Below are 288,358 nucleotides of genomic sequence, written 5' to 3'. Positions count from 1 at the left end.
TTCAAGGCTTGTAATCTGTGTAATATAAAAAACAAAAAAAAGTGAAAATAATTGTGCCAGCTGATGGTTAATTAAAACAATAAAGAGGTTTTTCTACCCCAAAGGTAGTAAATGTTGAAAATAAAATATTATGATATGTGTTTTTGAGAGCTGAGATATATGTAGAAATTTAAGTACTTAAGAGTTTACATAGAATATCATACTGCAAACTTCATGAAAGATAAAATTATGAGGAGAAAATTAATGATCTATAGGAGTAACATAAGATGCTATATGTCTAATTTCTCAAGAAAATAAAAAAAACTGAAAGAAATTTAAGCTTAAAAACACAATGAGGGAGCAGAAAAAAAACCAGTCTTTAACGCTGGAAAACATAATGGTAGTTTTCTTAGATCTGTAAAAGTTCACATCTTTCAGGCACAAACAATTGCCAAAGGAAAAAAATTCAGAATAAACAATTTGGGTGTGGAGATTGCACAATAGAAAACTGGGATGTTAGGATTTCCTAGAAAATTTCAACATGCTTAAAAAAAAAATATGTATAAACTCTTGTGGTATTCAGAAGTATCCTTTTGCTTTTTTTTAGGAATTCATCGATATCACAGACAAGCAAGTCTTTTTCTCAATGTGGATTCTAGTCTGCAAATGTCCTTCCCATGGGTTCTGTGAGGGAAATATGGCACAAACTGAAACACCAAAATGTTAGTGTGGAAGAAACAACGGGCAGTTTATTACAAAATGCAGACCAGTCCTTGTAATGTTTGCTCTATAGAAGAAATGGATGCAGCATTTTATTTTTCCATAGTGATGCTTTTCACGCTGCACACAAATGATCTAAGTTAATGAATATTAACAGAGGATTTTCTTGCCAAAGTTTCTCTGTTCCATAAGTGTGTTTGCTTGTATCCTGCCCCTTATAATGTCAGGTGTTTCAAATGATGGTTACAAGGGGAAGTTTGCGGTTTATGCTGAATCTGAAGTATTTAAGCAAATGCTGTTTTCTCCTTTTTTGATTTTCAGATATTTGGGAATCTGGGTCTTGTACAGAGAACACCCAAAGTGGATGCCGAACCCTGAAAGTACTACTAGGGAAGTAAGACACTCTGGCTCATGGAGGTACCTTAGGTGATCTATTTCTTTACAAAATAGATTACTGCTTTCTGCAGCAGGAAATGTTCTTGACACACGATTAGAAATAGCTCTGCTAAGACAGAAAACAGTGGTAATAAAACCTGATAGCTGGCACACACAAGCCAGTAGTCAGCTCTTTGTCAGGGTCACCCTGCTTGTCTTGATGTTGGGGGCTTGCTGGTGATAGGGGAAAGAAAAACTGATGCCGAAGAACATTTTAATGATGGATTTTCAGCTGTCAGCATTTTGCAGTTTCCTAGCTAGCTACTAGGGCAAGCCAGGGAGCAGCAGGGTGCTTAGCTCCTTCCTCTCTCTTTGGCAGTCACACATGGAGTTTAGAAATGTTCCTGGGGCCCACCTAGGGAAGAGAACCATTTAAATCTGCTTGTAAGAAAAGGGTGGAGAAGCCCTCAGTAGGCATACCAGAATGGAAGCCTGGGGGCGCAGCTCAGGGGAACAGAGTCCTGCTTCTTCACAAGGGCCACAGTAGAGATCCTTCCAGCTTCTCTCTATCCTTGCTGTGACTCTGCCATAAGAGTAGCATTTGTACCTTACTTATGACCAAAGAAGAGAGGATCTCTCCCTGTAACCCCCAGAGACTGGTGGCAATGGAGAGGAAGCCCTGCCATCTTCCCTTCCCACTACCCAATCCTGGGTGTCCCTTTTGTCCCTCCTTGGCCAGGTGTCTACAGGTGGAAGGGACACTCACCTTTATCTCTGCCCAGATGGCAGCAGAGCTGACTGCAGTCTGATGGGGCATTAGATTGAGAACTTTAGGTGTAAAGAGGAACAGGCGTAACCTACTGATTTAAGAAAAGCAGTATAATTTTTAATGTCTTCACATTGTCAGTGTAGAAATTGAGCACTTCCCACAAATTAGGAAATTTCTTTCAAATTACCCTTAAACTGTGGATGATAACAAATAAGGATGGTATTACTATGAGTTATATCATGCTTATGTTTAGTCTTATACTTAAGTAAGCCAGAAGTCACATTTTAAAGTAAAGTATATTCATTGATATTTTACTCATTTTTTTTAATGTAGACACCTATGACAGGTTATTACACATTATGCAGCAATCAGTGCCTAGCAGTCCTTTGACTGAATATGCAAACAGATGTAAGTTGGCTTTTCAGTAGAAAAAATGAGTGATTATTTCTCACTGCAGGATGACAATGTATTAATGCTGAACTAAGTTTTTGTCAGATGAAGAAAATATTAATTTTATAAGATTTACTGCTGAACTTGCATGTAGCAAATAGTGTTACTCTGCAGACCTACAATATGGTGCTGTCATTGCTAGCAAGTGACCATAAGTGTTCTACTGTGTTTGCAAGGCCTCAGGTCTGAGGATTGTCATACCTGCTCTGTTTGAACTTTTCTTGACCTGACAGAAGCTTTGCTTTAATGTGGTTTAGCTGTAACAACATAATTCGTAATTGCAGGTTGTCTAGAGCTAATTTGTCTTCCTTTGTTCTGTATTTGCATCACACCATCATGATCCGATGACTCTAAACACAATGATGCCACATGTCGAACCACAGGTTGGTGAGACAGCAGCCTTGAAAAGTGGAAGCACTAAACGCAGCTGAATGATGAGATGGGGAAGAAGCTAGTGCTAGAGATTGCAAGGCTACAAACTGCTCAGCCATGGCCAGTCAAAGAAATGCAGACCCAGGTGTGCAAAAGAGAACACACAATAGTATCCAGCATAGAAAAAAGATACCAAATGCAATAAGTTTGGACATAACATGGAGCAGCAGACCAATGGGGAAAGAGTGAGGTATGAAAGCAAACATAGAAGAAGGATGCCAAGTGAGGTGAGAACATCAACGCAAACACGGTGTTCCTCTGGGTGAAGGACTCCAGATGCTCAGAGCTTGCCATAACACTTCACATTGCCAGAGTAGAGAACAGGGGAACATAACCCCAGGAAAAGGGGTAGAAACTGAGATGTACACATACCACTGCTAATTCTATTCTTCTTTGTTTTCCCACAACAATTAGATGTGGATGAAAAACTATTAGACTTTGTCAGTTTTGATTATATGAGCAATAAATTCTTGTCTTTATATATGTAAGATGTGCTTCCTCTGAGCCCACAAATAAGGTGTGAATATAACAATAGGCATTGATTTTAGAGAATTTTCTTTCCTCATTTCTTTCTCCTTCATGTGTATTAAACTTGGTAATAAATAAGGTGTGTGGTACTATATTCCATTCTCCCTTACTTTTCAGCATGCCTATTTAGTCTGTAATATTTCACTGTGATTGAAACATATTACATTTACCACCAGCTCCTCCAAAGCCCAGCAGTAGCCACTAAATAATAAAAAGTATTTTATATATATATATATATATATATATATATAATAAAAAGAGTTATTTAACATTTACCCAGCATTAACACTGACACCTCTAGGCACTATCAGTCCCATTTGTGAGGTGCTACACAAATAAGAGTGAACACTGTCCCAGCTCTGAGTTTACAGTTTCTACAAGAAAAGGCACTTCCCGTGAAATAATCCTATTTCACCAAACAAGTTAAGCTTGTTTCTGACTCCAGTTAATTGTGGCAGTAGTGTAGCTTCTGGACCTTAAAGACAGTGTTAGTCTGTCCTTCGCCATGTTTCTTATTTCATTTGCAGCAATGACTGCCACCAGCTGATCCAGGCATGCAGCTATGACGTGGGCCACATCTTTGTTACTTAGATACAAATATCTCTTTTTTCTTTTTCTAAATATAGCTGCAGCTACAAATGACCAGCCATTAGCAGGATGAATATTCAGCAATTTCAATTAAATTGATTGTAGCAAAGAGATGAGCTATACTTTAGTTTTCAGTCAGCATGTCTGTGGTATCAGAGATGGAATGTGGATTGCATACCACTTCTAAAGATCATGCTATATTTCCAATCTCCAAAAGCCTATGTGTTTGCCTTTAAAGAGGCAAGTAAACCTAACAAAGTCATCATATGCAGGATTAGAACCTTGATTCTACAAAAGAGTAATTCTTTAAACTGTCTGCTGTGATCCCTAGAATTATAGGAGATTTGAAAGGGTCTATTGATTCTAGGGCAGAACAATAGATGTCCTGTACTTTACTCCTTAATTGATTTTAATGATCCTGATGGATACCAGCCAAGGAGTTGGAACAAGCTGTAAGGTCAAACCAAAGTATTCCTTTTGTACATTTCCGCAATCAAATCTTCTTATGTTATAAATTAATTTGAAAAGGAAAATGATCAATTATAGCACTTCATAATTAGACACCCACATGCAGAAAAGCTAATGAGATGTATCTGAGATTTTCCATGCTCCGTGGAGGTTTGTAGTAGAAGAAACTGAATGATCTGTTTTGTGTCATATTGCACACAGAATTTCCCTCAGTACTGAAAGAAAATACATTCAGATCCGTTACAAGGGAGATTTTTTTTGATCAGTGCAAAATTTTCTTTAATCAGTGTTTCTTCTATGTCAGTTTTAGGAAAAAATGAAACTTTACACTTCAAGCCAATTTTAGCATTTAAGAGTATGGAATAGTAAAGGTTAACATTTTACCTGATAATCAACTCATCTGTAATATCTCTCTATGTCTACATACAATTAAACCAAGAAAATTGTGACAAAATTAAAATTATCCTACCTCTGTTCCACTGTGGGATAAATATCTCACTTTTTACGGCAGGTTGCTTTTCTTTCCTTTGCCCTTTTACTTCTCTATGCCAAACTCTGCTCTTTTCCTGTTTTCCCTCCTCTGTTCTCAACCCTGGTGTGAACCTCAGGGGAGACTGTATTTGAAAGAGTCAATGCACCCCTGGACACATGTTGGGGATGAATGGCCACCCTGCATCAGTAGGGCTGCTGGGTAATCTGTGGAGCACTATAGAGGTCTCAGCAACCTTCTGCATGTGAGGGAGATCTCTACTCATACCTCAAGACACTCTTGGCTTGAGTACAATATCATATTAACAACCTGTGCTTCAGGTGAAGTTCAGAGACATTTCTGCTTTGCTTTTTTCCCTTCCTCCCCTCTCCCTTGTCCCTTCCCATTAACTGTACCTCCCCATTCCCTCCTTATAATTATTTTATCAATAATTAAAATACTTATAGTGAAATGCAAACACTGAATTTGACGGGAATCTTTATGCCAATAGTATACATTTCTCTCCCTCACGATTCACCTTGGTTCAGGCACATTTTGCCATATGCAGAGAGACTTTACAAGCAATCTGGGCACAGCACAGAGAGCACAGTAGTTATTTATTGGGGCATAATGCATGCAACAGAGAGCCAAGACCAACACAGTGCCAGGCTAAGCACTAATATGTTCCTCACGCTGAATGAAACACTTTTGCAGTTCTCAGTCAGGAGCAGGTTGATGAGCCTTTGCTTCAGACTAGAGAAGGTTGAGCCTTGGTCTTGCTGAGTTAGCCACCACGGATTCCCCCTAATCACTTTTTCCCTTTGTTGTTTATTTCTTCACTTCCTCATATCAGGGGTTGTGAATTCTGGAGATGCCAGCTGTTATAGCCTCAGCATCTGTGGCCATGAAACATCTTACCTGCCGTTTGGTGGCTCCAGCCCAGGACCTTCTCAAACCTTACCTGTCTCTGCAGTCAGACTGAGCCCAGGTCACACACTGGGGCTGCAGAAACACCAGGCTTTGAGTCAGAATGCCTGCACCCTTGGATTCAACAGATACACAATGACTTGTTCACTTTCTTGTTTGACATACTTCCAAAAATTTGGAAGCCGAATTCAGTTTCAGGTTTCATCCTTTCCTACAGGTAATTCAGATTGGTTTTGCATTTTGCACCTCCTAGAGGGAGAAAGTAGATCGGGAGGAGACACAGGTGGTCAGGGAGGTGTGTATCTATCTTATCAGTCCATACTGGATCTTTGTGGCAGGCAGGATCCCTTAAAGAGCCACATGTAGATCATCTTCTATTGTCATTGCAGCCTTTTGGGGATGGGAAGAGCATAGCAGCATATCCTGTTACACAAGAACCTGCAAATTATTTCAGTGAGTTCCTATTGCTGGTGACTCTATCCATGACCTGTAAAATCCTGTGAGAAGAAATCTTGTCATAACCACTTTTATTTATGTGGCAAGACACACACACACACACAAATAAAATTAAGCACCAGATCCAAAGCTGACGTAAGTCCAGAGGTTTGCTGGTGCCACAACAATCTATATCAGCTCAAAACCCTAAATCTAATAAACTGAGTGTTTTAAAAACAGTTTCTTAAAGTTAGATGAAATGAATTGGCAACATGACCTTGCTAAAAAGAACAAAATTGGCTTGTTTTCTAGAAGGAAGTGCTTGTACTTCAGCAACAAATCTTGACCTTTTTCTGCAGTTCATTGTTGTGGTTTAACAATTTCAGAGCTATTCTCATTTTCACTTGCAATTGCTCATAGAAAGGTTTGAGCCTGTAGAAAAGTTAGAAGACTTTCATATTCTAATAACCCATCAATCTTCTGCTTAAAACAAATCACCATAGTCTTGTGAGTTGACAGTCACTTGCAAATAAGGTACTGGGTTCAGTAGGTTAAAAAACTCTTTTGTAGCAAACAAACATGGACCAGAAAGAATGCAACATATTTTATTTGTGAAGTGGGAAACACATGTAATGATTATGGAAAAGTGTTTGCAATAAAAAAAAAACCCTCATGAGACACTGACATTTCTTTTATATTAAATATGATAGATATATGTATATTTTAGGTTAGATAAACATTTTAAGATTCTAAAATATATATAAGAAAGGACTAAGTGAAAAGTCCAGGTGACCAAGCTGTGGACTGACCTACACTCCACTGCGGCACAAAGGTCTCATGACAGATAAAAACCTGATCTGGTACAAGATGGTGGGAACTTTTGGTTATTTTACTTTCTCTAATCATGTGAAAGCAAGGCTTAATCTTTAAGTTGTTAAATTCATACATATTTATGCGGACTATGGCACAGGATACAAGTCTCTCTTCCAGAGTGTACTGTTTGTACAGTTTTTGCACAGGAAAAAGTTAAGGAGAATCTGTCATTGCAGAACAAAGAACAATTTTCCATCTATTATCATGCTGGAAAATAGACAAAGAATGTTATCTGAGGTTCTTCAAACAACATTACACTGGAGACATTACTACAACACGTAAAAATCAACGGAAATATTTGAAGTCACAATGAAATTAAGATGTTCTTGAGCACTGAGTGTCATAGTGGGAAATGCCTGAGAACCACAAGGGCTGCATGCCCTACATGATTAAGTACTACCTACTGTTTTCTGGAAGTTCTGTAACCATAGCTGGGTATGATAATGATCATTAGCTCTTTGATCTTCATACCACTGGAGTCTTGTAGTAAGGTAACTTTCTTAACAGCACGGAGAGCACATCAGATTGATCTGAGAATGATAAAAAATTTATATAGAGGCAAAACATTCAGATGTGGTGAGCTTTCAAAATTTCTTTTATGCAGGTTTTTTTCCTAATTTTTATCTCGATTCTTGTAAATATTTTTATTTTACTTTATAATGGATACTTGAAATGCCATATCTTTAAAACATTTCAATGATTCTTATGGGGGTAAAGGAACAGTTTTAAGCAATCAAGCAAATAACTTTGACAGGTCAAGAAAGATGTTTTTCCCAACAGTGCTGTAGTACAAATGTCAGAGTTGCAGAATAAATAAAAGAGAAAGTTAAAAAACAGATAAAAAGTATGAAATGGCAACATGATTTGATAAATATAGTCCTTGTTTCTAATCATATCTCAGACACAGGATCTACTGCTAAATTATTAAAAAAAAAGAGTAATTGAGGTTGGAAGGGACCTATGAAGCTCATCTGACCCAAACTCCTGCCCAAAGTAGGGTCAAAGTAAAAATTACGTGTAGGTAGTCATTTCCTTTTCCAGTTGATTTTACAATCTCTTCAAAGTGGGAGGTTCCAAAAAAATCTCTGGGTAAATGATTTGACCAACACTGAGAAAATTTTTTGTTACATATAATTGAAATGCTCTTTGCTGAAATAGGGCCTGCTACCTCTCAGACTTTCAGGTTGTACTTTCAGTTAACTTCTTTGCCCCTTCGCTATAACTACTCATCTAGTAGTAGAAGAAGGAATAAACACCCCATCCTCTGCAATCCCTTTTCACATTTACCAAACCACAATCTCTCAGCCTCTTCTCAAAAGTTGTTTGGTTCAAAATCTTCAGAGAGGATTGGGAAATATCACAGGTAGCATATGCAGGCTGTGTAACAGACTCTTAATTGGGTGAGGAAAACCAGACAAATTTCACACATTTTTTCCCCCAAGCTTTCAACACCTTTTTTGTGCTTCTTTGCTATCCACATGACTTCTTCAGCACAATTTAATTAAAAAAAAAATATTTCAGGAAAGAGGATAAATGAAGGAAGTAAACTCCAACAAAGAAGGGAGGGAGTCAAGACACAACAGCAGAGCTTCTACAGAGATTTGCTGGAGGCTAACACCAATTCTAATCCAAACACTGACTGTCCCAGGGTAGAGTTCACATATCATTAACTTTTGAATTGTTATTTAACACATTTCTTATCTTTAACCAAGTCTCTCCAGACAGAAAGAAGCAAAGGCTATTTTCAGAAAAGTTTTCCAAGCACCAATTTAATTCTTACCACACTGTTTTTAAAAAATATTTCTCCAAAGGGCCAGAAGGAAGGCAAAGGGAAAAAATGAGCAGCCTAATTAGCAAGTTGAATGTAGCACTTGTGTGGCATCTGAAATGTGTGTACGGTACTCAGTGGTTGAGAGATTTGCTTCAAGGTCTCTTTTGCTGCTTAATGTGAAATGCACGAACTCATCTGTGAAAAGATGATGGATCCAGAATCCCCTCCCACTCAGAAATCATGTTGTTACAGACCAGTAGTTTTCACTGTTTGAAGCAGAGGGTCCTCAAAGAGTGCTGTTTAAAGGATAGCTGCCTAGGACTATGAAAGGAATGGGAAAACCATGAAATGATTGAACTGGAAATGCAAAGCTTGAAAATCTGTCCCTAACAGCACTATTGTACAAACTCCTATGGAGGGCATGTAGGTACACATAGGAGTGTAATCAAGTATCAAGTTATGGGGTGGAAATTAAATTATGGGATGGGAATTAAATTATGGGTTGGAAGATGCAGGATTATTTAGAGATTCACTGTTCTGCTGCTTGACTAAATCTTGTCAGGAATGTAAAAATGTTCTTTACAGTAGAAACAATCTCAGTATAGATCTACATGGTTCAAGGGAGTTTTGAAGCCTGAAAACTGCACACTGCTTTATTTTGATAATGTAACAAGATAGCAGTATGGCTAAAATTTCATCCATTTTCCCCAAGTTCAGAGTGAAAGATTAGGTACCCCCTGACATGGGCATCACATGGAGACATCCCTCAGTGCAAGTCCCAAGTTTGAACTTCCATTCCCTGCACAGCACTGAAAAGTCTTTTTTTCTGCCACTATACTTATCATTTAATACTAGAACAGGCTGAAAATTCACATCCTAAAAGGTCCAAGAAAAGCCTCAGGTCTACAATTTAGAGACGTTTAATGGCCTCAATCTCTAAAGGCATAATTGTGCTGCAGCTTGGTACATACATGACCACATGCACATGTATATCCAGTGAAAACAGAAGACAAACATCAGTGACATCTGAAATCTAAAAGGGGACAAAATCTACCTGCTGTGAATAGCCGTGGATTTAAAGTAAAAATGGTCATCTTTAAAGAAACTGAAATAGCCTGAAATTAATCAGGCAGAGGAGTGATAGACAAAAGGACTGGAGCCACTGCAGTTCCCTATGTACACACCCTGGGGAAGTTATATGGCATTTAGCAACATTAATTGGCTTACGCTGTAAATTATTCCCAGCGTTAAAGCCTTTAGGCTTTACTACTACTCATTAACTGGGTTTATTTTTGTTATTCAGGTGAGGACCACAGTGTGGTTATCATCTTAACTGCAATATATGGGAAACTTTCAATGCCAGACGTGAGTACAACAGCAGCTTCTACTCTGTTTCATGACCAGCAAAATGTTAAGGACATACTACAGATCAGTTCATGGTAGAGCAATAGAAATGAAGATTTAAGTGATACTATCAGGCTGTAGTTGCCTCTTCTTCAGTTCCATCTGGTGTGAAACACCCAGTAGTAGTAGAGAATGTTGCAACATTTGTCTCTTTCCTTATCAATATACTGTAAGTAGTGTTTCCTCATTTTCTTTCCCGTGTTGTAGCCCTGCCTTGAAGCTCAGGTTCAGTTGATGCAGGCATTCTGTTTCTAGTGACTACCCGTGCTTTACCTGCCTAAAAAAAGTATGGAGAAGAAAGCTATGAAACAACGTAGGTACACAGGAATTTTATTCCAAAGATTGGCGTTTTCAATCAATTCCAATACCAAAATTGTAGAGGGATAAAAAAAAAAAAAAAAAGGTGTTTTTTCCTTTTAAAAAAGCAGCAGTCATTTTTTTTTCCGCAGTCGCTGTTCATTTGAATCAACTCAACATTAATCTTTCTTATACTCAATAGTTTTGTAATATTTAATGAATCTGAATGCAGAACATGCAATACATATGTTCATGTGCAGAACCAGACAAGGTTATAGTTTCCAGCTACATTTTGAATCTTTCCTATGGCCAAGCCATTATTTATTCTTCCTTTTCAAATGTTAATGTCTGCTGAAACCTAAAGTCCACCTTCTGCTTGGAGCAAAGCTGTGTATCTAATGAGTGCTAGACTCATAACTGTTTCTTTTTTGTGCTACCTGCATGTCCATGCAGACATTGCTTTTGTTCCGAGCATCATTCAAAGCTTCAAGGAGAGTTCCTGGGAGCTGCAACCTTCTCCCTTGTTTGTTCCTCTGAACACCATTTTCCTGGTGCTGCCTAGATGCTTTGTTTCAGCTGTAGCAGTGCACACAGCTCCCAAACTAATGACTGAAACAAAAATTCCAACAATTATAAAGTCATACTTTGGCGTAATCTAATATTATTAATACATAATATGTGCAGTCCACTAGGACTTAATGAAAGGGTAGAAAAAAGTAAGAAAGATTTCTCATGAATATATAAGAGAAAAATGTTGCAAAATATAACATAACTTGCCTATCAGATGAGGGTACCTAAATTAAATTAATGAGGTATCAAAGTAAGGTGATAGAAACAGCTCTCTAAGAGGAAAAAAGGTACTTAAAATAGAACATGTGCAGGTTACTTAATCCTTCTAGGCCATTACTGTACCACTAAGCAGCATTTTCAGAAGTTGTGAAGAAAATTGATAATAATCAGTGGGATTTTAGAAAAGTAACTGCAGCATCAAAATTCAAAACCAGAAGTTGATAACTCAATGCAATTTTTGTGTCACAAAAATGAAGGAGTCAATGTTCATAGATATACTGCACATCCAGGCTTGCTTTGTATTAAAAAGGTCATAAACAGCAAATTGTTAATATTTTTCAGAAAATATTTTACAGTAAAGTACATTTTATTGTTATATGAAATATGAACCAGTTAAACATGGACAATTTGCAGCTATAAAGTACTTGCAATAGTCAACTTTTGTGACAATAAAATGTGTTTGTTCTCATTATCAATTCATATTACCTTAAACAAGAAAGGATACATCTTCTTAAAGAGTACATACTGAAAATATAATAAATGACCTTTTGAGATGTGGAGCAATATTAAAGTGGTAAATACTTCTTGCAATTTTAGCACATCCAAATATTGTTCCAAAAAAGGGGGTAATAAATCTTCAATAACATTTATAAATTAAGTTAAATTGAGAGTTTGTATCGTGTTTGCTTGGTAAGATTTTTGTAGTGGAGGAGGCTACAGAGTTAGCTTCTCTGAGAAGCTGTGAGAAGCTTCCCCTGTGTCTGATGGAGCCAAGGTCAGCTGGCTCAAACTGGACCTCCTGCTAACCAGGGCCAAGGCCATCAGCAGTGGTAATAGTGCCTCTGGGATAACAGATTTAAGAAGGGGAAAAAATTACTGCACAACAGCAGCTGGAGAAGAGAAGAATGAGAATATGTGAGAAAAACAGTCCTGCAGACACCAAAGTCGGAAGGAGGGGAAGAAAGTGCTCTAGCTACTGAAGCAGAGTACAGTGCAGACCACAGCCATGGCGATCCACAGTGGAACAGATATCCACCTGCAACCCATGGAGTACCCCAGGCCAGAGCAAGTGGATGCCTGAAGGAGGTTGTGACCCTGTGGAAAGCCCATGCTGGACCAGGCTCCTGGCAGGACCTCTGGATCCTTGGAGAGAGAAGCCCATGCTGGAGCAGACTTGCTGACAGGGCTTGTGACCCTGCAGGGGACCCATGCTGGAGCAGCCTGTTCTGAAGGACTGCACCTCATGGGAGTGACTTACATTGGCATAGTTTTTGAAGAACTGCAGCCTATAGAAAGGACCCACCTTGGAGAGGTTGGTAGAGGACTGTGCCCTGTCAGAGGGACACCATGCTGAAGCAGGGGAAGAGTGTGAGCAGTCCTCTCCCTGAGGAGGAAGCAGCGGTAGAGACAAGGTGAGATGAACTGACTGCAGCCTCAATTCTCCATCCCCCTGTATTTCTGGAGGGATGAAGTAGAGATTCGGGAGTAAAATTAAGGCCTGGAGAAAGGCTGGGGTGAGAGGAAGGTGTTCTTAAGATTTGGTTTCATTTCTCATTATCCTACTCAGATTTGATTGCTAATAAATTAAACTAGTTTTGTTAAGTTTTTTCCGTGACAGCAATTGATGAGTGATCTCTCACGGTCCTTATCTTGAGCCAGGAACCTTTTGATATGTTTTCTCTGCCCTGTCCACTTGAGGAGGGGAGTAACAGATAGACTTTGGTGGGCACCTGGCATCCAACCAGGGTCGACACACCACAGACTTAGCAATATGAAAAGACAAGCATGGAACAAAAACCGTTGTTTTGAAAACCGTAGTTTTCAAAACTGTAGTTTTGAAATGCAGCCAAATATTTCTTGAAGAATATTATTGTACTATGATGCAAAACTTCACAAAATTTTCATTGAAAGGTAAAGTGAAAATTTAAGAAAAGATATGAAAGGAGTTCTATGACAATACAAGTGAGAATGAAGTGTAGATTGCCATTCAGGATACGTTTTTGTTGCAAACTACATAATTTGAGTTTCATATGGGGAATCACTGTATGAGATCAGTTGGGTAAACATGTAGATTACTGTTTTCTGTTCTGAAAACAGCAGATAAAAACCCCCTTAAGCAGCCACTCTTGGTCTTTGAGAGATAGATCAGAGAATAAAACATCTGGAGACATTTTTTGAAGTTAAAAACTGAGAGCTGCATTTTGTGTAAATTCCCTGTGAACTAAATGTGTGACAATAACAGAAGAGAGAGATGTTCAACCTGCAGGAATCAGCAGTGGACATTTTGACAAATGTAAGGTGGCAAAGTGCACCTTTAGACTCGAGGAATATCTCCTGACATTTGGGCATTAGTTTATCACACAGCCTTCTTAAAAAGGCTTAGAAACAGAGCAGATTAAAATATTGAACACTTCACACTAAAACATGAACTGTTGTGACTAATCTCAGCCAAATCTAGATGGAAGCAGTGTGAAACACAGGCAATTTTTGTCTCATCTTGTCTTTGATAGCATGAAACTTTGAGCATTGAGCTAGACCTACTGTTTTGTCAGTTCAATTTTTATATGAGTATTTTCTAAGCAGTGTTTAGTTGTGTTTTCTGATAGCTCTTTAGCATTTGGTTGTATTCAGCTTGTGCTGCTCTGCTTCCATTGAAAACTCCAATAAAAATCCTGTATTCTATTTCTTTGTTTGTCTTTTTAGATGAGATTTTGTAATGGGCTTTTTAGGGCTGTTTCATAAAAGTAATTGTCCAGATCTTTTTCTGTCATTTAAAGGGAATGTCAGTGAAATGTTTTCAAGATTTTTTTACTGCCTTCCTGTTTCTGAGCAAAATTTTACAATTTCCAGTAGAAACAGATTTAACATCTTTGCTGAATTGGATCACTGATGTTTCTCTGACAGGCAACAGTGCGTATTTGACAAAATAAACGTAAAACTTAGCAAATAAAATTAAAAGAAGAAATACACTAATGAATTGTCAAATCCTATAGACAATATGTGTGTAATGACACCTCATCAAACTCTTGGAGCAACTTTTTAAAAAAGATTTGGATGCATAACTGGCAGTATCATATTTCTTAGAATAACTTACCCTACAGCTCACATAACAGATGCAATCATTACGTCTCTGCAGTAAGACACACTGTACAAACCAAGCCAAAAGCAGGACACAGTCAGTACACATAAAGGATTCTGATGCTTTATTGCAAAATTAAAAGGCACTGCAAAACCTGTGAGATGAAGCTGGATATCCACTCAGGACCAGAATGATCATGCCCCAAACAACTGGGTTTGAAGCACTAGACAGGAGGTACTGACCTGTAGGCAAGAAGGATAAAACAAATGTTGACTTTCTTAAAATATCAATAGTAGATTCTCTCCAATTTCAAGAAAGACTGAATTTTACCTCTAGCTTCTTCCCTGCTCTAGCAAGAACATCTTGTTAAAAAATTAAGTAATGACATCTCTGAGTCCTTAGTTCTAATCATAAACAAATAAAATAACAATTTCCCACCTTTGTAAATTTGCTTTTGATTTACAAATGGCAAGTTCCAAATGTTTAATTTAATCTGAAAAGTTTTGGTATGGTCAAAAAATATACTGATTGCAACTCTGACATTTCCAGTACTGTTATCTTTATTAAAAAAAACCTACTATTTACATGCATATTTTTTAAAATGTAAACTTCTATATTCTATACAAAATTTAGACTATAGGAATAAAATAGCATATATATATATCATCCTAAGAGCTCAATATTTATAGAATATAGTATGTTTGCATATAATGATTTCTCTAAAGGTGAGATTTATATGTAGTGTCCAGAAACCTCAACTTATTATAAAGTTTCAAAGTGTGACTTAAATCATATTTTAACTGGGTTTTTTTACTTGAATGATGACTCATAAAAATGCAAATCCTTGTTCTTACCATCTTTCTAGAGAAAACAAACACTTTCATAATAGAAATAATGCATGCAGCTTCCATTTTGCATAAACATTTTTGTCTCTTGAGTTTTATATTTTTGAAAATAAAAGAGGGTTAAAAAATTAATCCTGTCTGTGAGCTCATTTCAAAATGATAAATGAGTTCCAACACACAGAAAAGCTAGTTATAACGTGTTTTGTGATCAAGATGGATTAAAGCTATGGTACCTGCAACTGTGATTTTATTGGTTTCCAAAAGCAGATTCTGAGTTTTCTGTATCAGACTGCAATCCTCACAGCTAAATCAGTTTACCCATTTCATGTAGTTTGACAGCAGTTCTGAAGCAGAAGATAAATGCAAGATTTTATACTTTAGAATCAAAGCATCACAAAATGGTTTGAGTTAGAAGAAACCTTAAAGATCATCTGGTTCAAATCCCCCACCATATGCAGAAACACCTTTCATTAGACCCGGTTGCTCAGAGCCCCATCCAGCCTGGAACTGAGCACCTCCAGGGATGGAAAATCCACAACTTCTCTGGACAACCTCTTCCAGTGCCTCACCACCCTCACAATAAAGAATTTCTTCCTAATATCTAATCTCTTTCAGTTTGAAGCCCTTCCCCCTTGTTCTGTTACTACATGCCATTGTAAAAAGTCCCTCTCCATCTTTCTTGTAGGCTTCCTTCAGGTACTGGAAGGCCATAATTAGGTGATCCCAAAGCCTTCTCTTCTCCAGGCTTAACAATCCAAATTTTCTTAGCCTTTCCTCAGGGAAGAGGTACTCTAGCCTCTCCTATGGTGAGGAGTCTCCAGCATCCTTAGGTGGGAATTCAGACATATAAAGGTATAACTAAAGTTATACCTTCTAAGTGAAAGACTACAAAACACGAACTGTAGTGCTACCACTCAGGCCCAGCATAAGTGGTAGTGTTTTCACAGTTCCAGAGTGCTCTGTATTGTGAGAGATACATTACCATTGTGCAGGTTTTGGCTGGGGAAGAATTAATTTTCTTCCCAGTGGCTAGTATGGAACTATGTTTTGGGTTTGTGCTGGGTTGATAATAGAGAGATGTTTTTGTCATTGCTGAGCAGGGCTTAGACAGAGCCACGGCCTTTTCTGCTTCTTGTACTGCCATAGTGGTAGGGAAGCTGGGGGTGTATGAGAAGCCGGGAAGAGACATAGCCAGGACAGTGACTCCAACTGATCAAAGGGATATTCCAGCCCATATGACATTATGCACAGTATATAAAGTGGGAGGAAAAAAGAGGAAGGGGGGAAGTTTGGAGTGATGGTGTTTGTCTTCCTGAGTAACCATTTTATGTGAGGGACCCTGCTCTCCTGGACATGCCTGAACATCTACCTGCCCATAGGAAGGAGTAAATTAATTCCTTGTTTGTGTACGTGGCTTTTGCTTTCCCTATTAAACTGTCTTTATCTCAACCCATGAGTTTTCCAGCTTTTACCCTTCCAGTTCCCTCCCCAGTCCTGCTGGTGAGGGAGTGAGTGAGTGGCTGCATGGGGCTTCGTTGCTGTCTGGGTAAAACGATGACAATCATGAATGTACACCTAGTGGTTTTTCCCTTTTTCAGATGTCTCAAGTGCACTTCCTAAATCTTAAAATCTAACTGTCTATAATTTTACATACCTTTGAGACTGTCAAGACTAATGTTATTTTATAATATAATATTATAGAGTCATCAGTTGATCCTAGGGTGATTATTATGATAAAACAGTGAAACAGTTTCATAATTAAAAGCAAAACCTTAATAAAGATAATGGCATTCATCTCTAGTGTAATATTTCCTCAGTTCCACCATGTTTATCAATGCCACATACACCGTTAAAGAGTCTGATATGCAAAAACACCATGTATGAATTTTGATAGTCATCCAAACATTTCACTTAGGGCTTAATTTTAGGCATGGATAACTCTATGAATCAGCTATGGATTCAGCGCTTACAGGATTGCTCTTCAAATGACTTTATCTCATGTTACTATGAAAAAGGTTTATGTATTTTACCTAGCCCCCTCAAGACTGTTAAAGTAAGGGTTACTGAAAAGAGCCCACATATCTGATTCTTTGCTAAGAAAACATCACTCAGTGGAAGATATTACATGCGCAAGAGCATCCCAGGATAGTTTTTCATTCTGTACTTTCAGCGTCCCCTGACAGCAAAGACAAATGAAAGCAGGCAAACAAGGATCCAGCCCTTGCTTCCTTGAGTCTGTGTAGCCATGACTGAAAACAGTGAGTGCTCAGGCTTGCCAATGCACTGGAGATGTTATGGATCTGCAGCTGGCAGTTTTGAGAGTCAACAGGAAGAACTCACCCAAGACAAGTAAAGTCTCTTCATGGGAAACTCCCTGGGCCAGCAAGCCTGTGGCACAGACAACCTCAGTAGCTACCTGCATTCTATCAGCTCCTCTGTGTTTGCCCTGTGACCCACTTTGTCAGCCCTGAGACATGTTGCCGCTCCATATGTCATCTGAGAGAAACATCCCATGGTCAGAGGTCCCCAATATGGCTTGCAAATAACCTCAGAAGCCCATATCTCACTGTTTTCCTCAGCTAGTGGAATAGAAGCACTTCTATTTTGTAAATATTGAGCTTTTAGGGTCCTTTATGTGACTCTATCCTCTTTTCCCAGTGTTTACATTATCCACATCAGAAGATTTTTCCTCCCTGTTGCAATCTCTGGACGATGAGAAGAAAGTTATGTGTGAAGCGTCATTGATTAAGCAGAACTTTAAAAGAGTAGCTCGAGCCCACTGAGACTATCTCATTAGTCACTCTTAATTATCCTTAATTGCTCATCATTGCCCATGGAAGAAATCACAGAGGGAGACAAGGCTGTGGCAATTTTTGTGACTGTCAGAGAGCAGTGACAATGCCAGGGTAGGACAGTGACTTCTAGGAAGACTTGAGGGTTACAGTGGGCAGCAGAAAAACTATCCAGGCAAAACAAGAATCTGTGACAGGTCTCTTATTTTCATTTCATATGCTTGTAAAGGTATTTGCCTTTTCTACAAATCCAGACAGTAATTCAGAGCAATAAGATGCTTTCACCTTCTGAATACATCAAGCATTAAAAATGTCAGTTTACATAAATACACACATATTTCTGAGATTTCAATGTAACAAACACTTAAAATGCAGACAGCTTTATGTGGTATTCAAATGAGACCTCTTTAATATGCTTTGAATACTCTGAAAATTTGTCAAAAGTTAAAGCAATGATGGCTAAATATTACTTATGATCACTACTGATGCATGATAGTCTTTCCTTTTATGTAAGTGTGCCCTACAGTCATTATTCTGACTAAATTATTCTTTGGAAACAATGAATCTCTTACATAGAGAAGGGGAAAGTGTACTTCCTATAGGGGTAGTTGCTTTACATAACTTGTTGCTAATTAAATATTTACTTTGTTCTCTGAAAGCCTACTTCATTGTAACTTTGAAAAACCAGTTATTCTGGTTGAAGTATTTTGTTTCCTGGTAAATAAAATTAAATTGTGCCAATCAAGTCGACACTGCAATTTGCTAGTGAGAACTATGTAGTAAACTATAACAGAACAGAAAAATATTGCTCTGGAAGAGGACGATTTTTATCAGAGACTAATTGTAGAGGGAGAAACAGTAAATCAGCTGACAAAATATGTGGATAATCATAACATATAACCAGGGGCCTGTCCCAGGCTTTTTTAGCCTACTGAATTTATTTATTTATCCATTTATATTTATTATGTGTGAGTTTGCGATGCTGCAGAGTGGAAGTGCTCCTAAAAGTCTGCCAGAGTTACCTGAGAGAGAAATGAAACTCAAAGATATCATCACCTTCTTTTCTGGTTTTTAGGAGGGTTACAGTGCAACTGTATTAAAAATTAATGTGTCCAGGACACGAGTTGTAGACAAGACAGCCCATATCTCTCCCACAAAATGCTCTTTTCCTCCAGAACAGGGCAGCCCCCTTCAGCCTCTGTCCTTGACCCAGACTGACAGCTAGATTGCTCCGGGGACTCACAAGGTGCACTTCTAGTTAACTTGGGTCCACACCAGGGTATGGACGGTTTGGCAACAGAGACTATTGATTTCCACTGCCCAAGTAATGTTTGCTGGCAATGCTAGTGTAGGTGTATCCAGAATTACTTGATTCCTAAAACACTCATTTTCAAAGCATTTAAAACTTATAGAGAAAATAGAGACAGATCACTAAATGCTTCAATATTTAAAGGTATCTCAAGTTTTATAACCTGAGATTTGTCAAAGTCACCTTTTGCTGCTTCCTCACAAATCTGAGATTTTCTTTGCCCTTTAGTAACAAGAATCCCCTGCATCAAATGCATTTTCCAGTAGAATATAAATGTTCTCCTTTTATTTTAATTTTCCCATTTCTAGTGGCCCCTCAAGAGTCTAGTAGAAAAGAGCTAGTGCATGCCAAGTATGGAAAAGAGTATGGAGACAGTATTCATGCAAATGAAAGACTTTCATACATCAGGTATCCAAAACTAGGCCTGTTTTAAGATTTTATTCCCATCCTTTTTCCATTGGTATCTTTAGATATCTTCAAAACTGGAAAACATTTTGGGTCAAATACAATTAAGACTTGTTCATATGGTTATAGTTCCATATATAGGAGGTATATTCCCTCCTTTCCTCCTGACTCAAGAGACAAGAAATAAAAGTCATGGTATTTATCCATTTAGGCCTGAGACTGTTTCTCATCTATTGCTAGACTGTTTTTTTTCTTTTTCTGTGTGTTTTTTTGACAAAATCAAATCATTAATGGGATCTGGGAATTCTTATTTGTGTTGGATTTCATGTGGAAGCTTTGTTGGTCGAGTGGTAGTTATTGCTATGTAAATGATAACATAATAATTGCCATTAGCAACCCACAGTGCATAAATGAGTGTAAATGTCTGTAAAAGTAAGAACCTGCTTAACAACTTCAGCTTTTTCTTGCAGTACCTTTTTGTTGCTGTTCATACAAGAAAAAACTATTTTGGACAGTCTTCTGTCTAAGCATACAGGAACAAAGTGAAGCCGAGGTTTTTGCAATAGCTTGGAGGAAATGTTAAGGAGAAAAAAAGTACGAGGGAAAACTTCAGGTGGCAGTTTAAGTGAGCTGAAAGATTACCTTTTTTTTTTTTTTAAAAAGCATGTTGTGTCAATTTTTGTTTAGATCAGCTTGACATACAAAATCACAAACACTTATGCTAATAGACTAATTCAGGACCAGATGACTTTTCTAGCCTTCATGCTGACTTGTGGGGCTGAGCACACCATGATCTAATTGAAAAGCAATACTTGAGTTAGTAGTATATGAGTGTAATCAACAGCTCTTGTAAAAATACTTTTACTTCTTTCATCAGCAGGATTTTCTTGAGGATTTACAACAGGGTAAACCACTAGAATTATCTGAAACTTGTCTTTGGTGAACAGCATACATTTTCTCCTAAGATTCAGGAAGCCTGGTTTGATCAGGGGGATCTCAGAGTAAAGTTGGGAACATGTTCTCAGGGAAGTAGATCCTAACTGTTGAAGTGAGCACAGTTTGCACCCTGTTTCATTAACTAAAGTTAATCCTTCATGTATTTTATGTCAAGCCCACTGGTTCTGGCAAAAACTCAGTACTTAGTTGTTGTATGTTTGGGTTTCTTTACTCATAGATACTTGGATTGTGTATATATGGGAAATAGTCTTCAATACTCACAAAATTCATCTTAAGAGGAAGTAGCTGTTTATGCTGCAGAACTGTGATATAGTTTACACACCTTTTTTTGTACTCATCATAAGAAATTTTATAGCAGTCACAAAGCATCACAGCTTCATTCTTCTTACTGTATTTTTTTTTAGAGTTGAGTTCATTTATTATCTTCTATAGTTACAGGAAAACTGCTGCTCAGTAAAGCTCCTTCTAGAATGAAGAAAAATCCCACAAACACAAAACAGAAGCTACATATATTTTTAAAGTGATATACGATAATGGCTATTGTCTCATAGTGCTGGCAAACAGCCTTAGAACACAAGCTGACTGTTGACTGTCATGGTTGTATTAGTCTGCTAGTTTCTGGACAAATTCATACAAGATTCACCAGCCGTCCAGGTAAATTGTTATAATCTCTCTTTGTATTTATGGTGTGTCTTAAAGGATGCAAAAGAAATGAGCCATCTAGTTCACCTTCCATTCATTTAGGGGAAGATGACCTATGGGCATGTATGCAAAATCCTGGCTTCCAATAATACAAGGACTTTAAAACTAAGAAAATTATCTATAATGACAGTACATTACTTTCAAGCTGACTGAATTTTTCAGAGAATAAAGGTAGCATATATTGCTTCATTTATTCATGAGTTTCCAGAAACCCAGAGGTTGGAAAGCAAATCAACTGAGTTTCTCTGATGAACTGCATTAGTTAGAGTAAGGGGACAATGGCAGATGTGGGATTTTGAGAGCTCCCAGGAAACTTCAAATTCTAATAACTTGTGAAGAAGAGATTGCTACATCTGAGCTGGCCTTTCACTGAAGCTAGTCACGTAGGTAGTACACTACCCAGTAGTCAGAGTTATAACAAGAGAGACTATCATTTCAACAGCAAAGCTACCTAGTTTAATAACCAGTCTGAAATCCCCTAAGGCAGCAGGATAGTGATTTTTTCAAATAGCTTTCATGCAGATTTGGAAAGTTTTGAGAAAGAGAGAATCGTTGCTCCTTCAATCATTTTTAGCTCCTGAAGCTGAGGAGAGGCTGTTTAAGCAGTTACTTAATAAGGTAGAAATAAGCTTTACTTTCAAAAGTCAATATATCAGCTTCCTGTGATTTGCAATGGCTTTGTGTTTTAAGGGAAAGAGGAGACTCAGCTTACTAAGCTACACTATACAAGTAGATCATGGGGTACTCTGAGAAAGTCTTCCTGAGTGAGGACTCGCACCCTTTCGAGCATTCTGCAAAACAGCATATTTAACTGTGACAGCAACCTGAGGTGAAGGAGGTGGAGTTTGGGACCAGTGGGTGCTGGCTCCCTAGATATCATGGAAAAAAGTTTTGTACCCTTAGAACGTGCTCAGAGAACCTCAAAGAAGAAGAAATAGATAATGTCTGTTTAAGTAACACAATCTAGATCTGACAATAAAATAAAAATCAAGAATTCAATGTCTGAAGATCTTGGAAGAAAACCAAGTGCCCTGGTTATGATGCTGGTGTGGCAGGGTACAACAGTATTGATATAACATAGCACTGACCCAGCAATTCTCCTGGGGAAAACAAACAAACATTCCCCCCCCCCCCCCCAAAAAAAAAATATAATGAAAAAAATCCACGGTCTGCATTTCCCCAGGATCACTGGAGTCAGTTTGCTCCCTTAAATTACTCCTTCCTTTTAGGAGCATTTGATGAATTAAGCTAAACTTGTGTGCTCCTGCAGCTCCTGTCAGAATCATGCTGTGCCCTGTGCAAACAGAGTAAGAGACAGACTCAGCCTTCAGGGGTTTGCCTGCTCTTTGAAGGTGAAGTGTGATGATTTGGGTTAGCAAACAAAAGGAACAGAGGAAATAGTGAAGGATGATGGCAGCACTGAGAGCTGCTCATGTGTCAGGAAGATAAAACTGGTAATAACTACTGAAGCTTTCTCTTTCATAGGTCTGTAAAATAAGAAGGAACCATGATGGACACCTGGTTTGGCTTCTTTCTTCCCAAATGCCATTTGTCTCTGCTCCTGCACTGAAAGGAATTACTGTTTCTTGCTATATTAATCACTGTTGCAGTTGTTAACCCCGAGACTTAGATTAATTACTTTACTCAGCCTTTCCTTGGAGGCTTTCTGTGCAAATCTCTTTTTAGACTAAGTATTTGAATTTAGGCACTTGAATCCCATACAGAGAAGGTTTAAAACCTCATCCCAGGTGACACCTAGCACTGAAAGTACTTATTTCCCTGAGCTCTTAGCACCACTTGTGCCCAGCCGTCACCAGTTCAGCTGTGTTGAACACCTGTATTGGCATGAAGATCTGCACAATGCAAAATTATTTTCCCTGTGTAAAGTACCTCCCACAAAAATATTTTTCAAGCAGTGTCCATTGGAAAGTGAAGCCTATGACTCAGTTTTTAATAAAGTAAGACTCTATTGTAAGATTATGCAAGAAACGATGTAAGAGATTAAAACCCTTCTCAAGGAAGCCCTGTTCAAATGCTTCAGACTTCCCTAGCTGGACACATGCTGAGATGGAGAATAGGGAACTTTCATCCCTTTTTGTTCAAAAGTTTCAAATTGTCTACAGTATTTAAGGAGTCATTGAGTCAGAAGGAGAAAACTAGGGAGAGAGCAACACTGCAGTCTAATGATCATACCCCACAGGGAGTGTATAGGATGCTCTCAAATTTTTTTTTACCTTTAACTGCCAGAAGATAGAGATACATAGAAACCACTCAAAGAGGGGTGAAAATCCCATTCTTCCCCACTTCACGGAGCTGCTAAGGATCCGTGCAATCTCTCTCACTTCTCCAGGTAATAAATCTGAAAGTGTCCCCTTCAAAGGTGAAAACAGCAACGCTGAGGTTGGAGAAATGGTCTAATTCTTTAAGTGGCCAACAGTTTGGCACTATGTTAGCAACTCCTGACAAATGTCTAGGCCTGAATATAATTTTCTAGACTTGTCTTCCATATCTTGTTGGAGACCTTCAGTTAATTATCGAATTCAGTTAAAGAAGTGGAATGGATACATGTTCTTCTACTTTTAAAAGAAAGATGTAACTCCTTGCTTGTTACTATTTGTAGCATTGAGAAAAGGGTCTTTCTTACTGAAATGTTTTACATTCAGTAAATATGTTTTACATAAATGTGAGCTATTTAGACACCATGTCAATAAGCCTACATGAATGTTTCCCATAAAATTATGTTATTGAGCCCTGATGAAGAACAGCATCTCTTCGTAGTATATCTGTCAACGTGAGAGTTAAGTGGAGATGAACTTATTTTCCTAGCTAAGATTAGATTAGACCATATTTACTACATAGATATTGTACAACAATTATAGGATAAAACTTCCTTTAAAATAGTACAGAATATGGATATATGTGCTGCTGTTGTGCTTTATTGTCTTTGTGAAGAAATCAGAAGACCACGAGAGAATTGCTACCCCTTTGTGTTATTTTCCTCAGCTCGGATGTGAGTGAGTGGGTGCAGAGTTTGTACAACACAGGGGGAAAACAGTAGTATATTGTCTGGGAGAGAGCTGAGGTCGTGGAATTAATTCTCGTCCTTGGTCTGGACCAGCCTAAATCTGTTGATAACAGCATGAAAATTTTCCTTAAGCATTTAAAAATACAACTGGAGAAAAATTTTGGGCAGTAGCAACTGTAGGAGAGGAAAGACGATCTTAGCAGTAATTTTATGGCTGTTACTTTTGCATAAATACTAGAGGAGTATTCATGGAATTTAAGGCATCAAAAAGAAGTCATCAAAATAGTCTTCTGGGCCTTTTGTTCTGTGTGCACTATTGGATTTTTCCGAGCAATTCTTGCTTCAAACCTGCAACTACTTAGAAGATACAGCCTGACTGTCACCTGTGGTAAGTGCACTGGTTAGCTGTTTTCAAAGAGTCTTTATGCTTGATGTCTTACTCCAGGAAAACGAAGCTCCAAATACCTTCTGATTTTGCTCTATACTAACATATTTTATATCATAATGATGTTCCGATGTAGCCATTGGTGACATCTCATGTAAGAGTGAACGTAACTCCTTTATCCTTTTAAAGGCACCTGTTTTCAGACTAAGGGGGGGCGGGGAAGCAGGGGCTGGTTTTCCCTCACCTGCATTGCAGATGAGCAGGCAGCCTTTACAAAATGCAGGCTCACACCACAAAGGCAGGTTTCTCACAGTAAGATGCAAACCAACATCTCAAAGGCAGCATCTGTAGGCTATCCTCACAGGTGCAGTAATGTTTGCTCCAGCAATATGATCCCTTGCTGTGCTGAAGCCTGCTTTAGCCTCTTTCAAATGGTTTTAAGCTGTTGCCACATGTCAAGCACATAACAGCTAATGCACTGTTATAAGCACCACATGTTAAATTCATTCAGCTCTGACAGCTCAAGCTATAAATGCTGTATTTTGGAAGGGAGACTGGTGCTGCTTAGTGGTCTTTGCAGCCCTCATTATCCAAAATACTCCTATGGTAGAAATGTCCTATGTGCAATTACCAGAAAAGCATGTCTACAAACACTTTTTTTAAAGCTCTGCTTAATTTTTTTAATTTATTTATTTTTCTTAATTATTATTACAGGTTTGTAAAGATAAGGTGATGTTTAGACTCTACAGAGAGGAATTTGTTATAGAAATTTGAAGGGCCTCTTAAAGCTTCAGAAATAAATTTCTTCATTATTTTTATGGTTAGGACGGTGTCCTGAAGAAATTAATGGTCATGTTTTCCAGTGAGTGTCAATTCCCAGAGAATATAAAATGACTGGGATAACTCCTTCAAAACAAAAGGAAAATCTACCTAATCCTCATACATCACTGAGTTCTCAATGGAAAATAGATGAAGACTTCATGAATCTTCATGTGATAGCAAGGACTCTTTGAAAGGCAGACAGGAAATGCATCGTCAGGTGTTTTTGTAGGTATAAGGAAAACCTTGACATATAAATTTTTTATGTTGCAAAACATAAAATGCTATAATATTTCATGTGGTGTGACTATTTCTTTCCAAAATATAAAGATTATGATTGGTTAACAATGTTATTTTAAACTCAAAATATGTCCAATCACAGGGCAGGACCTTATTCTATTGAGAGATCATAGAAGTCTCTGTTATTTTGGTAAAGAACCTTCTTTTCCCTTAACAGAGACAACTTGTATTTAAATCAGAGCAAGAAGCTTTGACTTTTCTGTAGGAGGAATGAGGTTTTTCATGTATGTTTGTTGCAGCTTATTCACATGGAAATTTCAAATCAGTATCACTTTGATTTAATTTTGATTTTAATTATATCCTAGGTGTAACACAAGGTTACCAACAGTGGAATGTTTAGACATAAAAGTACTTGAAATGAGATATGAAATCTTCTATCCTGTTTTCAGTTTTCATACCTGGTGCTACAGCCTTCACAAGTAACAGATTTTATTTTTTTTTTCCTGTTTCCCTTTACATTATGCCTGATAATCAGTACAAACGGTGATGTAGGCCAGATTTAGCTACGCAAGTTTCATTTTAACTTTGAAATCTATGCTCACTCAAATATCCCACATTTGATTTTACAAGGTTAAAAAATATGTAGCTTTTTTTTGTAGCTGAATGAAGTTTGGCAGTTTCAAGATCTTAGGCCTTAAGGAAAAAAAGAATATGACAGAATAAATATGAGTGGAGATTTGAATTCCAGGCTAAAGATACAAGCTCTTTTCTAATACTTATACTAGGACTCAGATAGTCAGTATATTAGGGATTGAAAGAGGTGACTTCAGCAACAAGAAAGATGAAATATGTTGTATTTTTTAGCCTTTGCTTAATTGGACCTGACTGGAAAATGAATCAAATTGAATAAAAGATATTATTGGAGAAAAAAATTGAGCATTCTGGCTTCCTCAGCATCTCTATACTTCTACTACTAACACATTCTTACAAATAAGCAGGACTGGACATGAGTTTTCATCCTCAATAAAGAAGAATAAATACCTATTATTTCTGTAGCTCACTTGAAGGAACTTGCAAAAATTGCTACTTCAGTTATGTCTTTAGATGTTACATGAAATTTTCTGTCAGTTTACCAGATTCTTCTGGTAATGACTAAAATTTGATTTAAAATTTAAATTGCAGCCTAAATAAGATCAAAATATGCAGGAATAACTACTACAAATGGCCATCTTTGTGCAGAGCTAACTCTTGTAAGCAAGACAATTCCTGGAGAAGAGAAATTTGAATAACAGTGTGTTTGCACAAAAATGCAGTGATATGGGAAATTTAATTTTAGACACTTGCACTAAATGTCTAGGAAGGTCAGCTGCTCCAGCTAGCTAATGGAGCAGCAGATTATTCTAGAGTAGAGTAGCACAGGGACTTTGTCTCTTCCTGCTCTTGAGTCTAAGTCAATGATTTGCATCTAGTTGGAAGGTCTAACTCTTGGCACTGTAGGTGTGGGCAAAAGTGGCAATTTCGTAGCCAGACTGAGCGCTTGGGAGCAGATGTCCCCAAAAGAGACTGCAAGTAATCTATCTTGTTCACTTAACCCTGCAGCACAAAGCTGTACGAAACCCTCGTTCCAAGCAAAGAGTCTCAGAAGCAGCTCCTACAACAGGAGATTGAGATGAAGAGAAAAGAGGAAAAAAAGAGGACACCTTACAAGCAAGAGCTACCTGATTGTACCTTTTTCATTGAGGCAGAATATTTCATATTTGCTTCCACCTCTGAGAAGCGTTCCACCAATCCCTCTTCCATGCACCCAGTTGACACACTGAAGTCATAAAATGTTTTTCAGAGTTAGTATTAACCTGTCCAATGAAATGCATCCTCTTGATAGTCTCACTTTCTTAATTAATGTTATTAATAATTACTTTAATGTATTAATTAATCAAATCCACTCACAAAAGAATCTTTATGCATATTTTGGTAGAATAAATCTCAAAACATAATTTCCCTTTTCCTATTCCCAGAATTAGGAAACACTTCTCCTTTTGCATTTTGAAGTAATTCCCAAGTAGCATATTAGCAACCTGTAAGAAATTCCATTAAAATGAAGATGAATAGTCCTCTCACATTTTTAAGGGCATATATTTCCACTTAGAAATCAGATGATAAAAACAGGAGTCTTGTCTTGATTTTATTCACAGTAACCCTAATAAGAATGAAGATAAGTCGATGCAGCTGCTCTGGATTCATGCTTATGTAACAAAACCAAATTCAGATGCATGAATATCAGGTTGATAATGCTTAAAAACTATCCTTTCCAAACATGGTCACTTCATGATTTAGGATACCATAACCTAGAGATAGTACTTAATCCAGGCTGAGGGGTATATTTCATTGCTTAGATTTGTTTATGAAAAGGGCTTATGCAAGGAAAGGGGAAACTTGGATCCAAATCATTCTGTTTCTGATTAGCTCCGCAAAGTCATCAGTCTCAATAGAAAGATGTCAAGATACTTTATCACAGTTGTGACCTTTTCATATTGTTTTTGACTGCTGTCTCAATGAAGCTGACATTCCATTTCTAGCACTGGCTGATCATTCACAGCTTTACACAATACCTGGGTTTGTGGACTGGAAGGGGGCAAGGATGGAAAGAGAAGAGACACACAAAACACAACTCATGGCAAAATAATCAATATATACTCTTTTTCTCAACAAATAAGACTTAAAAGAAAGTTTGCTGGAGTGATTTCTGGGGAAAAAAAAGTGTGTCCCAAAAGAGTTGAACTGTGTATGCTCAGGAAAGGGTGGGAAGAGCATAGAAGGATGGTAGAGGAAGGGGCAGAAGGAACAGGACAGTGCAGTCTCACCACAGGTTCTTTACCTTACAAGGGCTACAGACATAATGAAGCACCTTTGTGCCTGAGCATGTGCTCTTCTATCTCTGTGAGGGTAGAAGTATGTTGTCTTTGGTCCCTGTTTCATGATAGCAACCTTGAATCTGGCACCTCAGTTGCTCAGTCACCTCAAAGCCAGCTGTTTCTGCGACTAACTTGGGATTCACAGTCAGGAGCTATGAGGTGAGCTCACTATGATATTATAATGACTCCTGTGATATCTGATGCTTTCCTCTTAGCCACAAGTCTATGCCAGTCTTAACGTTCAGCTAAGAGGAAAATTTCCCTGTTGTAGCAGAGAAAAGCTTAAAAATGTAACCTTAGTGAACTTCACAGGTTTCACATGAAGAAAATAAAGAGAAAAAAGAAAAATATTTTTAAGCAAATAATTTCTGATTTTTTGATTATTTAGATTGGTTTTATTGTCAGTTCATTTCCTTTTTGTTTGGAAATCAAAGAGAATTTGCTTTGGAGAGTGTAATGTTGTAACAGTACAGCACAATACACACCACGTTTGTTTTTTTGTAAGATTATCTGATGCATTTAAAAATAAAATTGTCCCTCGTTATGATTTTCTAAAGGGAAGACTGCAACTGTGTTACTGGATAAGTAGCTCTGTTGTCATAATTGCCCAGAAAAGCAGAGAACAAAGTCCTGTTGTGCAGCAATCTCCAGTGACCTCATGAGTGACATGCAGTAATTACCTTGTCAAAAAAATACTCTCACACAGTCTGTGCTCGCAAGGTGCTACAAAGTACGTTTGCATGAAGAACCTCATGGTTTATACGAAGTGGTAGAGGTTGCTGGTTTTAGAGACTATGTCATTAAGACTAATAGATAATTCGTCTCAGAAGGAGAAAAGACGCTTATATTTACTCTAGGAGTGGGAAAATTTTTTTCTGGAATTCTAGATTGCTGCTAGTGAGCTGATTTGAGCTTTTGTGTGTTCAAAAAATGCTCCCTTGAGGAGCTACATGGGATGATTCACATACACACATTCAGAACAACCTGACACTCCTGCCCTCTACCACCTGGATCAGTTAAATAACTGGCCTTTTGTTTTCTGCCTTCTGGAAAACATCCGTAACCTTGTCTCCTGGTACACATTTCTAACCTGAACTATGTGTTCACTAGTTATTGCAGCAATTGTCAACTTCCTCAAACACTGAAATCGTTGTGGGGAATTCACCTGTTCTTGTATGACAGCCAACTGTCATGGACAATATCCAAAGGAATATTTATATGCCAACTGCACGACCTTCATTTTTATTGTGTTTTCTCCCTAAAAATTTCAGATGTGATACCTGGAAATGCCTAAGCAGGCACTAAGGGATCATTCTTTTGCCATACCTGCTTTAAATACTGTGCTGACACTTCCCTAAGTAAATGAGTAAAACTGTACTTGTCAAAGTTAGTTTTCATTTCAATTGATACTAGTGTGAAATATGAGAGGAAAATAATTTAGTTCCAAAGATTATTTTGGATAGAGACCACATAAAGAACAAGGCTCTGTATTTTTAAGATAAGCCCCTGATTCAGGCATCATTCATTCTTTCTGTGGGAAAGAATTTCACTGATTATTAAATAAATGACATCATCTACAATCCAGTCAAGATCACTGACTTTGGCCTTAATAAAAGTTTTTTTGTTGTTTGTAAATAGGGGGGTTTATTATCTAATGGTTAGAGCTAGAAATCTGTTCCTCACTAAAAAAACCTCAATCCTAAAACCTGACATTTTCTGTGGAAAAAAGCTGGCTGGGTGCTGAACCTTAAACTTTGGATATATGGACCTCAACAGCCTGTAGGGATACAGGTGGCACCCTGGGCAGGGTCAACTCCACAGGGACTTACCATTTCCTTGGCATTTGTTGCAATTCAGCTGTACAGGTGTTGGTACGCGTGAGATTGGACCATGTATCTGTGAGAGAGTTAAACTCAGGTGCAATTTCAAAATCCTGCCATGGTGACTTGTGGCTGGAGGAAACAATACCTTGTGACGCCTGCAGGCACCAGTTCACAGGCACGCAGGGATGGAAGTGGTGTCTGATTCTGAGATAACCTGAATATAACATTTCATACAGGAATGTGCTGCCGTTTTTATCTTCTTCCTTGCTGGGTCTCCTATCTTCAGTCTAGCTTCAGTCTTTAGTGAAATACTGCAGCCTACCAGCACTCAGCCTATGTTTAAAAGAGAAGCCAGTCCTTCATTTTTTGAATAGGTGATTGTGCTTTTCTGTAATCAAAGATAATAGAAGTAACACCCTGTCAGGAAAAAGAAAAATGGCTTTGTAAAAGAGAAAGACAATTATTGGCAGATTTTTGAGACTTGAGGTTTTCCTAAATTTATGCATCTTCAACAATAATCCACCATCCTCTTCTTTTGGCTACCTTGGTATCTTTGAAGTCCCTCCCAAATGAGAGGATCTGGGGGAGGATATGCAACAGTTTGTAGCTGGATGATAAAAAGTCTGCAGACTGCAAATTGTGAACCTTATCTCATCTTTATGCAATTGAGCAGAGAAGCCGCTTTTTGCATTTTAGACAATTCAACACCGCATTCTTTGGTCAATTTTTCTGACAAATTATTATCAGAGCTTCTTGCTAAATTACTACATGTACATGTGTGTGTGTTTGTACCTCAAAGATGCTTACTGACATTTAGCATGTTGCTCTCTTTCATTCAGTACCTCCAGTAGCTCTCTGTAGTTCGCAAACATCAGGAAAAAGTTCTGTCCTTTTAACATTCCGTTTCTAATGCTGGTGCCTGCTCCTAATCCTTTTCACTATTACTAACAATTTCTTCTAGTTGTGAGTTATCTGTGATTGTACTCCTCTGTGGGTTTCGGTGCAATATGAACCACTCTGAGGAACCATCAGGAGAGACAAGACCCTTTCAAGCATTTGGAAATGAGTTTGAAGTCTAACAGAAAGAGCTTCTGATACAAGAGAAATCAGAAGTCAGTCCTAGGCCTGTTCTCCAGGTCTTCACAGTTTTTTCCCAATCTATTGCACCTATGTGTTGGCAGCTGGACAACAGTCAAAAGCGCAGAGGACCACAAGAGCAGGGACATCATATTGAGAGGTGATCTACTAATTTATGTTCTGCCAGTGACTTACTAGTTTCAAAAGAGAGTCTCTTCCTAAGGTAAAGATTAGGACAGATATGATTGAGGAAAAACCATGGAAGGTATAATCTTCTAGCTAAAAGCTTTTTATTTCATTTGCAATCTAGATTAGACATGTCTATTTTGGAAAGTATGTTGAGGAAAAATGGAGAATGGTGATGGCCAAGGAGATTCCTGGTGTCTATTGACTTGCCTTCAAATGACTGAAGCTCAGTGTTATGAGTGTGTTTTCTTCTTTATAGAGATGATCTAATATGGTATAAATATGGTCTAATAAAATTATTTGTGCTTTTAAAGGGAAATAAAAAGGACTTATCTTAAGTTCTGCCTCTCCTTTTATTTTCCTCTGCATGATTTTCCTTGTATCTGTGGTATAGGACTCAGAAGTACAACAGATGCTGGCTGCATCAACAGCTTACTGTCATAACCAGTAAAAGCCTTACTATACTAGCATGAAGAATGCTCTGACAGGAGAGGCTCTCTGAAGTAACACAGATGGTACAAGGACCTTTGTCTGTACTGCAGTCACTTTCCTCCAGACAAATTTAGTATGATCCCATGAGCTGATTGACTACTAGCAACTAAAATTTATTAAGCGTGATCCCAGAGTGCATCCTCCACTACAGGTTTACCCAAAGGGAATAGAGTTCATGCCTCCCGAGACCCCTCTGTTATGCAAACCAAGGTGCAGTGAGGGAACAATTGCAAAATTCACATGGAAGGTATCTCCCTGAGCCAAAGTAAAACAGTCATGTGGATGCACTCTTAAACACTTATATTGAATTTCCAGTCTTTGCCCTCCAGAAAGATGTACACAACTCTGCTTCGGGTGTTTAGGGGCTCTCAAGAGATCATCTGATCAGCTCTCTTCCTCTAATATAAGATTAACTGTATTTTTCCTGGTATTTTCCATCTTGCTTGTAAAGATGTCCAAAAATGACGACTCTTATCACTTCCCACATAATCTATTCTTGTTTGTTCCCTCTTGGATATTAATTCACATTGCAAACACTTCTAATAAAGATTAATTTGAATATTCCTTCACACTGTTAAATTCCCTTCTGCTCATCAAATCCACCATGGACACAAACAGATTGTCCTGTTCCCTTTAGCAATAACTGTCAGTATCCTTAAATACTATACATTGCTTGGAGGGAATTTTTTTTGTACTTTTGTATATATATATATATGTACATATATGTATTTATTCATATATTATAGCTCTAACAATGAACATTTAGTTTATGAACACTCCCATTCAACCAAGAAAAGATGTGGAAAATGGGAATTATTTTATCCCTTGACAAAATAATTATGTCTTATAAATTTTTGTTGTGTATCAATCATCAACAAGGTTCTATGATTTCTTTCTGTATTCATAAGTTTTCTATTGTGGAGCATATTTTTATTTAGAAAGAAAGAGCATATTTGATTTTTTTTTAATAAAATGAGGTTCTGTTTGTTGTTTTTTTAAAATCTGATTTAGTACCCATCAGACATGATGAAAATAATATTCTGACTTCTCAGGGAGGGAGTACAGCAGCATAACTAACCTTGTTTTCAACTTCAGACCAGTGTAGGCGCTGAGTTTCTGAACATTCTGCTCTTTCTAGTGTATTGATCAGAAAACTGCACCCCCAGCAATGTAGATTGGAGTAGATTGATATGTTTAGGACACTATGCTAGCATAGGAATATAATTTTTGGCAATGTTTGTGTGCATCAATGGTTGATACAAAGTCTGAAGTTGCTGGTGGGATCCCTGGGCATAAATGAGCAGAGTTTAGGTTCTAGCCCTTTGGTTCCTTTAATTCTTACATGTAAAACAAAAAGAGTTTGAATTTGGTTTCAATACTTTGGACTGTAGGCTGTTAAAATAATTTCAACTTACTACAAGATGATTCAATGAGTTGGTGTATTATTGATCAGATTTAGTATGCTGTATTGGACCTCTAATGTCTCTTAATGGAATTAATTTATTTGTTCTCCTTTCTACCAGAAAATGAAGACAAAAGATGAAAAACATTCTATTTGAAATTTGAATAATTAAAGGAAGACAATTTAGTGAGAGGTTCAAATTTTTTGTAGTTTATCGCAAGGAAAGGAGGGGAAGGAGATCCAAAAAGTGTCTAGCGTAAGGAGGCTTTCTTGAAGGATTTAGTTTCATCTATAATATCCATATTTTCCTAGGCTATTATATGCAATTAGTCCAACTGTAGATATTTCCCAACTGACTTTCTTTTTATTTAACTAAATTGCAGATGACTCCATGTACTCATATTCCTCAAAATGAATAAGATTTTTTTTTTAATACCAAGCCTTACAGAGTTAAGCCGCTTCACAGACAGCTAAATAACTGGCTAAACCTGCATTATAAATGTGTGCCAAGTGATAACATTAATAAGAGGAAACCTGGTAAGTTGCAGCTGATAATAATTATGGCAGCTAGGAGACCAAGTATTTCCTTATAGCATTGCTGCTACAAATCTAATACTCCTCTAGCCTCTCAAATGGAAATAAACATATTGGCATGAGAGACTGGTGTTTTGTGTTGCTGTGTTATACTGTAGCATCTAAATTTCTGGTTGCAAGAGATCAGTTAACGTAGGAAGGCAAATCCAAGTTATTAAAAAAAAGACTTTTTTGTTTTCTTTTCAGGATATGCAATACTGGTATTTACTTCTTCGCCTCCTTCATCCAATTCTTGTTGTCAGAAATGAAGTAGTCTGAATGTTATACAGAGTCATTATTGGAATAAGGATAATTATAAGCATGAGAGAAACTAGTAACTTTAGTTCTGTTTCATACATTGTGATTCATGATAAGTTCAGTTGATGCGTGTTGCCAGTTTTGTTAGGGAGCTGGGTTGAATTCCACTGTGAAGAGATTATGATATTTTTAGAAACCTTTCATAATTTAAATCACATTGCCTTCACGCACCCATTCAACAGTCAGTGTATACCTGTGGATGTAGAAATCTTTATTTGACAATGAAATTTTCGGGTTTTTTTTGGTCAGGTATAAACAATAAGAGAATTTGACCGACTTCTGAAGCATAAATTCTTCTCTATATCAAAATCAGAAACAATATGCCACTTTATTTCTCCATTGAATATAAAAAATTAGCTGAGTAGCCCTAGCATAGAACCATAATTGTCAAATTAAGCTCATATACTATACCCCTACTAGTTTTCACCTCCACATGGAATCACATGTTGCTACTTCTGATAACAAGCAAGTTTTGAGATGTGAAGGTGATCAAAAAATCCAAACTCATTTTGGGGGGACAGATATTGCTTCTGAGAACACAGTCAAAGAAACTGATCATGATCCAGTGTTTCAACTCTCTTTTATACCAGACATTAAAATAAATTTGATAAAATCAGCAAAAAGCCTGAAATGTTCATAGCGGCTCCTGATATCTTGCGCCTTCCTTTGAAAATCCGCTGTTTCTTGGCACCCCTTCTTTAGTGGAGACAGATACAAAATGTGATTCTTCATCCACTGAAAGGTCTTACCCATATCACCAAAAAGGTAATTCAAGGAAAGCTAGTAACGTAAACTGCCTTTTGTTGGCAAAAGGCCAACATGTTTCCAAGTTCCTTGTTCTAACATGGATTACTATCACTTTTTTAAACCTTTGACCAGCAGAGATCTCCAGAGGAGGTCATGATGGAAGCAAGATGACATGTGAGATTTATGAGCAGAGAGTCTTTAATTCAGAGAGGAAAAAAAATAACCTACTGTTATATTCTTCCACCATGTGAAGGATGGACCATGAACACTGAACAGGCAATCTTGATGTAACTTTCTGTTTTCTCTCTCATACTCTAGCTTGGAATTTAGTAGCTCAGCCATACATCCTCTTCAGTGATCACAAAGCTCTCAGGTAAACACAGCTAACATTTTTTTCCATCTTGCAAATGTTCTGGCTGAATTACCTCATTTACTAGCTGATCACAACTTTATTTTTCCAGACAAATAGCTCTGGGTTCCGTCCTTTTACTGAAAGCAAGTTCATGAGCTCAGACCAAAAAGTGAAGAGCAGAAAGATTTTTCCTGCCCCAATTACCGTTTCTTGTTTTAGTCAACAGAATTTTATGATACTAAAGTCTCATCCATCTGTTTTTTTGTGACTTTGGGAGAGGGAGTAATTTATATGCGTGGGAAAAGTTTTGATTGCACACTAATTTTGGCCTGTCTTCTGACTGGCAGACTTTGCTTATTTCTGCTGAGCAGTCCAAGATCTCTTAAAAGTCAAAAAATGTATATATTTTTCAGTATTAAATGATGAATTTAAAATGTGACAGAAAATATGATGAGATAAGGTATGCAGAAAAAAGTGAGATTGGAGTGGAAAGCTGGTGAAGATAAGATCAAGGAGTCATCAAAGTCAGAGATGGGGAAAAATTAATTAAGTCATTCTTCTCAGCAGTCCACAACATGTGATCCTGGCACAAAGGGCAGGGAGAGACTGTTCACTGATTCACAGCAGATTCTTGTTTGGACTAGTCTACTTTTTAAAAGAGCAAGAACAGCAATCTCTGTGGCAATAGATACTTAGCATGCTCCCCGAGTCTATTAGTGTCAGTCCATGAATACTCAATGAATGATTCAGTTTGTGTACCATATCTGTTTGCCACACTGCTGAGCAGCACCTCCTGGTGCAATGTTGGAGCAAAAAGAGAGAGTGCTTTCCTTCTGAAAGTAGAAGAAAAGAAAAATCGCTTGGGTTCAGGAGGTGATACTATTGCTTTTGGTGGGCCTGACCTGAGTCATTATCTAGTTTTGAGACACTATTTAAGAAATACTGTCCTGGCTTACAAAGAATATTCTGCTTTTCAAATGTGACTTAGCATGCTGGCTGTATGACGACTGAATGCTTTACTAGTGATCATATGGAGTTTTAGGGTTTATAAGGAGTATTAGCTACTAAATGATAACAGTTTTGAGCAAATTCAAGGCAATTTGAAGGAGTTTATCAACCTTTCCAAACATGTTCCTGTCAATGGAGGTGGGATTTTCTATTACACATTTACCAGAGGTAAGTGTAAGCCTTCATGAACTTGTTCTAGAGCAGGTAAACATTCCAAATATTGTACCTTAGTTTCCTTCACAGTTACAGATCAGGTACATTGCAGCCTAAGGTTGAATGACAGTCCAGTCACATTACTTTCATGATCACTGTTGAAAATTTGGTTAGTTTCCATGTCACAAGGGCACATTAGGAAATTCTGTCTCACCCCATTTTCTGGAACTGAAAGTAATTAACAGCTGAAAGATAATGAGATATGGGGGCTACCAGTCACCTGACCCTACCCAGTTTAGTCCAGAAATACAAACACCTCATTTATCATGGAATTATTTTCATGGAATCCGGTAGTCATGCAATAAACTCAACATATTTGAACGATATAGTCCTCTGGTATTCATTCATCTAATTTTTTGTTGGTAACATTTGTACCTAGAGGGATGTAACTGGGTGTTTGTGCAAGGCAGCTATATCTGAGTAAGAAATAAATCAAAAAAGAGCAAAATGCAATGAATCTGCAGCATGTTTTTTCATTACACATATTTTGCAAGAAAATAAATCTATCCTTTGAAGCTTTCTCCTGGATTGTAATACTGCCCCCTAAGGGGCAAAGCAACATGCTTTTCCCTTTTGTAATGACTGGAAAGTCTTCTACCGCAACAGAGGTAGTGCTGCCACTCAGATAATACATATGCTGAGCCACATATGGGCAGCTGTCACCAGCCTGAAAACTACCACAGACCTAATTAAAACAGTAATGGGTTTTCCACTCTTATACTCTCTGAGTGACAGTTTAATAAGGAACTCCATAGTGATCCTGTAAATCAGAACCAAACTTCATCTTAACAAGATACAGCTAAAGTTTTCCAAAAATTAATCCTGAGGAATTCAGTATGTGGCATTTCCCATCTATAAACATTATTGTTTATTTACACTAACTTATTTTTATATCTGTGTTTGAAAATCATTCCATGACTATGTCCTTGTAGCTTAAGAAAGATGCACATGTTTGTGAACCAAATGCTAGGTGAGAAGAATTGAATCTGTATAAAATTTTCTAACAGGAAATTCTTCCACAAACATAGCTTTGCATTGCAGAAAGCTATGGAATCAAAAGCCTTTAGACTGTCAGTAATCCTCAATTTTGCCTCAATTTAGTACTTAATATGTAAATATAATATCTGTAAACCAGCTCCATTGGAATTAATTGGATCTCTGTGATTTCAATTAAATAACTTGAAAATAAGACACAGAGCACAAGCTTGTTGACCTTCATAAGGTCCATTTATGTTTTTGAGCAAATTAAGACCTGATCCAATAAAGCAATTGGGAGCATATTTTGAAGTAGAACAGGTGTGTTTAAAGGCCTCACTTGAATCATGATATTAAGGACGCAAATGGTTAAAAACTATAGTTTGTTCTTAATGTAGAGTGAAATTATAATTCCTAGGTACTCTAATTCCAGGATAGAAAAACATTACAATTTTCTCAGTCCTCTGCATCCTTGATATGTTTCCTTTTTTATTTGTCTTTCATGGAAAAGATGCTTAAATGAGCCAAAGTAAATTAAACTGTCTAGTTCCAATTCCAAAACCTCTAAGGAAATGGAAAGGCATGACCAAAGAGGTATATGGAAAGGAAAAAGAAAAATTAAATGCTTTTAAAATTAAATGTATAACAGGTTTTAAGATTATTAATCTATGAAGATTTGTGAAACTGTCTCTGCCTATGCATTGCTAAGATAACTTTTTCATTACTTCCATAGCAGGAAATATTTTAAGCATTTTTTAGGTTGCTGCAGTCACTAAACTTTTCTCATGAGTATTCCTGTTGTGCCAGAGGTTTTTAAATATAGGCAGATCAGTTGACACTTGTACTTCTAGAAATCAAACACTCCTTTGTCTGTTATTATTTAGTCTCCTTAGGATGCAAAATCACCCTCTAAGTTCAATATTCAGGTAAGTGCAGGCATGGACACATGCATGCACACACACGTAGATTCACTGTGCTGAACAAGTAGTCAGAGGTAAGATGGCAACACAGGCAAAACAAAGAAATTGGGTAAAAATGAGTTTATTTTGAAAGGATATGAGAGTTACAGGGGAGATTATCTCAAAATATTGAATCATCAGCCACATCTGAGATTCACATCTGGCATTAAAATAGAAATAAAGAGAAATTGAAATAGAAGAGGTTTAAGTGTCAGTCTCACAAAACACGGAATTAGCCAGTGAACAATTGCAAGCAGAAATATTTGCTGCAGCTGTAAGTCAGAGTAGATGATGTCATTCTGATCCTTTAAAATCCTTAAATGAGTAATAGTCAGTAAAAAAGTCTAATAACAGAAACAACTTATGAAATAGGGATGCAGGTAGACATTTGCTGCCCTGTAAGTTCTTCCAAGTAGTTGCAAAACTGTAGGGCATTCATAAGGGAGAAATTCCACATATTATCTCAATCCAGAGAGAAGAACTCTGAGGCCATCAGACTAAAAGATAACTTGGGTGTGAGTGAACATGACATTGTAACTTCATGACCCAAAGAGAGTGCGCAAATCAGGGTAGAATGAAAACAATAGCTTTCAGAAAGTCAGACTTCAATGAAACAGAGAATTGGAAGGAAAGATAATTTCAAATGGCTTGTATGAGAAGGTGTAAAAGAAATTAATAATTTACAAGAATATCAAGGGCACAAAACTGAGAGACTGTAATCTTGTTGTCATTTTAAGCACCAAGTGAACAGCATAGAAAAGAGACACCAGGTCAAACTACTGAGGATGGGTGCAAAAATACAGCACTGCAATTAAAGTTTGAGTTAGAAAAACAAGGTCAGAAAAGGAAACTTGTGGAGGAAATTGATTGCAACAGGAAAGTTACAAGTAAGTACTCCAGAGGTAGGATAAAAATGAGAGACTGTTAGTTTATTTCTGCAGAGATTGAAAGTGATTGACATATGATGCTGAAAATTTCTAAACACTTAATGACTTCTTCCACTCTTGCTAAAAAGCTCATTTGCTGTCATAGCTAATATCAGGCGTGAAGGATCAAGACTTCAGCAAGGAACAAATTGATACTTGACTTAATCAGGTGTTTTCAAACTGCCTTCATCTGACGGCTTTTTTTTCTTTCCAGAGCACTGAAAGAATTCATAAATAAAAGCTGAGTTTTAGGTTGCCTCTGATAAGTTATGATAGATGGATATGAACAAAAAATGAAAAGCAAAATGGTGCATTGCTTCATAAAGGAGATGCCTAACTTCCAAACTCCCACTGCCGAAAAAAATATGGAGCCAATAAACAAGAAAACTGTGAACACATTGAGTAAAGCAGAGGAATGAATAACCACCAACATTTGTGTCTCAGGAATGAATCATGTCTAACAAGCTTCATTTCCTCCTACAGATGGAGAAGGAACTTATACTGCAATTCCAGTAAAGTTCACCACAAGTTTGTGCACCTTTCCTGGAAAGAATAAGGAAAAGCATGGTTTAGATGAAAATGACACAGGTAAATGGAAAGCTGAGCAGCTCCCACTCTCCAAAGGGTCGGGGTATAAAACTATTAAATATTTGTAAGAATGACCCAGAGAAGCAAACAGAAGCTGTGCTCATTAAGTATGAAGAGTCACCAAGGCAAGAAGATGGTAATTATTATCACGAAATTCAATGAAATCCTGTAGTATTTTAGATAGGGCCAGGAAAAACCATGCTATTTTTTCTAGCGCAAGATATTACATAGAGACAGGAATAAACAAGCTAGGCCACTGTCTAAAAAAATGCCTACAAAATAACCTGAATCACAAAAAGATTAAGGTTGAATAACCTTTTGTTGTTGAGGGGGGTGGGGAAAGGCAGAGAGACAGAAAAAAAAAAATTAGCAATTTCCATGCAGAAAATTTGTGCCTATGACATTTGAAGTAGATTTTTCTCTGATCTCTGTGTTAATGTGATAAGGTCTTAGCTGGAACATTATAGCCATCCTTGGAGCAAAAAAATCTTTGATCAAATGAATGTTGTTTGGGATGAGCAGCCCAAGTTTTGAAATCACTTATTGTGTAGTCATTGCACATACATTACTGAGTCCATGATAAATCAAAATTCTACACATAAAAGGAGATTAGAAATGCAGTGAAAATGTAAAATCTAATCTGTCTATCTGGTTGTCTGACTTGGTTTCTTTCTTTTTGGTTCACCTAGGGCTGAATAGGGATTCCTTTTGTATTGAAGAAGATTCAGATCAAACCCTCATATTTTTTGTCTTTTACAGTTTTCTACAAATAAATAAAATCTAGTAACTTCCTTTTTTATGTACTTCAGTAAGCCTGAAATGTGTTCATGTCTTTTTATTTCCTTAATCTGAACTATGTAACACTAATTTGTAACCATGGGACATCTATTCTCCACTATTAAACTTCTTTTTCCTCAGTAGGCACTTATAAGAGGTTATCAAATCACACCTTAATCTTTGCTAAGCTTTCACAATCAGCGAATGACTTCTCAGATTCTCAAGTATCTTTCCAGTCTGCCAGCTGTTCTTACGGCTTCTCCATGAAATTTTTTCAGTTTGCCAGTGACCTCTTAGTAACTTCTTGGATATACAGAGAATTCCTATGTGAGATGGCAACAGAACCGAATACAGATACTCTGACTGCCTTTACATCCACAAATTGTGCACACATTCATACTATTAGAAACTCTTCTCAGTGTTCCCTATTCCCTTGAAAATTTGACCATTCCAAGAAACCTACTGAGGATAATCCCAACCTCCTTCCTTACCTGGGAAGGCTGAGGGAAATAGAGGCAAAACAGATATAGCATTTTAAGAGTTGCTCCTTTGGTCTGACTACTCCAGGGGGATTTCCTTTTCAGGTAGGCATCCTGCAAACATTGGGGTAACAGCTTCCCACAACCAATACAAGGCCTCTGCCTTGGTCCTGTATCCACAGTATGCTACTTGTTCTTTTTTTCCATAGATAATTGATTTTATTTTCAGCAATAGGAAGGTATAAAGCTGGTTTGACAAGATCTGTTTTTCATAAACTTACGCCTATTGGCATGAAGTACATTACTTTCCTTTAAATCTTTATTAATAACATATTATTATAAGTTTGTCCCACTTTTCTTCAATGTTTATGATAAGCTGACAGACAGCTTATCATAAACATTGTTTTATTAAATGTTTTAAAATATTAAATAGTTTAATCATCCCAATTGTCTTTTTTCAATATTGACTGTTCCATGAGTTATTGAAAATCAACATTAACTAATGTTAATAAGGAATTTTTCCTGACCTATGTAAATGCAAGTTTTCAAATTATCTGAAAATCCTCACTTAAATATGTCTAACTCCTGTAACTGTTAAAACCTTCCAAAGTTACTGATACGATAGAAAATAGTTCATCATACTGTATGAATGAAGTACTCATCTGACATCCTCTGTCATAATATCTATTTCTGAATGCTTTCTCTTGTCATGTAATTGAAATAAAAGGATAGAGCTTGCCAACTTTCATTGATCAGCTAGAGTTCATTTGTCAGTCAAAAGATGAACCCCCTAATCAAGCAAAAGTGTGATCAATACAACTCACTTCAGTTTATTTTTTTTCATGCTCTTTGAAAAATACTTTATCTTTCAATTTTCTATAAATATCCTTATGTTTTTCCAGAAATTTTGTCAATTTTCTGAGTTACTACCTTTAGTTTATTGCTGTAAACATCCTCTTCCTTTTGTTTGTATTTCTTCCAATTTAGTCTTGGTTTACTGTGACATTTTTGGATGGCTACTAAAATATTCTGAAAAAACCTCAAAAATTTTAATCTTTAGTTACTTCCCTCAAATAATTTGGCTGGGGATTTATCATTTATTGAAAATGGCCTTATTGAAAATGGCCAATACTTATGATAGTCAATAGCTGCCATCATGTCACTTAAAAGCTTCTGCCACTGCGTGTCTTACAGGACTTTTGTAAAAGGAGCAGATAGCACTTTGTCCCATCCTGGTGAAGCAGCAGGAAGATGTGCTTGGATGCCCATGATGAGAAAGCTTGCAAGGGGAAGGAGTAACATTTACCTTCAGGTTACGCCCAGAAGTAGAGTGGAAGGTGAATTCAGACATCAGCTGAAGCTGCAATCTACTGTCGTTCTGCTTGTGGAGCTCCACTGATGCTCACCAGAAGTTAAGAGTGGGACTCTGCCTTGGTTTGATGGTGGTAAATGCAGACAGATGGCTTCATTGTTCAGTCAACTCTGTGCTAAAGCAAATTGCTTTTAAGGGCAACAGTGCTTTTCCTCTGAGAAAGAACAACTTCTATCAACATGTACAGATCCCACAATTTCAAGTATTATTATCTGCATCAGAGAAAGTGTGGACTGGAGATCCGTGCTTTGGATACACCCTTTATATTTTGTGTCTAAACCTTGCCAGTTATATATGAATAATTCGGTGACATGCCCTCACTATTTTTGTTGCTGTAATGTCACTAATGTAACTGAGGAAATTGGTTATGTTTTTTTTTCAAATTGTTTAAACAACTCACGTATGAAAAAAAATTAATTGCACAGGGAAGAGTCCGAGAGTTAAAAATGGTTTGGGTTTGCAAAGAGGGGACTAGAGGGGGCTGGAAGTGGTTGGTCCTAGGAAAGTTTCTGCTGAGGGACCAATCAGAGCTGGTTTTTTTTTTGCCCCTGTGAAATTAGGTATTACAACTACTGGAAGTTTTTGGCAGTGTGTGTGAGTGTGAGACCATGAGGTGAGAGGAGAGAGGCCTGCTGGCTCCCTTGTGGGGGGGGGGGGTAGGCCCTCTTCCCCCCCGGCCAGGCTGCGGGGAGCTCGGGACAGTATATTAACTTGACTGGGTGCCTGTGGCCAAGGCCAGGGGGCTCTTTCCCCTCACTGCCCAGGAAAGGCGGTGGCGTGGACTTAAAGCTCAGCATTGGAGCTGAGCCAGGAGACAGGCCAGGGGTGATCCGGAGCCCTGAGAAGCAGCTGCCATGTGCAGAGCTGGAAGAACTCCAGGCAGAGGAGAGAGACCGAAGCAACCTCACTGCTCCCTCTTCCCCCCCATAATGGTGGGGGAGAGGGTAGCAGCCTTGAGTGAGGCTGAAGAAATGGAAGATGGGCCAAGAGGCTCGGAGGAGGCTCTTGGTTTGGGCAGGAGCAGCTGAAAACCGAAGGAGGAATGCCTCCAGTGACAAGTGGAAGCTGAAGCTGCAGCAGCTAAAACAGAGAGAAGCCAAACCAGCAGGCTTTTTCTGGGTAAGGACTTCTGGTGAAAACTATTTGGGGTAGAAAGACTGAGCAAGACCCAGAAACCTGCAACCTGGAGAGGGAGAGTGAACAGCTTACTCTCTGGGAAGGAACAATCAGGAACCAGGGAGAAGGAACTCACAAACTGACTCCCTGGACTTTTGTGATGAAGACCTGATGATGCAAGTGTTTTCCTCGCAGCTCAAGAGGAGACCTCAGCAGGAGCTGAGGGCTGGTGGGGGTGTAAGAAGACCCCTTCCCTGATACCCCAATGAGAGAGAGACTTTTAACTATCGGCCTGAAAACTTCTCCTGAACAGATGTGGGAGGGTCCAGGGGTGGTAGAGATTATATTAATACTGTGTATTTATTTGCTCTTTAGTTTCTATATTATTTAGTGTAGTAGTAATAAACTTTGATATAATTTCCCCATGCTGAGGTATGCCTCTCTGAAAATTTCTCTTTGGTGTTGAGGTAAATTGTGGGGGAGCTTGGAGGTTGGATTTTTGGGGTCAAACACCCACAGGGGTCCTCTTTACCCATCTCCAGTAATGATCGCTGCTGTCTGACCATGATTGGTGGACTTTGAGGTATGCACCAACCATGCATATTTGCAGGATCAGAGCAGCTCCTAAAATACTGCCCCCCTCAAAACTTATTCAGAGCTTGTTCAAAGTGCTCAATTTAATTTGTCTACTGTACAGTAGACAAGACACAAGCCATGTATTGCCTACAACAAGAACATGTCAATAGCCTTTATCCCTCTATCTCTGGTTCTGTTGGATTAGAAAAAGGGATGCATAATTTGGATCCTTCTTTTGAAACAACTGAGACAAATAAAGTAAATGTATATCTTTAAAAACATTTATATAGAGATTTTATAGTATTTTTTGTAGATGCCTATAAACAGAATTACATAATGAAAATGAGTGTTCTATATTCCTACAAATTCCCCACTAATAACTGTGAAAAAGTCTTCAGTAATCATATAGATTTGGTTATGTTCAAAGAAAGACATCAGTAAGGAAAAATTGTTTTCAGTTTTTCTTGCAGCTATCTTATGAGTAACAAAAAAGATTATTTAGTTATCTTTTATTTTCTGTAAAGTGATAAATGAGATATTTTGGATGTGAAATGTGTTGGAATGGATTAGAAGATATGATAAACATATTCCAAAGGTTTTCAAAGGTTTTTCCAGTCATTTCCATTGTAACTGCAGATACTTGAATAACAATAAAACCTTAACAATTCCCAGGGCCGTTCTTTTTACTTGTTTTCATAGCATGTGAAATTAAAAGGGTACAAATAAAAGCAGGATCATAAGAATTTTTGTAGTTGGATTCTGATATTTGCTGTTAAGGACCCAGTTGAGGTATATCTGGAAATCCAAGTATGATATGCAGTGATGAAGTTGTAGTAATTTCTAATTTCTAATTCATTTATGAGTGAACAGAGTAAACATATTGATATGAAATTGAAACCTATTAACTTTAGAGGTAGGTTTGAGAACTATAATCATTACACAAAGCTTAAAAGAAGTCAAGTGTATCTAAGTGGCATTTAAAATATTCTCTAATATCTGAGTATGAAAATAATTATTAGATCGGAAATTCACTGAAGACCGTGATATTATCTTTTAATTCCTATTACTGATTATCCTCATGCATGCTTTTCAACCTCTTTCCTTTAAATGTCCTTCAGGAAGATAGTATTTGAACAATAATGACATACATGAATTACACACAGAGATATTTATTGCCAGGTATAAATTATGATCTTTGACTACAATATTGCACTTGAATAAGGAGTATGTACGTAGCCATCAACAGTACAACTTCTATTTCAGTCAGAGATGTTACTGGGCTTGTTGCATGCAGTGGGATAAAGGGTAATGACCATGTTAGCTGTTAAATGCAGATAAAGAGTGATGTAAAAATTCAAGATTCTGAATATTGCTGAATGCTGGAATACTTTGATGTTGTGATTTACCAGGTAAAACTGTCTAAAAAATCCGATTTTTATAATGCAATTAGAATTTCACAAATAGGGTTTTTTTAATACTTTCTTGAAGGTATTGCTCAGGTACAGAGGTAAACACCTAAGTCTTACCTTAAGTCTAAACTTCATGACAACAGACTACCTCGATGAACTATTCATATTCTTATGCAGACTTGTCAGGGTCAGTTTCTTTCACCTTAAATACTCGTGGACATACCATGTCTGTCTTGCCTCTTTTCCTTGGACTCTGTTTCCAAGTCCTTTCTCTACCTCCTATTCTCATGCACTTTAGACTCTCAGTCTCTTACATATTCTCATATGTACATAGGGCATAGCTGTATTGAGTATAACATAGGAAATTCAAATTAACTTCTGTAGCTGACAAATGGACACTATTTTCTAAAGTCCTTGATTTTGTTTATATGGTGAATGTGAAAAATTGAAAATTAATTTATCTTACAGTGAGAAATGCATATTGCAATAGCAGTTACTTAACATTTGTGCAAATGGTCTTTTTAATAAAGCTTTCAAGTAGCAAAGGAATTAAATTTGATGAACTGGCTTTTCATACTTTACAACAACTAAATTTTATGTCATATTTTCTAAAATAATTACTTTTTGAGAGAATATTTGTCACGATTTCTCATAGCCCATACTTTTCTCACTCTCCCTGGCACAAAGGCCTATAGTTCAGTTACAAGTTAAGGAACAAGTAACTGAAAATAGGAAAACATGACACAGCTTTTTTGTTATAATAAATGTCAAATGTTACAAAACTTGCAGAGTTAAGTTCAATAGCAAAAGCAGTTCTTGATACATGTCAAGGGCTTGAGTCCTTCCCTCGCTAACAAATTGGGATTCTATACGGGAGGTCAAACACAACAATTGAAATGCTCCAGCTCTCTCAGATCAGAAATAATTTTGATATAAAAATTTGTGCACTTACTGAAGTTAAAAATAAGTCAAATAACACTGAAAAATATGATGATTGTATTAAATATTTAATGCTGTTCTGCTTCACCTAAGTACAAATCTCCAGTAATTCAAGCACTAAATTTAAAATTCCAATTGGACCAACCAATGAAACAGCAAAATTTAATCTATTATTTCATAAGGATTTGTGGTTAGAATATAATCTATATATTTTGATTTATAACCAAACATTACACTGTAGTATCATCTAAAGCACTAAAGATTTGTATTTCAAAATCAAAGCCAATGAATTTGAAAATCTGGAGGAAAATGCTTTAATTCTATTTATTCTGAACTTTATCTTATGACACTACAAGAGAGAATTTCAAATGAAAATTTTCTGAGTCCAAAGTCTAATTTGAGGACATAAATTTAATATTTTGTACCTTACTTCCAAATCTATAGAAGTGTCCTTTTAATGATAACAATACAGCAGTCCAAATCTGTTTATGAAGTATTTCCAATTGCATTAAAAAATGCTTAAGAAAAGGTGTAATCTGCTCATGCTGGTTTGGACAAGGACAGTGAAAGAACAAGGTCATTTAAGATTGCTCTTTTCACAGAGATGGCTGAAATGTAACTGGAAAAACAACCCCAAAATTAAGTGAATCAACTTGGTGACACATTCCTAAATGTGTGAGATTTCCAAATTGATCAACTGCAGCTGACTATGATTAACCAGCCTTTAATAATAATAAAATTCATTGCACTGCAAACTGTCTTTTCAGCCTCATGTATCCTAAACTGACACTAACAATTTTTGAGGTTTAATTGTCATCATAATTATAGTGAGCAGTATAATGAACACAGAACACATCATTCAATGACAATTTTTTTGTAACAATGCATAACAATCTTACTTCAGGAAAAGCCGAAGTCTTTGTTTCTCATTGTTCTGTTGCACCTTTAGACCTCTGATATTTTAAAAGTATTCCTTAACAAATTACCTTATTAAAATCCGTATGTCAGTTGCCAGAACTAATTACTTCGAATTTTATTGCATTAATGTAATAAGCAGAGAGCATGCTTTTATCATTGGAAATGAACTGGAGATATGTAAAAACATGTAATTACCAATTTTTCTAATGAATCCAGACTACCAATTGACATTTCATTCATGTACAACCTATAGTCCTATACTGCATGTGCCTGCTTGGCTTTTAACTTCTACAAACAACATGACAGTGACTGAACTGTTAAGACATCATTGCAATTCCTGCAGATCTGCAGAAGAGTGAAGGGGTTTGTGCATGTGCTTTATCTTTGTGTTTATCTACATGCATCCAGAAGCAAATAATAACTGTAATCTTTATAAAAGTCCTTCTTTGTCTATTTAGTGTCACTTGTGGGGTCACATACTGGAAAGAAACACAAAGAGAATAGGAAAATTTCTTGAACGATGCCCCTTCTCAACCAAGGAACCTTAAAAGAATTTAGATTTGTGCTTTAAATTGTTTGCAATGCCATAACTTCCCTTTCTCTGAAATGTAAACACATGAATAAAAGTAAAAGCAGCATAATTCGAGTATTTATCACGGACTGATCACACAGCTATAATAAAGGTTTTTGACTAGCTTTCTGTTAAGTGGCAAAGAAAGCTAATGGTATCCTGGGCTGCCACCTGGTCAAGGGAGGTGCTTCTTCCCATCTGCTCAGCAGTGACAAGGCCACAGTTGGAGTGTTGTGTCCAGTTCTGCATTCCTCAGCACAAGACAGATATGGAGGTACTGGAGACATCCGGAAAAGGGTCATGAAGGTGATTAAGGGACTGGAGAATCTCTCCTGTGAGGAAAGAGTGAGACAGTTGGGACATTTCAGCCTCGAGAAGGCTCAAGGAGTATCTCATCAATGTATAAAAATACCTGAAGGGAAGTGGTAAAGAGGACGGAGCCAGACACTTTCCAGTGGTGCCCAGTGGCAGGACAGGAGGCACTGGGCAAAAACTGAAAGACAGAATGCTCTGTCTGGCCATCAGGAAACACAGTTAGTGGAAGGAGGGTGACTGTATGCTGGTACCAGTTGCCCAGAGAGATTGCGAAGTCTCCATCCTTGCAAACATTCAAAAATTGTGTGGACATGTGTGCTGGTTTAAAGGTAAACCGGCAGGGGAAAATGAACCCAACTCAAAAGAGAGATTATAAATCAGAATAACAATTTAATAAAATAATACAATAAGTACGATTATACAGACAAGCAATTGATTTTAAACCACAAAACCCAAATGTATAACCCAGCACCCTGGGGCATGAAGAGAGTGGTGTTCGTTGGGCCCCCTGAGTCCAAAGTAAAAGGAGAGGGAAAAAACTTTTGGTGAAGAGTGCTGTTGCAGTCTGGTCAAGAATGGTGATTGCAGTCCGGTCGAGAGTGGTGGTTACAGTCTCGTTGAGAGTGGTGGTCACAGTCTTTCGCTGGATCCCTCAAATGGTTAAAAAAGTCCCAAGACTTCAAGATTATATATATCTTCTGGTTCGGGCAGGAATGCCCAGTACCTTGCTCAGGGCGGGAAGTTCCACAATGGGTGTGAGGACAGGAGCATCCTCCTATCTCGCAGGCCTCTTAACACCCAGTTTAGAGCCTGAGGAGTCAGGCTCTATGTGCAGATGGTGTAAACGGTCTATTGATAACAGTTTCTGGGAAATGGTATGAAAGGCTATAGAATACACAGTTTTGGGTTACACCCATACAGTGATGAACTGGTCCCAGCTGTTCTAACTAGGACAACGTGATCATGGGCAAACAGGCCTAGGTGACCCTGCTTGAATGGGGGGGGTTGGAAAATGGGAACTTCAGGGTTCCCATCTAACCTTAAACATTCTGTGATTCTGCGATGATGGAGTCTTCCTCTCTAAAGAAAAACAGATCGTGGATGTACCAAAAGGGTGGATAAGGACTATGACAAATCACACTCGGTGATTATGCTGAAATACAATTCATGGACCATCAAAAGCAAAATGTTTCTGTCTTTATCAGAATTTAGTGGAACATCTCATTTACACTAATTTCTAGAGGTGAAACTGAAACTTGTTGTATATTAAGGGTGAAAATATCCTTCCAATTCACCAAAAATTATAAACACAATAGTTTCTTTTCAAATAAGGAAATGAAGCGCAGCCTTCCTGCAGTTCAGAAGTAAGGTAGAGGCCAACACTTAGCCTGTATAGCAATTTCTGCCCAAGCTTGCAGCATCATGTAGACTTCTTCTCACATGAAGATATCAAGAGGATTTGTGGAATCCATAAGAAAGGCATTAAAGGGTATTATCCTCTCTATTCTCTTAGTCTCTCATTTGTTGCTACTTCTCTGGCAGGTGGTTGCATCTAATACAATGAAATATGTATTATATTATTAAGACATCTTTTTTTCTGAATTAAACACACTGCATATGCACATAATTTAGTAAAATAAAAGTAATTTCCTTACACAGGATGAGATTAGACAGCTTATTTTTTCTTTTTAATATCAATGGAACAATGGCTCTTCTGAAAACAACTGAAATCTGAACAAAATCACTATAACCACTATTAATTTTGCAGAAAAAAAGAAGGTAATGAGAAGAAACCCATCTACCTTAGCATTTTCTATAACACCTATGCAGTGTCCAGGAAAAGGGACCAATTTCCAATATTATTTAAGAATCCCATACAAAAATTATACAAAATATTCTTTTTTCTTTCTTATTTTTAGAGGTTAATTTTGGTTATGCTTTTTAATGTAGACTCTATACTGTTTTGCAAGATTTCTAAGATTTAAATACAGGAAAAATAATCTCTATCTCTTCTTAAGGTGCTTGCAGTCCATCCACTGTGGTAACAGTGATTTCAATCAACATCAGCAACCTCAAAACAAATCTAAGCTCTTACATTTCACATTTCATATTACTGTAACCAAGAAAGCAACCATCTCTTGTTTGTTACTAAGGTTTTTTCTTCTGACTTTGGAGTGGTGTTAGAGGAATGTCATTGTCTGTGTGCCTTAAAACAGTTATTACACAAGCATCTGGCCACAGGCTAGTGATACAGAGGCTAGTGACAGGAGCTGTACCATGTCTTTGCTGTGGGACCTGTGTCTGGCCCTCTTCACCTCACTTAAATGAGAGCACCCCACCAGCTCAGGCACCTCTGTTTTATTAATCTTCACTGGAGGCAACTGCACAGTGAGAAACAAGGTCAGTAATTACTGCAGCATGGGGAAACTCATTGAGCCACGCTGATCTCAGGGCAGGATCTCTACTGTTTTCTTTTCCTTTCCCTCAGTCAGTTCTCACCTCTCTTTTTGTTTTTCCTTAGACTCAGCTTCTGATCGATTGGTCACCTGCTGTGCATCACTTTCCTGGAAGGAAAATATATCCCAGAACCCATCCCACCATTACAACACAAAAGGAAACACTTTAAAATATTTTTTCAATTACATACTATCAACTGGCATAGTATCTTTTTTTAAGCTCCAAAGAAACGATTATTAGATTTCTCGTTTTTCCCCTGTGTTATAAGGAAAAGCTAGCAGGTACATTTTAGTGCATAAACAACCTCAGAGCTTTAGTATCGTAGGAATTTATGTTTTGGCAGATGTTTTCTAGATCTGGTAAATTCAAGGTAGTTTTCCCCTTTCTATGAGTCAGTCTACATGCATATTCACAGGGCCAGCATGTGAAATCGTCTGGCTGATTCTTTTGAACTAACAGGTGTTTTTTAAATTAACACTGAGGCATTCTTCGCTGTAAGTTTCCTCATCCATGCCCTCTGTTCTGCCTTTTTCTGACTTCTTCAGTCTTGGTTTCTTGCCTTTTTGGCTCTCCTATCTGGAAGTTTTCAGTGACGCAAGTGAGGCTTTTGTGTCTGAAGGTGCCTTAGAGTCCTATACATGTATTTTTATAGTAGTTTTCTTTTAAGTAAGTTAGTAACTAGTGTTTGAGACATAGTATAATTATTGAGCCTTTAATGAATAAATGGATGAATTTGTTGGTTGATAACCTTGGAAGATAAAGAAAAAAAAGCCAACCCTCCTCCCCCTTCAGCCTAAAATTTACTATGTAAATATGCATAGAGATTAGGAAAGATTTGATTCTATGACTACTCTGATTTTAAGGAGTACTATTTTTTCTTAAATTTAAAGGTATGAAATGTTTAACATTAAGGGGTGTATATTTTTTCTGAATTAATTTCTTCTGAATTTAGACATCTAAAAATAGGCATTTAGTTTAAAGTTGTTGTCTACAAACCCTGCATCATTAGAGGAAAGAGGAAGACATTTTCAGACTGGCAACCTCATCCCTATCTGAGAAGATCTTTGTGCCAGATCAGTCCTATCAAGAATTATACTCCCTGGGTTGTTCATGTAGGAAGCACAGATGAGATGACTCATTTGAGCTATCTTGTCTGACTCATAGAACCCTAATGAATTCTGCCCAAAGCATATAAAAGTTTTGGGTGAAAATTCTCTGAAATTAATGGGATTTTTTTGTAAATTTACTGCATTCAACATTAAACATTAACATTTAACATTTAATATTAACCTCTTACTCAATCTGGATCCAAATATTTAAAATTATTTCATAAATATAGCAAAAATGAATAGAAAATTTTAAAGAATAGAGTCTGCTATGGGATCTTAGAACATTTCCACTATAAGTAATTGATCTTTATAATCCCTAAATCCATAAATCAATGGATAAAAGCAGTATGTTTATCAAATGACTATATGAAACAAAAGAGTAATCATATTTGACAATATAGTACAGCTGAGAAGACCTTGATTTACAGCATTTGGAGTCAGTTTCCTTCAGACAGAAGACTTTTCTTCTCTAAAGACAAAAGGCTAAGATATGAAAGACAACTTTGAAGAAATCATCTGTGGAAAAACAGCAAAATAGATCATAATTTGCATTTGCTTATGAAATAGTCTCATGTACATTAATCACTTGGAGTCATTGGCAAGGGTTCCTCATTTCTATGTTTCACAGGAGAACACTTCCTGACAGCTCTCTCTAACTAGGTTCACAGAAACAGCTGACTTGAAAAGTAAAACACTGGAATATAAATATAGCAGAGAAAAGAATCTGTACCTGCCTGTGCTATCCTCCCCCCCACCCCGTCGATTTTTCTTAGACTTCACTGTGAGAACTTTGAAATTTAATTTTCAATGAGAAGAGTTAGAAATTGATGCAAAACATGCCCTGAAAATGTTTGGTTTTGATTTTCATTTATTTTGCTTTGGATTATTACTGCTTTCAGTCCTGCATATGGTTAGTGGCTAGTGGCATTGCCACTCCAGTTTCAGTCTGTCAGGCAATGGAAATGAGCCAGATCATTTATGGCATCAACTGTGGTACAGAAAGAGGCAGAGCAATGTTCCTGAAAAGAAGTCCATACTCTGTTTTGAGGTTTTTATCACTTCAAGCAATGATCTGCAATGAGTGGAATACATACACAGGAAGGCATAATGTAGATAAATTCCTAAGAGAAACAGTAGCACATTACATGATGCTATTGCAAAAGAGCAGACCTTCTCAGAGGTTTACACTCAGGTAAATTTGTCAGATAGGTTTGAAAGAAAGCATATGGTGAATTGTGGTGTGTGTGTTCAACAACACTATCAAGAAGGCTACATGTGGCAAATGAAAGAGACTCCTTTATACACACAACCCAGCCAACTAGTGACATCTCCACCCCCATTATCACCTCATTTCCTATAAGGATTGTAGTTTAACTCTTAACAAGCTTCCTGGTAGACAGGTTACTTCACCAAGAAAAGCCGGTCAGATCATACGTGTAGCAAACCACTCATCTAGGAGTGTCTACTAATGCAAGATTAGAGTATAAGAACAAATAATGGAGATCTTTTGTTCATTTTATCTTCCCAGTAGTCAGTGGGAAGATTTCTAGAAATTTCTAGAAATTTCCTGACTTAGAATTTGAATTCGAGTTATTACTCATAGTAGCTACAGCTGAAGTTAGCTTACACTTGTTTCGAAAAAATTCCTGTAAAAATTGTCTCTCTTCTGGGAAAAGAAAGGCTTCCTTTTATTTACAGTCTGGTACCAAATAATAACACTCAGTTTAAGAAAAAAATAAATACTCAATTTTTATCTATGTTTACCATGCCATTCACAGCTGTATAATTTCCTAGATCTCCCATCAGTTGACTTTTTTTTCCAAGTATAAGTTTCACGAGAATTATCCTTAATATAGAAACATTCTCACACCATAATATTGTAGTAATCCTATTGCATATATCTGTACTTTTTCCTCGTTTACTACATTGATTCTGAGAAATTTGTGTGGAAAAATGAAAACATGAAGTCCACAAATTTTTATTGATTAAAATAGCAGCCCTCAAACAAACAACCTCCATTGAGGTAGTTTTCTAGTGCCAGATATTGATGATACTTGAGTTAACTAGGACATTTGTTCAAATAGCAAGTATAACTAAAGTAAGATCTGTAAGAGACACATGGAGTATTGGTTAAACATTTGATGTGACATTTAAGTTAATTCAACATCTTGAATTACCTAATCTACCTATCTAAGGTAGTTGGAGTGACCCCTGCCCTCAAAGAAATCTGTTTAAAGACAGAGTGTTTCAAATGAAAATTTTCTGACAGATCCAGAGGCCAATTTTCCAAAAAACAACATTAGCAAAAGCACTAACTAATCTTGAATAGGAGTTCTCTGAAAGTAACAGTTACTTTTTTCTGTTCTCTCAATGTGCAGTTATCCAGATGCAAAACAAGCTAGAAATTAGTCTATGCTTCATGAGATATAAGGCAATCTCATGTGAAAACTGCTGACATGCACATTTTAAAGTAATAAAGGAAAGCCATTATAGAACTACTTTAATTGTGAAATAACCACCTAGGTATTCATTACGAGAAAACACAGACTCATAAAAAAGTAAAATAACTATCCTTTGGGATTCATTTTGCGTACATCTTCTTGATTTCTGAGGAGGAAAACCATAAAAAGTCAAATAGAAATGCAAAAAGAGGGTTTTGTAAAAAAACAAATGAAAAACATTTCTTGAGTCCCTATGAAAGCAAAGTGAAATTTGAGAAATTTGAGAATCTGGCAAACACATACTCTTTTGTTGCTTCCGACAATAAATATATATATTGTAGTAGGTTACCAGCAAAGAATAGAATTTCTATTAGGTTCCTTTTTATTATTATTATTTTTTATTTAAGTTCTCTCTTTATAATTAAAAAGTAATGAATTCGCATCCATATTTTCCAGTATTTATAACCTTATGGATGGCAGTTTTTCAGGTGTTGAGAAATCAGATGTGAGAAAACCACTGTTTTTCAAGTGAGTCAGCCCTGACAATGGGCTAAAGTTTATAATTGATATGTATGAAGCAAAGTAATGAAATAGGATCCAAGAGCATTTTGACTATTTTTCTAATTTCCTGGAGTCAGTCCTCTGGAACAAGAGCTTCACAGTTGATAGTACCTCAATGGGATATTTTTTTTGTCATTTCCATATTATCAATATGGTATTTTATTTTGCTGTCACTAAAGAGCAAAGCATTTTTTCTGTTCTGTTCTCTCTCGCTTTACCCACTGAGTTTATTTCATTTCATTTGCATAGGACAATCAGTCAAGGATACGGAATTTTTTTTTGTCTAGCTATTCGTAATGAAACACCAAATTCTTAAATACCACTGAAGGATTGGTTACTTTATTACCAGATCAGCTTCATATTTTCACAGTACTGCTTACTTGGCTTTTTTAGAATAAAAAATTTTTAAAGAAAATGTTGATTTATTGAAAATTACTTATAGAAAGGCTTTATATGCTTACTCAGCTTGACTCCTTATCCCAGCCTTGGTCCTGGGATGTAGCCCTGAAGTTCTACTGCGTCCAATAACTTGTGATTTGATTCATGCAATCATTCCCTTTGAGTGAATGATCCATCAGAGTCTAGATAGAATAAACACTGAAGTTCATGCATGAACTGGTATTATGAGTATACAGAATACACCTATTTTCTTCAGTGACTAAAGAGATCCACTGTACTTTACATGATAACAAAACCCCAATATGCTTAAAATATTCTACCAATGTCCTACTTTTTGTTAGATTTTTGTTGTTTTTATAAAAAACCATTTCTTTGTAAAATCTTGTTTACCGGTACTATATAATTTTTTGTCTTTATCAGAACAATATGTCTTTATATATATATAAAATATTTTATGTAATTCCAATAAAAACAAACGACAAAGCAAAACAGAAAACAAAGCAATAATAGAAGAATATATGAAAATCATTAAGAGTTATTTGTTAAGACTAAAGGACTGAAAAGAATCGTATCATTCATTCACTATCAAAATGTTTTATAGATAACTTCATCTTAAAATAAGATATTTTTACCAAAAAGTTAATGCCTTAACATTTAAAAATGTGAATGTGAACTCTGTTCAAGTGATCTTAAAAGCTCCTTTTAACAGCTTTGCATTCAGTAGTTCTTGCAATGCGAATGAAAAACAGGGTCCTTAGTCAGATTCAAGCTAAAAGGACACAGCTGCTTTGATGGGAAAGTTTCCAAAACAGTTTTTCAGTACTTCATAGGAACAACCATATTTAAACATGCAACTTTCCGGGTTGTTTGGGTGGACAAAGGCAAAACTTCCTTTTTTTTTTTTTTTCCCAAATGTTAATGCAATTAATTAGGGAGGAAGGGTTGGGTCACTGTGATATTCATTTCAGGAATAAAAGTCCCACTGTCTTCAACCAAGCCAGGATTTAACTCCTTGAATTTTGCTTTTAATTTCTCAGTGGAGTAAATCAGTAGCTCATCAATAGAAAACAAGAAGATAACCAGGAAAACATGTGTGAAAAACTACCACAAAACCCAAACCATCCAGTTGCAAATTATTTTCACCTGACCAGGAAATTTGTCTTTGTGAGATTTTATTACTTCCAATTCTAATAAAAGTAGCACGATTTTAAAATTATTCTGAAAGCTAAAAATAATCATCTACAGTAGGAGTTTATGGTGCAGATTCAGCTTCATTCCGGGAAAAATCTACATATTTGTATAAATTCACCTGTGTGACACAATGATTTCTCCACTCAAACCTATTCTTGCTTAAGTGATTTGTTAACAGTTAAAGAACTGACTGTGGCTGTAGATTTTGGATAGAATAGATTGATAGGATAAGAGATAGAAAGTAATACAGTGAGAAAATGCATGAAAAAAATTAAAAGAAAATAGTAACCTCTATTTAAATGTTTCAATGTTGAGTGATTTGTTTTACTTCAGGGAAGACTCCGGTGTATATCCAGTGGAAGGGGAAGCAAGCTATCTCGGAGGCCCAATAGGCTAGACAGAAATCTAAACTCCTTCTGAGTCTGAATTCCCAATAGGGTGTAGGATAAATCATTACTGTCTTGGTTTCGAATTTATGTAACAAAGACTAACAAATTAAGTCAATTTTTTTTTTTCTTAACAGGCTACTGCTCAAGCCTAACACCTTTACATTCTGTTGACTTTAAATTCACTGGGTCTTCAGCTTTTCTTTGTATATCTGCCTTTGAGGGCTCTTCTTTTCAAGGACTCTTGGCTGTTTTATTGTAATATGGACATAGCTCCAAAGGTAGTACTGACCCAAGAGTTTATTCTGGAGATTATACACATCATCTCAAGAGCCCTATCAGAAGGATGCAGAAGAGTGGACTTCTGCTTAATCATCCAGTAAGTGTCCTCTCTCTCTCGTTACTTCTCCCACAGATTAACATCTTTGAAAGTTAGTATATGGCATCCTAATTAGTTTTGATTTTTTCCCTTAAAGGAGCTTCAGTGTGTGTCCTTTAGACTGTGTCCTTAAGTCTTTACCGTGTTGACAAGGAGAATGTAAGAAATAGAAGCATCCACATCTATAGAACAATCATGAGCCCAACCGCAAAACTGTAGAGAAATTAATAGTCCTGATTTTTAGTTTGCAACTTTAATAATGTTCTTTTAATGAGCTCTTTTCATGTAATTATATTATGTAACAAACATATTGTATACCCCAGGTGCATGCTCACAGAGCTGCTCTTTTGAATCCCATGATATTAAGCCCACATGTTCTTCTATTTCCCTTGATCTAAATGGATGCCAGGTACAGACACTAACTTTTTAACCTCAGCAGCAGAGGAGATTTTGAATCCTGGCTTCCCTAGAGAGTCAGACTCAGAGTTTCAAACAATTTCAAAGCTTTTCCCCATGTGACAGCTTTACAAGCACTCTGGGAATATACTTTTCCTCCATTTCAGAAGCACCTATTACTGGAAATACAAATATTTCTTGTTTGGAGCTCCTGTAATCAATCACGTTTAACAGAGGAAAAATATGCATGCAGCTAGAGATTATAGAGATTCACTCTCATCTGCTTGTCTTGGATACCCCAACATTCCTAAATATGTTTTAGTCTTAGACCAGTGACTGGATCCTTTTACATTTTTTTAAGTGTGTCTGTCTTTCAAAAAACTAATCTCCTTGCTTCTTTGCCCAAATCTCCTCTCCTCCCACTCTGACACTCTCATAGCACCACTTCATTTACTAGGAAAATTACTACTAGCAATCAATCATTGTGGTATACCATTTTCTTTTTCTACAACCTCACAAGTCTTATTGGAAAACAGTAATACTGGCATTTTTTTCTACAGTTATCATGGGGAGAAAGCAGCTTGTTCTGATAAAATAGCAGAAAATCAGAATGGTCAATGTTTATTTATTCCTTGTTTTTGTGAAGCCCAAAACATTTGATATATAGTAGAAGCTGTTCATTTTGATGTCATAATTAGGCTAAGATTCAAGGCCAGAGAACATCTTGTTTCTGAATCTCTTTTCAGCGAACATCACTCATTTAGAGATTTTAATTTAGAGCAGCTTCAAGTAATATTGTTTCTGTCTTTAAGTTTAAATGTTATCCCTATGACAAGCTTTTCAGGGTATTTATCCATTGCTATTTCATTAACAGGAATCAAAATACTACTGGAATTGGAAAACAAAAAGAGCAGTGAAAAATATAAATTAATACAGAAATTTATTTGTTAGGTTAACATAAGAAGATTTTGCAACAAGAAGTTGTTGAGAAAAGCTACCAAATTTCCTTTATTTTGTTGCTATTTATCTCCTTATTTTGCCACCTACTTCTCTTTACTTTACTTTGAAACTATTTATTTATTATGCTCTTTCCTTCAGCAGTCTTAGTTGGTTAACATAGTTTTGTCTCTTTATTCATGGGCTTAAGTAATTTATTTTTTTAGAGCTTTAAAAACACAGAAAATAAAGCTAATGATAGAAAGAAGTGAAGAAGCTCATATAAAATAACAGCCAGAATGAAACATGGCCTAGACATTCAACAGAAGAATATTTTATTTTGGCAGGCATTGTGATGGGAGACAGGGATGAATTACTTGATTCAAATAAAGTTTCCCTGTTTCTTTGCTTAAGTGCCAGATTTCAGCTTCCAGACTCTTTGCTAGTGTTTTGACTTCATTTTGTAGATAATAGAGTTGGACTACTAATGATAGTCTAAGATATAACATCCTGTACTCTTTGTACCATGTTGCCCAAGCTGTGTTTGGAGCACAACAAAGTTTTTGTTATTACAATGCCCATCTAATTATGAAGCGATGAACAGAATGAACAAATGAACAGAAGTGACACAGTACTTGTACTTGCTGGCAGAGCCATGCAGATAAATCCTGTTCGAAAAGGCCAAATCTAGACATTTTAATTCATAAAGCTTAAAATCAAAAGAAAAAAAACACCAAACATGACCCTGCAGACCCATATCCACAGTCATCCCCGAAGTCCTCCTGATGCCCTTCAACACATCTTTCGCTATACAAGTAACGGACTTCAACTTTTAGCTTAAAAGTACTTTGTATAGAAACATGTCTTCCTTTGAATTGCATGCCTTTGCCTTCTTGGTGGGTGAAGTACACACATGAGTACCTCGCTTTATCTTCATCTCCTTTCTCAGTCAACAAAGGATCAAATACTTTATTTGTATGAATGACCCACAATCAATTGTTCACCTTCTACTTCCTTGTATACAAATATCAGACCACGTGACTATGGCACCTCTGATTCCTGAGGTTAGTTAAAGTAGAGAAAATATTCTACATTGCTGACTGATGAATTAAGGATTTAGGGAAGCGTTAAAGATTATTTTACTTTCCCGTAAGAGCCTGAGTTTTTGACTCTTCCCTCTCTCTTTGAATTACAGGAAGGTTGATGGTTTGATAGAGCACAAAACGCAAAAGAAACATAAGGACCTTTCATTCAAACCCAGCTTATTTAAAAGTAACTAACCAAGTTTTGATTAGTCTGTTCTTATGTCTACCACAGCATCAGGGTTCCTGTTTATCTAGTGTCGTTTTTGTAAATTTTTTTCTTATAATACTAATCAACCTTGCCTAAATGCATATTTATCTGACTGAAATTGCTTTTCTGAAAGTGTAAGGTCTCTCTTAATATTTCTTTTTGAAAGAAATGTATCTAAATACCTTTAATTCCTGATCTACTTTTTTCAGATTTAGAACTAGTCACCTATGGACATGTAACACAACGCATGGACCAGATTAATGCAGAAAATACACCTGTCTGAAGGCAATTTTTTTCAGATCTCAAAAAAAGGGACATCTTTATTTTATAACACAATCTGCCCTTTTCCATTTGAAGATCTTTACTATCCTGGATATTATTGGACAACTAGGAGGGCTTGTTAAAAGATATTTCAAAAAAGTGAGTAACTTACATTATTTTCTCAGCAAGATAAGTAGAAATACAACATCATGCCACTTTTCAGAGACTGTAAAGCACTACTTGCTTGTTGCAATTCTTTCATCAGCTCGCCCCACACTTTTATGAAATGACCTCTTTGACGTTACAAGGAAGCATTTATTCTGTAAAGACAACAACAGGCAGGCAAACCCAATGAATATTACTCCAAAAAGACAGTATTTCTCAAGTTTCATCTTTTGGGCAGAAAAGTAAGGAAAAATACAAAATATTATAGTATGCAGAAGTTATCTTGACCTTCCTTTTATGTTAACATCAGATTAAGAAATAAGGGTAGATTCTGAATCTAATGCAAGTACATAAATTTTTGGGGAGGAACTAATCACTTTGTGAAATTGTAATATTGCTATCTTCCCATTTTGACTGGTATACTTTCATTTTATTTGGAGCCAGGATTCTGCCAGTTTTGACAATGCCAGAGACCTGCTCAGAGAGACAAACTAATATATGTCTATGTTACCAGAAGTTTAAGAATGATGGTGAAGGTTGTATTTTCAGAGTCTTAGCTATTAATCAAATCTGAATAATATGGATTAATCAAATCTGGATAATACAGATTCCTTACTAGTTACTTGCCAGCCTTCAAATTGACCAGGTGGTTTCTAGTCAACTTTTTTAACAATCTCAAATGGATGAACTTTTCAGGGGAAAAAAAAAAGGTTAAAATCCCCCACAGCTTCCCTCAGGATCTATCTAGTCTTTGCTGAGGTACCACTAATGAAAACTTTGCAGTGATTATTTAATTGCAATAAGATAGGACCCAAAGTATCATTTTCTATCCAACAAACCTATTAGGGAATGAAAGTTTGTTTTATCCCCTACATGTGCTAATACATACAGATAAATAGAGTATTCTTAAGTCTGACTGCTGGTTGTGGTTATTCAGTTCTCCCACAAATAAAAAAGGGATCATCCATAGACTCTTCTGAATTCCCATCCCTTCAGGGGATCTCTGGCAGAGGCTTTTGTTAGCCACTAGATTTATCATCTTCCCCAGTTGAAAACTTCTCACACTGATGAATAAATTCACCAATTGTTGCTGAGCAACCATTATGGTTAAAAAGCCCATGCTCTGGGAATGTTAGGAATGTTGGATTGACTCCATCAAGTTATTTTGACACAAGTACCAAAGTGAAATGTGATGGATAATGTTATAAGGACTGAGATTTACAGATTTTTGAAGCTGTTCTCCTTCCTTAGGATGGCAGAATTGAATGTTAAATGAATATTCTTATAACACTTACTATAGAATTTATTAATTTTACTTTCAAGCTGAATAGTTTTCTTAATTAAAGGAACTCATTTTAAAAAGAATAATGAAAACCCCTAATACACGGATGATTAGTAATTGCGTTATAAATAGATACATGATACCTGTTTCCAGTTTTTCAGTTCAAATTGAAACAGAGTAAGAAAAAAATTTAAAAGTGTGTTGTTACCTTCTGTGAAAGCTGTATACTGGTAGATGTGAAATGAGCTTTCAGTCTACAAGTAGAAGTAGTTACATTTGTGGTTAGGTACTATGAGTGAAAATAGCAGCAAAAATTCAGCAACACAGACAGCTAAAGTGTTAATCCAGAGTGTCCAGCAGGATTTTCCAAGCTGCAATAAGTTCATGAAGCCATGAAAGCGTGTTCTACATGAAGACATATATGAGTGCTTGTGGTAAAATATATGTATGAAGGGAATGTATTTTCAGGATTTAACAGTACCAAAATAAAGTGTTAGAATCTGAATGTCAAAGAAGAGTGGCTTAATCATATTCTTAACTTGTAGAACAAGTCTCAATAATAGTACTTTTCCATAAATTTTAGTTACTGAAGGTTTCTCTAAGAAGAAATAAAATCTGGGATTGTGTGGAACGTCTCTCTATATATTTGATGGAGAACCCACAGGAAAAGAAAAAAAAACAACAAGGAAAATTGTTGGAAAAAAAATTATCTATGGTTAAAGTTCTAATGCTGGAGTTTGAGTCACACCTCTTTATATTTCTAGTGACATATTCAGAGGAAAGAACATTACAACTAGAACTAGAAGGCTTTTCCCCTTCCTCCCTATAAGCAGTTCTATCTGCCAGAAATGTGCTTCTATCCAACTTGAAATCATTAAAGAGAAGTTCAGAGAAAAAGAAAAAATGTGATCGAAATATACATTATCCTCTAGAAAAAGAAATCTGCTTGAAATACAAGAGGTGTCAGACTAATTATTTCAATATTCTGCTTTCCAAAATGAAGTCAGGGAATGTCGCCACTATATAAGAGCTTTAGATATTTGTTTTTCCTTCTCTAATTATGACTACTCCAACACACAACGTTTAAGCAGAAATCCTTCCATTCAGCAAGGTAAAAATTAAAAGAAATGATTCTATAGTCAAACTAAATTGAACTGTATGAAGCCATATGTATATTTAGGGAAAATTTGTTGAGGATACCCATACGAAAATACCCATAAAAAACAGTGTCTTTATAATTATTTTCTATGAAAATTGTGACTGGATTATTAGTAAAGAAAAACAGCTTAGACCGTGACTAAAGGTAGAAGCAATGACTCCGAAATTGGACTTTTCATGAATAATAAATAGCTTTGTGGCTATTTTGGTGAATGGGGGTGTATACACATATATATGAGCACGCATGCGACCGTGACTCATAGAAGCAAACTGACACATAATAGGGCCCTGGAGTCTTACTGGGCTATCAGCGAGGGCTGACACGGCCCACGCTCCCTTTCAGGTTGTTGTCTTTGCATTACTCAATGGTTTTTGTTTCCTCTTCCTGCCCAGGGCACCACAGCTTTATGGTAGAAGCAGGTATCTAAACCCACATTACTCCAGTTCATCCTTCTTTCACATTTCCTGCATCAGGATCTTGTCTTTCTTCCTAAACCCAGAGTGGTGTGCAGGGCTTGGGTTAGGTGAGAATGGCCAGAGCGGAGCTGCAGACTGTGGTTTCCTTTTCTGCTCTGACTTTCTGCAATAATCTTTATGGACTTACTGATTTACTCAGGGTTTGCTCCTGGCAGGTCTCAGGTTAACTCAAATTTGGTCAGTTCATCTGCTACTTTTCTCCTTCTACCCAAAAGGCTCTTTTTCTGGTTATGGAGACCTTAGGGCATGGGAAATCTATACTCCTTCACCATTTGCACAGGGATTGACCATACTTGCTGTTTAAAATTATGTACTTCAGTTGCCCTGGGCTTGGTCTGCAGCTACTAGTCCTTGCAGCTCCTCTCTCTCCTGTATTAGAGAGCCCTTTACTTTCCAGTGTTTTCTCCCTCTAAAGGTGCTCATGTTCGTGATTCAACTCACTTCTCGACTTCCTTTTGATAGTTTAAACGCACTAAGCTCTATGTACCTTCCTGAACCCATTCTTACATCTCACTCTGGCATCTCTTCAGATTTTGAACAACTTTTTCATAAATGTTAGACAAAAATTCCCAGTACAGAAGCAAAAAAACTTCTACCCTTCTACTCACTCTCTTTATTCGTATTTATCTAATGATTGAATTAGGCCTTTTTGACTCAGCGTTACAATGGTAGCTACAAATGAGTTGTCCATCCATTGTGAATCCCTGCATCATTTTCTTTGAAATCCTTTTCCAAGACACTTATTTTCCTGCTCTATTTGTATGCTTTCCATTCTTCTTTTTTCCTCAGTTGTGTAAAACTTCTCATTTGGCCTTATTACAGGTTTTTATTCAAACAGGCAGGATTTATCACACAATTCAGACTGTTCTACTAAGCAATACAAACCCTATCAGTGCCACAATGCAGTAAGCCCTCATATGGTGTTTGATAAGGTCTCTCTAGAGACATTTCCCTCAGAATATGCTGGGAAGAGCTTGTTTACTACCATACTTTAGGACTGGCCCTATGATGCCCATTTTGCTCTCAGAATAATTGAAATACAAAATGCTAATAACTAGCTGATATATGCACTTGCCACTTACTTACCCATTGATCAAAATCTGCACAAATTTTGTCTCTTAATTCTATTCCAAGTTTAAAACAAATGCCTTGAGCAATTAAAAAATAATTACTGATCAATTATTAGACAAAAAGAGACTCAAGCTGAGGGTGTTGTAAAATAGTTACTTACAACATCCTTGAAGAAAATTAAGAAAAATTTTGATCTTCCTCAAGAAGATACAACCCAGCAAAATGTCACCTCAATAGTTATAATTAAGTTGTAGGACTGTGAATAAACACGTGGGAATATAGGGTACTGTCCATAACAATGTAGGCAAATTTGTTTTTCTCTCTCTATATTTTATACGTATGTATGTGTGTATTTTGCATATATACTTGTGGTATGTATTTTTATACGTAGTACATATTTAAGAAGATAAAAAAACCCCTTGCCCTGGGCAGCTTTTCTTTTCAGAGTTTGACCCAAACCAAAAAACAGATTTCCTCTGAAGTGGTGGAATTCTGTAAGATTTTACCCACTTCCCACGCATTTTTATTCAAAGAGTACAAATAGATTTAATTAAGTTCTAACTGTACAGCAAAGATTGTCCCCACCCACTGGCCCTCTCCTGGTTGCTCCACTTCTACCCTGCTAACCAATTTTTAGTTTGCTGAAGAATAAAAGCATACTGTGGGGGATTTGCGTATGCCTTTAAAAACAAATCAGAACATGTATATCTGTATGTCTCTTATGCAATAGTCATGGAGGTGAAAGATTCTTCCAGACCCCTCTGGGATCTTCCCCCACAGTAAAACCAACCACCAAGAGTGGTTGGTAGCTTATGCTCTTAATATTCTCCTTCTCTTACCTCTGTTTTTTTTCCAGAATAAATCATGCTTCTGTTGGTGTGCTGCTGCAGAAACTAGCACATAATTTAGAGCTATGCTATCAAACAAAAATTCCTCTGACTGGCTGATGCTATAATTGGTTATAAAAATAAAAATTTGAAGTACATACAAAGAATACATAAGAAGATATCTTTCTGAACACAGCTTTAATAAAAAATAGCAATGTGCAAAAATGTCAGTCTCATGACAGACTTCTTAAGAGAGGGTTATTTTTGCATATAGTCCTTCTTGTCTCTTTTATACTCAAAATTTCCCAAGATAGGGTTTTTTGTTTTCAAAACCAATTTTGCCACTATGCCAGTGGGAAAGGGTCAATTTTGAATAGGGAAGAAACACCTGGAAGGCCAGAGGTGAATATCTATTGAAAAACTAATTAAAAATCAAAGGTTTACAATTAAAAATTAAATAATAATAATAAAAAAATCTTTCATAATATATGTCTGATATTTATTTTGGAGGTCCTTGACACTTTTCTTGAAAATCAGGTATTCATGCTTTCTGAATACTGCAGGGAGCCACGATCAGAGAAGAGAAACAGTCATCATTCAGAAAGATCTGAACTTTACTGTGGCTTTGAATATAAATTCTAACATCCCCAAGGTTTAATAAAAATGTTTGAGAAGGAATAGTTACATTACTTTACCTAGCTTATGATTAGTCTGGGATGAAGAAAGTATAACAGTTCCATAGGGCCATCCCTGTAATAGCAGGGAATCAGATCTGTGGTGGTGCTTGGAGCAAAGCAGAAGTTGTTTCTCTCAGTCACATCAGATTCCTGTGAAACTACCCACGAAAGAAGAAAAACAGGACAGAATGAATATGGGTCAGGTATCAATAAACACAGAATTGCGTAAAAATGCTCATTTATACTCTTGGAGGACTCTTCATCGATCCAGGACTGACAAATACATTTTTTTTCACTTGCTCATTATCTTGCTAAAAGTTTGTACTACTACTATTCCTAGATTTTGAGATTGCCTGGGTTAATAATAAATTTATCACTCGCTAAAGTAAATGGAAAGAAGACCCAAAATAAAGAAGAGTGTGTACTTAGAGGCTTGGCTGGATTGCAGTCATGGTCTCCATATGCTTGTCAATTAATTCAGAAATATATACTTGAGTGGGATTTTTTTGTGTGTTGAGTTTTGGGGTTTTTTTCAGACGTCTTGTTGTTGTTGTTAAAATACATATTGCTTTTTAAACAGAAAAGGACATATTTTCAGGATGTCTGCAAATTCTAATCCCAATTGAATTTCAGCCTCTCCAGCCAAAAAAACCCAGCAGAATTTGTAGCAAATATTTTTTTTTTAAAAGAATATGCTGTTTTGATATTTTTAATATGAAGCATTTAGACTTTTATCTGGATAAAAAGTCCTTCAGGAAGACATTTGTCTTAAATCAATAGTAGATGATTTTCTTAAATTATTTCACATGTCATTTGCTTGACCAGCAAACTTTCAACCCAATACTTAGTCTAGCTCTACTCTAGGACAATTGATTATCCTGTACCCAGAGTCCCCTGCCTGTGTCTTTTATGGTGTATGAATTTTTTATTGACTAAGTAGTATAAAAGAGCATAACACATGACATTTTCCAGACAAGACTGATAAATGATAGCCTCACAGTTATTAGTGTCATTTGGTGTTAAGTTACACATCCAAGTGTTACGTTCAAGTCTCAAGGCAATATGAGAACAATGAAGCATTAAATCAGTCAATTAAAATTAAAAAAAGGCTATTGTTGTATTTTTCTATAAATCAAGAGCTCTAATAAGCAGTGACAACACTGTTGTTATAGAACTCATAAAGCAAACACAGAGACATCCTCAAAAGGTACTGACTTTTCAGTTAAGGTAGTACAGAAAAGGTAAAAAATGCTGCCTTATTTCTGGAGGCAACAAAGTACTGTCAGAGAGGTAGGATCCTGACAGTTACAATACAAAGGAAAAATAATGGAATACAGAAAGGATGTAATCTGTGTACTTAAAAAACTTGGCCCAAATCAGTTGGAAATGTTCCCAAATGTAAAATATATAATTTGCTATGGGATGAGTACCAGTACTCCTAAAGGACCAGAGAAATAAGAAAACATGGCTGCTGTTCCCCTCTGTTTTACAGCAAAGCCTTGTTTGTGGTAGCTAAGTGCATGTTATCAGTCCACTTCTGTGGATCGAGAAACTGATGAAGCTGAGGTATGCCAACACATTAACAATTTCAGCAGGGGCACTGGGCATGCTATGTGTGTAGGAAATAACTTGGGGAAATAACTTCCTAATAGTGATGAAAGTATAAGTTGCAGTGTTGGAAGCATATGTTCTTGCAGAAATGACACTGCGTAAATTGTTTGTTGAGTTTTGGATATTTTGTTTTCTAATAATGAGTTCTCTAGCAAAAGGAGCGTGGGTGTGCGTAGCAATCTCAAGGCTTCCCTGTTGAAGGGATCTTTTTATGCGCTGAAATACACAGAGATGCAATATTGACTTGATAAGACTAAAACACGTTGGGATGTAGTACAGTCAACATGTTACTAATTCAAGTTTATAACAGAAAGATAAGTAAACCTTTCCTGTAATAGTGGATGGAGATCCCTGAGGGTAAGCTTAACTCCCTTGCAAGGTGAATAAGTCTAGACAGAAAAGCATTGGGCTGTCATGCACAGACCCTTCTTCACACCTGAGCTAACTTTTTGAAGACAAGAAGTGTACTATGCTCTCAGTTTGCTGGATAGACTAACCTCTTGAGAAAATCGGTGACCTGCCCAAGCTCACTATGCAAATTAGCAAGAAAACTGGTATAAGAACTTAGGTGTTTCTAACAAACAGTAGTTTCTCGGGGAATTGATTTACAAGTAAAAATCAAACCAAACAGGCACACTTTGAATAACTAAGTGATGAACGTGCAATTGCCATAAATTGGATGGGCATTTGAAATAATTTACATTATTAATCCACTTAGAAATGGTCAGAATTGATCTGGAAATTGGGTTTATTTCATTCCACTTTCTCAATATACCTTAAACCCTCTATGATCAACACCACTAGAGACTTCAGTTTCTAAAGTCCAGTCCTGTTTCCTACCATTTCTGCAAAATTAAGATCTAATTTCTGATAGGCTTTTGCTTGTGGATAAATATCTACAGCACCAAAGTCACCAACATGCTTGATATTAGAATGTGCAGGTGGTCTACTCTAACAGGTTTATTAATTCCCTCTTTCACTCCGAGAAACAGTTCTCCAGAAAAAGTGATAGGATATAATTGTAAAACATAATGCAGTAAAAAAATATCAGGTGACTTCTATGCTTTAGACATGTAAGCAGTTTTGACAGGAAGCAGTGAAAGAGGTGGATTACCATGTGGAGTACAAGATGTAGAGATTTATAAGAAATCAATTTATTATTATAAAATGTCAAGGTAATTAAATTAAAAAAAAACCAAAACAACAAAAAAAACCCCAGCCAAACAAACAAAAACAAATGGTGTCACATATCTGAATTAAATAAAAGGAAATCAAGAAAAAGTTTTGATGAAACCGACTCCCATCTTTTGACAGCTTGTCTTCCTTGAGCACTAATCTCCTCTGTACATCTCCTAGCAAGGTGAAAGCAGATAGAGATACCAGAGTTCCAGGTATCCTGTTGGTGTCTGGTAAGATTTATGAATATATCTGTCCAGCTTCTTCATGGTCCAGGTTTTCTGGCTCTTTTTTGCACCACTGATGCCGTTGGGCCAGAGCCTGACTGCCATCCCCCTCTAAGGGCTATTTAAAAGTCAAGAAGGATTGATCTGAAAACGAACATCAAAATAATGAAATCTGAAAAAAACCCATAATTAACTTTCTACATATAGATTTAAGATGGTTTAACTTATTTACTAAGGAAGTTAAATTCTGTGAACACACCTCCAAATGATATGTTTTTATAGTTGTACATTTACATCTTAGAAAGAATTTAGAATTGTAAACTGTAATTACTTTTTGGTACACTTGTTTAAATTTGGATTAACTGCAGTGAACTACACTGATTTTAAAATGGCACACTAACATAAAGAGTGAAAAAGTTCACTTCAAGTCAGTCTGTTAGTCCTAATGACCAACAGCCTTTGACCTTTAAAAAATTGTGTGCTGGAAGTACTGTTTTTCAGATATGGAATAGGACTTGGCAGAGAACAGCTATTCTTAAGCAATCATGGTAATAAATATTCTTATTCATAAGTAAATTTGATTCATTCTAACCTGGATTCACATTCATAATCGATTCCACACACCTTTCTTTAATTAAATTTAACTTCCAAGATCAGGAAAACCTTTACCCTTATCATACTTCCTGGCCCTAAACTGCATGCACATGGCAGTTCCTTACTCTAACTCCCATCATGATATGTTTAATGGATCAATCTAGTCTCTTTTCACAAATAGAATGTAAGAAATATGAGGTGACAGAAGCATAACCTGTCTCAATAAATTCCTGATATCTGAGAGTTACAGTATAGTTTGAGGCTGCCTGGGAGATAGAAGGAGCAAGAGAAGGGAAGACAAGTTTAGGAGTGGCTGAAGTACATTGGAGGATGATACATAATTCACGTTTTAACACAATCCTTTGTCTGATTTGAAATTCTTTCCAGATATGATTTTAAAATGCCATGTATCTCCAGATCACTTGTAAAGCAGCACCTTTGCAAACCTTTCAGCTTAAGCTTTGTGAAGACCTTGCCGTAAGTGTGTATTAAATCCATCTAAGACCTCTAATAGTTTTCCCATAACCCTATCAAGATGGGACTGTGAACTATTTTGAAATATGACTCTGTAAGTGCTTTAATAAGAACCAGAAGAGCAATGACTTAAGTACTCACCCATGACCCTTACAAGTAAATAATTCTGTCTTTCATATCTCTAATTTCTACATTTTCCTTACAGGTTCATTTCTGACAAAGGAGAAGGCAAAATGAAGTAGAAGAAAGTACAGAGTCAGAATTAATTTTTCTCAGGGTTCTGAATCTTAAGGTATAGGTTAATATTTGCATTGTTCAGTAGCTCATTCTCACTCGAGACTAAGATATAGTTTTCTTTCTTTCTACTAGGAAATCAAGTATTCTTTTCCCATAAAATCCTGTTAACATCCTCCTTTCTTTTAAATCTTAAGCTTCAATATTATGTTTTTTGACTCCTTTATGTACACCCCTCTCATGAAATTATAGTGTATTTTTATGTTTTTATTATTCTTTACGTTTCTGTGGACACATGTTCTGACTAAAATTATAATGAATTTGATGGTGATGTATATGTAAGTATACATGTAAGATTCATAAGTACTTTTGACAGTGGTCCAAAAGAGGTCTAGTCAAAGGGTTTGGCTATTCTCTGAGTCAGAAAACAGTATTATACGATATGGCAATGAAATGAAAACATAAAATACATATCTGTAGTGCCCATGAATCATTACGTCTTATTCAAGTATCTGTAGAAAGCAAGGTGGAGATATCAACTCATATGAAGAAAAATATGTTAAAAACTAGAATTTAATTCTAACACAGTTGTCATCTTAATTCATTTTTCCCTGACAAATTTGGTTTTCCCTGTGTTTCTTTCACACATACATATCTATAATGTAACTGTTACAAAATAAAATCTGTTTACATTTCTTTTATGTGTTTTCTGTTGTTCAGGACATCAAACATCTCATTTTCAAGAAGCATATGCTTCTTTTCTTTCATTATGGAAAAAATGTTATTTTTTATCTTTGAAATATATTATGTCTGGAATAGCTTACCCTAGAAATGCAAATGTTACCGTGTTTTTGTGGGCTCATTCTATTCCTATTTTGAATCATATATGTAGAAGATGTGGTTATAATATCACACAACAAAATGATGAGACTAAAAACTTTTTTCCTTTTGACAACAACGGTAAACTGACTTTCCAAATATAATAAGACAAAGTTTGGAGAACAAGGACTGCTTAATTTTGAATCAAAACCAAGACCTATATAATTAAATTTGGACACATAATTCAGCATTTTGAAGAAAAAACTAAGAGTCTCTGCTGTCCATATAGACATTTTGTAGACATCTTCATCTGTCAATCCAAGACAAGTATACATAGGACAAATAACTCCAGAGCTAATTATACACAAAAATTTTTTTTCAAGAAATGCGATTAAAGGGATCTATAGAAGTCCGTATATTTCTTCTTTTTCACCATTCACATGACTGTGCTTTGCAATATTATTTTTTTTACATATCTTCAATTTTATTGTTCTTTAACAGTTTTGAAGAAGGAAATTGACCCTACTTGCCAACTATATTAATATTGATTTTTATTATCCTGAAGATATAACCAAAATTTAAAAAATTATTTAGAGAAAAACCAATATTTTTTCTCCCTATGAATATTCAGCTACAACCTGATAGGGTTTTTTTAATACATATTTATGACTTCTGGATTCAGTTTTGCTACTTTCTTTTACTAGAACCTTATCAGGAAAGAATAAACCTACATAGTTGGATAACAGAAAATACACGCTGAAGTTTATCTGGTTCTTCTGGACCCAAGATTAATAAGACATTGTGCCTGATCTCAAAGATACTAATTTTTCTCAGTCCATATCTGTAGTTTCTTTCAAAAATAAGCAACAGAATATAGTTCCATCCTTCTGTGGTATTGCATATCATTAGTTTATTAAATAATTTCAGATAGGTCATGGATAGCATGGGGTAGGAGATGAAGTTGAAGAACAATGGTGGCTATTGCATAAGACGAAAGATATGATTCACTGGAAAGTTTTGTGCAAGAGTAAGTAACTTGGGGGTAGGACTTCAGTAAATTATACATCCATTCTAACAACTGTTTATGGGGAAAGGGAAAAGACAACTGGGCTGAAGACAAGCATAGGATTGGAACTTGGATTAGTGCCAAGAAATGGGGAGAAAGCTGCTGCAATGATACATATAATCAAATGCACTTTCCCCTTCAAGTTGTCATCATTTTGACAGAAACTGTGAGAAAGTTGATATCCCAGGATATGATATGGACCAAGGGAATCGTTACGATAAGCCCTGGGTGGTGGGAAGGCTTTTCTGTGGAGGGAGACCAGTGCAGAAACATAAGGAGAGACTTTTATGGAGAAGATTATCATGAACCAATTTGCAGTATTGCATCAGATTTTGTACCTCCTCAGCAAGTTTGCTGGTGACAGAGGATAATCAAAATACTTAAAATATCCTATTGCTTCTGTGAAAAAAATAGTAATCAAGGCCCTTCACTGCTTCTCATATTTTATTCACTCCTTGAGATTCATTCCTACCTCTGATCACCACCCTCCATCTTCCTTGTGTTTTCAAACATGCATCTGTTCTTCCTTTGACAATTTAGACCATGACTAGGAAGGTTGGTATTTTAAAAACCTGCAAAGTAAGATGTTTAACCTCTTCATAATCCCTTCTAAAATGCATTTTTCCTTCCAGGATGCCTAGGGGAAACAAAGCCTAGGCATCTGCTTATTTCACACATCAACAATGTATATTTTTTGCCTTTTCTCTCTGTTTTAGACAAAGAAAGAATATTTCATCTTATCCTGTTGTTCTTTGTTCAGTGATTTCTGGACAGATGCAATGGAGGGGTCATGGCACTGCACAAGAGACCTACAAACCTTATCACATTTTTTTCATCAATGTTTCTTGTCAGGCCATCTCATCTCTTTGACTCCACTATTTTCATTTGTAATGTGTAATAACAATGTCTTCTTACACTTACAACAGTGTTTGAGCCTATGAATACTGCAGCATCAAACATAAACATTTATTATTCCATGGCTGAAATAACAGAAGGTAAAAATAATAAAACCAAGCTCAATATACAGGATTATTTGTTACACATTAGTTTTTTAAAATGATCCATGATTTTTTTCTTTCCTATTGAATACAGGGCAGATGAAGGTACCCTGAAATCTGCCAAGAAATCACATCCACCTCCATTAAAATTAAAACCACTGTAAGTATCGAGCATTTTTGTGAATGTCAGAACACTCTGTGCTTCCAGAACAAACCTGGAACCCATAACATGAAAACATCCCCTGCACCATGACCTGGAGTCCATATGGGATTTCCTTTTGCCTTCAGAGGCATGAAGGTTGTAGATAAAGGAAAGTAAGCATGAGAGATCATGAGTATTTGATGTTCTGAGATCCAGGAGAATTATGTAAGCACTGGTGTGATTCAGTGACTTCTGAGACCAAGCATACTAGAGGAGGATTTTGAACACTCCTCCCCCCTCACAAACATGTCTGCATATATTAATACTACAGCATGTTTCAGTAAAAATAGAAAATATAACAGGTGAAGGAAATTAGAATATGTTTAAGAATTTTGTTTACTTTGCTGGTTTATAAACAATTTAAAAAAAATGAGGAATTTTTAAGTGTCAAAGTTAAAGCGAACAACACACATTTAATTAATTTTTCTTGTGAGAAGCTGATGTGACACAATGTTATGCATTTCAATATATTTTTTCATTATTCCACATACGTATTCCACTATATCACAAATTCCTGTTACAAGCACTGCTTAAAATCTCTAGCACTTATTACATCATCAGAAATTCATTGTTTTGTTTTGGATTCCACATTCAACATATGTCCTTTATATCTAAATCACCATCTAGATTCTGTCATTTATGGGATTTTATGGCAGTCATCAGAGCAACCGATGATGGGATTCTCACACAGCGCTGTATTTCACAACATCCATCTAATGTGAAGACTTATTGTTATTCTTAGTGAGCGTTTGGAGCTACATCACAGAAAAATAAAGCATGCTTTCCAGGAAGAAAGTGCTCAGCTAAACACCTCAAAAGGATTTTTTAGTGTTCATCCTTAATTTTTTGTATCATGCAAGACACAGTTGGCATTTGTCTTACAGTGAGCAAACTCTGGATCCAAAACCAGTCTGTCATGACACCTGAGTTTGAAATCCTTTGCAGCTCCATGACACACTACGGTCAGCAGGTGGGCACTCAAAAAACACATCTGGAAATATTAAGAAAGACTTTTTTCAGACTATCTGAACTGAGATTTTTCCGATAATCAGGAGCCTCAAGCTGACTTGCATTCAAGTATGCGTGTGTAGAATCAGTTGGAGACTGACCCAAGCTATGTGCAAGCTGGTCTTAACTTGCTGCTTCTGGATTCATGGGCCTGATGAAATACACATCAACAATTTTCCAAAATTGACTGCAAATTTGGATGATTTTTAACTTTACTTATAGGTTCGTGTTTCAGACAGCTTCAGACAACCACTCACCTGAAATATAGGCCTTAAAGTACCAAAAATCTCCATGTGGCCTTGCACAATCAGACTAGTAAACACACACGTGCTAGTGGCACTGCTCAAGTATCACTGCTCAGTCCCGGGGAAAGAGTGAAAAGCTTTGTAACAAAAACACCCTGGAACACAACCTAGATGACTCTCTTAGTCACTGAAGGGAGACAGCTGGTCACACTGACATGACAACTCATTTCACAGTCTTTTCTGTGTAAACACACTGCTGTGACAGTCTTCAGACAAAGATCCTTCAAGGCTGGGTCTGGCAACTGGCACTTTGTTGAGGCTGCTGCTGTCAAATAGTGCAGGTCGTATGCTGCTGGCTGTGAAATCCCAGACGGCTTCTGCTGCATGAGTTCCCAGCTTCAAATGCTGCTACGCAATGATGGATTTGTTTTCACAGGAATTTTGTCGATTCACAACATTTGACAATAATTTTATTAGTACTGTGTGATCTATAGATGGTATCCATTTATATGGCATTTTGCCCCTATATGCTTGCTTCATAAAAAATTAAAATATAAAGAATATTTAATAACATAAATTTTCTAGTAGTTTATCTCCACTATCACATTCTTTTTTTTCCCAGCACCCCACTACTCTGTCACAATCTGACTTCTATAAATCAGATTATGCTGGAAATTGATGCAGTCTAAGGTCACACTGACTGACACAAAAAAAACACCTGGAGGACTGACTGTGTAAAATTTCAAGTCAATAAGGGAAAAAAACAGTCAAAATTTGTCACCTCTTAAAAATTGGAACACATGTTGTATGTTGCATATACATAATATTAACAGTTGATCAAAGAAATCGAACATGACAAACGTCTGGAAATCTTTACTCTGACTGAAACAGCAAAGACACAGTCATCATGCCCCACTAGCACAGGGTTTTAGTTAGGAGATTTCAGGAGCTTCTGTTTGCAACCTAGAGTTTATAGAAAGGCAAGAAAGAAAGAACATGTAAAAGCAAAAGTAATTCCAAATTAGACACAGCAACTGGTGAAGCAATGAACCAAGAGACAAACACCCACACAGACATTTCAGATGCATCTCGGGCTCTATGGAAACATAGTGTCACGCTTCTAAATCCTGCAGTGATGGGAGAGTTTTGTGGTAGCTCACAGAGGACAGGGTGAGCTCACCACATTCAGCAAGCAGGCAGAAATCGCTACCCTGAACGGGCGCCAGACCACAACTATTTGCAAACCAATATCTTGAAGAAAATAGTCACTGATTGTAATTGCCCTTCAAAATTACACTCCATTGACAGATACTGATTATCTTTGATTTTTTAGCTTATTTGAAAATTAGTGGCAGACAGTGCTTCTCACTAATTTCCTGGGAGGATAGGGGAACATTTTACACAGTCTTTTATCACAACTGTCTACATGAGCTGACAAATATATGTTACACACTTCGCTTTTTATACTTTGCTGAATTGTATGCTAGCATTGAATTTTGGATTTGCACATACAGATTTTAAGCTCCAGGTCTTGGTTTGAAACTAAAAACCAATAACCCCTATTTGAACCTAGCATGGAAGTTGCACTTTACCAAGCTTCAAGTGAGTGCTATGCTGACCTGAGATAATATGGTTCCAATTAAAACCTTTGTTCCGTACAGAACACTAAAAATGAGCTTGGACATGTCCTCTTCCCACATGGTTAATGGACGTCTTCTTAGAATACAGAGGAAAGCTCTCCTACCAATGGTAAAATTTCACCAGAGGTCAAATAAAGGCATTTGTTCAAGAACATGTGTTATTGTCATTAATACTCAAATCTCTTTCATACATTTTATACAGATTTGAAGGTCCATCAACATAGTGCACCTGGGTGTTTTATGGCAATGGCAAATTTTTCTTAACAAAGTATATTGTTCACTAACTGATAGACTTATTTCAAATCAAAATGGTCTAAAAAGTAATTTTAAGCATAATATTCTGCCTTGTCAATGTATATAATTTTTGTCTAATAATTCTAGCAGACATAAGCAAAACTACGTTACTTTTTCAAAGTGTTGTTTTTGTGAATTTTCTAATTTTATGTACTTTATTTTTGTCCTGTATAAAAGTGAAATGCTGAATGAAGCTGTAAGGTAGTTCTACATTTTCAGTTGTGAGTGGAGCAGGCTACATCACTGACCCACATCACCTTCATCTCAAACATTTGACATCTCACTGATCCGATTTATACTAGCACTCATATTAGGCAGCAGATTTCTGAATTTAATTTGTTTTTTTCACCAGTACACTTGCAGGTAATGATCTTATTCCCCTAAACCATCCCTGGACACCATGTGGAGCTTTGACTTAATTTTGGATGATTTACTGAAAGACATTCCCATCACAAAAGGCATTTTGATGCAACTATTGGTGTTTATGTGATAATATACTACTCAGCATGAGTAACAATTGCAGAATCTCTCTTACGACATGTTTAATGAAGAAAATCTTATGAGATTTTTATCTTCACAGAAGAAGCAATGGGACATTTACATGAGGTCTATTAACCTCCTCCAGTATTAAGGCAGTTCCTGTTGCCTGGCAGCGGCTAAGGAACGTTTATACATGTTGGTCCATAGGCTCTTCTGTGAAGATAACATTCTGAGGTAATGTCACAAAATATTGTACTTATGTTCAAAGTGATAGTGCATTCGTATCCTTCTGGGATCCTTCAATCTCTAGAAGCTTTCATATACCTTGAAATGCACTGTCTGTAGCCGCAAAATATATTTAGCTATTTTCTGGGTTTCAGATGCAGAGCTAAAGAAATGCAGATCTTTATTTTTCAACCCCAACCATAGCCGTGTACTCGTTGAGGTTTGGGGTTTTTTTGTTTGGTTTGGGGGTTTTCTTATTGTTTTGTTTTGGGGTTGTTTTTGGAGGGCGGTGTTTTTGTTGGTTTGTTTTTTAAACCTTCCCTATGTTCTATTGTGAATAAATCAAATTGTATATGAAAATAATTGCGAGGTATTTAGGAGTTTGAGGCTTTTTTTCCTAAAGATTTTTGCTCAAACAGAACTGCAGATCTAGGTAAGACCTTTAAAACAAACTTGACTATTTAATAACTCCTTTAATAACTACTAATTATTTAAAATATCTAATATCTTTAAAATATTTATCTTAACCTTTTATTCTTCTGGCAGCATTAGAACATTCTGATGATTCATTCTTATTAATCTTCAGTGGATAATTTAACTGCACCTACTTCCATCAAAATATTACCTGCACAATTCTATTCATTGTTATTTCAGTGATGTCACAGGTTTCAACAGAACTTGCTATTCTGCATATTGCCCATATTATTCTAACCCTTTTTCTCATCTACAGAATGATTGATGTTTTGTAATCACAAAGCCAACAAAAAATGAGCAGAGCAGAGTCAGTGCTTAAGTTAGTTTGATTTTAATTTGTTGCCTTGTACATTTCTTTTGGGTGATGTTATAGGCAAAACTGGTTCATGCACTAGGGGCGTTTCATTCATTTACAAATAAGGGAGTAGCAAAAAGGCAAAGGTAGTAGAAAAACCAGCATGCAATGGAATCACAGAATCACAGAATCATTAGGGTTGGAAGGGACCTCTGAAGATTATGCAATCCCACTGCCAAGGCAAAGCAGGTTACACAGGAATGTGTCCAGGTGGATTTTGAATGTCTTCAGAGAGAGAGACTCCATGACCTCCCCAGGCAGCCTGTTCCAGTGCTCTACCACCCTCCATGTAAAGAAGTTCAACCTCATGTTGAGGTGGAACTTCTTGTGTTTTAGTTTATGGCCGTTGCTTCTCATCCTGTTGCTGGGCACCACTGAAAACAATCTAGCAATCCTCTTGGCATCCAACTTTGAGATATTTATATGCATTACTGAGATAGCCCCTCAGTCTTCCTTCTCTAGACTAAACAGACCCAGGTCCCGCAGTCTCTCCTCACAAGAGAAATACTGCAGACCCCTAATTATCTTTCTGCCCTCTCTTAGACCCTCTCCAGTAGCTCCTTGTCTTTCTTATAATGAGGAGCCCAGAACCGGACACAGTTCTCCAGATGTGACCTCACTATGGCCACACAGTGAGAGGGAGGATCACAAGCCTTGACCTGCTGCTACACTCTTCCTCATGCACCTCAGGCTACCTTTGGCCCTCCTGGTTGCAAGAAGACACTGTCAGCTCATGGTCAACTTATCAACCGCCAATACTCTCAAGCCCTTCTCAGCAGAGCTGGTCTCTAGTAGGTCAGCCCCGAACCTCCCCAGGTGCAGGACCCTACACTTGCTTTTGTTGAAACTCATTAGGTTTCTCTCTGCCCAGTTTTCCAGCCTGTCAAGGTCTCACTGAATGACAGCACAGACTTTAGGTGTATCCCCCACTTTTGTTTTATCAGGACACTTTCTGAGGGTACATTATATTCCTTTGTCCAGATCACTGATAAACAAGTTGAATAAGGCTAGATCCAGTATTGATCCTGGGGGAACACCACTGACTACAAATCTCCAGCTGGATTCTACTCTGCTGATCATGACCTCTGTCATTCAGTCAGCTCTTGATCCACTCACTGTCCGTTTATCTAACCCACATTTCCTGAGCTTACCTAAAAATAGTCATAGAATTCACAGAAGTCAGAGAGGTAGCAGCTAGAATTATAAGAAAAAAATTAGAAATAATATTTGTTGTCTCCTATGAAAAGTATTTAATCTTTTTCTGTCCTTCCTCAAAAACCGTATAAAATACTTGTTTGTATTTTTCGTTTGCCTTCTTGCCTATTTCATTACCTGTTCTATTCCCCTTATTTTTCCTTCATTCTCTCCCTGATGATAATAAACCTCAATGCAATTATTCCAGTCACTACTGGTGTCATTTTTTCTATCATTCATAATGTTGCCATTCCTTTGTAATGGTTTCATAACCCCTGAGCAAGTAATGAAGGGGTCATAAAAATTCCATAATGTCAATTTCCTTGTCACTTCTGCCTTTCAGATCTCAGGAATATGGACTGCTCCACACCAGGTTACCACTTTAAATCACTCTCTCAGTAAGATTTACAGCTTTGAGTCAATTGCTGTTTGTTGACCTGTATGAAAAGTGACCCTAGTCTACATTAAATCTCTGGTGTCTGAGGCTGTATATTAGAACCTTAATTGTTCTTGGTATTGTCAGATTCAGTTAGTAAGAAATAAAGTCAGAGAAACCAAGCTATCTTCCCACCTAAAAACAGGGCTTGTTTTTTTGCTCTTTTCCCACACTGGGACTGAAGCACACCTGATGGGAGAGTATGTGCAAATTAAGGAAAGGCAAATTCACTATTTAGTTCAAAGAATACTAGGCTAAAGATTGGATAATGTAACAAAGGTTCTGACATGTTTGCTTATAAAGTGAAAAATTATGCTGCTCTTCTGCAAACACCAAGAACTTAAGTCTCCAGGATGCTCTCTGAAGTTTTTTTACACTCACTAAATTAATTTTTTGAGAGTCCAAATAAAAATGAACCCTCTTTTTTTTTTTTTTTTTTTTTTTGGGCCAAGAAGTAAAGTATGTGCTGGGATTTTAAATGATGAGTAAAAAACACACAAGGCTGTGAATTTTTAGTTAAACTGATATCAATACTCTTTACCACTATAGTGATAAAACAGCACCTTCATCTCCCTGAATGCAGAGTTATTAAGATACTTTCCCCAAAACAGTGTTTGCGCAGATAATTTGTATCTTTCTGCACTTGAGCTTTTTTCATTGAAAATGAGAATCAAGTGTGGCTTCAATAGCAGACAAAACAGGTCAGCGTAACTTTTTCTCTTCATCTTGCTCTGTAGTGGATAGTATCACATTTCTCTTTAGCAGCCAGTGACATTTTCTGACCCTGATCTCATCCTATTCTTCCCCGAGGATTTCTGACAGGATGCAGCCTTTAAATAAATCTTTAGTAATGAACCTAATGAAAACTACTAAGAAAACAAACAGAACCCTTCCTCTTCCTTCCATCTTATCCCTGTCAAAAACCTGTTTCTAGCAAAGATAAATGGTTAAATTTAACAAGGAAACATATGATCTAATGAAACAAAATTCATTTTCAGCTACCTCACAGGGACTGACAAATCCATGATTTGTCATACTGACAGTGCAGCTTTTACTATGAAAACAAGATCTGGTTACTGCTCTGAAGAACAAAAATATTGTTGTGGTTTTTTTGCTTTAATTTCAGAGGTGATAAATTTAATACAAAATATTGAACTCATTAGTGAAGTACCTGTTGGCACAGGTGATGCCCAATGCAGTGTTTTTGCTCATCACCTCAAGGGAGCTCAACTCTCTGTGAATAGCAGGGCATGACCCTGTTTTTTCAAAGGTCTTGTCAATGTTTAGATAATAAGTGTGGAAAGGACTTCTCTACTGAAAACCAGTAATGATTCACCTTCAGTTTAGGGGAGGAAAGATGTATATAAGAAAAATGGTTGTTAATAATCCTAAAATTTAGAAACTGCATCATGATTTACCTTTAGCACAAACACTAATAGTTTCAGGTCCACTTAGTGTTTTCTGAATTGTTAACAGTAACAGTCCATGAACTAGGAAGAAAAAAGATTTTTTTTCTGAATCAGATTTTTTTTTTTAAATTTAGAAAACTAAAGCACATATTCTCTTTAAAGTAGGAACCATAATAGGGAAGAGATTTCACTTTAGTAGAGTTTATGTTTCCAGGCAGTGCAAATAATCCTTGCTACAACAAAACTGTTTTAACAAAAGGAAAAGACCCTTAATAGTCTGCTGATTCATACACCCTCCTAGGAGGTGATAGATACCAAGGTCTATATCTATCTCAAAGACTTTTCTGACCACTGTCTCACAGATGTGAGTGGTAGTGAACAATGCAATTATTTTTTTTCCCGATCTCAAACTTATGTTTCAGATATACTCTTAAAATAAGTATAGGACTAGCCTGTTTGGAGAATACCTATTTTTGAAAGCCCAGCTATTCCAAATGCGAAATGTGTGCCAAGGTTTCCAGTGTTATCTCAATTATAGCAAACAGGGAGCGCACATAAAAAAGAGTCCAGTTCTCACAGCCTTCAAATCTAGGCTCTGACAGAGCTGAGCAGCATCTGAGAGGGGGATTTTCGGTGCTGCTACTCCTAAATGCAGCAAAATCTCTCACTTGAATCTGGCCCTATGTAACAAACTAGTAGGTCACAGATGCATTTATTATGGAATAAGACAGAAACACAACACTAATTGTATTTCTGGACCTCTCATGGGAAATTAACTATTGTCTTGTACTGTGGGCATAATTCATTCACCGAGACATATTTCTTTGTCTTACTGACTGTTGATTATTTGTCATTCCTAATAAGTAATAAACTCTTTTCAAAGCCGTAACAGAAAGGTCAAGGGAAAAAGGGCAGTTGGCTTTTCTATGGTATTTTTTTTTCTATAAATAAATACGGTACAAGTCATTCCCATGGAAGCAACACAGAACTGGAATATTCCTCAGGCAAGATGTATAGACATGCAATAATCAGAAATTACTTGCTCTAAAAGTCAAAACTGCAGTACTAAAGGAATAACAATGGAATAATAAAGCTTCGCCCATACCAAGAAATTCAAAACAGGCTGGCTTAAAATTTAACATTGTCAAATAGTGTTTCTATCACTGTCCTCTTTAAAAGCATATAGAACCTTGTGGATATCTCCACTTCTGCCATGACATGATCCATGACCAACGTAGGCTGGCAGTATAAAGCTATATGAGCTTGTGATAAGTAAGCAAAAAAGGTCAACATGATCTTCTGTAGAGAGTTATCATAAGATAAAGGTAGGATGCAACATTTCTACTCCCCATAGCTTGTGTCATTCTTAGCACAAGGTGAAGACAAAATAGAGAGCTGTCACAGATTATTTCAAGTGCTCAGAAGACAGGAGAGTGAGAATTAACATGAAAAGATTATGCAAGTTAAACTTGTCTGAATAAGGAGGTTTAAAATGCACTTTTTGCATCTAAAAGGGTGAAGGCAAAAATCTAAGATTGAAACTGAGAAAGGAATCATCTTTATCATCATGAGCAACACACACATTCAAATACAGTATACATTCCAGAGGATTTAGTGAAGTAAAAACCTTTTCTTGGAAAGACTTTTCAAAAGACTAGCAAAACACAATAGTAGATGCCATGATAAACCCTAGATTGGTGAAGGATAGTGGAGTAAAAAAAGTGTTCTTTCAAGATATGGTGTGTTTTCTACATGGTCTTAGACCTGTGAAATGCTGGAACACCCTTACAGTTCCATCAGAACTGTGTATTCTCCCCGTCCTCCATTATCTAAACCTTGGTGTGGAACCCTGAGAGAACCCTGAGAGGAGGAAAGCCCACATGTGGGGCAGAGGACAGTATTCAAAACCACACAACCATGAATGTAGGTCTGTGGGTCTGTAGATCTAACCATCTCACTAGTTAAACTGCTGCTAGTACCTGGGGAATTTTTATGTGACCGGCAAAAACCTCTGAGATTTTCTATTCTACTCTTTTAATATTATATTAATTTGTCTAGCTGGTTTATCAAAGTGTAGAACACATGCAGTTTAAGCACATCATAGTTGTTGTGACAGTATTTTTTTCCTCATCAGTTAAAGATATGTCATCAGTAAGGAAAGCTAAAACCAGGCCCAAAATGAAACTGTCAGCCTCATGTTGACTAATTATCAGCTTTACCATACTCAAAATATTAGGTTAGGTTATAAAATGTTCAGAATCCTGGGAACATCTGAACACTAAACCTGAGGATTTCAGTCAGGCAATATTAATGGTGTGTATCATTAGCAATTTTTGTCATATCAGACAGTGAAGAATGATTTCAGTAAAGAAATACCATTTGCATTAAAGAAAGTTCTTTCTTCAACTTTACCAGTACATAAATTTTAAAGCAGGAATAAATAGGGTATACAAATTATCATAAAATACTCATATATATGTAAAATAAAGAATATATACAATTATTTGCATTTTCCCATTGTCTAAAAGAGAACAAAGATTTCAGTGTCTGTTCAAGTATTAGGGGTTTTTGGTCATGTTTTCAAATCAGAAAAAAATTCCAAGAGCTTCACTTCAGTAGTGAAACTTCAATTTGAGCTTATGTACTAATTTCATGAAGCTTCTCTGAAGAGAACTTTAGAAACACTTTACTTGGCATTCTTCGTTTGGGTGTGGGGTGCTTTTTGTTGTTCATGTTGCTGCTGTTGTAAAGAGATCCACACTTGGGTCCATGCTATCTTGTTATATTACATAGGTATCTGTTAAGTTTCTTGAAGAACTCAGTTCAACAAAGGTATCTAAAAGGGTAAAAGGTTACTAAGAAGATATTTCACATCATCTAAGCATACAAAAAGCCCACTTTTGAATGTTTCCCCATTCCCCTACTGTCAACATTTGAGTAAATGCGCTGAGCACTTTAGGTGTGAAGACTCCATAATCTAGTAATTCACCACCAATCTTTGTAATTCATAGTAGGGTTGTCAGTTCTGGAGCAGAAAGTTAAAGACAGAAAAGATATTTTCATACTTGCTGCCAGCTCTCTAGCTAAGTGGGAATGACTTTTAACTAACTTTAAAACGGCTCTGCTAGACAGTTTCCTCCAAAAGAAATTTGTTTTATCTTTTTCTTAGTGGGAAGTTTCCCTTTTTTCATTAAGGAATTAATTCAGAAAAAGTCAAAAAGTATGTAAATACATTTCCTTGTAATTACATTAAATTTAAAAACAACCAGTATTACAATTTTAGTATTAGTTTTTATTAAATTATACTTTTAGATACAAATGTATGACATGAAGATGTTTTATGTTCCTGAAAAATGTCAAGCCTTATTTCCCTGCCCATATGTCTGACTAGAACTTTTCATATTCAATTTAAAGAAATTTAAATCAAGTGAGCTTAAATTACAAATCAAAGGTCACTAACATTTGCATGTGCTGTTTTGAAGTACACTACTTTTTAAAACTAGTATATAGGATATAAATACTACTCTGTGCTCTATTGAACAGAGGGAGTGAACCTTTATTTTCAGTCCAGTTTCTTTTTTTGACTTTAATAGGATATATTTTATGATACATTGGTGTCCTCCCACTTAAAGGGCTCTCTAAGATGAAAAGAATGTAGACAAACCTGTGAGAGTTTATGCCCTTATCATTAAATACATATATATATAAATTACAAGATTTCAATCTGTAAAGTTGCACATCACTGTAGGAACAACCCCGAATTACAAAATCTATTACCTACATTTATCAGGAAAGCAACACTCATTGACATGCACATTTCAAATCTCTCTCTTTAAACTCAACATTCCTCACATATCCAGAACCATTTCTTCATTGTTCGGTGATGGATGGCTATTAACCAAAAATGCTTTATTAAACTCTCCTGGACCAACATGTATGTGAAAGATCAGACATGACATTCTTCCTAATGACAGTTAGAAATACCTATTTTTATGAATTGTTAGATTATAGGACATCATATTTGCCAATTCTTTAAATCCAGAGACTTGAGTCCTTATGCAGGTGAAAAAGAAAGGAAAAAAATTCCACAGAAAAACAGCTTCAAAACTGGCAGATATCTTTATACAATAAGAAACAATAAAAATTGTTGGAAAAAATAATTTAAAAGACAAAGGTAACATTTTCGCACTATAGACAGACACAGAAAGAGGTTGAACAGGACTTTCTAAGTCCTTTCAGAGTTGCACAGCATAAGATTTTGTACTTGTATTGGTGCTAATAAGTCTCTTGAAAATGTTGTGGGCAAAACTCTTTGAACAAACCGTTGTGTTCCAAATTCTGAAGAGTTTGTGTTCTTGTCATTAACTATAGCTGAAGAGGTCAAATTGGAATCATTGTTTTGCCTCTACAGAAGAGAATAGGAGTGCCAAGTGTTTATTAGATGCATTGATTATTTTCTTGTTTACTCTATTTTTGCAGTGGCAATTACACTGCCACATCCAATTTGAAGATCACCACACAGTATTTTTAGCTTTTACCATAATAGATGTCCATATACCTAGAAATAAATAAAGTTTTTCATCAGGTTACCTCTGGTTCAAGCAGTATCATTCACATATGCTTTCTATAGTTTTTTCACGTGACCCGGCCTGAAATAATCTAATTAGACATCTCTCCAAAGTGGCCCATAACAGAATGCCATAGCACCATGCACTCTTCAAAGCATCCTTGTTTGTAAATATGTTCTGTAAGCAAGTAAGAGTAATACAACCTCAAACCAAAAGGCACATGGGAAATGTGTCCAAAATAGGCTTGACCTCAAGAAAAGTATTTAGGTCTTTTATGTCCAAGTTTTGCCTGTCTCCACGACAGTGCACCTACCATCACATTAACAAAGAGCAAGATCTCTGTTCGTAGAGTCTGCCACAGTGTGCAGTGACATTTTTATCTTCCCAGGATCATGCACATGAAAAATGTCTTACACTAGAAGTTGAAACTATAAAATCAAACCTCTTCTTGGGGTTATCCCCAGAATGCACAATGTAGATGCTAAATATAGAAACTATAGAAAGCATACTTTACTGCACACAGGGCTTTTTGGTCTTCCCAGCAATCACTTCTCAAACATACAAAATAAATACCTTTGCAATGGAATAACAGAGAACCTTATGACTAGAAACTGTAGAGCACTGGTGATGTTAATAGCATATAGGTCTACCACCTGAAATTCTAATTCATGTCCTTTGCTTGACAATCTCTTCTTATGCATAGGTAACTCAAGTAACAACTGAATTGTGCAAATCCTGATTAGGATGATGAGCTTACATGTTTGGTTTTCTTCAAATAATATTAATGTTATGTTTAGCACATGAAAAAGTATACTTGCCAAAAAGGACAAATTTTTTGGTCCTTCTGCTTTAGAGTATGTTAAACCTTATGGAAAATAATTATAGCTGGCATCAGAGAAGAAGGAAGAAACCCAGACAAAAGGATCTGGGTGAATTTTAATTTTCTTCTGTAGTATTTAGTAATGGATTTTTTTCCCCATTCTGTCCTTCCAACAGTTTTGATTTTTTCTCATGTCTCTCCCCTGGTCTTTCTCACTTTATCAACACCTCTCTTGAGATGTGCTCCCAAACTTGGACACAATATTCTTACTGAGTCCTATCAGTCCTGACCGAAGATGTAGAGTTTTTCCATGGGTCTTAATTCCAGCTCTCATGTTGACACATGAGTTTCTTTTCTGCAACAACACAACATTGTTGGTACAAGTTAAGTTTTTGACCAGTGAACATCAGCTCTTCTCTTACTGTTATTGCATACACTGTTGAAAAAGTTTTTAGGGGTCAAAAGATGTCTACTGTCCATCCCACAGCAATAAAGACATTACACGTCAAGCTCGTTTACCAAGGAAAAAATTAAGAAGTGAATTGGGTTTCTTTGTCAATAAAGGGTAGCAATTTTGCAGAGAACCCACCCCATACCAGGAACCAGATTATCTTATTATATGTGTATACACACAGACTCTGAGCAAGAGACATAGAGAAAGACTAGATATAGCAACTGGAAAGTTGGTGCACTTTAGTGTACTTCCTGATAATACATGCAAGTTTTTCAAGCTGTGGTATGTTTGTTTAAAGCATCAATATAAATAATAGAAGAGTTGCAAGGTTTGTTTACTAATGAAAGCCAAAAATACCAGAAAGATTCTCTGGGTCTTCTTGTTGACTCTTTATGCCTGTGTGTGATATATAACCACACATAAATATATACCTAATAAAGTTAATAATTTTTCCTTTAAAATGAAAAAAAAACAACACAGATGTGATTTTTAATTTTATTTATAGCACACATACTAAGGCTCCTGCTGTGGAACATAAAGGGACCAGCAATTCCAAAAATAACAAAAAGTTACATGTTTTAGATAATATGATATTTTTTTGATCCTAACAAGCTGAACCTTGCCCCATATTCATTGAAAGTTTTAATCATTCTATGCCACAGTCTTTGGAGAATTTTGGGTGTTTTGTTAATATATAGTCTGCAGAATAGCAAAAGTATTAATAATTTTTGTGGTTTGTTTTTTTTTTTTTTTCTGTTGCATGCAATCCAGGTTTCTGTGTTACATTTACTTTTTCATAAATTCTCCTTAGGTGCCCTTTGGTTCCTGAAAAGCAGGTTCAAAACAGTTCCAAAGGCCCATCAAAACAGGCAGAGTTGTTTCAATTAAATGCCAGAGCTAATGTTAAGAGTTTCAGAGAGGTTATGTTCTAAGCCAAGGTGTTCTGTTGCTTTAAGCAGTATTAGTTCATTCTCTAATTTTTTTGAATGCAAAATTATTCAAATTTGTTATTTTTAAAAAATGTAGTTATTAAAAAACCCTAGCAAAGCCCTCTCTTCACACATCCACATTTCAGCAGAAAAGTGAGGCTCTGTTAAAAGATTTTTGAGGTGTTGAAGACTTTTTGAAGTTAAGTGGAAAGAAATAGACAGGGATTTTTATGATTTCTGAGGCTGAGTCCACCAGTATTGGAGTTATGTTTTTCTGTAGGGTTAAACATCTTGACTCCATGTCCATATGAGTATATTTTGTCCTGTGAAAAATTAAAGTGGTAATTTCATGAAAACCACATTATTTTCCTCTAGTTCTAAATATCACTAATATGTTATGCTGTTGTGCATGAACGCACCTGGTATTCAACCCACTGAGGGAGTAAACATATCTCTGGGGTTCACCTAAAGAAACTTCTTCCTGATTGTTGCAAAAGGAAGAGCTTTCCTCCCCTTTCAAAAATGTTAAGGAATGTAAAAACTCTGTTATTATTATTATTTAAGCCCAGCTTTTTTACAGGAGCTATTTCTGGCTTGCCCTTTGCTTGACTGTCTATGCCTGACAGGTAAACATTGTTTATATTATTAAATAAAGATTCTCTTTAGCAACATTCCTAAAAAAGAAAACAACAAAAAAAGAAAATCATAACTTTTGAAATTACGTCAGTTAAGGGGAAACAAACAAGACAAACAAAACTAAACAATAAAATAAATGAAAAGAAATGCCACTGATAACAGAAAGTCATTGTCATTAAATCCAAATAAAAATTCAAATAATACAAGATTTCAAGTATCCATTTGTTTATAGTTTGAACAGACATTTAACAAGTAAATGAAGTGAATATATCTTCAATATGTTACATTTTACTTGAAGTTGTATTTATAGTGCATTTGCCTCTCATGACGGTAAAACAACACACCTCAAATACCATTTTTGTAAGCACTTCTGTAGGTTGTCAGGAAAATTAACATCAGATCAGAACAACTCCTTATTATAAATGCATATCTATCTTAAAATATGAAATCATTGACTACTTTGAAAAACCGCAACTGAGTAGTTTAGCGGCATCAATACAGATTCTTAAACTGGTTTCTCTCAAGGACTAACCTCAAGTAGGAAGTGAAAGTTCTCATATGAGTGGAAATAACCTGTAGTTCTTCCAGTCCTGAAAGTCTCATTTTTTCAGCACCCTGTAGATATACCTTAGCCATACACATAGCACAAAATTTACCTTTGTTGTAAGACTGACGTTATGCGGAGTTACTCCAAATCTAAAGTGAGGTAATTGTAAGAGCTTAGAAGGCAGTTTCAAACAACTCTGTGTAACTTCCCCAAGACAACACAGTCTCTATCAGTATATTACACAGTCAGTGGGGACACTCTTCCAGAGAGTGACTTATTGAGCCACTACTAAATAATGGTCTTAGAGGAGGATGAGTTCTGAACGAATCATGTCAATTCAATTCATGATACAGCACAGATGAGGTTACATAGGTTGTTTTTCAGATGCTTTCCTGACACCCTGAACATTAAGGACCTATGCAAACTTGCTGCCCAATTTTTCCTCTGCATAGTGAATAAGGGCAGGAGAAATGGTTGTATCAAACACATCACCCTCTTTTAGCTGTCATGTATGCTCATTGGATTTTGGAAGAGTAAATTCTTTTTTTACGGGAGTCTGTTAAAGACAGCTAGAAGAACTTTTGTACCTTTTTTTTTTTTTTCACCAGCACATGCAATCTTTCCTGTCAGAGTCATCTCAAAGTTGATCAGAGGGAGCATGAATGACTATTAAAATGGAAATGCATGTGGGTATGAGTGAAGTATCAGCTAACACTCAAATCTGAGACAGGAATTTTGATTAATATATTTAAAAACAATTCAAGTAACATTATCAATTATTTGCACTTCAATATTTTAAAATTAAGTATGTGATTAGCTACTAATCACTTCACTTGAATTAAAACTATGCTTTAAAAACATTACCTGCTTTTTCTTTTCACTCTAAAGTGAATAAGAGCTCTTTGTTATTTCTTGAACTGATTTACCCTGTGAAGCCTCAGTTCTCACTTTGCACAGACAACTGACATACTTCATACATCAAGAAAGCTTTTCCATTCTTACTGAAGTGTCTTCCTTTCTGCTTTGAGGACCATGAGTGAGTGGGTGATGTCTTTTGTGGTTTGACCATCAAATTGATTCAGGCTGTTCAGGCTGTCTGCAGTAGAGATATCAGAACTGCACATCAAAAACATTAAAAACAATCCTAAAAAATTCTTTTGCATCCAAATCCAAGCTGGAAAGCAAACCTCTCACAGTGGCTGTGTACTCCAACTTGACCTCCTATGCCTCTGATATCATTTCAGTATCCAGTTCAAGAAGTTAAGGCATATTTCAAACAGACGCAATAGAGAATACAGTGAAGAGGTGACAACACTAAAACCTAGGTTTAGCTTGTAATTCTTCTCAGGTTTTGATACCATTACCTCCTCAAACAAGCAGGGAATTTGAGGGCTGAATACCAGGGCTTTAGGGAATGCAAAACATCTTCATGTGTGTTTTTCTCTCTCACTTGTTTGTTTCCAAGATAAGTTCATCCATCTTTAGATGCCTGGGGCCAAATTATAGACATGGAAGTGAGTGAAGGAGTTAGTGAAAAGAAGTAGTAGGGAGAAAAGAATATTTAAGCCTCCATAATGCTTGTGCATATTTTAAAGAGTGTACTTCCTCAAATCATAAAGCTTTCAAGAATTCCAGAGAGCCAGAATTCAGATTACTTTCAACATCTGACCAGTCATCCTTTCCTAACATTGCATTCTCTTGCAAATGCTAAGAGCACAGAACATGAGACCTCTCATATTAAACAACACTACTTTCACTACATTATGTTCTACACAGACAAACTTTTGAATATGAAATAATAAGAAAGATAGCTATCAAAAGAAGGAAGCTGAAATTAAAGAGTTACCCAGCTTTATTTTCTGGTTTGTTTTTTTGAGTAAGGAAAGAAGTGGATGAACTGGTTGGGGACAATTTGTAATTGGCAGGCCAAAAAAAAAAAAGAAGAAGTTATTATTAGAGGGACTCAGAACTGTAATTCTCTCTAAAATTGTTATGAAACCTAAAATATAATGCAGGACAATTACATGTTGCTATACTACTGGGAGATTTTGAGGGAATGGCTGAGAAGAAAGGTTGACAGAAATAAACATATCAATCTGCAAGTAGCATAGCTAGTAATGTCAGGATCTGGTACACCATACTAAGGTGTCTAAAGTTTTGTTTAAGAACATAAAACGCTATCTCCCTAAGAAAATTATCACAACTTTCCCGCTTGAGATTATTGCCCTATCAGATTTTCTGACATCATCACACACATTCCCTTCTGCAACCTGTTACTCTCAAATGAACTTTGTGGGAAAGACAAAAAACCAACCAAAAGGAAGAATCAACCTCCCTCTTGAACACACTTGGACTTATCCAGACCTCTTTGACAGAATGAGGCTAGGGGAACTGTCATGTGCAGTTTTGCCCATGGACATGAGGATGCAGGGACCACTAGCAACGAGGAGGGTGCAGGTACATGCAATAGTATTTTATGCTCCTGTAACACAACTCCAAAAAGAAACCCTCTGTGAACTCTGCTAAAGTGGCACAAGTGCCCCACCAGTGTGGTTGGAAGGGAAGTTAATAGCTTTTGCGTGAGCTACGTGGTCTGTGATACCGAAAACCTGTACTGGCGTCTGGCCATGGATAAAGGGGGGTTGATACAGATAAGATTAAGGCCACCTTGCTCAGCGAATGTCACACCACTGAGGCTGAAAGTATGTGCCTTTCCCTTCTAGCTAAGAGTCCACAATATTGGCTGCATTTTCTGTGGAGAAAAAAGAGTTGCAGAGCAGCACTGGTAAATAATGTTGTTTTTCACTTCTCCACTCTAGCTGACAGGGAAGCACTTTGTCCATAAGCAGCTTTTTTGTAATCCAAGAGTTTCACCTCAAGAGTGAGTCACTGCAGTGCAGTTTTTTAAATGGAAAACTGGTTAAATGATGGCAACTTCTTGATACATCGAGTTTAGTGGATACAGGACATTTAGTGGCCTTTAATTGCTACTGATATCTGATCCCTAGATTTTTGGGTGGCGTACAGGAATATTTACTGTGAATGTCATACTGCTTCAAAAAGTCTTATCTTCCTTAGGGCAGCCTTCATCTTTTGTCATCTTAAACAAACTGAACAGACCAATTAATGAGGAAATTACCAGCTACTCAGAATTAGGACATCTTAAAACCCGACCTTAAAGGGATGGACTATAAAGTAGACTGAGAGAAAAGCTGAGATATTTGCTTGAAGGTGTCTGTTACTTTGAATTCATCTATGTAATGTTGACTTAGGTAACATTTTAATTATAAAATATGAAGTCAATTTATATATTGCATATAAAGAACTCTAAAAAAATCAAAAAATAACAGAGGAAATGGCCTCAGGTTGCCACGGAGGAGGTTTAGATTAGATATTGGGAAAAATTTCTTTATGGAAGGGGTAGTTGGGCAGTGGACCAGACAAGTGGTGGAGTCACTGTCCTTGGAAGTGTTCAGAAACCATGTAAATGTGGCATTTAAGAACATGGTTTAGTGGTGGTACTAGGTTGACAGTTGGACTTGATGATCTTAAAGGTCTTTTCCAACCTTGATAATTCTATGATTCTATGAAATTTCATTCTTAAATATCCTTAAGAATGCGCTTTTTATTCTTACAATAATTTTTCTTTGAAATGGCATTACTCTTCTCATATTGCCTCCTAAAAAATAGACAAAACAGACACATGGATGTATCAGTGTTACAGTGTTGCTTTCTGAAGTATAAATATTGTGATTTTGGTAAGAAAATGTTTAATTTAATATTTTAGCCTGTAGATATGCCAAAAGTATTAATGCATATCACATCACGAACTGAAAGCAGGTTATTTAATCTGACTGTTGATGATTAATGTTAAAATGTCTGTTGTATCTTAAATTCGTTATGGATTATTAGTCTGTCAGGTATATACAATACTAGATTCAGTTTGGAAATACTTATTATCTCAGATTATACTCACCATTATTCAACATAAATTTTACCTTCAACCCAAAACCACACCTTGGGCAGACATTAAGTATTTGTCCGGAGGTACATAACGATGGTGATTTCCAGGATATGGGCTTCGAGGAAAGAAGAAGGAGCAGGAAGATGATTATGTGTTGGTTTAATATGCAGGCTGACCAAATCACATTAAAGTAACTCTGTGTCCCTCGGATTGTATTCCATTATGTACGAGTGTCAAAAGATACGTTAAATCAAATGGTTTTCATAATTGTGAGACCAATTAATGTAACACAGAGAAAGCAAGAAAAACAGACATTTGAGTGCTTAATGCACACCCCTAGTAGCACAAATAGGTACTCCACCTGCCTCTCAGGCATCTGTACACAGAGGATATTCCTTCAATTCGCCTGTGAACACTACTTAGTTTCCACAGAATCATCGGCAATCAGTTCATGATACATAAGTTTTTGATTCCTAAACAAACAGTTCTTCCAGGTTAGTTTAAAAAAAAACCCACAAAAATCCCAACCAACAGTAGAATAAAAGAAGTATTTCCCCTTGGTGATGGATGTTGAAGAGTTGTTGTTATAGTTAATATATTGTAATATTTTATTTGTCTACTAAGAAAACATTCTTTCTAATATTTCTTGTAGGTCTGTATGGTCTAAGTGAAATATTGAGTAAGAAATCATAAACTTTCTAATTCTATTACCATTATTAAACAGAAGTATTTTATTTTTACCTCCAAGTCTTATGAAAATTTTCCATGTTCTATTTGCTAATATTGGATGACAAGATTTAGAGATATCAAAGAGGGATTTGTCTTCTGTTGCAAACTTAACAGATACATAATGCTGATGAGTTTCTATTAGATTCTAATTAGGAAACATCTGTTCTTGCGTATCCAGATCAAGTGGATGAGTTTGCTTTATTCTGTAGTAATAGTTGATGATTTCCAGCAGAGAGCTATATGAATTAGGTCTTTCTTATGCTGTATACATACTAGGGTTGCAAACAACTGCCCTTCACAATGTGTAATAGCGCAAACTCATTGAATAGGTGATTGAAGTCAGTGGTGCTTCTTGTGAAGCTCATAAGTCTCCTGTTCAAGAAACAATACTCTTTTTTCTTGTATATGAAAATGTATTTCATAGCTTGTATGTAATTTAGTATGATTTGTATTATTAACTACTATAAATTCTAAAAGAACTAGATGTACACATAATTTGCACATTCTTTATAGGCTTTCTGAAGTATAGATATGCTTTTTCTAGGTAGAAGTAACTCACAGTAATAAACACCTGACCTTTGTGCATGTAGTTTTCTTTCTAAAAAACACTACTTCAAAACCCTCAGGATCTTTTCACTGCAGGAGCATGAAGTCAAACAGAAGCAAAAATAGTGAGAAAATTCCCTTCATCAGTATGTTAATGTAGTTTCTAAACCAGTTTTTATTTGCCTTTTGATGTTGTGGGGATTTTTATTTCATAAAAAACTGAACAGCTGTATTTCTTAGTCAGACATTTCTGCGTCACTGCTAAACATTTTCCTAAGTAAGAAATAAGGTCATTCATTTTTTGGTATTTGGGAAGGTGTGACTCGAGTTTATTTGGTATTAGCAGGTAGTTACATCAGACTCTTTTTTTTGTTTGCTTAGTTGTTTTGTTCGTTTGTTTGTTTTTTGAGGAATCACTTTATTAGTGATAAACCCCTCTATTTACACCTAAAATCATGGCAACACAGTGGTTTTATCTTTTCATCATTTTGCTTCATTCTTCTAGGAGAACATCATCTCGTACTTTTCGTTTGCTTTTCTTTGGGTTTTTCATGTAACAAGCTCCTCAAACATATTCAGCAGTTGAAAACCTCCATTTGTTTTTATTTATCTTAAATAAAACTTTTTTCCCCTGTTGCATTGGAGTTTTTTTATTTTTTAATTTTTATAGGTTTTAGAAGTAGTTATGTAGTGAATGTAGGTTTTAAATGTAGCTGTAGTATCTTTCTCACTGTATTATATCCCTCACTCTTTAGCACAGTAGTTACATATACCCAGCCCTATTACCCTATTTCATATCAATTCCCCCTAAATTCCAGTAGAACATTTAGTCTCTTTTTCAAGATAGACCTTCATTCTGTTTAAGAACATCTACACCCTGGCCTGGACAACAAGATATCACCCAGGACTTTGGAAAACCTCCAAGGACTTTACATGCTCTGAAGAAGATGAAGATGAGGAAGAAGGGGTCCCAAAACTCCCTCAGACTCAATTCCTGAGGGGCAGGTCAGGGGCGGAACAGGGCAAAGGCTGGGGGGTGAACGAACAGGGATTGGTTGGACATTGTTATAAAAATTATAACACCTGGGTCAGGGGTTGTGCGCGTGATTTATATTTCCAGACCCTGAGAGGCTTCATTAAAATCTTCCCTTATCTTACCTCCTACTTAAATTGCCCTGGAGTTGTTTTTTTTTTTTTTTTCTCCTTGAATCTTTTAGGCAACACCCCCCTGAGTTTAGCAATAGTAGGAATTCTTTAGGAGGAAGACCAGGGTGTCAGAGCGAAAAAACTTTCTATTTATGCTTTGATGAACTCACTTTTAAGGCTGACAAGATCCAAGAAAGGACATTATGGGATGTACAAAGGTATTTGGAAGTGCCACATACTGGTGAAAAAGCAAGACTTAAAGTCCTGTATGTAGTCAGATCCAAAGAAGAAAAAGTACAAATAATGTAGATGATGTACCTTATTTTGTAATAATTAATATTCCATCTCCATTTCTTTCTATCCCACTAGATTTTCCCTTTCTCTTCCTTTGTTATCTGAGATTGTTTCTTATTCTATCCTGTTATTCTATCCTATTTGTTCCCACTTTTTTCCTAAAGCACCTTGCCTATAATGGACCAACCATCTGACTATACATAACTTACACTCTCTCAAAGCAGTTACTACTTCTAATTCTCCAATGACCAAGTCTCATTTCTCAGTAATGAAATACTCGTTTTAACTACCCATCATATTTCCGTGCTGGTCACTTCTGTGACAAGTGAAATGTTCTCTTAGAGGTGCATACAATCCTCAGTTTTTCTGCTCCTGGCACTATTTTAATGAAAACTGTTCAGAGTTATTCTCTTCATGACCTCCCCCATTTAGAATGAGTTTTACTGTGATTTACTGTCTCTGAGGAAGTGAGCAATGTCAGCAAACATTGTCAGGCACATGAGACAATCACATATGCTGTGCATGCTCCACTCAGTCCTTGTAGTTATCACTCATGGCATACTAGCCAGAAAATAAGAGAATCCTGACCTTCTTGCTATCTCCTTGTAATTGCTGCCAGCTCTCTAACAGCCAACAATGTTGTGCTGAAGCCTGTTCTGGACTTTCAGACTTATATTAAATGGTGCTGTTATCTGACCATTCAAGAATTAGACCTTGAAATGCAGTTATCCATCCAGAATATTAAGATAACAGGACACCAGCTAGAAGATACTGCAGGCAAAGAAACACTGAGAGGGCAATGGAGATTATCCAAAGAAAAATATTCAGTAGTTACTGCACATATGAAAACATGTGGCAGAGAAACGCAGGCAGTGTTCTGACAGGTGACATACTTCACTTGCCCTCCCTGTCATCAGAGTATTTAAAATGAAGAAAGCAAACTGTAGAATATTTCAACAGCATAAACAACTTCCACTTTGAGGCCTTGTCTATATTAGATAAAGCATCATTTGAGCAATCTAGATCACAAAAGCAATTCTGACCATGCTTTCTATATAAAGGCATTTTATGCTCCATTAAACTTATTGCTCATACGTTATCATTCTAAAACTGAAGTACAACGTCTGAAAAAAACTGCACCTCAAGTCTTGCAAGTGAGGAAATGAAAATGTAAAGATGTGATAATTTTCTTTTTATTTTGTTTCACGAATCTGACATTCATATCAGCAAACTCTTTTATTTCAGTCAATAACTGAAAAGGCTTCCAAAATTCCAGGACCGTTTTTCACAAGAGGGAAAGCCACAAGGACCTGAGAAGAAAGGAAGGTAAAATGTTCTCTATCACATTTGTGTAAAATTTCTCTATATTCAGACTTACTAATTAGTGTTCTTAAAATGTTCTTAGTTCCAGGTATGTATTCTCACTCTATCTCTGGTGATATTTTCCTAGCAGGTCTTTCTAAAAATCAGCAAAAATACAGAATTCATGGAAGATTATAATCTTTGGAACAATTGAATATTGATTTTCCTGCTGGCAAAGGAATAGATTTGTGCTTGATTTGTTGACCTTGGATGAGCTAAAGACTCTCAAAATGCTTAATTCATGGATTTCCACTAATGTGGAGTCTGTCAGCATTCATATACCCTCTCTAGGTAAGATTTTTACCTGTTGGAAGATATTGACAGCTGTCATCTGAATATAGGCAACCATAAGACTATCTCCCTCATGATCTCCAAATGAAGATCAGCACTAACTGAATATCAGTGTCTCCTAAACTTCCCTCCTATATCCCAGTCGTCACCTGAAGCTATACTTGCTCGTTCTTAAGATCCATTAGATTTTTGTAGCCTATACTTTTTTCCTCCCAGAAGAATCCTTGTGCTTAACATGCAATTAAGAGAATATTTAATTTCTAAGTCTCGACTTTTGTGGTTGTTTTTTTGAACTGACTTTGAAAGTAGAAGAAAAACTGGAAGGTCCCAACATTAAACCAACGTAAAAAGTTGGATTGTATTTCAGACAAGAGAAACTGCCACAGTTTTATTCGACAAGCAATACTACCAGAATAAAAAATGACCTGTCAGTCCGCATAGCATTTTTATATCCTAATTCTTATTTTAAAGCTTTATAAAACTTAAAAAAAATCCATTCATAAAAACACTAGTGGGGGTGTCTGTAATTTTGCTTTACAAATCCTTATGACTTATCAGAACATCGTCCAACAGTTTATGTTTTGCACTTCAGTGTGTGGTCTCTTTAGATGTTTCGGTAAGACCAGAATTAAACCAATTAGAGTGCATAATACTTCCTTCAATATCACCACACAAATTGCCAGAAATAAAGCATGTAATGAATGTAGGAAGCTTCTTATATTCAGAGTTGCACGTTGTTATAGTCATAAGAATTTCACTCCCATTTCATAAATTAGACAACTCCACTAGGGAAGACTAAGGAAGACTTTGAACTCAGAGCTGATCAAGGAGAACTTCACCCCTCAGTCTGATAAGGTCCCTTACCTTACCAGACTTCTCAGGCTTGGCCATCTTATTTCTGTCCTAGCACAGATCAAACCAGAACACAAGCTGACTGTCTCCTGGTTTGACATCTGTCAGGTTTTTTGGCAGTCCTCTCTGTGTGTCTGAAATGTTTAGTCTAATTGTTATTTTCTCCACTACTTCTGGCAAAGACACTGTAATTATGACTGGGTACAGAGCCAGTATATGACCCCACCTGGCTCCTGATGGCTGAAACTCAGGGAGCAGCAGCATCTCTGGCCCATGCAGGCTGCCATCACTTTCCTGCAGCAAAGCAAGAAGGGTGGGACAGAGTCAAAATCTGAGAACTCTTTTATCAGTGGGATTTGGTGTCCTATTAGTTGTTCAAAGCTGATAGTACCAGTTGAATACATGTGCATACAGCCACCACTATCTGCTGTTTATTTCTTTTACACATTCTTGTAAATTCTGTTTTTCTTAATGATTTCCTATGTTATAAAAAATGTAATATTATGTTCTTCTTTTTTTATAGACACATCCTTCACAGAAAAATAGGAATATTTAGTACATGTGAATAATATAAGAGTGCTCTGCTAAGCTACAGGGTTCATTTAACACTCAGAGATAACTAATAACTGTTCCCATAGGAATGGTTTTGCTATGTTATTTTTATGCAAAGAAATGAGAAATGGCTTGCAAACATCATAACAAAAATATTTCTGTATTAAATGAAAATCATGGCAGTTTTCAAATCCATGACTCAATTTTCTTTGTTCATGTAAAATTTATTTTTATGTTAAAGTAAAAATGAATTTCTTTCCCAACTCTCAAAGTTAATCTGACTGTTTTGAATGTATACAACTGTGAATGCATATAAGAATTTATAGTCTAGTTAAAAAAACTCTGTATTTTTTGTTTATGTAGCACAAGGGAAAAAATTAAAAATAATATGGAGAAAGAGATACATGTTACATATAACAGTGCTCTTTTTTATATTATTGTTTTATATCTGAGGATCTTAATATGTAAGTAAAATGTTATCTCTGTTTCACAGGTCAGGAAATGAACAAAAAGAGGTCAAACAAGCCAGCATCAGGATCAAGATTGGAAATCACTGGCCTTGGAGTATGTGCTAATGATTAAATGTTGCTGCATGTGATTTTCAGCTCCCAGTTTTCTTAAATCTTTGTAATTGTCTGAAGAAAAAGAAGGTAATACTCTCAACTGAGCTCTTGGAATTGCTTAACATCAGCTATATGCTGTGAAATATCTAACATAACTATCACAGAGCTGCACCTGTTAAGCACAGGACTGAGCTTGGCTACTTTTCCTTGGTGAATAGCACACTGTTAAGAGCAATGGTAGAAGCTAAAATCCTTTTCTTCTACTCTTGTAGTTTTGTGTTCTAAATTTTTTGAAATATGGTGTACTGTGTTATACATTATCTTAAGTCATTATTTTCTTTAAATAATTGTTCCCTTCAAAAGTATCCTTTAAAGGGACATACTGGACTAAAAGCACTCACCTCTACATTTTCATGTCTGGAATCAAAATACTCTGGGTTAATGATGTTATTAGTTGAGTGTTAGGAAACTGAGACAAATAAAAAACAAAATGTAACTTAGCTAGAGGCAGTAACTACAAAGCAGTGCTTTACTGCATTGAAGTTGCAATCTATAGAGCTGTTACCAAGTTAGTGGCATTCAAAATGTCAAAACTTTTCGCCTTTAACCTCCAAAAGCATTGGGTTTTATTATAAAAAGAGTAATTTTTTTCTTGTGTTGTCTCTTGATGCAATTTTTGAGATTTGTCACATTTTACAAATCAAATTTGTTTAATTTTACTTCAATTACAAAGATACTTGAAACATATTTGTTTAAAATTAAATACTTTCATTTCTCTTTACTACTGGTCTCTGATTTAGAAAGCAGAGGCACTGAACTAATGAACTTCTGTTCTTTAGTTATGTTTTAAAAGAAGAAAGAGGGTGATCATGTTTTACACATGTTGAACCTTCACTGGACTTACTAACATATTTTGCAGTATTTACTGAGAGGTCGTCCCTGGCTTGAGAGGTAAACTTTCTGTTGAAAGTTGTGTCTCTGTTTCACAGATAATATGGGCTTTCATCCCTTACTCAGATCTCCCTATCACTGATATGTCATAGGAGTTTTAAAAATTCATATTACTTATTTACCTGTAGAATGAGTTACATGCCATGAGTAGTTTCATAAGATCTATAACATGTACTTGAAACCCAGCAGCTAGGATCCCTTGCCAGAGATCACGGAATCAAAAGAGGAATTGGAAGGATGAGAACAAGCTGCAGTCTTTGGAGACGGCTCCTCTTAAGCATGAGGGAAAGGTACCCATTCAAGAAAGATCTAATGAACTCCCCAAGAAAGTGGGCTACTGCAGATTAAGGGATCCAATACTTAAGGGAATTAGCAGTGCTGGAAATCATTTACAGTAAGCTAAGTAGGGATGACACTCCCAAAGATCTGGAGGATGTCCCTTGCATGTTGACCATGTGGAGGAAGGTGATTCAGAGTACCCCTGCATCATATTCTAACAGAATTATATTTTCCAAAGATGGATCCACCAAGTGTGGAGGTGATGTCTTCCTGGTTGCAGAATGTAGAAGAAACTTTGGGAACCTCCTCATTCCCACGGGACAGTAAGCCAGCTCTTAGGGGCAACCCAAGAGACCAATCTCCTCCTGCCCCGTCCAGAGAGAAAGGAAGCCCCAAGCGCAGGCCACATGGTGACCTATGATTCTTTCTGTGTGACCAGGGGGAAGACATGAAGAAGTGGGGTGGTGAACCCACCTCTAAACTTGAAGCCCGGGTACCTGAATTAAGAGGAAAGAGAGCTAGTAAGAAGGCTGTCCACACAGTTGCTGCAGAGATCCTGGAAAGAAATCAGCGACCTCTGAGACGCAAAAGGACTGAGATCAACTCCTTTGATCCCAGTGGAGGGACCTCTGGTCTGGCATCAGAAAGGTTGGACGGTGAATACTCTGACCAGGAACAGGAATAGAGGGGCCCTGTCGTCAACCAGGAGGAGGAAAGGGATGACCAGGTCTACTGGCCTGTGTGGATTCGATGGCCTGACGACACATCAGATTCGCAGAGATATTGAGCTTTAGTGGATACGGGTGCACAGTCCACATTGATGCCATCGAGGCACAGAAGCACAGAGCCCATCTGGATCTCTGGAGTGACAGAGGGATGCCAGCAATTATCAGTGCTAGAGGCTGAAGTGAATTTAACAGGGGACAAGTGGGAAAAGCACCCCATTGTGACTGGCCCAGAGGCCCCTTCCATCCTTGACATTGATTACCTCAGGAGAGGATACTTCAAAGATCCAAAGGGGTATCAATGGGCTTTTGGTGTAGTTGCTGTGGCTACAGAGAAGTTCAAACAATTATCTACCCTACCAAACCTAAAAAATTTCCTGTGCATTTCCTGTGAAAGAGGTTCTTCCATTTTGTGGTAATACAAGCATAAGGTTTTAGAATGGGTACTTTACATGTCAATGTTCATTTCAACATTTCCTGTAATGAAAAAGTCTGAATTGTAATTACCTGACAACACTTGACAAAAAAGTACTAGCATGAATTACTGAAACAGCATTCCAAGCATCCCATTTCTTCAACTTTATTCCACACCACTTTCTTATATTTCTGTACACTTTGCTCCTATATTGTTGCAGCAAAATGATGAGAACTGACAAGTTTTATGGAGCATTTTAAAACTGAAAATTTTCATGGAGTATTTTAAAATAAAAAGAGGAAGAACTGGAGGAAGAAAAGTGTTGTCATTTGTTTATGTAATGAAGACTGGAGGTGTCAGACTAATGTGCATACTTTCCCTCCTGTGCCTCATTTCATGTAAACATAGTGGAGATGGCCTAGAATTTACTGTCTCTTCTGCAGTTTAAAACAAAAACCATTGTCCAAAGGCCAAAAGCATTGTTCAAATGCTGAGGTACAATACATATGAGGGGGGCCATGAGTATCACAGTGACTTAGAGAAGAAGTCTGAACTGAGCCAAGGAGAATTTGACTGTCCAAGATATTTGGGAAAACCACTTCTACTTCTGTTTAGATGAACTCTCACGCACATCAGCAATGGAGGCAGACACCTCTGTCTGGTCTTTTTCAGTGTCTTTCTCCAAAACCTTTCTCTGGAGAATTTTAATCTTTTTCCCAGGAGCTAAGTGTCTTATGGGATCTAGCAAGAGTATGGAAAGTGAAAAATTAACATATTCAGTATTTCTAATCAAACAGGATAATGATGGTGTTGGATGACAAATCTGACACTCAGATTACTGGAAATACCAAAGGTGCAAGTTTCTTTTACAATTTTGGCTGGGTAACAGTGCACAAACCATATCTTTCACAATATAGAAAACAATACCAGAAAAACCCCTCAGGAACAACATAGCAAGGTTCACAGGGGGGGCTTCAACCCACAGCTAGGACTATTTCAAAAGACAGAGGTATCTGCAATAAAATCTCTCTTTACTGGAAAGTATAGTACATGTTTAAGAACTAAACGCCTCAAGATACCTTGCAGAAAGAGTAGTAGTAAAGTAGTCTTCAGTAAAGTCCTACTCAACTCTCTTAGTATAACATCTTCAGATTTATAGTCTTACTTTTTATTTTGTACATTACGATTTTCTATATTCAAAGAGAGATCTAATCGTACATTAATTAAGCAAATAATATAATAAATCTAAGTTAATTTTTTATGTTACAATTGAAACTTTTAATAACATTAAACCAGAATTTACTACTTCACCAAGACTTTAACAAAGGCGTATAGGAACAGGTATCTAGCCAAATATATTCAGGTTCGTATATTAAGTCCATTTCAGTTCTATCTGACTACAGACTATGGTTGACATAATTCACTGATAGTCTTTTTAATTGCTGCATAATACTTGATACAGTCATACTTATGTCAAGACATAAGATAGACACAGTTTTGCTACCTCTTGAAATTAGTTTCCAACAAAAGAACACTCACATGAAAAATTGGCTAAAATCTCTGAAGTAAAATAAGTGAAGAATTTCTGGATGTTTTAGGTTGGACTCTCAAAACAGGAGGTTTTATATTATGAGAATTTTCTATATGTATTGCCCTGTAAGGCACACAAAAAATATAACACAACTCAGTCAAGTCTGTGGATATCACCTTCAGTGGGAGTTTTTAAATGAACAGTGAGAAATTTTGAAAGTATCTTTGTCACTCCTTCAGCTTTAATCCCGTGTTTTCTTCATGTTCACCCTTTTTAGCAACAAAATGATTTTTAAGAAAATAAGAAAGAGAGAAAGATACTTTATGGTGTCTAGTTCTCAATGCTCACATGCAATGAAGAAAAAAAACAGGTGATTGTAGAAAGCTTGAGTGAACCTTACAGATATTTCTTACATTTGAGAAAACAGGGAAAACATATGCTTTATTTAGCTAAGTTCTTGCTCACATGTAGAAGGAGAAGGACTAAATGTAAAGACTTATTTTATTTTCTGGGAAGATTTTCTTTTTTAAACTAGTCAAGAGCTTTATGAACAAATAAATGTTATATGATGAAGTGAGATGTTGGGTATATTCACACACTTTGTGATTAAAACATGTTTATTCGTACTTAAATTTTCATCTTTCATGAATCATGTTATCTCTGATTACAAATGATATGACTTGGGGGAAAAAATAAGATATATACAGAAATGCATACAATAGTCTCTCATTCACTTGTCTGTAAACCTTTATATTTACTTTCATATGATTTCTAGCATGAAACTGTTATATTTGTTCTATATACACATGACAAAAATAAAAATAAAACCAATTATATTATTGTAGATATCTGTGAAAAATCAGTGGCTAAGTTTGTTAGCTCTGTTGGACAGACAAACCATTAATACAGTTTTCAGCTATGAGCTGCATGTTAAAAACCTGGGAGATTTATAGGAAGGTATCAGTGAAATATAAGTTTCTAGAAGAATATTTAACACTTTTTATTGTAGTTTTTAATTATTCAGAACACACTTCAAGATCTGAAGCAGCTGTTAAAAGCAATATTATTTACATTTTTAATTATGATATATTTTGTTACATTCCTTGACTTTGAAAGTAATGTCAGATTAACTGTAAGGGAAAGAGACAGACAGACAAACTTGTCCAATGAATAGTACACTGGACAGGGATTTAGTATCTGTATGATATACAGTGATCTTGGTCAACTTATTCTTGCATCCTTCGTCTCTGCTCTGAAGTCCTTTTCTGTCAACAGAGACGAATTTATTAGTATTTACCTGATGACACACATAATTTTAGAGAAATGTTCCTTTTCATGAAAAGCTGTAATTTTTCTGAAGACACTTTAAAAACAAAATTTTTAATTTCAGTCAGGTTTTCTAAAAACAATTTGATTTTGTCTTTTGTTTTACTTGTATATAATGTATTACATATAATTATGTGTATATTACTGAAAATACTTGTCCATTAAAAAAAATTAATCTGTTTACAGAACCTTAACCTTCCCATGGACAGACAAGACTGCATAGGCAAAGTATTTTGGGTAAAGAAGGTAATGTTGATGTTTTATGGACTGTTTGGGTTTGAATGTTTTTTTCTTTTCTTTTGTTTCTGTTCCTGTTCCTGATCTATCTGATCCATGTAGATGAAATTACCCAGCCTCTTATTAAGTTCCTGCAAAGTGTTATAGCCCTGTGAAGTCAGAGTCCTGTTTCAAGCTTCAGGACATGTATATTCACAGTATAGAGATGAAAGACTCCAGATTGCCTACATTTTCAGGATAAAGGAATGTAAGAGCTCTAATAGAAGAAAGAAAGATGGAGAGAAAATCTAAGAAAATGAGTAAAATCATAGGTAAGGGAAGTAACCACTATGAGTAGATGTTGAGCATTTCCTAAATCTGAGATGCTTACAGAAAACCTAATACATACCCCTAATTTAGTGGTACAGAAATCAACATGAAGTATATAAAAACTATAGGGAAGAAATATTTGGGCAGTGGGTGCTTTAGCAGGAAAGACCCTTGATCAGAACAGAAGCTCTTGCAAAAATATAATAGCTACAATTAAATAAATTATAAAAAGGTTTAGAAATTGAGACTCTACAAATACTCTAAAATGGATACTCTAAACACATATAGCAAATATGAGCCAACCCTAAAAAAAGAGCACCTTTCTTTCAGGTAAAGTTTTCAATAACAGCTCATTTTTCAGTTTTGTTCATCTCCCTCAGCTCTTCTTGGTCTTAATCTAGCTCAGAAGGACCTGAAACTAACTCACTGTCAGGAAAATAAATAAAGAATGTGCATTTCTATAAACTAAGAATCAAGGAGGAGTATAAAGGTGAGAGCCAGGGAAAAAAAGTAATATTTTTTGCCAGATGATAATAGTCAACGAAACAGGTTTGGTAGGAGGAATCTCGAAATATAGGAGATTCTGTTTTCTCAGCATAATAATTAGTTGCTCTGGGTTCCTGATTTAGTACTTTAATGTCAGTAGTTTATTATATAAGGAGTGATAATACATAAAATACTAAGTTTGAGTCTATAATAAGGGCAACTAAGAGCCACAGGCATCATGAAAGAAATGTCCTTGGAGAAACAGGAATATCATTTGTAGATGGTATATGTTTATTTCACAAACTAACAAGACCAAAGGACACTGAGGACTTAGTCCTAGGAATCAAGCCAGATAAAACAAGTAATATTAAACTTGGCTAGAATTCAGAATCTGATCACAATATTATCAAACTAGAAGTCCTCTGGAGGGTTTAATGGAAGGTGTCATTTACAAGGCATTTTAAAAGCAGACTCATGTGAAGTTAGTTCACAGTACTGGATCCAGAAAGTTTGAGAGTATGTAGAACTCTTCTAGACCAAGGGTTGGCGTTCCATTTCCTACAGAATTCATAGCTGATTAATAAGTCACAGAATCTCAATGTAGCTCTAATCCATGGAAGGTCATGCCATCCACCAAACCACTTTTCTGCACAACATGCTCAGAAAAATATTGTTTAAAAGTACTCCATTACATGAAATGGTAGAAAATGAAGAGTAGAAAAGCCACAGAAAAGGGTCTGTCGCCCTGCAAAGACAAGAATTTAGTGGATCAATCAATAGACTCCCATTGAGTGTACTAGCAATCTGACATTGAGAAAATGGGTCGAATAAGAGACAAGTATGTTCTTGTTGTTTGTGTTGAAAAGGTGTCTTAAAAGTTTTGTGGGTTCTTGGTGTTGCAAGACTGATTTTGAAATTTTTATGTCTAACTATACATGGATATCAAACACGTTTTGTAGTAGCTGAGTGAACACCTGTATATGAATCTTACTGTCCGCTGGCTCCTCGCATCCTGTATTAGCCTCTTGTTTGCTTGCAAATCGATTTTTCTCTCTTTCTCTTCTACTCTTCTGAAAAAAATTGTTACCTGTTACAAAGAGATGTTGGAATATTAGCGTATTTCTGCACATTGTTTCTTCGGTGGTTCATTAAAAAATAAAAACACTTTTTAAAAATTATAAATAGTCACAGAAATATGGCTTATGGTAAAAAATATTTTTCATAAACACAAGAATCTATTCAGATACTAATTTCAAAACTTGTACATGTGATGTCTGTCCAATTAATCACTTACAAAAATATCACCAATCATGCTGTGGAAGCTAAATACAAACAAGGTATGTAATTGTGATTATATGAGGAGAAAATAAATGGTTTTTTAGAAGGATATAAAAAATTTAAACAATAACCTAATTTTCTATGAGCTGTGATGGTAGGATAAATGTTCAGGAGATCAACAATATACAAAAGTCCTTTTAAATATCAAATTTGGCAGTAGAGGTAGAGATTCAAGGAATGAAATTTGTCTGATATGTAATTTTCGAATAAAAACCACTTTTCATCATATTTTACCTTTTTATCAGAGTATTTGAAGTAGTTTAATTTATATTAATGATATAATTTTTGATATGAGGGTGTAGTTTAACTACCAGATGATCTTTCAGATTCAAACAGCTCTTCATGGAAGAACCTCTGGTAAAGAAAATGTTTTTGTTTGCTTTTCCTTACTTTGTAATTAAAAGTTTGTGGCAGACAGATAAATCTGCAGCTGCACAAAAACATTCAGGCTTTTGATTACAGACAATGATTGCTTCAAAGAAATCTGGAGAATGGGAGATATTAATATAATAATTTGAGAATGGATATACTGTGATCATGCCAGTGAAGATTTAGTATCAAAGGCATCAAATACGCTAATAGAGCTAAGCCAAGTGTGACTAAGTGTGATTGAACATAGTAGAATGACAACCTAATAAGTTTTGAAAGTCATAAAAGCTACGGTAAATAGAGCAATTTCCCAAATTATAAGTAAGACCAACCAATAAACATTCTTCTAAGCAGATGATCCAGAATATAATGAGAAATTATTTTTTTTGGGGGGGAGGGGGAATGTTTTCTACAAGATGTAGGTCAACATTTTATCTGTTTACTAAGTTCTGGTTATGTTTAAACTGACACTTTGTGCTCTTTCAGATACATTTCTTCAGCACAGTATTATAGCCTAGAGGTAAGTAAAAGAATACTTGAATGTTTTTATTTACCTTTATTTAATCTAAAAAAGGGAAGACTGATGACAGTTTTATAAAATGTACAAAACTGTTACATGGAAGACTAAATTCTCCTCCTTTTCCCCAAACACAGAATTTGAAGTCAGATATTGGGGAAATTTTCCAAAGCCATAAATACATGTTAGTATAGAAATCTGTCAGCTGAATGGATTATGTAATCTTCTTCACTAAAGCTTTTAAGGATAGTAAAGACAGTATAGATTTTTTTGGGGTACCCTAGATTTATTTATTTATGCTGCCTCAGCACAGAGCACAGGAGGGAATGACCCCTTTTGGTCTATTTCTATCATGCTATTTCTATCACGCTATGGCATCATCTGACATCCTTACCTCTCCCTCTTTTTACATCTTTGCACAGTGGTGGTGGTAGGTTGAGAATTGGACTTGATGATCTTAGAGGCCTTTTCCAACCTTAAAAATTCTATGATTATATTACTCAGATCATAAGTAGACAGACCATGTAAGTTTTTTAAAAAGTAGCAATGAGACAACCTTTGTCAAATATCCCTCTTTTATAGTTTTCTTGTGACATTTCAGAGAAGGTCACTGAGTCCAACTCCTAACCCCAGACACTCTCCAAGAGTCACATCACGTGCCTGAGAGTATTGTCCAAACTCTTGAACTCTGTCAGGCTTGGTGCTGTGACCACTTCTCTGGAGAGCCTCTTCCAGTGCTCAACCACCCTCTGAGTGAAGAACCTCTTTCCAATATCTAACGTAAACCTCCTCTGACACAAATTCAGGCCATTCCCTCAGGTCCTGTCACTGGTCACCACAGAGAAGAGATCAGTGCCTGTCCCTTCTCTTTCCCTCATGAGGAAGTTGTGACTGCAATGAGGTCTTCCCTCAGTCTCCTCCAGGTTGAACAGACCAAGTGACCTCAGCCACTCCTCATGCGGCTTCCCCTCCAGGTCCTTCACCATCTTTGTTGCCCTTCTTTGGTCACTCTCTAAGAGTTTTATAACTTTCTCATATTGTGGTGCCCAAAACTGCACACAATATTCAAAGTGAAGCCTCACAGTGCAGAGCAGAGTGGGACAATTCCCTCCCTCAACCATCTGGTGATGCTTTGCTTGCTGCCCTCAGGACACAGTTGGCCCTCCTGGCTACCAGGGCACTGCTGACTCATATTCAGCTTGCCGTCTTAACATCATCAGGCACCTTTCTTCTAAAACAGGTAGACTTTCTTTTGGTGTGGCACAGTAATGCAGCCTACAGTAAGGTGACCTGTACTGGAAGAATCTGGGCAATATTAAAGGTGCATTCTTAGCTGTCACAGTCTTTCATCAGCAAATGTTGACTGTAATAAGGAAGGAGGAATGAGAGAATAAGACCTCAAAGTTCACAGCCTTCTTATATTTCTATAATATTAAAGTCCAATCCGATCGTATTCTGTCCATCTTTTCTTTCTCCTAAGAAATGCTATGCTAATTCTGTTTTTAATTTGTGCCTTAATTGTAAGCCAAATCTGATTGGTAATGAAATAACTGCTTCTCATAAACAACAAAAAGTGATAAGGAAATTGGTAAATAGCTTTCTCTGTTGTCTTTCTCCTAGAGCACTTCTTATGATGGTTTGTTTTAGCAGAGTTGTACCTATTGACAGCTATCTAATGGAATGTGGACAAAAGTAAATTACCTTAAACTTGTATTTCTGTTTTTATAGGATATGACAAATAACTTTGTTATGTGCTTCTCCTTATACTGGAAGAAGGGAAATAATGAAAGGCAGACACTCAAAGATGTTTTTCAGAGTGAGTGATGTGCTTGATCACTTATTGCTGCTGTGAGGTATGGCGCAGTTGCTTTATCCCTGTGGCTTCCATACAGCATTCCACTGTTTTGCAGATGTTCCTACTTGGCTTCTGGAAAAGTACGTTCCAATTTGTTTTCTAAGCTAAATCAAAATTAAGCTTTTCCTGTATAAAAAACTGCAGATGTTACAGAGAATAACTTTCATACACATTTGTGGGCTATTATCTTTTAAAGATTGAGAAGACAAAACCTAGCTCTTCTTCATTCATTTAGGAATCATAGAACATGAATATTTTCAACCACTTCAAGAAAAATACATTTTGCCATGTAAGCCTAGGTTAGATACTGGTCTCATCTGGCAACTGCACAGAGTACGGCTTGAAAGGCTTGTTTCCAGGCACATATACAGTGAGAAAGTGAATGAAAAAGACTCAAGGGAATACAACTAAGACCACCTAGAGTGTTGGCTACAAACTTACCACTAACAGTGTTTCATGCAATAGCTGGATCATTCTCACCTTATTGTATTTTCCTACCATTTTGTTAATTTCTAGCTGAATCACTGGAAATAAACAGAGAAAAGAAAAACATTTAATCCTTCTTCTTGACTTAATCTTTAGGAAGATTTCTGTCTTTTGATAATTAGTCTCACAGGATGCTATGGTCTATGAAAAAATCATAGCAGCATTACTAATTGCACAAATTTTTTCCTGATATGTCAAGATGGAAAAATACCAGAATCCACCTGCTGGATTTTCATTTCTTGAAACTCTTGTGTTTGCAGGATAGATGGACCCAAGTCCAAGCCAGGGCTCCAAGCCCAAACTCTTGTCACATGCTTCATCCCCAAAAGCAGACACACTTGTAGTCTGAACCCAAATGCTGAGCTCTCCTATGTGTGCATGGTCATCTCAAAGGCCTGAAAAACCTCACCTTGGACAGAGAGTGTCAAAGCAGGACCACATTGGGCAGGGATGGTCATGCTGCCTTTGGAAAGCCTTTACTGTTGGGATCTTCTACATGGTGCTGGTTTTGGGAGTTAAGTCCTGTCTGTCTGGGAGTGAAAAGTGGTGACTAGGACTTCTCTGTTTTTTTCAGACCTGGTACTGTTCTAGATTCAAAAATGTAAACTTTGTTGATACCACATTCCTGATGTGAGCTGCTCGAGGCAGGTCTTCTTTCAGGACTGTTTAACTCTGAAGCCATCTCAAAGTAAGATGCTGCCAGGACTCAGAGGGCATTTGTGGGTGTTACTGTTCCTGCATAGCCTCTCAGGGCTTCCCCCACCTGCCCACAGCCCAGGATGCCATGTCAGCCCCCTGGAACCAACAGCACCTACCCCAGCAATGGTGCAGTAAGGTTTGACTCCAGGTCCCCACAGCCCTGCCATGCCTGGCCATGGGCCCCAGCAAGACTGGCCTGTCTGTGGATCCACATCCCAGCCTGGCCTTGCATGGTCCCCAGGGAAGTGCCCGATGACTTGGACTGGGGCTGCCTTTAGCACAAAGTGATGGCTGCTGAGAACTGCAGCTATGGGACATAGATGTCAGTGGCTTTCACAGAAGGACACCACTCTCATGAGTGACAACTCTCCAAGCAAATCCTCCAAGCTATTAGGATAAGCCTGAGTATCACAGCAAAAACCCAAACACTCAGTGGTTATGTTTCTACTGGGTTTAGTTTGTACTTGGAGAAATGCTGGGGTGGTAAGGACAGGACTCCTCTGAATAACCTATGCCTTAGAAAGAGTCCTGAAAATGAGTGACAGAGAAAGCTTACTGGTCAGGCATTGAGCCATTGTTAGTGCTCTTCTAAGCACTAAAACTGTGCAGCGATAGCATGTAAAGCAGAGAAGCAGCAGAACAGAGAATGGTGCTTAGGCGGGGATGGAGGGAGGTGGAAAAGCAGGACACTTTAATGGTTTTTTTAGAGGTAGAGGGTGATCCATGTATGTATGTAAGAGGGGTAATCTCTGTGTGCCAAATCCACTCAGGATTCTGAGCTTCAGGCTCAGAAGAATTTGAATTGCTTCTGCCTATTCGGACTATTTGTAGACTAATTTCAAAGATTATATATTAACATTCACCACTCCAGTAAAATTGTTTCAGCTGTGAAACTTCTGCAACAAGTAAACAACTGAAATGTGGAGTGAAGCTCTTTTCAAATTAAATAAGCAACACTCATGGTAAATCATGAGAGGAGTAAACATTTTCTCTCTTTATTGCCTTGAAGCACAAGACCAGAAGCAAGCTTTACAAATATTTAATACCTCTTATAAATAAATTACACAGGCAAAAACTAAACACCAGACCTAGACAAGGGTGATTTCATTGTGAAAAAGAACCCTGTACTTTGCCATGCAGTCATCTTTTTCTACAGAAATAAAAAGTCTGGGGTTTATATCTTGTTTTCTTTCAACTTTGAACAGAGTTATCAAGGCTAAAATTGATAGAAAATTTTCTGTCTAGACATCTTCCCTAATGCCCCAAGGAAAAAAAATTAAGAAGTTGACAGAAGAAACAATTGATTTGCAACAATGGCATTATTACTCAGGAAAAAGCTCTACCCTTGAGACAAAGGACAAGTGTATGAAACAATATACTATTACTTAGTGCATCATACTAGAATGCGTATGATACTAGTGATGGTTCAGAATTTTTAAGATTTTTAGCTTTTTGTAGATTTGAATGTAGCTGGAGTTTTTCTTCACTTTAGATGGTTACTTTCTCACATTTTGTGAGTCACATTCCTGAAGCTTCTGTTTAACCGTCTTTTAACCGCCTCTTCAAGGCAATAGATTTTTTTTCAAGAACATTCAGTTAGGATATGCACCTGGACTGGGAAAATAAGAGATACGGTAAACAAAACAGGGTAGAAGACTCAAGGCCCTTGGAGGGCCTCCACTGGGGCAGTTCTGAGGGTGGTACCAGGGCAAAAGGGGTCTTAGGATTGGATGTCCCCATTAGATACAATAATCAGTAAAGATATAAAAGTGTAAATATTTTGTATGTGGGCGTGTGCCTTTGGACCTCATGGCCAGAAGGTATTCATTAAAAGAGCTGTTCTCTACCTTATCTATACTAATCTCTTAGAGAGTCTTTTTCTCCCCATAACTTTTTAGACAACACTAGCAAGACCCTTGGTAAGTACAGATAACACCATAAACCTCAAATAAAATTTCAACTTCTTTTTTGTTTTCTTATTTTCCCCCTTTTACTTAAGAGTCAAGGGGTTTCCCACTAATCACTTTTCCCCATAGATTTAAAGCTCATGTTGCCTTTTACAAGTGTTTGGAGTGTGCCTCTTGTCTTCTCAGGGTCAAGGCAACACTGCCATCATGACCACGGGGGAGTTCATAATCAGATGACACGCAGCATAAAATTGTGTTTGTAGATCATGGCAATGACCAGATCTACCAAAGACAGATTTGCAGGGTATATGTGGGACTGTGATGCCTACAATAACCAGAAACAGAAGTTAATATTTTCACAAGCATATTCGAAACAGTGTATGCACAGTGGAGATTCATATCCTCAAAATATTAATGACAGTATTCAGACATAAACAGGTATTATTTTCCCTCATACACTAACATTGTATGTTCATTAGCTGGAGCCAGTTTCACACAGACGTTTTGTTTTCAAATCCTGTCTTAGGTCAACACATTTGTGTGACCTATTAAACTGCATTGCCTCTTTTGTAGTAGATGTTTATTTTCACGTTTTTTACAACTACTTTGTATCAATAACTATGCATTCATGCCATCAAATCTGACTCCTGATCTAGATCTGGGTGAGGATTCACACACAGCAGTTGGGCTGGCAAGGAAAAACAGCAGCTTCAGCTGACATGGCCTCTGAGCTTCTGAAATCACCTGCTTCCAAGCACTTGCTGTGTTCAAAGCTCCCAACTTTATTCTGAAACTATGTGTGACTTCTGAATGCTTTTTGGAGAAGCAATACTAAAAAAAAAAATCAAACAAATTACAAGAGTGCAAATCCAGAAAGTCCTTTAGTCTTCAACATACAAAAGAGTAGGGTGTCTGTAGTTAACAGAATGTTTTCTTTAACTCTTTTATAGCCAGGTATTCAAAATCTGAATTTCAGCTTCTGATTGCAGTTGTCTATCACAACATAGTTTTGTCAAATGCCCCTCTCCAACTTTCTTTCAGGCTTTCTTTTAGGTGCATGAAGACTGCTATAACATCTCCCTGGAGCCCTCTTTGCTCCAGGCTGAACAACCTCAACTGTCTCAGCCTGTCTTCATAGAAGAGCTGATCATCTTCCTGGTCCTCCTCTGGGCTCGCTCCAACAGGCTTTCAACTAGATCAAATTGCTCAGAGCCCTATCCACTCTGATCTTGAATGTTCCCAGGAGTGGGGAGGTTTTACTGTGAACTGCAATCAGAAAAAAAATTAGACAAATCACTGAAGTCCAGAAAAATACCTACTGAGTTTCCACACCTTCCTTCAGAAGCTGAAATTCAGATTTTGAATACCTGGCTATAAAAGAGTTAAAGAAAACATTCTGTTAACTACAAACACCCTACTCTTTTGTATGTTGAAGACTAAAGGACTTTCTGCATTTGCACTCTTGTAATTTGTTTACAAAACTATGTATTTTTAAATATTTTCTTCACTCAAAAATATTTTTTTCGCATCTTTAAAGGAAGAACACTGTTAGGAAAAAATCCTAACACAAGGTAGATTACTGTGGCCTGGGTTTAATTTGATTAAATTATTCCAAAAGCATAAAAACTCATCTAAATGGGGTTAAATTTAAGTCGACTAAACAAAAACAGCTTGTACATCACATATTGTATTTTGGTCTACAAGACTAGATTTAACTTTCATGTAGTCTGAAGTTTCATTGCTGGGGAGTTAGATTATCTAAATTGATTTTTGCCCACAGCACTCATGACTGCAAATCAGCTCTGACCAGACCTGACCAAAAAATTATTCTTATCAAATTTCTCTAAGTGAAGAATTATAACTTTGATAGCCTCAGCCCTAATTCCTAGAAAAGGCTGTTACTATCAGGAAACCTGCACTCATTTAGTTTACATTACTGAATAGGACTTGTCAAGAGGCCAAAAGCTTGGGGAGCAACTCCTGTGATACAGAGGCTGGGATCTGAGATAAAGAGCCAGAGCTCAGAAGAGCAGACTCCTGTGTGCAGCTCTCTCCTCTCTTTCAGTGCCTTCTGCAAAGAATGCTTCAACATGGTAGGAGGTGCTAGGGGACAAACCTTGTGTCCTATTCCATGTTAGTCAGAAGCAGGTTTTGAAGGTTTGATACTTTCTCTGCCTCAACAGAAGGAGTGAGAGGATCTCTTTTGCCTGGCTGAGGGAAAGAAAAGGGAGATAAGATACATCAGCAACAGGATCAGAAAGCAGCTTGTGCTCTTTTAGAAGGTTTAATATTTTTCAGACATGTTGAATGACTGCTCACAACTCCGACTGAAATCACAGGTCATGCATCCCTGCATATTTGACCTCTCCAGCTGACAAAAGCTTAACATTTTTATTTGAAATAAGTTTCAGTCCTACCATCTTCCATAATGAGGAATATCTCAGCAAGAGATTATAAACAAAACAACTTTTCAATTCACTTTTAAGGTTACCTTATGCTTTTTCAAGAGATTGAAGTTGGCAATAGAAACTCAGGAAATTAATCAAAGTACAGACCGTGCTTCTCTAGAGTTGGCACTAGGCACAGAGAGCTTCCTGGGTACAGGTTTGCCAGTTACTGCTTTAGCTATCTTTGTGATGGGGATTGATCAACTGATTCAGTTTGGCAGAGATAAGATTATAATCTGAATAGGCCTAGGAATTTTTTCAGAGAATGAGGCAGAGCTGCAATTGCACTGCGGTTGTGATATAGAGTCCCTGTTCTTGGATTTTGGTGTAAGACCGTGGAGGTGCAGGTGAGATCAAGTCTGCGCAGTGCAGAGATTTGCAGAGGTGTGTAAGCTGTTTAAGTATCCATAGAACAGGGGTCTCTTCTCTGCTGAGGAAGGACAGGAAAGCATGTCCTGGCAGGAACAGTTTCTGGCCAGAAACATGGAAACACATTATAGAAGCATGGTAATGCATGGAAATCTGTGAATTGAAGAGGACAGCATGTGAAAATGACCACAGTACTTGAAAACATATTGGTCATTTATTTCCGGCAGGAAGTTCAGCGTTCAACTGCAGAGCAAATGTAAGTGGATGACCATCCAGAAGACCTTTTACTTTAGCAAAGTACATACGGCTTGCTTTGAGGCTGTGCTGCACGGTCTTTGGAAATGGGCTGCAAGGATGCATGTTGGGACACGCTGAGTAGTGACTCAGATCCAGCAAGGAAAGGGTTTCACCAGCAATTACCTTCTCTGTGCTGCCTGGCCTTCAGGCTCAAGTCACTGCAGACATGTTTCTGTCAGGAACCTGCCATGACGTGGTAAAGGCGGTTCTGCCTCAAAGGAGTCATTTACAAAGAAGGTTTCAATTGCTGGGAAGAATCAGTCTTGCTAAAAAGTCTGCTGAGTCTTTGGATACAAAACTGATATTAAAGGGAAACAGATGCTGACAAACATCCTGATTTGATGGTTTAGTTCACTTTTAAGAGGAGTTTCTATGTTTAACAATTGTAAAACAAATACGCAGACTTCAAGGTTTCTCTTCCAGTTTTAGCAAGCAAGGGCTTTCTTAATTTTTGTTTTTCCAGTGGATATCAGCACAAATCTGAGAGGATAATAATGTGAAAATTCAAAGTAAAACAGCAGAGGGATAGGAAAAATGCTATCCAAAAATTTCAGAATGTAAGAGCAATTCAGAATCTAATAATAATGGTTGTAATAGCAAGCATTAGCATAGCATGGTCTCTTTTCCTTATTTATGATACCAACAGGTAAGTGTAAACTTCATTTTGACTTCTTAGTTATTCCTGCATTTTCCCAATGCTTATAATTTTATATTTAACCTTTTCTTTTAAATGGTGCTTTGAATCACACAACACTGTTAACACCAGCTTCAATCCCAGGTGCAGTATCTTGCCAGCTCCCTTTGGCTGCTGCAGAATTTGAAAGTGTGCATCCAAGCCATCTGGGAGGAGTTCATCTGCGTAACATTACTGCAACACGGTTTCCCTATGCCTGTCTTGGATACAGTAAAAGCAGCATTTTTGAAAAAATGGAAAGGTATTTTGGAAACATTGCAACTTCTGACATGAAACTGCAGACTTCCTCGGTGTTCGTACATGAGGTAATTATTCCCTGGCTACATCTGGAAATGTTTGAAACCCTAAGTTCCCTAGTATAAATACTCGTGAAAATGAAAGTTAATTTTACATACCCCCTTGGAATTCAATATTTAAATGAGTTATCCAATAAAAAAAATAAGGGAAAAAAAATCCATTGTGTTAATTTAGTGTTAATTCCTGATTCAGACCCTCACACAACCATGAGGAAACTCCAGCTTTTGGAAATAGAAAGTAAGTTCTCTGTTTCCTTGAACGGGAAAAAAAAAAAAGTGTGCATTCAAAACCACTCAATTGAATAGCAAAAGATCTGCAATGGCTAATCCGGACTAAATGTCCCATGGCTGAAGTCAGATGAATGCCTGAAGTATTCAATCTGTGACAAATTAAATCTGAACTACAGAAAAATAGTTTAATGAATTGTCATGTTTGGCCTTATTAATAAAGAATAAATGCTAGCTTAACCTTTCTGTTTTAATCTTGATGGAGTGCTAGATATTATAAATCAATTGCTTTAAAGAAAATATGCTATTTTCATGTTGGAATAGAAAATTTTCTTGGAGAAGTCTCCTCATTTAAATTTTGGATTTTCATTCAAACTTTCCTCTTTTTCAATTTTAAGAATGAAAACATTTTGCATATAAACATTTTTTAAATATGTTAAATAATAATTGTTTTGTGCCAATACCAGTAAAATAGATGTCTCTGAAATTCACCTCTATCCTCTTTTAAATCGAGTCATAAAATCTTTTCAATGAATATGCAGGGGAGGTAATTTGTACCTTCAAACCACTCAAGAAGAGAAACAAAGCGTGAAGATTTGTTTCCTGTAGCTTGAAAGTAATAGTGCCATTCAAAATCAGAATTAGAAAAGCAGAAATAATGACCTTGTTTTCTAGTCGTGGTTGACTAAGTTTCTGAGAAGCATTCATCTCAGGGAACTAAAATTTAGTTTCTGTTACAAGCAATAGCACTAAGAATTGATTTCATTTTAACACCATGAAAATAGAGTATTTTGTATTTTATTCAGCATGTACTCAGAAAGAACGGTATAAGACTGCATTAAATAGTCACATAAAATGCACTCAAAGCTATATTGCCAACCAAGATACTTGTATTATGATTTGCATTTTAGGTAGGCATTTTATTCTTTCTGTAATAGACAGGAATCTGATGAAATACTGAAAAGGAAGCATTTACACTCAAACTATTGACTGCATTAGAAAACAACTCCTTCAATAATTTGTTTATCTAGCCTCCCTGGTCTTCCGTATTATCCACAGAATCTTCAAGAGAATGACTGAAAATAAGAAGGAATCTAGAAACCATTAAACTCAAAGGCCTGGGGTCAGGGCCTGGCTTAAATCACTGCAGGAGCCTGTGAACTGTGGTGTTGACTCTGACACCTAAACCAGGACTATTGTTACTGCCCTCATTGAAACTAATTGGAAACAGATATGTAGACGACAAAACTGTGCCTGCAATACTCCTCAGAAGAGCAGAAGAGGGTTGTACCAAATGTGCACTTTACGTTTTCAAAATTTTCATAGAGAACACCTACTCATATGATGACTCTTTCAGTCTGTCTTTGTGTGATGATTCATTTCTACTTAGTCAGGCAAAATGACAAAGGGAGATGTTTGAATCACAGCCTTGCTGAAGAGTATGGCTGTCATTTTTAGTTCAGCCTGTTCCTATTCAGGTCTGGTATGGCCTCTTCAACCATCCAGTCCCTTCCCAGAAGGGAGGATTTAGAATCATAGAATACGCTGAGTTGGAAAGGGATCAAGAAGGATCAAGTCCAACTCCTGGTGTTGCACAGCTTCAAGAATCACATCATGTGCCTGAGAGGTGTTCAAATGCTTCTTGAACTCTGGCAGGCTTGGTACTGTGACCACTTCCCTGGGGTGCTTGTTCCAATGCCCAACCACGCTCTGAGTGAAGAACCTCTTCCTGACATCTTCATTCCTATCACATAAGAACCCAAAAAGACAAAGGAAACAAAGGCACAATTTGCAATATCAGTAGTTCTGGTTCACATCACTTTGCAGCACACCTGGGTGAAAATAGAAGTTACACTGATTCCAGATATTTTCTCTATTAATTTCTGATTTTATGATAAGCAGCTATCAGAATCTGAATAAAAAAATTGTAATGCTAGCTGTGGTGTCCAGACTATGCCATGAGATTTTATACATGTAGTCATGTGTAGTTATGTTGAAAACATGTAGACAACAACCAATGTATTTTCACAATGTATTATTTTTTAAAATGGAGGGAATTTAGATTAGATTTAGAGCATTTAGATATTTTTCTTGGCAAATTATTAATATAAAGAATGGAAAGAAAACATATGGAGACTGTGACAGATAGCATTTTGGAATTTTTTCTCTTCAATGATAAAAATTACTTTTAGACTGTGTATAATTTAATTTTAATATGCTTTTGGAAATGAGAAAAGTAGTTCTTTAAAATTTCCCATTTCACACACCTGGTGTTTCATCTTCTTTTTTCCTGATTACAATCAGTGGATTTCACATAGCATTATCATGTAAAATCTAGTAAAGGTTGGAAAAGGTGAAGAAAGAAGGGAGAAAGAAGAATTGATAAACATTTCCCTGAAACTGCCATCTATTCTCTCCAGGGAATCAAGGCCAGATATAAAACAGAGAAGTCATGATGGCATAAATGAATTTTATTTGGGAGCTAAGTGTGTTAGGAAGTACAGATTTACACATAACAGTGATTAGTGAAAGAAAAAAACTGTGGTAAATTGTTGATTCCAAAGGCTTGGTGTCCTGAGAGGTATCCTATATGACTAAGTTCTGGGTGACAGTCAGAAAGTGTGTTAAATGACACAGAACAGTTATGAATTTCCAAGTAACGCTACCCAAAACTAAATTTTTTTTTAACATAGTATTTCCAGCCTTTGTTCAGCTTAACAAAGCAGAAAGGAAAGGTATATTTCTTTTAAGAGGAAGAATGGTGTATAGTTTAAAACTGTCACTCAAGGTCACTGCTGCATTATAATGCAGACAGATGGCCGAGGAAAAGATGTCAGATATTTCCCAACACCCAATCTGCTTGGAAGCACTTACTCTGGAGGAAGAAGGGGAAAATGCATTTACAAATCACTAGGCATTCGTTGTGGGTAGTCTGTAAAATTATATGTGTATGGAGCGTGTGGATACTCCCCAAGACATCCTGCTCCTACTCAACCTAATGGAAGTTTTGGTAACGTTTAGTTATTCATTAGTTTAAAAAGGTGAACAATATTTTTTTTATGATCTTGTGGTAGTTTAGTCTAGGCCTTCCTTGGTGACCAGTTTGCAACCAAGGAAGTACCCAGATTTACCCGGTACTCCCTACGATTTTTACGTAATCTGGGGTATAAGAAGAAAGGAGGAGAGGCCTTCGTCCCTCTTTCCTTCCAGCGGCTTTGAGGTGTGGGTTCCCTGCTGTTGAGTCTGTCGTGTTGGGGAGCGAGGCCTGGTAAGGCCTTGTCGACCTTGGGAGACAGAGGTTGCCGGCAGTCGTTCCAGCGCGACTTTCTGTTGTCCCAAGGAGAGTGGTAAGATATTATTTTGCTAATTCTTTTAGTTGCTAGATCTTGGGCTATTGATCGTGCATATTTTATTTTGTTTGTGTTCCTTTTTCCTTCCCCCTCCCCCTTCCCTTTCCCTTTTCCTTTTGAAATTGTATATATATGTCAATTGTATATAGTTGTAATATAAACGTAAATATACTTATATATATTGCTTTAGATCCATATATGGATCTGAATCATGGGTCATCTACTGCCGCCACCTGCGACTCCTAGAACGCTTCCATCAATGCTGCCTCTGTACAATCCTAAACATCCACTGGTCAGATTATGTGACTAATACGTCTGTTCTAGAACAAGCAGCTGTCACAAGTATTGAGGCCATGTTACTGAGAACACAGTTGCGTTGGGCAGGACACGTCTCAAGGATGAAGGACCACCGCCTCCCTAAGATCTGGCTTTATGGTGAACTTGCCACCAGTCATCACATGAGAGGAGCCCCGAAAAGGAGATACAAGGACTCCCTGAAACAACATCTCAGCCTTGGCCATATTGATCAACATAACTGGTCTACTCCGACCTCCAGTCGGGAGGTCTGGAGACACACCATCTATAACGCTTCTGATGCCTTTGAGAACGCACGCAGGATGACTCTTGAGGAGAAAAGACAACGCAGAAAGAATCGTGCCTTGCAGAATATACCACCTAAGGAGTCTTTCTGCTATGCCTTTTGCAGTCAGACGTGCCTGTCTCGTATTGGCCTTTTCAGCCACCAGCGCGCTTGTAAAAAATGTGGGTAGAGCCCTCCCCAAATCTTCGTTCGCAAAGCCTGGCCATGATGATGATAATATTGCTTTAGCTGTCTCTCTCTTGTTTCGGTTCTCTTGGTTTTTTTTCTTTTCCCTTGGTTCAGGAGGCAGGGGGAGTTTTTGTGGCAAGGTTTGGAGACTTGGCAGGGAGCCAGCTTCAAACCATATCAGATCTGAATCAAGGAGCTGCACAGGAGGGTGAGGATGCCCTACAGTGGAAGGGGCATATTGAAAACTGAAGAGAAGCAGGATTAAAATAAACAGTATGAAGTCAGGGGTGCAATCAGAAATTTCAGAAGGTGCACTAGCATATATTGATGAGACACAGTAGTGAAATATACGTTTCCTTACAACAAACCATTTATATTGGAGCTGACTAAGCAAAGCCCTGAATATACTCAGTATAGCCAATGCATACCCTGTTTCTGAGGGCATGCACTGAAATAAATCAATTCTGTGGTCAAATTTGTTTAAGCTTGAATTTCACCCATGCTGAAATTCAGTGTCAGTGGCTTCATAACTCTTCTGGTGCTTGTTTAGACTTGTCCATGACAGAAAATCCAAGGTCTCTAACCCTATGCTAGACCGTAAAAGAGGTAGATATGGCTATATTGAGTGCTGTCACGTATAGCCTAAGCTGTTATTAGAGAGTAAAGATTATTTTTCGAAGAAGGGGATATACTGAGTGCTTGCATTTGAGGTGTGCTGACCTAAACTATTCCTTTTCCTGAAACAGTGACACCAGGTGATGATTTGGGGAATTTTGATTTTCTAAATTTTGATTCTTCCTAAAATATCATTGCCCACAGATTCTGCACCTGGGAATACCATGTTGCCTTCAACTGTATATGTTTTTTTATATATTTTTAACTCTGTCGAGCTTCATATGATTTAAAGAAATTCCACCTTTAACTTTGTGGAGTGGCCTTACAATGAGAAAACCTGGAGCTCTGTGCTCTAAGTAATACAATTCCTGGAAGCTCAATCTTCTGCTGCCAGTACTTTCTGGGAATACTACACATGGTCTACTGACTCACATCACGTCATATGGAAAAGACCTGCTAGTAGTCTTGCTTTTCCCTCCAGGGCAGAAGTGTTTCTGTTCAGCATGCTATCATAAATGTCAAAGGGAACTCTAATGTCAACTAGCTTGTTTCATATTGTAACAAACAGGAGATTTCATTCTGCATAAACATAAATTTCTTAAACTAGAGAAGAGTTTTAGGGAAACTTTGGATTTGAGTATTTCATGTGAAAACAAAATTATCATGCCTTCTAATAAAAGGGTGACAAGAACACTAATTTAAGAAAATAAATAAGATTACTGCTTCCAATTACTTACTGAATAAGAACTGGGGGAGCCAGACTTTCCATTGGGAGCTTGAGCTCACCATTTCAGCCACTTTTATATTCTGTAGATTGTGTGTATGATGCACCAGGAGGATCATGGGAAGAATATGCCATTCAAACATTGCCTTTCCAACATATTAAAGCATGTTTTTCTGCAGGAAACACCATCAGTCTCCCGAGGGCTCCTAGCTACAGCAAGCACCACCTGGACTCTCCAGCACCCAAGATCTATGATTATGGAGGAATCACAGCTGACTGACAATAGCTTTTACTATCAAGATCCTGTCACGCCCCTAGCTCTTAGTTTATGCTCATGTTTGTATCTCCTGACAGCTCTGCACAGTGAGTAGTTACTATAGGCATTATATCTGCAGTTGCATAGGCTGTGAATAAGATCTCGGTCTGCAGTTGCATTTATTTTCATGTTCGCAGATCATCCAGCAAACAGGGAGTTGTTTGAATGTGCAGGATTCCAGTGAGGTTTACAATTTGCTGAATTTTGTTACTCTTTCTGCTGCTTTCCTTCCAATGCCACTTTGTTGCTGTTCTTCTTCTTTCTCACTGTAAAATAAACAGTCTTTTGAACCTTGTGAAAAAAACCTACTTTAAATGTACAGCAGAAATGAAAAAAAAATCCTACTGACTCTTTTCTTTGACAATATCTTATGGCAAACATAACACAGACATTCATATTGACAAAAAAATTCTTTTAGTGCCTAAATTTATCTCAGTTCCAAGGATCCAGGATATCAACAATAGTAAAAATAACAGTAATAATAACAACATTAATAATAACAGTAGTATTGTTACTTCCACCCTATATAAAGCTTTTATTTCGTTTCATCTTGCTCCAGTCTGCTAGTATTTCTGGAAATCTGATTTACATAGCACTGCCTTACCATGAAAATAAATGGAGATTAATTTCTTACATATGAGAAGAAAAAAAGCATTAAGGGCTTAAGTAGTTTCAAATATCCATTAGTGTTAAGTGACATTCACTGTTGTTTTTTTTCTGCAAGTCACAGTGAATAAAATTACCCTCTGGCTATGTAGATTGGGTGAAAGCACAGAGTGCCTAAGAGACTCTTCAGCATAACAGTTTATGATTATTCAGGAAAAGAAATGGGTTTTTTGGTTTTTTATCTTAGCAATGATGAAATTTGCTATTGGAACTGTCCCCTTGTTGTACAGACATGGACATTTTATTTATTGTTGCCAGAAGACAACTATCAATGGTAACATTTGCAGGTAGGTGGATTTAAAGTATATATAAGCATGCACCCAGCTGTTGCATTTAGTGTTACAATATTATTTGTAAGCTTATGATCTGTGCAGAGTTCATGGTCAAATCTCAATCTACAATGACCAACTAAAATAAATGCTTGTAGTTACCTAGCTCTCAACTGAGATCTAAATGGAATCTGAATCGTTTGTCTTTGTGGTTACCTATGTGTAAAAGCAAATGAAACTTACAAAAGTACAGCTAATAGTATCTCAGAATTGCATCCAGTATACCACACTTTCCTATTATAAGTAAAAAAAAAAAAAAGGACCCCTTCTTTTCAATATGTTGATGCTAAAGTGGTCTACATTGCCTACAAATTGCTTAAGTGAGAATTAGGGAAGTTGGGCTGTGACAGGTTGTGAGGCACAACAAGAGCTCTAGGAGATGTGCATGAGTTGTGGCCTAAAACTTTAGGAGAGTTACTACATGTGTAACAATATCATCCCTGGGATTCATTTGGAATTGGTGCTACTTTGACCTGGAGAAAGAACAGAAATTTTTAACTCTGGGTATTAGGACCAAATTAATAAGAGAAATGATTTTATGTGGTTGAGAGAGCTCTAGCAGACCTGTGAAAGATGGCTTTCCATGGGTGGGCAGGTGGACCTCATGTCTGCAGGGCATATTCTCAAGTAAGGGCGAACAGAAATGCAATAAAACTCAGTGAAAGAGTGTGAAATTCCTAGTCTATAAGGCATTAATCTATAAAAAATTAAGAGGCAGAATTTCTTTAAAAGTTTTCCTTTAGAATCTAAGATTATTGTTTGCTGCCTCTGCAGTGTGGGCCAGGCAGGTACATGACGCTGAGGCTGGTGGTAGCATTCCCTCAGGAGAGTAGGGCTCTATGACTCCTCTTTCCTGTATGACAGTTTTCTCTTCTCTCTCCCAAATGAACTTGCCAACATGATTTTCCTCTTTGCCAGGCAAAATGCCCTTATAGCACATAGAGACACTGTGATGTGTTTCACAGTCTGCATTTCTCAAGGCTTTCAAACTCTAACACTCAGTTAGATTGCTTTGACTGTGAGAGAGAGTAGTCCCATTTCACTTGTTTACAGACATTCACAGCACATGCTGTAATGGCCACATTATATGTGTAATGTTTCTTACTAGTTGGATGCTTAGAAAAGGATCTTTTGTATTACTCCACGGAAAAAAATCCTCCTTATGTCCAATGGTGCTGTCCTGGGCCTATGACAATTGCAGTATTGTTACTATACTATAATATAATATATTATAACATAATATAAATAATAGATATATAATACAGTCCTACCACGGTACCTGTGTCTTATCTAAAGGCTATGTCTGTTGTCTAAACCATTATAAATCAACCCTATGTATAAAAATCAATAAAGCAGATAACCTCTTCTATGACCCACAAAGGCTTCTTGGCACATTTTCTTACCTGGTAACCAGCAAGGACCAGATGACTTCCTATGGCTTAGTCATTAATGTCAGTCCCAGTGTTTACAGACTAGCAAATGTCAATCATCTTATTTGTTCTTTAGTCAGATATATTGAGTAAAGCTCCTAATAAGCAGGAAATGACAAGTTTACAGACTATCAGGATCCAGTTAGGAATCAATGGTTGAGATTAAGCTTCATAAGCTATAGCAAAGTTAAAATTGTGATTCTTAAATTTGATTTAAGTGTATAGCTAATGGTCTACAGTAAAACAGTTTTCTCCTTTTTAGAAATTGCAAAAATCTGTTATTCTCTTCCAAAGAAAGCTATGAAATTATAGATCTTAAATAAAGGTCTTAATATCTTTTAACTTATCAGATATTAAATTATCTCTTGAATCTGCTACATCTGCATGTATTAAACTTTGAATAATCAATTTTACTGATGGAGAAAAATATTTATATTAGTGAGGTGTTTATTGTAGGATAATATTGCTTTATCTGAGAGTCTTATGTTTCTGCACAAAGCTGAAATGGCCACCAAGCAAAATAACTGCTATATCTTGCCAGTAAATTTGATATTGCAAAGGTGTTGCTATTCTCATTCTGAATTAGCAGAGCAGAGAGCAGTGAAGTAGAGAGGAAAAAGCATTTTCCTGATAGGGTTCACAAGTGACACATTTTCTTCGTTCTCTAAATTGCCTGTCAAATTAAAGAGCAAGTCTGAAAACTTCTGTAATTATCTAAACTATTAACTCTAACAAAGATTTACATGTATTTCCTACTGTGTTAAAGAAGGGCAGTTCCAAATCATTAAAACCTTCTGAGAGATACAGTTAACAAGATCCCAGAGCAAGACAGTTACAAACCATTCCAATAAAAATTTCAAGCAGAAGCCTAAGGTTGACTTTTAACTATTCTACTGTGTATGTACTGAACTATTCTGGTCTAACCCTTTAAAACCATTACCATTCCCCCTACTCCCCTCATCATATGAAACTGATGATTTGTCAAAGCCAAAATCTTTCTCAGTGAAGACTTTTTTTTCCCATGATGTGTGTTATACTTAACGAGTAATAAAATATCAATGTCAAGCACAAAAATATTGGATATGAAATTATTATCAGCTAAAGGTTTGAAGATATCAGAAGCTGACAGTTGACCCTTTTGCCTTTCAGTGAGCACAGATACTCCTAAAACAATTTTATAAATGTAATCCCCTTTCTATAGCTAGAAAATAAATATATTTATTGTTTCTATATCTCTCTTGTGTTTACATCTGAAATTGTAGAACACAACATGATTTCTGCAGTGAAGTTTATTGGTAATACAAGGCTGGGATTTGTGTAACTTTCAAGTTTTCTCAGACTCAGTTTCTTCTATCTTTACCTTTTTAAATTAACTTGACGGATTGTTGGGAATGCTTGAAAAGAAAACAAAGAGTTTCTGGTCAGTAAAAATATTTATATTAGGAAAATTAGTTTATTCAACCTGGCTACTGTAATATATCCTGTAGGTGATGCCTCATTAAAAGAAGAACTTGCAGAAGTAACATTCATAAAGAATTATTCATGAAATTACCGGAATAGATTTCAGTATCAGTAAAGTAAATATGGGGAAAACTTACTAATAATTCAATTTAAATACTATGAAAAATTCTTGGAAACCATGCAATCAAATTCAATGTAAACTTTTTACTATTGTATTAGAAACCAAATACCATATCCACCTCCTTGATAGTTTAAGATTGGACTGTAAAACATGGCCTTATTAATCCACATATATGAATCATGGTTTTGCAAAAAAGTTCATTTCATTAATGGGACGTCAGGAGAAACAGATAGTTTCACTAAAACAATGTCGCAGCAGACTGTCTACATCAAGATAGGTGTGAATTTTGAATCAGAATTTCATTCACTTTTTTCTAGCATCAAAAATAACAAATATTCCTGATTAAAACTAGTGATGATATATTAAGTAAATGAAGGTTATCTAGTTGCAACTTCAGTTTAAACAATACCTGAATTGCCTAATCAAAAATTTTATGCCTCTTGCTTAAAAGGTAATTGCTTATGAATTGCTTTTACCACTTTGATTGCCCTTCTTAAAGTTCAGCAAATTACCAAAGCTCAGAATGCATCAAGTGCACAGCATATGTAGCTGAGCCTTCCTTTGCTTTTGAAGCACACAAGGAATTGGTTTTGCTATCAAGAAATGGAAATGTTTTGCAAATATCTCCACGGTTATCCAGGTAACACTACCTTTGTTCTTGTAATGTAAATATATACACCATGTTATTTCAAAGCATGCACATGGCATTTTGAGGTCACTAAAAAGCCCAAAACAAAAATAATGGGTGGAAGAATATAGCACAGTAAGATAACTACGCAGTTAAATGGTAATCATAGTGCACTGCACAGTAAAAACAATCAGAAACTAATCTCCAAACGGCTGTAAACTGGTTTGAGGGCAATCAAAATGATTTATTTTCATTTCAATTCAAATACTTTTTAAATGAAAAGAAAAAGCAAGTCTTCTTTTTTTTTTTTCCAAAGAAAATCGGTATCAATACTTCAAAAGGAAGAAGTCAGTTTTCAAAAAGGTATACTCCATCAGAGAGATTGTTTTATCAAGTGCTTTCTCTCCACTGTCTATTGTCTGATGTCCAGATCCTCACTTGGATGTTTGGTCACATTTACAGAACATTTTGACTTGACCTGTACTGGTACTTACATTTCAATTAAAATGTTTCATATAGGACAGGTACATTGTAACGCTTATCTAACTTTTTCATGTGGGAGAAAGAGTCTAAGGTAAGGATCTCCACTTTCCCATACACAAACTTATGGAATATAGAAAAAAGAAGTTCATATTTTGGAATTTGGGGTGCTTTAGTTTCATGAGGAAAAAAAATACCACAGTAGTGTGTGAGTTAGTTCCCTACATTTCACCCCTGTGAAACCTAGAGTTTCATCGCAACGTCATTCACAAAAGTACAATCTGAAGTTAACCTCATGTCATGGCTTTGGTTCCCTCAATAGCTTTGATGAGTTCTTCAGAGAGATTTCCCAGCCAATTCATCCACTAGTATGGGGATATGTCCATTGTGAAATAGGTTTTGCAATCCTCCACATTCAGGGTCAAATTCATTAGTGGTGGCACGTGGTACTGTGATCTCTAGTCACATGATGCAATTGGTCAACAAAGACACATCCATAGTGGAATCACTCTGCTCTCAAGTACAGTGCTCCATGTTCAGATTTGCTGGAAAGAAGTGGAGAGCAGCTGTGCTGGTGCCCAATCTCCGATGCACAAACATAACTGGGTCAGTGTGTGATGCTTGGGATCTTTGTTCAGACCACGTGCTTCTACTACACCATTTAACTTGGAATCCCAGCAAATATGTTTAAATAATACATATGTAGAAATACGGCTGCCCTGGCTGCTAAAATAGTAATGTCATTTTACAGCTTCTCTCTGGATGCTTGTTGAGAGGCTGAATCTTCTAATTCATTCAATTCCTCTGAGAGGAGAGAATGTAAGAAGGAAGTCAGACAGGAAAGCAAAAGGGAAATAAAAAGTAAGATAAAGATCAAATCAGATTAGGAAAAACATTCTAATGCCGAAAAACTATGAAATTTATTGGGCAACATGAACCCTTGTTTACCAATAAACGATGACAAATATTCCCTTTTAGAATTCCCTGGAGGTTTAAAAAACACCGTGCCATGGTGTTAAAAGTACATAATAACCAAATTCCTTTCCAAGGATTTCACTGAATGACTTGCACTCCTAACGATAGTATCCATCTAACGAAAGTGTATACTAAATTGTATCTATCAGAGCATCCTCTCCATTCTCTTCTTCATCATTTGTGCATATGACATTGTATCTAGCAGTATGTGTGTGTTTACTAAAGTCTCCTGTAATGAAGTTGTCCTTACCAGTAGCTGTAATTTGTTTGATTAACAAGGAAGAATATTTTTGCCAATAGATGAAGCTCTGAAGAGCCAAAGCAAGAGTTGCAGATTTCTCTGTCCAGTTTACTGGACTTAACTCAGCATACATAATAAAACTTTCTAGTATATTTTAGTATTCCAGTGAGATTTACATAATCTGACTGCATAGAGCATATTCTTTTAAGTAATGATGTTATGCGTATGTATTGATATGGTCTGCAATTACCTGTTCCATGTCAATAAATGTTTTACCTTCAAATGTTATTTGTGATCAATTTTATATCTTAGAAAACAGTGTACAATACTAATGTCATTTGTAATATGCATTTTCAGTGAATGCTATTTGTCTCTTTCACATCCACTCAGTTGTTGTAATGGAGAAATGAGGATGGTTTTGGAGAACATCCAGCTCTGTATTTCCAATTCAACTGGATACCAAAGGGAAACACTTAGTCAGCTCTCACTAGCTACACAGAGACCAGTAACACATCTCAAAGACACACTCTGAACAGAACCATTATGATAGATCTGGGACTACCATGTCTGATTTCACTGTCATTCTTATGCCTAAAACTTTCATTTGAAATGTCTAGATGGAGGCATTAGCTTTAAATATAGCCACAAAGGATCATTCTCTCAACCATGACAGTCAGGTACAGTTTTCACCACCTTCTCACTTTAGAATACTGCTGTCTGTGATCTCTAGATTGTTCACAGACACTGAAGCGTTTTAAGGTATTGAAACATGCCTCCTGATCCAACAACCAGTTCCCGTCCCCTTTGTTGAAAGGGAATAATGAGGATGGATTTGGACAGCTAGATAGATTCAGTCAACTGTTAGACATTTTATCACCTCTGGAATCATAAGTTTTGCAACAAGGTCTTGTTGTTAGCCTGACATACAACTTGGTCCTGTTAGGTCAAGTAAAGGCAAGTGGCTTAGATCAACTGTTATAGCAACAGAGTCCATGGACCTGGAAATCAAGCAACTGGAGGGTCAGAAGCCCAAGTAGAACAAGACTGACAATGTGCAAAGGCAGACCAGGAATGAAGATGCTAAGGGGGCCCTGACTTCTAATTTTCCTTATGTGTATCTCTCATAGTATGGTGTGATGGTATGAACTGTCGGTCTGCTCAGTCTGGGACAGGAAACTCCTTGCATAAATGTCCAGACCCCGGAGTTGGAGCTGAAATAACCTGTGAAAAGTGAACTCTCTGAATCTCGAAAGCACAGACTCATGGGTATCTCTTCCTACATTACTTATCTACTTTTGAAGTGTTTTCTTGACTGTCATTATCAGGAAAAGGTAGTAAAGCAGAAGGTGATACTCACATTTTGGTACAGTTCAACAGGAATCTAGTTTGTGCTGACCCGAAGATATAGTACATATACCTTAAAATCCCAATGAAGAAGCGGAGGAAGATCAGAGTCCTTTCATGAAGTTTTAAGTCCCAACATAAATAAATGCCCAGTAAGATCAACCTTTTAAAGAAGTGTGTATGGGGCTATTCTGACTGCATGTGTACTTTGTCTTGGGATTTTAAAATCTGTTTGATTAGGCAATCCACTCAGCTGTACTTTGCTACCAAAGGCAGCACTTCATGGAGTTCTATGCCTTTCCTACTGTTGGTTATCTTAACAAAAGGTTCTTCAACAGGGTCTTGGTTAGCTTTAATAGTTATATGTGTGTCCTCAGAGCAATTAATGGACATTATTGGTATTTAGCATTTCTAAAAACTTTTAAAAATGTGCTTTAGAATATCCCAAGGAAATGCCACTTTTTACTGTGTAGCATAGTTTAATGCTAATAAAAATATACAAGGGTGTACACCTTGGTACAAGTGGGAAATTAGGCTAATGTTTGCACTTAGAGAAGGAAAATGATAGATGTAAAGAGGTAAAGATGACAAAGATTGTCGGTGTGGAAGTGATAATTTACTTGTTCATATGTGATATGAAAGATAATTAGATGATTTGAAGTCTATCGATACAGACTATAAAAATGTCCATGCAGAGGCTATGGAAATTCAAGCTTAAAAATCCTACAAATACTATTAGAATTTGTTCCCTGGCTTGAATCTTGGAAAATAACATAGAGTAGCAATAAGCATTTTTAATTGTCACATTTCACACGTCTGAAGTAGCTTACGAAAACAAAATCGAGAGCTAGAGAACTGAGGTACCTGAAGATATCACTTTAATGATGCCCTCTGAATACTAGTCATATTGTCCAAATCCCAGGCCCTGGTCTACTCTCAGAAAGAAGCTTATTTTCTATACAACTTAAAGGCAACAAGTACTAGTGTCTCAGACTATCTGAATGACCTTCTTAAGGATGTCTGGACTTTCAAGTGAACCTGGTGAATTGGCATGCAAATCTTGCAGGTTTTCTTATATTTCTCAGTGAAACTTAAGAAATTCTGTGACCATGAATTTTACTTGCAGATTTTTTGTGGGTTGAAAAGGGAAGTAGGCTAAATCCTCAACCAGTGAGTAGAAGCAAATGCACTTTCCAACGAGATTGATTTGTGTATTTTCATTGTATTTTTCCTTATACTCTCTAAGCTGAACATTTTACTCTCTAGGGCTTAACCTCTATGTGTGCTAATCAGTCTGAAAGAGAGAGAGAACACACATTTAATTAGTGTTTGTTGTAGCTCTTTTCTCATTTGGTGGATTCCTGGGTATTATTCAGAAATACGAGATCAGCCAATAATCTTGATGATGCCAAAAAAGCCCCTAATTTACTACTGCTGAACATCTCTCTATCTTTTCTAACAACAATCTCCCTCTAACCTTCCTCAACACCTTACAGATCATGAGCTATATTTCTGGCAGTGCCAATCTTTGTCACTGCTTCAGCTCTCAGGGCTTTCCTCCATACAAGGTAGAGAATGACAGTATCCTTGTTTAATCTGAGGTACATTTGCATATGAATCTTGGTTTCTGGCATGTATGGCATGCATATGACAACATATGTATGTAAATCAGATCCAAAATAAGAGCATGACCTGCCCACAAAATCAAGTCCCCCCCAAAATGTCTAACTTGCATGAGTCAGGCTTGAACCTTTTTCTTAAAGGTTTACCACAAAGGTAGCTACAGTGTCATAGGTATTTTTCTTAGGCTTCTTGGCTTTGTTTTGTTTTCATTTAGCATAGAAGCTCTCAAAAATGACCAAAGAAAAATTAAAAAAAGAAGGTATGCCCAATTTCATTCCATTGATGGTTTAACTAGGAAAGCCTTACATATTCCAGGAGAGCCTTATGGACTCACGATGTGACTGTTCTTTTCCGAGTAAAACTTTTCTCATAGCACTTTCTTCACCTTTCCAGGTTTTTCTGGCTGTCAGAAAACATAAATGCAGCTATTGATGCTATGAAGGAGTTAATACCAACAGCAGAGCTGTTGAGCATGGGACAGAGGACATCACAACTCTTGCTTTAGGAGTTATTTTGGATACACTGTAGGAGGAAAAGTGACTGACTGAAGAAATAACTTTTGGCTGAAGACCAGAAACAATACACCAAATGAAAGACTTCCTTGAGACTATAACTATACTGCCTTTCATATTCAAGCTAACTCATACATTGCATATTACATTGTGCCATGTAGAAGGCCTCAAGGTGCAGATTCCTCCTAATATGCCTGAGTGGAAGTTACCCTTCAATACCATTTCTAGGGCTCAAAGTTCATGACATTATTAAAGCAGTAATATCTCCCCTGCTCTTAAACTAGAAAATCAATGTGGGAATTTTTTGCTGGGCCTGTAGACTGCAATCCCCTTAGAGTAATTTTTCAGATAAAAGCCATTTGTAAAGATCGTGCTTATGAATGACTGCTTACAATTACAGAAATCAAACTATAGCATTAGACATTTTGGTTGTTACAAAAGCCACCAGGTTTCCACCGCTCTCTGTATAATTTAAAAATTCAGTTGATGTAGTACAGGACAGAATTTTCTGAATTAATAGGCCAACAAGAATAACAGTACTCTCTGATGTTAACAATAAAAATCAACAATGTACTTAAGCACGTCCTGGGAAATGCTGTGTTTGTGTATTTTTTCCCTTGTGTTTGCAGATGCTTTGTTTGTTTTCCAGGTTAGTTGATGGTATAAAGTTTATTAGTTTGCTTGCTTGCTTTTGTAAACGATAAGAAATAATAAAGTGAAAACAAACAAACAAACTAAACTAAAAAAATAAAACATGCAACAGTCGATAACAATTTACAGCAGTCTTCATATACTGCTGTCAGGAAGAAGTATACTTTGGAAATAATAGACAAGATTTACTTTTTTTGCCAGACACAGCCACAGATCTAGGCACCACAGAGACTTCTCTTCATATGTTCCTGCAAAGAAACAAGTATCCACCTATTCAAAGCATGTTCATGGTAAGTCAAACCTTTTAGACTGTCAGACTTTGTTATCATTACATCATAGTTTATTTTACAGTGCCTCATCCCCCCAGAAAAGGCAGAGCACATGCACATACTCTCAGCCTTTCAAGGAGGTACAGCAGAGCTGCCAGATAAAGTTGGAAGCCCCTTCCGAAAGTGACACCCCAGGCAGATGGCAGAGTGGTTGCACTAACATATGCTTCTCTAGATCACACTGCCCCCCAGTGTTTTCAGTGGTAGTAAAATATCTTCCCATTTTTACCACTGAGGTGAAAATTACTCAAACAGCCAGTCGGAGGATGATATTGTTTGTCTGTAAAATATCTGGATCTATATCCGATGTAGTTTAGACTAAAGTAAAGCAAAGATTTCAAGTTGTCAGCACAGCACATTGATGCGTCAAATAGCCAGTAAAACTTAAAAGTATGTTGCATGTGCCTTATCACACTCTTTCTGCAGCCCTCCACTCATACTTGCTACTTTGTTCAGAGAGTCCCTGGAGAATTAGGTTTGAGGGAGAGAGAGGAAAATGAGGAAATGAGATTAGGAGTGGGAAAAAGGCAACACGAACTTCAATTTCCTTTTTCTAGTGGGAGAAGTGAAGAGTTTGGGACAGATCCCTCCCCTGTCAAGGCCAATGACAAAATGTCAATTGACTTTAATGAGAACATGGCTGATTTGCCTTGGTTTTATTGTTTCTTATTTTCTAACTTCATCTTGTGTCTAGCCAGAAACTTTGAGTTTAGTTTCAATTCTTGATAACAGCTTTCATAATATTAATTTAATATAGAAAAATCCCTTTCAATCCTATATTCTTAAAAGATTCAGGCAGACTCAAGCTGATTGTATGCAGTTTGAAAGCAAAGCCCACTCTCAGGATCAAGCTGTAGTACCTTTCAGTGACATATTCCTTCCATTATCAAACTGCTCAGTTAAGAAGAAAAGGATTTTAAAAGGTGATCTAGGACAACTACAGCAATTGCAACCTTACACTTATTATTGGCTCTGGGAACAGTTCTAGGACTAATGACAGTGGGTTTCTGCTTGAACCGAATTCAAAGTGATAAACACTATGATGAACTAGATCAGGTCAGATTTTGGGGAAAACATTGTTGAGAAATCCACCTAATTGTGTAAACAAAGCAAACTAGACAAATAAGTCTGTTCTAGTTGTTGGGTGGAAGCCAGGAGTTTTTCTGACAGTCAGGTAAATCACATAAAACCTCATTTATTTCAGTACTAAAATTAATATAGAAACAGAATTTTACTCAGTATTTTGGATACTCTTCTGAGTTATCTAGGTGTATGTATAGAGATAGAGTGATATAGAGGGACAGACAGATAAAAAGATAGAGAAAAAAGTTATTTTGATATGGCCATTCAGAATGACTTATGGGAAGTTAAAGGTGCTTAAATAAGTTTGTTTGGAAAAATCTGCTTGAATTCATGAGCCCTCAATACTACTTCTTACTCTACTTTTTGTTTGTTTTTTACTTACATCACTAGCAAGTCTTACAGCTTTTATATGCTTTGTAGACTCAATTGTGAAAGAAAGTGGCTTTATGTGAATGTATTTTTAATGCTAGTACTTATATTTCTGCTTACTGTTTTTAATTTGTTATCTAAAAAGCAAGTCCCCACTTTCCACTAAATTCAACAGATTGTTCTGAAAATAGGTGAATAAACACTACTAGCATGTTCTTCATCTTTACCTCACATTTATTAGACATCAGGCACTGCTGTGGGCCTCAGGGCATGACAGCCTACCAAGCTAGGCTTCTGTTGTTTCAGGGCTTGTGGAGTTACTTTGTGCAGTATTATGCAGTAATATTGAGCTTGAAATGAAAAATGAAATCTCAAGTCTTGCCAAAATGGCACAAGTTAAACTTAACCAGCAGTTTCACTTTCTTTCTTTCATCATTTAATCCCTATATCTAAACTGCTGACGACACAGCTAAAGAATGTCAAACAATGACATTCATTCCTTCACATTCCAAAGGTTATATCAGAGCTGTGTCCTGAGTGTTGACTGGATACAGAATTTCTTCTGACAAGCACTCTGGTTTTGTAACATAGGGTTTACTTATCTGTATTTGAATAACTGAGAGATGGGAACTATCAGAACACAGATAGTCCTGTTTTTGGTAAAATATTTACATACAGGTGGTCAAACTTTCAACAGAATTTTTCACTTGTTCATCTCGTGTTGTTCTTCTATCCATGTGGATAGCAGATTTGAAGGAGGACACAACAGACGTACGTCTGAGGTGCAGGTTTACGTAAAGATTATGAGACTGAACATTAGCTTCTCTGACGTGGAGGAACTCAGACACACATCTGGGTTCTTCTTTTGCTTATTCTGGCTTTCTTTGGGAGTCTGTGGCCTCATGATATTTCCTTCTGACTTGTAGTGGAGACAATGAGCAAGAAGTCTGGTAGCAAGTCTTCTGGTTTCACCTCGCAATTAAGATTTCTTTTGGGAGAAAATCAAAGGCTCTCATCAGTGTCATGGGAGAACACTTATGTACAGTGGCAGCACAGGTCTACAAGTGGTTCTTTGTCTGTGTTATTTTGGCCTGCATAGTTGATTATTTCCTTGGATGGGATCTTAGATTTTTCAAAACAATAGAAGAAAATCCCACTGGCAAAACACATTAACACATGCTCTCCTTGAGCAGCCATAGCTTATGGTGGGTGGCTGCTGGTCGTTGGTACCAGATGAGCCCTTCACCCAATCATCAGAGAAAAGAGGCCCACAGTACTGTCCTCCAGTGAGCAATAATCACTGCTCCACTCTGTGAAGAAAACCAGGAAAAAGAAAAACAACTCAGGTTCTGAAACACAGAAACGAATGAAGTAAGAAAAAAAAAATCTTCTGCTTGACGAAGGCAAGGAATGCTGGCAACTGAGAACAAGTCACAGGGAGAAGGGAGAGAAGATGAAATAACACAAATAAGACTGACATTGAAAAGAAAGAGAGAAATTACCCTATCTGTCAAATAAAAATAATAAAATAATATGAATGAAAATAAGCAGATATAATCCTGTAAATATAATGAGGAAGTAATAAATGAGTAATAAAGTCAGCTACAAAGAGCCAGTTGTGTCTTCTGTTCTGATCTGGTGCCTAAAAGCTTTCCAGGAAAATATTCAACATGTGAAAGCACCTGGTGTCAGAGAGGATAATTTGTTTACAGGTTATAGTGTTACTTGTAAGAGGAGTCTCAGAAAAGCCTTGGAATTTCCATTACTCAGAGTGAAATATGCAGAATATTTTGTTTAATTCTTGCATGTGCTAAAAAGGAGAAGATTGGGACCAGGAAATGCCTGTGTTAAAAACATAGTATCTGATTCATTTTTACTCTTTCTTTCAATCACAATATTTGGCTTAAACTTATTTTCATCAATGACATCTGATTAAAACCAACAGTGCCACAACAACCTTAAATATGTGTGAGTTGATGTCCAAATAGTTTCAAGGTTTGATTTTGCCACTTTTAGTGGTGTTGAAAATTCTGTGATCCACAGATGATTTAACTGGACCTACTAAGCCCCTGGGGGTGTGAACTATAATGCTCTAAGAATAACACTAGTAAAATCTTTATTTAAATGACATGGGAAAGGTGTATTACTCATAAAAGGGAACCAGACTCTTAATTCCCTTTTTCTGACCACAAACACTAGCCAACATGTCTTACATTCAACTCAACATTTTCTTCTAAATTAATCTCTTCTGAGGTTCATTTATTTTGTCCTTTAGGGCACTGTCAAAGTAAATTGCAGTGCTTTGCATTTTACTGTGGTCATTCTGGCACTTTTTTTTTTCCAATAAATTGCACTTAAACAAATTGGCATGTCTCTTTAATAACAGCTTCTTGAAGTTTTAGTTGTAAACAATTTTTGCCTCCTCAAAGAAGTCTTGCCACCATAGACATTTCATTCCACTTCCCTTCTACTCTAGTGGATGCAGAATGCTCAGAAAAAATTGTATTCACTCAATTATCACATAGTCTGACTACACAAAAATTCCTATTATTATCAAAGGATATCAGATTGCATAAGGGCAAAAGCAGATAAAATATTAAGCCTCTGAAAAGACAAGGAGTTCATAAAGGTAGGTGACATAATCCTATCACCTAAATCCATAGAAAATTCTTGTGCTTGATGTTCTCTTTGTAGCACTTTTTTTTCTTATGAAGACTCAAGTAAGCCGTAGTGAGGGAGTCTTTACTCAGTCATGCTAACTAGCTAAGCTTTGACTTATTTCTATAGAAGCTTATAAGGTGCTCCTTCAAATAAAGATGTTGACAAGTAAATTTTATTCATTGCCTTCAGAGAGCAAATGACAAGTTAACCTGCTGGTGAATATTTTTTGACAGCGAATATTAGTTGTAAGTTTTATTTCAGTCTGTGAGGTACAGGATATGTTATTAGTGACAGAACAAACACATTTAGCTTGAGCTATCATAACTGCTGCTTTTTAACTGAAGGGAAACTTTTAGGGCAGGTAGCAGATGAGAAAGGTCCTTCCATAATTCCAGCACCTGAGGAGCCAAGCTGCTTGGGATGAGCTATGAATGACACAGAGTCTGTAGTATACTTGCAGGAACATGTTCTGCTGACCTTTGGAATACCCAAACTAAAACTCTCAAATTGTACAAATATATTCCAATTGAGTCCTTATCATGTGGAAACCTTGAAGTAACCCCTGGTAGAAACAAAAACATTTCAAAATCTTCTGGAACTGAAAAATATTTAAGATCATTCTCCTTTTGTCTTAGATCTTAGGACTTTTCACAGCCTTGAATCTCCTCTTTCTGATTCGGAGCACAACTTCACCTCAGTAGAAGAAGTTTGTTCCAAGCCCCCATAGTAGGCTGTAATGCCTATCTGAAAACAGCAGTTAAATCTAAGGCAGCTGGATGTTATCGTGCTCCATGACCATGCGTCTTGAATGACCTGTTCCGCTGTGAACATGGTCTTAGCTTTTCTATATAAAGTACACCTGAATACTAAAATAGACCATAGCAGTCTCAAGTTATGAATGTTTTTGTGCCAACAAAGACAAGAAAATGGTGATCAATGGGCCACTTTGGCAACATGAAAATCCTGTCTCTTACCATTACAGAAAAAATATCCCAAGCATGGCTTCAGATACATCTCAGAATCCCAGAATCTCAGAGTCACCAGATAACTTAGGCTGAGAGGAACATCAAGAAGTCTGTAGCCCAACCACCTGCTCAAAGCAGAGTCAGCTTTGAGATCAGATGAAGTTAAGCTGGACTTTATCCTGTTGGATATTGAACCCCACCAAAGGATGGCCACAGCATAGCCTCTCTGGGCAACCTATGCCACTAGTTGTCTTTCCTCAGGATTCAGATCTCTTCTGAAAACTACACAGCAGTGTAGACAAGAGTAAGATAGCTATGCTGATGCTATCATGTGTTTCATGTGCTGTTGTACCTTTACCCCCATGTATTTTTGTTAATCAAGGCCATGCTGCTCCTGCAGTGCCCAACAGCTACCACTCCAGCTCATGGAGATAATTCCTCTGTATGTCAATCCAGACACAGATGGCATTCAAATTTCAGCTCTGATAGTTGTTTCATTGCTCAAAAGAACAAAAAGAATAAGATGGCCTACCAGCAAAAGCTGTGGAGCTTATTTGGCAAAGATTTTGCAGCATATGGGTGAGGTGAAAGAAGGCACAGCTGGTTTCAATTTTCTGTAGTGGAATTTAGCATTCAAAAGTATGGCAAACATTGGTAGAAAGAACAATTTCAAACCCAGTTTGGCATCAAAGAGATGGATGGCACAATAGACTTGCTTCAAACCCAAAACACAATTCAAATTTTCATTATCCATTAAAAAGCAGTCCCACTTGCACTTGTTCCTTGGTTTTGGTTCTAGTCATGTCAATTTATTGAGCTTTCATTTATTAGTAATGTTCATATACTGTTTTACACAAACTAGCACAACTACTTCCGTTTTACAACAGAAAAATTAAATAGATCTAAAATTTAAACTACTGTATTTTCCTTACTGTAAATAAAACTATAAATATTCCCCTCAAAGAATTTGCACTAAAGTATACATTTTGGTTCACAGAATGCTGCTTAAAAATAGCTAACAGATAACACCTCAGGGCCCTTTTTTTTTTATTTTAAGAGAATTACGGTTATTGGTGACAGGAATGGAAGTGTTATTTTTGTGTGAATGACTGATTGTTTCCACGTAACGTATTCCACAGCTGGGGAGAAAATAAAGGTAGTGGAGCTGTATACAATTTTCTGAGAGCAGACAGATGGAGAACAGATTATCTAGTAAAGTACCTGTCTTTGTGCCACTGAACTCAGTAAAGTCTATATACATATTTTCTAGCTTTCCTGAATATACCCATCTAGTTTTTACCTGATTATCTTTCCTACATCAGAGAAGGAAAAAACAAATTAAATAATGTTCCTTCAGTACTAACAAATGCAGAAATACACCCTGCAACATCCTATGTGGAATATATGTATTTTGGCTATTATGGAAGATTTTCACTAACTGGAGAAATGAGGATGGTTCTGTGATGGTGTACATCAGCTGAACGTTCAAAACAGGATTATAGAAATTCTTCATAACAATCAACCAGAGCTTCCCACAAAAGCCTTCTGAGGCAAATGGAATTTCAAATAGATGACACTTGCTTCAGATTTATTGCTCCTAGGCAGATAGGGAGTATATGTTTGCCTTCAAAGTCTTATCATTCTCAATCTTTCCACTTCTGAAAAGAACTTCACTTCCTCCCCTCACTCTGTGGAGGTCAATTTGTGTTTGTTTCCATTCAAAGGTTTCCCATTTGTTACCACAATGCTCCTTTTGTAGCCGTCAGGTCAATTTTGCCATGGGCTCGTTGATTAGCATAGATTTCCAATAATGCAGTTGATATCGAAATACAGCATATGTTACTGCCATTTGTCCAGGTCAGCTGCAATCTCATGTTTGTTTGTGCACCTTCTCCAGGCTTCAGTTCCTCCTCTTCACTGGGAAAACAGCCTACAGGAGACTGAAATGCCTACTACCCCAGTTTTGCTATGACTGCTCAGTACCTTCAAATTCCCCTGCTGCCCAGCAAGAGGCAAAATGTATCTTCCACCCTGGAAGTTGCCTCTCAGGCAAAATGTGTCCAGGAGAGAGATGGGGCCTCAATTCTTACTCACAGTCATACTCAGGAGAATATGAACAAACATCATTACTATTTTCTCCAGTTCAGTGTTTTTCAGTTGCTTATACATAAAACTGAAATGTACCTAAATGAATTCATATAATCTGCAAAAAAGCCTCAAAAAGTGTAGGTGAAAGGTTTGTGCAGAAGGAAAATACTGCCACTGATGTACACTGCAAGTGCAGGATGGTGAAATACAATGTGCACTTATAAAAATTTTAAGGCATTAATAGTGCATTCATTTCTTGTGTTTAAAAAAATGTTCTGACTTTAAGGGTTTGTTAATTAAATCTCTCACTTCACTGTATTATTATGTTAATGCACAATTAGTCATGTATTTTACAGCCAAAGAAAACAAACTGAGTTTCATACACCATTTATAGAAAAATCAACATTATATTAACACACATGTTCTTTCATATTATGCACTCAGTGCTCATAGTTATTGTAAAGCTAATTACTTTGTGGAAGCTTTCTTCAAAACATATTTTTCCTTTAAGTCCAAGGCACTTTCATTTAAGTTACAGAAAAATTGGGACGTGAACAAAAGTGGTTTCCTCCTAATACCACAGCCTTGGCACAAGAGAAAGGGCTTTAAGATGAGTTATTAAGAACATGTGTGGGTATACCGGGTCTCTTGAGGAGTGGGAAGGTTTTGTATGTCCTCCTTTTGACTTAACATTACCTTGTTTGGTTTAGTACTAGTGCACATTCTCATGTCTGAAAAGCCCCTTCAGCTCATCATAGTGATCTAATCCTGGACGTGGCAGCCCACCGGCCTACTGGGTCATGACAGTGGAGAAATGTCTGCTTTAAAGACATGACAACAGTTACTCCCGAACTTCACTCCAGTCTATGCCACTATTTGGACTCCACATATTGCTGTATAGCCTTCCATCAAAACATGCCTCTGAGCATGACTTGTAACTGCAGAAATTCAGAGATTAAATCCCATTCATATGACTACAGGAAAGACTTTTAAGTTGGTATTTCCTGAAAGCTCAAGCAGTGACATAAATTGCTTGCAGGCTTGGGTAGCCATTTGAAATATCTCAGCTTGGTTTTTTTTTTCTTTTTTTTTTTTTCTCCCAAGTGTTTTAAGGAGATTTAAGATTGCCCAGAATGTCAGAAAATTATTAACTATATGTTTTAAATGAATCACCCACAAGCTGTAGCTACATAAAGTGAAAGGGCACTCTAGGTATAGCACATTTGTGTGGGTGAGATTCATTACTCTACAATGGGAATCATATTCACTTATTTTTCTCTTACACATGCATTAGAAATCTATATTTCTTTCTTTAGGATCTCTACAGCCTGATAGTCTAAGCACCATCTAAAGCTGATGTTGCCATTGGAGACTCGGTATTCAATGAGAGAAAGGTTGTTTGGCCACATCTGGAATTTGATGCTATAGAGAAAGGTCAGACATCTATACAGCAGAAAAAGGTGAAAACCGCTTGTGACCAGAGCAATGATTTCTTTATTGGTATCTTGATTAGAACCCAGAATGGCAGGTTTTCATCATTCATTGCTAGGAAATGGTTTAATAATCCTGAAACAACACAAAGCCCAACATAGGAATTTTCATCGTCATGGGGTTTAGCATAAGCGTGTGTGTGTACACAGCAAAAAAGCCAAACTTTACAAGACTATGAATTAGACTTGATCAATGTGTTCAAACCCTGAACTCACTGGGATCAAGCTGGCAGAGGTTCTCACTGCAGTGCTCAGGAAGGTCTTGTCCACAGTGCCTGAGAGAGAAACAAAATGGAAAAGAGCAACTTATTATCCTGTTCATCTTGTAGATATCTCATCACCACCCAAAAGAAACAATAAAAGCAGACTGTGCTGATCCTTTGCATCTCTTGGGGATGGAACAAAATCAACCGTAAAAATATATAGTCTTTGGGAACGGCTCTCTCACAACTACACACAACCGGTAGATGAAGCAGTGAGAGGGGTCACAGACACAGCATTATTTTAGCTTCTGAATTATAGATTTCTCATTTATCTTCTCATTCTTACAGCTTGCAGGAACCTGAGCAGCTGTGTTTAGTAAACTTGACAGATCCTTTAAAGGAATTTTACTACAGTATTTACAATTTTAAAATTTGCTTGCATTCTCTGTTTCCTCAGAATGAGCCCATGTGTGATTTTTATTTTTATTTTCTTATTTTATGTGGTTATAATCATGTTAATATTAGTAAGTAATTACAGTTACATAATAACTCAAAGTAACAAAAATAAAGTATATTTCTAGGACCTCTGTTGATTTGGCGTCTGCAGATACAGGAAGGCATTCTTTAGTCATTAAAGACATTATATAAATGTCTCCTGCTATACTTGCATATGAGATACATACATGTACATACTGTCATTTAGTGGACAGTACTGTAGGTGAAGCTGAGCACTTGAAGTGTTTTCATCCCTGGCCCTTTGTTGTCTTCTAATGTATTCTCTTCCACATTAAATACTGAAATTACTTTCCATGTCTGTCATTTGGGATTAAAAAACATAAAACCCCATTTCTTCATTTTCTGGGCATCCTGTCTTACTTTTATTTGTCCTTATTAACTGCCTCTAACAAACCAAGTACTTCAGTACCTGGAGGATGTCAAGCAGCATCACAATACTGAGAAAAAACTTATTCTGCCAAGATTTAGGACCCTTAAACTCATGTTACCATGGCTAGATATCTATATTCACCCTAACAGAAGTGCTATTCTGGATGTACTACTCAGAAATGTTCTTTTTCAGTGTAAAAGAAAAAAAAAAAGTAGACTTTTTATGTATTTGTTATAAAATTTCTCCTCTCCCTACTCCAGTAAACTGCAACTTCTGCTAACTTACTGAAAGTTATATTCCTGAATGGAATTGTTGTGGGTGGATTTTCTTTAAAAAAATCACAACACTGCATTTGCAGAAAGTCATATGACTGGTTTGGAATTTTTTTCTCTTTATGTCTTTATATTATTCCTTTATTTTATACCTGAAAACTTTTGTAGTAGAAGTTGTACAGTGGAGAGTCCTAGACAAAAATTAGCTATTATTTCACTTTGCTGTGAAATTACATTCTTTTGTTCTACTGGACCTCTACATGAAGAAGTATCACTGATGGACTCTTCTGGGGACCTCTGAGGAAAAGGTCTTATGAGTTGTAAATAAACTCTGAAGCTTTTTCAGAGATTTTTCCTTTTCTTCAGAATTCTTGCCTCACATTCCTCCACTGCCAAATTCCACTTTGCTAAAAACTACTGAGAGACAGAAAATGCCATCAGAAGCATGTGAAAAGCAGGTGTTTTCCTTTTCACTGCGAAGGCAAGCTGGCTTGAAATGAACTCCATATCAGACAGCTATACTTTCACTGAATATGACATTTTTTCTCCCATGGACAAAATGCATTTCCTACAGCAAATTATATCTTGCCTCCTGAAAGCTCTAAGCTGTCTCAAGTATTTTAAAGAGAAAAAGATAAATTCTGTGTTTTTTCTCATATGTATTTTTCGCTACTTACATTCAGATTTCAGTAAAATTAATTGTTGGTTGTTCATAGGGATTTTCATCACTTTCCACAACAGCCAAGCCTCCTGTGTGGCAGTGTAGATGGGAAAAGAGTGCTACTGCCCCTCTGGTGCTGCCCGTGCAGGCAGGAGGGGGTCTGGCTGCTTTGGGATGTCTTGTCTGCCTTTGGCCCCTCACTTCATTGGAGTTCAGCAGGTTATTTCAGCACACCGTGGAACTCCAGCACATTGTAGGAGACATGACTCCCCTTCAGCGCCAGCTGCAGGCATAAGGGCTCACCTAAGCCTTATTTGTACCTCACTAGCACTAGCAGAAGTGATGATGCGTTTTAATAACAATGCAACTCAGTCCTCACCTGTATCTGCATTTTTCACGACTGGAGAAAAGCTACTATCCACTACACACCCTGAGAGGAACACTGTGTGAAATACAGAATAAAGATACAAATAAGGCAGGTCCAGGAGCTTCTTTTTTTAAGTTTTTCTTAATACAACTCCCACTTCAGCAAGCTGTAATTGAGTATTCTGTTCATTCCTTTGCTATGACTGGGATAAAATGTTATTCATTGAGAATATCCATTGATTACGAGAGAGTGCTAATGAACTGTGGATTGCTTTTAGCCTGAAGCAGGTTTTAGCATGTTGTAGATCATTTCATGAACACAAGATCTATTTGTTGCCTCCTGTGAGGGTTCAGGTGCGGATTGTTTTGGGACTGGGTTTTTTTGGCATTTGGGTTATTTTTTTTTCCTCTGGTACAGAGATTCTGGAAGTGAACCAGGCTATCATTTCTATGTTATTAACACTGCTGTTATATCAGTGGCAAGTAAATCTGACTGATATATATATATATGTTGAAAAGAGAAAGATAGGAAAGAAGAAAGCAAACAAAACATAATAGATATCAGATATTTGTTTTGTAGGGGGAAGGGAAAGTATCTTGTTACGCAACGCAAGCAAGTTTACAAATGTAATTGAAGTATTTGGTGTTCTTGGAAGACAACTCTTTAATGATGACATATTTTCAGCATCACTGAAAAACGCATTAAAATAAGAACATTTCAGAAAGGAAGGCAAGATTCACTGGTTTACTGGGGAAGAAAAGTAGGGAAAGAACTGAAGAAAAAGAGAACATACTCCTGGGAGGCATAGTCTGATAACAGAATATGTGTTAATTAAGTGCTAATAGTCCTAATTAAGTGCTAATATCTTTAATTATCAGGAAAAATGTGAAGAAAGGAGGAACAATTTTACTTTATTTTCATTTTCTAATTCATTTTATTATAACACCTTGGAGTCAGACACTGAAATTCCTTGGTTATTAGGTATAGTTGTGTTTGCAGAGACCCTTCCTGGAGACCAGAACCTATCCCTTGGCAGGCAGGAACAGGAACTGCCCCATCTCCAGAGTTGGATGAGAACCATTGGAACTTCACCTGAGTGTTTCTTATCTCTTTTAAGGAACCTCAATTCTTTTTCCCCGGGGTGTATTTTGAGTGAGCAATTTCTGGGCCTTTAAATGTGGCATAAACATAGAGCTCCTGTTTTCAGGTGTATGTGCCTTCTCTTAAATGTTGGTAAAATACTTTAAAATACATCTTTTTGTTGTTGTTTTAATATTCATAGTGTTTCTGGTTTGTTAGTTTTGCTTCTAATAAGATTGCAAGAATTATTTATTATTCTGTTGATTTTGAGGCACCTTTCACATTATAGCAAGCTCTAGTTTATATTGTTCTTTATTGAACTTAATGAAAAAAAGGAAGAAATTTCTTCATTTTTTCTTAAGTAAGAAATATTATTTCATTGTTTTATCTGTTCCTTTTAATTGTCTCAAAGGTACTTGCAGGTGATGATATAGATGCTAATAGTGTATAATGTAACATGCTGTATTTGAAGAGAAGCATGGTAGGATATGATGTATTTTTCCACAGAAACAAGTATCTGATCATGTACTTTGATAGTGACTCCACCCAGCGGGCTCTTCTGAGTCATTGAGAAGAAAGCTGTGAAAAGTAATCTGGATTATTATGTAGTCTCACTGATGTACTGGAAACTTTGTCATCTCCAGTTAAGGTGAGATGTGCAATATGTATATCTGCACACATACATACATGTATATATAGTTACATAAGCATATAGATAGCTATAAAAGTGTTTTCTAATATGTAATCTGTCCTCTTTTTTTTTACCTTTGTATTATATTTTGAATTAATACTGGGTGCTTGGGCATTGAGAAACTATCATTGTTGAGCTGAGAGCGATTGTCAGCAGGCTTTCAAAAGTGGATGGAAATTTGTGGGCAAATGAAATGCCTTTTCTTTGGTTTGCAGGTTTGAAGGTTTCAGCCAGACACCTGGTGATGCCTGCACCTGTGCCAGAGGGGCAAGCATAGAGGTGCAAGGAGGAGATGCGATGTATGCAGTTGCCCCTTCTTTGAGCTGGACCTCTCCACTGATCCTGTCACTGGGCTCTGAATCCTTCTCAACTACAAAGCTGGTAAGGAGTTGTGGTATGGTCAGTTCTCTGATTATAATAGGTTGCTTCAGTTTCAAAACAGTTTTTAGGGTCATAGAAAAATAGACAGCTGCACACATGCGCCAAAAATCCTCCACAACTTATTCAGTTGTGCCTCTATTCAACTGCTACCCTCTCATATCTAATGACCACATTTCTGCCTTGAGAATTATCTGGGGTTTTTTTTTGAAAGCTTATTCATAATGATCCACATGCAACAGGAAGAAAAACCTTTGACTTTCACTTGCAGCATGTTTCTTTAATGGAATCAATATCCATTTCCAAGACATGTTAGTCTTATGTATTGATCCTGCAACTCCAGCTTCTATTTTATCAGCATGTTTCAGCTTCATGGTCATCTAAGAGATTTCTAGATAAAAATTTCAGAATGGTAGATTATCCTGATTAGGCTTTAAAGAGATTAGGGATAAAATAAGAAAACCGTTTATATAAGTGTATATACACGCACAAACACACACACATGACTAGTGTAAGGATGTGTGGAGTTATAAAATCACCCTGCATAGCTGGCACGCACAGTCCACTTCATTGCTGATACTTGAACTGAGGCATAGGAAAGATAAATAAAGATTTACAATGATAGGGATGGATAGGAACTTCTACAATTTTTTTTTATATTCTTCTATTAGATACAGTGTTTTTCAAGCTTTTCCCAATGTTTTTTTCTTTACCAATTAGAATTATGTACTTAATATGTCTTTGCTAGAAAGCTATATTTTACAGCTGGGAAAATGCAATTTCCGTTAGTATGCTAAATAAAGCTAATATAACACTTTAAAATGAGAGTAATATATAGGTGCATATGACTTACACAGTGCACAATGGAATTTATTATTAATGAAATCCATGACTTTAAAAAAAAAATACACAAGATAAAAATCTACTGGAAAGAGGATGAGAGAGCCAGATGATGCTAAAAACTATTGCATGCGGATTGGAAGACATCCAGACACCCATTAAATAACTGAGCTTTTGTGCTTGTTATACACAGCTTCTTACCTTTTAAATGCACATCATTCTTTGCTCCTAAACAGATATAGAAATATATACATGTCATCCAGGTAAACTACTAGACAGATAAAATAAATTTAAGAAATAACAATTAAATTTCCTACTAACTGAAATAAAGAAGAGAGAATGAGCCTAAATTCAGGAGGAAGCTTTCTAAATCATCCATAATTTTAACAAGAGAAGCTGAGAAGTGAGAATTTATTAGCAAAATTTCCTAGTGAAATCTCATCTGTCTTATTCTTCCTCTTTAATTTTTTTTTCCTACTGTGAATTCTCAGAATGTTTACTCCTGCCTGTGCTTCCCAGATGTCCATCACACAACTCACATTTTATAGGGACTTTTACACAGGCTGATGGGTGTTCAGTCGTGGAAGACTTTGTAGCTAAACCTTGTAATCTAAATATGTGTGATATAGCAGTGATGTGGCACTTCAGTAGAATCATGAGTGGGGTCAGCAGCATGGCAGACAGGGTGACATTTCAGGGGACAGGAAATGTGGGTCATTTCAGCTATTTCTTCATGTCACAGCACTAGTCACCTGAGTCTGTAGATCTCTGTGCTGCATTTCATTTACTTTGTCAGCTATTACCATTTGGCACTTATGAAGAGAGGGTAAATTTTGTGTCCTTTGTTCAGCATTTCCCCCTCCAAATCCTGTGTGTGAGCATACTTCCTATATGGTCTTTCTGAGAAAAGAGCAATCACAAAAATCTCCTCTACAGCCTTTACATTTTTAATAGGCTTTTGACTTTATTTTGTGTAAAGTGTCAGGGAATTACTTTTGCTCAGAAATCTTTCTCTGCTCATTTCATATATTTTCCCACTCAGTGTTCAGTTAGTCAGTCACAGCCTCTGCTTTGAAGCAAGCCTGCCTTCAGAAACACTGTACCCACCAGGTCATTAGTAATTCAGTGAATCTTTCTGGCACATGCATTATAAAACCCTCAGGGCATTTCAATATTGTCTCAGACAAAATATCCCCAACCAAAAAAACTAAACCAAAAAACACAGTCCTTCTTTCCAAATTTCACATATTCCAACCTAAAAATGCTAGAAGGATGATAAAAAATAGGCAGTTAACCTTTCTGCAGCAAAATGGGAGCAATAGGATTTACCCTGTGCCTTACATGGATTCATTTTGTATATATTTTAAATTGTATATATAGTATTTTTCTTTTCTAAATATTCCAAAGTCTTAACTAGAGTTTAATACTGTAGTAGAATCAAAGAGAGTGGCCAGATTTTTCAGGATTTCACTATAACTTCAGGAAAGTTATCAAGTTTTTTAAGTTGCCAGTATAACAGTTTCTAATGCAAATATTATAATTATAATGTGCATTTTCCTTGAGCATAGTCCTCTTGCTCAAATACTTCAAAGTTTCCTATCGTAATAGTTTTCATACGCATAAGGAATGCCAGATAATTCTTAGTCTAACCATGGACTGAGGAAAAACTTTTCCTTCGAGCTGATACATGATTAAGTCATAACTGCAAATATAAGAGGAATATGTGTAACGAAACTATATGACACATCCCTTTTTAATATTTTGAAGTTGAATTCTAAAAATTGATAATCTGTGTATGCCATAAAAGCTGAAGATAGCCTTCCAACCATTGGTACTAGAAAGGGAGTCCTGGTAACATTTGTTTCTCTCAAGTGCATTGGTCTTGCAAAAACACATAGACAAAGATGAGGTTTAAGTATGAGATTATATGCAGTTTTGCCAGCAATGCTTCATGAACTGTAGCACCTAATCACCAAAGTTTCATGTTCTGCTCTACTACTTATTTCCCAAGTGCAAGAATCATACTTCATATTAAGGACAACATTAGTTGTGGTGTCTCTACCTCCGTAATGACCTGGCTTGTCCAGGATAAATCAGAAGGTGATGGGCAGAGCTACTCCATCTCCTCTGCTAGGGAAGTGGTAACCATTCATACAACAACCCCCTCCCTGAAAAAATATGGCACTTACTTTTTAATTCTTACAGTACTAAAGGACTGCAATTACTCAAGATGACTAGTCATATCTGGAAATTTGTATTCTAATGTTCTTCAGTCTTACAAGGAGTTCATTCCTTTCCTTTCTATTTTCTGTATTTTCTATTCCAACAGTTGCCACATGATTATTTTTTTAGACATTTTTGTTTTTTTTTTTTCCATTTGTAGAAATACTGCATAAATATTTAATTACATCACAGTCATGAAACAAATTTAAAGCGGTGGAAAACTAACCTGAATAAAAAAAATTTCTGCTTTATTTCCCCTTGTTTAGGACAACTTAGAGTACTTAGAAGTTGTGTGATCCATAAAGGACTTTGGAAAAGTTGCTGAGTTATCTGCTCCTCTTCTACCTTGAACTCTGCTGCTCTGGCTTACATACTTTTCTAAATAGGTCTTTTTGTCCCTCCAACAAGGCAACCATTATCCTTTTACAGAAAACCCTCAGCAGGGGACTGCTGAAATTTCTCCATTAGCAGACACAATGAAAGAACAAAGCCTAAAAAGGTTATCATACTGAGCATGGTGCCTGGAGATACATTGAGAAAACCCACTGGGGTAGTAGCAATCACAACAGGAGGTGCTACACTTTTGTAATAGAAAGAAAGGACCTATAAATATGAGTGAACCATGAATTAAAATACTTTTTTTTTTGGCCTATTCTGTGTTTAAGATCCAATTACATTTGACTCTGGTATGTGATTAATCTCCTTTTTCTGCTTCTAGATAAAAGATATGTTAATTTTTCTGAAATAATTAGGTCTAGTCACCACCACAGCGCCAAGGTTGTGATCAATGCTCCATATTGCCCTCCATCCCACATGGAGAACATATCCACATCCAAAGGAAACGGTATATATTTCTTCATCCTTAATATCTGTTGTTGGTTTCTTATGCTGTCTAGGCAGTACAGAGCTTCTGGAAGCCCTCCAAATATTTCAAGCTTCAGGAGAAAATTAGGTTTTAATAGAGTCCCTCTCCTGTGGTTCTGTGGAAAGTCTATGGTTCTGTGCAAAAGCACTGAAAAGAAAATTCTTGTACTTCTCATGTGTAAAGAAAGCTCTGATATCAATATCTCTGTAGCTGACTAATCAGATGGTTCAGAAAATATTGGTATGATCTCTAAATGTGCTGTCTTCCCACAACATCATTGACATGCTGGATTTTTTTGTTGTTGTGGTTTTATATTTTTATGTTGTAGGAAACCGTGTCATTGAACACACTTCCCTTTCCTTTAAATTTCTGATAGTGTCAGCTGACTTCTAGTATCAATGTTCTTGTGAAACTTTGAGAATTACCTGGGGTAGCTCAAATTTAGCTGCCCTTCCCTCTGACAGCTCAGGACTTTGCATTCTTGCTGTTACTTTTCTCAGGAAATAATCACTGTTTTATTTTCTTCCTCATGCAGACCACTGAATCCTATAGGTTTCTAAAATGACTTTGTTGAACTCACTGGTTGAATTTGGTTTTGCCCTGGGGAAGGAGGAAGTGTTGCTCTCCTCCTGTTTTGTGGACAAGTGTTACTTAATGCAAATAAAACCTATCTGGAAATGACACCTGCTTTTGTATACATGCCTCTTTTATTTAGTAGTCACTCAGACTTTGCAAGGATGCTCCAGAAAGTGCCAAGTCACAAGGGACAAATTTATTTTCATTACTATTACATACCTATGGATTCTCTGATGGTGTCTTTCTTTAAGATCAGGGGAATGTTCACAAGTCTATGTGATTATATCTAAATAATTTGCATATGATATTTCAGAGTAAGTTGTGACTAGTGTTTCAGTACTTGATTTTCATTGTCTCTCAATGGCTCCCATACTTCCTTCAATTCATGCAAGGAAAGAAAAGATTATAAAATTAAATGAATACTCTTAGAATATCCTTCATAATACATGATACCAGATGTTTCAAATTTTCCGTGGTTTTGCTCACCAAAACACAGAATTCTTATATTTCTCTATATATTATGCTATTTATTCTTGGAGTGAGATTCTTGAACAGTTTCTTTCATTGTGATCAACAAAACAATCAAAAAATGCAAATGCTTTTCAAACCATGTTCTCAGCAACATTTTCTGGTTCCTCCTGGGTGAAAGGCTGTTATGTGAGTGTGTCTGTCATCATTACCTGCCTCCAAAGCATGGATGAAGAAGATATTCTTAGCCAGCAGTCTGATTATGCCAAGTATCAAAATAGTTGACAAATTGAAATGAGATTCGCTGCTAGCCTTATATCAATCAGAGAATGAGAATTCCATCCTGTGGGCAAATAATATTGTAGGCAATTTCCATGGAAATTAGATATTTTTCAAGAGTTTTAAGCTGTTATACTGTTCATAAGAAGGTGTAGTACAAAAGGAATGATATGAATAACACTGTCCCTGTATGTGAGTGTTATAAGTGTGGTGTTTCAGAGATGTGTCATGCAGAATCAGGCAATGTTTTCCTGATGAGTAACGATATCAAAGGAAGTAAGGGGAAAATTGTAGAAACAGGAAGTCTAGGTACAAAGTTAAAATGATGATTTATCTATTATACTAGAGGCATGATGTATTAAATGAAAGTTGAAATATTAATGCGAAAGGATGTAGTTTGAACAGCTATTGTTCTTCAAACAGCAAACTAAAATTAGGAGATTGAGGTATTTGTTTCATATCAATCATGATGAGTGTGCTAAAGCACATTCCAGGTTACTAGAAGAATTGGCTAATGAGATCTCAGTGTTCAAAGCATTGACTGTGAATATTGAAGAAAAATAAAGAAAATAAACAAAATTGAAGGGTAGAACTGTCTTCAGAAAGGATAGAAAAGTGGGAGTTTGTAACTTGCAGATATGATCGGATTAATTTTGACCTCTAGAAAAATGCTGAAACAAACAAGTGAACTCTGAAAATGTAAAAGAAAAGCAATTAAATGAGTTATGTTCAATCTGGAACAGAAAAAATTTAATCATATCAGGTAAATCTTACAAGCAATCTGTGGAAATGTTGTCTAGATGGAAGCACTGCAGCATGAATCTAATGACTGGACAAACCTTTCTGGGAGAGTAAGTATCAGTGTATCCAAAAGGAAGGATGTGCAAGTGAGATTCTGCAGAGGTTAATATTTCATTTAAAAACAGAATGAAAGAATAGAGATTGTGCTAATTACATTTGTAGATGCATCCAAGCTGGGAGCGGCTGCTGAAAGATGACTTCAAAATAAAAATGACCTTGTAAAACTGGAGACTAAAAGACTACAATTAAAATTCAATAAGTACAAGATACTGTGCTTCTACAGAAATAATTGCTCATGCAGGATTGAGAACATCTAGCTAAACACCAGAAAACAACCTGGGTGTAATAGAAAATTATATTTAAACATGAACCAGCAATACTATGCTATATCAATAGTCAAATCCCATGGAGGGATTTATTTACAGGAGTACAAAGGCAGTAAATAATCCTTTCATTATACATATTTGGGAAGGTCTCAACTGGGTTACCTTGTCTATCTTCAGCCTTTCAAAACAGATGCAAATTAGATGGAAAGATGTCATCTGGCTGGACGATGGTTGTCAGAAGATGGAAAGCAATTATTACAAGTTTAGAAAGTACAACAGCATGAGAAAAGTACAAAGGAACTGGGGTTTGAATAATATTAAGAGGAAAGCAAGAGCAAATTTTTAAATATCTAAAATGTGCCAGCAAAGGTGAAATATAGGTAGTAACTGAAACAGATTTCCTGAGGGAAGCCTAGCACCTCTTTATCAGCAGATTTTTGAGCACCAGTTTACAGCCTTTCCCATGCCTGTGATTCCAGTTTGATCACAAATTAGCATGCATATTTCTGCTATCCTCCATGTATTACATAGAATACAGATTGATATTTATGCCTATTTGAATCAGAATTCAGCAATGTGCCTGACAACCACAGGAAGCTCACTCAATTACCAGAAAAGTGTTTGGAGTTAGGATTTCAACTACAGCTTGGATACCAAGTAGTAAAACTTGGCTGTGGTGAAAATTGAAGGAAATTTCATTGAATGAATTAGTTTTGTCCTCTCCTGGATTTAAGTTATTTATTCTTTAGCCATGTAGATCATACACAAACAGACAAAAATAAAATATGGAAAACATTTCGCCAATTATTTCTTGACCTCTTGCACAGCTCTCAGCTTACTGGAAGCGAAGTAGGGTAGTGAAGTGATACAGAACAGTTAAGCCTTTTGCTATAATTGTTTTCATAACACATAATACATTCTGGTGACAGGAATATGATAACTCATGCTTCCTCTAGTCTGCAATCATACTAGTACATACTGTGGTTAGATATAACGCTGTGATGAAATGTCATATATATTCCAGTTCTGAAATCCGTTGAGAATAAAACTTAGAAACTCTGATACTCATAAGAACTTCTGTCAACTGATTAGCAATAAATCTTAATGTGTCTTATGGCTGGGTTGTGTTAAGAGAACTTTAGTTTTATGAAAAAAACCATAAGGTTTAAGATGAGGTTTAGGCAGCAGATAATGGTGCAGCTCTGTACCATATAAATACATAATATTTTGTTTGATTAAAACAGTTTGATAGAATTATTCATTGCCTTAGATATCATGGTTGGATACCTGATGCTGTGAGAATCTGATGCAAAGCCAAATAGTGCAAAGACAGCTAGTAGAAATTGATTCATAAAGATGACTCATGCATCATAAGAGATGAGGAGAAAGAGTTAAACAGGAAAATAAAAGTTGGAGGGAAATCAAAGGAGTAATGATTCAAAGCAAAAATTTTCTGAATGCATCAAACAGGTAAAATATCTTCAGGATTCATTTTCTCACAGGGAATATTAGTAAACATTGTAAATATAACTAGATGATGAGGGATTTTTAGCCTAAAAGTCATCCTATGTCAGAATTTATTTAGGAAAAAAACCCAAAACATTATATCTCTTCCTATGGCAGTAACCTTTGGCCATTTCTGCCTTCTCTCTTGATATTCTGCTGATATTTCTGTCTATAGACCCCTCTAACTCTTATTTGGCTCAGCAAAATCTTAATTTTTTGATATAATACATTTAGAACTATAGATCTAGATATCACTCAACTGTACTTTAAACATTTCAAAATGTTATGCCTTAAAACAGACACAGTTTTGTAAAAGCAAGAAAAATATATTCAGTACCATTTATTTTAGAATTTTTTCTGGTTATTTCAGGAACTCTTTTCACTTAAATTTTCTGTTAATCATTGAATGCTTTGGTATCATTAACCTCTCCAGAGGTTGAAGGTGATGATAGCACAACATCTCTGAACTCTCCATGGCATTAGATGGCACTATACCCATATAGTTTATGCCCTGTCCACCTGGCATAGTTGAAGCTCTATATCATGCTTCTGAGTCTTATGCCAGAAGCAGAGATAACTGATAGTCAATTTTCTAAATGCATTAAGAGTGGGTGCATTTTATAAGTCCATATGGATCAAAAATGAAAATATACTAGCTGACGAAACTGGTGAATGATTTAAAATAGCAAGAAGGGAAAAGACTAAATTCGCATTTTATCAACTTATGTTGACACTGGTTTCTCAAGAAATGTCAGGACACTTCCATTCTATCTGAATTTTTCTCAGATATTTTGGCAGAAGTTCTGAAAGAAATTATATCAAGTACATCAAATCAAACATACCATCATAGAATTGATATTTAGAGCTCATCTGATGACCTAGTATATAGATGGCCTAGAATAGAAAGACTTGGAATGTATCACAAGTTAACCAATGATAATGCATCCTTCTGTCAAGTTTTTTGTTTCTTTTCCATAAGATGACTTCCTAATTAGCACAATTATTTGTATTAAAGTGAAACCTTGCTTTTATCAACTAAATTTGATGATGTAAAAAAAGCGTTGCTGATCAATAAGTCTTTGTTTTCACATTGTTTTTCTTGCCTTTTGTTTTTCTTTTTTTCAGATTATATTTTCAATGTCAAAATCATTTTTTTTTCAGAAGAAATATCCATTATATTTGTGATTATAAGAGTAGAAAAACTGGAATCTGATCTTTAAACAAATGAGTTCATGGCTAAACCCTTTTTGTTTGTAGTTCTCCAGAAATATGGTAAATAGTTTAATACTAAATTAATGGAAAATGGTCATTGTACAATATGCCCACTTTAAGTGTATGTTTCTCTAGCACTTAGTTATACACAAAATTAGGAACCATCAAGAGTAGGAGTTGCTTACTTGTTTGTTTGCTCATAATGTGAGACATACATTAACTCATCTGTAGGAATGGAATGAGGAATTCAACTTACATTCAAATACTACTGGAAAGTTAATATTTGAATTGCTGATTAAAATATGTTTTAACCAGCAAAAATGAAAAATGCATTTTAATCACATACTTCATATTCTTTCCCTACCCCTGAACTGGTTTTTTGAAATTTATAAATTAATAAATTATAATTCAGAAACAAATTCAGAAAAAATTAGGGAAAACAAGAGATGACAATGTACTTCCCTTGTGCTGCTATTCAGAGGCATTTTTGTAAAGTATTTCTGCTAGTTACTACACCTATTATAGTTGGTGTATGATAATAAGACTCAATTTTGCAAACTGACAAAAAACTGGATTTAATGAGAAGATGATGTTAAATAGCTTTGTAAAGTACTAGTTTAGATCCAGAAGACTCACAGTCCACAGATGTCAATTTCTATGAGTTTATACGGAATAGATTTGAAAAGCCTTATATTATTATTGTTTAAAGAAACTGAATGAAGAAAATTATATATCCTTGTTCTGGGCATACCGAAATTTTCTTCACTACTTAGTGGACCTTTTTTCTTTGCTGTTTATAGTGGAAGTCTAAATTTTATTACCATAACACTGTGAAATACTGATTGGCCTAGTAATTCCTAAGCTGTTCAACAAAGACTGTTGCATGCACCCACAGAATCTTCAGATACAGATGATTTCTTACCATTCAGAGGTGAAAGGAAGCAACTACCCCTCCTTACCACCCCCCTCACCCCCCCAAAAAAACCCCAACAAACCAAAACAAAACCACAGGTTGCTTGTGTATACAGAAACAAGAGTGAAAGAGTTTTTAGGTTTGCCTTGTAATCATAAAAATAATTGATTCTTTTGGGGGAAAAGGGGGAAAATATCACACTGGCTGCCTCCATAGAGGTTTCTACAACCTCAGGTTCAGTGTTAACTTGACTGTGAGAGATAGAGCTAAAAGCTCCTGAGACCAGAGCTGGTGACAAAGGAAACAGTTTCTGCTCCCATTGGCTAATCAAATTTTGAAACTTCCTGCCTTCTTCTGCTCATTTGTCCAATTTTGCTTCTTGTATGTCCCAATATCTTTAGCTGTTACACTTAAGAAACTACAAAGCATAAAATTTTTAATGCCTTTTTTTCTTAATGCCTGAAGATTTCTATTTATGAAAAGAAGGGAAGAGAAAAAAAGAAAAAAAGAAAAAAAGAAAAAGACACACTTTCTGTTTTAATTTCATCTCAAGCATGATCAATTCTTACTGTCAAATTGAAGGCAGTTTCCAAAAGATGCATTATTTGAGTCACTGGATTAATTTCATCGACTTCACTTGGCATTAAGTAGATAAGTAATGTCAAAATGTTAAAATAACATTGTTTCATTATGTAAACTTGGTGAAATGCTTCAATTAACAGTCTCTCAGCTCCTCAAGAAAGGTAGCAAAATAAGGAAGACTAGAGTAGATCTCTCTAGAAATGTGTTCATATTCAGATGAAGAAATAGGGGAGCTAACAATTAAAATTAGCAACATCTTTTGCATCTCACTTTTGAATGCATCTTATTCTAATGGAGGTAGAGCAATAAAATGACTGGATTTTTGAGTGATGTGAAAAGCAGTCGAGAGGTCTCCTGGTAGCATTATATATTTCTCCATAACTGCTGTTTTTCACACCTAGATTCCATTATCTTGTGGGAATTGCTGATTTCTTGTTTATTAATTGTGTTTTCAACTTCAAGATTGTATAGGAAAAAAAATCTAGATACATGAGTAGGTTCAAATGCATCTCTGTATCTACTTACAGTAAATGCACCTACTTTTTTTTTTTTTACATTCCCAAAATTCAAAAACTCTGAGAGTCCTTGAATATATGGAATTAACAGCCCTCTGGGTCCCCCTTTGGTCCTATTTCTACATTCCTAGTGGGGTTTTTTTCATGTTTTTAAATTCTAAATCCATGAAAAATGTATTCTGAAAAGTTTAGGTTAACTTTCTGTCTATTACATTTTTGAGAAACTGCTGATCCCTTAATTTTTAAAGTAAAGATAGCTCTTTATTTTACTGTGAAAAGAAAGGCTCCAAAAGGATTAGGTAAATAATAAGGATGGAGAGTTTGCTGAGCATCTGCCAATAATCCCATTGTTAAAAAGAAATAAAATACCACTCAAGGAAAATCAGAATGTTCTTCAAAAGATATTTGGATTAAATTCATGTTTGTTGGGTCTAGCTGGGGAAGATAAAATTTATCTTCCCCATAAATGTTCCTAGAAGTTTTCTATTTTCAAATGCTTTTCCCTTAAATTAATTGTGCAAAGGAGGAGGAGATTTTAAATATACAGTTTGTGATCCTAAACTATATTCCCCATAGAGGCCAAATTCCAGTCTCAGGCAGCCTTTTCTCCTAACACCTTGAAAGCTGACATTTGTATTTACAAACTTGACCTTCCAGGGGACCATGAAATTAATTATGCTAGGAAACTATCAGTTTTATATGAACAGGCTCTCCATTTCTAAAATATCTGATTATTAAAAACACTCCTGGAAATGAGACAGTTGCAGATGAAGGAATTCAGGAGAACTGAACAATCCTTTCTCCGGTTCTTTTGCAGCGTCCCCTTGGTATTGGCTGCTCAGGCCGTCTCTGGCTTTGTCTCACAAGAAGGACTACTCGCAATTCAAGTTGTAGTGGTAGAAATAAGAAGCAAAAATAGCAACATTGCTCTAAGTTCAAAATGTGCTTTATTCAGTTGTAAGATAGAAGTTCTGTGCAGTAAATTATTTTTCAATGATAATTCAACCTTTTATTACCAACAGCTTTTAGCAACAAGTCTGGGAATCGTGGATGTGATTGCCAGAATATCATAAGATCAACTCCAGATCAAGGCAATTTATCGAGTTTTCTATGACACATGATTCACTAGCAGTCAGTGAACCTTAAGTGCAGGATAGCTACCAGTAATACAACAGAAACACCACAATGTTAAACACTTCCAAAATGTTATGAAATTGTCTACAAACTGAGATTTGCACACTGGGATGTGGGGCATACTTGTAGCTGCCCACGACATCTGTGCCGTTGCTGGGCACAGGCACACCTCGGCATCTGAACCAGGAGGCAGCTCTGTCTGGCAGAGATGTGCTGCTGGGGGAGTGATTTTGACACCATCAAACCAGGTTTTACCTGTAGCTTTGGTACCCTTTTCTTTCTCCCCACAGTTACAGGTGTTCAGGTTTCTTTTATGCTTCCCCTCCTCCTTTATGTTTCCCCCACAGTCAAGTCTGTGTTTGCATGTTCTGTGTACACTCATATTACCCCAGGCAGTTGTTACCCAGGCACCTTTGCCAAGGCTGGGCTTTGTAAACACCCCCCCCAAATTGTCCTATTTCAAGAGAAAACCTGGGACCAGGCACAGTGATACATATATTCCTCTCTGCTTGAGCAGACTGTTCTTGCCACTTCGTTACCACTGATTTCTGAATATTGATGGGTTTAGAACAAATATCATGGTTCAGTGACTTCTTTCAAACATTATTACAGGGCTTGGGTTTTTTGTTTTCTTTGTCTGTACAATGTAGCTGTTACTTAAGGTTTATTTGTGATCAAATCACTCAACAAGTAATTGAAAAGGGACTCCTGTCCTCTCCCTGTGGTTCTATCTAATTGCTTTTTAGTTGATTTCCCAAATGAAGGCTTTTTGCATTTGTCCAGTTTAACTGCCAAACAAACTTATTTTGATTTTTGTATCTGTCATGATTATGACTGAATAATGTCCATCAAAGGGTATTCTCTGTCTTGTAATAGTCTATAATTATTGTAGTGCTGAGGAAAGAAATGGAAATTATATACCAAATGACCCTGTGACTCTACTTCTTCATCTTTTGCACATTCTGGTGGCCTCTCAAGGGCTATTTCTTCCACTATTCTGCCAAGGGAAAACCTGCTTCATGGTCTGACAATATTTGGCATGGAATGGGTTTCCATGGAGCTTCCCCTGGCTCCAGAAATATCCAGAGTTATGCAGAGTTGTTCAGAGCTAGCGCAAATTAAAAGCCATTAATCTCTGTTTACACTAGAGGACTGACCTCGAGATAGGTAAATTGACTTTTTTTTTCTTTAAATTAACTGGTTTGGGAACAATCTGAGCAATGTTATTTCCTGGGGGGGGATTTCGGCGGGACCGAGCTCCTGAGATGGGATGAGAGAGAGTGACTGAAAATGGAGGCCCTGATCCCAACAACATACTGATGCATCCTGAGAGAGCAGAAGAGCAGTAGGAGAGAGCTGTCCCATGGGAACAGATCACACTGTCTCAAGAGAACAGGAACACTGTCTCATGAGAACAAGGACCTGTTTTGAACGAGAGTGGCTGGGAAAAACATAAATATGGAAGACAAATAAGAGCAGGTGTGCAGGACTGTTGTTAGAAAGAGTAGGGTTGTTATGGGAAAGAGCAGAGTTGTTGTGAGAAAATAGAGTCAAGAAAATCCACCTATTATCTGTAAGAATCTTAGTGTGTGAGTTTGAACTAACCTATCCGTGTGGAATACGTGTGTCTAAAATCTGTACTTAAGGGGCTGCAAAAGCAGCCCCGAGGTTCTGCTTTTCCTGGAAATAAAGTTTCTTGCTGAACCTTTTCATGTCGCAGTCTGTTCCAACAGTGACAATTTCCATTTCTTCCCAGAATTTTAAATAAAACAATGGAGTATGTTGGACATTTTGAATTGTTTATGGAAGTGGCAGAAACCCATGAGGCCCCTACTAAGTTAGCAAGAACATCACTACTTAAAAGAAGAATAAAAGTCTAAAGTTATCAGGTTTATATAATAATTGTTAATCTCCAAATACCTTGTACAATGATGTGTAACTGAATATAAAAGAGACAAAATGCACAAAATTGTCTTTTTAATCCCGCTGAAAGTGTTACCTGAGACTGATCAAAGTCAAACAATTCTTGAAAATTTATTTCAGCTATAAATTGACAGTGCATAGTGATAACCAAAATCAATAACCAGAACATCATGTTCCGAAAGGAAAAGATAGTGTCTCAAAATAGAACTGATTTCTCAGACATTTATCTTATATCAAGTGTAGGATACTCTGATTTTCTAAGTGTAGTACTGCAAACATAACTGTTTAATTATGAATGTCCATAATCTCAGAATTTCATTTATGTCATCAACGATAAAATTCTTATTGTTTCTTACTTTTCAGAATGGCACCCAGTATTTTGAAACAAAATTAAAAAATTCTCAAACTATCAAATCAATTATGTTTCAAAAAAAAAAAAACATGATGAAATGCTTAGTTTGGATAAAAAATATTTTTTTTCATTAAAAATGAAAAGAACATGTCCCAAATTGAGAAGAGACCTTTATCAGTCTGGACTTATATGCCTTTTTTCATATGGTGACCATAATAACAACTGTATTAGAACAAAGCAGTAATGATGTTTGTGAGTCAAAAGTGAAATTCCACATGCTGGTTTGCTTGTATTAGAAGTTTTTACTGTGTACATTTGGCCAAACCTGTTCTCACAGTTTAGTTAATTCTCCTTGAAAGCACATTTGCACTTCACCAGTGAAAGAGGGGTAATGTCTAACAGAAATAATTGAGCTTGGCTGGCATTCATTTTCACAAAAGCTTAAGCTAGTGAGCCAAGAACTAAGAGATTTCCATCTGTCTACAAATTTCACAATATTTTGAAATGATGGGGCATGGGGCAACTTAAAAATACTGGAAATCTGATCTGTAGTTTTTGGGCACCCAAATATTTTATAAGTCATATGCCCACTGGAATGGAAAAAAATCTGCTAATGTGTTTTTAACAGACTGCAGAATAAAAAAAAAGCACAAATTCTATTTATTAACGCAGAAACTTTGATCCCTGAAATGTTTCCAAAACTCTTTCATTAAAAAGATGGCATCTCTTTTTTTAAGATTCAGTGGAAGTACTCAGTGTCAGAGGTGTCACTGGTAACAGCCAAAGTAATCCAGCTCATTTGCAGAGAGGGAAATGAGTAATCCAGCTCATTTGCAGAGAGGGAAATGAGAGCACATAGAAGTCAGATAACTAGCTGTTGAGTATGAATTGTGCTAGCACTATCATTCAGGAAAGAGCCATGACCCTCTAGCAGAGATAGATTTCCCTTTCTGATGCAAGGCTGTGGAACTGTGCAGAACAGGAATCTTCCCTGGTGTCTCTCCATTAGGCAACCATTGCTGCCTGAGGGTCACGCTCTGCTCCCACAGGGCAGACTCCTTTCCACTTAGCTGCTGCTTGGCTTTGCTTTCCACCCTGGTTTGGAGAACTGCAGAGAAAGAATAGGATGACTTAGCTTCTGCAATAGCATTAGGAAAGCACATCTGACAAATTTTTTGAATAACAGCTGGGTAGGTAAGAGGACGTTTACTCCATCCACTTTATTCTTAAAGTCAGCAGCCTCACAAAAGGTTTGTCTTTTTATGAGTGAGAATCAGCTTCAACAAGAGCGCTATGATTTTCATGAAACAAAAGGGTAATAAAAGCTCATAATCACAGAACTTGTAGGAAGTGGGCAGCAAAATACCAGAGGGGCTAAGGTTTTGTTTCAATATCATGATGGGAGAGTTATGAATACCATATTAACTCTCCTCACCTCGCCTCACCTCCCCTCCCCTTTCCTCCCCTTCTCTCCCCTCTGTGCTGAATATATGGTAACTTAATGTATTCTAGGGAACATGCATCAGATATGAGGCTTCTGCTTCTGGGCAAACCCAAACTGTTATGGACTAATTTATAATAAGCAGAGTTTTAGTCTAGTCAGCGGAACAGTATATATAATATTACAGTATAAAATGCAACATGCGTATGTCAAGAACTCAGTTCAAAGAGAGAAAATTTTATGGGTAGTTTACATGAGCCCAAGAATGTGTGCACATATATGTGTTTACACAGACAGCTTGATTAATTCTTAGTCACAAAAGGACCTCATTTAATTTAGGGTATTAATTTTGCTGGCTCATACACCAGTGGCACATACACTGGGGTCTAAAGAATATTACATGTCATTTCAATGTTAACCCAATAAGTAATCTCAAGTACTTCATTTTTTTCCGTCTCTTGTATACTATCTATAAACTGAGAAAAAATATGAGATTTATAAAGTATTTTTAAAACTGGAGATGACTAGAGCTCTTCAGCTTTATTTCTGCTTCTCTTACAAGTTGAGAATTGCAGTGAATTTTTGTAAGAAACTGTAGCTGTTTTGGAAGAAAATGCAGATTTTGTTTCCATAGCACCCTTTTCTGAATGTCTTTCTTTTTTGTTTTTAAATTACTCCTTCTTGGTGAAGCAGGTTCCTTTTCTTACACTATTTCTATGAATAAGAATCTTCTATTGTCTATGTGTCTCACCAAAGGAAATACAGAGATTTATGAATATTTTTTAAAGTCAAAAGTTCTTTATGAATTTAGATCTCAACAGCAAAATCTTTACATGAGAATGAAATAATCCCAGCATCTAGCTTTCTGCTAGTTTTAGCTCTGAACTGCCTCAGTACAGTGTCAAGCAAGCCCCAGCAGTGGTGAAAGGCAGAGCAGGACCCATTTCACTAGCTTGCCTTGCCATGAAACCACGGTCACAGGCTCAGCTACTGGAGGTGTTTCCATGGGTCCTTATGGACCGCTCTGCTGTGAATATCCCTGTCACCCTGACAAGTGCACGCACACAACTTTTCTGATCAGTCTTGCCAGTGTTCACCTACCACTTCCCAGCTTGCCAAATGTACATTTAGGCACCGCAAAAATGAATTAACATAAACAAATTTAAAGTCAGAGCAATTTTGCTAGTTTGAAGTGTGTTTCTTCTCTTTAAGACCTGAAAAAGTCTTGTGTGCCTTTAGCTGTACTAGTTGCTCTAATAAAGCATACTACTTCCAGGCTTGTTTTTGAGTTAAAACATTTAAATCTCTTTAGAGCAGAGAATTTTAGTAGGCATCTGAAACTAACAAGTGTTTGCCAGCCCTGTACTGTACAACGTCTAATAAGACTTAACACTTTACTACAGTTAAATAGGTCTGAATGCTCCTGCTCTTACTTGAACCTGGATGCCTTGTGAGGAATATCCTTTCTGCAGCTCACATTTATATTTTGCAACTGAGCAGCTGGTGTTATCTCAATACAAACACTAACACTCCCTTTAAACTCTTTTTTAAGATGTACTAAGGATTTGTGATGTTGTCAAGATTATATTTACCTGTGTGCAACCATACGAAACACAACCATATAATTGCAGAGTCAAACTCACAGAAAACCAAGATATGCTGGAAGTGTCCAACAGTACTGTCATTATGGCCGTATTCTTGTTTTCTGTCCAAATGAGTTCCTCAAAGTATTGGTTTTCCAGTAAAAGGTCTATCATACACACTACATGACATTTAATGCTGGTGAATTTTTTCTTTGGGTCTATAACATTTTTAAAGTTCTTCCCTTTTCAGTCTACTTCCTACTCATCTTGTTTTTTTGTCTAGAGTTATCGGTCAAATATTGAAAAATAGCTATGAATATTCATTTAAAGATAAATTTATTCCAATCCTTCTCATTAATCTATTATGTTTGTTTCTTGTGGTCCCATAGCTGAATTTTATATGCACCATGTTTATGTAAAGAGAATTTTGAAGTCACTTAAATGAGCATACACTGACCATACACCTTGAATTTGAAAGTAAAATTGTCAGGAGCAGTTGACCACTCATCCAAAGCGGGAACAGAAAAAAGTCCTGGGCCTGTGAGGACAACCAGCACAGAGAGGCAGTCACACAACCATTAAAAAAAGTGAAGAATTAAGGTGGGATTAACAGAATCATAGAATAGAATCCGTCGGGTTGGAAGGGACCTCTGAGATCATCAAGTCCAACCCTTGATCATCCAACACTGTCATGATTACTAGACCATGGTGCTTAGTGCCACATCCAGTCTCATCTTAAAAACCTTCAGGGATGGTGAATCCACCACCTCCCTGGGCAGCCCATTCCAATGTCTGATTACTCTCTCTGTAAAAAATTTCTTCCTAATATCCAACCTAAACCTCCCCTGGCAGAGTTTAAGACCGTGCCCTCTTGTCCTACTGCTGGTTGCCTGGGAGAAGAGACGGACGCCCACCCGGCTACAACCTCCTTTTAGGGAGTTGTAGACAGTGATGAGCCTCCTCTTCTCCAGGCTGAACAACCCCAGTTCCCTCAGCCTCTCCTCATAGGATTTGTGTTTGAGTCCATTCACCAGCCTTGTTGCTCTTCTCTGGACCTGCTCCAGCACCTCAATATCCCTCCTGAACTGAGGGGCCCAGAACTGGACACAGCACTCCAGGTGTGGCCTCACCAGCACTGAGTACAGGGGAAGAATCACTTCCCTGGTCCCGCTGGCCACACCGTTCTTGATCCAGGCCAGGATGCCATTGGCCTTCTTGGCCACCTGGGTACACTACTGGCTCATGTTCAGCTTCCTGTCAATCCAAACTCCCAGGTCCCTTTCTGCCTGGCTGCTCTCCAACCACTCTGTGCCCAGCCTGTAGTGCTGCATGGGGTTTTTGTGGCCAAAGTGTAGGACTCGGTGCTTGGCCTTGTTGAACCTCATCCCGTTGGAATCAGACCATGTCTCCAGCTTGTCCAGGTCCCTCTGAAGAGCCCTTCTGCCCTCCAGCAGATCAACACTCCCCCCCCAGCTTGGTGTCATTTGCCAATTTGCTGATGGTACACTCAATCCCCTCATCCAGATCATCAATAAAGATATTTAACAGGACTGGGCCCAGCACTGATCCCTCGGGGGACACCACTAGTGACCAGACACCAACTGGATGCAGCCCCATTCACCAGCACTCTCTGGGCCCAGCCCTCCAGCCAGTTTCCTAACCCAGCACAGAGTGCCCTTGTCTAAGCCATGGGCTGCCAGCTTTTTCAGGAGTATGCTGTGGGAGACGGTGTCAGATAGACCACATCCACAGCCTTCCCTTCATCCACCGTGTGGGTCACCTGATCATAAAAGATTAGGTTGGTCAGACAGGACCTGCCCCTCCTAAACCCTGTGCTGGCTGGGCCTGATCTCTTGTCCATCCTGTAGGTGTTGTGTGATTGCACTTAGGATGATTTGCTCCATAACCTTGCCAGGTACTGAGGTCAGGTTGACAGGCCTGTAGTTTCCTGGGTCCTCCTTTCAGCCCTTTTTGCAGATCAGAGTGACATTCACCAACTTCCAACCATCTGAGACCTCCCCAGTGAGCCAGGATTGTTGGTAGATGATGGAGAGTGGCTTGGTGAGCTCTTTCACCAGCTCCCTCATCACCCAAGGATGGATCCTTTCTGGTCCCATAGATTTGTGTTATCCAGCCAGGGTCAACCCACTACAGAGGAGTAGACACTGATCTCTTCTCTGTGGTGACCAGTAACAAGACCCGAGGAAATGGCCTGAAGTTGTGTCAGGAGAGGTTTAGGTTGGATATTAGGTTCTTCACCTAGAGGGTGGTTGGGCACTGGAACAGGCTTCCCAGGGAAGTGGTCACAACACCAAACATGACAGAGTTCAAGACCATACTCTCAGGCACATGCTGTTATTCTTGGGATGGTCCTGTCCTTATGGGTCCCTTTTAATTCAGCATATTTTGTGATTCTGGGATTCTGTCTAAGCCAGGCTACAGACTAGGCTCAGAGAAAAAACTATCTGGTCTTTTGTAAAAGTTGAACAAAACTGTTGGACCAGGAACAGTCCCAAAGAGACTGCATGGACTGGTAGTTGGGATGCTTTCCTCACACTGCTGTGGATCCCATCCAAGGCAGCACTGGAACTCAGGTATCAAACACTATGGTCTGAATTTCACTCAGGAAACTTTTTTAGTACTGATGACCTTTACAGGATTTGGTTATTAATGACCTAGGTTTCTCTTTATGTAAAGTATTAATAAAAAAAAGTCTGTAGAAAAATCAGTATTTTTTTTCTTCTTTTCCTCATTTGGATAAACTATACTGCTGTAACTGAATATATTGCAATACACACTACTTCATTAGGAAGGCAATTACATTTTTTAAAGGCAGAAAATGCCCTGCTATTGTGATATGCAATGGATTCACTGAAATTATTGTCCCTGGTAGAAAAGGGAAAGAAAAGAAATTCAAGCATCTCACAGAGGGACATTAATTCAAGCTGGTAAGTCTTTTATTCTGATTTAATAAGTTAATACAATGATAAACCTGAATGGGAGAAAGGTGTAGACCAGAACTTCTTAAACCATTTAAATCTTATTAGAAGTAATTTTTTTTCAAACATGGGAAAATTTTCTGTCACTTACCATTTGTGTCATGAGAATAAAAAATCAATTAAAAAAAAAAAGGAAAAGGAAGGAATTAAAAAGGCTGAGGGAAAGGAACAATTTCCCATTCAGAAGAATATTTTATTACTCTAAGGTCCATTTCTAAGCCCCAATTAAAACCTATCAAGCATATAACATGTGTGAATACCCTGAATTACTAAGTGGTGGATTTTTCCCTTGCCATTATTAGATAAGACAATTTTCAGACATTACAATGGGCATTAAATTATTTAGTGTCAGTTTTACACAGGAATAATAATATTGTATTACTGAAACCAGTGTTAAATACCTCATAAACATTAAGCAACATTTTTCCTGACTTAGTATTAGTTATTCTTTTTATACCAGTACTTAATTTAATTGTCATTACTTTTAGCAAGAATATATGGACTAGCAGAAAACAATATATTCTGTTTCAATGCCTCTTGTGGCTGCAGGGAAGAAGTGAATGAAGGGATGTTGTAGTACTATATGGACATTTTCATTTCTGTGTCCATTCTGTCTGCATAAATATTTTACTGGTGAAAACAGGGGAAGCCTTCTTGTCTGGACAGGCTTAAACATCTACCTACCATGTTCTTTTCATGTAAACAGGCATGTTCCTTGTCCTTCTGCTTAGAAATTAAATCAATGAAAATAAAAACTTCTTTCTTTCTTTGGTGACAGCAGGTCTAATATGAGACATCAGCACAGTAGCATTGCAAAATGATAAACCATTAAAGTACACAACTCCAGTAATTTTCCTTTTGAAAGTATATAGTCACAAGGTATTTATAGGATGGGGAAATTAAAGTATATGAATCGTGTACTTTGATACAGAGATTACTCACCCCAGCAGCAAACATGCTTACACTACAGGATGTATGTGATCTCCATCCTTTGGAGAATTCCCAAATTTGTCCCTTTCCTCCAGACAGCCAGCAGCTTCCTTTTCCCAGACCACTGTGGTGATTTAGAATGGTTCTTCTTTTGACAGGAGAGTGAATGGGAAAAAGGAAGTTAAAAGTAGTACTCTGCTGGGAATACTCAGCTTATTGAAAAGAGACATGAGTGATAACTTCCTTCTCATCCACTCTGTGAAGGTTTTGTTGCTTTATCTGAAAGCTCTGCTTGGGAAACATCCTTGGCAAAGCTTCTGATTCATTTCTGCTGTCAAAGTCTGAACAGTTCTGGAAGGTGCTCCTGATCAGACCAAAGTAGCATAGCTGGGATAAAGACAGGCAGTGTAATTCAAGATTATGTGACAATTCTCAAGGTCTCTTTTTTTTTTTTTTTTTTTTTTTTTTTTCCCAGAGAAGACTCTGGAGATCAAACAGTAGATCATGGATCATCCCATGGGATGTCCCCGAGAGAAATGAAGAAAGCCGCATTCAATGAGTCCTATGGGAACAAACAGTTAGATGCATTCTAACTGCAGACTAGAGTTACACAGTTTATGTGAGATGAAGGGTGAAAAAGCGCAGCAGCTGAAAATGACACATTGCAAGCTAGTTATTCAGTTATTCAGTTAGAGTAGAAATATTTCTTTCGACTTCAAGAGAAGTGTAGTGGTTCAGTCAGAAAGCTGGAAGGACAGGAGGTATGGGTAACTCAAGAGTCTCAGAGGCAGATTTTGGAGACCAAAGTGGAGATCAGATTAGTGCATGCTAGTCATGATCTAAAACTTCAGCTGTGGACTACCCGTAGTTGCGATAAAGGTATTCATAAGTAAAATAGAAGCAGGTTTTTACATAGGAAAGGAGAAGGATAAAATTTTGTTCACCTGTAAATGGCGGGAAAAAGTCATTTTGATATATATTGTTTTGTGGGAAACTAAAATAGCAGAGAATGGTATTCTTTAAAAGTAGTGTAATCCTGTCTTTCTGTTATTCTGTTACACACAGAGATGGAGGACTGGCTACATATCCTAGAACACCTGTTGCTGACTGTTTGCAAATCTTTACAGGACCTCAGATAAGCAAGTGATCAATGAAGAACAGAGTCTGGAAGGATGAAAGGAAGTCCTAGGGCTTCAGCAGGATTAAAAAAATGTTTAGAATATCAACTGCATCTTTAATTAACAACTCTTAAAATATTCATTATTAATGTTAGCGTTAATGAGTGTGACTTCTCAAGGAACTATATCTTATACAGCATGTCTGGCTGTCATTCCTCTGTAAGCAGTGTCTCTATAATACAGCAAAATAAATACATGCAAGAAGTGAGGGGTTTGCCATAATTTAGGCTTTTCTTTCATTAGAGGATGCATACAAGCCCTTGGTTGCAATAGTATACAGGCTACAAGCCAAACTGATTTGAATTCTGTAGTAGATATGATACCTGTTAGTCAAAATCAAGGCTTTAATCTAAATACTTTTTCATCTCTCACCCTCTTTCATACCATTTCTTTTGAAAGCATATTTTTTAAACTGTCTTAAAATTAATTGAAAAAAGTCTATCTCCAAGTGATTGAAATGACAGTTTGCCCAGAGGGGAAGAATCATTAAAATGACCTGAAGTCAGTGAAGTTTAATGAAAATTAATACAATGAAACAAATGTAATATGACATCTGATATTTCTAAAATAATTGATTTCCATTTATTTAATTAAACAATTGCAGCTCAGAATTATGATTCACAGGCACTCTTTCCTTTATTAGTTTCAAGGAACATGGCTAATGTCAGTAGCATACACCAGGTTTAAAATATAAGGCTTGTGGAATAGAAAAGCCTTCAAGAGATATTATATTTGATGTAAGAGATATGAAAAACATAATCAAAATTTTCTTTCACTGCTAAATTTTAATAATGTATGCCACAATATGTCTCTGCAGTTTTATATGGAAATTTTGAGGTATCAAAAACTAATTTTTATTGCTGAAAATATCCAGTGCAGTAACTTTGAGGAAAATAGTCTAAAGATTGTAAGAACTAAATCACTTTTTGATTCATCTGCCCATACTTCATGATTTGTTACAAAATGTTTGGAGTTTGAGCAACCCTCCCATACATTTAGTCACAAAATACTTGACATGAGAGGGGTCAGGGCATGAAGCAGATGTGAGGCACAGCATTCCAGCTCTATGGTGTGGAGGACGGCTCTTTGCCCCCATGTTTTGGCAAAACAATATGTCTGCAGAGGTTCCTATTCTCTCCCACCTGAGCCCTCTTTTCCAAAACAAAACCTTTGTTCATATCCCGAACAGGACTCTAGGATAGGCTGAGTGATGAGCAGGTGTAGTTACCCAAGTCCTTGGCAGCACATTTGGTATAGCAGGTGGGATAGGATGGTGTTTCTGATCCCTAGGATCCAAACAGCTGGAAATCTTGTGTCCTATGTCCAGACAGGAATGCATAAGGAAGTGGTGCTTAACATACATTTTTAAAACCTATTGGACCAAAATAATTCAAGACAAGATCTCCTTAGTCTTTTCTGAAATTTTTATCAGATTCTTGCAGGTAAATGTTTAATATCTTACAACCTTACACTATCTCATTGGTTTTCTAATTAATTCTAATTTTCACTCTGGTAAAGATCCTGACATTTTACTGTGGAAATCAGAGAACCAAGACCAGATCCTCACTTCTCCTTGTGTCAGTCCAGCAGAACAAATCAACTGGAAAGGCACATTAACTTCTCCTGTGAAATATTGCGATGTCCTGAAGCAGAGTTAAATACTCACTGTTTGTGTATTATCCTGCATCTATCCTCTACAGATACATTAATTATTAATGACACAAAAATATACATACTCCTGATGTAATTTGAAGTCTTTCATTCTTTCCTTTTTATAGTCTCAGACCCCAGCTTTGAGAGCACTTAAGCTGACTGCAGAAAATTATTTCTGAGGTCTCACCTTTTCTCCTTCTTCTCTTTCCCACCACATAGAGGCTGTGTTTGAGTGTTCCTGCTTCTCTAATCTTGTGGTAAGGTCTCATAAGAAGCAAATAATACATTTTAAAATGTATATATAGGCTGTAGTTCTTCTTGCCAAAAAACTAAGTACAAGGGCCTTTTGGACCACAAAGGTCATTCCCTCGTTATTTTAAGTAACTACTTCATTTATTTTTTTTCTCAGTATTGGTCAAAATCTGTCTTAAAACCAGATAGTTTTTCCTCTCTTCTCACCTCCTCTGAAATGTTTCTACAAAACACGTCACTATCATGGTTTAGAACCTTCTTCAAACTCCCTTTTTGCATTTACCAGAACCAGCTAATACAGAAAACACATTACTTTAGCCCTCCTTAATACCAAGAAAGACACTCATGAAGGTGATATTTTAAAACATTTTTCACAGGGATTCATACATTCCTTTTGAATGGTAGAGAGAGAAATTTCCAGTTTTAGCTTCTTCATATTGCTAAGATAATTTCTATTATATGAAAAATCTGAATCATTAAAATCTATGTAGCTTTCCATGGTGATTTGTTTATATACGCACTGCTCATATTCATAAAACAGCTGGTTGTCTTGAAACAAGACTTCTTATAGTTGAGAAAAATTCCACATTTCAAATACTTTGATTCAATCTTCCATGCCTGCCTTTACTCTGATTCTTGTGGAATTAGTTTTGAGAGCTGTTTTCCTCTCTTTACAGGTCTCCTACATTTTTTACGATGAACATCAAGATAGGTTGTCAAGGGAAGCTAAATTCAAAGGCTTTCAGCATTGCATTTCTATCTGCCAGCTCTTTATTGTTGTTTCCTTTTTATTCTATTATAGTTTGTTTGTTTGTTTATTTGCAATTTTCCTAATCAGAAAAACGTAAAGAAAAGGAAAAAGCCATGATATTTTTATTCACGTATTTTACTAATATGCCGAAGCATGCTAGGTAGAATTATCCACTTCTATTGGACAGAAGAGAAGCACAAGGATTGTGTTCAAACAGCTAGAGCAATTACTGGTCAGTATTTTGAAGCTGTTACATGAAGAGAATATTTTTCCTGTAATGGTATTTTTAAAACTGCTTTCAATTTGTTTTTCTTTTGTTGTTGTTGTATTTGAAAATTCAGGTGAACTAGTCATCATCGGTAAACCAGAACAAAAAATAAGGTTTTCAGCAAGAATGGAACAGAAAACTTGTCTTCTTGTGTTGCAAAAATGATCTTTTTAATACCTGTGCTAGAACTTCTCACTTTATCACAAATTTCCACCAAACTGTGGGGACATTCCATGCCTCAGTAAATGGCTTTAAACCACTTGGGGATGATACTAATTTTATTGTAATCCGAGCTTTCAAAGAAAAGGATGTGATCATTGTTGTATGTAATGAGTATAATCATTAGTAGAACTACAAGTTTAGTCAAATAATGTTCCTTGTTTAAAAGAAAAGTAAACAGTATAACATGCTAATTAGAAAATGTCATTAAGCAATTAAAAATTCATCCTTATTTAGCATATCAGTCACAGTAAAGGCTGTCCAGGAGCTGAGGTTTCATGAGGTATTCTAAGGAAGTTCTAAAACTCAAATTTATTTCTGAATCCAATTAAAACTCTGTACTTGTACATCCAAATAATTCTTGGTCACAGTAAAACTTTTTTTGTATTATATAGAGTGGAGAACCATTGCCCAAAACACAAAGCACTCACTAAAATTGACCTAACCATAAAACCATTTTAACACAAGATTTTTTTAGTAATGTGTGAAGTTTTCCTTTCTATTTTATTTTATCATATTTTACACTACTTTTCAAAATAAAAAACATTTATTTAAATACAGTTTTACAGACTGACATATAACTGCTACAATGTTTTTTTACCCACATAGATGGCAAAGATGACCTGTCCAGACAGTAGCATTAACTGTGTAACATACAGTGCACTAGGATTGTTTCAGATTAATAGGGGGAAGTTCTGGATGGACACAGATATCTTCCTTTTTTGAAAATGGGCAAGGAGCCTGTGCAGAAAGGTAGATTGCAAGTGTCTCGGAGAAGAGCTGAAAATTGTAGGTTGTAATACTCCATGTTATGATTCAGTAGCTATTTTGTATTAGTCTTTATACATTTATCTGTCTTGGCTTTGACTTCACAAAGAACTTAAACACACGGGACACATTTACATGTTTACATGACCAAATAAGTAACATGTTCCTTTTTTCTCAGAGTGATAAAAGGAAATTAAGTGATAAGCATAAGTGCCTATGGATCCATCTCATTCTCACAAACATACCTTTGAAGGTACTTAAGCAGATACAGACAGTATAATGACAATTAAAACATTCTGGATACATTCTGACTGATAACTTTCCAGTAAGCATATGATGGAACTAAATTTATATCTTGAAAATCCACTGAGAAATACTTTGAACTGTGACAATGGAATAGCAATCGCAGCAAACAAAATCAGAAAGAATCAAGTCTCGTAATCAGATGTATAATTACCACGGGGCATTATGTGACAGATTTAATTTTGTGACTTGGATGAAACAAATGGTTCAATGACTTTTGAACTTAATGGATGCCTGAGGATATATGGTGATATATAGCTTTTATCAAAAATAATATTTACAAGAGATTTTAAGAACTTTCTTCCAATTTAGAACAAGTCTCATTTGGGGAAAAAAAACCCCAAAACTGAGAGAGCATAAGGGCAAGTAAAATTATTTCAAAATAATTTTAGATAATTTTTTAATTAAGATCAGGTTTAACTTATTCAGTTATGTATATCACAAAGTTTTCCCATTGGGCTTAGAATTTTCCAGAGAAGACAAGCAGTTTCTGGCTTAGAAACTACTTTTCCTATGTAACTTTTGTTATTCTTTTATGTCTCATATGTAATAATATTGTGGAACCCAAATAATCACCTGAACCAATCAAATCCTTGACTTTTCAGCAATAGTGTCAGAGATTTTATTCAGAAAGAATAAATATAGCCTTTTTTTGTAGTAAACCTACAGCAAGCCACCTAGAGCTTTTGTGAATGTTAGTTTTCTGCCCCTTTGTCTCCCACCCTGCTGCTTTCAGCTGTCCTCATAAGTTAGCCAAACACACAGCAACTCCACATCTTTCTGCTTGTGATGCCTGATCTTACTGCATGTTTTCTCTCTATCTCACAAGGAAAGGTGAGAGTCTCAAGACAGGTGCTTAGAGAGAATCTGTTGGAGAAGGTTAACTGCAGACTGAAAGGAGCAAGATCAGAAGAGATGGAGACTTGGACTTAATGCTTTCACTAATGTTAATGGATACGACTTTTATATCTATAGTGCAAAGACTCTGGTATCCACCTTTTCTCTTTTCTCCAAATATGCTCACTAGTTTAGACTGTGGAGAGAGACTTAGGATAAGGGTGGTACCCTCCTAGGAGAAGAATGCCGCCTCAGGCTACTGGTTGGGTATTGTTTCTTTTTTCTTACACAAATGACTCATCTGTTATAAATCCCCTCGGAGAGACACCAGGACAATTCACTCACATGGCCTGAAGATATTCAACTCTGCTGATAGCCATAACAGATCCACCGCTGCTTAGAAGGTGTAAAAGACTCTTGAAATGTCCCACAATCAGGTATTAATTATCCAGTGAAGGCGTTCCCACCTACACTGAGCCAAATAAAAGACCACACTGGGACTTCAAATTCTGAGTCTACTTCCCTCACTCCAGGGGACTTCTACCACCCAAGCCTCTACCACCTCAGAGAATCAGGACTACAACCACCATTGGAGTTGCAGCAACCAGGTCTCATTGCTGGATCTGGCAGGCATTTTATGGGTCCTGCCAGTCATAGCCCAGCTCCAACTGCCTGTGCCAGCACTGCAGCCTCACTCCAGCGCTGACCTTCCAAACTATTCCTGCCAGATTTTAATGGGTGCGGGGAGGCTGACCGCCATCTCGTTTTGGTCCAGTGGGCAGGAGCTTGGGAATTTTTCTGATTAGCTCAACTCAGTTTTATCAGTATTGTTCAGCAGTCTTCTTGATAAAGAGTTATTTTTTCACTTACATCTGGGTATGTTTGGTCTCCCTCTCTCTCTGTATTGGAGAGAACCAGAGGTATTGAATCGGAGGAAGGAGACTTCCATCCAAAGTCTCTACTCTCTCCAAATTGTCTCAAAACAAGACATAGTGTTTTTAAAAGACCACTAAAACCAGGCAATTCTTAAACTCAGCCAGCACTGTCTGAATACACCCTCTGAAGTATTGTGAGCTAAATAGGAATTAAATTATAGAAATCCCATAATGTAGTGTTCATTAACATGAGTTAGTCATGCCATGCTAATTATTTGCCATCATGGAGAACTCAGTCTGCACAGACAACTTGGAAAAGTTACCACTTGATTACACAGAAATTTTTTCTATGCCCAGTGAGTTGCTTAACTTGTAATATAATGAAGATAAAATTGAAGTGAAAATTGTACTCTAGATTCTTTGCCAGTTCCATTGCCCCTCTCTGGACATACTCTAACATCTCAAGATCATTCTTGTAGTGAGGGTCCCAAAACTGAGCACAGGGTTCCAGGTGTGGCCTCACCAGTGCTGAGTACAGGGGGATGTTCACTGCCCTGGTCCTGCTGACCACACTATTGTTGATATGCCATGGCATTGGCCTTCTTGGCCACCCGGGCACCCTGTTGGCTCATGGTGAGCTGGCTGTTGACCAACACCCACAGGTCCTCTTCTGCAAGGTAACTTTCCAGTCACTCTGCCCCAAGACTGTAGTGCTGCAGGAGGTTGTTGTGACCCAAGTGCAGGACCTAGTACTTGGCCTCACTGAACCTCATACAATTGGCCTTAGCCCATCAATTCAACCTTCCCAGGTCCCTCTGCAGAGCCTTCCTACCCTCCAGTAGATCAACACACCCGCTCAGCTTAGTGTTGTCCGCAAAATGATGAGAGTGCACTCTATCCCCTTTTCCAGGTCACTGATAAAGATATTAACATACCAGAAGCCAGTTTCTCCAGAAAAATGCTGTGGGAAATCGTGCCAAAGGTTTTACCAATGTCTAGATAGACAATATCCACTGCCTTTCCATCATCTACTTATCAGGTCACCATGTCACAGAAGGAGATCAGATTAGTCAAGCAGGACCTGCCTTTCATAAACCCATGATGGTTGGGCCTGATCCCCCAGTTGTTCTGCACATGCCACATGATGGCACTGAAGATTATCTGTTCCACGACCGTCCCTGCACTGAGGTCAGACTGACAGGTCTGCAGTTCCCTGCATTCTCCTTCTGACCCTTCTTGTAGATGGGTGTAACACTGGTTAACTTTCAGTCTACTGGGACCTCCCCAGTTAGTCTGTTTAACTGCTGTTAAATGATTGAAAGTGACTTGACAAGCTCTTCTGCCAGCTCCCTCCTTGGGGGAACTGGTGGAACTGCTAGCCAACCCACCCTTTTTTTGCTGTGTTATTAGGAACATAGCCAGTATGGTTTACTAGTTGGGAGCTAATTTACAGAGTCATTTTCACTTTAGAAAAAGGAAATGCTGTCACCCTCTTCTCATTTTCTCTATCATGAACCAAAATGCAACTGTTTTCATAACCCAGGATGTCATAGTCTGAAAAAGAAGTTATGACTACTTCACACACTTAATACCTGTTCTTGTAAAAGCGCTCCTCATTACAATGAATGATTCACAAGTCTTTCATTAGAAAATCCCACTTGGCCATTACACAGTACTAATGTTTTCCTATTGTGCTTAAAAATGAATAATTCATATGCTCCATGAGAATAAACTAGGATGATGAATAACAGAGCAGAGCAAATATAGTTATGTCCTATTTTATATATTTTACCATGTGCTGGTTACACAGGATTTTCTGTCTTCACTTTTATTGCCTGGTGTGAATGTTGTTAATGTGTGTGTATATATATATATATATATATGAATAATTATGTGTATAAATATATTAGATGTATGGATCAAAATAATGAACTTCAATGTGTGTTTTTGTGCATTTTACACACAGACGCACATACACATATCCTCGTGACACTTTAAAAAATTAAGGGAAGTAAAAAAAAACTTGACAATACTTTTGATCATGGATTAACTGCTCGAGAAATCTCAGCTTTTCTATCTATTGTCATTTCCCTGAACTGTGTCATGGTTGTAGGTAGAGTTTTCTTTCCTTTTTCCTCTCCTCTCCTCTCCTCTCCTCTCCTCTCCTCTCCTCTCCTCCCCTCCCCTCCCCTCCCCTCCCCTCCCCTCCCCTCCCCTCCCCTCTCAAGAGAGACTAAGAGACTAAGAAGACATTCTTCCAGCAGAAACTTAGTGGTTCAGCCTGTCTCATTGATTTCAGTTATAGTGATCACACAATGTTATTGGAAAAAAAAAAAAAGAGGAAAAGTCATTAGAGAAAAAAGCAAAGCCTTCATTTAATTCCTAATTCTCTCCACCTCATACTACTTCTTGAAAACAAGAGAAGAGGTAAGTCTCCATTTAATTAACACCATTTGTGGCTCACAGGATTGGGAAAAAAGAATTCATCCTGGAGGATGTAATGGGGTATTAGGGTTTGATAAAATTTCTACTCTAAGATCAGTTTCCTTGTAATGCATCCTTAACTAACACAAATGTTGCCAAACACCCATAAAAAGCCAATTTGAGTTTGTTTAAGCTAATTAAACAGAGCTGCTGCTCCCAATGCTTTCTTCGCAGAGTATGCTGGCACCCATGCCCCTCTGTGCTTCTCCACTGGGCCTAGTCAGGCAACCACCCTTAGACACTGGGGCCATGGAAGGGGCAGACAGGACGGGGTCCTGCCAAGCAGAGGCCCAGAGCCATCAGCCTGGCATCTGCAGTCATGATGCCACCATGCCACCCTCATTGCACCATGGCTGGGCTGCCCAGCCCCCAACAAGGTGCCCAGCCCCCAACAAGGTTCCCAGCCATGCCTGGCTCTCGTCTGGCCCCAGCATCCAAGATGGCACAGGAGACACAAGCTCTGCTCAGCAGTCAGAGACCTGTGCTGTGCCCTCAGCACTGCGAAAAGTATAATCCTATTGGAGGGAAGAAAGGATCTGCAGCTGAAGGGAAATGCATTTTTTTTCTCATCATATCACCCTTATAAAGTACAGACATAGTTAGAAACTGTGTACTCTTTAGTTAATACAGTCTTCCTCTCTTTCCCCGCACTGTTTTTTTTTGTTTGTTTTTGTGTTTGTTTTTTTTGGGGTTTTTTTTTGGTTTGGTTTGGTTTTGTTTTGTTTTTGGTTTTGTTTTTGGTTTTTGGGTTTTTTTTGTCTGGAAAATTTAAATGTGAAATTGAAAGGAGTTCTGACAAAGTCTGTGGCTGGACAAAATATAGGAAGAAGAATTTTAAAAAGTTTAACAGATGATAAAGAAATCAGATCAGCTTGGTTCAGACCAAACTATACAGGACAGAGTGGGAGCAGCCAAGTAAGGACTACACTTTGTTGTGGCTAAAACAATGTCTCCCAGGCCAAGATGTAAGGACTATTAGCTTCTGCCTTCTGAAATTATAGAGCATTATATGCATGTGTATACCTGTGTGTATAAGTGGAGAAAACTAGGTATTTTGTCTTCCTTTTGTCCACCCTGGGTCTATCTTCTTCATTTTGAAAAATAATGCTTCAGTGAACAGTACAGTAATCTTATCCTATAACAAATAAGATTCATCTAGTAAGAATCATCCATCCACCTGACTTTTACATTTATTTCTTACTGTAATGGAGACTATCCCTCTCCAGTACTTTTGCTGAATGTGGTATTTTACCACAGTAATATACAAATTAGAGAAGCGGAAAGTCATTCTTTGTCATCTTTATATCTCTTTCTCCAATTCCCATTTGACAACCCTGTGATTTATAAGATTTAGATTAATGTTTATGGAAGATCTTTTTTAAATGGCAATATCTGATAGCCTAATCAGTTCTCTTTGTGACTCAGACAGTTACATTTTCACTGACTGATGCTCATTCCATATGAATCTTGTTTGTCATCCACCTACTTGGGAAAACAGAAAAGATATTGCAGCCAGAACATATTTCTATATCTCACAGTAGTAATTTAGCACAGAGGATACCTAGCTGTCTCTACAGATTCGCATTTAAATGAAGCTATTATTGGTGAAAGTGAAGAAATTTCATACCTTCCTAGCAGATAATTGATCGTTGTTTTCTCATAGTCTTGCTTGCAATCAAACCAGATTTTTTCCAGGCTACATTTTAACCGAGAGCTAAAATAAAGCGAGAGACCTCCTGATTTTTATCTTAATTCCACAGTCAGAATGTCTTTAAGGAAAAAGACAGTTCTGTAGAACAAAGGCTGATATCAATCCAGAGGATTCACACTGAGGATATGTCTGTCTGCAGAGGATTCTGCAAAGCACAAATGCAAGAAAAAATATTTCCTTGTCTGCTAAGAAAAAAAAAAAGGTGATAGGTTATGATTTATACCTTAATTCACTGAAGATTTTTTTATCTGGTCTGAGCTATTATAACAATAAGCCTGCATGTAAACATTTAAAAATAAGCCTTCATGTAAATATTTAACATATCATTTTATTATAGGCCATGGAGAGAGGTAATTATGGCTGACTCTATAGTTTCTATTGCAGCTTTTTATTTATATTTAAACGTGCTTTTGTCAATAGGGAGACCTTAAAATGGTACTGGAGAGTAAATTTACTTTTCCTCTAAATGGAAACTTCCTGAAGTTGGCCAAAAAAAGTATTAACATTTGGGAAAATTAACATGCCTTCTGACAGTTCTGTGATGTCTCTGACAATAAGAAAATCTCACTTAAAAGTGGCAGTCTGCCTCAAATTTTCCATCAGTAAGAATGAGGGAGAAAATCCATTTTCATTTCAAAACCATCAGTTTAACTTCTATCTTGAAAGACCATTTCAACAGAGAAATATTAAACCTTTGTAAATACTTTGAACATTGTATTAAGGAAACAAGAATCACTTCTTATTCTAAACAATGCATCTATATGTGTTTAAAAGTGTCTCATTTCTGTTAACCCAATTATAAATGAATGTTTCTTTTCAGAATAAATCCTGCCAACAGACTAGGGAGTGTATGCACAGAATAGTCAGATCTCGTAGATCCAAATCCAGCATAAGTAGAACAACAGTGAACAAGGGAAAGCCGCAGCAATAGCTCTTTTCTCCCCATCCTGTGCAAATCCATCACAGCTCTAGCTCATAACAGTATACAATGGGTCACTTCAGTAGTCTGTATTCTCCCAGAAAGACATGCATCTGGGCATACCTCCAACACCTAGTTGAGAATACCTGAAAACTCTTTAATTTGTGTGAGCTTTGTAGATTATTCTCCCTTTCCTCTACTGTCTGTTTTTTACCTTCTGCCTGAAAGCTTTAGAAGGGGTCAGGGTGCCATGGTCTGAGGGAGGAGGGAGGCGTGGGACCACAACACTGCACAAAAGGGTCTGAGCAAGGTTTGAGGTGCAACGGCCATTTATTGTAAGTGTGTGGGGTTTATATAAGCTCTGATGTAGAAAGCGCCAGAAAAATGGGGTGGAGCATGAGACAGACAACCTGGGAAACAATTAGGAGTAGGGACTCGGGTGAAGAGGGAGGAACTGGGGAGAAACCGGGAGAGGAAAGGACGAATGGTAGCTCTCTCCTCACTGCAGCTTTTTCAGACAATCAGAGAGAGTAGTGGGGAAGCAGGGAGCAGATAACTCGAGGCATGCCTGAGCACGCCCAGGTATTACAGCTGGAGGGGTCATCATGGCCAGGCTTCACGAACGAAGATTTGGGGAGGGCTCTACCCACATTTGTTACAAGCGCGTTGGTGGCTAAAAAGGCCAATACGAGATAGACAACTGGGAGGGGTAGCATACAATGAAACCACAGAGTAACTGTAAAGTCCATATAACAAAGTCCTTTCAATTGCTGTATATCTTTTCCCACGCCTGGAACCGTTCCCATTCTGATTCCTGCTCCTCCACATCAGGGAGCTGAGATAGTAGTGGAATAGATGGATGACAGGCAAATGGGGGACTAGAGAGAACTGAAATCACAACTGGATATTTGAGACCCAATTACTGGGAAAGTAACAGACAATGCTAATTTCATCAGACTTGTAAGTACTGACCAATTGCTTAAGGGATCAACAGCTCTAAGTAGCACAGCAGTAAATTGAAGAAAAATTGGCATTGGCCCAAAAATAAGGATGTGTAATTCTGTGGGGAAATAATAGCTATAAGATTAATGTAAAAAAACAGTTTTCAAAATGAAGGTGAATTCATTCTAGCGGAGACAGAAAAGATAGCAGAAAAAATTAAATTCTTGTAATATGAAAGAGGTAAAAATTAAGCAGAATACAACATAAATATGGATATAATGGAGGCTTTAACTGTAGTACAGATGAAAATTGTGGTAACAAGTTCAGGAGAACAGTTCACAACATCTCCTTTTAACTAGTTGGCTTTCTGTAGATTTTGAACCATTTCCAGATATGGGTCAGGTGTCTCCATTGTTGCTTCTGTGAATGACCACAGGTACTGTTGTCTTTATTGCACTATTAGGCATTGATTGGATATTTGCCTTACACTTGGGGGAGGACCACCTGGGGTTGAAAATTTATGTACCCATATCTTAAAATCCTGGAAAAGCTCATTCTGCTAACATTGTGGAGTTGATGCTAACAGGATTGAGGTCAGAGAACAGCATAGGTCAGTCAGATCAATGTTCTTTAAAAGAAAAACTGATGGAAAGTATGCCATATCCCTTTCGTGTCATAGCCCAGTGAGTAGAGCAACTTTGAAGAAATCCACCACTTACACTGCAAGAGAAAGGCTCAATTCCTTTCAGGCTTTTCTGCCCGTCCACCCTTACAGCATGTTAGTCAGGAAAGAAAGCACAGACTACCAAAATCTTCTAGCACTGAATATCAAACCTGGAAGTGATAAATTGGTATTTTGCTGCCTGTAATAAGAGTAAGTTTGAGTGACTGTACATCTTGACTGACTCCGAAATGTCTGAAACCTATGGATGGCACAGGGCCAGCTTGACATACCCAGCTGCATGTTCACACCAAAAATGGAGTTAGGTGTTTAGCTGAAGCAGTCTGGGCTGCCTTCTGGTTATCCTTCCATTCACCTGCTTCTGGGCAGTAGTGGTTCCGTAATAGCTCTCTGACTGGGGTGCTCAGCATGGTGTTCCTGTTTCTGTTCAGCTCTGGGTTCTCTTGTGATGCTGAAGACTCCTGGAGACCATACATTCTTTCACTCTAAAATTTGCCCAGTTTCCTTGAGCCAAGAGACTGAACTACATTACACAAATCATGAAGTTAACTTCTATGCTTGAGGAACAGAAAGATGTTCTTTCTGTAAATAAAAACCCACATAAAAGATCAAGTCTGCTTATAAAAACATTTTATATGAAAAGCTTTCCAGAGAAAATGATTAGTAGAATGCATTTCTTATTGACTATCAAGTTCAAGCTTGTGAATATTTATATTGTACATTCAAAGCTTTTAGAAAAGATTAACATTTTTATTGGCTATGTCAATTATAATTTCAAGAAAGCCTGTTATATCAAGTTCAGAGGCAAGGCTAACTTTTAATAGGTGACACATAAACTAGAAGAACTCAGTGAAGCAAGCAGGACAATGAAGTTCATGAAAGTGGTTCTTAAAAGTGATCATTTTCACTCATATTAGCATACCACATAAGAATAATATCCATAGCAAGGAAGGACAGCAGATATCTTGACAGCACATCATCCATCAGTAGAGGCATTACTTTCTGGAATTTTAAGTAATGAAAATTTCAATAGCAGCAAAAAGCAAGTACACAGCAGTACAATAGGAATTGATAATTTTTTTTTATAATTGAGAAGGAACTCTTGTCTTATTTCTATATTTAAAATTGCTCATGAGATTCTAAATGTAATTCCTTTTTGGATGATTTTTTTTCATATCTCAGGTTTAAAATAAAAATTCTATCTGAAAAGTTTAATGCTTTTCTTTTCCTGCATTCAAGAAAACAAAAAATGGATTCAAAACCAGGTTATTCCAGGTGTTATAGCTTAGTCCTTACTGAAACCAAAAATATAAGTAGAAATTATCTGAAAACTGGTTAAATGGCAATGCAGTATTTGCATTCTTCAGTCTTGATTCGATTACTAAAAGGATTTTGAGCTTCATCAAGTTTGAAAAAAAAATCCTGCTTGGATAAGTTTAAAGCAAGGGATACATAAGATGGGTAATTTAATTATGTTGATGAAAATGGGCAATTTCTTTCTCATTCTCTGTTTGTTTCTTTCCAAGGAAGAAGTGTAGAATACTAAAAGTTACAGAAGTTTCAATTTTGCTGAGGTTGTGTGGATTTAAAGAGAGCTTTAGCTAATGAAGGCATACCTGCAGGAGAACAGCATTTTACATGACCTCAGACTGTCCCTGATACAGACACTCTCATTTCAGGACATAGCAATAGAGCAGGCAAAAGCACAGTTTGACTCTCAGATCTCGAGTTCAGACAGTAATAAATGGTGCTCGTTCTTTTTTATATTTTATTAACTCCTCATTCTAAAGCTGAAAGATTTTTTTTTTTTCTTGAAAGTATATCTTTGCAGCAGATTTTAACTCTGCAGAGCAACATCTCAGCCCAGGAGATAACTGATAAAGTCATCAGTGAGAACTCAGGCATCTTTTTATACTTTGAATGCCTGTATTTGTTTATGTTAAATAAAATACTTTTCTTTATCTGTGTTAGCATTAAAATACCTATAGTTTAATAATTTGTAGCTACTTTGTCTCTGAATTAAAATGGATCCTTTCTCAGGCTTTTTGTTGACACTATCAGCTTCACTGAGCTCCCTGAAACCTGGGAGAAACTCTTTTCTTCTTATCATATCACTTTTTAATATATTCTTCACTAGATTGTAATGATCACAATTCATGTATTATGTCAACATTTGTAACTTCTGAGGCAATTTCAGATGTCCGTGGCAACCAAAACCTATGAAGTTAGCTTTTAAATATGCAGTACAGCAAAGCAAATCAAATCTTTCTAAACTAAAAGAAAATTGAGAACCAATAGCATAGATGTTAATGGCTAAATAATTGCTTCAGCAAACCAGCTGAAGGTGCAAGCATTAAGTTCTTCAATAACTCTGCAGCACAGCCTAAAATCTGCAGTTTTGTGGCAATGTAACTGATTATTGTTACCCAACTTTTGTGATAAAGTGTGGAACAACATGGTAGTTTGTAAGAATCAAGGGAATTCCTTAGAGATTTCATATTCCTCGATATAAAATTTCCAGGACAAAAAATTCCAATGAGGAAGTAATTTAAATTTTGTTTATTCTTTTTAAATATATCAATTAGATTTTATTATTTTTGTTCTTTATTTTCAACCATGTTAGATAGGATTACACCTACTGGCTTTAAAATACACTCAGTGATTTGTAAAAACAGTTGAGATTACTTTCAAGAGAGGCTCCTTCATTCTTCATTTACTCTACTATTTATGTTTCAAAACTACCTATATTCCCCTGTTATGTCTAATAATTATTTCTTTCTTTAATTAGAAAGGCTATCTGAAAATATATTATTAATGCTGCAAACTATTATTTTCAAGGACTGATGTACTCATTAATTTATTGCTACATTACTTTCATAGCTGAATTACACTGTTGTAACACATGGTACATATTCAGCAACATAATGCTGGTGTAGCAATTATTTTGATTTATCTCAACCTGTGTGTCCAGAGATAGATATCTACTGTCCCTTTGATTCCTTGAGGACAGTGGCAAAAGAATTCCATTAGTCCAGACACAGAGGAAAATAAAAAGAAAACTGTGAATTAAGTATATTTCTAATCTGGAAAATATAATGTGTTAAATTCTGCTTTTATTTACTCTGGTTAAATTTCAGAAGTTTTATCTACCCATGAAGTGTAAAACATTTGATTCCTGACATACACTGGGAAAATGTACTAAAGATGTGGATATGGTCGGCTAAGAGCTTTCATGTTAATAAGCTCTTCTTCTCTATGAAGAATGCACTCTAACTTGTAAGTCAGTAGCCAAAGTTATGCAAGACAGTAAAGTAAGACATTCATGCAAAGCAGAAGTCCAAACTAATGTTGAGGTGGTAAAGATAAACATTACAGTGCATTAAAAATCATGTTTTCAAAACAAGTTGACTGAGTCAGAGATAAATGGGAAAAGAAGATAAAATACTGATACATTTCATGGTTAACATTTGAGAAATGATTTATGACCCATGAACGTTACACAGTATTTTGCCAAGCAAATAGAATAACCAGTAGTATAGGAAATCACTGAAGCTTTAAATGGTTGATGGTTTGCACAAAACAAACACATCAATCTCTCATAAAGAAGCACTTCTCTAAGTAACATTTCCCCAGATGTGTGCAAGCATATATGCAATTTTCCTACTAAATCTCTGTGCATATGTATCTATGCATAACAGGGTAAATATGCAAAGTAGTAGCTTTTCTTAAATCTAATTTCACAGATTTTCTTTTATGCATGTGTAAACAGACAAGTATAGACATGTATAGACATGTGTAACCGATTTCTTAACTAAAATTTGCACTAGAATTTGCTTTCTATAACTTGCTTTCACTTGCCTGGATCACATTTCTCTGGGCAGAAAAACACGCAGAAAAACAACCAACCAAAACACACACACCCTGACACAAAAAAACTCCAACAGTCCACTAAAAACAAACCCTCAAATTATTCTTTATGGAGGGCTTGTGGTTTTAAGATAATTTTGAAGAATTACAGTTTAAAAATATATTAACAATTGTCATAAGATGTCATGTTCATGATAACCATCAAAGGAGTCATTCAGATTAGTTTACTTTTCCACAGTGCAGGTAATATTTGTAGTTATCTTAAAATTTATAAATATTACACATGGAAGTTTCAGATAAATTATGATCAGTTTAAAAAGTGTTTTAAGCAAAGGATATTATTCTGGAAAGAGGAAATACATAAAAGCGTGAATGGTAAGGAGATGGAAAATTTTATCAGACTTCAGCATTATTCCTTAGATATTAGTAAAATATTTTAAATTGCTTTTACAAATGCAGATTTCTTCTGAAAAGGTAAAATCTTAAAATGGGTGAGTTCAAGAATACCTGAGGGTACTCTGAGAGTGAAAATATGTTCTCTGATTTGTAAGCATGGGATGTAATGACCATGTGGTACTTGCAGTCAGAATAACAGCAAAAACCTGAATATGGTGGTGGTGCTGCTTAACTTTGAGTAAGAGAACTGTTTCTTGGACTGCTTTCCAGAGTTAGCTGTGGATCAAGAATGTTGCATGCCAAGCACACACACACACACACACACACGAAGAATCTTTCAGGAAAAAATTAAAAGTCTCTGACAGAAAAGGACTTCATTATAATTTATAAAAGTGGATTCTCTTACTCACCTCCCCTTTCTTAAATATGCAATCTATTCATTTAAAAATTAAAGAACGAAAGATTACTGAAGAAAGTATTGGTTAAGTAGCAATTCATGGTGCTCTGAATTTGTTCGCATTTGTTATTTTAGTCTCACCAGAGAAGAACATTTTTACTTTAGTAAATTCTAAATAGTGAGGAAAGGTTATGCTTTATATATTTGCATAATATATGCACACTAAAGTTGTCATGATGGTATGCTAATTGCTTCAGCTGTACTAATGACTGTTTAATTTTTATATTCACAGTACAACTGCCACTAATCTTTTTGCCTTATAGCTGAGACCTGAAGCATTTAGTTCATTTTGAATGTTGGAAAAACCTTATTGCATACACAAGTATAAAATAATTGACCTATTTGGATGCTAATTACACTTAAGAGTCTTGGTTCTCTAAAGACAGAAATTCAGCCTTGGCCATGAATTGGTAACTAACTTACTGGGATGTAACCATAAGCATAAACAAAGATATCAGGGAAAAAAGAAAAGCCATTAAAAGATGACAGCATATGAGAGACCAAAGAATAAAATATAGGAAGAAATTCTTTCCAGAGAGGGTTATCAGGCATTGGAACGGCCTACCCAGAGAGGTGGTGGATTCACCATCCCTGGAGGTTTTTAAAAAGAGATTGGATGTGGCCCTTAGTGCCATGATATAGTAATTGGAGTTGGATCAGGGGTTGGACTCGATGATCTTGGAGGTCTTTTCCAACCCAATCTATTCTATGATTCTATGATTCTGTGATTCTATATTCACATAACAACAGATTTCCTTTGTGGACCAAAATGGGTAATAACAGAGCTATGATTACTAATGTACTGGGATCCTGGTCTTCTGGTATTTCCAAAGATCAGGAGTTACTGGTATAAACGTGTAAGAGTATCATAGATGGGCATCTTACTGTGTCTGGAATTTAAAAGAAAAATTTGTTTCTCTTATTTTTTATCTGTAAGCTGCTAGAATTGCAGTTTGGTCCTTTTTATCTGTCTTATACTTAAGCTCAAAAAAGGTGTCCATTTATTCAGCAGTCAGGATGCTAGATGTTTTCTTGTTAATAAGAGACCCTATATTATGCCTTTTATGTTGGTGAGCCTCGGTTTTTTGTCTGGGATTTCTACTGTTTGTAAATAACATAGTTATTATAGTTGAGAGTCTCTTAGGAGTAAGAAAGCACTATCCAAGTCCATGGAGAACTTGGAAAAAAAGAAAAAAAACACCTGAATCTGGACTCTTGGTTCTGTGGCCCAGAGCATTAAGAGGGGAGGGAGAATCATTGGTGCAGGATGAGTAATGAAAGCTCTGTACCTAAGTAAGTGAATCCCTGATTTCTTTTTTCCACATTTCATGGGATAAGTTTTCTGATCGTGGTTGGATAAGTGAAAACATTTTTCAGTACATATATCCAATAATACCAATAATTCAGAGACCCCTAGTTTAAAATAACAAGAAAAGTAGATGTCATTAAGAAAACACTATGAAAGATGAGAAAGCCTTTAAAATAAACATTAAGAGAAAATGCTATAGTAAAATGAATGGTTTGGGCCATTTAAAGAATCACTGAAAAATGTATCAGCAAAAGCAAGTTTAATATACATTTGCAAAAACATGAGAAAGTTTGATGGCAAGGTTCACTCTACTACTTACTACATGGATGTAACATACACAGAAACATCAAATTAGAATCTATTTAGAATGATTTATGCATACAGTGGGGGTGAAAAAGGAGTAAAGGTTTAAGAGGAAGACTCCCCATTGAGTCACAAGTTTCAGAGAGAGCCCACTTGTTTTCTGACTCCTGACAGAGTCCGGGTGCAACTGAATCCAAGTCCCAGATTTCATCAACAGTTTATGGCTAAGGATTTCATAGGCAAAGGCGAAGGGTGGGGGAGACCCTCCTTTTGGGTCATGAAGTTCAGAAAGAATCACCTTGCTTTCTAAACTCCTTCCCAGAGAGGTGTATAGTTGTGGCTGGTTCCAATCTTACTCCCAGACTTGGTAAGCAGTTAATATCTAAAGGACTATAGCAGCAGTTTATCACTGACTGATTTATAAGGTTGTTCAACAGAATTTACTGCAATTATAGCAGTGAATTACTACAATTACTACTACAGGAATTATTACAAGAATTATTAGTACAATTATAATAGTCTTAGGTATACATTCATCATATTTGTGCTATACTTGCTGTAAGGCATTTAGATCAATACACACACACACACACAGAGGAGTTATGTACAAATGCATACCTATGAAAAATTCACCTCAAGTGTTATTGAAATACTCATGGCAAATACTTCAGCCTGTCTCTGTGGGCAAAAGGTGAGCATCAAGAAGTGAGGGTATCAGCCCAGGTTCTGTCATCAGCCAACAGTGCTCTGAGTATTGTAAGCTAGAGAGCTGGCAATCTCTGAAAAGTGCCCCACTCCGAGGGAGACAATGGCCACAGCCCACTTCAGTCCAGGAGAGCTCAAAGCATCTCCCTCAGGACTGCTGCTAATAAGGTCTTGGGTCTGTAATTACTGGAGTTTCCAAAGCATTGTTTTCAATGCCATGGAAAATTGTTTTTCAAAACTCTAGCAACATTGATACTGCTCCCCTTGGGCTACAGTTCAGGTAGAGAAAATTCCAAGTTTGTCATAGGATGACTGAATATCCCTGCTCTTTTTCTTGTCCCTAGGAGTTCCTCGTGTGGCCAGTGCCATTCCCACCCTAACTGTGTAATAGTTCATGATGTTTGTCAAGGGACACTTCACCACTCAACTCATTACACAAAGGCCAGTGAGCAGCCTGAGAAATACAGCTTCAGGGAGGTATTGAGCACTTTCTTTGTTACTATTTCCTCACCAGATCATTAAGAATTATTGAAATCTCTGAGAATATGTTTTATCAGTTTATTGAGTAGTCACAAATGCTTATTTATGAATGATAAGCTAATTTAAGGAAAACAGCTACAAGAAAAGCTGTGCTCAAGACTTGAATCTGCAGAAAAATACTTGTGTGTCAAACATGAATGGCCTGTGATTAATTTCTTCACTTATACTTTGGGAGGGATTAATGATAGGAGAGGGAAGGCAAGTACCACTGGAACCTAGAACAATTTTCCATGGAAATGTTTTCAGACAGTAAAAGAGAGGGAATAAAAAATCTCTGGTACAGCCATTTATCTCATACAAACATTGGAATAACCCAAGCTCATGCCATGCCACTGTCTAGTCTATTGACTTCTCTGAAAATGTCCTCTCTCAGCTTCCCTTTTTGGACTAATTATCTTCTGTAGTTAGAGCCTAAATATTTTTTGACACAGGCATTTGTAATTAATTCTGCTAACTCTTCAATCACATATCATGCAGTCTCCTTCTTCTATCTGTAGTGCTCATGTCATAAACCCTTGATCAAAATGACTGCAGAAGAGCATCTCATAAATTTTCCATTAGTTTTATTCTGGAATAGTAAAAAATTTTAAATTCCAAATACTTGTAGAATAGAAGAACTTCCTTCCCAGATACACAGAGTGTTGGGAAATTTTACTAGAAAGCTACATACAAATAGCCACAGAGATGGAAAAGTAACAGGTAAAAGGGACTAGAAGGACAAGATTGTCCTTATCACTGATGAGGGGATGATGTTCTGTGGTCTGAAGCACGCACTCTCCCTTAGTCACTTGTTGGCTCCTGTGGGTACAGCCAAGGGCAGCTCCTCTACTTTTCTGTCCCATAACTTCATACTCTTCTTAGTCACAAGAAGTAGTGTTTTCTGTACTTAACCTTGTTATTGCTTTCCCAATCTCCATTTGGGAGCTATCTACATCTTTACTAATATTTATTTTAGGCAGGACTTAACAGGCAGTTCTGATATGGTACAGGCAGTAAAGATATGATACAGGCGGTAAATGATATCAAGAATACAGAGGAGCAGCCTCTAAATGCAAAGTTTCTTCTTGCCCTGAACAAACAAATCACTAATTCCTGTATTTTTCCCTTGCAAAAGCCATCATTTTCATTATCACAGAACTCTTCAACTGAATGAAGGCACTTGGAAGCTGGGCTTGGGGTGTGAACCTTAAAGATACTAGAAGCGATTCAGTTTGCACAGATAGCGAGTATTGGGATCATTTTTCATTTCAAGTGCATTTGAACGTGTCACTAACAATGTAAGAGTGCCTTTATAGCTACTGAACATTACTAATAGCACTTCCTGTGTTTTCATTTAGTATTGCTAAAGCCAGGTACTTTGGGGAAAGGATGAACATCATGAAATTTCATGAAATGAAACCTTCCCACTTTGTCAGAGGCATCCAAAGTCTTTAAAGACTCATATTTTCTCTGTTACATTTGTTACTGAGAACTTGAACAAAACTGTTCTCAGTATCAGGATAAACTATCTTTACTGCCTATAATACTGGAAGACAGTATCCCCTTGGTTAAAATGTTCTTAAAGAGAATGAAATGTTGGACCACTTTGTCTTCTACTACAGTTCCATTTAAATTACCTGGAGGCAACTTGTTTACATACAGCCAAATAAAACACGATTTGTGCAGTAAAGCAGCATGCTGTCTTGGATGAACTGTACATTTCTGCTCTTGGCAGTTTTCCCTAATGCTCTGGAAGTCCGAAGAACACCTAAACATAAAATATGTGGCACTTAGAAATAGTGTAATTCAAAATATTAATTATTTAATTTAAGAGCTGGATCCAAATATGACTAAAGCCAGTGGGAGTTTCCCAAATTAGATTAATAAGGTTTGAATTAGTTTCTAATTTAGTCTCTGATAAATAATGGGGGGGTTATCTTATTATATTTTCCTGTTTCTTCCTGACTCCTCTTTTTCTTGTCCACACAAAAGACAACAATAAGACATTGTACTTTATACTTACTATTCATTAGGGAAAAAAAAATAGTAAGGCTTTATTTGAAAGTAGGTTTTCATGGTAAAATATGAGAGCTATATAATACATATGCTCTAAAAGTCACATATCTCAAAATCCTATTTAATATTAGAAAGGTTATTAGATATTTATAATTTGTGACAAAATACTTCGAAAAAGTATCTCAACAGATAGCAACTTTAGAATGATAATGAACTTTGTTCATTAAAGAAATTGATTTCCACCAAAATTTCTTATGATAATTTGAAAAAAAAAATACATAGTTCTCCTAATAGAGTCATGATAACTATTATTAAAAGTCTAGAGAAGGTGCTGTGGTACCCAACATGAGTATTTCACTTGTGCCTCTAATAATAATTCAAAATATTACCTACTTGCTGCAAGTGTAACAGTCTATTGCCAGCCCTTCTTGGTGTTTTGATGTGTAGGTAGAAAAGCATTACCTTTCCCTGGAGGGTAATGGAAGAGCTGCTGAGACCAATCTTTCAACAACTCAATTCATACCCTCCTGCAGCCTTGCAGGGTTCTGTATCAAGAGGAATATGGGGAAGGTACAGAAGGTTTTAGTCCCTTTTCTGTTTTGGGGAAAGTACTCAGCATTGTGAGGGTTGAAGATGAGAGCACATTACTTACATCTAATGCTGATTCATGAATTATAAATTTATGAGAACTTCCGGATGATTTGGTCAGGATTTTTTTTCTTTTTTAAGCCCACATGCCACTTAAATAGATTATTATACTACATAACTCCTGGGGTACAGTTATTTCATGCTTCAATTGCAATATATTGGTCCTTGTGGATAAAAGAGGCTTCACAAATCCAGTTTATATTTAATATTGAATATTACCTCTTCTACATATTAATATCATTATTTTGAGGGGATCCCAATTACACATTTTTAAAAGGAGACTGATAAAAGGAGCCTATCACATTCTTTCGTATTAATTTCAGTGTTTAAACACTCTTGTGGCTTAGGCTCTTTAATTTCATTTGGCTTCCCTGATGACTAGCAGCTGCCTCTTGTTTTGCCTTTCTTCAAAGATACATGAGAGAGTCTGGATGCTTATTAGGATCCATGGGCTGACAGGTTGGCCTGTGAAACCCTGGCTTCAAAAGTTCTCAGGAAAGTATGGTGCTGGGCACAGATGGTATCTATGGAATCAAGACTCCCCTTTCGGCAAGAGTGGGATTTGTAGGTTCTCAGGCTGTAATACATTTCCACTTGTTTCAACACTGTCTTCTAAACCAGAAAACAAGTTTTGATGATGAATTTTTAAATTTTTTTTTTTTTTTGACCAGTATGTAAAAGAACGTAGTAAACTCTTGTTCCTTAATGACTGCTAGGATTGCCTAATAAATCTAGAGGCTAAATGAAGAGGTTTTCCCTGGATAACCCTTATAACTCTTTCCTGAAACAAACCACAGACAGTTTTAATTAGAGAGATGGAGACAAGAAAGCAAGGCAGAAAAGACAAGAGAAACCAGAATAATAAAATTAGGGTGCATAGGGATGTAGATTTATGCTGTAATATGAATCTTTTCAAAAGCACAAGAAGTTATATATTAAAGTGAATTATGTCATTAAAAAAGCAGAGCTAAGTATAGTAACATCTAGGGTCTTGGAGCACAAAAAATCATATTACGAGAAAGTCATATTACTAGAAACAGATGCTTCCTATACAGAGACATAAACATGGAGGAAACATTAATATTAAAATCAAACAGAGAGAAGTATAAATAAAGATTATCTGAAATAAACAAAGAGTAACTCCACTTTAGGAAGACTTAAAAAAAAAAAAAAGAAGACTTAGAAAGTAAGACTCAAGACAATGTATTTCAGATATTATTACTTCAGAAAAAGCTAAGCAAAGAAAAAGAGAATAATTAAGTCTCTAAATTCCACTGAATTCTAATGAAAGAAAAAGTTAAGTTCAAACCTTATACATCATGTTATGAAACAGAGCAAAATGACACCTAAGATGAAGTCAAAAAAGAGAACACTACATCTCAGAAACTCAGGAGAAAGTAAAATTCTTTATCTTAAACATCTATGACCATTGTTGAGTGTTCAGAACTGGAGTGGCTGAATTGATGTGGAAAGATCTTAAAATGTCATGTAGAAGCTAAAGTGGATTAATACTCAAACATATTTTATTCTCTCTGCCACATTATAAGTTTATAAAAATGCACTAGAGATCACCGCCTTTCTAGGCCATGCGTTCGAAGTAGTCTTTGCTGTTAAATTTTACCAAGAGCTTCCTGTACAAAAAACCAAAACCACCCAGTTTTAAAAAGGATAGATAATTTAGCCATCAAAGCTCAAGGAAATAGGTGTCTCTACTTCATGTCCCTTAATGAGACAATGTGCTGGATTGAAAACTGGCAATCTGCATTGTGTTCTTAATTGGTTTTATTGTTAAAAATACCTTTGTCTTATTTTACAAATATTTATGCCTCACTTTATAAGCATATATATGCTGTATAAACTACCTGTATGTTCCTTTCCTATGTGCTCTTTGGTAATGAAGTAGATGGCATTTTCTTCTTCCCCAAAATGTCCTTTGTGGTCCTTTACTGCATGTCCTGTAACTCCTTAAAATAATTTAAAGTTCAGACAGTAAAACAACAGACTATATTCCGCCATCTCCTAAGGTTGCTACGTATAGCAATAATTTCACAGCAATTAGGGAGTTTTATAAAAAGTTGCTTCTTGGTTTTCCAAAGACACATACATTGACACAGATCTTTCAATAGCTCCCAGTGTGTTTGCCTGGTAGAAAGGAGGGAATAAACATGCTGTGCTCTTAATTTCTCTCTTTTGCTATCTTCAGTTTCCCAGCAACCTATCCTTGTCTGTACACTCTGGAGGCAAAGAGCAATCATTTTGGTTGGACTTTCATCTACGCTTTCGCTATTCCCTTTGTTTGGGTGGATGAGAATGACTACGTAAGTCAGTGAGGCTCAGATGCTTGTGGTGTCACTGCAGCATTCAGAGAAATGAACCAAGTGGTGCATCTGAGCTGTTATTAGAATTTCTCATGCCAAAACCACATTACAAAGGTAGTGAGTGTAGGGCTGAATGGAGCAAGTGCAAGCTGCTCACGATGTTATTCAAATAATAAGACAAGATGCCTAAATGTGATGCTAATTTAAAATCTTAGAAGTGCCAACTATTTTGCTTTAAGCCTCCCTCTGTTTGTTGGTTTTCTTTCCAAAATCACTTCTTTGCCTGTGTGACAAGACCTATCGAATTGATTACTCTCTGGCAGCAGAGTGACGACTTGCCAGTCAGGCAGCCACAAATGATTAACTGACCCTTTTGTCATTCCTGGCATCTGACTTGAAGATGTTCAGGCACTAAGTTTTGATGAGCCTTCGGGAAGGTGCAGACTCCAAGCTTGACACATTAAATATGCCATCTCTCATCCAAAATAGATAGAAACAGGAGATTTTGCTAAGGCGCTGGTTTTCACAGCTGGCAAACAAACTAAATAGTTTGTTTGACAGCTGTGAAACTCTGTCTCAATGGAAGAGAAGTGTGTGTCAGATTATTATTTAACATAGCTATTTTCCTTTCTTTTCACAAATAAGAGGTAAATGATTGAAAGAACCAACAGCCTGGGCTAGTTTTGTTTCAGAAGATTTTCTAATGAGCAAGACAGTGAGATTTGGCTTTTTAGTTTGAATTGGTTTTAAATAAAAATCAAGGGCCAATCAGCATAGGTATGTCTTAAGATTTGACAAGAGACATGTAATTACCCATGTAGACCATATGCACCTACTCGAAATATCAGTTAATTATTCCACAGTTTTCAAAGTGTTCTCTTACTGGAGTGACAGCCCCATAGGTTCAGGTACTGATGGAAACATAAATTAGCAGTTATCAAGATTGGTTTTTAGACTTTCCTCGATCTCTGCCTGGCTGATGAACCTTTCTTACCTCTGACTCATCTGGCTCATTTTACTTATTAATGTGAAATGAATTTATTATTTTGAATAAACAGAGAAAATGGAATCCTGAAAAGAACATTTGTTTTCTTGTTTCAGAAAGTGATTTTCTGAGTATCATCCAGAGTGCTGAAATCCACAACTAAAATATTTTTTGCACTATGTCATTTGTGAAGAGGCACCTGAAAGAAAAAAAGTTTTATTCTATAAATTACTTCTCTTTTAGTATTCATAAATGTCAAAACAAAACTAGATTTAATAACTTGAATCTGAGTTACTCTTAGGAATTTTCAATACAGGCTCTTTTGTTATACCAGAGGTAACAGTTGCTTACTGTTACTCAGAAAGTTTGAGATTAAAATTTTGCACCTTTAAAACAATGAGTTTCAGACAATTTTTTCAAACCACAGAAGCTATTCTGGGAGATATTTAGGGATATATCGATGCCTTCAAAATAACACAAAGAAACAGATGTTATCATAATTTTTCTGAATCAATCAGTATACATTGCATGAGAAACTTCCAGTAACTGGCTTTTTTAAGCAAGACATTATTGGAAGGAGGTATTCTTTATGGTGCTGAAGCTAAATCTCAAGATTTTCTATAGAAGAAGAGATTCAATCTACAGTAAAAAAAAATAGAAGTTTCTAACAAACTAATTTGAGATATTTCTGGGAAAATATATTAAGTCATACACTTAAAAATATGACTAATTTTAGGCATATAAGCAATAACATCAGGAAAGACAAGTTCTCCATAGCTTAGGCTTGTTAGCGTACTAGAACAGAAAAATCCATACAGGATGCTGTAGAGTTCTGTCACATAAGAATTTACCTGGTATCTCACCTAATTTCTGCCTCCGTTTCTTGAGTGTCCTAACCGGCTACTTTAAGAGGTGATGATTCCCAGATTAGTGGGTTTGACTTTGCTTCTACCTCTGACTTTTCTCTACATTAAGTATAATCCAAAGTCAGCCTGCATCATGTGTTTTTTTCAAACACATCCAAAGTCCTTACAATATAAAAGGCCCCAATATTGTTAACAAATAAATGAAAAATCTCTTATACACTAACCATGGCTGCTAGTGGGGCTGCAAACCACTACAACTAGCTAGGAGAATTGGTTTTGGTTTAGTTCATATCCAGAGCTGAGCTTGAGATGCCTGTTTTAGCAGAAGCTGAAGAGAATCTCTCTACAGCCCCTCAGTTCAAAAGCTGTTATTTCATTCCCAGCTGTTTGTATTTCTTTTGTCTCCAGATTTTGAGTTTTCACATCAGCTCCTGATTTTAGAGAATTTCATCCCAATAGGTAAGCTGGAATGCTTTCTGTCTAAACACATTCAATGATCTACACCTGTGCTGATGCTGCACGTTAAAATTATTTAAGTGGAATTAAGGTTGCGTCCCCTGAGTTTTACACATAAAATTTTCCTTTTTGAATCTAGTGGCTCATAAACTGTAAGTAACAAAATATAGCTAATGACTTCTAAGCACAAAAAAGTCAATATACTCAGTGTATGAATAATGTAAGCATAAAATTCCATATTAAATTATCTCACAAACAGAATCTAAGCACTCTTTGCAAAGCTGAGAATCTCTCCCTTGGGTATACATCTAGCGTGTGTGTAGTCTAAACTCTATCACTGTTACGTCTTGTCTTCCTTTTGTGAGTCACATCAGCTCATGAGTTAGTTCTCTTGTCCCACACACCTACATGAAGCACCATAATCCCTCTTTATGAAACGGAATGGCCAAGGAGCACATTTAGAGGAACTTCAAATTGAATAAAACCTTACTGCAATACAACAACCACAAACGGGATTTAATTAAGCAAGAATTTCAAACACAATATTTAAGAGCTGGCTTCAATACCAATGGCCTGCCAAGAATACAGACTTAGAATAGAAGCAAAAAATATGGGATGAGAGGGTCTCAGATGGGTTTCTTTCTTTAGTAGAACAAGTCCAGAAATTCTAGAGATGAAGTAACCTGTAATAAATGAGTGGGCATGTAGACAATGGGTCATGTAAGCTTTTCTGCTGTGCTGTGAGAAAGCACATGAAAATTATATAAAGTAGCACTTGCCACTTCCCAGTGATCCCCCCCTTGAAATTCCATGCACAGAAGTCAGCATATCAGTAGGAGGTACCAAATAAACAAAGGTCAGGAGTGTAGCCATAATTTTTTTACAGAGCACTGAAATTATGTATATTACAACACTATTCAGAATATATTGAAAGTAGAAACATCAGGGTCAGTAATAAGTTTTGAGCAAGTTGAAGAGATAGGATGGAAATTGCGGTGCTGAGCTGTGAAGGTAGAGCTTGGATCCTGAGGAAAGCAAATGGAGAAAAGCTGGTACTCTAATGAGGCTTATGAAAGAATTCAATATCTTATTAAAGTCTTAATAATACATTAGATAACAGGGATGGACTGTCAGAGCTGGACATATATCAAGGCTCTTTCAGAAGTGAATTTTCTTTAACTCCTGGCACGAGGAAAGAAGGAAACAAGCATTAGCCAGTTCTTTGTGTCGTGTGAGAAGATGTCCTTCTGATTCTTCAACTTAGAAACCCCCATTATGCTTTCTATAAAGTCTAAAATTATAACCCTCAAAATATTGTAAAATAGTTATTTGGAATGACTATGGAAATGGTCTTTCTGGAAACCTCACTGTACTTCATGGTAGAAGCAAGTAATATAGAATTAGCTGCATATCATGAACAGCAAGAATATATCCTTAACAAGAAGTCATCAGCAGGGACTCAAGAATCATGCCTTCTTCTTTAGCTATTGTTTATTAAATTTTTTTTCTGAAAAAGGTTACATCCCAAAAATTTAGTATTTTTCAGCTGAATTTCTAGAATATGCATTATAAAGCAGCTTAGATCACCTGATGGTCTTTATAGATACTGACCTCGAAAACTGGGAGGGGTTTTAATACAGTAACTGTATATTCAACCACTGAAATACTACAGGAAGAATAAAGAAAAAGTAGACAGCCCACCCAGTTCCCCAGGTAGGAGCTGGAAACTTCTGTCTCAGAATCAGAAGCATCCCCTGTAACACATTTCCCAATAACCAGTAGCCCAACCTTGAACTTTAGTTCTGCTGAGCTTGGCAAGCATTTACACTCCTTCTCCCTGCTGTTTGCATTAAACATCCATTACAGGATTCAGTTGTACTTGACAAAACATGTATAATTTTGATCCATGGTCAGTGTTCTTTTCTAGTAAGTCCACAGAAATGTTAAAAAATAGTCCTGGAAAAGAACAGTGCATCATCCTTTTCCATCCCCTTTCTTTAGCCAGACCATATTTAAGTGCTCTTTACTATTGTTTTTTTAACCCATTCTCAAGCACTTCAAATAATTTCTATAGGATCAAAAGGAATTTGTTCTAGTGCATTACTACCTTTATCATTAAAAAGATTTTCCTGACATCTAAACTGAATATTTCTTGCTAATAACACTATTTCTTGTTCTGTGCATGATAAAGAACAAACTGTTCCCTTCCTCTCTGCAGCAGTATTTTACATTCCTAAGGGCTACTGTCACTTGCCTCTACAACCTTATGTCTCCTAGGTTTTAAACAACCCTCTGTAACATTTTTTTTTTGTTAGTTTCGATGTTTTCTAAACCTTTGATCATTCATTGGATTTTTCCCAATTGATCAACATCTTTCATGAATCATGGTGTCTAAAGTTGAACATTGACCTTAAGATACAGCTAGACTACACTTTATATGTGCTTTTGGTCTGTTTATATGCCATTTCCAAAAATGTCATTGTTTGAGTCAGAGTCACGTTGTAATCTATTTTACCTCAAGGACTTTTTCTGTAACACTGCTACCAAATGATACATTTCATAGCTTGTAGTTATGCTACTAATTTCTCATATCAAAATAGAAAACTTCGTATTTATCTTTACTGAATTCAATCTTATTTTTTCATGCCTTTTTTCTAGTTTATCAAGATCCAAATCAGGTCTACTCCATTAAACCTTTCTCTTGAGATTTCATTTGGCTTAACTACAGCAGGCAGTATTAGAGTCAGCAGACACTTGCAGAAGTTCAGTCCATATGTTCTTCCCTTTGATACTGAGATCAGTTACAGGTTTCATAGCCAACTTCTGAGAGTTTTATCTAGATCACATATCCCCAGCTTGCTTACAACAGTCTCCCATAAAATACTATCACATTAACATCTACATGATAGATATCTGTTGCTTCTTCCCTATTATAGCAAGAAATAAGATTTCTTTGATGTGACTTGCTCTCAATAAATCCATGTTGACTGTTGATCATCTTTGTTTCTTCATGGTACTCATTTGTTCCTACAATTTTCCTGAGAAATTGAAGTTGGGTGGTTTATTCATAGTTCAGTTTATGCGAACCATACTTTTTGCTTTGTTCCAGAGAAGTCTTATTTTGTTTCTTGTCAGTCATCTAGTATCTCACCATATTCCAAGAAGTCCTTAGAATAATCATTAAAGCATATTGCTTATGTCACCTCTTTAAATGATATAGGATAAGGTTTATTGTATCAAATAATTTCAAAATCTATTGCTTCCATAGGTATTCACTAAACCCTCAGCTTTCTTCATTCTAGGCTAAAGTAACTTCTTTTTGTCATTAACAGAACTTGCGTTAGTCACCTGATTGCAGATGACATTAATTCTTTGAAAACATTGAGGCAAGGAATGTCATCGATCTGTTCACATTCGTGATGCCACTTACAAAAAAATTTCCCTCTCTGTTTAACTACAGCATAACATTTTCCTATAGCATCTATTACAAAATACATTGCCCACAATGTTTCCTTTTATAACTTATGTTGCCTCTCTTGTATACCTCTTCTATCCTTAGCTAGCTTTTTTGTGCCTTGTACTTCCTGATTTTGTCCTATTGTGTTATTACTCTATCATCTTCCCCTTGAATCTGGCTTAGTTTCTGCTTTCTGTAAACTTCCCACTTATTTCTCAAGGTCCAAGATGAACCCATTGTTTAGCCAGCTGATAGCTTTCATTACTATCCTTCCTTTACACTAATTTGTGTTTCTGATTCTGCTTCTTTGTAACCTATAACTAATAACTTATGTCTTAGGCATGCTCCCCATAGTATCTCAGATGCTGGATATCTGAGATAAAAGAACTGCCTTCTTGGAAATGTCAGAGCTTATATATGTAAAAAATGCTTTCTGAACAAATCCATAATATGCTTTTTTAAATGTTGAATGGATACATATTAGTGAGAGTCAGGAAAATCATGCCATAAAAGCATCATTTACAGTTCTTATTCTTACTGGATCAGTCATAAAATTCTTCAGCTTGATGATAAAATTTTAATGGTATAGCCTACTTATTGCTATAAGCAGCATGTATAAATATATATACTGAAAAAATTTAAGCATCATGAATGCAACCTTACAATACATTTTAAAAGTACTGTTTTCCTTGACTAAATATACAGCATCTTTTTGGAATGGAATATGTGTTACTACTCTCCCATAAATATTAAATGCAATCCTTGTGCAGACAGTTGTATTGTACAACTACAAGTATCATTACAGTATCACCCACCTGTAGTCTGGATCAGGTGCTATTTAGGAAGGCGCTTTGAATCAGTTATAAGACCTATAACATGGTCATGTGTTTTAATATGTATAGAATTAGGAATTTTTTTTTAATATATTCAGGTACCTCAGTGGCAAATCTCTGTCTGTTGGACTCCAAAGATAAATTAGTTAAATTTTAAATTAATCTATATTACAGGTAACAAGAATTAAGAGTTAGTAACTTACTTCCAGGAAATGCTCTGAATATTACTATCATTAATGAAATATTTGCTTTCCATTTTGAAGTTAATGGAACATTTTACTTACATGCTAAATGCATTCCCAGAAATAAGGTATAAATACTGTTGGATGCTCAGATAAATACTGCTGATGTTCTCTTAGCATATGATTTTTGCTCACTTATACCAGAGAAACCTAAGATACATAGGCCCAATACATGACATAAACCCAAAAATATTCTACTGGAGGATCAGGGCCGTTTACATCATTCTGAAAGGTAGGTGCTGCTTACTTAAAGGAGAACTGGAAGCAAACCCAGGAAATCAATAACTGCAGTTACCAGAGAAAGTCTGGGTTAAGTAAAGTTTGATTCCAGCCCTTCCAAAATTACTGTCCTTATAGGACACACAGAAGACTCTGAAAGGTTTTGTAAATCAAAGGTTGAGCTTAGGAATAACTAGCAACATACTATTGCCACCATATTCAATCTACAACAGTCACAATATATGTAGAAGGAGATTTTATCTGTCCATGTTTCAGAGAACTGATATAATCTGAAATAATCCTTCAAAGAAAGAAAGAGCTTAGTGTTGGAGACATCCATAGGCTGCATTCAGCTTAAGGAAAGGTGGATACAGGCCATTCATTTTTGGAACTGCAAAAATTGTTTGGCATTCATGAGGAAATTCAGTTGTAAACAAAGTATGACTGTAATTTCATTTCAATCTTCTCCTGTTATAAGGTAAAAAGAAAGGGCTGATTTTTAGGTGAGATGTCAGAGGTTGTTGATTAAGCCAGTTATTGTGAAATAGTAAAAGTACTTCATTTCAAGACAGTACTCCAATTTCATTTAGCTGTAATTCTCAGTACCGAAATTTCACATAAAAGAGATCTGTTACCCTATGACCTATTTCATAGCACTTGCCACACAAGTCGCCCCAAACCACTCCATCACAAGTTCAGATCTGCTGCATCCCTGAGGCAGAGTAAACATGTGATTGAGGCTGTTGCTGGGTTGTGTTGTATGAGTCAAGGATGAATTGTCCAAGGTCCCATGGAAACTGAGTTACTGTGTAACTCCAGTGTTCTCTCCCATACTCTGACTATGTTCTCATTTGTAGCCTTAATATTTAGCTTTTAGCGTGCCTTATCCTCCAGTAAGCATTTAAGAAAGAGCAAGATACCTAAAGTGTATTCGTTACTGATATTCTTTTACTAGTGATGGCTATTCTCAGACTTTTCTATGTTGCTTTTCTTGAAGAATTTCCCATGAAGCATGTGAATGTCCAGCCTTATACCCTTCTTGGCACAAATGTGAGTCTTATTTATTTACTCAGAGAGAATACGCAAAAAGATGTTCTTTTTAAGGTGGGGACAGAAGGGAAAAGATTGAATAAAGAAATATCAATATGAAGAAGTGCAGCTATTTCCTGAACATCTCTAATCTATTATTCAAAAAAAGAGCTTCTTGCAGGTTGACATGACTGGGACACAAGTAAAAGGAGACACTTCAGAAACAAATGAAGGGAAGAACTTAAACTGTGATAGTCTGTCACTGAGGTCTTTGACAGCAGAAGGAAACAAGCTATCAAGATTATCATCAGGCAAGAAATTGGTGTAACTGTAGAAAACATCTCGGATTGCCTCACTACTACTCATGCCTGACTGACAACAGCATCTTCACTGAAAGAGATGTCTTAGCTTTTGTGGTAGTTTGGGCTAGGCCTTCGTTGGTGACCAGTTTGTAACCAAGGAAGGGTCTAGATTTACCCAGTATTCCCTACGATTTTTACGTAAGCCAGACTATAAGAAGAAAGGAGGAAAGGCCTTCGCCCTCTTTCCTTCCGGCGGCTTGGAGGTGCAGGTTCCCTGCTGTTGAGTCTGTTGTGTTGGGGAGCGAGGCCTGGTAAGGCCTTGTCGACCTTGGGAGGCGGAGGTTGCCGGTGATCGTTCCAGAGCGACTCTCGGTTGTCCCAAGGAGAGTGGTGGAATATTTCTTTGCTAACTCTTTTAGTGAATAGATGTTGGACTACTAATTGGGATATATATATATATTTTATTTTGGTTTTGTTCCTTTTCCCTTCCCCCTTCCCTTTCCCTTGTGAAATTGTATATATTTCTATTGTATATAATTGTAACGTAAGTGTAAATATATTTATATATATCACTTTAGCTGTCTCTCTCTCATTTCGGGTTTTCTTAATTGTTTTTTCTCCCTCTTCTCCCTGAGGTTTGGGGGGGGGGATGGGACACTTCTTATGGTAAGGTTTGGAGACTTGGCAGGGAGCCAGCTTCAAACCATATCAGCTTTAAGGAAACTACAGTGTTTAGCAGCCACAGACAATCTGCCCAGATCACTTAACTGAAATGCCAGTGAAGCCATTTAACAGAGAAAGATGTTCGAGGACCTAGTGATCCAATCAGTTAATGCTCTCCATTTATTTCCTAGCTACAGCTGCAGAATTTTTTCCTACCTTGAGCCTCTCTCCTTTGATCATTACTGACCTTCTATACGTTAGCTTCAATATATTCATGGCTAGTCTATGCTTCTTGGATTTATCATGTTCTATCTTTAATATCTTCAAAGCAAAATTGTTTTCAAGACCTCATTTGTTTCCATGATAAGGAAAGGAAAGACAAGCTACCGAGCCTCCTTGAAGACCAGGTCATTTATTTCTGTGTTATATCTATGTTCATCTTCCATCTCTTCTTTTGTTCACACATAAGCAAACCTCTTTCTTCAAAATGTCTTAATTATGAAAATGAAAGACAAAGAATTGATTTAAATTATAAAAATTATATTAAATTAATATAAATTGATTTAAATTTATTAAATTTAAATTTGATATATCACAAATGCCTCTTTCTAAAATTGTCACTGGGACAAATCACTGAGAGGAGAAAAACCAAATAATTTAGAGACAGAAACTATAAAAAAGGAAAAGTTTAATAAATGGGCAAGTAGATTTTTTTAATAAAAAAAATAAATCCCAAACAAAGAAAATTTAAAAGACTCTGGGTATTTAGATAGATAGACAAGTAATGTTTTCTGGTTGGTGTAATATATAGTAAGTAATGTGTCATTTTGGCTTAGCCAGTGAACTAAAAAATTTGAAATCTGTTGGGAAATATAAGAGATGAAGCTATGTAAATCAGTTGTGAAAGAAAAACCTTTTAAATTTTGCTATTAAGATAACACAATACTTGAATCTGAACTATGTTATGGAGTTTGTTATTGAAATCTCCTTATTAATTAACCTTCTGCTAGTGTTGTTCCTTTAGTACATCATCAAAAACACTACAATTTTATTTTCATCTTACTCAATAGTATTACCACAGTGAGCAATATACACAGTTTATGCTTTTAATTTTTACTTTCATTTAGTGTGAAATGCATGGTTCTTTGTAGAATTGTAGAATATTCTGCACAAAATATGATATTTTCAGGCTGTTATGCAGAAGTCTGATAATTATGAGCATCTATATTTTTACAAAAATGTTAGATACTCTTGGGACAAATGCTCAGTATTTCCTGAAAATGCAACTCCTTTAAGGTCACCAAATTCACTAGGAAGGGTATAGAATGCTATTGAGAAGCATTAGTAAAACCTATGTGTATCCAAAGGACATGATTTAGAGATTAGAGGATCATAAACAGTGTTCTTAGCCTATGAGATGAAGATGTATCAGCATTTCCTATTCAGTGTATGTATAAGCAATAACACACAGGGAAATCAGCAGCAACAGGAATAGCCAGTAAGAGAGACTTAACCTGGGCACACAGCCAGATCTAGGAACTAGGAAGTGCTTAGCTGAATTTCCTCCCGCTCATTTGTCAGACATGAGAATCTGCTGTACAAATACTTTAAACAGAACTTGCATTGTGTTTTAGTTCTTATGGGTTGTCACTGAGATGTAACACTTGTGGGTTTGTTGAGATTATTGTTCAAAATATAGGAAATTACACTTCAATGTGTTTGGAGTGTTTCTGTATCAAGCATGGAATGAGTTTTGGTATCTAGTAAAACTAGTGTTGCCTAAAGGCAAACAGAGTGAAGAGATGAAAGCACAAACATGTCTGAATTAGGTTCCATTTGATGTGCTTTCTAGACTACAAGCAGTTGTTTTCATTGCAAACTACTCTTTACGAAATCAGTCACCCTCACTGTCTTATCTTTACCTTTCTAGAGTGTTAAAGTAATACACCAATGTTGTATCAGTGAATGTTATGACTTGTTGACTTCAATACTATCTTGTTCAGCACAAGGTGACACTAATTATATTGCATAATAAATCACCACCATCTACAACAGACAGTGACTACGTAAATACTGAAACTATTGCTGATACTGTTACTATTCAGGAAATTCATTGGTGGCAAAGAAATTCTGTCTTCAAGAACTCTCTTAGACATTACAGGTCCAATGTTTTAATCATTTCAATTCCAAGAATTAGTTTTGCTTGGGATACCAAGTTCGTCTGTATTATTATTTTACTCTGGATTCTTACCTGGAGTGAAAACTACTGCCTGAGACAGTGATTATAAACCAACAACCTGCAAGTTTACATACTTACATCTTCTTCCCATGTCCTTAATGTCCCTAAGAAGTAAGTTTCTGTCTTTCTTTCTTTCTTTCTCTTTCCTTCTTTCCTTCTTTCCTTCTTTCTTTGCTTCTTTCTTTCTTGCTTGCTTCCTTTCTTTCTTTCTTCCTTTCCTCATTTCTTTCTTCCTTTCTTTCTTTCCCTCTTTTTCTTTTTTTCTTTCTTTCTCTTTCTTTCCTTCTGTCTTTCTTTCTCTTTCTTTCGTTCTTTCTTTCTTTCTCTCTCTTTCTATTTTTCTTTCTTTCTTTTCTTTTTTCTTTTTCTTTCCTTCTTTCTTTTCTTTCTTTTTTCTTTCTTTCTTTCCTTTCTCTTTCTTTCTCTCTTTCTCTCTCTTTCTCTCCTTCTTTCTTTCTCTCCTTCTTTCTTTCTCCCCTTCTTCTTTTCTTTCCTCCCTTTTTTCCTTCCCTTCAAACCTTCCCAAACCCTCCCTCACCAAACCTTCCCTTCCCAAACCTTCTTTCCCTTTCTTTCCTTTTTTTCTTTCACTGGTAGTTTTAAAAAGAGTGGTGGTGGTTGGCTATATTATTTCATTATGGCCTAGGGATTAGGGCACGTGTGGAGGTGAGTCATGTTTTCTCACTGCTGTAAACACTTGGTTATTGCATTTGGGATAGGAACCAACACTTCCCTCTTTCTTTCAAGTGTTTAAAATGAGGAGTTCCTGTCAGTAGTCCCATGAAGACATCACTCCAAATAATGCACTGAGGTATGGGTTTACTATCCACAGAGGTATAAATATGCTCAGGAATTTCTCTGTCTTGCTAATGGACGCTCCCAATGGAGATTCCCCAGGGGGTTGGAGCCCATTTGAAGGTGTTCAAGAACCCTGGCTGTGCAGGATATGAACCCTAAGCATGAACCCTCAGCAGTGTTGATCCATGGGCAATCTGAGCCCACTTGGTTCATGCTGCTCCCAAAAGTCAGCACCATAAGCTTCTTCCGCTCCCCAGGCACCATGTGCCCTGGTACTGAGGGTGTCAAGCACACTTAGTGCTTTGCCTCATGCTCAAAATCAAACTCACACCAAAAATGCCCATCTCTAGTGCAAAGACTGCCCATCTGTGGTTACTTTTCCTTGTGCATCTGTCCTACCCAGAGCTGCTTGAAATCTTGTTAGACAGGTCTTTCGTCACATCTATCCTCAATATCTGCACGTGTAATAGACTCCACCACAAGCCTGACACTTGTTTTAAGGGCCAAAAGTCACACTCTAGCTGGAAAAGGTTTTGACACAAGTGTGTCAGATGGCCTTTAAAGGAGCTTCCAGGATTTCTGTGGTGGAGAAAAACACAAAACGTATCTCTTCTGACTGTCAGTCATATTTGTCCACGCATCCATACTCCCTCTCATCTTAGCACAGAAATGGCATAAAAAACAGAGCAGTGACCCAGACAACATACTTGTATCCAATAATATGTGTAAAAATCTGTTTACATTTTTTCTTTTCTGTTATAAAGGTTGAAATCTGTTAATGAGCACTCACATTTTCTGTTATCCTTGACTGAAATGTCAAAATGTTCAGTAGATCTTCTCAGACTGGAAATAAGGAAAGAGGATATTTAATTCATCTAGTTAGCTATAATATATAATATTCACATACGCTAATAAATAATCTGTGGAAGATTTTCAATCATGTTTGCCCATTAAGTATAGAATTGTTATAACTCACACTGAAAGTACTTTCTCGTGTCTCTTAATGAAGGCATACCAGTTTTTCTCTGTAAATGACAGCCATCTCATCGAATAATAGTAACCAAAAAAATTGTGTAGTTATACTGATTTCCTTCTTTGTCACAGAAGCATGAGAAGTAATGAAATATTCGTTATTGAGGAGTGTTAAACCAAAACTACATTAAACGACCTGTGAAGCCCCTGGCTTACTGTGGTACAGTCCCATTACAAGCAAGTTAGTTTAGCTGGCTTCAGCACAGGACAGAAGAAATGCTTTGACCCAAGTTCCTGACTTCTTTGCCAGAAATGAAACTCTGGTTTGTGTGCTTTTATAAATAACAACAGTGTAAGAGGTTAGGCCAACAATAAAGCAGAAGAGAAGTAATAAGGAAAAAGTATGTACTGAATACAAATGTAATTTCTGAAGGGATAATTGTCATTACTGGTTAAGTCAGTATATCTTCTTTCCTCCATGCAACTGTTTGGCTTTTTCCCCTCGACACACAATTTGCTCATTACTGTAGAGTTCCAGCAGAATCAGCAGCTTTAAAGTAAAGCATATTTTCTGTTCTTTTTAATCTTACCCTGAGGAACAATCCACATGGAAGCTTAGCTGACTTTGCAGGAGATCAAGAAGCAATGAAAAGCATATTTGCCTAGAAGAACCTCTGGCTTAAAAATTGGTGTGACACAGGTGCCTATACTACTGTTATTCTTAAGGGATTATGCAACCTTTAAAATCAGGAGCTGGATAAATACTTTTAGCTGACAGCTAAATGTAAAGGAATTTTAGAATTTTATCAGTAGCTATAAGGAAGATGAACTGTTTATGTGAAGTCATTATATACTCACTAGGGAAACACAAAGGAATTGGGATGCCAACAGTTTTGGGCAGCGTGATAAACACTGCAGAGATAGAAAGAAAAATTCTTGTCTGAAACATTTTCCTTTTCCCAATCAAAAATTTATGGGATGGTTTGTTTTAATAGGAAGTCTTGACTTATGGTATATTTTGATTAGGAATTATTTGCATATTTTAATGGGACAATAAATAATTGCTTTATGTAGAAAGCTTACAGATTTTTTTGTACAGATTTCTTTTACTTCTTCCTGATGTACATAACACTTCTAGCTAGTGTGTTCCCATTGAAGACACAGATGAGACAGAGGGAGACACAGTTAACGGGATACTCATTATGCGTTGCTAAAATCTGAAAGTTCTTTTTACACTGTAGAAATGAGTGGGACCTATGTTGACACAAACTCACTGAAAGCAAGCAATGCTCTCCTTAATGGTGAGAAATCCAATAATAAACATATAGAGTCCTGTGGGGCAAAAACTGTTCCAGTGTTTGCAGTTAGATCTTGATCCTTACATTCTACAAGTTAAACTGTGCTAGAAAAAGACGGAATACTCTTCAATAGTGTTTCTCACTTGCGCTGATGTAGAAATCCATGTATTTGGAATAGCATGCAGTACTATGGGATAGTTATAAGAGAAACCTTGGAAATCATAAATTTAAAAGCTTTACTACTGCAGACTTCAAAGTCCATTTGGTTGGATGCCTGAATATCAACTTGTACCTAAAAGCAACAGCTTTGTATTATGTGGTTACTTTGGGTAATGGAGGCCTGAACCCAACAGCCTGGGGTTGCTCTTGATTTAGTACTAGTTTTGAAGTAGAAAAGTCATTTATCTTCTGATTATTCTGCCAGTTCTTCTTTCTGGAGCCAGCAGTTGTAGAAAATGGTAGTCCAAACATTTTCCATCACCATATTCTAAGAACTGACTCAGCTGGAAAAGACCTGGCATGGGAAGTTCATAAATCTCATGTGAATTAGATTTTTCAAATACATTCAATATAAATACTTAATTTCTGATTCTTCTTTGATAGACACATATTTAGTAGAAAGTTTCTCCTTATTTGGAATTTTTTGTGTTTTAAACTGTTACATGTTCTCTTTTTTTTTTTTTTTCTGAATACTTCATTTAAATAATAAATCCAAAGCCAGACAGTAGAATTTTCCTTTGGTTTTAAGTTTCCAATAACCAAGTGAAAAATAGATGTCAGGTTTTAAATAATTATTTGATTTATTCTTTTTTTCTTAGCTTTTTTAAAAGTAGTTTTTATGCTATACTACAAAATTAACGTATTTCCAGAAAAAATAATTAAATTGATTAAACTGAAACTAAGCATGATTTTTTTTTCTTTCTTTAGACTAGAGAAAAAGCAGATTTCATTTTGCTGATTAATTTTTCTATGTATTTACATTTGACAGCTGAAAAGGAAAGTTTTAAAATAAGATGTGCACCTCTCCATATCAACATACAGCCTTCCCATTTTCTCTGCATATAAGGAGATGTAACGGTCTTATGGTAAAACCTGATTTAAGACCTTTAAGTAAGTCCTCTTTATTTCCAGTAGTTGTCAAAAGTTCAAATGTTAAGAATTCTTAGGAAATTAATAAAAAAAATAAGAAAAATGTCTATATATGTGCCCACATGTTGAGTACTGAACGGAGACAGAAAATGAAAGAGAAAAGATAGATAAATAAATAATGATGACAAGCCACAAGAAGGGATTTCACTAACAATGAGTGATAAAATGAAGATTTATTCTGGTTAAGTAGATACTGGTTGTATAATTTTTTTCCCAATTTATTAATTTCTCTGGTTTGCTACTTTTGCATGTCTAGGAATTGTATTTTAAAAGAACAATAATTACATACTGATCATTATATTTACTGCTCGATTGCTTCATACTTACCTATTTGCCAAGGGCAAAATTAATGAAACATCTAGTCCAGAAAAACTGTTTTGAATGCTGACATAAGGTAGGGAAAGTGTATCATGCAAGCAACAATCCATAATTTTACTTTCAATTAATCAGGATATGAAGAAAATATTAGGCTGAGACATTGGGAATCTGGGGCTATTCTAAGAAACCAACAAGGAGAAGGAAAGATGCTCTCAGAGTATGAACTTGCACGTCCTCCTAAGTACATTCTCCTCCTGAGATTTGACCTGAGTCACCTGGGCACAGTTTGGGAGGAACAGTTCAGGTTAGGAATTGCTGTGAGTAAATGATGTGAGTCTTGCTCTTCTTTTGAGTGGCAGGACCCTCCAAAGGGTCTTCTCATGTCCTTGTGCCTCTGTTGTAACATGTTTATGTACCAGCAGGAGCACGGACCTGTCCTAATTGTTGCTTGAATTGTAGACAGTATTGCTTATCCCACACAGTCTGCTGCCTGGAAGGACAGTATGCAATTCTGAGAGCAGGCAGAAATAAAAGAAGGTTGTGAAAGCTCCTTTACAGGATGACATACCTTGATGTCAGACTTCCAGTCGAATGCAAAATCCATACACAGTTGCATTTATTTCTCTTAATCCTTTCTGGAAGCTAACAAGCACTTTGTTTTCTGTGACCTGTGAGGGAAAGTTTCATGGAATGTTAAATATCCATAATGTCAGTTTTCCAGATTAAATGTTCCCAATCTAAAGGTTAGGTTCAGACATTAAGATGGAGTGATCACCTGATCTTTTCAGATTGCTAAATATGAGGAAAGGATTAGGTAGAAAAGATAGAAAAGATGTTTCTCCAGTGAGACACAGAGATCTCTTTCTTTTCCCATATATTCATGGCACAGGCATACAACATAATCAAGAGCTTGATGAGTTTCAAGGGATCTAATAAAACATAATTCAATTGTATTACAATAAAAACACTTGAATAAAATAAATAATTCGAATACTACCCATGAATTATCTTCTGTATTTAAACTGAAAAATTACTTTAGAATTTCAGGGAGATTTGACTAGTTAAGTATTTTTTTCCTTGAAAAAGTGTTGTTCATCTGTCAATCTTTAAATTCCTGTGACTTTTCTGCCATTTTGCACAATGAAGCATATAATTAGCACTACCATCAATTTTACAGCTGCTTTTCAGAATTCTTCCATACAATAAAATGTGGGTAAGGAAACAAGAAAAAATCTCTATGAATTAAACAAAAATGGAGGAGCAAGATTTGTAAGGAAAGAACATATACCTTTTCTAGGTTGGCTGAAACAAGAATTCAGATGTTTGAGAGACATGGTGGAATTTAATGAAGAAACTACTAGCCACAGTGGATTTTTTTCTGGATTTTTTTTCTGGATTTTTTTTTCCTCTCTTTCATGTTTGCTACAGGAGGTATAATTTGCTTCAGAAATGTTGCCCTCCTCACATGCTTTGATCTTTACTGTTGCCATAGCGCTACTTCTACAAATAATATGTGATTCCTAGTGCAATTTAGAAAAGCTAAGAAATTAGAGAAAAAACCCCCGTGGTTTGCATGCATCCTTTTTTTATGACTTGACTTATTTGTAAGACATTTAGAAAGACTCCTTTAATTCATACTACCTGAGTTTAATCCTGGGTTTCCTGTTGCACCAATGCAGTTGTAGTTGACTCTGGAATTTATAATTATTAATGTTCCCATTCCTGATAACTTATTAAGTCTTGACTTTCATTGTCATGCCTTAATTGCTGGTTTGTTCATGATGGCAACAGAAGTAGTTTTGATTACGAAATCAAAAACTGTATTGTTTCTTAAGTTGTCAAATTTCTCTGTAATATCTTATTTATTTTTTTACTTGCTCTACTTTAAAGTAAATACTACACTATAAATAGTGGTGCTTTAATAATTAGTTATCACAAAAATCTGTAACAGTAGTTTAGCAACTGCTTATATAAGAAGTCTGAATTGTAGTCTAAATCTGTGGTGAAATTCCTCACTTTCATGAATAATATAAGTACACTGTCAGTTAAGGCTGCCTACTTATCAGTAAAATTTTTTGGAAATATTTATACACTGCTTTTTGTTTCAGTAAGATCTTGAAAACTGTTGTAACATCAGACAGACAACCTAGTACATTATCTGTAGTGAAATTTTTTTAAAAGTACATTATTCTAAGAAGCATTGTCATGCTCTGTCAATTTTGTTCTTCTTTCCATAAAACCTTCTCATTTATAGTAGCATGAGAAAGGTAATTTTTATGATTTGTTCTGTATGTATAACAAGTCAGGTTTTATTAGGGTTTGGTGGACCTTCCTTTTTCCCTTTCTGACATTTCTGCAATTGTATATTATGTATAAAAAATGTATTTTCTGATTTTTTCCCAGTATTATTTTTGAAATACAGGTGGCGGTAGGGGGGGTTCTGCAGTACAGCTTCTTTGTAAGCAGGAAGTTACACATTTCTCACAACAGGACATCTGGTATAAGGGAACTTTATTTATTTAATTTTCTTTATTTTAAAAATATGACACACTGTTCAGTGGTCAAACCAGACAGCTCCATGGTTCCCTCAGGCTCTCTTTTGTGCTACGGATGGATATTTCTAAGGCTTCTAGTCTTTGTGGCTGGTAGAAAGACTTCAATCACCAAATACACCAACAATGGCAAGACGGATAGATTGGGAAGTAAGCTGTGTGGTTTCCAGTTATCTAAAAGTCATAGTGATTGGTTCTAAATCAAATCACAACACCTTAGTGCAAGCACAGTTAGTAGCTGCACTACTGGTTGCTGTAGGAAGTGAATTCTGCTGCTCTGAGACAACTAGACAAACCTGAGAACTCTTGAAGCTTACTTTCTCTTATTTGCTCTTTTACTTAGTAAATTGAAACAGCAGGGGATTTTGACTATAATGTAATAAATATACCATAATCTCAGTTTAATTATATACCCATTCAATACACATAGGTTATTTTGGAGGAAAATCTATTAGTTTATTTCCCACTATTTCCTATTTTCAATGCCTTTTCAAAGTTCTCTAAATAAAAAAACTTTAAAAGTCTCTAATTGATCTTTTTGCAAATACAGGTGAAAATAAATCTTATGCCTGAGTACACGGTATTCAAGCTCATTACTCAGATTTCTCCTTTAGCCATTCACTGGGTGGAGCAGACTGATTTCCAAGAAGTCATCTACTAAAGACTCAGTTTGAGGCACGGAATTTTTACATATTTTGCATATCAGACAGGAGAAGAGTCCTTGGCTCTGTTCACACTCTGCATTCTGATATTGTGAACCTCCATTTCCTAATCCTAACGTTGTCCCTATCACTTACACACTGCATTTAATATGTAATAATATCATCATCTTCATAAGTATTAAAATGAAACTCATTATGCTATTTAAGAACTTCTTATAAACATAATCTATAAAATATACAGCTATAGCAAATAAGTTCAGATGTTTCTTCACAATCACTAGAGATCTTTGGAAGTAGCTCCACATCCATTCAAATATTGTGTATACAGAGTACTCTTGTTTCAATCAAAGGCTATCTGAAACTCATTAACTTCTCTTGCAGAACTTTTTGCAAAACATTTTTTTAATATGCCTAAGAATTTGGGGATCAGCCATCTCAAACCTGTTGCCAGTTCTAAATGACTGATTTTTATTGAGCAATATATCAGTTAAAAGATATTAATTGCAAAGATATAAAGTTTTGTTTTTAATCTACAGTTTGATAAAAAAATCTAAGGCTTGTTGAAGAAATACAGGTATCTTCAAAAGAAGAGAATTTGGTATATTAAAGAACTTTTGACTAGGCAGTTAAGTTGAGGACACTGCTGATACAACAAAGACGCGTCTATTTATCACTGGAAGCGGAAAAGCCCTGATTCCACATAAGGAGAGAATGGACTGAGTTTTGAAGACAAAATATTAAATAGACCTGGCCACTATGGAAGACTGTCAAGACAAATCTGACAGTAAACCATAAAAAACTTTCTTAAGAAATAAAAGAGAGAATGTTCAAAGCCTGAACCTCATGGCTAACACCTTGTGAACAAATAATCTTTGCCAAAGGAGAAGATTGAAGTTTTTGAGTGAAATGTATATGTCAGGTCAAGCATAAAGATGATCAAAACAGTTGAGTTGCAAGTGGATAAGGGAACTGAAATACAAGATTTTCAGTATTATAGCTGTTGCTCTTGTGGTAAAAATAGTAGAACAGAACACTAACTACTGCTATTCCTGTGACAACAAAGTCTTTGTAATGGAAAAAGTCTGAAGTAATAGATAAATAAATATTGGTATTTTGATCACTTATGTCTAGGAATTAAAATTAATCTTGATTCTCCCAACAGAATAAATTGTCCCTGAAAGAATAAATTGTCAAGCTTTGTCTTCCCTTGTAAAATATCATAAGAATTAGCAGAGTCTATCATATTATTTAATCGGTTTTAAGAGCATTTGAAACAGAAAATGAAACGCTTCAGGTATACTTTGCTCAAAGGGCTTGACCTCATTGTACTAACAATAAATCAAGAGAAATACCTTTCAGATTATCAGCTGAATTGGTTTTAAGCAACATGAGATCAGAATCATACTTCTGTAATTTAAAGAGGAACCTTTTACACTACATGACACTGGAACAAATTCAGCAATTACCACATGTCAGTACTGTAAGAAAGATAGAAGCAAATTAGAGACTAAAATAAAATATCACAGAAGACATGAAAATATATCCTGAATCAGGTAAAAGAAAAGAAAATAGGAAAATTGATAAAGCAACAGGGAAAATGGATTGTAAGAGAGAAAGAGGAAAAAGAAATCTCAGTAGAGAGAGTGTAAAAGAAAATATTGAAAGAGAGGGATGAATGTGATATAAAATGAATATCAAATTGACCTATGGTCAGATCTAAGCATCAAGGCAGATGTTCGTTATCCACCCACATCTTAAAATCTATCATCAAGGGCATTTGATGCTGTCTCTCCTTGCTACAACCGGTCTGTGATCAAAGAGTTTGCTAGCTCCAAGAGCAAGAGAGAGCCTTTCATCTCCACACTCTCATGTCGTGCTGCCTCTTGTCTTTGCACCAATGGGTGCTGTGCTCAGACACCTGACTTCTCACACCATTCTAATACCATGAATGTCCCTGTCCTAGATAAAAATAATACTAAAATCTTTCCTGTGACAGAATTACTTGGGGTAATGGTCTAGTAGGCAAAAAATCAGAGCACCCTGTTAGTGTGGTTAGAGAGAGAAGAGGGATCAGGGGGAAAAAAAGAGTCTCGAAAATGAGATGGAGAGCAGCACTAGAAGCCCTACGGTCTGTGAAGAGTAGAGGCAGAGGGAGGGGAGATGGAAAGCTTTGCTTGATTTGAATTTTAGAAAATAATTCAGTCTTCTGCATATGAGAATCCCGCACTTATTGATTCACTGACTATACATGCAGAACTCAAAAAATACAAAGATAATTGCTGAACTGGTGAAATGGAGGCAGAGAGAAAGCTAATGATCTCACAGGTGGAGAAATGTAAATGTAGGAAAAAGCACAACAAAGAGACACAGGGTGAAGTTCAAGGACCAGAGGATCAGAGTGCTCTTTGAAAATGATTGTAAAGAAAGATTTTGACAATTACGTAATCCTTGAGTCATAGAATAAGGAATAGATGAATAGATAAAAATAATTATGTAGAAACAAAACAACAGAAGATGATATAAAGGAGACACAAAAGAATAAATGGACAAAATGAAAATTAGAAGAAGCAAAGCTGGTAAAAGATGGAAAGGAAAATAAGAACCAGGTTCAAATCAAACAACAGGCACAGATAAAACCCAAGTGCTAAAGAATATCTCCAAAAATTTTTTATACAGCATGAGGTCATAAAATTATATACTCCCTTGGAGATGACAAATGACAAGAATATATATATAACTTGCATAAATTCAGAATTTATGCCTATATGGTAACTATTTCTCTGTAGCATCTGCTGTCGATTATGAATAATTTTGCATAGAAGGTATTTTAATTTTACCTCAACTTGAAGTATCTTTGTACCTCATCTTTGGATCATCAGCAAAATCTTTAGACTATTTAGACTAGTGGAGTACAAATATAGACTAATCCAATATTCAGATGACATTATCAGAACAATTCCTCCTGGACTTAAAATCTATGCCTACACAAATACATAATTGATAATCATGCAATCACATGTCTTTGGGGAATGCTTCTTTGTACTCTGTAAATGAGTAAGCTTACATTTTATATTTTATCCTATGTCATGAGTATTGGTATCCATTCTACATTTCCAGCTTGGCTAATGCAATTATGCATGATATTACAATTAGTCGTATATATTCTATTAGACAATTATGCACAGTATCTTGTGTCAAGCAGTTTCACTGATTAATTATTTGTGGTACAAAGAGTGTATATGTTTTTATTTTATTAAATTTAACATGGTTTTATTTAAGCCATACTAGTCTCATTCTAGTGTTCTATGCCAATACAATATAGGTAACATGAAGCACAAGTAAATTAAACTAGAAGTCTAGAAATTCTCTAATTTAGAAATAGTCTATAAACTATATCATCTGTCAAATCTGCACATTCAGTAATTAACAAAAAGAGAGGTTGCAAAAGAGTTAATTTTTACTAAAGAATATAGCCGTCTTAGGCAACAATATTCTCATCCCACTGTACATATATACAAGTATATGCAAACACATGTGCATAGAATATGTGTACATAGAGATATATTTAGCATGTGTATGCATATATAGTATCTATAATCCTTCGGGATGTGCAGCTGAAGGGCTTTGTAGACACACCTTTGTGCTTTCAAACAACTTATGAGAAATAACGGTGGCTAACACTGCAAGGGCATTGCTGATGTGTGACTTGGAATAATCTGCCCCTGGACTATAAAAAACTGACAGAAAAATTTTAACATTTTAAGATAACATTATATATACACGTGTATAGATATATGCACAAGTAGCTAAGTATATGAATGTATCCTTGGAACCCTTGCATACATACTAACCGTGATAAAAATAAGTAGGCAATGGATATGTTCATTTCCCAGACAGCTCACCCTAATTGCTTTGATAGAACATAGTCAATCAGTGCTGTGGTCATAGTTTTTAGTTATAAAAAAAGATCCCACAGCAAACTGATCAGAAGAAAAGAGAAAAATTCAGAATGTTGGAGCTAGGCTTGACTTAAACATCTCAGTTTAACAGGGTCATAGCTCAAACAACTAGGGAGTTTAATGAAGCCTATAGGGAATTTGTAATGTGCACTCTATGTAAAACCTTTGTATGAGAAACATGGACAATAAATAATATATAAAACTAAAAAAAAATAGTCAATGACATTGTATTATCTCTATTTTATTCTCCCTCAGAGCTTAAGGCCTTACAAGGGAATCCTGGTTTCATCTTCTCCATTTTACATTTCTCTCCTTCTTACTTCCAGATGGAAAGATTGTGCTGATTGTTACATGTATGACCAACAGAATAACAGACGAAAACCCTGGATCCTTTGCCTTGCAACCCAAGTCTCTGATGCTGTGCATGTGCTGTCTCAATTGTATTCCTTTATTTCCTGTATACAGCTAAAAATTTTTGCCAGAGAAAAATCTTTGCCACACGCATTTATACTTCCATTCTCATTTTACAGAATCTTTACTATGACCCTTAGGTAGTATGAACTGATTTAAAATTTATTTTAAATGTATAATATTGTCTTTCAAAGGCTACCAAAAAACTACCATAGGGTAGTAAAGAATGAAAAGCAGAATTCAAATATTTATTTGAATAACAGAAGCCTTTTTTTATTACAGAAATTATGTCCAAATAGTAGCTTCAAGCATTACTTCACTTCTGGGAAATATAACAAACATTTTTTTGAAGGCAGCTAATTTTGTGACAAAAGCAGCTTGTATGAGTTTTACATAAAATTGTTTTAATGCCAGTGCTAATGCATCTGCTTATCCTTTAGAGTACACTTTTCAAATGAATCCCCAACAAAGGACTTCTACTTCCTTTTTTGTCTTCTTTAAATCAAGCATGTCTCCTTTCTTGGGGTGTTGTTTTGCTGCACTGTATATAACAGTATTCTAATATTGCTGCTTTTCTGCAAGAACTAATGTGCTTTTTTTTCTTTCTTTTTTTTTTTTTAATTTAAGATGGAGCTTGTAGAAAGTGTAAGATAGGCATGTTACATGTGTTGTTTTATCTAATTTGAATAGATTTAATAGTTGTATGAGTATGGATTCAATAATTTCACTTGTAAATAAGCACTGGCACAGGTTGCTCAGAGAGGCTAAAGAGTCTGTCCTTGGAGACATTCCAAACCTCATGGGACATCCTCCTGTGGGTGACCCTGGTCTGAGCAAAGGGTGTGGACCAGACAATCTTCAGAGATACCTTTCTACCTCAGCCCTTCTGTAATGTTGTGAACTCTGCCACAGCTGTCCTTGTACACCAAAAGCCCAAAGTCTCCCTGGTGCAGCCTCACTGGGCACCTTCTGTGTAGCTTTTACAAACATGATCAAGAATCATCCAAATCCATCATCTAGAGGAAAGTGGTAGGAAGAAAAGGGACCATGCGAGGGAGAGACAGCAAACACATGTAGTTTTTACAGATGAAATCCAAAGTAGTCATATTTTTTAAATGTGTAATGAACTATGCTCATTATAGAAGGAGCCTGTGCTTGACTTCCAGACACCCATTTTGATGATGCGGATACTCCTCTGTGACTTTAAACAGGGCTTCTTACCCTTCTGGAGACTGTGTTTTCATACAGATAAATTTTTTCTTTACAGATAAAGAAGTTTCCCCTGTGCCCCTTTTCTAGTAAAAGAAGGGCTGAATGAGAAAACACATCAGTAAATTATCCATAAGAGGAGACAGAACGAGTTTGTGGTCTTGCAGCCCCCTCTGACACCAACATTAAGCAGCTGCTAGGTGTGATAAACAGCACTGTTCCTAGAGATTTAAAGAAAAAGTACACAGAGATGGAGACACAACTATAATATTTTTAAATAATTATAACCTAATAGTTCAGAGTCCTCACTGCAAATTAAAGGCCTACTTTCCTAGGTGTTGTATAAACTTGTGCAAATATACATCTCCTACTTCAAAGTGTCCTGTTTATGAAAAGCACTGCACCGATGACAGCTTCAAGATTTAAAATGTGTTCTTTCTCCCCTTCGCATTTCTCAGCCTTTTTCTGGTATAAACTTGCAGATCTTTGAAGAAGGAAGAAACGTACACTTATAAACCAAGCACCCTGGTAAAAAAATCACATTATCAAGAAAACTGTTTTCCCCTTTGCTGATGTCTTGGAGGGCTTCGTGTACAGTACAAAATGTCTTTTCTGATGGCTTCATTTGAATTACAATGCACAAGGAGAAAGGGACAAAGAGAGATTTTTCCTACTCTGCTGTGTTTAGCTGCATCTAAGAGTGTCAGTGCTGGAAATGGAAATTCAATGGTAATTCAAAATATGTCAGAAATAAGTGGCTAATATTTTCTTAGACACTTTCTTGTAAGGATAGTATGTTTACTTTAGAACACAGTTCTGTGCACATGTGTGCATGTATCCCAACAATTAGCATTGCAGGTACGTAATGCTGAGTAAAACCTTAGAATGTGAAGGAAGTAGTCCAAGATGTGTGTCATTTCAGTCAGTAAAAGAATTTGCCTGATTGTATAAGCATTGCCCAATAAGACATGAGATTTATTGCACTGGACAACTCTGTAGACAAATAATTACTGAGTCTATAACATAATTAGCTTCAAGAGAGCACATAGCTCATAGAATTGCAGACTGAGAGGAAACATGAGATCATACAGTCCACCTTTTGCACTGTTCTCCATCACACCTCTGGAGAAAGTTCTATGGGATCATTCCTGACAGGCATTTCTCTAAACTCTTCTTGAGAACAGTTACTCCACCTACTTCACTACATATCCATATTGATTTTCTTATGCCCAAACCAACTCAATGTCAATGAATTCTGACTCCATCAATGAGTGGGATAGTGATTACTCATTTTTTTTCCTGAAAAGGAAAGACCTCCAACAAATTCCATATTCCATTCTTTGCATTAAGTAAGGAAAAGCAGTTTTTCATCATATCTATTGATACAGGAGAACACTCAAGACCTACTACATTGTTACTTCAAGTTCTAATACCAAAGTAACTATATAGGACAATCCTCCTGGCCACAAGAAGAAGATCCAGAGTATATTCATTGTCTGTGAAAGCTCATTCTTATTTTAGTGGCTTTCTTTCATCACTAGAAATTAATTATTTTAAGTGTATTAGTCCTTTTAGGTGAATGAAAAATTAATGTTAATCCTTTAAAATGAAAGAAAATCTGTATTTTTCTGATCTGCTTATATTGGATGAATTATTTAAGTTTTGAGGATCTTTTCATTAGCATTGTAATTCATATTTTGTCTTACAGGATGAGTAAATATAGTTAAAAGATTCCAACAGAACCTTTAAATGTTCAGCAGACCAGGACTGTACTACAACATTAAGGTACAGAATTTGCAACTTGTTTAACTTCAGTGAGCAAGAGTACAGGATGTATCACTCATTAATATGCATGGAAACTCCCAGTTTGGCACCTTCTGCTGAGTATGATTAATTTCACAATTTAATCAGATTACTTTTAATGAAGTTCACATCTTATAAACTTACCAAGGATAATCATATGCATGTCTTGGTTAGCACAGTTACACCAGAAGAAGGGTGCTTTATCTATTTTTTAACCTCTGCATTTCAATTATTAAGTATAAAATTCAGATTTTTGTCTATGTATTACCAAGAATTGTAATTGTTAAGTAGGAAAGTATGCCTCATAACTGAACCAATATGTCAGTGGAATATGCCTCTAAGTCTTGTCACCACAGTTTAATTTCATTTTTCCAAATGAACAGCCTAGTTGGTAATCAAAATGTTGCCAAGTAATGAGAACACATTTATTATGTGCCCTCCCTCCAATTTTCCCTATTATGGCATTAGTGTAATTATTGCATGTTGATCTGTCCCTCCTTATGCTGTGAATTTGAACATCTATGCCCTTGAAAATTTGAGGTTAAAGCCCTGGCAAAGAGAAATGGCCCTTTCATAAGCCTGAGGGACTGATCCTTGCTTAAACTAAGACTGCATTAAGGTATTCTGTCAAGGGAAGGGAAGAAGCTTGGTGCACATATTGCTCAGGCCTTTCACTTTGCTGGAGCGGATTAAATTGTAAAAAAAATGTGGTCAGCTTGTCATTGGGCCTGTGCAATTTTGTGTGAATAAATATTTCCTGCCAAACAATAAGCACTGATACTTTATCTTTTATAGCACATAAGGGTGGTGAAATTATTATATCCATTTCCTTGAGCATGCAGTTACAATACTGCTTTGCTTGTTTTCTCTCAAAGTATTGTTCAAATTTATTATGTAGCAGTATTTCCTTCGAAGAAATGGACTACATAAACCAACAGGTTTTTACAGTGTAAGATTTGCACTAAAAATACTAGTTAGTGTAAAAGCTTTGAAAACAGGGGAGGTTGAGGAGCACTTTGTGGTTGCCTGAAGAAAGCTGACAACACAGAGCTCCTTTATGTTTCCACCTGGGCCTAAATGGTATGTCTTTGCTCATTATTTGTTTCTGCACAAAAGTGCAACAAATCAGGCAATACACAGAAAGTATGAACCTTGTCCCAAATATTGTACAGCTCTGAAGAGAAAGATCAAATGTTATTCCTTATTTCATAAGCAGAATCACTCGACCATTTTCTGCTCATAGAAGCTTCCTTCCTTTGACAAAGAACACTGAAAAGATTTCATGCTGCATTGAAATAAGCTCTTCCTTCTAAGTCTTCCCACCTTTATTTTATCAATGCTCTTTTTAGTCTCAGTTATTGCACTATTCCATTTACAAAAAAAAAAAAAAAAGAGAGCATACTTTTCACAAAGCATTTCATCTCTTTTGTATGGACAACATTGTAGTAGATTACTGTTCTCAGAGCAAGTATATTTTTGATTTACTTGTAAACCTGCTTCATCCTCCCTACTAACCTCTTTCTATTCTGCATTTCAAAGCACAACAAACAGCGCCACTGATCAGTTGATATATATGTATAACATACATATATTATATACAATTTTATAATTTTGTAATAAAATATTCATAGGTATCTTGAAAAGGTTGTATATATATGTCTCTATATTGAATAACTATGTGAGTCTCAAAGTTTGCTCTCTCCTTCCTGTCTTAATTTTTTGTTATGAAACTCATTGTTATTCCCATGGCCTGTTTAATCACATTTGATTGATACATAGGTTTTCCACTTTCCTTTCAAATAAGGAAGAAAAATTTATCACTAATGTTCATTAAAATTTAACTGATGAATTTATCTCAAACACTATTTATTATTCAATCTCATACTCTTGAAATAATTATTTTTATTTATTTATTCAAGGCACTCAATCCTCATTCGTGAATTATTCATTACGTGAAATAGAATTTAAAATGTTAACTTTTTGCTTCTACTGTATAAGTCAAAGGTCAACTGGTCAAAATGGCTTCAAACCTCAATCAGTTTAAACATGAGTAGCTTCAATCTGCTTGAAAATTGAGACCAGGTCTACTAAAGTACAATCTAGAGGTAATATTTATTTCATAATTGTTGTTCATGAAAACAAATCAGATAATACTGAAAATGGTATCTCCATTAAAATAAGTTAAATTCCATAATTTTAAAATATGAAACTTTCAGATTAGTTTTTACTTTTCTCTTTTGTTTCCTTTTTCTTCCCTCAGTTCTCTTTCATTTTTTATTCTTTTTCTATGTCTTGTTTGCAAGATAAATAGGGTAACAGAAATTAAAAAGAAAATGGAAAACACTGAAACTTTTAAAAAAGAAGTATGTTAGCTCATTTTGTTAAACATCAGTTTCTTTGGGGGAAGAATGTTGTTTCTCAGCTTTTCTCAACAAAACTCTTTGTTTGATTCCATAGAAACCAAGCGTCATTTTAAAATCATCTTAATAAAACCACCAGTCTCCCTGTTTGTCCTGGAAGCTGGAAAAAATATATATGATATCCTCAGATGGAGAGACTTCTGAGAGTGTTTTTGTACGCTTCATTGACAGGCACAGAAGAACATTTATTATGGACACAGCACCTCAATAGAAGTTTTATTTACATTTTATCACTAATACAGGGGAGGATATATGATATTTGCACCAAGGCAATATGGGTAACCTTATACAGAATTACTGTAGCGTGTCTAACTGGTGTCATAGTTGCAGGGGCAGGGGCCAGTTTGTCACTACGCGGGTATAACTAAAACTGTGTATTCTACACCGTCTATGTCTTTTGTGATGGACTGTTCATAAATTGATTGCAGCAGCTGCCCAGGGCACACCTGGCACCTCAGGCTACAAGCTGGGTGTTAAAGAAATGCTGTGAGGCAGGGGAGTGTTTCTTTGTCTTCACACCAATGACTCAGCTGTGATAACTCCGCCTGGGGAGGCATTAGCACTTTCACATCCAGTCTGAGAGGTCATCTCTCCTAATGGACCATAATGGACTGGCATAATAGGCACCTGCAACCTCCTAGACCATCAAAGGTTCCAAAAATATCCCAGGACTCGCAGAGTTAAATTACCCATTGTGAAACTTCCTGTTCTGGGGCAGGTACTGAGCATTCCCACCCAAACCTAAGTATATATATCATCTTGGGGTTTTGGGACTTCTAGTACCACTCATTGGATCCAGAGGAGGACCAGAACTCAAACAGGACTGCAACTGCCACTCTTGACAGGACTGCAATCATTACTTTGACAGAACTGTGACCATCATCCGGACCAACAGGTTTCCATTTCCTTTTACTTTGCACCCAGGGTGACCATGTGGTGCTCAGCAGAGGGACTAATGAACACTGTTCTGTTCTCTTCCCAAGGTGCGGGTTTATACATCTGTCTTTGTGGGTTAAACCCAGTTCTCCCTATATCACTGCATTTATTGTAATCTTTTTAGTAAACTGTAACTCTGGCTTGTTATCTCTCTACAGTCAGGTTCATTTCTCTTGCCAGCTTACTTTTAAACCAGCACACTGGTGAACAGAAATTCACATGTACTGCAGATGTTCTTGGGGGTAAAGGATAAATGTATATTTATATACATTTACACATCTGTTAAAAGAGCAGCTGCTTCCACATGCTGAGATCTGTGATTTGTGTCCTTTTAATTGTTCTTACTAAGCCAGAAAAATTGCCAGTAGAATAATCAAGTATTTGCTTTTTTCTAGATATATAGAAAAAAAAAGGTTAATTGCACTTTTAGAGATTAATTCTACTTATTAACACACTTTCTTTTTTTCCACATATAAGCACTCAGATGCCCATTTGAAAGGATGAACCTCATTAAAGAGATATTTAATAGCCCTATCTTTATTAATAATCTGTGTCTATGCATCACAGTACAGTATGGACCAATGTATGGCATATATAAAATATAAATATCAGTAGAAATAATTATACAGAATTACTGTAAACGTCAAGGTCAGGGTTCTGACACAGGCCAGCTTTTGGGCAACATTACAATAAAGAGCTGGTTTGCCTACTTTTCTTGGTAGATTATTTAACTTAATCACTGTAAGAGTTGCCAATATCTAGGAGTCCAGAACAGAATAGCAGCAGATTTTCTGACACTACATTTGAAAGCAGTTCTGCTTATGTCCAATTCCCTTCCTTAAACACTTAAAAGAAAAAAAATAAATTGTGTGGTTTGGGTTATTTTTTGAGGAGAGATGGTTCATTCCTCTATGTCATATGCAATTCTCACAGGACAGAGAGGAGAATAAGAAGGTTATTAATGGCTAAGATAAAACTGTTCTTCAGCAGAAGAGTCTTTAAAACATTCACACCATTAAAAAAACAAACAAACAAACAGTGCTTTTTGTTCAATATTTCTAAACAACTTCGTACAGCTGAGATTGGAGGGACCACAATGTTTCTGAGGGAGGTTTTTTAAATGTGCTTAAATTGTCTTAGCATTTCATAGCATTTATTTCATTGGGAGTCATATTTTGCTTCCTGATTTATTCCATGACACCTACACAGTTGAACCTTACTCTTTAAGAAATGCTGGAGAAGTTCCTTCTTCAAGAATCTGACATGAACAATCAGTGAGCAGTTAAATGGTGTATATATATTTTTTTTGTAGCTATGCAATAGCATCATGATCCATAATGATGGATGATAATATTTGTTTTGTATTTCTTTAGAGACATCCAAAGGGAAGCTACGTGGTATCTGGCTTCCTTCTGTAAGTGGGAGAAAGTAAAAAAGTGGACAAGTTAGTGATTTTTCTAAATCAGAGAATCATAAAACGGTTTCTGTTGGAAGGGACCTTAAAGATCATCTAGTTTAAACACCTTGCTATGGACCAGTACACCTTTCACTAGACCAAGTTGCTCATAAGCCACATCCAACCTGGCCTTGAACTGCACAGCTTCTCTGCACAACCTGTTCCAGTGCCTCACCAACCTCACAGTAAAGAATTTTTTCCTAATATCCAATCTAAACCTACTCTCAGTTTGAAGCCATTCCCCCTTGTCCTGTCACTACATGCCCTTGTGGAAAGTCTCTCTCCATCTTTCTTGTAGGCTCCCTTCAGGTATGGAGGGCTGCAATTAGGTCACCTCGAAGGCTTTTCTTCTTTAGGCTGAACAAATGCAGTTCTCTAAGCCTTTCCCCCTAGGAGAGCTGCAAAGGAAATAACATTAACTGAACAAGGACTTAGGTTCTATTGGGAGGTAGGAGGTGAGAACTTTACACAAGCAAGTGATGGGAGCACACTGCCTGTCTGCTAAGCACCAGACTTTTTACTTTCCTCCCATGTGCTCAGTTCTCTTTGATCCACAGTCATGATTTGACCTGGCACAGCAGATTAAAACTCCACTCAGACATCTGCAAAAAACACTAGGCTTCTAAGGAAGCTGTAAGAAAATATGGAGATAGAAATCAAGCCAGATGAGAAAGCCAAAACCAGAGGCAGAGGTAAGACTGTTGAGGGAAGACTCTTAGTGGCTCATTGGTGGAGCTATGGGGAACGTGCTCTGCGCTGCAGTTGCAGGTGCCCTGCCTGCACAGTCTCTTTGTACACAGTGAGTGTTGTCCTCAACAAAGGGTGGCTTTCACCTGTTCATATTGTTTTCCATGGTGAAGAATTAGTCCATTTAAAATCTAATATTTTGATACACTGGAACCAGGAATATAGTCCCTCTTGACCATCACCATTTACTTACAGATGATTTACCCCAAAATGGTGGATAGAATCATAGAATGGCCTGGGTCAGAAGGGACCTTAAGGATCATCTAGTCCGAACTCCCCTGCCATGGACAGGATCATGTCTTGCTAGATCAGGTTGGTCAGAGCTCCATCCAACCTGGCCTTGAACGCTTTCAGGGATGGGTTATCCACTGTTTATCTGAAAACCTGTTTCACTGCCTCATCACCCTCACAGTAAGGAATTTTTTCATAATACCTAATCTAAATCTATATTCTTCCTGCATCTGACTGCATTTTGTTTTCCTTTGAGAACAGACCGGCAGTGCCTGTCTGGAGTCAAAGCTTTGTAAGCCTGAATATTGCTGATCTCACTGCTGCTCCAGAAGTTTTCCATGTAAGTGCTGCAGAGAGTTGTTTGAGAGCATCCACTTAATTAAGGTAATTGGAATCAGGAGTTATTTATTGCTGCCCACATTGATTTTGTATAGCACAGAGATAAATGATAGTGCTGGAGAAAGTTGTTCTCTGGAAAATCAATTGAACTGTGCAACAAAAAGTCATCTGACTTTTGCACTTTGAAATGCTGGCCCATTGGTATTCAGACTGCACATAATCTCATGATGTCGTAATGGTTTTGGATAACAAAACCATTTCAGGCTGATTTTTATCATCTTTCTTTACCAATCATTGTGTGTGAGGATTAGGTATTGCACACATTAACACTTTTTACATACCAATTTGACTTTTTTGCATATCAGAGTAAACTGAAATGGCTGAAATAATATATCACTGGTTATCAAAATATTGTACTGGAATTGGTACATCAAGAATATTTAGGAAGCATACTGCTGTCTTGCATATCATTCTGGTGACCAAAACAATGTCTAAATAGTACCAAGAAGAAAAATACCAAGAACCATGAAGAATGATTTGTCCTTTCAAAATCAAATCAGTCAGTGTTAAACCACTCTACTCAAACTAACCAGGAAGACATCCTGCATCTTCCATAGCAGCACTAGTATTGAGGGCACACATTCTGAGAAGCTGAACACAAAATCATGAGCCTACTTCAGCCTAATTTTTGTGCTTTTGATGACTTCAGTAAGCTTATGCAGCATGAGAGGAAGAATTGGCCTCAAAAAAGAAGAAAGGTTAAATTTTTGGCTAAAATAAGTGTGAATTAGTTGATACATCAGGAGTAGATTCTCTCACTCTGATCCAGTCCTGAGGATGAACCTTGTCAATTGTCATTTCAGCAAAGATAAATGAGATATGTTATGACTTCATTGTTCTTGTACGAGTCTGTCCATCCCACAAACCAATTAGTGTAATCTGCTTTTTCTTGATTGGATCCCGGAAATGACGCTGTAAAATCATTTTATTTTTGTAAAATTCGTCAACTTTTCTTGGTGTGTTGACAATATTCTGCAATCTCTTTTGAGCTTCTGTGCAGGCAGAAGTCCCTTGAACTTTTGAATTAATATTATTTATCTTTCTTGTTTGCAACCACAACCCCCTTAAAAACTTCATAACACTTTTTGAAAGATTAATTTAAACTCATGGTGCTGTCTAAATTTATTCTTAGAATTTTTCAAAGAAATAGTTTACTCTTAGAGCAACGAGGCATATGGCAGGAAGAATGTGACAAGGAATCATGGGAGTTGTAGTTTTCCAGGTTCTCACACATGCTCAATCAATACTTGTTTGTCATTGGTTGAAAGATCATGTGATATGTTTAAGCACTGTATTTAAACCTGAACGTTTTGAAATAAACCTCAGTTCTACTCTAGTACTCGTTCATGTCTGAGCGGGGTTTGTGCCCTAAACAACACCGCAGAGGCGAGCTGGGCAGAGTGGGATTTCTTCTTCTTGTCTTTCCATGACCTATATGAACCAGAGCTGTGTCACCACCAACTGGAGTAAAATGGACTTGTGTTAATTTCTGAGAAAATAGAGGTCATTTTTTCAGACTTATTAAGCCAAAAATTCATATTTTCATCCTCGTGTCCCACAGGTGCATTCTTATTCCAGTCGTCCTCAGACTTCTGAGAACCAAGTATCTGCTTTCTCCATAGGCTGAGTTCTTTCTCTGATGCTTTATTCTAACAAAACTGCCCAATTATGTGCAGACCTAAGAGAGGAAAAATGCCCAAACTAGCTTAACAGACACATAAACACCCTTGGGGAACCATTTTTGATTCCAAAGCTTCATTACTCATTCTATAATATCCCATTCAGCTGTTAATGGATTAGGCAGATTGTGGAAGGCTCCAGTGTTCCCAGCTAGGCTTACAAACTAGTTTTTCTAAAACTGCTTGTTTTCTTTTTGTCTAAATGTCATCAAGTGTTTGTAGGGACTTGTAACTCTTTTTTTAATATGGCTAAATATGCATGTGTACGTGTGTATACATGCATACATATATAAATATCTTCACATTCTGGTTAAATGTACTGAGCCAAATACTATAGTTTTTCATTACTTATTTGCAGCTTGTTATATCTGTCAATAACTGATCACTGAATTATAAATTTAGTACAATTCCAACTTTCTAAGCACACATATGATCCTACTGAGATAAACATTTGAAAGATTTTAGTCTAGTAGTACCACTTCCATTAAAAAAGATGCATTCTAGTTCACTATAGCTCATCTTGCTTTCTAAGAAATAGCTTGATATGCTCCAAAAAAAGGCATTTTTTGCTCAAAGGAAATTTGTCTAAAATTATTTTTGTTCTTAAGTCTTGCTTTCATCTGCTGTTGCTGCTTCTTCTTCTTCTTCTGTCTTACTTACATCTTAAAAAGTAAATTTTTGTTTACTTCCTAATGGAAACCTTGAAAAGGTCAAAAAAGAGAATTTGTTTCTAGGGTATCAGACAATACCCATCATTCCGCCGGAACCCAAAGACAAGGCATTGGAAAGAATATAAAGAACTTTTGTTGTGCTCTCTTAGACTGTTGTGAAATGCCTACAATAGGGATTACCTTTGTGAGCCAAGACAAGAATTAAAATCACTGTAGACAAAGCTCTGAATTGCTGTAGAAATACAATGGGAGACAGCCAGTAGTATCTAGGTCTGCTAGAGAAGCCATGTCACTTACACAGATGTAGGACCCAGAAAGGTACCAAAAGATGCTACAAGCTTCTTCAAGGTACTGCAGCTCGGCGAAATATCTGCAAGATTTCCTGCTGCTTGTGAAACCATCACAGATAATGAATCACTTGGAGTGGGATGGGATTTAGACATCCAAAGAGAAGTCTGTTACTTCGAAAACCATCTGCTTTCAACCGTTAGTAATCAGAATCCATCGCTGCGTTGCTGCTTTTCAGAGCTATGGCCTAAAATTGCACTGATGTGGATGCCTCAAAACAGCTTCTGTCTTAACTAGATAGAGCTTTCTGTATCCCAATATTAAAGTAGGGTCCAGAAACAAGATATACCACTGGCAAAATCATTTTTGGGAGCTCAATCCAGCAAGAAAGTGCACAGTGAAATTCGATGCATCACAGATTGCTTTTCCAGTTATCACTTTCAAAAGGTTATCTGAAGGAGGAGGTTGGGGGTGGGGTGTAGCATTTCTTTTTCTATGATAGCCTCGTGGCTAGAGCGCTCCTGAGGGAGTGAGTGCTTAGTTCCCTTTTCTTCCTGTGATGTTCAGTTCATGCATGCAGACACGCCTCAGGATCCAAACCATGACTTCTAAACTGAGGTTCTGTGCCTGCTACTATCATTCTTACAATACATTGTGAGGAAGTGGCAGCAGAATTAGAATAAGACTATAACTCCTGACTCCAGATATAAAACAAAGATGTCAGAATACCGAACTGCAATAAAATACAAAGAATAGGCAATTCTGTACTGAGTCCTTCTTTAAAACAGAAAAACACAAGCATACCTAGATTAAAACATGCCCATGGAGTATCATTCGCCCCAGAGAACCCAGAGTACAACTGGCAAAAGTAATTGAGTTGAATCTATTTATTTCAACATCTGATTGTCAATTCCAGCTAAGGTTGGAAAGGAGTAAGGTATCCCCTGAGATTGATACTGTCCCAACAGTTTAGAAGTCTGTCAAAGCAATGATAGGCACATGGCTGAGTGGCACCTGGAAATCTTGCAGCCCTTTCATCCAGCACCATGGGGAAGAGCTCAGGGGACAGTGACAGCAATTAATTTTTTTGCCATCTTATGTTCACACTCTGCAGTCAGCTAAGATTATGTTTTGTTTTGTTGGTTGCTTTGCTTGTTTTTTCTGTTCATTTTATCTTCTATTTACAGACTGCAGTGTCAGAATGTGTCCTGCATAACTGAAACTGAAATTATTTGTCCTGGGATTTGAACTGGCAAGTACCAGAATCACTGGGACAGAACTGCCTACGATGTATGTTCTTTGCCCAATAAATAGTAACAGATGCTCATCTGCAATAAAATAACTAGAGCATTACACTACGTGAAATATATTGAACTGCACAAAATATGAGATATTTTCAGATTTTTATTGGGACAATTACTTCCTCTTTGCAAAATAAATATATTCAGGAATTAAATTTTATTTAGAAGAAAACTTTTAATTATTGGGTAACTAGATTCTTTCCGCTTCTATAATGCTTTTTAGCCTATCATTTATCTTAAACTCATTTCATATTAGTTGAATAATCTCCATAATAATTTCCTAATACAGCATTGTTCCAAATTTACAAATGAGTTACTTCATGAACAGAGACTTTTAAAGCAACATTTCCAAAATTTCCTTCCTAAAATCAGATTACTAACATGTGGGTTTGAGTAGTTAGCAACTCATTTCAATACTTTCTGAATACATATTAAATGTCATTCAATTCAATTACAACTTCAGTTCAGCTGCTGTAAAACTCAGGACACATTTTGCAATGAACGAGTATGAATCAGAAAAGTGAAATGAAGCACAGTGTTCTTAACATCTGCCTAAGCTCCTAATCTAACTGTCACATTAAAATTAGCTAAATCCCTCCCCAAAAAACCAAAAAAAACCACCCTTGGTCTTCCAGATCTCGCCTGAATACGTTATGCTTCTCTTGAGCGAGATTGTATTTTTCTCTTCCATATTCTTTTGCTACATGACATCCTGTTCCCAAAGAGATGTTCATCATTGTTTATGCAAGAAATAGTGTTTCTGAAGTGGTATTAATGTCTAAATTATTGGGTCATTGCATTTCTCTAATTTTCTCTAGCAGATATTTACTTAACAAGAAAAATATTAAAAGAGGATCATTGCTAGCTGATTTCCAAACACTCTTCCATTGCCGGAGGTGATTTCCCCTGGAACTCAATATTATTAACTGTGACACTGCCAAATGTCGGTATGCCACATCTGCAACACAGCAGGAGGATGCACCAGTGGTGCCCACACCTGACAGCCCACAGCAGGGACCTGTACCTATTGGCACTTGGTGAAAGACGCCATGTATATCACAGTATTATGGCAATGCGGCTTTAGTTTCAAGTAAGAAAATGAAATGTTGAGCACAGAATATGTAGGAAGTGCCAATAATTTGAATAGTTCTCTACCTGGCCAAACTCTGAAACCAAGGAATCAGAAGTGAGTCTTCCCTTGTGCCTTGCCTTGGTTGATGCCTTGTCACTCACATCAAAAGCAGGTGTCACACCTGGCAATAGCTCTTTCTACCCAGCACTCTGCACAGCACAGCTAGCAGCAACCATCCAGCTGAGAGAGAAAAAACACAGGATGACTTAATATATTCTTCCATTTGCAAGCCTGAATCTCTTTGTTATTTCCTTAAGACAATGAACAAGACAAATCCTCTGCTCTTTGGTGTTTGTAACCTGGGAGATATGTTATGACTATGGGCCCATAAGACGTAGCCTTTCTACCTTTTAACAGCTCTCTAAATGAATCTGTCACTGCTCATTAAATCAGCTACTCATAGCAAACAAGACCCTGCTCAGAGGTACCCACTGGTTACAAGTAGGTAAAAGCAGCAGCTTCAGACAAGTGTGGCAGAGCTGCTAAACCCAAACTGGTACATCACAGACCCTTTCCAAGCAGGATATCTGTACCTTTTGCAAAGGTTATTCAACTGATGCAATTGCAGTCAAAGACAGTTATTACCAAATACTTTCACCTTGGGACACTGAAAGACTTTGTTCCTTTCTTAAGCTTACACAAAGACGTATATGTATAACCAAATATAGCACTTAAATCAGATATAAATAAAAATGAATATTAATTTGTTCCTCTTTTGTGTGAAATTTAATTATATTGATCTTCAGATGTTACAAGCCTTCCCCCCAGAACCAGATTCAAACCAGCTTTTAGTTGTTGTGGTTTGGGGGTTTTTTTTAATATCGATACTCAGTATACATACAATAGTATGGGCTTTTTAACAGCCACAGACACATTACCAGAGCAGCAGCAAGTTTTATGTAACAGACCTATTCAGCCTTTTGTGTAGAATTAAAACTAGTTAAATACATCATAAGAAACATCACAGAGCTAGAAAGAAGTACCAATGCTAACAAGGGCAGTGATAGCAAACTAGGCAAGCTGTCTTGCAAGTCACTGCTGAGGCAGCATAGACAGTTTTGTTATGATTGATAGGACTGTCAGGCCTGAAAAAAAAATCACTGCAACATCACTAGGCATTGAATTCAAAGAAAGACAGAGCAGCCTTTCATCAGAGCATAGGCATTTCTACTGCCTGTCCATTTTCTAGTGGAAGCCACAGGCCATTCGCTACAGTTCACAAAGTGAATTAACAAACTGAGCATAACTGTATTTGTTTCAAATCACGTCAGATTTTGAAAGTCAAAATAGTTTTCACACGGTACAATTCCCAAATGATCCAATGTTTTGTTTTACTTATTGTAAACTACAAACTGGCCTGACCTTTTTGGTTAAATCTTCTAAAACCAGCAAACTAACCTACTTTAAAGTTAGGGGAAAAGAAATAGGCTTAAACACTTCTGCTTTGCTTTCGAGAGACTGCTGCACTACTGCCACACACTGCCAAGGTGAAATGGTACTTCAGCAAATGAAGTAAATAATTGGTGAATAAAAGAAGCTTATGAGAAACTTTATTTTTCTCCCCTCCCCTGTCTTCTGCTAAGGAAGAAAGGAAAAATAAAAGAACAGAAGCACCTTAGGCCAGTTCAAAAATTCTCTGTGTGGCTAGAGTAATACACTCCATGCTTCTGCTTTAGTCAATGCACTAGCTATATGCTGTTTTCTCTTGCTTTGTTTTTTACGTTTCAGAAACTATTCCTCCCTAGCCTTTTGCCATGAGCCAGACAGGAGTGACTCATATGTTCTGGGATTTAAAAGGCTCATTCTGTAAGTTAGTGAGTCTTGCCTGCCAAAAATAAAGCTCCCCCAAGTTTCTTGAGAGATGAGTTGTCCAGGCTCCCTTAATATCCTCATTGCAATCACAGAATTGGTATTTACAAGTGTTTTATCTTTCATTTGTTTGGTTTTTAACTTCTTCTTGAACTTCTGAACTTATGCCAAAGCTAAACAGCTGTGTTGTACCTGCCACCAACTCTGTAGAACAAGGTAAACTAGGAGGAAGTCAATGCCATAGCTATAAATGGTACCCAGGATGTGAAGAAGTAAATATATAGTTGTTCAGTTTTATTGACACTGGGAGGAAGTATGTTTTCAAGGCATTGAATACTATGGTCCCTGCATGTAGTTTCCATAATAAGACAATTAGTTAATTGCACTTTACTGCTAGCTCAGAAGTAGAACACATCAAAATTTCCCTTAATGCAACACTGAGAATGAAAAATCATTGGGCCTGACCCAGTGTTTTTAATGTCCTCTTTCCTGAGCCTTGAAACACCACTCACTGAAACATGAACAGAAATCTTTCCTGTCATGCACTGATGTGTAGCCCTCAAAAAGGTGTCAGCTGAGATAGCTGGGATATAATCTCTCCTGGGCACACTGAATTTTACTCTGTGTGAGTTGGCAACTGCTTCAGAGTATGAGAATATGTTGTGTGAGAGAAGAAACACGTAAATCAGAATACAATCAAAAGGGGACCGTAACAGGTGTTATTTGGCAAAGGAGCACAGCCTTTTATAGGATCAAAACTAATAAATGTTTGCAGTAGGAAAAATGTAAAGTAGCTTAAAGCTCCACTTCAGGACAGTATTGTCAGCTAATGTGTTGAAAGACATGCTAAGTATTATCCTCTTTCTCCTACACTGGGAGAGCAGAATGATTGCAACATCCTTAAAATCATTAAGACTGCATAACCATACACCACGATGTATGCAGAGCACTCTTTCTAGCACATACGTATGCATCTGTTCCTATTAAAAAGCAATATGTTTTTGTACTGGTTGAGGGGAAGAAGTGAAAAGAAATGTTATAGATAAGAATAGACCTGGTATTTTTAGGATAAAGTCAGTGTAAACTTATTTTTCACGCTGTTCCTGAGATTCTTTTCCCTTCAAAGCTGAGCTAATAAGTTCAATAACCCATTGCACACTCAGTTATTCACTCACTTATTTTTCTATTGATTTTTTCTAATTAATCTTTTTTTTAGGAACTTGGCACAAGTTCCTAAAAAGTTACTTCTGTGCAGTGGTTTGTGCAAAGATGTTGCTATACAGAAATCAACAAATGGTAATACTTTACTCCTTTGGCTTAATATCCTCTGGAAATCCTGAAATGGCAGATATGCTCGTAGGGAAGCACACTGCTCTGCCACCACTTCTCTCAGTGGCAAACTCATTCCTTAGGACACCACACGGGAAGATGCTAGTGTTGAAACATATCTTTTGCATTTGAGAAGTATTTGATCATGTCTATCCAATTTCTTAAATTTCTCATAAGCAGCTTTTGAAAGGAAACAGGTAAGTTTCCTTTCAGTTGGTAGGTAAAAAGCCCACTGGATTGACGTATAAGTCCATGTTGGGTTTCAGCATTACTGTATAAATGCTGAATGAGTCCACTTCAAAACCTGAACATACTGGATCTCAGTGAGGAAGACAGCATTTTTCATGCCCATTTACATTAATTCAGAACAACTTTTTGTGGTTTTCCTTTCAAGTTCAGACACTGCCATGTGTCAGCTCTTTAGTCGAAAGATTAACCCAGTCAACCTTGGTATCACTTGGATGGAAATCTGACATAGTGAAATGCATAAACTGCCTTTGTTGCTATTTAGATTTAGATACTGTCCAATTCATGACATTTTTAAGTTTAAAAATTTTATGTCAAATATGCAATAATAGTATAAAAATATAACCATTAATTAACATTTTGTCAATGCCTTCAGTGTAAGAATTAATGTAGTTAAATCAAGTATGCTAATAAAAGTCAAGAGAAAAAAAAAAAGGCAAAGAAAATGCAGCCTTATGGAAATTCTGCACACTGTAGTGACACAAAGGAATTTAGAACATATACCTTCTGGAAAGGGCTTTGGATTTAAGATGAGAGCACAGAGTATATTTTTTAAATACTGTTGTAAACTTCACAAATATTCCTGGGTTTTTGCATAACATTTGAAGAAATATCTATGAAATATCAAGTATATTCACATACTTGTGCATATGTCACAGGATTTCTGAGAACAAATGATACTCCATATCATAATTGTAGGTCATTGCCTGATTTTTTTGGACAGCATTTAAATACACCTAAAACGTGTCTATTTATGATATAAAAATAATATGATCTTAAATTTTGAGTAATGCAAGGTGACACAATCAAAATGAAAGACGATGTTTTGTCTCTGAGCATTAGCTCTCCTGAGAACATCATTAAAACATCTCTAAAAACAACAGCAGAGCAGATACATTTTTCAGCTGTACTGTAAAACATACTTAAGCTTAGCTTTTATTTTCCACAGTTTTGAAAGCATGAAGTCCCATTAAACAGAGCTGTCTGACAACTCCATTGTCCTCTCCCACAGGAAAGACACCCGCTAATCCAGCTGTGCCTCATTCTCTTGCTAAAGGACACAGGATGCCATCACACATACTGGACTTCTCCAAGCAGCCATACTATAGGATCTCAGCTCCTTTTCTAGGCAGCATCCAGAGCTTCCTAGGCTATGCCCATGTCACTGAGGGACATAAGTTGGGCCCAAAGCTGAGTATACGGCCTGACTTCAATCACATTACTTTGGGCTATTCCTCATGATAGCAGATTGCAAAGGAGAGGGGTAGTTGGACCAGTCCAAGCCACAGACAGGGTGACATGAAGCATAGATGCTTGTGCTTGCTCCTTTGTCTTCATTTTTTTAACACCATAGCTGTATCAGTACATCACGAAAACTATACAGCAATGGGCTTCTGGCTATGAGTTTCCTTCCAGTGTGTGGAGGTTTATTTTAGCGTTGTCATCCAACTACCATTCATCATTCAAAGATAAAGTGGCAGGAATTTGCTGAAAGGAGATACACCTAAAATAACAAATAAAGAAGAAGGAGAGAGATTGTTATATAAAATTATTTCCTTTATCTGTCAAACAGAGAGAGAAAGCAGACATAGTCCAAATTTAAAACTGACATTTGGATGTGTTGTTTAAATTATAGATCCTTTCTAGTGCAGACAAATTATAAGCATAGAGCTTTTGTTACACTGCAGGTACAACCTGGTATCTGGTGAGCAAGCGCTGTAAATGGTCTTAATTTCTTCCCTTGTTTTGATCTCTACAACAATAAATATAAGTGTCACTTTATCAGTTTTTTTATCTATCTGTGATTCTCATCCTACTTCTGAGGAATGCTATAGTTCTCTAAATGTCTGCATATGCCTTATGTTGTTCTTAATACAATTGGCTGATGTCTGGTTAGTGGGTTTTTTCCACTTATCTTTGGTTGTGTAAAGATGCTTTGCTGCTTGGCCCAGGGGACAAAATAAAAAAAAAAAAGGAAAGGACAAAAAAGTATGATTTCTTTTATCACCTTACCCTGTGTTCAATCTTTGCTGAAGTGAGACAGTGAGACTCTCCAGACAAATGGTACTCCTCAGGGTCCATAATGTTGTGTTTCCCAACAATTTCAATATACATTAATAATAGTACAAAATGTCACTGAACTATGTCAGTTTCTTCACCTAGGCTATTTCTTCCACAGGATTACAACATACAGCCAAGTCCACAGAAAAAGAAGGCATTGTGATACAGCATGTGTTTTATGCCTATTTAAAATAATGTATGCCCAAGATGACCCCTGGCATGCATATGAAAGTTTTCTGTAACTGATTTGATTTTAAGCACATCTTTGCACAGATATTTACTTATTATTCTTTGCTTCACGTTGGAGTTTTAAAATAGTTCTTAGTTCTAGATTAAGTTCTTGGGCTTGCACTCTTTTTCCCAGAATCACAGAATATACCAAGCTGGAAGGGACCCACAAGGAACATCAAAGTCCAACCCTTAGCCCTGCACAGGAACATCCTCAAGAATCACACCATGTGCCTGAGAGTATCATCCAAAAGCTTCTTGAACTCTGTCAGGCTTGGTGCTGTGACCAGTTCCCTGGGGAGCCTGTTCCAGTGCCCAGCCACCCTCTGGGTAAAGAATTTAAGTTTTCTAACATCCAACTTAAACCTCCCCAACACAACTTCAGGCCATTGCCTTGAATCCTATCACTGGTCACCACAGAGAAGAGATCAGTGCCTGCCCCTCCTCTTCCCCTCACAAGGAAGTTGTAGTCTGTGATGAGGTCTTGCCTCAGTCTTCTCTTTTTCATCCTTTTAAAATTTTTCAGTAAATTTTCCTCACAGGTAGCATTGCTGATACTCGCTACCATCATTTTCCTTATCCTCAGGACTCTACCATGCCCATTGCTAATTCAACCAGTGTGGCTTGATAAGAAAATATTGTTAACAAACAACAGAGCACCACAGTTGGATTCCAAAGATACCAAAATTACAACTTGTAAACAAATCCACAGGACAAGTATTTCTGTTTTTTTCTGTTTCCTTCTTGTGAATATTTTAGGAAATGAAAAATGGTAGGAATGCTTGCAGGAATACTGTTTTAAGCACATATTAGACCAGACATAATCTGAAATTTGTATTTGTTATCATGATTATTTACACTACAGTCTGATAACAGAATGGAAACAAACAATGTGACTTATATGACCAATGAAGACTAAGTAATCCAGCTCAGATACTTGCAACTTTCTCCTCTCATTCGATTTACAAGCCACATCTTATTCTCCCAGAGGTAATATGCTGGGGGTTTTTTTGACTGCAGAGTGCTGTGGATCAGATCATTACTACCTGATAACAAAATGATGAAATTTATAAAGCCTTCGGGTATGAATTTAAGCCATTATCATTGCATTAGCAGCCTACAAATGTGATTTGAAAAGAATCCCTAAAGATATTCTCTGGTATCAAAAGACATTCCTTTACTCTTTCTTTTAGCTGTCTGTATTAACTTTACCAAAAGAAGGGGATTGAATACCACAGTCCCAAAGGATAAATTTGGCTGCCCTTTTCCTATAATAAGGTAAAATGAAAGCACATTTGCAACACTTGTACAACCTTTAGAAATGGGAACTTAGCTCTCATCATTGTGGTGGTGACAGATTATACTTGAAGTAGTCCCAAGACAATTTCTTTTTATCCTTCTTATTCTCAGCTAATCACAGGGAAATGTTCCTGGCTATTTATTTTAAAACACTACAATAACTCTGTAACAGTAAACATTCACTTTAGAAGGATGCAGAAAACACTTTTTTCTTTCTGTAGTAAAAGTTGAGTTACTGATGGAAAACAATTGAAAGCTCATATATTTTTCTCAAAAACCTGTTATACTTTAGTTTCAAAATACTACTGTAATACCTCCTGCATCCTTCCTCTTGACAGGCCGTGGTGGTATCTGTTACTGCTCGGTTCTTCCGTCCTTTTGATTAAGAAAGTGGCACACCAGTAATAGCAAAGGTTTGCCCCTAGAGAAGGGTACACTTAGGCACAGCTGACCTCTGTTACTCAGCTGTCTGCATGATTGAGTGGGGGTCTAGCTCTGGGATTTTTTTTCCTCTTAAGAATGATGAAAGTCATTTACAGAACTGTAATACAGTAACAAACAAAAAAACCCCAATCAAGCAAAAAATCATCCTTTTCCCCCTCATCCTATACCTCACAGCTCTAATCAATTTTGAAGCTCCATGGGTTGCAGGGAGACAACCTGAATCACCATGGCCTTCTCCACAGACTGCAGGGCAATCTCTACTCCCATGCCAGAAGCCCCTCTTCCACCTCTTCTACTTTGACCTGGGTGTCTGCAGAGCTTTTCTCTCATATATTCTCACTCCTTTCTTTCAGATGCTGTGCAGCACTTCCCTATAATTTCCTAAATAAGTTATCAGAGAGGTACTGGCACTAACATTAGTCACTGCCTCACCAGTGTCATTTGGTGGGTCCATTTTGGAGCCATTTGAGACTGCCAGTGGCCAACATGGAGACAGTTCCTAATGTCTTCTTACAGAAGCCACTCCCCACCATTCCCCCCCCATCAAAAAAAACTCAGTCAAATCCCTTACAATGTAAACCAAATATTACAGCTCTGAATGAATTAAAAAGCAGCTCTTGTCCTCACACGACATACTCAAAATCATGTGCAGAGAAGGTGTCACAAGTCATTGAATGAGAGCAGAATATCACATCTGGGAAGAGAGACGTTATCAAACCCAAAATTTTTTGAGAAATCCTCTGTGTTTTCCTCTCAAAAACATTCCCAGGATCATTAGGATGAAACATTCTCAGAATTTATATATATATATATATATATGTATATATATACACACATATATAAAATCAGATTTCATGTTGCCTGCATTTTATTTTATTGTCAGATATTCCTTGAGTAAATACAAAATGTTCTGCTCACCATTTTTCGACTTACTCAACATGACTTGCTTAAAATCTTCCCCATTATATATTTATGTAACTGTCATTTCTTTGTTTTTTCTGCTCCTTTGCCAGTTGTCAGTGTTATATTAAGCTGATAGAGTGGAAATTTCTGGATAATTAGCGTTGGACACCATCACTTTCACTGCTGAGTGATGATGGATATGTAAAGAGGTAGTAAAAGCAGAAGCAACAAACACAGAGATCATTAGGTGCTTGTTGTGCAAAGGAAATACTTGGGCTGCTCTCCTTGAGGGAAGAGAGGCTGGGCTGCAGACTGTGAAATTTTCTGATTTCAAAATGACAAAAAGGAGTTGGCAGGTTTGGCCTGCTTATATCCAGGTTTTCTCTCACAGAAAGGCATGGCTGCATTGGGTGGGACTGGGTTCTTTGTTAGCTTTAGTGTCTGGTCATTTAAACCTATGTTATGCAGGAAAGTGAACAGCCTTCCAAATAGGACTTTGCCAGCAATCTTCTTGTCCTCAGTACAGCATAATAGAAATTCTCGTCTGAATAGGCACAAATGCATTCTGTGGATTAAACAGGCATTAGATTGGGCCACAGTAAGTTTTGTATCTAGAGCCAAATATTTCAGTGTTTAATATGAGCATGTGTATTCTGCTTATGTGCAAATCTTGTGCTACTCTTTCACTCTATTAAACTCTACAAAAGACTGCACTAGAAACTTTGTTATTGATATCCTATGAAATAATTATGAATAAAATTTTTTCAGTGCAAATTTCCTTGCCAATTATAACATTAACCATAAATAGATTGAAATATTTGACATAGCTTTGGAATCTCCCTACCAAAAAATCGAAAATATTTCATACACTTGTAAGTAAGAAGTGATGACATGTTAGTAATTTTTCTATTGCTTGAAAGACCTCTTCACAATAAACAGAACTTGTGAAATAAATGTCATTTTGGTTAACTGCCTATTTTTATTCTTCTGCTATTTCTCTTCTCCTCTATTTGTAATACTAAGTCAGTTTATAGCAGTACTATCTTTGTTTCTCAATTTCTGCATTTCTGCTGCTTTATCTTCATCTGTAATCATGAAATCTCCCTCTGTAGCAAGAAAACACATTGTAAAAAATGTAGGGCTGTGGCTTAAAGAAAGGACAAAAAACTACTTCAGAGAAAGATGTGGTTTCAATAGAAAAAAAAAAGTTTTTAATGACATAGTTGAAACATAAGAATCTCTGGAGAGTATTCAGACACAGTCCAAAACCTTCAAAAAGTAAATTATTCAGTTGCGACTTGGTGACTTCTCTTGATCTAGTCTGGGTGTACCTCACAATGATGGAGATGGATACAGGTCTCAATTGTATGAAATAAGAATTGCTCTTCAATTTCTGCATAGGGATTTTGTGCTAAAAGGAAAGAATCTTTTGTCTGTGTCCTAGAAAAGGAACAGACTTTCTAAGATTTTGATCTCCATTTTCTTCACTCTGTCTGTAATGATTTGCACTGTAACATTTTCAGCCTGTATCCCTTGTTCAGCCATGAGCCACCCTGTGCTGCTGGGACTGACTTCCTACCTTTCCAAATTGAGTTCTTCCACAGATTTTTGAAGACCAGAAGAGAAAGAAAACTGTGGAGCAGTGCAGGGTCAGAGGCAGCACTTCAGAGGTCAGCAGTGTCTCTGACTTGCATCCATAGTCTGGCATCCCTGAAAGCCCAAACGAGTGTTTTACCAGTAATGTGAATTGAATTTACAGCTAGAAAGATCAGCTCTTTGACATCCTCTTTGTAAACTCAGGTGGAAGAGAAATTGCTGTGTCAACAGAGCTTCTGTGAAACCACAACAATAACTACAAAATCGTTTCATTACCACCATGAGGCCCATTCACATTTGTGCTTTGTCATCCATCTTTGAGAAGGGGCACAATCAGCCTGGTTTGGGTTTCTTTAACACTTCTTTGAGGAAATCCCACTGTTTATGACATGGAAGCTCTTTCAGCATGTCTGTGTAAGAGTGACTGAGTGCAAGTTTGAGAATATTGGAAGGGGAGGAAAAGGACAAAAGTGAGCTTTAATAGGGCTTGTTAAATCTCTTTAATGTACAGAGGTAGCAGTTCTAGATAACTCATCATCCAATAGTCAGAATGCCTTAACTGCTCTGCTTAAGACCCTCTTTTGGCTGAGCGCATCATTGAATTGTGAGTACTGGTTCATACTGGCTCATAACAGCTTTTATGCCTCCTCCTCAACCCTTCCTGGGTTGAACATGAATGGACTCTCTCTTTTCCTCAACTAGGACTGGTCTTGGAGTGTAAAATGTACAGGTGAGCCCTACCTTGCAATTTCATTGTTTATCTTTGTTTCTGATCTGACACCTCCTCTCAGTAAGGACAAGGCTGGCAGTGTTCAGCAAGACTTGACATATTGAAGAGCAGCTCACGAGAGTCACCCAGCTTTTACTCTTCCATCAGAAGTACAGCCAGTCGCTTCAAGCATACCCAACAATCTGGTAAGACTTTTTTGTCCATTAAAATACACTGTGTAAAGAAGCATTTTTAAAGGAAATAAAAAAGCACTATGCTTTCACCTGTGTAATTGAGCAGCCCAAATATTGAAGTGCCACATGGAATCATAGAGTGAGATCTTGAACATAGACAATAGTGGTAATTTTTGGTATTTGAATCTTAAGATTCAGTCTTTCTCTTCATTAATTAGATCAGAAAATAGGATACTCCTAGGCAGGCAGAAAATCAAATTAGTTTTGGAGTTGGTATGTCTGAGGGCTGACTCTGTGGATGTTTTCATATGATAACTTCTCAGAGAATAATCCTACACTTAAGGCTTTATAGCATCTCTATATAAAAGCAAACAAACTGAAAGCTTAAAAAAAAAAAAGGAAAGAAAAAAAAAAGAAAGAAAAAAAGAAAGAATTCCCTAACTTAACGTAGAGTTAGAGAATCAGATAAAGTAATGTTTTGATAACTCAAGTGAGAAAATAATATCTTCCTTTTCAATCCAGGACCACTTATCTCCCTCTATGTACACAGCATATATTTGATTGTCAGAACCAAAATATTCAAAGGTTAAAAATTAATCTATTAAAAAATACCTAATAAGGTTCACAGGTGTGCCTAACCTTTTCCCCCTCCTGTTTTTCATTATCAATCTTTCTCTTGGTTAACAGCTTGAATCACTAGCTTTCCACTGGCTTTCCAAGCTTTTCACTGTTCAAGTGGTCTTAAATTTTTTTCTCTAGAGTTGTCTCCTTCAACTACATTTTTAATATTGTCAGGATAATATGATTTTGTCCTTGTTTACCCTACCACAAACATCTGTCTCTGTAAGTCCAGACACCTTATAGCTTTGAAGATTATGGTCTTGTCAGACAAAAGATAGTCTGAACTGCAGTACAGAATAAGTACTTGAGTGCTATCTATTAAAGGCTGGTCTATATGTGAGAAATGGATATACATAATTCTTCAGAGGAGAAAATAGATTTTATTAAATATTCTTGTAGAAGTAATCCATGTTCTTGCATCCCCCAAATAATATTGGTGTTACTTAGGTCTTTTAGATCTTTGGCTATAGTAAACTACTGTCTGCCTTTATGAACTTGTGGACCTTGATACTTTATCTGTAATAACTTTGGCTCACTATGCTACAGAACATAAGGCACATGGTTTTAATATTCTTACTGATCAAACAGAGACTGAGGAAATTCAGAATGACTAGTAATCTCTGACTTTTTAACTCTATAGCTTTTCTTTTTTGTACATCTGACAAGGGAAAATCTGAACACTGCTTCAAACAGTAAGCCACTTTTCAAATGTGTTTCCTTCAAAGAAAGTACAACATTACCCTGAAAAATTCAAATTAATCTCTTATAATCGATTTCATAACAGTTACAAAAAATTCATTTAATTGAATTTTTATTTTACTTTTGATACAGAGATTAAAAAAAAAAATCACTCAGTATGTGGCTAATAATTGTCTTCTATTTCCTTTCCTTGATAGCATTCACCTTTTATTTTCAAGGTTCAAGGTTCTCTTGTTTGCCACATGGCTATTAAAGACACGTCTAAGAAACTTTCCCATGAGAAAAATTGCTGTGTAAAAAGCAAATAAACTGTCAAAAAAAAAAAAAAAAAGGAGAAAGAAAAACCAATCCAAAACCTACAGGTACTTTTTTCCCGAGAAAAACTTGCTCTGCTTCACAACATATCTCATACTACCTGGCAAGAGTCTTTTTATTATAATGTGTCTAATCCCACTCAGAGTATAACAGAGCACCAAGAGAAAAGTTGTGCAAGGAATCTGCTTCGAGTGCATAATCATAAACTATCTTCTTTAAGCTTCATGCAGATGAGTTTAATTACTCCTTTGCAGTTTATTTGAAAACTTCTGCTCTTCATTCAGGCTGAAAGACTGACATACATTTGCACAATTAAACATCTGTCTTCAGTCAAAACAATTACAATCGCAATCACAATCACAATTAGGAGTTGGAGCACCTCACTCAAACATCCACTGTGATGGTTAAATGGGGTTCAGTTTGTTACAGCAATATAATTTATTGACTGATCTAGGCAATTGGTTCAGTTGTTATAGTTCTGTAAATCTATGTTTTGTGTGGGTGTCACGCGACAACTGAGCTTGTATCACAAATTTCTATACTAATCAGTAATATGCACTAACTAGGATTAGTAACAATTAGTACAATAGTAGTATAAAATAAAACTATCAATGTGTTATTCTGTACCGAGTGAAAGTGTTGGCAGGGTAAAGTAGGTAGAGAATATTTTGACTTAATCCTCATTTCTTGAGATAGCAAATACAGACAAAGAGATTAAAAGCCTACTTGATGGCCCATTAGGTAATTTAATACAAGCTACTCTGTAACACAGGACATCCAGTTATATGCTTTGCCCTGAGCTGAACTCAGTCCTTTCAGAGTGGCTGTAATTCACCTTTTGCAGGGATAAGAACATGTTTGAAACAAAATTAGTCTAATGCAAGAATAAAGATTTCCCAAATTCCAACCCAAGGACACTGGGAAGTACCAGTATGTTTTGCTAATATGTTCATTTAGTCAGTGAAAGATCTAATGAATTCATAACTGCATAGCTAATTGCCCCCATGACTGCTGCACTCTAAGTACCTTTATTTGCTGGTGGTCAGCACAGGGTTGGGAAAGTACTCTCACATTTACAAATTTTCATCTTAACTTGCCAGGCAAACATTTCTTCCCTTTTCATTCCAGATAAATCTCCAAAATTTTCAATATGTTTTGCTATTCCATGCTTGGCTCATGGCTTGAAAACTAGACTCTATAAATGGCTTTGAAAAACAGGCTTCAGGGAGCTACTTTGACTTTTTCCATGTAGTGTGACAGGTTACTTAAATCATGCAGCATGAGCTAGTCTTTCTCACTACATGATTAAAGTTTTTTAATATCTATAAATATAGAATATCTATAAAGAAGGAGTCATAGACAGAGAGAGGTGAATATCCAGGGAGTTTGGGAAAAGATAAGCCTGTTTCCACAGCTGGAAACAGAGGCCTATTTATTTGCATGGTTACTCAAAGTCAGGGTAAGTGTTGTTCTTCTGTTCCCTGAATGATTTTAAATAATGACCTCTTATACTGCCACCTCATAGAGGTGGGAATTTCAACTTCCCGATGCTGCTAGCTTTGAGCCAGTTGTTTGCACTTCCCTCTAAATTTTTATTGCTTTTTACACTAAGTCAAAGTATGTCCAACTCCACAACTCTTCCTATTTGAGAAGCTGCATGAATCTTGGGAATATGGACTTTAGGTCCAGTTACAGGCTTTACAGATGATTGATATCAAAAGAACATATCAGCTGGTAAGATATGAACAAATTATATTATTTTTTTTTTAGAGTAGCAAGGTATGGTATTACATATATAGACATTTCTGTTGTCTGAAAACAGGCTAAATGTCATACTTTTTTGCAGTATACACCTAATAAAAATTCCAAAGAAAATTCACATGTATTTCACAGTCTAAGGTCATAAAAACTCACACTTGAAAGAATTACTTTAACTCACATGACTATTAGGTCATGTGTTATGTTTAATATTTATATAAATACTGAATTTCTATTATTTAATATCTTCTATTGCACATATAATAATTGAGCATTAGTTGCAATTACTTATACCTTAACCACGCAGAAGGATTTTTTTGCCAAGAAACCATTTTTATGAAGAAAAAAAATTCTTTGTGGCAAATGGGATCATTTAGCCTGAGGAATGTTCGTCAGAGTAGTCTGATTGCTGTTATTTCTTTTTTACCCACTTCTGAGTGGTAAACCATTTTACTTAATGCATATTGCTTCTCTCACTACCAGGAATTCCTATTTCTTCCCTTCAATATGAGGTTACTGCTGCATTTGAGATGTCTGTTAACAGATGCAGCTTCATGACAGCGTTCTGTGAATCTCAAAATCAGCAGTAAGTCCAGTTCCTTCCTTCTCAGGGACTTGGAGAAACCTCAGAAATCCGTGGTTGGACCTCCACTGAAAACCTTAGTCCTGAGACAAGCAAGTGTGACAGAGACTCAGATGGATGCATTGAATCTTGATGCCACCCTTCCCCACGAAGCCTGAACAATCCCTTGGCCAAGGCACTACTGCCGACAATCTCCCTGCCCAGCAACACCCACCCCATGGGACAAAAGCTGCTGCACCACTGGAACTACCCGGCCCCTCAAATACAGAGCAACGCTGGAGTCCAGCTGGCAAAAAATATCTCTGTGCCCTTTTGCTCACACAGTAACTTACTCGTACATGTCTGGGGCAGATTATCGCTGAAAGACCAACCAGTTTCCCATCTACTTGCTTGCAGCAAGGTTTTCCCCTCCTCATCAGCTAAGGTGGATTTCTGTGAAAACAGTCCATTGAGCTCAATGTCACACAAGCAGCCCACCAACACAAAGAGTAGATCCCCCTGGACCCTCTGTTTGTGACTAGACCTCAGGAGAACCCCCAACCCCTGCCCTCAGTATCACCTTTCTGAAATAGTTCCTCTCATCTGTGATTTCTGCTATTTCTTCCTGCCAAGTGGAAGTTCTACCTAAAGGTGTACATGCTGAAATGTTATTCACAGAGCAAAATGACCTTTATAATGTGGATAAATTCAAAAACTGTCAAAAATTACTCGGAAGAGTCCTATTACACTTCTTTACGTGCCCGAGACCTAAGTACAAGCAGCTTCACTTACTTACAGCAGGATAGGGCTTTATAGGGAACTACAATGACTACTGGGAGAAAAAATAAATAATTTCTCTTGATGAGCTAACATTAAACACCCTGACAGTTATCAGGTGTAGTTTTAAAGAAATAATTTGATGGGCAAGTACCAAGGATGAAGTTCCACACTGCTTTCCTTTATTAGGGCCTTGCTTCAGACTCCTTGCCATGCTGCAGGAGGTTCTGTGCCTGTTTTGATCCATTCTTTTCATCTTTGAATAAGTAACTGATATTTTCTATGGAGTCATACATTTGGAAAATATACATATACATGTGTGTATATATAGAGAGAGATATATGCCAAATACACTTCATTTGTTATATCTAAACCCAACTTTTCATCATAATCTCTAACACATTCTATATAAAAACCTAATAACAGCCGATCCATTTTTTTTACTTAAAAAAGAGTAATCACCAACAATTCTAAACACAGAAGGGTATATACACAGAACAAAAGACTAAGCATGCGGTTACATACTGTGCCAACCAGAGCTTTTATGGAGCACAGGCTATCACTCCAGGAATGCTGGAAAGCCTAAACAGTATAACATCATGGTCTTTGTTCTTTTTTCCTAAGTGCTTCAACAACTTGTAGATCTTGCCTGTCTCCCACACCATAGTCTAAGGTCGTGTGGTGTGTTGAACAGAAGTCAGGCTGCAGGGTAAGGATATCATACTGCATTATTGCCATCTAATCCAACTTGCTTTCATTGTGTTTGCTTTTACAGAGCTTGATTAACGGCTGCATAAAAAAGAGAAGTGAAGGGAATCCAGCTTTTTGCACTCTAGTGTACAGATGGATAAAGTCACTTGTTCTTCTCATTTTATTACTCTCCTCCCTTATTATATCAACCCCAGTTCTCAGACCACATTGAATTGCTCCTCACCCATGAGCCAGCAGTGTGCCCTTGTGGCCACAAAGGTCAGTGATATCCTGGGCTGTACTAGGAAGAGCATTGCCAGCAGGTTGAGGGAGGTGATCCTGCCTCTCTACTCAACCCTGGTAAGGCCACCTCTGGAGTGCTGTGTCCAGTTTTGGACTTCTCAGTACAAGAGAGACATGGAGCTCCTGGGACAGGTCCAGTGGAGAGCTGCAAAGCTGATCAAGGGACTGGAGCATTTCCCTTGTGAGGAAGGGCTGAGGGAGCTGGGCCTGTTCAGACTCAAGAAGAGACGACTAATGTCTTTAAGTATCTAAAGTTGGGGTGACAAAAAGATTGCTCTTTGTGGTGGTCCCACCCAATGGGACAAGAAGCAATGGACAGAAACTGATGCACAGGAAGTTCCACCTGAATTTGAGGAACAACTTCTTTACCGTGCGAGTGACTGAGCACAGGAACGATTGCCCAGGGAGGTTGTAGAGTCTCCCTCAATGGAGATATTCAAGAACTATCTGGACACAATCCTGTGCAATGTGTTCAAAGATGACCCTGCTTGAGCAGGGAGTTTGAAGCAGATGACCTGCTGTGATCCCTTCCCATACCATGATTGTGATTCTGTGATTCATTCTGCAACTATTTCCGCTGCTCTCGATTAAACCATTTTAGAGAAACTTTAAAGGGAAAGAGAGAGAAAGAAAGAACTGCAGCTGATAGATGTTAATTTGTTATTTAATATGAGTAGAAGGAACTCTGATATTTTATTAATAAAGAGTGGGGTGCAAGAATCATACGCAAAAGAGCTGCATTTTCAATATCAGGAGACTGGTGATTTGCAAGATTTTATTTCTCCCCTAGGTGATTAATGAAATAAATAGAAGTTGTTCTCAAATAATCTTATGGGTCTGATTATATAATAGAACCAATTGTGAAGATTTTTTTACTGAAAGCAATTACGTACTAAACCTATGAATTATTCTTCTTACATTTCCTTAAATTAATTTTTCTATGATTGACAGATACAATATTTGCAAAGCCATACCCCTCCACAGATAGATATTTGGGGGCATCTTTTAGAGGGGAAAATTGGTAATATTGTCAGAGAAGCTGCCAGCTATCATTGAAGCCACCCACATGCCGTCGACATGCTACTAGCAATTTTTCCTTCTAGCTAATTAACACCTCAGTCAAGATGTGTTCAGTTTACTTTTGTCTTTTGACTCACCTGACTTTTTTTTTAAACTATTTAAGTTGGAAGCTTGAAGAAATACTGCACTGAAAGACTATATGTGCAGGATGATCATCACGTGGAGTGGGACCATTCTGTGTAAGAAAGGCACAAATTTTTCCTGCAGCTGATTTTACTGAGGAAACAGTGATCGTCACATGAATTCAAATGGTTTTCAGTTTCTCTGCTTCAGTGCTGCCTTCTCACAACATTTTCAGATGAAACTGTTTACCCCTAAAAGGTTGCAGCAAGTTTCATCAGAGAGACTGTAAAGCTGAATTTTTTCTTTGTTTAAAATAGCACAGTTGCTGCAGACTATTCTTTCTACCATTGATCCTTTTCTGACAAAGATTATTCATAAACGATTTATGACTACTACTTATTATAATATCTGTGGGGTAAAGTATTGTCAGTGTCCATGGCCTAGTGCCCCCTCACTGACTCTGGATGGATTTTCCACCTCCTCTTGGCTGCTTTTGAGGTCAAAAGACTTAAACTTACAGAGGGAGGATTTGGAAATTTAACTCTGATAGATAACAGAGATAACTTTTACCTGGGTCATCTCTTTTAGAATGTAGGGTACATGAGAGCTGTCAGGCCTGGATAATGTAGCAATTATGTTAAATCTTGTATTTCTCCAGTTTTGCAGATTTTAAAAAATACTGTCAATTACATATTGTTTGAATAATGGCACAGCAAAGAGGAAGAGAATAGTTTCCTTTTTTTTTTTTTTTTTGTTTATTGAGCAAGCAACAGTTGCTGCATTCTGCGATGGATAGGAAGAAGTCAGTAAAAAGCAGATAAACTTCTCATCATGTCAGACAATTGCGTATATCAAATAGACTCAATAGTAAAATCAGATCATAACCTAGTTAGAGACAAGAGTAAGAAAACCAGAAAACTAAGTCCTCAAATGGATGTTCAGGCAGTTCCCTTTACTACAGGCTCTCCCCAGCCTGTGCACTGTGTGAAGTGGGAAAGCTGCAGCCATTCACCATCCTTGGGAAGAGAAAACAAAATGTATGTCGCCAAAAGAGCGTGCTTCATGAGCTTCAGGGAGTATTGCTGAGGCTGTATTCCAAACCTGCTTGACAGCGATATGCTCTCCAAAACTCCGCCTTTCAAACATTAATGATCTCCACAAACCCTTTGCAAGGCAAGGAATCATTATCTCCCTTTTACAGATGGACAACTGAGGCACAGCAAGATGCAAGTGACTAGCCTAGAGGAAATCTGTGGCAGAGCCAGAAACTGAACCCAGACCTTTCAAATTGCACAGCACCATTCTCAGAGCATACAGTTCAAGTCTGATATACTGGGAAATTTATCAGGCATTGCACCTATGGTAAGCTCACAGTGTTCCTGTTTACCATCTCAAAGCCATGGTTGGATTCTGCATCACTGTAGTCATTTCATTCAGAGCAAATTCTGTTTTCATGATGTTTATATTCCTAATATAATGAATTACAATTCCTTCTCCAAAAAGATAACATTGTAAACAGACTTCTCTTTGAATTGACTTGTTAGTCAAAGAACTATCACTTGGTACTGTGGAGGAGTACAGCTCACTTTCGGAGCTGTTTGCCACTGAGGTTGTATGGATGCACACGTAACTGTTACGTGTGTATTACAAGTTATGTGACTTCTAGATGTTACTACAAACTCTGTTTTATAGATTTCTCAGTCTCCGTAATAAATTTAATATTTTATGTAACTACACTGGTAAATTGCTCTGAACTGCATTGCTTTGGTAACTAAAACTATTAATCCTATTCCCTTAACTCTCACTGCATGAGAGGCATCAATCATACTTATGCACTTAAGCCTAGAGATTGTCTATCAAAGGAGAAAAAAAATATTTGGAGGAATGATGTGATGATGACCTAGCTAATGATTCATTTTTAGTGTCAGCGAACTTTTGTAATACCTCATATTTGAAGAAATTGTTCTTATTCAGGCAAACAAAAAATAAGCCTTTTCCCCTATGTTGTAGTAAATATTTTATTACTAGAAGAGATAAAATGAGCAGTTACCAAAGAAATCTTGATGTTTTAAAGACAGAGCAGAGGACAAAATTTCTGAAAACAATTCAGGAGTATCCACCCGGACAATGCTAAACAGTGCAAAGAGAAACAGTTGGTACTAAGGTTTATCCATCATAGAAGATTTTTAAACATTGATTGCAGTAGGAATAATGAGGGCTCAAGTTTAGAGGTCAAGTACAGATGGAGTGACAATGGGCTCCAAAATAATATGAATATGATGAAATGGAAAAGAATACAAAAAACATGGCAGCTCTTCTTGGTCCTTCCTTAAGTAAATGACAATGCTCTGGTCCAGCAGTATTGGGCTGCATATTGGCAAACTCAGGTTAAATTACTCCATGACTTTATTTAAAAATATTTTTACTGACTTCACAAAATAGAAGAGGGACTCTTTGCAGTTTTAGAAGTGGTACTTCATCAGAGCACCAAGGCTGAGCGTGGACGTGTGCTCCCACCTTGGGAAGCGGTTTGAATAACACCCCTGAGGCTCTAGCAATGCTGCACTGGGGAGAAGAATTTGATCAACCTTCCTGATCTGGCTTCGCATAAGCAATCATGAAACATTATTTATCATACAATATATAAAAACTAAAAGTTTATGTGTATGCATAGGTGTATTTTTGTGTTTATACATGTAAGTTAGGGTGTTTTTTTACATATTCCAATATGCATTTATGGGTAGATTGTCTGTATATATATGCACATGCATATACATATAGACATGTATACATACATACACTTACATACAGACATCAGATAAAAATATTGAAGGACAGACCAAAATTATGTTCATTATACTCCTACTAATTAAACTGAAATTTCCCCTTTTACATTACACATTTTGTGGTCTATTCAAAGTGGAGTAGTTTTAGCAGAAAGAACCACACAGGTTATTTTAGAAGAGTCTTTAGGATATCGTTAAGATATTTAGGTCATGACACAACACTTTTGTACCTGAGTTTCCCAGAAATAATGTGATGGTTTAAATGGTTAGAACAAGGAGAAGCATAACTGCCACTTCCTCTAGAAGTCCGGCAAATCAAAACCCATTTTATTTGCTTTTATTCTTTGACACTTTTAAGAAAATATTCCTTTTCAAATTAAAAAGCACACTTCACATTTAATTAAGTGCCATAATTCATGGCCTTTCTTCAAAAAGAAGAAATTAGCAAAATATCTTTTGACTGGATTGTTTTTTCCAGGGGCTTTTAACAGTTGTTTTGGTATTAGAAATGAAAAATTTCTATTTTCACAGCCCCCACTGATAATGACAGTAATGACAAGCTAAAACCACTCCATTCACTGATAAAAATAGGAAAACTCATCAAAAAGGATATAATCTATTACAGTGAACAAGGAGGACTCCTTAAGCAAAAGAGAGAGAGCAATCAATACAGTAAAAGTAGAAGAAACACTGTCTGACATTTGCCTGTGATGTAAGTGAAAGAATTCACTAAATTAGCTGAAAGCAGAAGACAATGAGTCAGACTGTGGCAGGACTGCAGATGGGGCATTGCTTGTGGGAGTAACATAAACTGAGGTTCGTTTGGCAAAAGTAATAACTCTGGTGTCCAGGGCTATAAGAAGTCGCCTTTGCATAGGGTGCTAAGGGATAAAGCTACTACAGGTGAATCTAGGCCTTTTCCTTGAGTTTCTTTCAGTTTTCCTTGAGTTCCGTAATGACCATCTGTCTGCATATTCTGAAAAACCTCTCTGTAAAAATGTCTCCATCATTAGTGACCAAAAATCTTTTTTTTGCTACAACACTATGACACTAAACATGACATTTAAACAGAAAAATAGCAAGTGTAGAGGCATATTTCCTTCTTCTAAATAAGAAAACCAGAGAGGGTTTGTTATTCATTAAAAGAGCTGCAGCTATGGCAAAGCTGCCACAAGAAGAGCTGCAAACATATTTCATTTGAGATTCTGGTTGCTGACTCTACATTGCAATAGGACTGCCTTGTTACATATAGTGGGTATGTCCCAGTTTCTGGAACCAGGGTGCAGCAAGCATTGCTTCCCCACAGCCTGCAGGTCCCTCAGACTTCTTGGCCCTCACGGAAAAGTGAAACCAGGGGAAAAGACTCTGCATGACCAAAAGGATAAGCAGCAACTGATTATCTTTCATACAAGTCTGCCAGTTTCTTACGAACTTATTTTTAATATCTTAAACTTCAATATACTAAAGGCATATCTTCATTGGTATTTGTATTCAGGGCTTCACTTCTGCAACAAACCTCCTGGTCATTCCTTCAGGATATCGTATGGAAGTACTGTCATTATTGGCACAAAGACTGTTCCTGGAATGTTCTTATTTTATATAATATTCATAGAAGCATACAAACTTAAGGATTTTGTTTGAGCAGCCATATTCAGACCTATGCTATCACTGACACCTTGTCAGGTAATGTCATTTGCAAAACTCTTTCTCAAAAATCCTTTGAGGCTTTTGCTTCTCTCCTGTTAGAAAGATTTTTCCAGAATTTATTTTGATGATTAGAAATTCCACTTTCTTGTGATCATACCAATTGTTCCAGTGTTATCCTTTAATTTATACGGTTCTTTAGACCAGCTTGGTCCTTCAGGGATGCAGCAGACACTTTTTCTTTCCTAAGATGTACACATATATTTATAAGAAATAGGATTGTTCCTCTTAGTTTTAATTTCACTATTATAAAGAAGCATTAAGCCTCCATATTTCTATACCTATTTATATCTTGGTTGTATCTGTACTTAATGACCGTCTTGCATGACAAGGTCTCCACTCTGATGATCCATCAGAACCTTTCTAGGCTTGTACAAGTTTGAAATAATGTTTCTGTGAGGTGAGAAGAACATAGTGTAAGAATAACCATACTTGTTCAGACCATTTGATGTGTTATCCTGTCTACTGTTATGGTTTTTGGTGGCCAACAAGGGAAAAATAAGAAACATATTTTGATAGTTGATCCTTTCCGAAAGTTGTCAGGTAAGGTGATTTCTTGACTAAGTCAGCTGCTTCCCACTTAACAACTCTGAATATGTCTCATTCACGTTGGAGAAGTGCATCAAGGACTGTCTCCTCTGGGAGGGACCCCACAGGAGCAGGGGAAGGGCTCCTCTCTCTGAGCAGCGGCAGAAACAACAACTGACCGCAATCCCCACTCCCCGTCGCCCTGCACTGCTGGGGAGGAGGAGGAAGAACATGGAAGGAAGGAGGGGTCGGGGGAATGTGTTTTTAGGATTATTTCTCACTCTTTTGTGCTTATCCTGTTAGTAATAAATTTAAGTAATATCCCCACTTTGAGTCTGTTTTGCCTGTGAAGGTAATCAGTCACTGACCTCTCCCAGGCGTTATCTCTACCCATGAATCCTTAACTGGTTTTTTCTCTGTCCTCTGTCCAGTTGCAGAGGGAGAGTGAGAGAGTGGCTTTAGTGGGTACCTGGCATCCGGCAAGGGTCAACCCAGTACACTTTCTTAAAATCAATGTTCAACGTGCTAGTTGCCATCTATGGTAGTAGGGAAATACCAATTTTTTATCTAAAAGTTTGTCACACAGGTGAAAGAAGTGTGTGGTTTATCAGCTTAGTGTTACCTTGGCATCAGTTTATGGTAAACTGGAATACTTGAAAAATAAAGCAAAATATGTAACAAAGTTCATAAAAATGTGCCTCTTGTAATAGAAAAGGCAGTAAGATTTCACGTTTAACTTTGATATTTGGGATGAAACAATAAAGATATTCCTATAATTCCAGGAACACATACAAACCCCAAAGGGTATAATTCTAATTAATTCAAGCACTGTGTTTGTGCTTGCTGCTGCTGCTTCTGAGCTACCAATGCAAAGTTATGTGCATTTTAAATGAATATTTCATTTTCTGAACTGCTTATTGGCACAGTGTATATAATAGCTATTAGTGATATTACTCAGTACGAGACAAATAAACGAAGTAGTTGCCTAAGAAAAACACATCTTGATAGAGGAAACAGAGAAACTTCAGGAAAGAATTGCTGTTCAATGTGTGATATTTCTAGATTTAATTTTATTTGAAAGGTTAAAGGAAGAATTCAATATGAAGTACTCATATGCATACCATCTGAAGTTGTCTTAATATTATCTTGCAACCAATATTTCTCATGTGATTAAAGGTTGCGAAATCAGGCTAAAAATCAAAGGAAAGATAAAAAAGTAAAATCAAAATGATCTAGACATTCTGTCCTCCTACTCAGCTTAAGCTGATAGCATTTTAGAAAAGAGAAAAAAATTTTCTTTACTTCCAGGAAGAAGGACAGAGAGGGAATGAGCCTATTTGCCAATTAAAACTATGAATAAATAGCTAGAATCAACACAGTTGTTAGTTTAGAATTGACATAGGTGGAACAATCAGTTCCCTAAAGTCTCTAGTGCTAAACATCTACTGGGCTTACAAAAATTGGTAAAGTCAGTAATATAAAGGTATATTAAAATTCCTCAAATTTTATATATATATATATATACATATATGTATATGTATGTATTTGCTATAATTATACACCATCTATAACCTTCAAAGTTCAAAGATTCTGTTTTATTGATGTATATTTCATGCATTTTTGTAAGCCTTGATACTGATTGTAATATTTGATACCTATATATGTGTTTGATTCCCTTGAAGTCACATGAAGCCACAGCTTTTGGCTTGGTATAAGACTGAGTTCAGGTCTGGGTTCACACAGGAATTTTTGTCATATCAATATTTTAATGAAAATCCAGTATACATAAGGGCAAATTTTAAACTGCTCAAAATAATATATATTGTGCGGCTGCTGTAGATGATAGGCTATAACATCTGTATATCCTTACCAGATTCAGCAGTCCAGGATGACTGGCAGACTAATTATAGTTACAATTTTTGAAAACTGAATGGACCCTGATCTTGACTATCCTATCAGCCACTGCTATTTTCTTTCAAGAATAATTTGAGTCTGTTCTTATTAACACCATCTGCAATTATAAGGTTTCTCACTTTAACTGATTATCAGCTTTTCAGAATTTACAGCTTTTGACTAATGAAAATTTGTGCTAACTTTTGTAAAATGTCTAGTTCGATGTTCACTTTGAAGTATATAACATGAAGAGATGTGTATCACCTGCTAAGAAATCTCAGTCACGTTTAAATGACATTGGATTCAGTGAGCAATACAGGAACAAATGTTCCTTTTATTCTCAACACAGCATTAAGAACAACAGACAATCTGCTTTATTTATACATGGCATTTCTTTAATGTATTTTTTATTCTCTTGACTGTCTGGCAGTGACTTGTGCTTGAGTTATGATGTTTTGCATATATAAATGCTGGAAAAATAATTTGCATAATGCTTCTCGCTGAATGTTTCTGTGTCAAAAATATGGGACTATTCAATGTGTTTTCAACAACATACTCATTGTGGATGTCATTCAAAATGACAAAACTTCTTCCTTGTTTTTTTTCTTGTGATTGTATCTCCAGTATTTCCTCCTATAGAGTGCATTAAATTATTATATTCTGCAAGGAAACCAACTAAATGGAAATATCTGTCCTATTTGTGTGCATTGCGTTATCTAAAAGAGGAATTAATGTGCAAAACCAGGCAGTCAAAAGTTAAGAAAATCAGGATTAAGGATGTGTATTTAATTTCAAATTAGTTCCTTTTTTCCTTGTAACAAAGATTAATTACAATAATAATTACAGTATCACACAATGTGCAAGCCTTGCTTTGCACTGCCACCTATGAGAGGGCAAGTGTAAAAACATTAATTTAGAAAATGAATGAAAGTTCAGGATAAATTTGGGAGTGAATTTAACCATAAATTCAAACTATAACTAAAATTAGCAATCCAAAACCTCACTGAAGTGTTCTAATTCTGTAAATCATGACAAAATGTGAGTTTTTCTCCCAAAATTTAGTATTTGTCAAGTTTATCAAGTCATTGGAAGTGCAGTCATAAAGACAGTCAAATAGAGCATCTGGTCTGGAAACCACCAGCTCCTACATCACTCTTCTGTTTTCACTTATGTAAGAGGTAGAATTAGAAGACCCAAGGGAGAAAGGAGGTAGAACTGGACACTTTTTTATTTCATTAGTATTAGCTATCAAAATGGCCCGTCATGCCCTGATCTCTACTAATGCAAGATTTACAGTCTGGACATGCAGTAAAGTCTGAGACAAATGAGTCCAGCCCTTATGCTTTTCTGAAATGTGAAGCAATCAGGATGGTATTAGCCCTAAGTGAGTCTAAAAATTACGAAATACTAATCCATTGTTTTCCCAACTGTTGTTTAAATTGAAGCAGAAGTCTGAGGGCAGGGTTTGTGTTTGTTATTTAGAGATGTGAAGACATTATTAAAGGATATTTCTGCTGTGTTGAGGTCCTGACATCCTGGGTCTGTAAAGTAAGTATTTGGCAAGCTATAAACCAAGTAACTAATTTAAACCAAAATATTATCTAAATGGAATCAAACACAATATAATGAGCCAAAAATCCTGGACTCTCTCTTTGACACCTGTTAGGCATGGGATGTGTTAGCTTTTCTCTGAATGAAAATCAATGCTTTGACTTTTTTTGCATTCACATTGGGCTTGTTCTAAGAAGAAAGTTATGCACGTGAAAAAGCGGGTGCAAGAAAGCAATTTGAAGTTATTGGGGCTGGTTTTGCATGTTTCCATGTTTGTTGCTCTGGCTTTATTTGGCTGCTGTCACTTTCACCAAGTCAGAAGATTTGTGAATGCAAAAGAGTCTGGGTGCAGAATTTTTATATCTGGTACATTTCCAACAAATATTTTGACAAATTGAAGTACTTTGAAAAACAGTCTTTTCTCATGCGTTCATGTTTTCTGAGCTATCCTTGATACGTTCATATAAGCAATTACAAAAGCAAATGATAGATCACTCTGGAATAATTCCAGAGTGTGGACTGAATTAATTTTAGAGATGACAATAAATAAAAGAAAAAATGAGGCAAGTTACTGAAAGTAACAGAAAAACAGGAAAACACTAAAGAATGAGGAATACTTTGCTTCAGAAGCTGTTCTCTTTTTGATGTAATATGTTAAGCAAACAAACATTACATTATCCATGCAATTGGAAACATTCAGGACAACAGGAAGGATGCACCTGCAAAAGTTTCATTAATAACATCACAGTAACCATACTTGTATCAGCTAATACTTGAAACTGTCTAAACCTACATGTCCTAACTTTCCTGGACCTTGATTTATTTACATATGTATTCAGATTCAGATGTACTGCTTGTCAACATCTGTTCACCATAGGGAAGAGAAGGCTTTGGGGAGATCTCGTTGCTGCCTTCCAGTACCTTAAGGGGGCTTATAAAAAGGAGGTAGAGGGACTTTTTATACAGGCAGATGGTGTCAGGAAAAGGGGCAGTGTTTTTAAACTGAATGAGGACAGGTTTAGATTAGATGTTAGAAAGAAATTCTTTACTCAGAGGGTGGTGAAGCACTGGAAGAGGTTGCTCAGAGAAGTTGTAGTTGCCTCACTCCTGGAAATGTTCCAGGCCAGGCTGGATGGAGCCCTGAGAAATCTGATCTAGTGAGTGGCATCCCTTTCCATGGCAGGGGGTTGGAACTAGATGATCTTTAAGTCCCCTTCCAACTGTAAGCCTTTTATGATTCTATGATTCTAGGATAATGGGGGTTTCAGCTGATGTTTGTGAACTATGGACTCCTGCAATTTGAAATCATAAAATCTTTTAGGTTTGAAAGAGCTTTTAAGATCATCAAGTCCAAACATCAAAGTAACACCACCACCAAGTTCATCATTAAACCATGTCTTCAAGTGCCATAATCACATTTTTTTTTTAATACTTTCAGGGATGGTGACTCCATCACTTGACTTGGCAGCCTGTTTCAATGCTTTACAATCCTTCCTGTGAAAAAAAATTCCTAATATCTAATCAAAACCTCCCCTGATGAAACTTGAGGCCATATTCTCTCATCCTGTCACTTGTTACATGGGAAAAGAGACTGACACCTGCCTCACTACATCCTCCTTTCAGGTAGTTGTAGAGAACGATAAGGTGCCCCCTAAGCCTTCTTTGCTCCGGGCTATACAACCCCAGCTCCCTTACCTGCTCCTCATCAGATTTGTGCTCCAGCCCCTTTGCACACGTTCCAGTACCTGAATGTCTTTCTTGCAGTGAAGGGACCAAAACTGAACAGAGGACTTGAGATGTGGCCTTACTGTTTATTCCAGTCGAACACAGTGAGAAGTATTTTGTCCTAATTACATGCCTATGCTGGTTCTCTCTTGACCCTGTAGACACAGAATAAGAGGCCTGAACCTATCTCCACACATGGTTTAGCATTTTGATGATAAACTGTGACATGGACAGAAGGTCAAGGAAGAGTTATTGCTAAACTTTTACTACGTTTTCAGTGTGACTGTGTTTTATCTTTAATTTTAATTTCCTAAAGTTGGAATTGAGATTCACTGAACTTTATAATCCCTCAATGCTGTGTCTAATACTTCACAATAATAATAATGTATGCATATAAATATCTATATAAAATCTTAACACTTTAGAGTGTCAGAGGTTGAAATCATGCACTGGAGTCTCCCTCCATCACAGACTCCATCACTCTCAATCCTGCTGACCATTGGATTGCACAGCTCTCCCAGTCTCACAGGGCAGCACACAGCAGCTCCTGCACCTCTGCTGCCTTGGACTGACTCACCTTCTCTGACCTCAGAGCTCCTTTTGTAAAGCACATCCCCAACATTAGCTAAGGGGGTTTTGTGTTTCCTCAGCTTGGCTTCCTTTTCTTTCCCAACATTTATTTTATTTTTTCCTCTTGTCACAGGCCTTGAAATGACCTCACTGTTATTTTTTCACCTTCAGAGACCTGTTGCCCTCCTGATCTACCCTGCATCCTCACTTATTTTCTCCCTTTCTCTTCTAAGTCACTTTTCTGTGTATGGATGTATTAACAGACATACTGGGCTCTAAATGTAAAACAAGAGAAAACTACACTGCCATAATCTCTTGCAGACAAACAGGCTACATATGAGAAAGAAGGAAGCCAACTCACCTATTTAGAAATCTGATATATATTTCCCTCATTCATTGATAGGTAAGTTTTTCACTCTGAAGGTCTTGCTCCAAGGACCGTTTCATGGTGGTCATAGATTTTATAACAATAACAGCTTATCTTACCACAGGTTAACCCTTTCCTACATCCCTGCTCTGAATCTCTTCTGGTCTTTACCTCATCACAGGTTATTTTTCAAACTTTTTAAAAACCCATATTAGCACAGCTCCAGTTTATCTATATTATAGCTGTCATCCCATCTTCTTTTCTCTCACCTGTAAATTTCTAGTTTCTTTCCCTGTAGACTTTATTTTCCAGCTCCATTTTAGGTGTTTTCCAATATAATTCATACTTATCAAAAGACTTTTTTTCAAAATCTGCGTGGATTCCTCTTCACTAAACTGCAGAACCTGTTCAGCTTCATCCATCTGGACCTGTCAACTGTTTTAGGACTATCAGAAACAGTCTTTCTTAAAATAATATTCTCTGTTGGTGCCCATGACACTATCTTCTGATTTTCATTCCCTTCTTTTTTCTCCAACTGTTTCTTTGGCAGCCTTTAGAAATCCTCCTGTCATTTTCATTTGCAGCTTCTGGTTTTTCATCTTTTCTACTTCTGTAGTTTAGTTCTTGGTAATGTCCAGCCACAAAAGAAAAAAAAAACAAAAAACCAAAAACACAAACAAAAATAAAAAGACCCCTACAAATCCACACTGATTCTATCTCTGATATATGAACTTGGATTTTTATCTATTACCTTAAACTCCTCATTACAAAAACAGATCTCTGTGTTGGCCCCATCAAACTGTGTACAGAAGAAAGTTGTTGAATATGACAATCACCAAAATAAATCAGTGGGAAAACTAGGATGAGTGCAGAGTGGTCATATATTTTAACAGTTTAAACTGAAGAGTTTAAATTAAACAGTTTAGAAAATCAAACAATTTTTATCTTGTTGCAACACATGTTGATGACTGCCAGTAGAAGGAAGAGATGGAAAAATAATCATCTGGACATACTGTGCAGAAGATTTTGAATTTCTGAGTGATCTCAAGCCCTCTATACTATTAGCAATAACAGTCATGATGTGCTGTGAATTTAGACAGGGCAATTCAGGAAGTTACTGTCCCATCTGTTCACCCTGCCTTCCTGTCAAACACCTCTGTCACAACAGTGACAGAAAAAGTGAAAATATATTAGCAGCTGATGTCTTTAACCACAAGCAAGGCTGGGATTACAACAGTACAACAGGCTGAACTGTAGTGAGGAAGCCATGCAAACACATCTTCTGCCTTACTTTCTAAAACATCCCTAACTGGTGGTGAAGAGGAAGGTGGATTGCTAGAGGAAGAGGATTGTTTTAAGTAACAATGACTGTTTACTTTCCTGAATTTGAGTCATAATATCACCATTTCTTACTTTCACACTCTTCTCTGCTTCCCTCAAGGCATCAGCATGGCTGCCTGAATCAGTGCTGGGGCAAGCACACGAAAAGGGCAGCCCACACATATGGTGTCACAGAATTTTTCACAACCTGGTGTCCACCGAGGAGAGGAAAGAATTTGTGCTCAAATACCTCATGTAGTGATATACAGCACTTTGAGTCTATTCTGTGCTGTCTGACCCGAGACAACGCAGGCGAACCTGCAGGGTGCTCTGCTGCCAGCCCTCCCAGTGCCAACAGAGACATAATGCAGTCACCAGTAGATTATTAGTACAAAAACTAATTATTAAAGTTGCACATCTTTTACAGAGCTTAAAAATGGCAATGACTTGTAGATAGCGCTAATTAAACCTAATTTCTTTATGTGTTTGCACTCATTAGCGCTCATTGCTGAGGAATTCATTATTCATCTATTAAAGCAGTTCCCCTGTTCTTGGCACAGAGTAGCACCAGATGAAAGGTTAATTTTTGTGTGTTTAAAGTTCAGTGAGGGGAATGTAAGCATGGAAACATATTTCACCAGTGAGGCAGCAAAACAATAGCAAATTCAGCTGCATAGCAGTATTCTTTACTTTTTTGACTAATAAGAATTCATCATCTTGTGGAACGAAATTAATGCTTTGAGTCATTCTTACAAGGTTATGTGATAAAAGCTCATCTGCATACTCAAAAAGAAGCACAGAGGCGTAGCTGTGTTAAAAAGTCCCTGGACTTCTGTTAAAGATTTTAGTACAAAGTGATCTCCTCCCTGCCCCCTCACACAGCAGTTCAGTATGGTAGAAATACCTCATGCTTTTGGAGTGCTGCTGAGAGCTGCAGACTTCCCAGACAAGGATGCAAGAGTTTGAGATAGACCAGTGAGCCAGCAAGAGGGAAAGTAGGAGGTCCCTGCCTCAGGCCCTGCATCTTCTAGAAGAGACATGGTTAGATTCTTTAAAGGCCTTTAGGTTAGCGCTCTTCCAAGAAACTGTGAAGATTAATCACAAATGCAGAGAAAAAAAATCTGAGTGAAGGATGGCCATGTTAACCTAACTAGTCCTTCACTCAAGGCAGTGGAATAAACCGATCACTCAGCATTGTGAGAAGTGAAGTGTCAAGAATAGCAAATGAAGGCAATTGATAAATGATGTCTTGGAAGAAGCAAGTCACTCCTGCAGAGAACTAGGCCAGAAATGTGGTTGAAAAGGGAAGCTTAGGGCTGGTGCTGGTTTTGAACTAAATTTGCATTTACTTTCTCCAAGCATCTGTCATTTTGAGAAATTGAAGTGCACTGTTTATTCTCAGCACTACCCTTTGGTTCACTTTCATTGCATCACATGATATTAAGTTCATACTGCAGAGCTCCTCAAACAGATCACACAGTTCAAATTATGAATTTGAGAGCAGAAAGCTGACACTGAAGTTTGTTTGCTGTGCTTGCTGGAACTCAAAGAAATTTTGAGATTTTTTTTTCTTTTTAATTTTTTTTTCTAGTTAGGAAAATGAAGCATTTATGTGACAATGGAAAGGAAAGTATTTTGAAGTTCAAGGGTTTTTTGATAAATGACAAAGAGAATACTTAAAGCTACTATTGCACTTTCTTTGCAGTCCAGTGCTATTTGTACTGAAGAGATTATTTTCACTGGGAATGCATAAAACTCACTGTGTCTGATTTTCAGTGAGAGAAATCTAACATGCTCAGAACACAACATTACAAAGAGCCCGACCAACTTTTGCCTAACAAATACTTGGCAGCCATTTTACTTGCATGTAATCTAATGTGTGATGCCTTGAAAATGTTGAAAGGGATTTCTTATACACTTGTTCTTGTAAAAGACACCAATATAAAATACAAGAGCATTATTAAAAGACACTGAGGAATCAAGTAATCAAATAGTCAAGCTGTCATGCTATGACTGTGTTTCTTGTTGGGACAGGCAAGACATGGCACGTGAGCTTTGACTTCTTTCAGGTATGAAATTTTCTTTTTGTAACAATCGTTTTTTAAGCTTCTATATTACCAAAGTAAAAATGTTTTGACACATTACAACTCTTTTTTTTTTTTTCACAAAGCATCCTAAATGCTTCTGTCATCTTTACCTAGAAACTACTGAGTAACATCATATTATTTCTGTGGGACAGGGTTATTTTAGGCATTTTCTTAGTACATAACAGAGACTTTGAATTGTGAATCAGAGTCTACTGATATTAACCTAAATGAGAATTATTAAAGAAAAAATATAATCCTAGAGAAAAATAAAAAATTTTGTTTGGAGTCAGGAAGAAGTTATCTATTTTTCCCTTGGAGTTGTTACTTATTCTTCATTTCTCCATGCCACGTTGTCCAAATAAAAGTAATAATGTATTTGAAATAATGTTTTCTCCCAGACCTGTGATTTAGCTATCTAGGAAGAAAAACCCAAAAAAACCCCACACACACCAAAAAAAAATCCAACTGACCAAACAAAAAAACCCCAACCTGTAAAAACAAAACAAAACAAACAACCCCCCCAAAAAGCCCAAAACAACACAAATCAACCAAACAAACAATAAAAAAACTGCCATCACAGTGTGACAGATAAATGAAATTTAAAATTTTATAGTAAAATCTCAGTATTTCGAGACATTGTGATAAAATATTACCAGCAATTTAGCATTAGCATAACTCATAATCACAATATGCATACCTGATATCAAAGAGCCTGTTCCTTGTTGGAAAATGACTATTTTAACATTGCACTAATGCACAATGTCAAACTTTCTAGGTTTGCTCTTGAGTTGCTGGGGATGACTAACACTTCGTTGTGTTTCTGAAACAGAGTATCATCATTACAACTATTACTTTAAAGAAGCCACTACTGCTCAGCAGTTACGGCTTATTTCCATCATATGAATGTGCAAATTAGAAACCCACAAACCATGACAGCAGAGGACTGAATATCTCAACAGGCAAATGTCTTCAGAAAATGTCAGGTACTAAATGGAAAGTATTATGGCTAATCCTGGTACCTCTAGAGTTCACCAAATTATTATTTCTACATCTATGTAGAAAAGGCTGTAAGTATGGGGAACATTTGTAAAGACTTAAATCTTCACAGCAGGAGTGACACTGAAAAGCTGAGCTGGAGAAAGATGCAAATAGAGCCAACCAAGGGAATAGTTCCGTTTAAGAGTGGCTTGGGATGCCTGGGCAGGTGGAGCCCCCGCTCATAAGTGAGGAAGAAAAGACAAAGCTTTAGTCTACCACGAAAGAACAACGCACCATAATCAGCTTCCTTCTGATCTCTGAAAGGACGACACTGCAGACACTGTGCTCCGTGGAGTACAAAGCAAATGGCTTTCAAACTTTTATTCAGACATGAATATGAATGAGATTCACTCCCCAACTTATTTTATCTTCTGTATTTGGATAGTCAACAGCCATATGCAAGGAAAAAAGGTATCATTTTATGAGGTGGTATAGGTATACTTTAGGCATTTATGGGAAATAGAACTCCTTTAAATAAAGATTTCAAGGTTATACAGGTTATATAGCGAAATTAACACTGAAACTATTAACTGTTCATAACTGCTCATAAGTGGTTACAATTGTTGGTTTTCTGTGAAGTGTTATGTGTGCATCTTCTTGCACAAGCTAATACAGAGATGAAAGATTAAAGTAAAATGCTTTGTAAATCAAGTAGAAAAGAGCTATAGTGTTTCCCTCTCTCTGCTTCCCACCCACACAGATCTTCTGAACAGTTCTGCAGAAAGAACACACATTTTAAGAAAGGAAGATGTTGGCAAGCTCTTCCCCCAAGCCTTTCAGCAATTGTAATGATGATTAGCAAACACATCGAAGGTGAATGATTCACATGAAAGCATCAGGCACCTCTCTATTAGTAGTGCTGGAAGATTGGGCAAACACATGCATTTACTCTTACATATGAATGGCACTTTTATGCCCATTTTTAAAGTTAGAGAGCAAGAAACAAATCAATGTTTTTTCTCCATGATAAACATCAATGTATTACTTAAAGAAATAAAATTAATATTGTTGATTGAGATGTGGTTCAGACAAGAAGACTGCTGCTTTTTGGTCAGTCTCTGCATAAAGTTTCATGTATTACGGCAAGAGGAATTTTCTAGAGAATTAGCTTCTAAATTAGCTTTTAGCTCTTCCTTTTGAAAATACCTTTCTGAGCTCTTTTTAAATGAAATGAATAAATGAAGATATGGAGAGGAATTTAATTCTAAATATACTAAGATAGTTTAGTAGCTAAATCCTGCTAAAATCAAGAGGAATTACGTGCATCATGTTATTCTTATTTTCATTGACATTAACAGTCAAACTTTCTGGATAACTTATAAAATCAAATAAGTGCTTATAAAATCAAATAAGTTAGTGCAAAAGCCTATACAGCAACTTTATGATTTCTCATACAGATAGCCTGATATAATGTGAGAAACTGCCATTAAAACTTCAATAAATGTTATACTGTCATGTATTAGGTTGGACAAAAATGAAACAAACACCCTTAGGGAATGAAGTATTGACAAGGTTTAAGGGTATATTAAAGGGTTATGAAACTTTCTTCTTTCCTGTTTTATTTGCAGCAATAATTCAGATTAAGATACCATGCCTCAATTCAGGCTTAGCACTATATCTAAATGCTGTCTTTATTTGTAATAACTTATTTCCATATTTGGCAGAAAGTCTCGGTAGTGTTCTTGTCTGCAATTAATTCAGATCTCAGCACAGTAGGGTCACAAGATTTAAGTTGAAGAATTTATACTTCCCCCTTTCTACATAGATCTTGAATAAAAGTTTACTTCATCTTTAAAATGTCAGAATTAAGACTGTTGTATGTATTCAAAAAAGATTTACTAGATGGTTGTCTAAACCAGCAGAGGTTAGTATATCCTAGGAGCTGATATAGCCTGACAAGTTTCCAGAACTGTTCCCACCTCTGAGAGTTACTGCAAGCACATAAGTCTGAGTAAGGGATTTCTGAAGAGTTAGAGGAGTCCTCTAATTACAGAAGATGAGGAACAGTGGAAAGTGACTATAGGAGTGAAGGAGGTCTTGTATTTGAGGAATGTGTACAAGGAGAAACAATTTGTAAGTGGAAAACAATATTTCCTGCTGCAGCTTCTAAACCTTGCCAATCTCTTTTTAAAATTTTATAGGAAGCACAAAAAACAGTGTGGCCAGTAAACTATTGACTCTTATGACCTACCCTTTATAACCCCTCTAGCTACTCGTTTTGTTCCCACTTAAATCTCTCATCTGTCCTGTCTCATCGTTTTATGGATAGAAAACTGGGAGGAGTCCAAGACATGAAAATGAAATATGGTCTGCATTTCTGCAGAACTTTGAAGTAGCTGTGACTGCTGACCAAACGGTTTTGTATGAGCAACAGGAAAATACAACAAGCTAGTGGGGTTTTTTTTTTCCTATAATCCTTGTGAAATAAAGAAAATTATCTTTGAATTTCAAGGGGAAAAAAAAAAAGATGGATTGCTTTCATAGTCGCTCTAGGAGGGCAAGGACATAAAAAAGTATCCACATGGATTGAAGCCATAAAAGTTTACAGAAACTTGCTGTCAAATGAAGACATATTGCCTTTTTTGGCATAAGTTAAATTTCCAACAAAAAGAAAATTCATGGCAAAAATTTAGGAGACAGTCAGAAACGCCAGTAGTTCTTCGGATATTTTTGCCTGGTTTTATTTCACTTGTTTCACTGGCTTAAATCAAAGTCTGTTTAAAGCAACTGAATAATCACCTTATTTGCTTTGTATTGCTGAGATGAGGAGTTAAAATATGTGAGTTCGTCCCTCCTCAGCTGGCATATTCCCAAGCTTTCTGAACCCTCATATATTTTTCTTATAGAAAAAAAAAATCAACATCTGCAAAGAATGAGCCTCTTATATGGCTGCAGACAAAAATAGACTTGAAAATTTTGCTGACAGAGCAAGAGTTAAGAATTTTTGACCTCCAAGCTGCATGGAGTGAAAAGTCTAACCTTTTAAGCATCAGATATGCCCCATCAGAAACATCATTTGTTCTGTTATTGAGAGATATTCCTATTAGTCCCTTAAATTGATTCCAAATATTGCTTTGACTGAAAAGTAATTTTTTCATGTAAAATTTTAATTACTTTAAGTTTCATACTGTCCTTCATGTTCTTGACAGAGCATTGTAATATTATGGGACTAATTCTTTTTTCCTTTTAGCTGACTAGAACATGAATTTAAAGTACCCTCTAGCTACATAAATGAGTGTTTTACTTTTCAAGTATATATTTATAAAAATAACAGTTCATTTAATGTCAAAAAGACTGTTTTCTCCCTTGCCTGTTCTGCATAAACTCTCTCCATGAGACATGCATATGCTCGAAACAGGTCCATACTAGTAGAACCATTTATGCATTTTTATTTTTTAAGCAATATAAAAGAGACACTCTTAAAAACTTTATCATCAAAATTGTTTCAATATGTTCTAAATGTGTTTTTAGGTTTCTTTTATTCTTTGGATAAATTTTATTAGTGAAGAGTCTAACATGGTCCCTGTAAAACCATATATGTATTGGTAAAACACCTTTCCTTTCCAAAATAGAACAGCAAATTACTAACATAAAGGTACCAATACAAAACAGACGTTCAACTTAAGAATTCAACTGTGTATAAAGAAAAACACAAATTATTATGAATAGAGCAACAGAGATCCCAGATCTTTGATACCTTAAACTTATATGTATTTGCAGAAAAGCTATGGGTCTGCTTATCAAACAGAAACAGATTTCACTTCTGAAAAGCTAAATTCTAGTCTAACTTTTCTTTTAAACAGCATTCCACATCCTCTCTGAATTTTTCTCAAAGAAAACAAATTTTTTATATTGGAACCATATATTCAGTTAATACTTATGGTCCCAGATGCTTGTCACAAGTGGAAGTATATTATACAATTATTTTGAAATAGCGTACATGAGTGATATAATATAGCCTTATTACATTTTAAATGTTTGAGCTTTGTCCACTTGACTACTATACCATAGTGTGACTGCAAACTAAAGCATCATAGTTTCATTAAATTTGATTGTTTTCTATAATTTCTTCCATTTCTTCTTGGGTTGTCTGTTAATAAATGCCCCAAAATCTGCCTTCTTCAGGGATAATGTAGCCATTGAACTGTTACAGCTGAGGTGGAAACATAGAATCAAATTTAGGCCTTTAGCTGACAAAAGAGTGTTCCAGGTCGGGTCTGAATTAGATCTAAACCTTTTATTGCAACTCACAGTGAGAACACTTATCTTTAAAAATAGCAGACCTTTTAACTGAATGTGTTTTAAATAAACCATATTTTAGACACAAGACAGTGAGAAAGTATTCCTTTTCTTCTTTTTAAAGACTTCCTACATTTCAAGTGGAAAGTCTAGCTTTTCTTTAGCAAGTATGATAAAAAATGAGAGGAAAAAAAGAAAAAGAAAAAAGGAACAAATGCTTAAATAAATAATAAAACTATTAAATAAATAATAAAACTTCCTACGTCCCTCGTGCAGTTCATCAGACATATCAGATACCCAATCATCTTTCCACTTTGGCCATACCTTCCAAGTTCACTCTTGAGGGCGTTGGGGAAGACCTCAAAAGTTTTATGAAGGTTAAGAGATATGCCTACTTCTGTGATTCACAAAACCACAGGTTCAGTAATCACAGATGGAAACTAGATCAGCTGTACAGAATTTTTTTCTTGTTTCATCCATGTTGGCTTTTTTCCCTCTAGGAACTTCTCATATATAGGATATACATCAAATGTCTCTAACTGGAAAAGAAATTATTCAGACTCATAGAATCATTCAGCTTGCCACATAAAAGCTGGAGAGTGAGCCTGTTCAGAGGCATGTTTGCAAAGACACAGCTTGCTGTTGGATAACAAATTCCAAATGTTTCATGGGCCAGGTTCTAAAGCAAGCATAACTGTCCACAAATTCAGTGAAGCCATTGTTTAGTCAAACAAAACCACAATCAATCTGTTGTAACTATATGCAAGAATATGACATGCCTTTTGTTTGTAATTTCATGCTGAGAAATCCAGTAAACAACATGCTGTCTTCCAACCAGCAAAGCATTTCTACTTAGCTTAAAATTCCAGCTTGAAAGAGGACATGTCTGTTAGATAAGCTCACATAATGAGATGGTGTTTCTTCAAATAAATGAATTTCTAAAAGTGTCAGTAGTATCTATCAGTCAGACAGGTTGGTAGGTTAAATATTAATAGGAACTTTATAGTAATCCTTAAACTCTGTAATCCTTTTGAATTTTCAGTAGGTCAGCTGCTGCATTCAGATTTGCTTGTAGCACTCACTGACTTCTGGCTAGAAGGGACTACAAGAAATGCTGAAGAAATCATGCCATTGGTAAGGTTCCATTATTCATCTTAAACATTGTAAATTGTCACTTTCCCCTAAAATATGTAATGAATTAATTTCTAAGTCTGGTTTTCAATCCAAGCAACAAGCTTGCACAGAGCATATTGACCATACTTTGACTTCTACATTAAGTCACCCAGGTATTCTCAGATAAGTCTATTTCAGACCATAAAATAATAGTAACTGAGGTTATTATGAATAAAATTGCAATATGCCTTAGAGCCTTAAAATTAGTAGAAAAATAACTAATATTGATATTAATATTTTACAATAAACATTATAACTGCAAAGAAAGCTATATTCCATCCTGCTGGAACTCAGATGATTTTATTATAAGTTATCTATTCCAATAGGTGACCATTACAATAGAAAATACAAGGGTTTCAGACCAGAACAGTTTATTTCTAAAAGTGGACCTGAAAGACCTTGATAGACTTTCACTGGGAAACTCTGTCTTATTAAATATGTGTAATATTACACATATACGAAATCTGTTTATAATTTGTTTATAATTTCTCCATGATTAATCATGGGTTTGACTTTCATGTGTTGGAGTTTGAATTTGTCTGAAAAAAAGTCACACAGAAAATGGTACCATGGAAAATGTTGTGGTTTATGCTATCTTAAAAACTGAAACAAATAAAAGTTCTGATATTACAGAATCACAGAATAGGCTGAGTTGGAAGGATCAATGAATCCAACCCTTAGCCATGCACAGGACCATCCCCCAGAGCCACATCAGTACAGAGTAGAGCAGGACAAACCCCTCCCTTGACCGTTTGGCAATGCTTTGCCTGATGCCCCAGGACACGGTTGGCTTTCCTGGCTGCCAGGGCACAGCACACTGCTGACAATTTAAAGCAAACTTGTCAGGAAGGGCACTTGGCACTGCAGGTGTATGTGCCTTTTTTCCCTTGTTCCAATAGGCTTTTCAAATTAAGGAAAGGTACAGATCCCTAAGGATGTTGGTCACTGTGCAGTTAGGAGATGGGTTCCAAGTCCACACCTAACACAGCTTCTTTGTGGTCTCGGTAGCCATGATTGGTAAATGAAACATGCTCATAACTGTTCTCTGCAAATGAATGTCTGACACAGAAGTGCAGAACTGATGAAACCCTGGTGAGTAAAAACTAATTCTGATGGTCAGACACTGTCCTTGAATTAATAGAAAGGACTGATACTTGATGACTTCCTTGGCCGTGATGGAGTCTCCTCCAGACTCACAATTTTCATTCTGTGTATTATGACAAATAGACTTAAAGGAGGTCTAGTTGTCAATAGGAAGAATTTGGGGTGTACAAGACTCTAAATATCCTAAAAACTCTTTTCCCCACCGGTAGGGAAGTTCATGGCAGCAGAAGCCTATGTGCTTAGAGAATTACATAAGGAAAACTCATTGGTTTGAGTAACTAGGAGACCTGTTTTCATATATCAAAAGGATTTGCCAAATACATTTATTCTATTAGTTTACAGTAGTATCAAAATAATCCAAGACATTCATACCTGCACCTCCTTAAAAGCACCCACAACTTCAGAGACCAGATACTTTGCGTTGACAAGCCTAGTCTTTCATTTGGATGGGTCTTCCTCTGAAAGAGGAAACACATTGGATTTGTAAATTCTCTCCTTTAGCAGTGATTGTTTTAAGCTACCCCTTTCTGCCCAGAAACGGTCATTAAAAACAAAAAAAAGGGTTGGTGAGGGGAAAAAGCATTTTTATTGATTATCTGATAGAAATAGAGAAATGTTAGCACTGTTTCTGAAAGTAGTTATGCTGCAAAAGACATTATTTTGTTTATTTAAATGCTTAGCTCAAGCAGCTTCATCCCAGGTTAAAATAACATAGCTATTGTTGCCTTAGAGTTTTTGATTTTTTAATTTTTATAGACTTTAGAAGTAGTTATGTAGTGAATGTAGATTTTAAAGCAGCTGTATTATATCCCTCACCCTTTAGCACAGTAGTTTACACATTTTCCCAACACTGTTACCTCCTTCCCATATCAAAACTCCGTTAAGTCCATTAGCTATTTAGTCTTCTTTTCAGCGTTGATTTGCAGAAAGCACCTTAACGCCTGTCCCAAGGAATGTAAACATGGACAACGGCCTTCAGGCCCAGAACTTTGGAAGGATTCCAAGGACTGTCTGTGATGAAGAGGAAGATGATGAAAGAGGGGTCCCAAATTCCCCCAGACTCAATTCCTGAAGGGGCGTGACAAGGGGCGAAATGGGGCAGAACAGGGGGGTAGATGAATGGGGACTGGGGAGGGGCCTAGAGGCCTAGAGGTGATTGGGTCCCAGGAGAGGGACAGAAACCTCAACTTAAAGTAATAGGCAAACACATGGCTAAAATATGGGGGACATCCTGTGGGAAAATAATAACATTTCTTGCTTTGCAGAGCCCTTAGTATGAGCCTATATTTCCACACAAAAAAACCCTCAAAAATAAACAAACAAACAAAAAAAAATGGATTTAAGCACATTTTCAAAGCTAAGCACTTGCTTGAGTGCTTCCTTGAATTGAAGCCAAATTGAGGGATATAAAAAACTAATAAAGAGGAAAACAGAATTATTTGAAATCTATCTAGAGTGCACTCCTAGAGATTTTGTGAAGCCTCAATTTAATATCTATGTGTTTCTGACACCAATGTAGTAACACCACAAAATGAATCTGTGAAAGCTCAGAAAATTAAAGTCTAAGGCAAAGATCTAGCATATGAATAATAGCTTACTTCATACATCAGAAAGCCAAATCTGACTTAGCTGGGCTAGAAAAATCATAATTGAAGGAGGAAAAGTTTAATTTAAGGAGATTTCACAAAAGGCATTTGAAAGAGAGTTTATGTATTAGTGATGTTATAATCCATAAAATGGAACATTTGTCTTTGTTTCACAGAGCAAGACACCTAATGAAGAAGTACATGTATGTGTTGTAAGAGATGGCTGATTTAAAGATCTGTGTGATTTCATGTTCACAGAATCACAGAATATGTTGAGTTGAAAGGGTCACACAAGGATTATTGAGTCCACTCCTTAGCCCTGCACAGGACCATCCCCAAAAGTGATACCATGTGCCTGAGAGTGTCATCCAAACAATTCTTGAACTCTGTCAGGCTTGGTGCTGTGACCACCAAATAAACTTACATAAACTGTTAGTTTATGTAATCCTGGTTATGTGACATAATTTATGATTTAAAATATTACCATTTTAAATAATCTTTTGTCAGCTAGAACATGTGCTGCCATTTAAAATGCCTATCCAGTCTGAAAAGTTTGAAGCAGATGGAAACAGAATCCATCTTCAGCTTAAACAGAAGAATTTTTTTCTCTCAAAGGAATGTGCTGTCATTTTGCTGCCTCACAGCAAGCCAGATGCCATAGGCAGTAGTCAAACTGAATCCAATGGCTAAACCTGTGAAGCTCATGCATATGATTTATTATCAATATTTTACTTGTCAGTTGTTGAAGGAGCTATAACTATATAATGGAAACTTTCATTTCCATTCCCATCGAGTTACTTGTTTGTTTCCTAATACCTCATCTCACATGGCAGATTTTCACAAATTTCACAGTCTTCTGAAAGACTGGAGCACATGCTAAAAGGTACAACAGTTGCTATCAGCAATGAAAGTTTGGGCAGGTTGTTTGAGTTGGAAAGAATACAAACATATTTATTCAAAAGCTGAGTTCAGCTTACAATCTGAGGCTGAAGGTAAAATTTGCAAAGCCCAGTAAGGTCTTTAAATGCTTCCTAAGAAATCAATATGGAGCATCTGTGTTTCTTGGTGTATATCATAAAGCTAGTTCTATGCATTATTATTCTGCATTCCACTAGGAGTTGGAAACACTCCAGTACAGATAGTTGGTTTCAAGTTACAAAACCCCCCATGAACGTAGCACCTTCCTTTCAAAATGATGGTAGACATGACAGTGGGACCAAAAAAATGTAAAAGGAAACAGGCCAGCAAGTCGAGAAAATTAATATATCAACAAACAATAGAAGTGATATGATATTTTTCCCCTTTCTAGTAGGATAACAAGACATTTTGGAAGACTCACCATTTTTGCAAGTTCAGATCTAGCAACTCTGGTTGTACCTCTGCTGCACTGTTGCTTGTCACACAGGCTTACCCTTACCATAATCCCCCTTGAGTCAGGAAAAACACTCCTCATTTGAGCAGAAGAGATGGTATTTTTCAGGTAGATGCAAAAATTTTCATCTGAAACTGTTAGCTATGCTTGCACATTTTTCTGCTACATGAGGAACCCGTTGGAGCCACCAGGCAGAGGTACTGCTTGAGGCAGAGGCCCAGAGCATCCCCCTTGGTTTGCACCATCTTGGTGCACAGCGGAATTGTCACCAGCAACCATGGCCACATTCTCTTGACAGAGATAGAGCTCAAAATACTCCACAAGTAGAAAAACAGTTACATCAACACCAAAAAAACACACTCCACAGCTGTACCACTACAGGCAATTGTGGACTGTGTGGGTAAACAAGCTTCAACTGAGACTGAGACTCTAAGAGTCTACCTTGACATAGGGCTGAAGGCACGGACACTAAATTAGTTTGTCTAATCTTGGTAAATTACCTCTGTATGCAAAATTCAGCATTATAATTATTCCCAGCAGCAATGCTTTTACCCACCTGAGAAAAGCTCATTTTATTCCAGGAAACTATTGCTAAACATGACATGAATCCCCAAGCATAAAGGAGCATATCACACTTTGATTTTAATAAATATTAACCCATGTTAAGAGGAAGAAACAGCAGCTTTGACTACAGTATAGTTATACTGCTAATAAAAGACCATTCTATACTGATTGCAATTTATATTAGATGATAATAATTTCTCGCTGTGTCTTCAAACATACAGATACTGTACAATGTATTTTTAGAAGTCCATGAATATAAACGTTCTCAAGAGATTTATAGGAAAGACTAACAGTTTATAATTTTTTAAACAGCATAAGAAATACCTTCCTCATCACATAGTTTCACCAAAATATTTACAGAAATTTTTCTTGCCACAAACCTAATCTTTTATCCATATTGCCTGTAATCAAAACAGCTTTAACATGCCACTCTCTGCAAATAAATTAGCCAACTCCTCATGCAAGTCAGAGAATTGATTAGCATGAAATAAATACTATGCTGTTCTCTTGATTCTAGGGAAATCTGACTGAATTAATTTGAAAAATCTCCTTGTGAGATACAGCAGGGAGCTCAGCAGAAAAAACATGTTGAACATCAGTAGAAAAGGACTTTTCTTGTGTTTCCTCTGAATATATATCATACCTCCAAAATAGGACAGGTTTCTCCATCCCTTTTAGTAAAACATTAAGAACATATTACAACAGTTGTAAAATATTAATAATAAATGAGCATAAAATGGGGAAAAAAGAACACAGAGTCTGAAATAAAAGACTGACTTATTTTGTCCTTCCTTTTCTCTTGCATATTTTGACTAACCTAGTTTACAAATTATAGTTTCTGAGCTTGTGCCTAAAAATAGAAATGAAGATGGGCTGGAAAAGCTTCGCCTGTCCAAGGTGAATCACACTGTACCAGTCCAGATTTATTCCCCCTCAGACTTAGCCCCACTGACTTAGCACCACCGAAATTTCTCCATGAGAAGCAGTACCGTTATCTCATCAGAAAATGACCCAGAAGCAGATCTGGGGCATATGTGGTGTTCCCGATGTGTTTCAGCCCATTCAAATGGTCTTGCTGAGCATACACAATAGCTGGGACAGTAGAGTAGGTTCAACTCGAATGCCTTCCCAGCTCTTGATGGGCTCAGGAACTTGGACCTGGATAGACTAAGCAGCAGTGCCTGCTACAAGAAGTTGGCTTTTTTATAGTTTCTCATTCTGTAAGAGAATTTGCAAGAGAGACATAAAGTCCTCTTCAGTTTTCTTTCCTGCGTTTTTTTTGTTTTATGCTAACTCCCTTTCCTGGTCTTCCTTTGTTGCAAGAGAGGAGTGACCATGTTAAGATCTACCCAGAGTCCATCTCTCCACCCCTGCTCCTGGACTGTGTAGCTCTTCCTTCTCACTCTGCTCCTGCAGGTAAAGCCACTCAACTTGTAGAAGTGAAGTGGGTATCGGTGATACACAGAAACTTCAAGAGGTTTTACAGACCCTATGATTGAAAGACGCTTTGCTCTACCAGGATTGCCTTCCTGTTGTAAAAAGCAAAGGCACTGTTTAGATGCAGCTTGGGCCTTGAAGAAAGGCTCAAGTAAGGAGAAAATTGCGTGTTGCAGCCCATGTTGTTTTATGTGTTTTGGTATCAGTATCTGTATACAAGCGAGCGTTTTGTATACTAGCAATATTTCTGACTGCACATCCTGGGTGATCTCTAGTGGTTGTGATATAAAAATGTTTTAAAGTGTGCATATTCATGATTTCTTTCCCTTAATGCCACCTCTCAGTTGTTTTTGAGATAAAGCAAGCTGAGCAGAGCCAAGATCAACCTTCGCTCATCATGCTAAGAACTGCAATATTTCTTTTCCTCACCATCTGTTACCGCAATCCAAGGACAGAAATTATAAAGTTAAAGAAATTTCCTCAAAAAAAAAAAAAAAATCGTATATTGCCTTACAAACAACAACTTCTACAAATTTTTCATGCTCTACCCGAGGAAAAGAGTACAAAATCATGGCAGCTAGTAAAAGTGATTCCACGTATCCTGTCCCCCTCCTTAAATTGTGTTTCAGTTCTGTCCTTCTTTGTGAATATTTGTAAAATGCCATGGACAGGATTTTCAGTCACCAGAGGGAGGAGGTAGATAGAGGAGAGACTTGCAAATAGAAATGAGAACACAGCAGAGTTTTTCTCGACCATGCTGTAGAACAGGAGCCAAAAAGTAAGATTAGTTTCACTGAATTATTTGGAGAACAAAAATACAACCATGCTCTAATATTTCCGCATTTCACTTTTTCCTCAGTAGGAGCTGAAGAGTAGTGTTGACAGGGTGCAGTGGAGGGTATTCTATTTTACTGGTTATTAAAACTACTACATAGTAATTGGATTGTAAGGCAGAAAATGAGATAGATATGGATATGGTAATGAAGAGTACAACTATACAAAACAACTTCAGCATCATTTTGATGTAAAACAATAACAATGTCCCATTAGTTATGAGGTCAACAATGAATTATCCCTTGGTACACTTGTTACAAAAGAAAACAATATTTTTTACTTCAGCTTCCATTACTTACCCAATACATCATTATTTGCTATGATTGTCAAGTATTTCATAAAGACTAACAGTGATTAATAAAGGCATCCAGACTAAAAAAGATTTAAAGCATTGAGCTAAATAATTCAGTGTACTTGATTTCCAGGTGACTGACGTTAATTTATTTAAAAGAAAAAAAAATATTAAAAAAGAGTAATTAATCTAAATATTACAGATATTGGATAGTATCAGAATGGGTTTACATCCTCATACGCAACTGTGACTATGTGACTATACATTCTTTTACATTCTGTGGTCTGAAATCTTAATGTTTTCTGGCTCCTGGACATGCACCAACACTTATGCAATCAGGTGAAAGAGATGTAGTAAAGGAAGACAGCAAATATGAATTTTTCAGGGATTTTATTTTTAATGATGCAAAGCTTTGCTGTAAGGTATTCTAAAATGATTATTTCCACCATAAAATTACCAATTGCTTGTTGCCAGTGTACATCTAGAATACATCAGAAGGTGTGCTTGCATGATTAATACAGATGGCCCAGGTAGTTCAGGATAAGTGCATCTGCTTGCCAGCAGGCAACTCACATGAGATTTAAGGGTGACTTGAAATCAAAGAACTTTCTTTTCCTATCCTCACTGCAACCATTCGCCTGGTGTGCTTTTCTGGTGCAGTCAAAACCTCTTTTTTTTTCAATCCACTTCCACCTGGGCTGTATATGAAGTTCGCTCCAGGTCTGACAAACTTTTGTAATGGGGATGATCAATTTCACCTTTGGCAGAAGAATTTCTCCCTAAAGGACTCATGGATCAGGACATCCCTTGGCTGTCTCAAAAGGACTCAGATATTTAGTGGCTGGCCAGCCACTTCTGAAAGAACAAGTGAGAACAAGTGAAAGAACCATTTGAAAGGATTGCTAGGCTTTCTTCCTCTTAAAATATTATATATGTATAATAAATATATAAATAGTATAACATGCTTTCAATCATTCTCTCTGAATGAAGTAAAAACTACTTCAGCAGGGTCACTTTAGAGGAAAGTGACAAAGACCTATGAGGAGAAGATAGAAGCATATTTAAATTTAAGTATAAACATCTAACCAAGGATTTACAGACAATTTATGTCTAATCAGAACTTGATGGTACTAAAAGAAATAACAACTTTAAATCCTACCATTTATCCATTTAAATTAAACATAGAAGCACTTTTGGGGTTTATAGAAATTAAATCCCTGACCCTGAATTCATGTTCCTCTGACAGGTATTGATTTTCAAGGAAATGGGATTGACCATAGTTGCTTCTAAGTGTCAGCTCTGTTTGTCAAAGCACACATGAAAAACAGAGAATAAAGAAAAATATATAATAAGTATCTCTAACACAATTTTTTTTATTTGGTAATTTTGAATTTTTTTAGAATTCTGAATTTTTTTAGACTTATTTCCATATTCAAAATATTGAAATATGTTTGCAAGCAGAGATAACAGACAGAATCCCTGCAAGTAAAACAATAGGTGAGCTTTAATGTATCATTAATGCCTGAAGGAACTGCTTGGTTTAGCTCCTGCCTCTACTCACAATGTGACAACATCAAAATTATTTTCATATGGTTATCTTTTAGATCTTTGCAATATGAATTGATCACAGCATCCTGAACTTCACCCAGATGCACAGGTTTAGAGATGGTAAAGTCACTGTTGTACAATTACACCCTTCTGTCTTTGCTTTGCATAATAGACAGACCTATCACATTTCTTTCCCACTGTAAGTGGGTATTGTATTACAATGCCCAGTTGATTATCCAGTCTGGCTCCTGAGTCTCTTTTCTACTTGTGGCCTTCTCTTCCTCCCTGACAGGGTTGCCCTGAACAAGGTGTGCAGGTGCCATGCTGTCTTGCTACCCAGGGAGAAGAGCGCACAAGAACTTTCAAAAAAAGTATGGAAAAGTGTTTTGAAATTCATTGTCTGAAAATATTTTCTCTAGAAACTTCAGAAGCTGAAAGTTTGTGAGAAACAAACCCAAAGTTAATGTGAAGGTGGATGAACAGAATTCATTGTAATCAAGTAACTGTGCAACTATTTTGGCTACATTCACTCCATCTATCAATCATCATGTCACTCGAATAAAAACAAGCCAAGAATATAACCTCCAAAGAAGGAAAACAATCTGCACTAGTTTCAGAGACCAATGTCATTAAGTATTTCCACTCATTGTGTGATACTCAATTCATAATCATAAACTACCTTAATGTCTGACGTATATAATTTAGTAGGATGAATTTGGGGTATTTGAATCCACACATATGATAATTTTGCCCTCCCAGGAAGCTGTTGCTTTAGGCAACCACTGGCTTTCCAGGTGCCTATAGCATAAGGTACACATGGTTACCAGTAGTTGGCTGTGCTGCAGAGTTTGTTTTTATTACTTTGCAGTTTCACAGAAAGGAAGAATCTATCTCAGATACCTACTTGAATGATTTTTTGCTTGCAGATAAAGTTTGTACATTAATTAGGAAATATTTTAGGGAGGTATTAGTGCTATTCAGTGAAACAGGATGATAAGGTCATGATGAGTGTGACTCAAGAAAACTGATTTGACTGACTCCCCAGCCAAATGGCTTAGGGTCTGTATCTGCCCTTCCCTCTGTGGACTGTTCTGGAATATGGGTTCTAGAAAGAAAATATTACTAGGAGTTGAATAATGAAGGTCGTAGTTTAGTTCCTATATCTTCTACAGGTTATAAAACTACTGTGCAAAAAGACTTCTTTCATATTCCTTATATCATTATACGCTGATGTAATGCTGCAGGAGAACTAGTACTTTTGAAAGTCGCTGTAATTATGGTGGAGATCTGGTGATGGTGTCAGGAAGGCTTGAAGATTTCTGATTGTTAAGGAAATAGGGACTGCATTATGTAGAGATTTGCTTCTCCTATTAAGAAACAAGTTATAAAGAGGCCCTGGATAAACTGTAACACTTTAAAGAAGGTAGTATAAGTGAATGAGAAGGGGGAAGACTAAAGAAATACATTTTATTTTTCCTGGCCCCAGAAGAAAGTTATTTCCAGAGAAATAAAAATGTAAGTTGAACAATGAGACTCAGTCTCACTGTTACATAGCAACAGAGAGGCAGATAGCATGTGTATTAAGAGTTGCTGTCACAGTCCTTCCCTGGGTAACATCTGTCAGGAGACAAAGAAACAGAAGAGTTCAGCTTGCTGCAGCACCCCATGCTCCACAGACAGGCAGGAGGCTGTACCTGATAGTGTGGAAGCCAGGTGACCACCAGCCAGATGGCCGGCTTTGCCATTCCAGGTTACCAGCCCTCTGTTGGGTCAACACAAATTAATTCCTAGGTCTCCTAGTTCGATAGAACCTGCCAAAAGTTGGTGGGTACTTTTACTACGTGAACTACTAAGGGAACTAAGGAAAAACCTGCAGCAGGAAAGAGGCAGAAACATCTCAGCAACTTTAGCTGCTGCAGTGTATCAAGTGCTCTCTATTTCTGAAACAGATTAATGCCCACTGTTTATTTGGCTCTCTTGAGAACTACAAGACTTTTGCTTTGCAGGAGTTCTGATAAGCTGCTCTTCCAAGTAAAATTCTCCTGTTTCTGTGAAATATGATGAAGAGTAAACACACTACCAACTCATTTTCACCAGGGTTTGGTGTGAAGCTCTCCATCAGCTTAACTACAGAAAGTCGAAAGAAAACAGAAGGCAAAACCCAAAACAAATGGACCCCTCTTAGGCATGACATTTTGCATACGCTGGTATTAGAAGAATGAATCACAAAATATCAACAAAATCACTCACAAATTGTATACAGCAAAAGGTAATGTTTGTTCATTTGCATACATTATGTAGTAATACCAGCAGTAACTCCATTCTGCTTAGTAAAAAATAAGCACCAAATTTTAATTTTGCAAGTCCAATTAATAAGTCACTGATCATTGCACAGCTGGAAGCAAGATCAGTTGCCCTTTACTGCCTGTTTGCTGCAGTCAAGACATTAATTCGAATTTAAATGTTTACAAAACTGGCAGTTGCACAATCAATGTTACAGCAGAACTTCTGAAAGCAATTTCTGAAGTTTTTGCTTATTTTCCAAAACACTGTTTTATTCCAGCTCCCTTACAGAGAGTAATTTTCAGCCTTTAATGATTTCTAAACACTAGGCAGTCCTTTCATGTCTAGAATTTGTTTCAATTACTGATCTGATCTGAACCCTCATTAGGTCATATATCTCATCCTCCATTTTCACTAATCAGTGAGAACAAAACAAAAAATAAAATGAGAAATTTAATAGTCTTGTCTCCATGCCTATAAAAATATCAACCTGTATCAGTATCTTTGTTATCCTAATGTCAGCTACAACAGAGAACCAGATTTTCTCTATTTGCTAGTTTTACAGGGTCTGATTAACAGTATGATCACTTTCTAATTGTCCATGGTAGGGGTCGTCTAAACAGGATGGTATTGAGTACATTATAAAACTGGGTTTATGAACTTAATGGGTGTAGAGAAAGTAGGGCTCTCAAATATGTACTTCTTCTCATAAATCTAAGAACTAAACAAAAGGATCCAACTTACTGGGAAAAAAAATAAATCATGAAATCTCTTATATTACTGAGGTATTTGATACAGGAGATGACAAATTGAGTAACAGGGTCATCTAAAGTTCTTGTTCCGGGAGTTTGCTTTGCAGCAGTTCCAGTCTTTCCTACTCTCCCGGTCCTAATACAGTTACCAACCACTGCATTTTTTCTGCATGACTTGGCAATGTTGTCTTTGTTGGCTCCTCCCTGTGTGGAGATAAGTCAAAGGGACAAAAATTAAAGAAATAATCACGGGCAGATTTTTGCCTGATGATTGAAACCACATTATTTGCCTTAATTTCTGCTGGAGCAAGGTTTTGAATCTCAAGCTGAGGCCGGCGGCTGGCACAGGGCAGATGACCAGAAGACTTGCTGAGCCAGTGTATAGACAGTGTCTTCAGGCCTGTATGCTAGTTAAAGATGCAAAACTTCTTGACTGACCTCAGTTAGAAGACCCTTTTCAGTCACATCTGCTGACTCTCTGAGGCAATCAATTCGTAGTTTGCTTTCATCAAAATGAGTTAGGTTGCTTTAATCAGTCAAAACATAGTATGTCTGCAAGTGAAGTAATTTGAGTTGAAGCAAGCACACAAACATCTCTACTGCAGGTGAGGCAATAGTGATTTCTGAGAGAAAACATAAGGTAGTAACGTAAATGATAATGTTGTCACAGGTTTTAATTTATATAATCAGTTGTAAAAAAAAATAACCACAAATTGCCTTTAAAGCATGCATGTAGGGTGCAGGAGACTGAAGCTGTGACCAATGTGTCACCTTTGTCTCAACATGTCGCAGAGATAAGTACTTTCAAAGCAGTTAACCCTTTCCCAGCCACGTTTTCAGTAGTGATTAAATCGGTATTTCAAGGACTGGCACTGATATGTGAATTGCCCCATGACAGGGGAACTCCCTCACGCAGCACAGAGAAGGCAGGATAATAGCAGGGATTGTGGCCCAAAACTACTTTATCAAATCCAGGATTAAACTGCTCTTCTCCTGGCTGTATATCAGACTTCACTTGCCTCTCTCTGGTTGCTTGCAGAGAAATGGTGACTGAGAGTTCTGTGCATTGCCAGAGGGTGGATGCTTGCTACAGCAATTACACTCAAGGGTAGTTTGGGTTTAAGTAACTGCAGTCAGTCTGCCATGTCACAGAGCAGGTATCAGCTTTGTGATGCTTGACAATGTTTCCTTTTTTTATTTCACCTTAAAAAATAATAATCATAAATAAAGCACGTTGGTCCCATTTCTCTTGTAAATCCTGGCTGTTTTCTACTGCTCTGACAACATAAACCAGCTGTACTCTCTGATGGAGCACCGAGCAGCCAGAGCATACCAATGAATCCGATCTCAGTAGTTGGTCTGCTCCCAGTAAGGTATTATTTTCTATTTGCCAGGACTAATTCTGCCATAAATACAGAACGTAAGCATTTTGCATGCACTGTGGTATTTTTTAATCTTTGATCACATCTGCATCAGGAAAAATATTCTCTTTTCTTCACAGGAATCATTGAACCTTATATGTCTGATTTCCCCCATCTACCATGTAGTTGTGTGATTACTGAAGACACATTTGACATTAATATAATGATCAAAGACTCAAAAATCATAGCTGAAGCATTTTCCAATTAGTGGGGTCAAGGATATTGACGTTTCAATAGTTTGACTGTATTTTTGAAGCATAAATATCTGGCAAACAGCCTTACACATTGTTTGACTCTTTGCAATTATATACATATTTAAAGTATTTTAAGTGCACAAAATAAAATTAGCATTAATGTCTTGTTGACCAGTGGTCTTCAGACCTTTCTCGGTAATGACTAACACTGCTCAATCAGAGGGAACATCCAATGTTTTCTTCAGCCCAGAAAGCATCCAGCTTAATTATATGTGCTTCATTTGGTCACCATTCATTTTGGAGAGTTTTGCCATTCCCTTCTTCCCCTTTCCTACGTTTTCAGTTACAAATCCAGCTTGCCATCATCTCTGCCCTTTCTTTGCAGCTCCTCCTCTTCCTGGAGTCTCAGGACACCATATTTCCTTTTCCCAAAATAGCAACCTTCTTCTAGGGGACAGGATTTCATCTGTGGTGGTGCTGGCCATCTTCTTCCTCCTTTCTTCCAATAGCCCCTGACTGTTCTTGCATTTCCCACAGGAAAGAAATACCTCACTTTCCTGCTGGGTGATACTAGGTTTTCTAAAACACTGCAGAAAGATAGATGTTTAAAAGGGCTGCTAATATTTAATGGATCTAAGAGCGCAAGTCCTCAGAGAGACTTTGAAAATCCTACCATGTGATGGCCTTGTACCTTCAACAACAGCAACTGGCTCTTTGACCTGAGTTCTGGTTCAGCCTTGCAGTGATGTCTTGCTCGTCCCTCTCTGTAAAGACTGTGCTTCGTAATTTAAGGAAAGGTAAACTCACAAGCTGAAAAGATCCTGGCAAATACTAGAAACAAACTGTCTCACCATTTTCTAATAGGAAAGCAAAAAACTAAGTAAATATTTAAAGATCTTAAACTTATTCAAACAGAAACACACAGCCTGCTGGGAGAAACTGGGAGAAACAGAGAGAAGCTGGGGTGATTTGTGCTGCCAGCCATACAGTGGCTTGTTCATGGAGCAGCTGGATCCAACCCTGGCTTTGCACAGAAAAGATGTAAATTGTGAAGGAGCCCAAGCACAGCTCAAAACAATGAGATCCACTTGCACTGTTTCAGCATTAAATAAACTGTGCTTTTAAACCCAGGAGATAAGTTTGGGAACACTCACCATTTGATCATAACCAGCTGGGAAGAAACATAGCCAGTTTCCAGTAGGCAAGAGGTCTCTCTTAGCTCAGGTGTCTCTTGATGTTGCGGACATGCCTCCACAGAGTTTCTGTAAATCACTGTTCAAACTAATTCTTTTCAATTTTGTGCTTAGATTATAAAAGCACATCAGTGCTCAGACACAGCTCTTCCTCTACCAGACCCTGGCACAGAGAAGAGATAGGGTCACAGATCCTTTCTCCCAACAGAAACAAGGCTCTTGAATTCTACCCAGAGCACATCACTAACTCAAATTAACTGTCCACAGCAAACAGTGGCTGAGACATCTGGCCATCTGGCTATCATGAGCAGCAAGTGGAATTAGCTCCTTTTTATCACATTTATCCTCTCTGGAGACCACCAACTCATTCATAGAGGAGGAAAGTGGCACTTCCTGCAATCCAAGAGCCTTTCTACATCCCACTTCTCTTATACCAACTGCCAATCTATAGAGGAAGGAATTATTTTCCCAATTAATATTACCATGAAAATCAAGCATAAGTAAAAGAAGAAATTTAAAATATGAATTACAGCAACTGCTAATACAAGAGTAAGGAAATAAATCTGCTTTCTCTGAAAGCTTTACTTTACTTTAAAGCTGTGCCTGATACACATCTTCTCTAAGACACATTTTTTGACAAAACAAGGGAATTTTTCTTATTGCTGTCAACTTTAATCCAACAACCTGGCCTTAGAATCACTTACGTTTGAGAAAATATATCTTGATGTATTAAATACATTCTTTATCACTTAATAACACAAAATCCTTTTAAGTTTCTACCCTTTTATGATATGTATCCAGTGCCTTCTTCCAATCATCTATTCAAGTCTCAATAAGTGACTTAACAAATTTCACATCCCAGTCTTTATGCATCTTAGAAAGATATGCATCACACTTGGTTTTTCATGGTGTCTCTGCTATCAGAAAGAGCATAGCTGGGAATCTCAGTTAGCTCAAATGTGCCCAAATTTGGTATTTGTAAAGATATATTTGATCATCTTTCCTCCTGGTCTTTGTGCAAAACATTGTCTGCAGATGCACAAGAAAGGCAACCCACAGCACTGGGCATCTTCAAAAATCTTTAAATACTTACTTTCCTGAGACAGACAGGCAAGAAGCACCAGGTGGTGTGGGATTCTCATGAAGAAGATAAAATAAGGCCTGTGCAAGACCTTTAATGTGCAGAGACCAAGCAAAATCTTACATAAAGATTATGATTACCCCACGCAGTTAATCATGGAGTGTTGCAATATTGTTTCTGCTCACAGAGATTGAATCCTAAGACAGAAAAATTCATGGACCCACTTTATCAGATTAGGACCAGACTGTTCTTACTTGTAGGTGCTTTTGACCATACCCCAGTTAACACCCTTTTACATCCAACATCCAATAGTGATATTTAGCAATGGACATTTAGCAATATATCAGTCGTTATTTTGATAAAAACAAATTAATAAACCACTTACTGAGTCATCCAACACAGTTCCCATGTAGTCTTGCACTATGAAGAGGACGTTGTTATAGTGGTATCTTGATCCACCAGAGAGCATCCCCAGGAAACAGGTTGTTCAGAGAATATAACTTCTCCTAAAGCATTATAAATAAACCCAGCATTTCAAATATATATGAAAAAATATTGAGAGAAAAAAAACCCAGACAAGCCAGAGAAAGGGAAACAGTTCTTCACAACCATTCACCAAAGGTATTAAACGAGTTTGGGCAGCCTTTGTGTAAATGTTATTAAATATAAAAACCTATTCCCATAAAACATATACATATTATTATTTAAGTTTTGTGTGACCTCTCTTTTGTCCTTAAAACACTGCAAAATAACAGCTTTTAATAGAGGTATTCCAAGTATGAGCTGATATATAGCTGACTGCCTCCAAAGGAGAGCTGCTTCCCTCAGCTCCTGACACCAGTAAGAATTTTCAACATGTGTCTGTCAGAAAAAAAAAAAATCCAGACACTATACAATCTTCAAGAAATGCACTGGCATCTATTTAATCTGAAGTTATTTTGGTCATGATGGGCTTTCATAGACTTGCATAACAAATAGATGTTGCCATGTTACCTTAACAGTAAAACAGATCTGGGCTTCTCTTCCTCACTTATACAATTAGCCACTGTTGTTCAGTGAAATGGAATTGTTTAACCTGTCTGGGAAACGACAAAGCATTTTTTTAACATATTTGTCTGTGTGATCACAATCCCTCAATATGCCATATTTATTCCAAACTGTATTCTATCACGTCTCCTAAGCTTTTCCAAAATCTGACTTGAGTTTCTGATATATAAAACAACTATGAAAGTTATAAAAGGAGAAA

At 36.7% G+C, this 288,358-nt stretch overlaps 1 long non-coding RNA gene across 1 annotated transcript; it reads right to left on the bottom strand.

The window, feature by feature from the left end:
* Positions 1 to 162,608: 162,608 nt before the first annotated feature.
* On the bottom strand, positions 162,609 to 285,487 carry LOC113953782. Its single transcript, XR_003530018.1, has 5 exons — positions 284,185 to 285,487; positions 211,497 to 211,596; positions 207,982 to 208,034; positions 162,740 to 162,877; positions 162,609 to 162,694 (listed from the first exon to the last, which is right to left on the bottom strand). It is a non-coding gene; the product is annotated as an uncharacterized LOC113953782 (long non-coding RNA).
* Between the last annotated feature and the right edge of the window lie 2,871 nt (positions 285,488 to 288,358).

The sequence above is a fragment of the Corapipo altera genome, unplaced genomic scaffold, assembly GCF_003945725.1.
Source record: "Corapipo altera isolate COAL_440 unplaced genomic scaffold, ASM394572v1 2c, whole genome shotgun sequence".
Classification (NCBI taxonomy): domain Eukaryota; kingdom Metazoa; phylum Chordata; class Aves; order Passeriformes; family Pipridae; genus Corapipo; species Corapipo altera.
This window is presented reverse-complemented; position numbering and strand designations above follow the sequence as displayed.